Source organism: Arvicola amphibius, chromosome 10 (genome assembly GCF_903992535.2).
Source record: "Arvicola amphibius chromosome 10, mArvAmp1.2, whole genome shotgun sequence".
NCBI classification, from domain to species: Eukaryota; Metazoa; Chordata; class Mammalia; order Rodentia; family Cricetidae; genus Arvicola; species Arvicola amphibius.
Window position 1 is genome coordinate 81,657,344 of NC_052056.1, and position 288,358 is coordinate 81,945,701.

A 288,358-nucleotide genomic window follows, 5' to 3' on the forward strand; every position below is an offset into this window, starting at 1 on the left:
CAGGTGTCATTCCTAAGTACCATCCACCTTTGTAAAATTCTTTCACTTGCTAAGTAGGTCAGGTCAGCTGTCATCTAGCCACTAGGGGCCTGCCTGTCTGTCTCCTCCACTAATATGGCAAGTGTGAGTCACCAAGCTCACCTCTGTGGATTCTGGGATCAAACGCACTTCCTGACTGAGCTATCTCTCTAGCTTCTTTCCAGACAGGTTCTCTCTCCTGTGTCCCAGGTTAGTCTCAAAGTTGCTATATGGCCAAGGAAGACTTGAACTTTTGGTCCTCCTGCCTCCTTCCCAATGTAGGCATTAGGTATTTGCCACCATACCCAGATCTGTGTCTTTTCCTTGTTTCAATAATTGGCAGCATACTTCCCAAGCAAGCCATACCATTCCCAAACAATGTCCAAATCCACGAACCCCAGAAGTTGCTGCTGGCATTTGTGCGTATGTGTGTGGTGGTGTTAACTGAACCCAGGTCTTTGCACCTGCTGGGCAAGCACTGCAACACTGAACTATCTATCTAGTTCCTGCTGACATTCTTATAGGCCACTCCATCGATACTTCCAAGGCCTAACACCCAGGACATGTGAGGTTTGTTTCTCTCTCTTTTTATACAGTGTCTTATGTAGCTTGGGCTGGCCTCCAAGTTGTTATGTAGCCAATGATGACCCTTCTGTCTCAGCTGGACACTCCCATTTCTTACAGCTGTTTAACAAGCTGTTTTATTGAAGTGAAAAGAGCTTTTTTTGGAACTATCATCCTGACTCAGCGGTGGTGGGGGGCAAGGGATTGCCTTTGGATCTAAAGGGCTTTTTTTTCTTCGCAAGACAGGATTTCTCTGTGTGGCCCTGGCTGTTCTGGAACTCACTTTGTAGACCAGGCTGGCCTTGAGATCCATCTGCCTGCCTCTGCCTGGGCAGAGTGCTGGGATTAAAGGTGTGCACCACCACCGCCCAATTTAAAGGGCTTTCTTCAAGTAATGAAGAAAAAGCATGACGAATAATCCCAAGAATGTATTTACTGCCACTGGCATAAAAACAAGCAAACCCATTTATTAGATACATAACTCAGATTTTAATACTGCTTTACATATTTTCTTTGTGAAATAATTCCTATAGTTTTATTAACCAAAAATGTTAACTGGTAACAGATTTGTTTAATGTTCACTTGTCAAGCACAGTGGATGGGGGAATATGGCAAAGGCTTATATACAATGACGGGAGTTCTTTTCATGCATGCTGCATGACGGTACATTTAATTCCTTTTTACATATTCTCAAAAACATTCAAGTGAAGACAGACTCAGGCTGACTGATAAAACTCTTTTGTATGTTGAGGTCCTTCGTTTTATCTTTTTGTGATAAGAAAATTCAAAATTATTAATGTTGAATTTCTCATCGTACATTCATTTAAAAATACAGTAAAAACCCACAGACTTTTGTAAAAAGGAGGCTACAGATCAGTTACTTTAGCTGCTCTAGGTGGCTTAGTGCGCTACTGGGATTATCTGCTGAAGAAGGGGAGCAAAACCAACAGCTGGAGCAGTTCTTCCAGCTACTCAGCTGCGGTTCAGAAACAACACAGAGAGGAGGACGATAGTCATGAAGCCACACTGCTGTTTCTGGCCTGCTCAGTCTCATCCTGGCGAGCCGTTTAGCTGTGTTCTTTCTCATAAAGGTAAAAAAATCCTAAATGAAGACACATTGCATATACTTTTTTTTTCCAAAATATAGATCTTTAAAAATATATATATATATATACATATAATATAGATTGAAATTATGTAAAACCAATAAAGAAAACCCACTGTTGGGTCTGTGGGTGCAGCATATAGATTATAAACGTCACCACAGCAGTTTGGGGCTTTCCCCTCCCTTTTACCTGTTTCATGATTTATAATCATGCCCTGTGTATTGTCAAGCCTGGAAGAAGGCACTACTGAGAGCAGGTAGTGCAGAGCTTGGATATTTAAAATTATTTAAATGAGTACATGAAAATGCCAAGTGGCACACTTTGTCTGCAGCTCATTCCAGTGTCAAAGCACAACATCAACATCAACAAAACCTAAATATACAGAAATAGCCAGGAAATACTTTAGTGCAAATATGAGAAATAACAGCATAATTTAAAGTTTCTTAAATAAAGTATTGTCAGGGTCCAGCTCGTCCCACGGTGTTTCTCTAGGAACAAAAGAGTAATGGCACCTGGTACAATGTCAGAAATCTTCAAATTCCAAAAAAGAGGATGGAAGTAAAAGCCCACCTACCAAATATTTATTATTTTAACTTATGAGGAGAAATGAAAGGGTAATGTGTTGAAGATCAAAATATTTTCTTAGATTTGTTGACAGGGGTCAAAAAATAACGAGTTCTCCTCAAGCTGCATGTGCAGTGCTGGTGGAAAGCTGCTGGCTGCGGAGCCGCGAGGCCTCAGAAGGTCTCGTCATCGTTGCAGTTGGTTGCCCAGTGCCCAAACATCTCACAGATCTCACAGTAAGGCCGCTCCTCACTCCGGCTGCCATGGTGCGTGGAATGTGGAGGGTCTTCCGACACCTGTGTCTGGGTGGGGCAGTCCTCAGTGTCGTGGAGATCAAAGCAGTCACAAATGTCACAGAACAGGCGGGGTTTCTTCTTGGATTGTTTCTCCTGATCGTCACTGCAAACGTCAACACAGAGGATCAGGGAGGTGGCAGAAAAAGTCAGGCCACAGAACTCAGACTTTAAAAGGACACAGGGACTAATGACAGCACATCTAGGGCTCCCAGGAAAGGCAGGACGAAGTTTTCTAAAATGTGCAGTTTAGGCCGAAGAGATGACTCAGCCATTAATAACAGAGTCCCCAGCACAGTCTGATGCATCTTCTGGCCTCCAAGGGTACTAGGCACACATGTGGTGCACACATATACATGTAGGTACAATATTTACACACACAGACTGAATCTAACAGAATGAGCAGGTCACTCTTGCCAGACGTAGGGTGGTTTGTCCTGGCAGTGGTCATGCAACACCTGATCTTTTTATCTGACGGCCGCTGGAGATCCTGACCTCTGACGGACCAAGCCCCGCCATACCTGTCATAGCTGTTCAGGTCGTCCCCGTTGCCGTTCAGCGCAGCTTCAGACATCATCTCCACCTTCATCTTGAGGTCTTGATTCTTTCTTTGAAGGTCCACTATTACTGAATTGAGGAAATCAATCTGATTTTTTAAAAGAAAAAAAGCAGTGAGATATGAAAATGCCATACAGCTGGAGTTTAGACATTGAGAAGTATGTGCCACAGTAGGCCCAACTGTGTCTGCTATAGTCTGTGCTTTCCAGTCTCAACAAGGAACAGGCGTGCTGAGGGTGCAGGACGAACTATAGGGAACTGGAATGAGATCATTGCTAGGTGAAGGGGGGCAGAGAAGTTTCTTCCCTTTTCCATCTCTCAGTGTTTGCTACTAAGGAATGTGTGTGTGTGTGGGTATGTGTGTGTACGCACATGTGTGTATCACTTTAAATTCATGTCGCTGAATCTGAAGCTGTGGACGGATAAGTTTTACATATCATTCAGACAAATGACGCTACACTTAAATCACAAGTCTGTGGACTGGTGAAGTGCCACTGATATTTTTCAACAAAACACCACACTGTCCACAGTCATAATCTTCCTTCCTTTTTTCTTCCTCGAGACAAAGTTTCTCTGTAACTTTGGAATCTATCCTGGAATTAACTCTTGTAGCCCAGGCTGGCCTCGAACTCACAGAGATCCGCCTGCCTCTGCCTCCCGAGTGCTGGGATTAAAGGCGTGCGCCACCACCGCCCGGCTGCACAGTCATAATTTCACAATTCTGAATGCTCAGGCAAGGTTTAGTTTTTCCTTCTAATGTGCGTGTGTGTGCGTGTGTGTGCGCGCGTGTGCATGTGTGTGCGAATCCATGGCTGAAAATACAGTTCAGTGGCAAAGCTCTGCCTGGTATGTGAGGTCCTGGGTTCATTTCCTGGATTCCTAAATAAATAAACAAATAAAGAGACATTAAAACTGTCTGGGCGGTGGTGGCACACACCTTTAATCCCAGAACTCGGGAAGCAGAGGCATGCAGATCTCTGTGAGTTCAAGACCAACCTGGTTTATAGAGTCCAGGACAGGCTCCACAGCTACTGAGAAACTCTGTCTCAAAAAACAAACAAACAAAAAAAACCCTATCTAAATTCTAGAACCAACTCAGGACTTTTCTGACATGGAACTTCTCTTCAGGTCACTTGACTGCTCAACAACAGGACGGCACACCAGAGCATCTTCAGGGAAGATGCAGGGCTTCATAGAGAAGGAGACATGTGACATACGGGAAGGGCATCTGTTCCAAGACCAGCTGGGCAGTAGGGACCACAAAGTGACTGTCAGAAGGTAGCATGTCCTGAGCACTTTACACCCTTCTGAACCAAGGGGACTCTAAAAGCAAAACATCCTTTCTTCTAAAAGGTTTCATTTCTCTAAACTGAAGTTTCTCTCTCTCAATACACACACACACACACACACACACACACACACATCCTTTCTCTCCTCCCTCTCTCTCTTAGATAAACTCTTGCTACATATCCCAGGCTGACTTTAAAATCACTATGTAGATTGGGAATAGTGCATACCTTTATAGTCTAAACAAAACAAAACAAAACCTAATTCATTTTTTGGCAGAGGATGGCCTTGAACTAACTTTTTTACTTTTTTTTTTTAAAGATTTTATTTATTATGCATACTGCATGTATGCCTGCAGGCCAGAAGAGGGCGTCAGATCTCATCATAGATGGTTGTGAGCCACCATGTGGTCATTGGGAATTGAACTCAGGACCTCTGGAAGAACAGTCAGTGCTCTTAACCTCTGAGCCATCTCTCCAGCCCCTACTTTTTTTTTTTTTTTTTTTAAGACAGGGTCTCACATTGTAGTTAGCTTCAAACTAATGAGATCTCCCTGTCTCTGCCTCTTGAGTATTGGGCACATTACCACACACCTGACTTTCTTTAATTCTAGATTATTTTATGTGTGTGCATGTTATGCCTGTGTGACATGTGGTGGTCAGGAGGGGTCACTGGATTCCCTGAAATTGAAGCTAAGGATGGTTGTGATCACCATGTGAGTGGTTGAAACTAAAACTGGCTTTTCTCTCAGAGGAATTGCTGCTCTTAACCACTGAGCCATCTCCCCAGCCCCCACACGTCTTCCAAGTTGCATCTTCTAAATCATTCTATTAGGAGCTCTGCTGCAAGGCCAAGCAAACCATACACACAATCACACGTACATGTGTACACAAATAAGGAAGCATAAAACAAACCATTTGCTGATGGGAAGAAAAGTGTTGGCGGCAGCAGCAGAAACAAATGGAAGCAAAAAGGAAACGGGGAAAGAAGGAGAGAAAACAATGTTAATTCTGTACTATGCCTGTGAGACACACTAACAAAGTTAATTCTGAGTCAGCCTGAGTCCGATAGCTGTTTAAGGTACTGTTTATAATATACACCCTCAGCTTAGAATAATCACAGTGTCCTGTCACTAAAAGGGAACTGACTAAATTATGGTGCATTCACACACTGGAATACTATACAGCTAAAGAAAAAGTAAGTACAGAGTGACTTATGTGGTCTATTACTACTTATGTTAAAACACACGCACACACACACACACACACACACACACAAAACTGCAGAGGGAGCCAGCTGTGCTGGTGTTGCACACTTGTGGTCCAGCAATTGGGAGGCGGGGTAGGAGAAGCACCAAAAGTTCAAGGCCAATTAGGGCTACAAGAAACTGTCTTTAAAAGTGTGTGTGGGGGGGGGAAGCCAGATGGTGGTGGTACAGGCCTTTAATCCCAGCAATTGGAGGCAAAGGAAGGTGTATCTCTGTGAGTTCAAGGTCAGCCTGGTCTACAGAGCAAGTTCCAGGGCTACAGAGAATTCCTGTCTCAAAAAAAACAAAAAAAGAGGGGAAAATGTTAAAGCAGAGGATATTTGTGTGTGTGTGTGTTTGTGTTAGAGATAGGGCTCTTGCTATGTTACATAGGCTGGTCTCACACTCCGTGGTTTCAATGATCTGTCATCTCACACAGCCTTCCAAGTGCTAGAGCTATAGGTATATGCTGTCACATACCACATCTAGCTCTGTATTAAAACAAAACAAAACAAAATCTGCAGAGGTAAGATGTGGGTAACAGTGTCAGCAACTTGGGAAGCTGAACAGCAGGAACTGGAAGAATTTTTACTGAATGCATTCTAAACTTTCTGCACTCAGTCCATAGGAATGCATTACGTTCTCAAGATATCTAATGACTTTGAAGACAGGAAAGCAACAGAAGCACTAATAGAGGAGCATTACCTGACTCTCCTGGGCTCTCTCATCCTCTTCTGCCTGGGTATCGGTATTGCCTTATATTTAAAAACAAGAACAAGAACAATCAGAGGGTCACTGGAAAACACTGCAAGTCAGTTCCCTGTTGCTGCAGTGATGGGCTGCCAGAGGACATTCATTTTCAAGTGTCTGTGAGAACAGTGAAGTCCCTGCCTGCTCTCTGGTTACTACTGGGTCTCACAGATGCTACCCTGCCCTTTCAGGGTTCTTTCTCAAGATGACCACCTATGGGGTACAGGTGCCTGATTTTTAAGGATGCAGTGTTCTCCATTCTTCTTTGTTGCCTTGCACTTGAGACCTCATGGTTGCTTGTATGATGGCAGCTGTCATGTACTGCCTCATACGAGAAGACTCCACACCAAGCACACTTGTGACTAGCCCTTGTTTGATTCAACAGTGGGAGAGCTGGGGGCACCTCTACTGGGAAAAGCCCCCTGGAGAAAGCCCAGTACGGGAATGAGAGGAGGCACATTTTAGGATGGGCATCCTTTTACCTGATGAGCTGCTGAGCTGCCTCTTGTTCTCCTTGAGCTGAAGCTCCAAGTTCTTGACCTTGAGCTCAAGCTTCACCTTGTCAGACTCCAGCGTCTGCACCACTGAGTGCAGGGACTTGGCAGAGGCATTCTCTCCGCGGAGCACTGTGACCTGCAACACAGATGCTGGGCTCAGGACGGGAGGAGGGGCGGATCATGGCGGCCCCAAAGCACCGTGGCCGACCATCCCCACAGCACCCTACCTCACTCCGCAGCTTCTCCAGCTCGGCATCCTTCTCTGTGAGTAAGGCACTGGTGAGACTGATGGACCTCTGCAGGGACGCTTTCTCTTCATCTGCGTCCTTTATGTACTCGGATTCTCTAAAGACCAGAGAGTTAAAAGAGTTCCAGAAATCAGTGGAGGGAGTGGTCAGCAAGCAACTGTTTCAGAACAGACTTGAGAGTAACTTTAGTTTACATTATATAAAAAAAGGTGTAACAGGGAAGTTGCATAGGGATCAAGGCTGTTATGCCTGTAAATTTTACTTACTGCGAGGGAGAAAAGGTTTAGCTATGCACAGGCATGCAGAACCTGCATGTCATTGTGTCCATTTGAACTCAAAAAGACAAGTTAATACTGTGGGAAGAGGTAGGTCTTTTAAAAACTGTTGTACCACCCCCCAAAAAATTACAGCAATATAGAACCCCACCTTGAATACTGTTACTTCTGGAATAAATAATTACCAAGCAGTGACAATTAAAATACATACATGCAAAGCAATTACAGATGTCATGCAGAGCAGTTTGATGCTGGAAGTATCAGTTGGTTCTCACTAATTTCAGTAACTTTTTAGTAAGTTCTGAGGTTGTGTTTTTTAAGATTGTGTGAGCCAAAACAGTAGCAAAGATAAATATTATTCAAACTGAAAGATAACTGCATTTCAACCAATCTGAAGAAGGCCCGGGGCTGCTTTTAGAACTGAACTGCAGAAAGGCTATGGGCAACACAGAAGAGAGGGGTTTCGCAGAGCCGAGTTCCTGTTTCCGCTGGCTCACTAGAGGGCGGGAGAGGCCTCTGGAGAACTGTCCGCTGGACTGGAGTCCAGGTTGAGGGAGGAAAGGGATGGGGGGATACAAAGAGGCTGGGCAGGACACAGGGAGTCAGCCCCAAAGGAGGGCAGGCAGGGTGTGTACATGTGTGATGTGCATGTGTATTTGAAGGTGTGCTGTGACATAGGAACATGCTGATTTATGAAAGGCAGGACTTAGTGACAGGACCACACGAGCGCAGTGCTACTCCTAGCCTGGATCCTGGACGAGAGAAATGACTGTGACAGACAACTGCAGAGAGCCGAGGGGCAATGGCTTTGTGGTTTGGGCATGGGTGCTGAGCTATGTGACATGTTCATAGTGGGGCAGCTGACTAGGGAAACGAACTGACTACACTACCTTTATAACTCTTTTACAAAGGTAAAATTTTTAAAATTAAAAGTTTTTAATTTTTAATAAACAGATCTTATGTCACCGAATTACTTCAGGGAAAACAAAACAAGAGAAAAATGTCTCAGGCTAGCGCTCAGGCCACACAATCTCAGACACTGCACCATGGAGGTGGCCACCAGCAAGAGTTTGTAACTAGGAATTGAGTGGCTCTAGGAGAAGCAGGCAGGTGATGAATGCAGAGCAAGCGGCATTTGGTCTGTTTTCAAATCACCTGGGGGAATAGGACTGGGAGGGCCAAGTTAGAGATGGCAGAGGAATGGCTGGTTAGTGAGACCCAAGGTATCCGGCACATGAATTACAAAATTCTCATGGCTCATGGCAAACTGAAATTCTACACGAAGATGGAAATAAACGTGTTGTATTGGTCTCATTGTGTGGCTCACACCTTTACACTCCAGATTGGTAAGTAGCAGGAGAAGAATCTGAGACTTTCCCAAGTGCTCTAAATTAGTAACCCTGGGAAGAAAGGGCACTGGCACGGCCAAGTCCCGGGTGAGCGCTAGGAAACGGGGCCATCTTAGAGCTCAGGGGGGCGTCTGGAGCAGGAGGAACAAACAGGCACTTTTGCGGTGTGGAAAGTAAAGTTCTGGTGCCACCCAAAGATGCAGGAAATCTGGATTTCTCTGAAACATAGTTAGTATTCTGTTCTTCTGTAAAAATGAATTCTGAGCCGGGCGGTGGTGGTGCATGCCTTTAATCCCAGCACTCGGGAGGCAGATCTGTGAGTTCAAGACCTGCCTGGTCTACAAGAGATAGTTCCAGGACAGGCTATCCAAACCTACAGAAAAACCGTGTCTCGAGAAAGGGGGAGAGAGAGAGAGAGAGAGAGAGAGAGAGAGAGAGAGAGAGAGAGAGAGAGAGAGAGAGAGAGAATGAATATATGAATTCTGGAGCTTTATTTCAAGTAGCACTCAGATTTGAATTTTTTTAAAGTTTTAACTTTCTAAAAATTAGCAGGACTAGGGTTTGTTGAAGACAGATGTGAATTCTCCTGTGCTCAAAGACCTAGACAGCTAAGATCCACAGGCACTTAGCATCAGGGAGGGACAAAGCAAAGGATACATGCTGAAGAAAGAGATGGCTCAGTGGTGAAGTCACTGCCGCTAAGTCTGATCAGTTTGATCCTGAGAAGCCACATGGTAAGAATCCTCCCCCACCCCCAACACATAGTATGTGTTAAAAGAAGAAAAAGGAAAAGAAAGAGGAAGAAAGAAAGAAAGCAGGAGGTCTACCAGATGACAGGGCACAGAGGCTTGGCAGCTCGCCTCTGTGACAGATCTTCAGTGGTGGCTTCAGTGTGACAATTTCTATGCCCTGATTCCTCTGTACAAACTAAGAGGGGCTGAATTAAAGCATCTATGCCAACATTACTGACGTATGAGAAGCTATGTTGGCTAGAAGGGTTTCCTCATACTGCCAATAGCAAGAAGGGACGATAACAGCATAAAAGAAGGGCTTCAGGGCCAGAATCTCTTGTCCCATCCCTCAAGGGAACGTGTCGCTCAGATTCTTCTCTTACTACTTAAATAAGAAATAAAGTCCAGTAATGAAGCAAATACCTTAAAGTGTTACTGGGCAGGCTTTAAAATGCAAGGTGATAAGAACCAAATATTAGAAACATGAAGAAAAATGCAAATACAGTAAGGAGAACTAAATTTGTACCCAAATTCTTTGCTGTGTGTTGATATAAAAAAGTGCATGTCTAAGTGTGTGTGTGTGTGTGTGTGTGTGCACACATTGCTGAGCATATTTTACAAAACAAAAGCAAGACACAGAGGGACAAAGGCAGCCAAAAATATATACAACAATTTGGTTTACTAAAAATATATGAGATTTATTTATTATAACGTGGATAGACTTTCTTTAGTCTTACCATGAAAGACACACAGATATAGCAAAGGAAGCAAGAGTAGGAAGGGAAAAGAGAGGATGAGGTGAGCACTGGTAAGTAGCGCAAGCTCGGAGACAGTCAGACAGTTACAACCCACAGGGAGCCGATGAGCTGGGCAGCGCAGGCCGCTTCAGAAGTGGAGGCAGTACTTGCATTCCTCGCAGGGCTTACATTCTGTACTACCGGTTGAATTAAGACCCCCCCATAAACCCATGTCTAAAACTTTGGCTTTGCTGTTCCTTGTTTGACATTAAAAAACTCAGAGCAAAAAGGGAGCCAAGCTAGCTCCCCAGGATGCATCAGCCTGGACAGCTGTGGAGGAGCAGGGGCCTCCAGTTCAGCAGTGAGACAACTGTGCCTTACCAGCTAGATCCCTGGGAACTTGTTTCCCCCTCTCCTGTTTTTGTTTGGTTTGAAGACAGGGTCACCATGTAAGCCTGACTGGCCTGAAACTCACTGTGTAGACCAGCCTGGGCTTGAACTTGGAAAGATCCTCCTGCCTCTGTCTCCCCAGGGCTGGGAGACAATACACTGCCTGAAACCTGTTCTTAAAGATGTGTGTTCAACTGTACCCAATTTTTCAAATGATCACAGTTTTAAATTCAGAGAAAAATGTTCACTACATATTGCCTGCAATACAATGTCTACAGATACCAAAACCACGAAGCAAATACAAGAGGACACTACTGATCTCTTTAAGATAGTCTCACGTAGCCAGGCTGGCCTTCTACCCTCAAGTGCTGGGATTACAGGCATATGCTACCATGCGAAGTTTATAATTTAAAGTTATTCTATTTATTCATTAACTCGTCATTCATTATTATGCACATGTGTGTAGTGTGCATACTATGGGTGAGGAGGTCAAAGAACTTTCCCACATGGGTCTGAAGGATAGAGCTCAGGTTGTCAGGCTTGGTGGCAAGTCCTCTTATCCACCGAGCCACCTCACCAGCCTTTAGCTTACAATTTAAATTTACTCCTTGGTGCAGAGCAGATCTGAGATCCTCAGAACCACACAAGGCTTTTCCTAGTGTGGGAGGTGCTGTATAGAATCCAGGACCTTACACCAGCTGGGCTGGGGCACTCACACTGACTCCTCAGTGACTGCTTCACCTGATGGTGGGGGTCCTGCAAGCTCCTATCATGGCCATGGAGAACACAGTCATTTCCGGCCTTCCTTTCTAACGTGAACCAAAGACAGGACTATTACTCTGCACCAACAAAGGACATTTGTGTGCTTTTATGACTTAAGCTTTTGGTAGGTATTTATGCCAAGATCATATACAACTTTAGTCCTCCAGGCAGAGTAGACAGAGTTAGCCATCACAGCATACATCGCAGAGGAATTCTTATCAAATTACATTTGGGAGGTATTTATGGGTTTAACTTGTTATTTTAAAATATATTCAAATTCAGTCTTCCAAAGCAGAAACAATTGTCCATGAGGGTTGATTAACAAGAGAAAATCGGTTTAAATACAGAAATTAAATTTATAACTTTTTCTATTTCAGAAAAATTATTCTCTTTATGTTTGTTCATCAAAATTAGCAGGAGTGGCTGGGCAGTGGTGGCTCATGCCTTTAATCCCAGCACTCGGGAGGCAGAGGGAAGCGTACCTCTGTGAGTTCAAGACCAGCCTGGTCTACAAGAGCTAGTTCCAGGACAGGCTCCAAAGCTACAGAGAAACCCTGTCTCAAAAAAACAAAAAAAGAAAATTAGCAGGAGTAACTTCTGTGTTTGGCTTTGGTGGCAGGAGACTGAAACTGGGGCCTCCATGTGTGGACAAGCATCCTGCCACTGACTGTGGAGCCTCCTAGAGCTTGCACTTCCAGACAGATCTCATTAAATTGCTTAGGGCTATCCTTGAACTTGTGACCCTCTCACCTCACTCAGCCTCCCCAGTAGGTACTGGTCTGGCTTAAATTAGGCGCAATTTTTGAGAGACACTTTGCTAAACATAATTTAGTCAGTCACATGATAAGTAAGGACCCAGGAAGTACGCAATCTTTCACGCGTCAGTAGTAAGTACAGGTACGGGGGAGAACACGGGAACCTGAAGCTCTAGGTCTCGAGCCTGCACATGGAACTCATGGGCCTGAGTGCTTAGCTAAGTTCTGGTTCATCCTCAAAAAAAAAAAAAAAAAAAAAAATGAAGACCCTACCACATCTTCCACTGGGATGTTTTGAGATTATACAGATTGGTGAATTTAAAAGTGTTGTTAAATGTAAAGGGATTACATATTGCATCAGCCCATTTTCATTCATTTGGCCCCGTTTGGGAAAGCTGCAGGAATAAGGCCTCATTATTTTTCTGTCCAGGATAAAGATGGCCATGGTGAGACTTGTGCAGTCTAGAATGTAAAGATCTTGGAGAAATTCAACAAAGGAGCCCAAGTATTTCTTTGTGTGTGTTTTCGAGATAGGGTTTCACCGTGTAGTCCTGGCTGTCCTGAAACACACTTGGTAGACCAGGCTGGCCTTGAACTCACAGAGTTCTGCTGGCCTCTGCCTCCTGGAGTGCGAGGATTAAGGATGTGAGCAACCACTGCCTGGTGAAGTACTTCTTAATTAAACCAGAGAGAAGGGAAAGGCTTCCCTTGGGCCAAGGCCTGACAGCTTTGAAATACAGCAATCTACATTGCGCAATCCAAATGTTTTTGTAGGCTAAAAAAAAAAAAAACCTTGAATTCCCAAGTGTGAAGCACATCTGTCAGACACCAGAAGGGCAGGGAAACCTTTGCTCTGACACGAAAAGCACTTCCTAAGAGCATGGGAAAATTTGGAGGTACGCTGAATCTCTTTCCTCTGTTCTTTTTTTAAAGCACAGGGTCTCAAACCTGGTATGTACTTGAGTATGACACTGATTCTCTCACTCCTAAGGGTTATAGATGGTTTTGTTGTTTGTTGTTGGTGTGGGGATGAACACAGGAGCTCATACATGTGACGCAAGCTCTCTATTGCTAAGCTATATTCTTAGCCCCTAATTTATTTTAATTACTTAGTTAAATTATTTATTTGTGATGGGTTTCATTATATAGCCCCGGCTATCCTGGAAGTCTGTAGACCAGGCTGGCCTCGAACTCAGAGACCACCTGCCTCTCTCTCCCAAGTGCTGACATTAAAGGCGTGCTCTACCACTGCCCAGCTCCTATTTTAGTTTTTGTAAAGCAGGATTTTGTAATGTTGGATTCAAATGTATGATCTTCCAGACTCAGTCTCCTGAGTGCTAGAATATAGGCATATTTTACTCTGACCTGGCCTAAATATTTCATTTCTATGAACCCCATTTATCTTTACTCAAAAGAGTTTGGGAAGTTATAAAATATTATGGAGGGATAATGAATAATAGAAACAAAGTGGTATTACTTATTAATGAAAAAATCAAGCTTTCCCACAATTGAAAACAGTATTATAGCTAAAGTGATTACTATAAATACAATTATAATATTGCTCATTACTAAAACCATTAATATGAGGCAATCTAAATTTAGTAGAGCACTTCTGAGTGAATGCAGTAAAAAATGGCTTAAAATTTTAAATTTTTGAAACTTGCACAAATGGATCTTCATAACTTGTCAATTGTGAGCACTAAAATACCACAATGCCGCTTTCTTGATATATGAAGCTGTTTTCTGTAAACTAGTACACACATGTTCTGAAGTTTTCCTTGTTAAACACACGCATCAGTAAATATACAGAGAGCCTACCTCTTTTTCATTTCTAACAACTGATTATTGAGTACAGATCTTTCTTCTTCCAGCTGAAAAACAAAAACAGAAAGAGTTCAATTGATAATAAGTCCACAGAGGCCACATAACCCACTCCAGGGCACCAGACGCCACTGGCTTCTCTCAAGGTGACTTGGCAAGAAATCACCGCCTGAGAATCAGAAATACTAAATCAGATTATAGCAACAGAATATAGATTATAGATCAGAATATAATACTTTTTTTTAAGACAGGGTCTTATCATGTAACCCCTGCTGGCTTGCAACTCAGTATAAAGACCAGCTCCACCTCCTCTGACTCTCAAATGTTGAGACTTTAGGTGTGCACCACCATACCCACTTCCTTTCCAACATAGTCTCATGTAGTCCAGGCTAGCCTAGAATCTGCTCTCTGGCCAATGGAAGAGTCCAAGAATAAGAATAAAGAAATATAGATTCCATGCCGGGCGATGGTGGCGCACGCCTTTAATCTCAGCACTCGGGAGGCAGAGGCAGGCGGATCTCTGAGTTCGAGGCCAGCCTGGTCTACAAGAGTTAGTTCCAGGACAGGCTCTAGAAACTACAGGGAAACCCTGTCTCGAAAAACCAAAAAAAAAAAAAAAAAAGAAATATAGATTCCAGAAATAAGAATGTAGAGATAAAGTTGTAGACCTAGGAGAATGAGAGCAGCTGTCAGTAGCTTTCTCAGCAGCTTAAGGATTAACTGTTAACAGTGGGTTACTCCGCTTTACAACCCATAGCTCTATTTATGAGGCTGAAGCGGCTCTCTGCAATCTTAGGGTCGCTCAGCAAACTGAGGATCAGCTTTTAGATACCCCCTGGGAACTCATGACCAGCAACTGATCATGAGCTGAGTTAACTTTTAAATGATGGGATGTACGTGACTTTTGACTTTTTCATTTTCTATTTTTCCATACCCTTCCCTGCTACGCAAAACTGGCAGTGTCAGGGGAGGTGCAGAGCCTTGGTAAACACTATCAAGGTACACCAGGGAAAAGAAAACAATGGACTAAATACAAACACTAATTTAACTGAAAAATCTTGTTAATGGAAATTGCAAAAAAGGGCAATTTGTGTCTAAGTTTCACCTCAAGATTGTAAAAATTCCTTTGTTACTGCTTAATGCTTGCTATTAAAGGAGGAGTTTGAAAACCAGCCTTTGCCACAGTCTTACAAGTCCATCTCTGGCTGTGGTCTCAGCTAGCTGATAAGCTTTTTTTTTTTTTTTTTTTTTTTTGTGCCCCATGGAGATTTATTTTTTAATTTTTTTTTTACTTTTTCCTGGAATAGTTTGCTTCTGGTTTACTAGACTTCAGTGATCTGTCCCCCATCTTTGCGCCACAAGCCCTCCCCCATCTGTGGACCCAACACCAAAAATGGCTTTGAACTCTTTGTTCACCAGTGTTGGGGTATTGGTTAAGGTTATCGCGCCCAGCTCTATATTGCACATGTTAAGCTTTCAATAAACACCTGCTCACTGAATGACAGCTCCACCATTAGCATTCTGGCTGCTTTATTTAGATCAGAGGGGTGTCAGGAACCTGCAAGGCCACGTGTTCACTGCAAAGCACCTGTGATTCATCTACTGACTCAGCGCACACCTAGCAGACACTTGCCTGTCATCTACAAGACAAGGCTACAGAAGAGCTCCCTGCAGTTCCCTCACTCTGTTATAAAATCCTGCTGCTAATATTCTTCCATAAAATATCACAAACAAGGGCCAGGAAGACGTCTCAGCAGGTAAAGATACTTGCTGCTGACTGAAAACAGCCTGGTACTGGCATAAGAACAGATAGGAGGACCAATGAAACCAAATAGAAGACCTGGATATCAAACCACACATCTTCGAACACCTGATCTTTGATAAAGAAGCAAAAAAATATCAAATGGAACAAAGAAAGCATATTTAACAAGTGGTGCTGGCATAACTGGATAGCAATATGTAGAAAAATAAAAAGAGACCCATATCTATCACCATACACAAAACTCAAATCTAAATGATCAAAGACCTCAACACAAAGGCAGCCACATTGAACCTTATAGAAGAGAACGTGGGAAGTACACTTGAACGCATTGGCACAGGAAACCACTTCCTAAATAGAACCCCAGCAGCACAGACACTGAGAGAAACAATTAATAAATGGGACCTCCTGAAACTGAAAAACTTCTGTAAAGCAAAGGACATGGTCAACAAGACAAAATGACAGCCTACAAAATGGGAAAAGAGCTTCACTAATCCCACATCAGACAGAGATCTGATCTTCAAAATATACAAAGAACTCAAGAAACTGGACACCAAAAGATCACATAATCCAATAAAAAAATGGAGTACAGACCTAAACAGAGAACTCTCAACAGAGGAATCTAAAATGGCTGAAAGACACTTAAGGAAATGTTCAATATCCTTTGATGTGGAAGGGTCTTCTGTTTGAGTTGATTTCATTGGTTAATAAAGAAACTGCCTGGCTCATTTGATAGGCCAGCCCTTAGGTGGGTGGAGTAGACAGAACAGAATGCTGGGAAGTTAGTCAGACTGCCGTGCCTCTCCTCAGGGAGACAGATGCAATGAAGCTCCAACCCAAGATGGATGTAGGCTAGAATCTTCCCGGTAAGCCACCCCTCGTGGTGCTACACACATTACTAAATATGGGTTAATCAAAATGTGAGAGATAGCCAGTAAGAGGCTGAAGCTAATGGGCCAAGCAGTGTTTAAATGAATACAATTTGTGTGTTGTTATTTCGGGGCATAAGCTAGCCAGGTGGCCAGGAGCGGGGCGGCAGGAACACGGCCTGCTGCTTATCACTACAATCCTTAGTCATTAGAGAAATGCAAATCAAAAGAACTCTGAGATTCCATCTTACACCTGTAAAAATGGCCAATATCAGAAACACTGGTGACAACTTATGTTGGAGAGGTTGTGAGGAAAAGGGAACACTTTTGCATTGCTAGTGGGAATGCAAGTCGGTACATCCCCTTTGGATGTCAGTGTGGTGATTTCTCAGAAAATTAGGAAACAACCTTCCTCAAGACCCAGTAATACCACTTTTGGGTATATATCCAAAGGATGCTCAATCATGCCACAAGGACATGTGCTCAACTATGTTTATAGCAGCTTTGTTTGTCATAGCCAGAACCTGGAAACAACCTAAATGCCCTCAATTAAAGAATGGATAAGGAAAATTTACACAATGGTACATTTACACAATGAAGTACTATACACAAGAAAAAAATAACGACAGCTTGAATTTTGCAGGAAAATGGATGGAACTAGAAAACATTGTTTTGAGTGAGGTAACCCAGACACAGAAAGACAATTATCACATGTACTCACTCATAGGTGGTTTTTAAACATAAAGCAAAGAAAGCCAGCCTACAAACCACAATCCCAGAGAACTCAGACAACAATACGGACACTAAGAGAGACTTACATAGATCTAATCTACATAGGAAGTAGAAAGTAGAGAAAGACAAGATCTCCTGAGTAAATTGGAAGCATGGGGACGCTGGGGGAAGATTGAAGAGGGAGGGGAAGCAGAGAAAAACGAAGACCTCAATAAATATCATGAAAACAAAGATACTTGCTGCTGTTATACAGACACAAACCACCTTGACCAGCTTAAAAAAAAACATAAGTGTGCATGCATGTATGTTGAGTATTAGTGCACATTTGTCATGAAATCTAAAAGGTTTATTATCCAAGTTTCTCACCAGAGCCTCTCTGCTTTCCAATCCTTTTTTTTTAAATTTATTTATTATGTATACAGTATTCTGTGTGCATGCCTGCAGGCCAGAAGAGGGCACCAGACCCCACTACAGATGGTCATGAGCCACCATGTGGTTGCTGGGAATTGAACTCAGGACCTTTGGAAGAGCAGGTAATGCTCTTAACCTCTGAGCCATCTCTCCAGCCCCTGCTTTCCAATCCTTACCACAGGCTTGGAGGGCTAGCAAAGTGACCAACAAGCAAAGGCACATGGCAGAAGGAGAGAATCAACTGCTAAAGTTGTCCTCTGACCTCCACCCATCCACCCACACACCCACACACCCACATTAAAATGATAAAATCATACTTTTCATGTACGTATAATTCATAGAAATATGTTTTAAAGTTTTGGTTTTGTTTGTTTGTTTTCCGAGACAGGGTTTCTCTGTAGCTTTGGAGCCTGTCCTGGAACTAGCTCTTGTAGACCAGGCTGGCCTCAAACTCTAAGAGATCCGCCTGCCTCTGCTTCCCGAGTGCTGGGATTAAAGGCGTGCGCCACCGCCGCCCGGCTGTTTTAAACTTTTTAAGAGTGAAAAGAATAAAAACAGAGGACGGCAACTTCGAAAATGAAGAGAAGCAAGGACAACATCTGAAGTGAAAGATGCAGGGCTGAGGAAGACCCATCTTTTCTCCTCCTTTCTCCCTGCCTCCTTCCTCTTTTATTGCTTCTGAGGCAGGGTTTCATGTTCTAGCCCCAAACACACAATAATCCTCCTGCCTCAGCTGTCCCTGTGCTAGGATTAGAGGTATGTGCCATTGTGTCCATTTTATAATTTAGGTATAAATTATAAAAAATTTATAGTTTTATGATAGTTCTATTTTACAATTAAAGAATTAAGACAGACATGACAGCTCAGATCTGTAATCCCAAAATTTAGAAGGCTGAAGCAGGAGGATTTCTGTGAGTTTAAGTACTATCTGGGATACATAATGAAGCCTTGTCTCAAAAATACAACTTTTTTTCATGCGGGACCCACATGCAGCAGCAAGAGGATCACCCATGAGTTTGAGTCCAGCCTGGTCTATGTAATGATCTGTTCTGTCCCTTTAAGAGACAAGCCATGCCCACTCCCCCCCAACACTGAGGCAGGCAGATCTTCCTTCCTGCTTGAAGCCTGAATTTCTTCCTTTTTCGTCTCCCTCTCAAAGAGGCAGCTTCTGTCTCTCCCTTCTCTCTTATACTCTCTCCCTCTCTCTGCCTCTCTGTTCTTCTCTCCTTCCCCCTCCATAACCCACTAAATAAATATCCAACCTCACTCTGCATGGCGTGCCTATCCATGTCTCTGTCTCTCGCACACACAGCTGAGCTCCCTGCATGGGGCCAGCTGCCTTGGGAGATCTGTGGCGTGGTCTTGTGGCATGCCCATCTGTCTGTCTCTCCTAGAGGCCTGCTGCAGCCACTAGGGGAACTGCACCGTCCCTGTCTGGGACCACTGCCTGCTGTCACATGGCCCACTGCTGTCACTCGGGGACCTACAGCGTTTCTGCTGCTGTAGCCACCGGGGATCGGGGGATAGTGCAGCATTTTTTATTAATCTATTACAGTCTATCCAGAGAATTTCAAGACAGCAAGGGATACATAGCAAGATTCTGTCTCAACAACCCACAAAATAAAAGAGCTGAAGTATAGAATATACTTCTCATAAGAGTTCCAACACACATGCACACTTACAAAAGATGAAATACAATATTTTTAAAGAATAAAATCAACAAAGATTAGAATTTGTTTGTTGTTGTTATTGCTTTGATTTTTTGAGACAGGGTTTCTCTGTGTAGTCCTGGATGTCCTGGGACTTATTCTGTAGACCAGGCTAGCCTCAAACTCAGAGATGCACCTGCAGGTGCCTCTTGAGTGCTGGGATTAAAGGAGAGCACTACCACCGCTCAGTCCGTCTTACTTCTTTTGATGACCAAATTGGTTCGCATTTGATTTGATATGCTTCTGATGAACCCTCATCACTCTTTGAACACTTTCTTGCTGTCTCATAAACAAAATGTTTCAGACTCTGCTACCCTAAACTCTTATCCAAGGAACGTTACTTCTTTTTGGTAAAGAGCACTAGAAAGCAACTTCTGGCCTGGCATGGTGACACACACCTTTAGACCCAGCAGTCGGGACAGAAGCAGAAGCAGAGGCTGAGGCAGGTTGATCTTTTTGAGTACATGGCCAGCCTTGTCTACACAGTGAATTCCAGGACAGCCAGGACTATAAGAGAGACGCTATCTCAAAAAACAATCATACAAAAGAAAAGAACAAACTGCCATCAATTCACAGGCCTGTCATCTCAGTATGTGGGAGGTAGAAGCAGAAAGAACGAGTTCAAACCCAGCATCAGCTACATAGTGAGTCTGAGGCCAGACTGGGCTACATGAGCAACAACCTCCAGTCCTACTGGCCTTCTCCTTTTTTAAATTGTTAGTTTCTGCTTTACTTCTTTTGGACTTTTATTGTGAGGTAGACATTAATTTATAAATGTTATATCATCATGAACAGTTGAGAGTTTTCTTTCTTTGTATCTAGTAACAATTTCTGCCATAAGGTGTATTTGATATAGGAGGAGCACACTGTACTGGGTAGCTCCTGTTTCTGCATATGCTTGACGTTTTTCATAATTAAAGCTGAAAAAGAAAATACAGATGACTGGGGAAACGGAAGGTTATTATTAAGAGAAAAAGCCTACAATGATTGTGAACATTAAACCAGAAGAGGATCCAAGAACTCACATCAAAAACAAGAAAGGGAGCTAAAGACAGCTCAGCAGTTAGGAGCACCGGCTGCTGCTCTTGTAGGGAACTCTGGTTCTATTCCCATTACCATCGTGGTGGCTCACAACTGCCTGTAACTCCAGTTCCAGAGGATCCAGTACTTTCTGGCCTCCATACGTACTGCATAGACACACACACAGACAAAATACTCACACATATAAAACTTTCAAAAATCTTCAAAAAAACAAAAATAAGAAGTGGGGAAGGCAGGACAAAAAGCATACTAGGTACTTTAACTTTCAACCCATCATTTACGCTAAGAAACACAAACTTGGGTGAAATAAGGGCCAAGGACAAACTCAGAGTCAACACTAATTCTGATTTCATAGGCTCAGTAAAGTCACTCGAACAAGGATCCCAGGACCTTCCATTTTGCTTCCTGCAGTAATTTAAAACGTGCAGGCAGCAGTGCTCAGTGACCGCAGAGAGTGAATGGCCATCAGGACGCTGTGCTCTTCAGTCCAGTAGTGCGCTGCTCTCTTATGATGGAAGCTCAGCTTCTCCCAGGATGAGCCCCTGCTGAGAGTCTCAGGGAGTCTTCTCCCACCACCCTTCCCAGTGAAGTGGCTCACTCGGGCTCTTTCAGTCTCTTCTCCGAGCGAGTGTTCTGAGGTTCAAAATAGCAATTCAACACATTCTCTGTGTCTGAGGATTTCTTGTCTCGCCTCCCACACACAGACAGACAGACTTCTGCTCTTGGAAGAGCAGACAGAAATGGAGAAGGGAAGGAAAGATCCGTGGGTCTGTCTGCAACAAACTGCTCCCAGAGATGAAAGGAGGACGGCAGAGAGGACGTGTTACTCGGGGCCTCTCAAGGCAGAACTGGTTACCAGCTTTTAGGAGCAGGGTAGGAGATAGTTCAAGGACTGCCAAAATGACAGAACCACTTCTGCAGGGCCACACCCTTTTCTAGAATGGACCTCATCCAGTGACAGATCAATGGAGAATATAAAGATGGTGAGCCATGGAGACCACCCAGTGGGCAAATGCCCTTGCTGCCAACCCTGATGCCTTGAGTTTAATCACTGAGACCCATATGGTATAAGCTGTTTATACATGTTCACTGACATACACATATAATAAATAAATGAAGAAAATATAACTCTAAACAAGGGAAAGAAAGAAAAACCCTAGACATTTCAATCTAATTTGGGGCAAATCTGAAAGGCCACCCCATGCCGGGTGGTGGTGGCGCACGCCTTTAATCCCAGAACCTGGGAGGCAGAGGCAGGCGGATCTCTGTGAGTTTGAGGCCAACCCTGTCTCGAAAAACCAAATAAATAAAATGCAAGGAAGGAAGGAAGGAAGGAAGGAAGGAAGGAAGGAAGGAAGGAAGGAAGAGGAAGGCCACCCCAGACCTACAGAGTGAGCTGGAAGGACAGTTTTCTTCTCCTGTTACAGACCTGCTGGAGGTAGGGCTACATTCGTAAACACTGTACACCATACATACCCCTCAGCCCTGCTGCCCAGGGAACCTGGCCTGCAACAGTGATACACATTCAGTTTACCAATTTAAGTTACATGCGCTCTCAAGAGATGCATGAGAGATAGTGCATCCTAAACTGGTTTGAGTTTACAGGAGCACACGCACAGCTGCATTCACAGTGCTGTTTGAGTTTACAGGAGCACGCGCACACAGCTGCACTCACAGTGCTGTTTGGCCTCAGAGTGAGAGGACTGTGACTGAGGTCAATGCACACAAAGTAGGTCTTTATGCTACACACAGTCCTAATGCTGCACAACACCCAGGTGCTGAAGATAACTACTTTCTACTCAATCCCCGAGTATCTGTGCCATATTCTAGGGCAAGCCACAAATACCCTTCACTGGACAAACTGGAAGAGAACCATCCCTTCAGCCCTCGTGCCCTGGCAACCATTCACAGCTGGGACACTTGTCAGCTTCAGGAAATAGCTCTCTAAGACTCCCCTCGAATGCTAGAGAGTTGAGCAGGATGCTCAAGAAGTCTAAAGGGAGAGCTCCAGCAAGAAACTTAAAACATGTCTGCTCAGGGAAGACTGTGAGTAGCTGAACAGGTCCCTTGACCTAACTAATGTAATGCTTGACAAGTCAGACTTTCCAAACAGAGCAGAGGTTGCTAGCCTCAAGGTCCACACTGTATACAAAATTACTATTTCTCAAAGAATAATTAACTTCATTGTTTTTTTAAAAATTAAACACATTTTTTCAAAGAGATTTAACAATACTGAATAGAAACAAACTCAAAACAAGGAAAATATCCCTCAATGCTGTCACTTAGAGACAACTCAAAATAGCATCAGCTGAACGTGACTGGGGATGGACAGTGCAAATGCTTGGGTGCTGTGGGATAATGCTCATGTTCTGTAAAGTGGTCCGTCAGGGCTTCTGCTTCACAGAAGAAAGGTGGAACATGACACAGAGAAGCAACTGACAAACTTTGCCAGTACAAGGCAAAACAGGTCTTCAAGTTTCCTGATTCACTGAAAGGTCTGCCAGATACTATGGGCATGTAGGCTGACGATGGATGACCCAAATGTTACAGAAGAACTTTGGGTGACTGTCCAGGCAGCGAGATGTCTCTGTCATTTCTAGAACTTTGGAAGTTGCTTATATAATGCACTTCCTGTTAACTTATATCCTTCTGGGGTTAATATTATATCCTTCTGGGGTCTTCGATGGAGTTGAAGACTAGACATTTATTTATAATTATAGTTTTCCTTAGTTATGATAAAAGATAGATTAGATACAAAACTTTAGACTCACAAAGATAGAATAGATAATATTCTCTTTAGTTTAACCAAATACAAATAGACTAAATATTGTAACTGTAACTCTTGCTTGATAACTGTTTTGTATATGTAATTTTACTATGTTGAAGTAAAAAATCTTTTTATTTACACAGAAAGGGGGTGATGATGTGGGATGTCCTTCTGTATATGTGTTACTTTTATTGGTTAATGAATAAAGCTGGTTTGGTCAATGGCTTAGCAGAGTAAAGTCAGGCAGGAAATCTGAATAGAGATAGAAAGAGAGAGTAGGCAGAGTTGAAGGAGACACCAAGTAGCTGCCAAAGAAGTAACATGCTATGCTGGTAAGCCACAGCCTCATGTGTTAATTTAATAGTTAGAGCTACCCAGTAAGAAGCCTAACACATTGGCTCAACAATTGTAACAGATAATAAGTTTCAGAGTGGTTATTTCATGAGAGGTTTCAGGAACAGGCAGGTGGGGGTGGGGAACGTCCAGGAAGACTAGCAGGACGGAGAATACTTCTAGGTACACTTCGGCATGTGTCTGCTGAGGTCTTTGCCTTCTACTATGCGAGGCAGGCAGGCTCTCTCCCACTTCTGCTGCTGCACTCAATGCACTGTGTACTCCAGGCCAGCTGGCCCATGAACTTCTGGGAAATTCTCTTGTCTCCACCCCCCATCTTGCTTACAGGCACTGGGATAAGAGATGCACATCATCCCATTCAACTTTGTTTGTTGTTGTTGCTATTCAGACAGGCTCTCTCTCTGCAGCCCTAGATGGCTGGGAACCCACTATGTAGACTATAGATAGTCCTGGAATTCATAGAGATGAACCTGGCTCTGCCTCCTGTGCTTGAATTACAAACGTGCGTGTTTAGGTTAGGGCTTCACCCTCGTCCCTGGCATTCATATATCCAAAGAGTTTGGAATGTTCAGGTGGAAGTTCCAACTCAAACCCCCTCCCCTGGGATTTGCCTCAGTCCAGACCCCTCCACTGAGAATGTCTGCCAAATGATTACCCCACCCCATATGCTCAAAACCACTCCCACGGGGTATTAACTGTCCCCCAGAGAATAAACACATGGTTTTCCAGTCTTCCTTTTCCATATTCCGGGGGGGGGGGGTTGTAAAGCCATCTGGGAGCATTTGTATCCATTAAACCTGGGTTTTCTTTTTCTAATTCGGTTTGATTTGGTCTGATTTTGGATTATTGCATTGGAGGAGAGGCTTACTGGGATGCAGAAACTTTTCAGTGTGCCTCCTGCCTCATGGAACTTTCATGAGTACTGGAGAGCTAACTCAGATTGTGAGGCTTGTGTGTATGGTTCAGCCTTTTTACCAGATGAGCCACCTCTCTGGTTGTCTTAGAGTTTTGTTTTCCTCTTCGGTTTTTCAAGACAATGTTTCTTGTATAGTCCTGGCTGTTCTGGAACTCACCCCGTAGACCAGGCTGACCTCAAACTGAGATCTGCCTGCCTCTGCCTCCTGGTGTTGAGATTAAAGGTGTGCGCCACCACCCCTCGGTTTATGAAGGGACTCTGGTCAGCTCAAGCTTAGCAAGCATTGTTCTGGTAGACTTACTTAGCCCTTCTCCACCATTCCCTCTTCCTTGTTAAAAACCATTTGACATTCCTAAAGCTAGCCGTCAAGGTCTTATTTAGCCATTTCCTACTCCTGAGGCGACTACCAGTAATCAAAAGTCACCTTTGGCTTAAATTAAATCATCTAACATGGGGTTTCCCCTTGTATCTTTATAACTGCCATTTTCCTGTGAGCCACATCTGTCTCCTCTCTATCCAAAGGTAGTCCTCTGTCTTATTCAGAAATAAATATCCCTGCCTCCCTCCCCCCCTTTGTTCTCTTCACCTCCCCAGCCATCTCTTGTCTCTGTCTCTTATTCCCTTATTCCCTACCTTCCGTCCCTCGGGCAAATAAATCTCCTTTGTGCTGAGAACTTGAGGTGCTCTGAGCCAATAGTTTTCCTTCCAGTTCAAGATTTTTGTTTTAATAATTTTAGTAGGAATTTGCTTTTTCTGGCTAGGCACTGTTAGGATTCATGCATTATGCTGGCCCCTGTCTCCTGGCAGGATGCACCCAGGCAGTACCCTGGCCCATTCCAGCTCTCTTCCTGCTGTTCTTCTGAAAAGGCAAACAGGTCTCTGTCCCCCCACCCCTTGCATCTCTGTCTCCTTTTCTCTCCCCCTCCCACTCCCTTTACCTCAGCAAAACTCTCCACTTAAGCTTTGCGTACATGGTGTATTTGTCTCTCACCAGTCAGGTCTCTGGCTCTCACCCACCAAGGTCTTTTGCCAAAGTCCTTCTCACTCAGCAGAAATCATTACAGGCACTAAACTTTCTAAATTCTTGAGTTTCAATACAAACTTTTATTATTATTATGTGTGATGATGTATGTAATGATCTGTCTCTTTAAGAGACAAGCCACGCCCACTCCGCTGAAGCAGGCAGATCTTCCTTCCCTCCTTCCTGCTTTGCAGCCTGAATCTTCCTTTTCCCTCTCCCTCTAGATGCTTTGGTTGTGCAAGCACGCTCCCACGCTCCCTCCCTCCCTCCCTCTCTCTGCCACACTGCTCTTCTCCCCTTCTCCCTTTCCATAACCCACTAAAATAAATATCCAACCTCACTCTGCATGGCGTGCCTATCCCTCTGTCTCTCACCCATATAGCTGAGCTCCCTGCCAGGCACCAGCTGCCTTGCTAGACCTGCGGTGTGATCTCATGGCATGCCCATCTGTCTGTCTTTCCTCATTGCCTGCTGCAGCCATTCAGGAAACTGCACCTCCCCTGCCTGGGACTGGATGCTCTCTCCAGGACCCGCTATTCGCTGCCTGCTGCAGCCACTCAGGGAACTGCGCCTCCCCTGCCTCGGAATGGATGCTCTCCAGGACCGCTATTTGCTGCCTGCTGCCACATGGCCCAATGCCGCCACTCGGGGACCTGCACCAGTCCCTGCCTAGGGCTGGCTGCTCTTGGGACACGCTGCCTGCCACTGCTCAGGGACCTGCAGTGTTTCTGCTGCTGCAGCCGCGGATCCAGGGATCCTGAAGCATTTTTAACTAACCCATTACAATGTGTATGGGTCTAATTGACACTCACACACATCATCCACATGCACAATTTAATAAAAAAATGCAACACAATAACAAAATATTAAATGAATTTTGATTTGGATTAGGACAGAATTTACAGCATTTCTGAAATGGCCCTAAATATACTTCTGTCATTTTGTATTACACATTTATGTAAAGCATTGTTCTTAGCTTTGACAGTTATAAAATTACTGTTTGTTTTGAGAGAAGGTCTTACTATATTATAGTTCTGGCTGGCTTAGAACTACTATGTAGAGACCAGGCTGGCTTCAAATTCACAGAGATTCACATGCTTCTACCTCCCACACGCTGGGAGGAAGGTAAAGTAAAAATACTGATCAGCTCTGAAAAGTGTTAAGGATATCCTACATTCTGCAATATCAAATACTCACCTATTATTGGTATACACATTTTCTTTCAGCTTTAATAAATGGTAAAATTACATGTATCTCAAAGAATTGTTTTAAAATAAACTATGATTATCAGTAAATGTTTAGTTAGCACACTTAGTTTATATGCCTAAGAACCTGAAGACTATAAAAATATTTCTCAGGCAAAAAGAGGTCATGAGTAGAGACAGTTCAAGAAGCCCTGGTTTTCGCTGGTGCACTAGCACACAATTGTCTCCAGACTGCTTGGAGGTAGAAGCACACAGATTAAGAGTTCAAAGCTGGCCTCAGCTATGTTAGTGAGTTTGAGGCCGGCCTGTACTACATGGGACCCTGTTTCAAACAAAACAAGAGCAGCAGCAACAGCAGCTCATATTTAAAGCACCCATTTGCATCATTAGACACCAAAGGGAGAGACTCTATGGTCCAGCTTCAAACAGCCCTATTTTCTAGTGTTCTCTGAGCCTAGATTAAAATTCTGATGGCTGCTGTTCACTATTGTTACAAAATAATGCATAACAGGCTAAAATTAGCCTATTTAAAAGGCAAATTCTCTTATATTTTTGGTTGTGAGCCTAGCCTTTAACGGCTGAGCCATCTCTCCAGCCCGGTTCCAGGACAGGCTCTAGAAACTACAGGGAAACCCTGTCTCGAAAAACCAAAAAAAAAAAAAAAGGCAAATTCTCATTGATCAATTTAGGTCTCAACCCTAGTTGTTGTACATTCTGCTATAACTTCACTCTGAAATGACTTTTTACCAAATAGTTATTGACCCATCTTATCCTTATTAAGTTTCCAAAATCAAGCCATGGCCTCATTTTGAAATACCCCTGTGGAAAAGCTGCTGTTTCTATGGTGACAGCTCAAGGTACCTGCTGTCTTTATGGATGGAATATATGTGAGCTTTGTAAATGATAAAGCAGGCATACATCGCAAAGGTGACCACCAGGGGTCCACTTCTATCGAAGACCTCACATTATTATATATAGTTAAACTTTCCTATCTTGTTCAGAATACATCTGAGGAAATGACAGAACAGACATATCAACCAATAAATCGGACATCTATCTCAATGCTGACCACCTGAGGTGCCTTCTTGTATTGTAGAGCTCACGCGGTTATTTTTAGAATTCTCTATGAGAAGAAAATAATGCCCTGTACGGTTTCCATTTATGTGACTACCTGAATTCAGAGTGCTTCTACACCCACACACAGTGAATCTCAGATAGAGGGATCAAAAGTTTATTTAGCCAGACAGTGGTGGTCCATGACTTTAATCCCAGCACTCAGAAGGTGGTGGCAGGCTGAGTTAGAGGCCAGCCTGGTCTACTTAGTGAGTTCTAGGACAGTCAGGGCTACAGAGAAACCCTGTCTTGGAAAAAAGAAAAAGGAAAAAGAGAGAGAGAGAGAGAGAGAGAGAGAGAGAGAGAGAGAGAGAGAGAGAGAGAGAGAGAGAGAATGGTTAGGGTCTCACTGTGGACCACGTTTTAGAACTACTTTGAGGAGAAAAGGGAGTTCCCACCTCACAGAACATCCAAGGTGGTATTTAGAGGCAGCCACCCACCATAGGCAGGGCTGCAAACCTCAACGCCAGGGATGAATGGAGGAAGAATGTATATAGCATCCAAAAAAATAAAATGAAACTGCATTGGGGCTGGAGAGATGGCTCAGAGGTTAAGAGCACTGGCTGCTCTTCCAGAGGTCCTGAGTTCAATTCCCAGCAACCACATGGTGGCTCACAACCATCTGTAATGAAATCTGGTGCCCTCTTCTGGTGTGCAGGCATACAAGCAGGAGGAATGCTGTAAACATAATAAATAAATAAATCTTTAAAAAAAAGGAAACTGCATTGTGCACTGTAGAATGTCTAAAACAGGAACTGACGTACACACACACATGCTCACATGTGCGTGTGCTCGCACACTCACACATAGGTGCACCAACATTGAACAATAAGAAATCAGTCAGCAAGCACATCAGGCAGGTTTGCTGTGAACAAACCAGTCCATGCTGATGCACTAACAGTCATAACTTCTGAGTCCTGTCTACTGTCAGGTTGCTTGAAAAAAACAATTTCATTTGGTTCTACCTAACATGTTCCATTTTAAAAGACAACACAGGGCTGGAAGATGCCTCACAGGCTGAAAGTGCTTGCTGTGCAAGCCTGGCAACCTGAGTTTCATCCTTGAAGTCCTCATGAAGGTGGAAGAAAAGAATGAACCAGAGTTGTCCTCTTACCTCCCTCCATATGTGTGCCATGGAATACATACTTGCAATCACACATACATACATATATACACACACATACAATTATATTTTTATGCACACAATAATAATAATTATTATTATTATTAAAGCTTAAAAGCTAATGCACCTTGCACACCTACGCTAGATAAACACTTGGGTCACTTACAACCCTAACTGACCCTGATTGTTGCCCCTCTTCTCAACTAAAATGAAAAATCTCACATAAAAGCAACTTAACTTTAGGGTTAGGAATATGGCTCAGTGGGTAAAGGCACTTGCCACCAAGCCTGGTAACCTGATAGAAGATAAATGACTCCCTCAAATTATCCTTTGACCTCTACATGGGCACTGTGGCATGTGTGAACCCACACATCAATAATAAATAAATATAATAATTTTTAAACTTAAGATTTACTTATTTTATATGTATGAACATTTTGTCTGTACACATGCCTGTGCATCACACTCAGGCCTGGTGCCCACAGAAGAGGGCATGAGCCCTCCTGGACTGAGTTGGGGATAGTTATGAGCCACCACGTGAGCCCTGGGAACTGAATCTCTGCAAGAACAACAAGTGTTCTAAACTGCTGAGCCATCTCTTTTTATTTTTATTTATTTATTTTTTTGATTTTTGAGACAGCGTTTCTCTGTAGCTTTGGGTGCCTGTCCTGGAACCAGCTCTTGTAGACCAGCCTCCTCCCAAGTGCTGGAATTAGCTGGCTCAGACAGGACTACAAGGAAGAGCAGCCTCTAGCACCACTCCATACCCACATCAGTCAAGTCCTGCTCATTATCATCATCTTCCACCATTTTCTCCCTATCCACTTCCTGGCTTTTTGAGACAGGGTCTAACGTAGCATAGACTGGCCTTGAACTCCATGTGTATATGCAAGGGTGACCTCGCTCCTGACCCTCCTGCCTCACTTCCCCAGGCTACGATCGTAAGCATGCACCACTGTGCCCAGCTGCAGAATTTCTTCACTGCCTTTTTTTTTAAGAGAGTAAAGAAGAAATGTTCTACACAACCACTGTCACAGAGAGGCAGGGAATCCCCTAATTCAATAAACAGCCTTGTTTTGAAGTCTCTTGAGAACAAGGTTTAAAGATTCTGACAATGATTCATCCTGGTAACGTGAAAGGACAAGCAGGAGGTAAGCAGTCTTCAAGTAAAAGAGGCTTCCCGGAGGAAGTAGAGCTTCCTCTCAGTGACTCCAGTGAGAACTTAGAATGTAGACATATTTCTGGATGTCTTGGGATTTATAAGTAAATAAACATCTGAAAAAGTGGAAAAAATATATCAGCAGAGTTCAGAGTGCACCCCCCACATATACACCCTGGTGCTGGGCTTAAACCCAGAGCCTCCTGTATTCGAGGGGTGTGCTTTGCCACTGAGCAACACCCCAGCCTACAAATATATTTGTACAGCACTGTTTTGCTCCACCTACCCTATATTCCTGGCTCACAGTTTTGTTTTGCTTCAAGTCTTTAAATCAGTGGTTACTAAACAAGTAATGAGGTTTTGTTCTCAGCCATAGCTACTGCTTCACACTTCACTTCCGCAGGGGTGTCCTCAGCTGGCTGTCACTTAGGAGCCTCTGCTTCATCACCTGAAGGATTATCTCTGTTTCAGAGAAAGGTCAGGACTCCATAAAAGCAGTGGGAAGCTTCTCAGTGAGTAACAAAGTTGCCAAGTAAAGCAAACTAGGCCTGGGTCAGAATTTATCTAATCCTGTCAATATAGTCTTTGCCATTTTAATTTAGAATGAAACACAAAATTTACAATTGAAATTCCATATTTTAAAAATAGTATTTCTGTCAAACATTATAGCTCTTTAATGTAGTTGGTCTTTTCTTTGGGCCACAAACCAGTTCCCAAATAAAGCAAGGAATCAAATAATTATGAATGCTTGACCTTAGGTTACACTTGTCCCACTAGCTCTTTTAACTTAATTTAAACTGTTTCTATTCATCTATGTTTTGCTTAGGTCTTTTCCCTGTCTTTCCTTTTGTATGAATGAACCTGCTTCCATCATGTCTGTATGGCTGGCTTCTGGTATCTCCCTGGTCTGTCTTCTCATGAGTCTAAATCCTCCTCCTATTTATTCCCCCTGCCCGAAGGCCCGCCTATACCTCCTCCCTCACTACTGGCAATCCAACCTTTTATTAGACCAATCAGGTGCCTTAGGCAGGCAAGGTAAAACAGGAACACATCTTTACACAGTTAAATAAATGCAACACATCTTTGCATAGTTAAATGAATATCCTACAACACCATAATGTAGTTCCCCTCTCTCATTCTTCCTTTTGTGGTACTAGAGACAAAACTCAGGATCTCAGGCATGCCAGACAAATACTCTGTTCCTGCCCTACAGCCCTAGTCCATTTATATTATATTATATTTATATTAATAGCTTGATTAATGCGAAACAAAAGACCTAGGTTTTATCCCCAACACTTCAAAAAAAAAAAAAAAAAACCAAAAATTCACTTAACTCTAGGAAGTTAACTAAGTGAATATTCACAATTTTACAGAAATATTTAGCACAACAGGTTCAAAGAAAGAACATAGTAAAAGTCAGAAAAGTTAATTTATCTTCTTTAAAATAAGGTTGATTGTAAACCATTTTATATATGTGTACGTATATATGTAATATATATATATATATATATGTAATGTATATATGCATGCATGAACAGATTATTGAGAGAGGGTCTCGCTATGTAGTTCAGGCTGACTTGGAACCATGTGACCTGGGCTGGCCTCAAACTTGCAAACTTCCTGCTTTAGCCTCCTACGATTGCTAGGGTTGTAGGTGTGAGCTAACACACCCAGCTAGGTTATTTTAAACGGGTGTTTTCTCCATTCTTTTGGACATATCAAGACAAGAATGATCTATAATCTTTCTTGGCTATTATTATCACTTTTATTTTTTTAACTTATTTATTTATTTATTTATTTATTGAGACAAGGTTTCTCTGTGTAGCCCTGGTTGTTCTGGAAGTTACTCTGTAGATCAGGCTACAAGTTAAACTAAGAAATTCACCTGCCTCTGCCTCCCAAGGGCTGGGATGAAAGGTGTATACCACTACTGGCTAATATCCATAATTGGGGCAGGAGAAATGGCTTAGCGGTTAAGAGGACTGACTGCTATTCCAGAGGTACTGAGTTCAATTTCCAGCAACCACATGGTGGCTCATAACCAACTGCAATGAGATTTGGTGCTCTCTTCTGGTGTGTGTGAAGACAGGTCACTCATATATATAAAATAAACATTTAAAAATAATCTCCATAATCAGGGATGGGGATATAAGAATATAACTCATTTGGTACAGTGCTTGTCTTACACGTATTAGGCCCTAGGTTTGATCCCCAGTTATAAAAACACAACACAGAACTTGTCCATCACCAAAGCTATCATGTTTTAGTTGACATTTACTTCTTTACTGAATAAAAACCAGACAACAATCTAAAACTGACATAATAACCTGTTTTTTGGTTGTCTGTTTTAAAGGCAAGGTCTCTCATATAGCCCGCATTAGCCTTGAACTGACCACTGTAGCCTGGGTGATTACCACTCACAGTGTAGCCAAGGCTGGCCTTGAACTCCTGACCCTCATGCTTCTATTTCCCAAGTGCTATGATGACAGGCTCATTCACCATTCCCAGTTTCCACTCTTTAAAAATTTTCTTTCATAGCTGTAGCTGTCATTTGCTAACACCCAGCAAAATGACTTTTCAATCATTAAGCACAAAATCTTTTCAGTAGAAGCTAAGTAAAGAGCTGCTAAGATAGAGAAGAGCTTTGAACACTCAGCCAAGTGTCAGGAGGTTTCCTCAGCCCCTTCCAGCTCAGTAAGACACAAGTAACATGATTAGTCCAGCTCAGAACACAGCATAAGAGGACAGGGTGACCTCCCTGTTTATTCTACAGATGGAATCCTGTCTCTACCAGAAATATTCAAAGGAATGGGGAAAAATCAAAAAGAAAAGGAAGGATGGAAAGAGGAAGAAAAGAAAGAGGTCAAAGGGGCTTCTGCTTTTCATGAACTCAAATTTCTCACAAGCCGATGAGAGAAGAGCGCAGTGACTCGGTTAAGTCAACTCACTTTGATTCTCTTCCAAGCCAAAGAGGCTGCTGACAAGCACTGTGACACTGCCTGCCAGAGCGTGCTCAACAAATTTTATCTTCTCTGAGCGTCCATCTTCTGCTACAGATGGGGTGCGAGTGCTGTCACACGGTGCTGCAGAGGGACAGATCACCACTGTCACTCTGCAAGAACGAGTGACTATGCTACTGTCACCCTGCAGCACCTGAGAACACCACTCGGAGCACGGAGACTGCAGCATTTCCTTCATGAAATGAGGAAAGGGGGACAGCTATAATATGAATCTTAAAAGTCTGAAACAAACTGTGGAGATGGTGACTTTCCCAATACTTGGGAGGTAGAAGCAGAAGGCTTGCTCTGAGTTTGAAGCCAACCTGTACTACATAGTGAGTTCCAGGCCAACCACACATACCCTGCCACAAAAACATAAGAAGAAAAAAAGGAAGTGTTTTGATGAAATCGAAGTACAGTAACTCCAAACTACTCTTCCTAGTTAGAGCCAATGCTTGCAGGACGTGAGAGATCTTTTCCTTTGCAGTGCAGGGCAAGCATAAATGATTAAAAATTCCAGCAGCTGCTCTGGGGTCAGATGGGACTAACATTTTGATTCGAATATCAGAGATGAATTCAAAGCACAACACAGCATTGTTTACAGTCAGTTCTGTTCCCATGTTTAAGTAACTTCTGTCAGAAACCTCTGCGACACATCTCAGCAAACAGACTGGGATGCACTCTAGTTAGAACCCACATTCCACAAATCAACACACCCAGATTCACAGTCTATCGGGTAAGTACTACAGAAATCAACTGGTAACCTTTACAACAAAACCATATTCTTAGAATCCATATCCCTAAAACCAATTTCAGTGAAAGAGGGGGGAAAATCTTAAGAGAAAAATAATTTTGAAATCACAGCTGTGGTAGGGAGAAGACAATGCTTGGTTCTTCGCCTTTAATGGTGCGGCTAGAAGATTATCTAATAAGGACCTTTCCTCATTGTTTAAGGTCAGGTGCTGTTGCTGCTAGTGTGTGTGGTGTGTTCGTGGGACTGTCAGTTCACTGTGACCCTAAAGTCCTAAAGCATGTGCCTCCCTGAAGGCAAGCAGAAGCATACCACAGGTAAATGAGCCAACCCATTTGAAACACCCGAGTCACATGGAGCAAATCTGAGTAGCCTCCAGGAAGGCTGCAAGAACAGCGGATGCCAGCACCCCAGATCTAAACCCCCCACTGAAGGTCCACTGACCTTTTGATGACTTGTGACTTCGTCCCGTGTTCTCCCCAGCTCCTCGGCAAGTTTGACGTTCTCTTTTTGCAGTGCTGAAAGCTGCTGGGACTTCTGAGCTGCTGCCTGCTTTAGGGTTTCTCTGCAAGGACAGTGAGTGCAGGGTTACCATAGAAACAAGACAAGCAAGGAAACTGTGGGAGACAACAGCTTCACAGCACTGAGGAAAATAGATCTGGGTCACGTGCCCGATAAGATCTATAATAACAAGAGACCACGTTATCTACATGAAGGAGAGGTCACGTTTTAATCTCTCAAAAAGAGATTGGCTGCCCATAATTATGACATTTTAAACACTATCTCTACTCTTTTACTGCCCATACCCCACAGAAAAGCAAACTGCTGTAAAACAGATGACAAATGACATGTTTAGTATAGCCTTCATCTTTAACTTCTGTGTCTGTGAAATAATTACACTAAAACCCACACCGGCGATAGTGATTTAATGGGCTGCCAAGGCCCTCTGTTCCAGAGGCAAAGATCTTTTCATCTATGTTTCTCTTGGTGAAATAAAAATCCAGTGGTCCCATATACCAGTGTCCATCACAGTCACGTGCTGTTGGGAATCAGAGTATATTTTTAGAACAATGGGAAGTGAAATGCCCAAAGGAATTTTTTTTTCTAACAAAATAGCAGTTATTTGATGGTATTCTTTCTACACTGCTAACTGCTAATTAATAGAAGCAAATAAAACTATAACACGACCTACCAGCTAAGTCGTATCATAACGCCAACACAAACAATAAGGTAGACATTATTAGGCATTTTATCATTATTAAAATTAACCTAAACATACATTCTGAACTATTATCTTTTACATATGACTATTCAAAATATTTTTACTTAATCACTAGATCCTAGTTTTATGCCATAGAAGGTTTTGAAGCAATTCTGAGTAGGTCTATGCTGGGTAAACTCTACTTAGCAAGCTGTCATACATGGCTGGATTCTGAATCTAGTCATCTGGGTATGAATCCATCTGCCGATGCATAAACGCATCTATTTTTAACTTCAATTGTCTAATGGGTGGCAGTGCTTGGCATCTTCAATGTTCTCAATTTTTAATTCTCCATCTACCTATATAATATATACTCTATGATGACCTCATGAAGATTTAGGAGAATATATCTATACAATTCTCATAGCATACCAAATTAGAATTTTTACAAAGATGTGTATTTAGTAAGTACCAGAAATGGTTTTAATTGTAAATCTATTAACCCATCTACCCGCTCGCATATCTAGATATTGCCAGTTAGCCTGGGAAGAGGGGCGCCCAACAGAGGAACCTCCATCAGAGTGATCTATGGGCATGTCCATGGGACTCTTATTGTTGACTAATGTAAGTGGTGGCAGCCCACCATGGGCAGCACCATTCCTGGGCCCAGATGGTCATCTGCTGAATAAGGAAGGGAGCTGAGAATGAGCCTGAGAGTGAGCCAGTAAGCAGCGTTCATCATTGCTCTCTGCTTTCATTCCTCCCCTGGTTCCTACTCTAACTTCCCTCAATGATAGACTGTGACCTATAAGCCAAATAAACTCCTTCTTCCCCAAGTTACTTTTGGTTGTGGCATTTATCACAGCAAAAGGAAAGTAAACTAAGAGATACACACACAGACACACACACACACCCCTCCATAGCTTAAGTACATTGGCTGGCTAAAGTCCATTAACAGTTGACAAATAAGAAGATTTTATTTATGAGGAAACCATCATAAACTAAATACTGTATTTCTTAGGTTGTTGCTGTGGAACAATCTTTTGTACACTATGAATATGTATTACTTTCATTGGCTAATAAAAAGCTGATTGGCTGATAGTCGGGCACAAAGTAATTGAGTATGAGAGCCAGACTAGGAGAATTCTGGGAAGAGAAAGGGTGGAATCAGACAATTGCCAGCAGATGCAAAGAAGCAAGATGAGAATGTTGTACTGAGAAAAGGTACCAAGCCACAGGGTTAAGCATAGTTAAGAATTATGGATTAATTTAAATGTAAGAGTTAGCTAGTAACAAGCCTGAGCTATCGGTTGAGCATTTATAATTAATATAAGCCTCTGAGTAATTACTTGGGAGCAGGCGATCAGAACAGGAAACATTTGTTTACAGGTTGTCACTGACTTCATAGTAACTTCTTTATTAGCAGGGCAGTGGTGGCCCATGCCTTTAATCCCAGCACTCGGGAGGCAGAGGCAGGTGGCTGAGTTTGAGGCCAGCCTGGTCTACAGAGTGTCATGACAGCCAGGGCTGTTACACGGGGAAACCTTGTCTCAGGGGGAAAAAAGAACTTTTCTATTTATTGATACACGGTCTTTCTATTCTTTTAAAGCTAGCCTTGACTTTCAAATCTTGCTGCCTTGGCCTCCTGTGTGCTGGGATTACAGTGTACGCCACCATACCTGGTTCATCAGCGGTGATACTGTGTTCCTCTTCTGCCTTTTTTTCTTTCTCATCATGCACACATAAATTTTAGTTTTATAAAGTTTTGGAAAACACTGTTTTAAAGAACATATAGTGAGGTTGAATGTGATGGCAAATGCCTTTAATCCCAACACTCAGGAGGCTGAAGAAGGTGGATCTCTGTGAGCCTGGTCAGCCTGATCTACATAGCATGCTTTAGGACAGCCACGGCTGGAGAGAGAGAGATCAATCTTGTCTCAAAAGAACAAACAGGGGCTGGAGAGATGGCTCAAGGATTAAGAGCATTGCCTGCTCTTCCAAAGGTCCTGAGTTCAATTCCCAGCAACCACATGGTGGCTCACAACCATCTGTAATGAGGTCTGGTGCCCTCCTCTGGCCTGCAGGCATACACACAGACAGAATATTGTATACATAATAAATAAATAAATAAATGTTTAAAAAATAACTTGCAGAGACTTCCTCCTTTTAAAAAAAAAAAGAACAAACAGAAAACAAAAAAGAATATTCTGTGGGGCTGGGGATGTGGCTTAGTGGTACAACACTTGCTTAGTACAACCTCCTAAAAAGAAAAAACAGAACCTGCAGTAAAAAAAAAAAAAATTCAAACAAGAAACCAAAGTTATTCAATAAATGGCCATTGGAGCTCAGTAGCCCCACAGGAGCCTGAGGACTCAGTTCACCAGAACTCATGTAAGTAACTCCACAGAGCTGGGTTCCATCTCAAATACCACCAGAAATAAACAAAAATTTCTAACAACTTTGTGTGTATGTTCATGAGCACATATACAAGTATGCGTGCATACACACGAGAGGCCAGAGGTCCATGCGTCTTCAATTCCTTTTCATCTTACTTTACAAGACAATTCTCTCACAGCCTGGAGCTCACGGGTCAGCGAGATGGCACCAGCAAATGCCTCCCCAGCATTGGCACTACAGGTGTGCACCAGTCAATTCTAGCGTTTTACTCAGAATTGCAACCATTTACTAAGCATTTTGGCTAACTAAAGCCAAGGGTTCTCTTGGAGCACCGCTAGCGGGGAGCATGGAGAAGAGCCCTGCATCATAGCTGCTGGGTCCCTACTGGAAGAGCAGCGGCTGTGAGAGGAAGCTTGGTCAGAACGCTGCGCTGCTCTGGCCAGTTCCTCTAGGCAGCACAGTTCCATAAGGTGAGGGCATGGCCAGCACTGTGCATTTGCTAAGCCGCATACACTCATACACAAAGCAGCTGCACATTCTCTAGCTTTAGGCACTTAAGAATCCAACTAAGGAATGCACAGAGAGCCAAGAAGTACTGTTCCCATGACACAGTCCTTTGAGAGCAGACGGCCTTGCCTTGAAGTGTGGCCAAGACAAGGGCAGAGTCACACAGGTCAGGGCTTTTCACTGACTCCCCAGGCCTCCTTCCTCTAGTTTCTATGCAAAATTCGGATCTAGCCATGGGGTAGATTCCTGTCGAGGACAGGAAGAGGGAATTTCCTTAGGCCTGGTAGGCAGAGAGAATCTAAATTAGCCCTGGCACAGGACCTGCCTCTCTCCCTTCTCAGCAGCTTCCCTCAGGGCAGTATCAGAAGAAAGATAGAGCCGGTGGTGGTGGTGGTGGTGGTGCACACCTTTAATCCCAGCACTCGGGAGGCAGAGGCAGGAAGACCTCTGTGAGTCTGAGACCAGCCTGGTCTACAAGAGCTAGTTCCAGGACAGGCACAAGAGAAACCTTGTCAAAGAAAGAAAGGAAGGGAGGAAGGGAGGGAGGGAGGGAGGGAGGGAGGGAGGGAGGGAGGGAGGGAGGGAGGGAGGGAGGGAGGGAAAGAGAAAGAGAGAGAGAAAGAAAAAGAGAAAAGAGGGAGGGAGGGAGGGAGGGAGGGAGGGAGGGAGGAAGGAAGGAAGGAAGGAAGGAAGGAAGGAAGGAAGGAAGGAAGGAAGGAAGGAAGGAAGGCTTCCACTACTATGGCAGCAGCTGGCATCAGGGGCGAGATAGGTTCTCACTACATAGCACTAGCTGACCTAAAACAGAGTAACCCTCCAGCTTGGCTCCTGATTTCAGGGACTGCAGGCCACACCCAGCTGTAAGGACAACCTTCCACTCCCACCCTCACACATGCTAAGCAGGTGCTCCACAGCTGCAGGAGCCAGTTTGTCTCTTTACAGCACTGATCCTACATAAATTGGGAAGGGTAACAGGACACGATTAAGTGAGGAATTTAGTGGGCACACTCACCCAAGGACTAGTCCTATGTAACGATCGATATAAAATGAGAATGCTATCTAAACACAAGAGCTCTCTTGCTTAGACCCACTGTGGCTCTGCCCCTCAAGTACCTAATGTGGCACAGAGAGAGCTCAAGAGTAGGACTATAGCAATGGGAGACCAGCAACACCTCACTGCCCCACACTCCAGGTAGCAGAACTACTTGAGTCACAGGGAAAAATTGCTAAACGGTACTTAAATCCATCCTGTTTGAACGTAACTAAATGTTAGTTTCTTTGAGTAAAGCATATGTATTCTTATTTATATGTGAATGCGTGTGTGCATGAGTGCATGTAAGTGTGTGTGACATGTGGTGGAAGCCTTCTTCAGTCACTATCCATTTATGTTTTGAGATAGGGTTCTCCCTGGGGTGGTCTGAATAAAAATGGCCCCCATAGGGAGTGGCACTATTAGGAGGTATGTTCTTATTGGAGGAAGTGTCACTGGGGGTGATGCTTAAGGTAGGCCCAGTGTGGCATTCTCTTCCTGCTGCTGCTGATCCAGATGTAGAAGTCTCAGCTACCTCTCCAGTACTTTGTTTGCCTGAATACCACCTGCTTCCCACCATGATGATAATGGACTAAACCTCTCAACTATAAGCCAGCCCCAATTAATTGTTTTCCTTTATAAGAGTTGCTGTGGTCATGGTGTCTCTTCATACAATAAAATCCTAACTAGACACTCCCTGAACCTGGTCTTCTGTACTGTCTATGGCTAATGCTTGTCAACTAGTTGCTGGCTCTGCCCCCTGATCCAAGGTTAATTTATTACCAAAGTCTTGGAGTTTCACAGTGCAATGAATGAAATATTCCACAGTACTCCAGTGCTGTGGGGCAGAGATGGGAGGATCCCTGGAGTTTGCTGAGCATCTCATATAACTACACGAGATTGAATCTGTCTAAAAGAGAAACAGAGCCCACACAAAGGTGATCCTAGCACTTGGGATCCCACGCCTTTAATCCCAGCACTAGGGAGGTGGAGACAGGAGCCATATGGCTGAGTGAAGAGAGGAAAGTAAGGCAGAAGGAGACAGGAGCTCAGGGCAGTCTGGACAGGATTGCCACTTCGGTCTGAGCACTCTCTAGTGGTTGGCCTCTCTGCTTCTTTCATCTTCAGCATTAACCCCTATATCTGACTCTAGGTTTTATTATTAAGGCCAACTAGAATTCGTGCGACAAAGTTTTGTTTGTGGTGACTTTTTTAGAGACAATCTCTGTATCTCGAGTTGACCTGCAGCTTGTTACGTAGCTGAGGCTGCCCTCAGACTTGTTGCGGTCCTCCTGCTTCAGAACCTCAAGTGTGGGAACCGCAGGTGTAAGCTCCCATACCTAGTGCTCAATTCAAGACTGAAAACAAACAGACCGAGGCTGATGGTACAGTAACAGAAGCTTGGAACCAACCCCTTTAATTTTGCTTGGACATCACCTATTTATTAGTTATAAATGATGTAGAGCCCTGAAAGTAGGAAACACAAGATCTTTCTGCACATCCTTCTTAGCCTAATGGTTCCGTGTGTGAAGGACACATGGACTCACCAGATTAACTGGCTCTCTGGGTTCACAGTGGATAGGGTACAGTTATCAACTGAAAGACCAAGGGAAATCTATACACTAACCATCACTTACAATGCCACATCAACACCAATCTCTGGCAAATATAAACAACCAAGCTTGAAAGGCAAGGGCTTGGGGTGGTATCACTATAGGAAACACAGTCAGTTTGAAGCTAGGCAGTAGGCTGATGGGAAAAATCCAAAGAGAATGTTTTCCAGTAAAGAGAATTATTGTCTGTGTCAGAAGACTACTTTTAAAATCAAAGTGTAGAGACTTAAGACATTGAAAATCTTGAAAATGATATACTGAGTTTTTATTAGTTTTCTTTTTCCTTCCTTCCTTTTTCTTTTTTTTAAGACAGGGTCTCACTCTAAAGCCCAGGCTAGTCTACAGTTTACCATGTAGGCCAGGCTGGCCTTTAATTTACAACAACTGTACTCTCTCAGACTCTCTTCAGCACTTAAGAGTTATAGGCATGTACCACCATGTCTGACTTTTCTATTTAAAAAAAATGTTTTGAAGGATTTATTTTTACTTATTTAGTTTAGTTTTGTTTTTTTCCTGAGACAGGATTTCTCTGTGTAATAGTCCTGGCCGTCCTGGAACTCACTGTATAGACCAGGTTAGCCTTGAACTCACAAAGATCATCTGCCTCAGCTTCCCAAGTACTGGGGTTAAAGGTGTGTACCATCATGCCCCACTTTTGAAGGACTTATTAATAAAAAGATCTTACGGTTCTACATGTTATAACTAGTTATCATGTAAACATACAAATTTACCTTTGATACATGGCCATCCATATATTTCTATAGCTTTACAAAGTCAGATTCAAACTCCATGTTTCTTTCTTTCTTTTTAAGATTTATTTATTTATTTATTTATTTATGCAGTGTCCTGCCTGTAGGCCAGAAGAGGGCACCAGATCTCATTATAGGTGGTTGTGAGCCACCACGTGGTTGCTGGGAATTGAACTCAGGACCTCTGGAAGAGCAGTCAGTGCTCTTAAACGCTGAGCCATCTCTCCAGCCCCAAACTCCATGTTTCTTACTTCAGCAGCTAGCCCAGTTTCCTTTGATCTTCAGTTTAGCTGTGGTTCTAATGGTGGTTATTGAACTTGCTTGTGGGGAATGCATTTTGGGAACAGATCGACAACTACTTTACAAACCTTTCCAGCACTTTAGAAATAGTATTGCGTTCCTTTTTAAAACTTACATTTCTTTTTTGAATTCTTCCATTTTCTGATTCTCTACATTCAGAAGTTCTTTTGATTTGTTCAGCTCTTCTACATTTTTCAAGTTGTTTTCTTTAAGTGTGTCCAACTTAAAGACAAAGAGAAAAAAATTGGTGAAATATTTCATTTTTCAGTGACATGGCTGGATAAATTATTCACAAAAACATGCATTTAAAAATAGATGAAATTAGTCATTTGTCACAAGCGACAGGAAGAGTCGTCTGGAGAAGAGACGACACACGACAAGCTGATAATCCTCTTCATTCACTCCTGCGTTTCCTGTACACCTGGCCAAATGTCAACTAAATCACCAGTGTACATTAAACCAGAACTTTCTTTAGTCTGTGTGCTTTTGGTTGTTTGTTTGTTAGTTTCTTGTACAATCCTCAATACTTGCCACTGAGGTTGCCATTCAAAACAATCCATCTTTAAAAAGCAAAGAGTAGGGGCTGGCAAGACGGCTCAGAGGTTAGGAGCACTGCCTGCTCTTCCACAGGCCTTGAGGCCAATTCCCAGCAACCACATGGTGGCTCACAACCATCTGTAATGAGATCTGGTACCCTCTTTTGGCCTGAAGGCATATATGCAGGAAGAACCCTGTATACATAACTAATAAGTTTTTTTATAAAAGCAAGAAATAGATGATCAAACAGCAACATTATCAAGAATCAATCTTTGAGCCAGGTGGTGGTAGCTCACACCTCTAATCCCAGCACTCAGGAGTCAGAAGCAGGTAGATCTCTGTGAGTTCGAGGCCAACCTGGTCTACAAGAGCTAGTTCCAGGACAGGCTTCAAAGCTACAGAGAAGCCCTGTCTCGAAAAAAACAACAACAACAAAAAACAATCTTTGTAATCAAAAATACCCCCCACACACAACTGATTAGTAATGTAGGAGATATTTCCAATAAATGTCAGTTCTAAGCTTATGCAATTCTCATTACAAAACTTATTTATTTGAATCAACCATTTGTCAACTGGGGAAAATTGTAATCCATCTTGATTTCTATGAGGAGGAAGAAGCCATGCAGTGAGTGAGACTGAAGGGTGCTCACACATACTCCATCCTAGCCCTGCCCGCCCTCTAGTGGGGGGTTCTAGCAAAGGCGTTATCTCCAAAGGATGGCGCTTGTTCTCTCCATCCTCCATACAAGCTGTGGTTCTGGGACCAGGCTAGCCATCTGGGCTTTATGTCCTTATCTCTTAGAGCCAGAGAATGGAGTTGTTGCTCTTTGTCATGTCATATGCCATCAACCAGAAACCCAGAAAGTAACATGCTAATTTTAACATTACCACCTTCCTTTTAATATTCTTTAAGAGCCTAGATTTATGAACAGAGGAAATTAAGCACGGTAATGGGCACATGAAATAGGTTACCCACCTTATGATCTGGCAACAACAGATACACTGAGGGAGGACATAATTCTACCTGATCCCATCCTCTAGGAAAACCTTTTTCAGGCTTCTAATTTTAATTTGCATCTGAGTGCACCCTCTGTAAACTTTTATTTACCCTACCTCAAATGTCTTCATGAAGTTATCCTGCCTGGCAGTCCCTTCCTATGAACAAGTTTCTGGATGTCCTACTTGCCTGTGACTTAAAAAAGCACCAGTAGCTACACAGAAGGTCACAGACCACTTTAGTGAGGTAACTGGCTATTCAGATAGCAGCTTTTCAGGAAGATGGGAAAGGTCCAAAGGGAAATGATACTTGCAGATAGAAGAGGGATAACCTGATGTCACAGATTTGTCCCAGCTCGAGAAATGACTCATTCAAGATAACACAAAAGGATGCCAAGAGAAGCCTATATTGGGGCTGGAGAAATGGAATGTGTTGGCACCAAATTAGGAGAAAGTTCAGGGGGAAGTGTGTAGGATAAAAAGGAAGGATTATGAAAACTTAGAAAGTGTCATAACTAAGTAGTTATCTAAGAACAACAATATTAGAGCTTCCTTTTTATTTTGGGAGTGGGTTGTTTGATTAGACAGGACCTCATGTAGCCCAGACTAGCCTTGAATTCCTAATCCTTCTGCAGTTACCTCCCAAGTACTGTGTCCATAGGCACACATTACTGTATCTATTGTCACCCTGAATCCATAAAGTTTAGTGCATTAAATAATAAAGCAATTTATTTTATTTAACATTATCATGGCATGTTGTGCATTCAACTCTAACATAGATCAAACCTGTTTAAGTCCACACTTCAAAAAGACACACTCTTAAGTGACCAAACAGCCCAAGAAGCTGGTAAGCTTACTTCGTTCTGTAGTTTTGCGTTTGTTTGCTTGGTGTCCTCCAAGGAGGCCAGCGTTTCTGTCTTCTCTTTGGTCATCTGTTCCATGATCTGCATGGCATCTTCTGCAGTCTGAGAAGCCTAAGCACAAAGGGACACAGTGAGGAGGCGAAAAGGGCACTCTCTCCTGCACTAGGAGGGACACTCAGACGGCACTGCCAAGGCAGCTCTCAGTCTGCGTGCCTAAGCAGCACACAGAGGATGAGAGGCAGCAACCCTCAGGCAAACCGAGACAGGAAGGGTCTGACTGTGAAGGAGAACAAGGTGATGGACCCTTCCCGTGTCATTTTCCTGAGTCTGCGCCTCAACCATCCCCATGTTCTCACATCCGTCTAAACCTACATCCAAGCTCCAAGCTCCACTGACAGGCATGAGCTCATCACTCTGACAGACTATTTGGTGATGATGAGTAACTACCCTATATAACTGGATGGCTCTTAAACTTATTGGTGTAAGTGTAGAATTTTTTCTGGCTATTTCAATTTGGAGCTTTTGAAATCACTCAATTTTTTGTTTTTGTTTTTTAGAGACAGGGTTTCTCTGTAGCTTTGGTGCCTGTCCTGGAACTAGCTCTTGTAGACCAGGCTGGCCTCGAACTCAGAGATCTGCCTGCCTCTGCCGAGTGCTAGGATTAAAGGCGTGTGCCACCAACGCCCAGCTGAAATCACTCAATGTAAGCTAAAAATTTTTCATATACTAATATAAATTATTTGGGCAATTATAATTTAAGGCTCAAGTGTTCCATGAGAAGCACTGAATGGGAAAATCTATGAGAGAAACTGAGTAATGAATATAACCATGTCTATGAATAAAAAAGATTATATATAGGAATAAAAGTTCTTAGCTTCTAAATATCAAAAATAATCTAAACTATTTTAAGACATTTGATTATAATTTCATTTGGTGGGCTTAATAATGTTCATGAGAATTTTGTATTATATATGCTCTACTATCAACATGGAGATTTCAGTGGCATCTTCCACCTCCAAAGGGACAGACATAATGAATGAAATAAAAGTCAAATAGCAGACTGTATTTCAGTGTGTACACATTTTAATAGTGCTCTAAAATCTCCAAGAAAACAGTTAACTTTTACAGTTAACAACACTTCGCTTAAATTAAAAGGGAAAAAAAATGAATCTTTTTTATTCATAGTTCTCAGGTCTTTGTGAAATGGGGCGAGACAACCACAATTAGACATTCAGTGATGAGTCAGCCTTCCTGGCTATAATGAAAAGCTGGACATACATACACAGTTGGGTTACTCAGGTGGATTTCCCTCGGCTGCAAAGCAGAGAAATCACCTAAGCCACTGATGTTTGTGAACTTAGTGAGGAGTCTGGGTGCTCTCAATACTTGAACCTCTCACTTTACCGTGAATGAATGAAGGGTCTCAAGCTCTCTAATTTTAAGGGTAAGCTTGCTCTTGTCTTTTCTCAAAATACGGTTTTCACTTTGGGATTCTAGGAAGTTGGCTGAAATGTGGCTGTTGGTCTGGGCCAGCTGGCTAATCTCCTTCTGGAGGATGAAGTAGCTTTCTTCCAGCTTCTCCTTCTCCTTCAGGACCTCTTCATTCCTCAGCATTATTTCTCGTTTCTCGGCCAGGAGGTTCTTGTTGTCCTGAAGCACCTCGGCTCTCTCGGTCACCGCCACCTCGTGGTTCAGCCGGAGGTCATCCAGGATCTTGGTAAGGCAGCTGTGTAGTTCTTGCAGTTCCAACTTGGACTTGGAAAGGGCAGCAAAGTCGCTTTTGAGGGTCTCAATATTGGCAGCGAGCTGGGCTGTTTCTGCACTCAGGAGTTCCTTTTCCTTAATGATTTCCACCACTCTCTGCTCTGAGTTGGTCTTTTCTTGGACAAGTGTAAAATTCTCAGTCTGGAGCTGCTCAGTACATGCCCTCAGCCCCTGAATCTCCTCTTCCAAGACCACCATTCTCCCATGAAGCTTGTTGTTTTCATATAAAGAGGCCTCGTTTTCCTTTGCCCTGGCCTCCTTCTCCAGGACTAAGGTCTGCTGAATGTCACGGATCTGCTCGCTTAGTCTCTGGCGCTCCTCCTGCAGGCTCAGGCCGTCCCTCAGCAGGATGTCCTTCTCGTGGCAGCAGCTCTCCAGCTCGGTGCTCAAGCTCTCCTTGGCGTGCATCATGCTAGTGTGCTCCTTCTCAAGATTCTTTTTGGCATCCTGAGCCTCTTTCAGCATCAGGGAGAGGTCGCACTTGCTGTTCGCCAGCTCTTGGTTTTCCTTCTTTCTTTCCTGAAGCTCTTTCTTCAGAGCATCGATGTTACCGAGCAGTTTCATCTTCTCCTGCACAATGATTCGTCTGTTTGAAGCCTCCTGGTCATACTTCCTTTTAAGATCTCCTATGGTTTTGATAGAATTTTCCCTCTCAGCAAGTAAATCTCCATTTTGCATCTCTAGTGCTGATTTTTCTTTCAAGAGGCTATCCTGCTGCTTTTTAAGCCTAGCAATTTTCTGGCAAGCCATCTCCTTCTCAGAAGATAAGTACGTGATCTTCTCATTTAGGCTCATCTCAAGATGTGTGGTCTCTTCTGAGTGTTTGCTGAGTTTTTCAGTGATGAGTCTATTTTCACTTAACAGTTCCTCTTTCTCTGCAAGGAGCTTCCTCTCAGAGGCTGCCAAGCTCTCCTTCTCGTGCAGAAGCTGGATACATTCCGAGTCAGTGATTGCCCGACAGGTCTTAATCTCTTCCAGGAGCTTTGTGAGGCTTGCATTGGTGGCCTGGAGCTGTCTCGTGTCCAGTTCCGCCTTCCTCAGTGCTTTGCTGGCACAATCTAGCTGCGTGCGCAGAGTCTCTGCCTCTGTGCTGAGCAGCTGTTTGACATGCAGGGTGGCCTCCAGGCTGGCGCTCAGTTTCTCCTGGCCCTGGCGCAGCGTGTCCTTCTCAAACTGCAGGTCTCTGTTGCTCTGGAGGAGGTTCTCCCGCTCGGCCTTTAGGGTAAGACAGGTGTTATCAAGGCTCAGCTGCTTCTCTGCGGCTGACTTTTTCTCAGTGGTGAGCTCATCAATCTCCTGGACCAAGGCCTTCTGATCCTTGACAAGCTCCTCGTAAGCGCTCTGAAGTTTCTGAATGACATCATCTTTGTCTTTGGACAAGAACATATTCTCGGCAGTGAGCTTCTTGACCTGCCCCTCCAGATGCTCTTTCTCTGCCCGGGCCTTCTCAGACATGGCCATCAGCTTGTCCTTGCAGAAGTGGAGCTCCTCGATGAGCACCTGCATGCTCACCTTGGAGGCTTCCAGGGCGTCATTCTCCAGATGCATCTTCAGGAGCTCTTCCTGCACAACACTGACTTCCTTAAGTAGTTTCTCTCTCTCAGCCACCAGGGACTCCTTATCCCGATGCTCCTGCTGATAACGCTTTTCAGCAACTTGCTTTTCTTCTGAGACTTTCTCCTTCTCCAAATGGAGGCCTTCATTCACTACCCACAGTTTCTGTTGGTCTTCCTGAAGCAAAGCTATCTTGGTCTCCACTTCTACAAGCTTTGATAAAAGTGAACCTTTCTCTAACTGCAAAGCATTTGTCTCCTGCACAAGAAGCTGCTTCTCTGACTTCAGAGCCCTCAGCTCTTCTGACATTACTTCAATCTCTTTTTTGGCTGATGTTAACAAATGAGTTAGCGACTACAGGGACAAAAGATGGAAAGAATGGGAACAAAATGAAACCAAGCAGACAAATGCAAGCCCAAAGAACTTAATGCGGCTGAAACCATGAAACCTTAGAAGTTTCTACAATAAGCTTCATAAATACTATCTGAATAACAAAGGGATAAAAACTAGAAAAGCACTCATAAAGGGATAATAAAAAATAAATTTAACTAACTGCCAAGTGCATAAAGGGATAATAAAAGGCAAAATTAACTGCAAAGTGCCTATTAGCTTTTTCTCTTTGAAATGATGTGCGAAATCATTTTTGAAAACTTGTCTGGTTTACACACTAGGAATAAGACTTTTTTACTCTTCTGTTCGATTATTTCTATCTCAGAAAAGATCCATAAGTCAGGGGCAAAAACAAAATCAGTGAGTTCATGTTAATCAAAATGAGAGGTAGCAAGAAAACTGTTATCACTGTTTAAGCCCTTCCTCAGGAGGAAGGGGAGTGAACAGGCTAAAACTGTCAGTGCCAGTATCATACACACGCTACTCAGATGCAGGCAGACTAATTTCTAGGCTTTGTTGGCTATAATAAAGTATTTGTAAATGTACTATTTATAAGATAAGCTAATGATGTCTATACTGATACTACCCAGAATTCCATGGTAGACATGTGACGTGAGCTCTCAGAACGTGCTGAATGCACCTAGAGAGCTGAATTTTCTGCTGTACAAATTTAACTTTACACAGCTTTATCTAGCTAGTGGCTCCTGGGTTAGACAGCAGAGGTTTGCATCACTGGCTTCCTGGCTCTGAGGCCTCCTGAAGGGATGCATAAAGCTTCCTGACTGCACACAGAAACGTCCTTGGGGCGATACACTCAGGTCTCATCAGACTCTCCAGAGCTGTAACTCACTAATATCAAGTATGAAATTGAAATTTATGCCATAGCAATGCTGAAGCATGCATGGGTAACCCGTATATGGCGGTTCTGTTGAACTTATCCATATTGGGTTTCATGGTCTAAGGTGAGGAGGATGAATGACCAGGTCTCTTCCTCAAAATCAAAAATCCAGATGACAAATTTGAATGAGGACTAATCCTGGGATTTTAACCAAAAGGTGTTTATATAAAACCACCAAAGTCAGGACAGCTTTAATCTACAAAACTGTAATCTACAAAACTGAAGACTTAAGACATGGGGGACCATGCAGGTAGCAAACATGGGGATTATATCCACCATTAATTGATGTATCAAGCTGAGGTGTTTTTAAGAAAAGGGGCACACGAGAAACCTTGGACAGCATGTAAAAGAGGAGAAACTGTACCCATTCCATTTGACATGTACTATATCATGGTTCTCTTAATTAATGAAGGTGGTGTGATTTTGTGTTGCTAGTCTGTTCTGGTCCTGGGATTTGATACTAAGGCAGGGTAGGCTGGCATTCTACAACTAATCAAGAGATTTTTAATAGTTTCAAGTTCTCTTTCATAATTCCTTTCTAGTAAGTTTGTACATAAACATTTCTCTAATGCATTAATAATAAACATTTAAGACAAAAATAATTTTTGAGCACTAAAAAGTTAAATAGTAGTAGAAAGGGTAAACTTTACTAAGTTACCAAAGTCAAAGGATATATTGGGGTGCAGATACAATCCTGAAAACATTAAGTTGAGATTCAATATACAAAATTCTAACTATTTCTAACTAATATGGTATTTTCTTGAGTTACTTGAAGCCAGCTTCACAGAGCTGTCAGCAAGTTCACAGAGCTTCAAAGCCCTCTCCAGGGCTCTAGTTCTTTCTATAAGACTCTGCTCGCCAGTTGCTCTCCTCCAGTTCCAATACAATGCTCACTTGCTTCTCTGGCCTCTGCCTCCTGTTTTCCTGAGCTTTGTCTCTCTTTACCCTAGTGCAAGGTGGAGCAGGCTCAGCCAAGATCAGAGAAAGATGCTTTGCGAAACAGAAAATCTAATGCAAGCAAGCAGACAGAGCCCAGGCAACAGTTAGAGGTTGTAACCACTCGGGACAAGCAGCAAGGGGTGGTGATGGCTACACAGTACATTTACGGGAAAGACCTGTAGCCATTCCCCTCCCCTACAAGGAAGAAGAGCTGGCGTGAAGCACTTAAAGCCACAAGCGATGCAGTTTACCACCCGCTATGCATGCAGAGTTTCACAGGCCGCACATGTCGCTCATTCCTGCAGCCTCTATGCAGAACTTAGTTAAGATGGAACACAATCCCACTATTCATACTTTGGCTTTGTCGACCTGGGCTCTCAGCTCCTCCACATCCTGCATCAGGCCTTTGTTTGCCTCTTGAGCAGCCTTCAGCTTCTCCTCTGTGTCCACCAGCATCTTCTGTAGGTTCTGCAGGATTTCTTCATGCTGTGTTTTTGTCTCGGAGCTGGCCTTTTCATACTTGGCTCTCAGGTCCTGACACTGGTTGTGGCTTGTTTCCATCTTCTTTTCCTGAAGAACGGAAGAAAGGAGTGAGGCACCAGGCCACATAGTGACTACCCCCCACTTTACCAGTAATCCTTTGTGTCTCCTTACCAGCTCTAACAGTTTTTCCTCCAATTCTTTCTTTTCTTCTTCATGCTTTTTAGCTGCTTCCTGCTGGCTCTGTTCAGCTTTAAGAGTTACTTCCCCAATACTTTTCTGCAGAAAACTTGCGTTTTCATTAGCCTTTGTAAGTTTTAGCTGTAGTTCTTCCACAGATCTAGAATAAGTTTCAATATAAATTGTCTTTATACATATGCATAGGTTATGTGTACATATAATGTGCATATATGTATGTGTGTAATCACTGTGTGGGTGTGTATGTTCATGTGTGAGTCCAGGCAAGCATATATCACAACATGGTGCATGGAGGTCAGAGATAACCTTGGGTTCCAGTCCTCACCTTCCACTGAACTGGAAGTAGAGTTTCCTGTTTATTGCTTTGTGCTGGGAGATCCTGTGTCCACCTCCCACGTCACTGTAGGCACTCTGGGATTACCTAGATTCTGGGGGCCTGAACTCTCATTCTCATGTGTCAAATACTTTAGCTACTGAGCCATCTTGATAACTAGATTTTTCGTGTTTTTTTTTAAAAATAGATAGCAAGAAGCCAAGCGTCATTTACTTAATGTGTTCACAGTGTAGTGACTGCATGTATGCCTGCAGGCCAGAAAAGGACACCAGATCTCATTACAGATGGTTGTGAGCCACCATGCAGTTGCTGTGAATTGAACTCAGGACCTCTGGAAGAGCAGCCAGTGCTCTTAACCTCTGAGCCATCTCTCCAGCCCCAAATTTTTCATGTTTTAAACTAAAGAGTTATACTAGAAATATACTATAAAAAACTATATCAGATTGCAAAATTTATGAGAAATTATACCTGAAATCAAGAAAATTAAAAAATTGCCTGAAGAATTTTAACAACTGTGATTGTTATAAATACATTTAGAGTAACAACTACTATAACTGCAAGGATTTACAACTCTTTATTAATAGATCAGTAAAGAAATATGAGTTGAGATAAATATATTAGGCCAGGTGTGGTGGCCACACCTTTCATCCCAGCACTTGGGAAATAGAGGCAGGTAGATTCCTGGAAGCTGAGGTCAGTGTAGTCTACACAGTAAGCTCTGGGCAGTCAGGGTTATACAGAGACCCTGTCTCAGATCAGATAAATTAGCTCACAACCATCCATGACGCCAGTTTGTGGGAATCTGATGCCCTCTTCTGGCCTGTGTAGGCAGTACATGCACATGGTGCACTTAAATACATGTAGGCAAAAGACACATAAAATAAAGATAAATCTTAAAATATTTTTATTAAAGGTTTTTCGATCTAAAAAATTTTAGGAAAAATATTAAAGGAAGTAAGTTTCAGACTAGGTTACCAAGAATCATTTAAGTGCCTCTTAGGAAAAGAAAACATGGTAATTACCATAAATAATTCTTGTTTAAAGAGGACCAGCTAGGTTCTGTGGAGACAGTAAAATATTTGCTTTGCAAGCATATGGACCTGAGTTCAAGTCCCAGAACCCATGTGAAAAAGAGAGGTGTGGTGGCACCCCTACAACCCAAGCACTAAGGAGTCAGAGACAAGTCAATCCCTGGGGCTCTCTGGTCAGTTAGTGCAGCCTACTTAATAAGTCACTGAGAGACCCTGTCTTTAAAAGGGATTGATGGTGCTTAAGGAATGACTCTGGCAGCTGTCCTGCTCTTGTCTGTACACACGCAGGCATACACACGCGTGCGCATACACACGGGCACACAGATACACACACACACACACACACACACACACGAGTTCTATAGCTCCTCATGGATACAGGGAAAGCCTGGGACATCGGTGCAGGATCAGGGCTATCAAGGGAATGAGCAAGCATGGGGGAAGCACGTGGAATGGTGCTGGCTCTATCTTATTAAATACCTTCAGATGCGGCACCTTCTGGAGGCCCTGCAAACTCACACAGCTGCTTCAGAGCAAAGGGGGAACCAAAACAGCTACTGAAGCTGCCAGCCAAAGGCCAGGTCACCATTTCCCCAGCGACCTTCAACTGTGATATAATTTCAAAAACATTAATAACTTACAAAGCAAAATTCTAATGGTTCTAAAATGTTCTCTAAAACTTTGTCTTGTTAATTAAGTATTTGATTTCTATATGACACTATGAAAAGAGAAAAAAAACAAGAACCTCAGAACACACCTTGAACTTGAACACACTTAGGAGATAAAAAGAGAAGAGCTCTGTGAGTTCAAGGACAGCTTGGTCTATATAGCAAGTTCCAGGATAGCCATGTATACAAAGAGACCCTGTCTCAAAAAACAAACTAACAAAAAGGAACTTAAGAATAATAGATGTGGTTCAGTTGTGAAGCCTCGAGTGAGTCTCGGCTTCTTTTTCTTTATAATGGGAAGATAGTGCCTTGTGTTCCTAAGTCACTGGAAGATCTACGGATCCTACTGTATTTCTTAACTCTGTCTGATAGACCTCATTTTAGGTCAAACAAGGACTGACAAGAAGGCTCAATAAAAGCTGTTTACTTGCTAAACAAGCCTGACTGATACCTAAAACCCATGGTTGAATTTTAAAAAACAATAACAAATGTTACACAGGTGATTCAAGATACACCGAGGCAGTAATACAGAAAGGAACAAAGCTGGAATATAGCTCCAACTGACCTTAGTCCCCAGAAACACACACACACACACACACACACACACACACACACACTCAAACACCTTAAAGGAGGGAAAACCAGAAAAAAAGTGAAAAGAGAAGAGTCAAGAATCCTTAAAATAAGACAACATTGAGCCTTTTGTTTTTGAGTTTTGTTTCTATTTTAAGACTGGGTCTAACCAGGAGGTGGTAGTACAGGACTTTAATCCCAGCACCTGGAAGGCAGAGGAAGGTGGATCTCTGTGAATTCAAGGCCAGCCTGGTCCACAAAGTGAATTCCAGAAGTTGTAGAGCTGTTCTGAGAAACACTGTCTATGGGGGAAAAAACAATACAAACAAACAAAAAAAAAATAGGGTCTCTCTATGCAGCTCTGGCTATCCTGGAGCTCACTGTGTAGAATTGACTGGTCTCAAACTCACAGAGATCCACCTGCCTCTTCCTCCCAAGTGCTAGGATCTTACCCACCCAGTGGCCCTGAGCCCGCTCTCCAGCAGGCAGCCCCGAGCCTGCTCTCCAGCAGACGTACCTTTCCTTCAGACGCAGTTCATCGTTCATCTTTGTAAGCTGAGAAGAGTTATCTCCTGACATCTTCATCATTTCTGCAATGTCATTTTCTAATTTTTCCTTTGCCTTTACCAGCTGCTCTTCTCTTTCATCCTTCTCTCTAAACTTGGCTTCCATGTCTGAATATATACAGAAAAGAAAGAGCACCGCTGTGTTAAGAACAAGAAGTTTATTGAATGCATCTGTATAGTGGGGTTATTTGCAGACAGCCACCTCTGCCTACATGGAAATGCCAGTCTAGCAAAGACAGTAAGTAGAATAAAGAAAGGAACAATACATAGGAAGAGGTGAGTGCTGAGGGGAAAGGGGAGAGACTGGAAGGAGAAAGGATGTTGAAAGGAGAAGGAAAGAGTAAAATATGACATGGAACCCTCTGAATAGGTGACATTTAAGTAAAGACCTGAAGGAAGGATAGGAAACAGGAAGCAAGTCAAAGGCCCCCAAGCAGCACGTGACCTGACATGTCCAACAAAGCAAGGAGGCCGATATGGCTGGAGTGCAGTGGCCGAGGGGAAGACAAGTCTGAGGCAAACTCCCAGAGATATGGAGTTTGATGGGCAAGGCTTATACCTCTACTGAGTGAGGTGGCAAGGTGTTGAGAAGAAACAAAAGGGTAAGGGTAGAGACAAGGAGCAGGTGGTCATCTATGTGGTCGTCTGTGTGACAATGAGCAAGCATCGCAACAGCAGCAGAGACAGATTCTGACTTTTTACAAAACAGAGAAGAGGAAATGCTTAGGGCTACAGCTCTCAGACAAGCATTACGCCGGCACACAGAGTGACACAGTGTCTGTGTGGCAGGGCTGTTACTGTAATATAAACTCTTATCTTAGACATTCTATTGTATTTAATGGCTTGTCACCAGATGACATCACCTTACCTGCTAAATTTTCTCTCAACTTCTCCAGTTCAGAAGACAACATGTTAAATTCTTCCTCCTTTTGCTGCAGTTTATTTACAGTATCTATTAGGATAAAATTTAAAGTATTATATATATATATATATATATATATATAAAACGGGTCACCCAGAGCGACTGGCTTCTACGTCAGCCAAGCACATCCTCATGAACTCGGAGGACACGGACACTGAAAGCGTCACTGCGACAAGAGGGGAGCATGAGGCTCCACCGTCTCCCCACATCTGCACATCAGAAGGCCCCGTACCTTTCCTAGGCATGTCTTTCCTGCTTCCAATCAAAACCCAAAGCTTATCAATAGCAAAATCAGATAAAATCAGTCTTCTCAGGAATACTAAGATTTTAATATGGAACAAGCCTTAGGTCAAAAGAAGAAATGAGTACTTATTTTTCGAGTTTGAAGATTCAGGAAACCAATGGAATGCAGTTTTTCTGTGCATTGTGTGACTTACAGAATTATGACGTTAGACTAAATTCTGCACTCCCAAAGCCAGTCCCAGCCCTTAATGACACACCCTGAAACTTTCTGATTTCAGCGGACACACCTTGCATACTTCTCTGAACAGAGAGAGCCTCCTCTGAAGTACCAGCAAACTTTTCTTTCTGGAGAAAAAGAATCAGAGATTCATCATACAAAGATCTCAGGTGACAAAGACTAAACGTGTCTATCAGTTACAATGCTACCTATTTTTGCAGCTTGTTTCATTAACGTTATGCACTTAAAACATGCAGGCACCGATGAACTACCAACTGTGTACGTGTATACATATGAGTGGGTTTACATTTGCATGCATGCAGGTATATCTGTACACACATGTATGAATGGGCATATATATATGTAAGTGTATGCATACACATTTATATATGTGCTGCAGGAACATGCTGTGTCATGACTAACCCTCCAAGAGCTGCCTTTGCCTCTGAAATCTGCCTGAGGAGTGGGGATGTAGCTCAGTGAAATTGGTCTTGCCTAGCAAGGGCAAAGCCCTAGGGTGAATTCCTTGTAAAAAGGAAAGAGAGAGAGAGAGAGAGAGAGAGAGAGAGAGAGAGAGAGAGAGAGAGAGAGAGAGAGAGAGAGAGAGAGACAGAGAGAGAGACAGAGAGAGAGACAGAGAGAGAGACAGAGAGAGAGACAGAGAGAGGGGGGGGCGAGACAGAGAGAGAGAAGAAAAAAGAAACACAAAAAGAAAAGCAATCTGCCTGAACAATAAGTAGAGTTCTGTGTTTCTTCCCTCTGAGAGTATCCAGAGAAACCCGAACTAAATTCAAGCCTAATACCTGTGTCTGCAACTTTGAATTGCTTCATTTGTCACCTACTGTTAAAGGTCTCCTGTTCTAAACATAACAAGCTAAGCTAAAAGAACTTCTCTGGTTTTCCTCGAATAAATTTTGAAGTAGCTATAACAAGGAATCTTTTTAAAGAGTTATTGATTTGATTTTATGTGTATTAGTGTTTTGCCTGGATGTATGTCTATGCACTGCATACATTCCTGGTGCCCACAGACGCCAGAAAGGGGATATCAGAGCCCCTGGAACTCGATTAGTGGATGGCTGTGAGCCACCACGTGGGTGCTGTGAACAGAATCTGAGTCCTCTGAAAGAGCAGCCAGTGTTCTTAACCACTGAACAATTTCTCCAGCATCCCAAAGACATTTTTAATGAATATTTCTAACGGAGACTATTAAAAGATGAGCACATAAACTAGCATAAGCCTACAGAGTACCTATTTATATCGCTCACAAAGCCAGGCTTCCAGAGGCATGCGTTCTTCCAAGAGCATGTAGAGGAATATGCTTGCATTGATTTTTTTGTTTTTAATGTAACTCTTGGAATTTTAGAAGACAGGGCAGCAAAATATAGTACTTAACATATTTTTTAAGCTTTATTGTTATGCTGGATGTGGTAGCACATCTTTAAACCCAGAGGCAGTCGATTTCTGAGTTTGAGGCTACCCAGACCTACAGAGCAAGTTCTACAACAGCTACGATCATATAGAGAAACCTTGTCTCAAAAAAAAGATTTAGTATTATTTTTAATTATGTGTAGGTGTTATGTGGGTATGTGCATTTAAGAGTGTGCAGGTGCCCCTGGAGGCCAGAGGTGTGCATCTAATCCCCTCAAACTGGAGTTATAGTCTGTTGTGAGCTGTCTGACGTGGGTGCTGGAAACTGAACTCTTGTCCCCTGAAATAGCAACAACTGCTCTTAACCACAGAGCCATCTATCCAGTCCCATTTCCTTTGTTTTTAAAATTATTTATTTATTTGTGCATGTGTGTGTCCAGGTGTGGGCACATGCACCATGGTGTGCACGTGAAGATCAAAAGACGGCCTGCTGGAGTCGGTTCTCTCCCTCCACTAAGTCACTAGGGCTCAAACTCAAGGCTTCAGGCCTCTATCAGCCCACTGATAAATCTCATCAGCCCCTAAAACATTTTTTTTAAAGGACTCCAAATCACAAAATAGCCAGATGTAGTGGCACAAGCCTTTAGAGTCAGCACTTGGATTGTAGAGGCAGGGGGATCTCCATGAACTCAAGGCCAGCATGGTCTACATAATAAGTTTCAGGACAGCTAGAGCTACAAAGAAAGACCCTGTCTCAAAAAAGAAAACAAAATTCAAATCATAAAATGATTTGAAGGCCATTTTTTAAAATGTAGTATACATATTATATCCAGGACTGTCCAACAGAACTTTCTGTAATGTGACTACTAAGAACTTAACAGAGAAATGAAATTGAACTAAATGTAGCAATTTAAATTTATGCAGCTATATGTGAATGGTAATATGATGAACAATATAGCTATTTTTAAAGGTAGAAACTTGGGGCTAGAGAGATAGACTAGTGGTCAAGATTGCTAGTTCTTACTGCTTTTGCAGAGGACCCAAGTTTAGATCCCAGTACCCACAGCAGGCAGCCCAAAGTCACCTGTAACTCCAACGCTAGGAAATCTGACACCCTCTTCTGACCTCCACAGGTATTGCACTCAATGTGCACATACCCATGAGTACATTTGCATACACATAATTAAAAAGAAAATAAAATATTTAAGTAGAAATTTGAGCTCATGCCTACAATGCCAACAGTCAAAAGGCTGAGGTAGTAGGGTTGCTGTGAGTGTGAGGGCAGCCTGGGCTAAATAGCTGTACAGTGAGACTGAGAAGAATAGTAAATTGTAGCACAGACATATACTAAGAAACCACTGTGGGGCTGGAGAGATGGCTCAGAGGTTAAGAGCATTGCCTACTCTTCCAAAGGTCCTGAGTTCAATTCCCAGCAACCACATGGTGACTCACAACCATCTGTAAAGGGGTCTGGTGCCCTCTTCTGGCCTGCAGGCATACACACAGACAGAATATTGTATACATAATAAATAATAAATATTAAAAAAAAAAAAAGAAACCACTGTGGGGCTAGAGAGATGGCTCAGAGGTTAAGAGCTCACAACCGTCTGTAACTCCAAGATCTGAAATAATTGCAAGCAAAACACCAACGCACATTTAAAAAAGAACAACAAAAGAAGAAGAAAGAAAAGAAAGCACTGTGATCAGCAAAGTAGCAGAGCAACAGGGAGGCATATGGAGAAGCTACCGAGGTTCTCTGCAAGCTTGCATGAATACCATGGCCCACAATTACCAGCCTCAAGTACGGTCAAATTGTGGTGTAGGAGGCAAAGTAAGAGGGAAGAAAAGTGATCAAAGTTTTTGTTTATTTCGAAAGTCCTACAATTTGGTGGGGTATTACCTTTGGTCGGTTTGTTTTTGTTTTTTGAGACAGGGTCTCACTATGTAGTCTTGGCTGGTCTAGAGCTTGCTATGTACACAAAACTGGCCTGGAACTCAACAAGACTGGCCTGGAACTCAGAGTCTATCAGTCTCTGCCTCCTGAGTGCTGGGATTAAAGCCCTGTGCCACTACATAATTTGGGATTAAGAGAAAACATGCAAAAGCAGTATAATTTCCTAAGGCAGAATATAACCGAGTGGCAATTCAATTAGATAGCACACTGCCACACCAACAGAGGGCACTGAAGACCTGGACAGTTGTTGCCCAGTCAAAAAAGATGCTGAAGGCATGATGCAGGAAAGGATCTCAGTCAGTGAAACCTGGCAGTGCTAGGTATATATGAGTGGGAAGATCCATCTCTGTGCTTTCTAAAACCAAGCTGCCAACAACAGTCCAACTGCCTTACCAGAGGAAAAGAACATTTTTTTTTAAAAAAAAAAAAAAAGAAAAGTTATCGGGGATGGAGAGATGGCTCAGTGGTTGAGAGCACTGACTGCTCTTCCAGAGGTCCTGGGTTCAACTCCCAGCACCTACACGGCGGCTCACAACTGCCTGTAATTCCAGATGGCATCAGCCATGTGTGTGTTTGTTGTGCAGACATATATGCAGGCAAAACACCTATACACATTAAAAAAAAAAAAGCCCTGAGAGTCTAAATAAGGCTACCTTCCCAAATAAATTAAACTCCAGAATTTAAAAAAAAAAAAAAAAGAAAAGGAAAAAGAAAAGTTATCACTTACCTTTAATGCTTGTTTGATTTGATCCAGTTCCCTGGAAGGTATTTATCAGCAGCTAATATATTCAATTTAAAGCCGTATTTTTGAAGCAAAAACTGCAGCATTTTTTTTTAATGTAGAATGTTCTTTTAAATGGAAAAAGCCGGAAACGCTGAGGTTCAGATTCCCAACCGACAGGTACTTACCAAAGTCTGGAGCTCTTTTTCCAAAGTCTCCTTCACTTGACTGACTTCACTTAGCGTGTCCCGGAGGCTACTGAGCATTAGCTCTTTCCCCTGGAGCTCTGTGGTAATGCTATTAGCCTAACACCAAGTTACATGGTACAGAGGCAAATGAACAAAAAAGAAACAAAAACTGATAAGGAAAAATGAAATGTAAAAAAAAAAAGGGAAACACAACAAAACTACATGAAAAAGTTGTTTTTTGTTTATTTGTTTTAATTCTAAGAAGCCAGTAACTTAAAAAAAAAAAAAAAAAAAAAATCAGTTCGAGGTATGAGAACCTTGGGGGTTTTTTGTTGTTGTTGGGTTTTTTTTTTTTTTTTTTTGAGACAGGGTTTCTGTCTACTCCTGGCTGTCCCAGAACTCTCTATGAAGACCAGCCTGGCTTCAAACTCAGTGTATGTCACATCTAGCCAAAATATGTTAAATTTTACTTATGTGTATGTATGTTTGCCTGTTTCAGTTTATGTGCTCATAAGCCATGTTGTTCATAAGCCTGTCAGAAGACAGCATCAGATCCCCTGGATCTAGAAACCAAGGCTGGGTCCTCTCTGCAAGAACAGTAAGCATTTTTGACTGCTAAGCTTTCTCTCCAGCCTCTAATGGCTTTTTTCCCTTATTTTTTATATTTATTTTATTTATTTATTTTGGCTTTTCAAGACAGGGTTTCATTGTGCAGCCCATTTATTTTTTTATATTTTTGATGTGTTTTTTTTTTTTTAAGACAGAGTTTCTCTGTACCTTTGGAGCCTGTCCTGGAACTAGTTCTTGTAGACCAGGCTGGTCTTGAACTCAGAGATCCGCCTGCCTCTGCCTCCCGAGTGCTGGGATTAAAGGCATGTGCCACCACAACCCAACATGGCCCATTTATTTATTTGTTTGTTTATTATTTGTTTGTTTGTTTGGTTGGTTGGTTTCATTTTTTTCGAGACAGGGTTTCTCTGTGTAGCCCTGACTGTCCTGGAACTCACTTTGTAAACTAGGCTAGACTCACACTCACAAAGATTTGCCTGCCTCTGCCTTCCGAGTGCTGGGATTAAAGGCATGCTCCACCAACTACCACCTGGCCCCTAATGGCTATTTCAAAAAATATACTACTTTTCTACACCTAAATTTGAACATTAACATGGTCTAAAGCAGGAAGTGCTGGTATTTACTTCCTAAATGAGCTAACTGATCAAATTCACTCCTGATCTTTAAAAACCCTAGTGCTGTGTATGTAGCTCAGTAGTAGAGCCTGTGCTTAGCATAGACAGACCCTAGGCACCTTAGAATGGTAGTCTGCATTATTCTGTATATCTGTATACTTAAAATACTTCAACACTTGAGTCATATTTAAAGATCCACTAGATATTAGCAATTAGAACCCAGCTTTAATCTCTTCTAGTTAACTTGTTTTTTATTGCTATTTCAGAACCACATGCGACTAGAGACATTTTTCCTGTAGCTACTTTATTTTCAAGTTTGGTTACTTAGCCAACTTTTGTTGTTTATCTGACTTCACCTCCCTCGGTTTAGCCAGCACAATTTCTTCTTTGCCAATAGAGCAGCTTCTTCCACAAAAATCATTCCTCACCAGTACCTGAGCCCCACTAGTGGCAGGACTGGGAAAGATTCCCCTGAAGAACGGAAGCTGATATTTAGCAGAGCTTGCTGGCAGGAGACATAGTTGGTAGATATTTTCATTTCCTAATCCTTGACAAGGATTTATCTAGTTTTCCCATTTCCCCAAATAAAACACACAAAAAGGAACGGCCAAAAAAATAGAGGCCTATGCCTATATTAATCCCAGGACTTAGAAGACCAAAGCAGGGGGACCATTGAGAACTCAGGCCAAGCTGTCTTGAAAAAACAAAAACAAAAACCACAAGGAACAGGGATATAGTGGTACATGTTGTAACCCCAGCACTTGAGAGAAAAAGGCAGAAGGATTATGAGTTCAAGGGCATGAGTTCGAGGGCAGCCTGAGGTACACACTAAGATCCCCACCTCCAAATGCAAAGGTTGGATGGCATGGTGGTTTGAATGAGAATGGCCTCCACAGGATCATAAATTTGAATACTTGATTTCCAGCTGATGTACTGCTTGGGAAGTATCAGGACGTGTGGCCTTGCTGGAGCAGGTGAGGTTTCAGAAGCCTACACTATTCCCAGGGTCTCTCACTCCACCCCACACTTATGGATCAAGATGTAAACTCTTAGCTACTGCCCTAGCACCTGCCTGTCTGCCTCCTGCCATGCCCCTAGCCACAATGATCATGAACTCACCCTTTGAACTGTAACTCCTTCTTTAAGTTGCTTTGGTCATGACATCTTACAACAGTTTCTTCATCGTGGCATAAAAGTATGTTCATAATGCATACCATACTTACTTAGTTGCGAGCATGGCTTATCTTAGCATGCTAACTTACAGGTAAGAAGCACTCCAGCGTACGTGTTCTACTTTTATCCCTCTATAAGCAAGGGAGTGATGTGGGCAGAAAGGGTTAAAAGAGAGCTCTGTTTTGGTTTATTGTTTTTTTTACAGGGTCTCTTTATGCGGTCCAGGCTGGCCTGAAACTCAACTGGAAAACCTCCTGCTGCATCATCCTAAGTATTACAGGCATGTACCAATATGCCCAGTCTGAGTTTTTAAGTCAATCTCTCTCTCTCCTCTCTTTCCTTCATATTCACCTTAACACCACTGTTTTAGCTCTATTTAAATAGAGATTTTTTTTTAAAAGAAGCTCTATTTTTAAACAGCCTAGAATTGAATAGGAGTTTATATCATGACCAGGAGATAAGGTTTCCAGATGACAATAAAGGAAAATTCCTATGTCTGGCCATTATTTGTTCTGATCTCATATGAAAACATACTTGAGATCCTCAGAAGGTATTCTATGATACTCAAGTGGGTGCACCACACAATTCCTGTTAAATCAGGGATTTTGAAGATGAATGACTTCAACTCAAAAGTAACACACAATGAAAAACAACAAATGAAAAAGGATAAAGTAAAAATGACGGAGATGTCAGTACAAACCTTGCTACTTTCAGCGTTCCTTTCCATCTCTAAATTTTTAATCTGCTTTTCAGCTCCCTCAAGCTGCTGTCTAAGTGTCTCGATTTCCAATTTACCTTCGGAATTGGCTTTCCGAAGTGCATCAAGATCCAAGAGCTTTTCTTCGACAACCTTGAGCTGGGATGTAAAATTACCAATGACCTTAGTTTGTTCATTGTACTTGGCTTGCAGAACCTCTAGCTCCTTTACCTTTATTTCAGCCTCCTGCAGTTTGTTTAACGCATCTTCCATTTCCACTAGATGCTGGTCTTCTGCACTGTCCAGTCTCGCTTTGATGGCCTCTAGGCTGTCCTCCTTCTCTTTAATGACTTGCATCAGCTTGGTCTTCAGGGTCTCCATCTCTTTTGCATGAGCAGATCGTTCAGAGTCCTGTTTACTCTGTAAAGTTTCTATTTCATGCTGATAATCTAGTCTCAGTCTCTCTATTTGTGTCTTTAACTCAGCAAATTCAGCTGAGTCCGTTCCAATCCCTTTGCTGAAAGACACCTTCAGCTCCTCCATGGCCTGCTGGTGGGACCCGATGGCGGTCTCCAGCTTGGACTTCCACAGAGCTATCACGTCGGAATTTTCCTTGTTGGCGTGGTCAAGCTTGCTTCTCAGGGACTCGTTCTCTTTGGAAAGCTTTTCAGTGGCAGCGTGAAGAGCCTTGATCTCCTTCTGAAATGTCTCTTCCCGAGCTCCAAAGCAGTCCGCCAGAGAGGTCATCTCGTTCTGGTGGTCAGTACGTGTGGCTTCTAGCTTTTCTTGCAAAGCACTTATTTCTTGCAAAAGAGAAAGAGACATATCCACATCCCCGGGAGGCTTACTGGACTCTAGCCTTCTTCGGAGCTCAGCTACTTCCTGTACTCTCAAGGCTAGGTCTTTTTCTAGTTCCATTATTCGGGACTTTTCTGACACTGTAGCCACCTATTAACAGCGGTCATAAGAAACAGAGAGCACTGAAATAGCAAATCACTGATGATTTTCTTCGTTCTGAAGTTCTTTACAAACCCCCCAGAATCAAGCAAAGTCAGGCTATTACATGTATTAATGTCTCCCTCACTGAGATAATGTCTTAAACTCAATTCTGGAGGCTCTAACATGGGATTAAAATCTTTTGCAAAATATCAATACAAAATAGATAAAAAAAATCTTTAGCAAACTTCCACCATTATGAAATCCCAAATGCATATTGAGCTTACCTCACTCCAACAATATCTGTTTCTCCTCCAAAGACACTTAACCAGGAAGCATTCATTATCTGATAATAAGTTAACAGAAATAGTAGCTTCCAAAGTGCTCAATAACCTGCCTCCTGGAAGAAAGCAAGCTCAGTTGGCCGGTTTTTCCTCCTCTCTTCACCCAGACTGCGTTCAGCAGCACTTCGGGTGCTACTCCATCTGCGGCTGGTGACTGGAGCCTGACCTGCCAGTTACAGCATGCAGTCACCAGCCGTGTAAGACTACGCACTGAAACATGGCTCATCTGAAGCAGGATGTGCTGGGACACACATCAGAATTTGAAAAGTCAGAGAAAAGCAAACATAAAATATCTTAATGATTTCAATTGTCATTGTATGATGAAATAACTTTTTTAGATATACTGTTTTTATATTTTATTTAAATTAATTTCACCTATAACTTACTAAACAGTTCATGTGGGTATCAGAAAATTAAGATTCTGTATATGTGGCTTGCATTCTACTTCTATTAGATAAGAGGGATACAAGATCTAACATCATCCATGTTTCAGTGAGAAATGCATCAACTGAAGAATAAAAGCCTCAGTTGGATAATGAAGAATTTATTGGCTTCTAAAAATAACATTAAAAGATAACTTACCTGCAATTATACATTAGACTCTCACAGAAAGACCCCTCTCTGGCTTTTGTAACTCTGTCAACACTCTGACGTACGCATCTTGTTTCCCTAACCCAGTGGTTCTCAGCATTAGTATGTACACAATGGAATGTGTGATTTAATTACAAGACTCTTGCTACTTCCAAACACTAGGATTCTACCTGAGCTCTGGAGTTTTAAGGGAAAAAAACACACACACTTTCTCAACTTGTGCCTTTTAGTCTAAGAAATTTTCTACTGCTTCCTCCTAGGCTCTCAGTTCCGTACAAAGAATATGTGTGAAATGGTGTCTTACTTAACTAACCTGGGAAACAGAAGGGGATACAAGTAGTTTTAAAATCCCAGTGGTCCCAGATTTCAACAAACTTTCCCTATGTTGCCTTTACAAGGACAGAGAATGCAGGACGAGTGTCTTCTGCTTCCTCTGCCCACCCCAGTATGCTGTGATGCTCAGTAAGATGTGCAGAAGACCAAAGGGAGAGATGCACTGCAGTCACTGCTCAGAGCTGACTGAAGCTGCAGTACTTCATGGTTATATATATATATATATATATATATATATATATATATATATATATATATATATGCTTGAGACTAATCATGCTAATTCATTATATTCTGTTCTCAAGAGAGGGGAGGATCCATGAATTTCTCAGATATAAAGCATCAATGAACCCCTTGCTGCAAGGTCACAACATAAGATCATCAAATTCAATAGGTGAGAAAGCGTCAATTCAAATATTAGGATGACGGTTCTTTATGTGGTGCTCTGTCACTTCTATTTGAAATTTGACTTCACAAAGTCTGCCCTCAGTTGCAATTCTGCCAGTTTACGGCCATAAAGTCAGGAACTGTTTCTTACCTTTGCTCACATTTCTGCAGCACCAAGTGAGTGGGTATGAACTGGACTTAAAGGTTAGGGAAATTAAAATGCTTTCTAAAAAGGACTTCAGGGGGTGTGGGGATTTGATGGACCACTGGTTATTTTCACACTTGGCATACCAAGAGTGAGGACCAACAGAAGACATTGTTATGGAGGGCTGTAAACTCTAATTTGAAATGGCTGCAGAAGTCCATTTGCAAATGGATTCCTTATTATCCAACAAAAAACAGTAAATTTATTTGCTGACAAAACTAAGACATGGGTTTAGAAGTAAAAACAAGGTGTATTTCCTTACTTCAGTCACACCAAGGGTCTCTATCTCCTGAGCCCCATGGATCCCCAGGTCAGGTCTCGCACCCTCCGCCTGTGCACAACGGCACCAGACTGTCACTTATTCTTCTCTCGCTCTTTCAGTGTCTCCCACCAAATATGCTGGGAACCTTCATTCATTTCTGAAGCCAACTAAAACTACTTCTTTCTTCTCCTTTTTGCTTTTGCATTTTTTAGACAGGGTCTTAACTCTGTACTGAGACTGGCTTTGGTCTGTGTGGCCGAGGCTAGCCCTGAACATGTGGCAATGCTCCTGTTTCAGCGTCCCAAGTGCTAGGATTACAGGCATGAGCCACTATCCACCTTTATTTATCTACTCATTTATTATCTGTATGTATGTGTCTGTGCACACCCGTGTGTGTCTGTATGTGTATATGTACACAATGCATATGGAAGCCAGATGAAATAGCAACTGTCTTCCTTAGGCTCTGACCACCTTGGTTTTCTAAACAGGGTCTCTCATTGACTTGAAGTTTGTCAAGTAGACCAGACTGGCTAGCTACCAAGCAGGTTTCAGGAATCCTGTCTCTGCCTCCCCAGGGCTGGGATTATAAGCGTTCACCACCATGCCCAGCTTTTTTCTCCTTGGGTTCTGAGGACTAACCTCAGCTCCTTATTCTTGCAAGACAAGCACCTTACCAAATGAGCTATCTCCCTACACTCTTTTCTTCATTAGGAAAAAAACTTATGATTGAGAAAAGGAAGATTATTCATTTGTCTAAATTTTATATCAATGATTTCATACTGAAAGAATTCCTACAAATACTGTTGATTCAAAAGAAAAGTCAGGATAACAAATTTGATTGGATAGATAAAAAGTAATTTTTTTTAAAATTTAAAGTTAAGGCCAATCACAGTCAAACATGATTTAACAGGTATATACATGAATATATATTTTTACATGTGAGTGATGCTGATTATCTCTTTTAGCACCAATTAAAGGAGTCCATCCTGTAACGATTAAGAGCACAGATTCTGGAGCCAAATGACCTGGAGGGAAATTCTGGCTCCACTATTACTATTTGCTGTGTAATCGTAAACAAAAATTTGAACAACTTTGTGCTTAGTGTCCTTGCTCTATAAAAGTCTATAGAAGGGTGAGAATAATATCACCTACTAAGAATGCATGGCATGACACTTCTATAGGTGTTTTAATATATTAATTAAAACAGGAATGATGCCCAAGCCCCAAAATAATTCATTCTTTTCCCAACACACCTGTTCTTTCTAACCTCTGAGATTTTTAACCTTGGTGACAGAAAGAAGGGAGATGTGAGCTCAGCCATTAAGAAGAAAAAAAGAAAAGAAAAAGATAATTGGGGTCAAAGTCCTTATAATATATCATCAAAAAGAGCTAATGTTTCCGTTTCTTTTTCTCAACAGGCCAGAGCATGGGCAGGAAGCAGAATTACTAAAGCCCTGTGACTGGACCATGAGGGCGAGAGGACAACTGGCTGCTTTCGGAAACTGGAGAAATACAGTTGTGGGCGACCGTGGAGTTTTATAGTTTTAAGGTTTCTAATCTGATTTTGGTTGAGTCTTTACTTTTGACAAAATACTTTACATAAAACACCTGCACCTACTCTGTGCTCATGAATACCTGAGCGGAACTGAGACCAAACTCAGGCTGAACCACTGGGTCAAGGCTCAGGCCAACAGCAGGCATGTCACCCGATGTGTCCACCACTCACACGCGTGAAGCTGCTTCATTAAATAGTGAAAACCATTACCCTAGTGTCTTCTAACTCCCTCTGGAGTTTGTCAGCTTTGGTCTTTTCAAAGAGCAGGCTCTGTTCAAGCTCCTTAATGCGGGCATGCTCCAGTTTGGTCTGCGTCTGTTAGTGAAAGGGAAGAGGGAAAGAACACAACAGTGCCACCATGACATGCCAGCACGAGAGGAGCGGCGTGCAGGCCCAGCCACCAGCACGTTCTGCCAAAGGATGGACATAAGGGGAACAGAGAAAGAAACAGGATGGAGCTGCAAGGGGAAGAGGGAGTGAGGATGGACACTATGAACAAAGGAATGAGGATGGGAGGAGGACATGAGCTAGTCTGTTGAGAAAGAAAAAATGGAAAACACATGAGGCAAGATGAAGTTTCAGATGCATGCAGCCAAAAATATGTTATCTTGATAAGTGAAGTTTATCAGCACAAATTAGAATAGTTAATACTCCTCTATCATCTTCCTTCCCTCCCTCCCCCAGCTATGGCTACTTGACATTAATGTGTATGTAACTGACTCAGGGACTTCACAAGGTTGTCTGACCCTCAAAAAGATCACCACTTTCACCTATAAGTAGAGAAAGACAATGCCGCAAATCTTCAAGCATTCAGTAGGTCCCCAGAACAGATTGTTGGATCTGGCAAACAACTTGTAAAAAAAAAAAAAAAAAAAAAAAGAGTAGAAGAATCATTTTAATAAGAATCTGGGCTGGGTGTGGTAATTTAAACCTATAATCTCAGCACTTGTGAGGCTGAGGCAGGAGGATTGCTGCCAAGTACAAGGCTAGCCTGGGCCAACATAGTGAGTTCAAGAGCTGTGCTATAGGGTAAGACATTGTCTCAAAAGAAGAATTATATATGAAGGAACAAGCCAGGCTGGTGGTGGTGTCTGCAGAAGTGGGCGAGGGGCTCTGGCTGAGGTTCTCTATAGCAGAATACGAACTGCAGACGCTCTAATTGCCTCCCAACCAGGATTTTTCAAAGGCTTAACTGTCTGTGGAGAAGAGGGGAGGATTCAAGATTACAAAAACAATATTAGTAACGCTTACCCACCACTGCCTCTTCCTCTGAAAAAAGTCAATTAAGAAGATCACAGCAAAAGAAAAGTTACACTCCAGATGTAAGGGACTTATTTTTATCCTAAAATGAAGTCATTCCTTACCAGCTCAGAAGACAGGAAGGGATGACAATGCAGTATGAGTGGGATCCTCGGGACCTCACACTCACTATGACTCCCTTTCCACAAACGCAGTTACCTGACTGGGACCCAGGCGGTTCGCTCTGCCTAACAGGTTCAAGTGTGGCCGAGTCGTGCTCCACTTGAAATAATCCTCGTAGTAGTCTTAAAGTACTTCCTCCACCATCTCTGCTACCCAACTTGTCACTAGGACAATTGACTGACGATATCAGGATTAACTTACGATATCAGTCAAAACAATTAGGGGCAGTGAGAAAATTGTAACAGGTCATAACAAAGTGACACCTGGCAGTATAGAGCCTGAGTAGACAGTCCAAGCTATGAACATGATCATTGGTATTCTGGTGACTGCAAGGCACTCAAGGGGTCACTTTGTTTATGAACCAGGCACAAACAACCAGTTTTTTTGAGACTGGATCTCATTATACAGTACTGGCTGCCCTGGAACTCCACCTGGAGCAGGCTGGTCTCGATCTCAGAGACCTGCCTGCCTCTACATCCTGGGATTGAAGGTGTGCACCACCACACTCAGACAGTCTTCACTTACACTTTCTATATTCTGTTGTCTGGACAGTCCCCTGCATCCATGTGTACTGCAGAGAGAAGCTATTCAATACTCTTCTTCTACAAGAAAATAACTTAATCCAGATCTATGTAGTTACAGTTATAGCTTCAGGAATTCAAGCTCAAGGAAAAGGTCACTCACTATGTGCAGATAAAAAACAAATATCCAGCCAGGCATGGTGATGCAAGCCTACATAGTCCCAGCACCCGAGGAAGCAGAGACAAGGAGATAGAGGTCAGGTTATAGAGCAGATTCTAGACCAGCCTATAATTCCATAGCCAAATCCCATTTAAAAAAAAGCCAAGAGAGCTGGTTTTTACTAGTTTCAGCACTAAGCAGCTTGAGGCAGGAGGATCACCACAGGTTCAAGGGCATCCTGGGCTACAGAGTAAGACCTTGTCTTTAAAAAAAAAAAAAAAAAAAAAAAAAAAAGAGCCAGGTGGTGGTGGTGCACGCCTTTAATCCCAGCACTTGGGAGGCAGAGACAGGCAGATCTTTGTGAGTTCGAGGCCAGCCTGGTCTACAAGAGCTAGTTCCAGGACAGGCTACAAAGCTACAGAGAAACCCTGTCTCAAAAAAATCAAAGAAAAAAAAAGAAAAAAGAAGAAAGAAAGAAACAAAGAAACAAACAAAGAAAAGAGAACCTGGAGGTGGTGGTGCAAGCCTTTAATTCCAGCACTGGGGGTTGAGGCAGGGGAACAGGGCAGGCAGATCTCTGAGTTCGAGGCCAGCCTGGTCTACAGACTGAGTTCCAGGACAGTCAAACAGCCAAGGCTATACAGAAAAACTGTCTCAAAAAACAAAACAAACAAAAATTAGAAAGAAAGGAAAGAAGGGAGAGAAGGAGGGAGGGAGGGAGGAAGGGAGGGAGGGAGGGAGGGAGGAAGGGAGGGAGGGAGGGAGGGAGGGAAAGAGAGAGAGAAACAAAAAAAAATCCATATACTATTTCTCTCATTCAGACCTTCCAGCTGAGTGAAGCAAAGAACCCTGCCCCCCCCCCCCCCGCTTATAGAAGGGGGTGCTCCACAGTGGACTTTTACCAGTAACCCACCTCCATGCCACAGCCTGTGCTAAAAGTGTGACACTGAACAGGACAGCCCTTTAAAATGATTGCTTTCTGAGACAAAGATGTGGCATCCCAAGAGGAAAATCTTGGGATAAGGGCTTGGAAGGAGAGCAAAGGCCTTGCAAGAAGCACACAGAGAGGCAGGAGGGAGGTCCCATGCACACTGACACTGGAGGCAACAAAACCTGTTCTGGATGGAGAGAAGAGAGAGACCCAGATCACTGAAGTAGCTTCGCAAAAAGGAACCCTCATCAAAATGTTAATGTGAGTTCTCTATCTCAATCAATAGGTGGTCAGAGAAAAAGTGTTTGTTTTGATTTTGTTCCTTTGAACTGGGAAATCAAAGTGAGAGGATTCAGGTCTTCTCCACTGGTGGCACAGCTGGCAGTGTGTACAAGAAGCAGTGTTCTGGAGGCCACTTTGGTAGTCTATACTGGGGGCAGAATCTCAGAAAGAAGAGGGAGAACCAGCACCAGCACCACACCTGGTAGCACTGCTGCTAGGAAAAGCTCCCTTGATGACAGTAACTTAAAATATCCTGTATATTCAGGGAGGAATACTGGCTTCTACTTGCAGACAGGAGGAATAAACACAAGCTGGGATTTTTTATCAGCTACACTGGCGAGCAGTGGGAGCATGCACAAAAGCAACTGGAAGCATGTAGGCTGGGGTCAGGAGGTCAGACTACTCGGGAAGTGTCTCCCAGCATTTCCACAGCTCTCGGCTCAGGTGTTTATGCTCCCCTCACCAGCATCCCTTTTGAAGTCATTCTACCAAAATTAGAAAACATGATGAGTGAGGTGAAGGAGGCCATGCCCTCATACAATTTCTTTCCTTTTTAGTAAAAGGTCTTTAAAAAGCAAATGTTTACCTATAATTAAACAGATTAATCCAAAGAACTTAATCAGTACATACAGTTTCTTAAAGATACAAATGCACTTGCTTTGAAAGCCACATGCACAGCAACACTAGGGGAAAGTCCCAGGGTCAGATTATGCAGTTAGTATTTGAGTGTATCAATAAGCACTTTAATCTGGACCAATCTGAGTTAAGGGAAATACCCACACAATTAAGTGCTCTCTTACATTCTCAGGATCTTCAGAAATCTGGCTCTTTTGCTATCAGTAAAAAAATAAAAATAAAAAAGGAAACAAAAGAGATTCAACTAAAGTTTCAATCTGTGTTAGGGTTTCAATATAACTTTTTGATTAATTTCAAGTAAGTTTATCAAACAGACTATACTAGCCTACTGCTAATGTAAATATTTTAACTCAACCTTTTCCAACCTCGAGAGGCGGTAATCCTCATGAGTTAGATGGTGATATGAAGTTTCTAATGAGACTTTGGGGTGTTTTTAAATGGATGAAAACAACACAGAAGTCAGCTAAAGGATATGACTACATATGAGATGAGTGAAGAAGGTTTCTATTAAATTATTAATGAGCCATTACATTCTAAACCTTATAAAATCACAACTCAGAAACTGTTCCCTTTATTCTTTATTGACTATAAAAATATATCTATTTCCAAAGAAATCAGAGTTCCTGTTTGGAAGGACTCCTTAAATTTAAGCCAACAAACTCCAAAATTTTGATGGTGGCAAACAACAACAAAAACAACAATAACACACACACACACACACACATTGTCTGCTGGGCATGGTGGTGCACAACTATAATCTCAACATCTGGGAGACAAAGGTAGGAGGATTGCTACAAATCTCAGGCAAGCCTGACTTGAATTGTAAGTTCTAGATCAGCCAGCTACATAGTGAGGCCATGTCTCTAGGTCCACTCAATATTCAAAGACTGTATAGACAAGTACAATTTTTACAAAATGTTATGAACAATCTTACAGAAACTTCAAATTTTGAAAAAGTTAATAATTTATATTTGTCATATATGTGGCAGTGGCTTAAAAAGCATCCAAACCATTTAACAGCAGTATCTAATTCAAAACTAATTGTAATTGTTAAGAAAATAAGAAATCTACTATTATAGGAAAATGGGTGGTTTGTTTGTTTGTTTATTTATTTATTGAGCCTGTCCTGGAACAAACTCTTGTAGACCAGGTTGGCCTTGAACTCACAGAGATCTGCTTGCCTCTTCCTCTCCAGTGCTGGGATTAAAGGCGTGTGCCACCACTGCCCGGCTGAAAATGGGGTCACTTTTAAGTATGCCACAGAAGTGGCATAAATTGCTCCTGGTTTTTGGTAACTACATTATTTTAAAAAGAAACTATCTAATCCCTGGCACCAATAAATAGATAGATAGATAGATAGATAGATAGATAGATAGATAGATAGATAGATAGATAGATAGATAGATAGAACACACTATTTACTTTTATAGTGTTATAAAGGATTTGTTATGCCCCACTACAGAACAAAGCAGAGCCACAACAAAGATGCTTTGCTATGCACTATTATGTTGAAACTTAGTTTTTTTTTTTTTACAATGCTATTTCCAGCATCTGAGGAGCAAGCAGAGTCTTACTAAGACTGTCTTAAGACACACTGCCAGATTTATGACTTGATTAAATCCAATTAGCTTCTAATTTGAAGCACAAGAAGAGTGCTGAACATTTTAATTGCTGATGGATTAGGATACTGCAATCACAGGTGCAAGAACCAACCATCCTCAGCACAACCCAAGTGACCAGAGGCAGGATGCCCGACATCCTCTTGACCAGCTGTTCTGACAAGGATCACTGGCCCAGTGTATCGCTCATATTTCTCAATACTGGCATCCAGAAAGGCTTTAGAAAGCTAGAAGGGTTTACCTCAAGATCGCCTTTGGTGATTGATTCTTCTTCTACTCGGAACTGAAGGTCCTCAACCTTCCTGTGGGGTAAAACCGAAACGAAGCACTGAGGAAAGTGCTAAGGAATACCTTACCCCACAGCAGACAGAAAGAGCAGTTCCCTGGTGAATTTAGTGTCCTTGATGAAAACAAACAGCATAGAGACATAGATAATAAAGGTGTGCATCTTTAGGGCACTAGTGTATAAAAGCTGTGCTGTAGTTATTTGGAAATTCCAAAATTTTATCTAGATATCAACTCTAGAAGGCATTAAGTAAAAAAAAAAAATTTTGAAAAGAAAAACAATCAATTGTTTCCCTTGGGCACACATACCAGAATGGATCAATCAATCAAGATCAGATCAACCAGGGTGCTGGAGAGATGGCTCAATGGTTAAGAGCACTGGCTGTTCTTACAGAGGACCTGGGTTCAATGCCCAGTATCCACATGGCAGCTCACAAATGTCTATAACTCCATTTCCAGAGACTCTGCCACTTTCACTCAGACATACATGTACTCAGTGCACATTAAAAAATAAGTCTTAGCCAGGTTTGGTAGCACATGCCTTTAATCCCACACTTGGGAGGCAAAGGCAGAAGGCTTTCTAAGTTCAAGGCCAGCCTGGTATACAGACTGAGTTCCAGGACACAGAGAAACCCTGTCTTGAAAACAAACAAATAAGATTAAGTTTCTTTATAAAGACTAGGTAAGTGAAACCAGGCTGGAATTTCCTTTAGTGATGCTGACTAAAGCTATCCTCGGGAAGTTTAGCATTCAGTATCTGTTAATTAAGTATCTGTTAATCAAGCCATGTCTAAACGATACCAGATTTCTTGGAGAAGCTCCATCAATGCCCATCCTCTCCACATATCAGAGGTCAGTTTCGGCTGAACACAGTCATTTCCTGGATTTTGTCAACAAAGTCGTTGACAGTAAATTTCTTGCTAAGACAACATTGAAAAAAGATTACATTCAAGGATCACCTTCTCTCCTCTTCTAGTTGGTTGAGAAGCTCCACTTTCTCCCTATCAGCAGCTTCTACCATTGTTCGCAGTTGGTCCATCTTGGCTTCCAGTTCCAGGACATGCTGGGGAAGCAAGAATGTTAGTGAGTAGCCCAGGGATACTTCCAAATGGGTATGGCTAAGTGTGACCACGATGGGTGGGCATCAGTCTTGATACATTCTAACACTTTCTATCTCAGTTGGTTACTCCTGGCAACTTTCCAGTAAACTAGATGACAAAAAACTCCACATCATATAGCAACAGAAGGCAACAGTAAAACAAGTCTCAGCTTTTCCAATATGAAACATATGTCAATAATAATCTACAAACAACATCTGTGATCACTAAGGCCCTAGTAATGATCAGTTAGTGCAGACAGACTCAAAGCCTAGACATAAAGACCAAATGGCTAAGATAAAATCAAGAAGAACACAACTTTATGATGATGGACACTGGAACCCAGAGCACAGCTTTCCAACAAGCTCAGAACTTGATCCTCGCTTCCTAAGTTCAGCTCCAGCTCCCTGGCTCCAAACACCAGGCACTCTTTTTAGCCTCATCACTCAGTTTAGAAACCACCACCATATCCACAAGATCAACGCCAGACTTCACCTGGTCATGCCCATCTCGGGCCAGGGCTAGCTCCTGCTCTATCTCCCCCACGTGGCTGGTAGCCTTGGCCACCTCGGCCCGCTCCAGGTCCCGCTCAGCCAGCAGCTGTTCAATGTGCTGCTGCTTCTCCTTCAACGCCTCCTGGAGGGCAGTGGTGCCCGAGATCTTGCGGGCGTAGCGGGAGGAGGTTTCAGTCAACTGCAAAGGAAAGTCAGAGAAGTGAAGGGCGATGGTGGTACCGGGGAGGAAAGGAATGAGCAATGCATGCAGAGCAGGCATCTCCTCGGCAAAGCAAAAGTGTGGCCCCAGCTTGTGGGTTTGCAAAATATTAGGCAAAGTTCTCACAAAAAACAAACAAACAAACAAACAAGACCTCTTTAAAAAAAAATAAAGAGATAGAGAAGCTCACAGCAAAGTTGAGAGGATGTTTAGAAGATGAATGTGTAGCTCAAACATGGGTCCTTTGAGCTCAGCTGACAGGGACTGCAGGAATCTAGACAGTTTTCACAAAACCCATTTTAAAACTTTGTCTAAAGTCAGATATAATGGTTCACATCTGTAATCCAGGACTCAAGAAGCTGAGGCAGGGGAACTGCCAATGAGCTCAAGGCCAGCCTGGGCTATAGAGTAAAACCCTGTCTCAAAACAAAGCAAAACATCCCAAGGTTCTTTAAAATACTTCAGCCTGAGCTATTGTTATCTTCTGATAACAACATCTGGCCAACCTTTTGATCTTGGTTTTAAGGCTGAGTTTGTAAAGCTTCCAAACATCGTTGGAAATGAAGACACCACTCTCAGAGCCACAGCTCTTCAACTGATGGAACAAGTGGATTTTTGTCAGGATTTCTTTGCAAAGGAAAAACTTGGGAGATATCACGCTGGAACCTGGTCTCTAGGATTTGGATCCCAATCACTAGATATTTATAAGATTTAAAAGCAAAGTCTGGGTGAAGAAAGACAGTCAGACAGTCACACACAGAAGGAAAAGGAAATGAGAAGATGGAAAAAAAGGAAAAGAGAAACCTATGAAGAAAAAGAAATGGTAAGTGGGAAGACAACAGGGCAACAGTGGGGCAGGAAGGAAGAAGGAAAAGAGAAGGACAGGAGGTAGAGACAAGGACTGGGGGACCCTGAGAAAGGTTTTCTTGTCATTTATCCATCTCTGTCTTGAAGCTAACAGTCAGATAAAACCCAGAGGAAATGACCTGCCAAAGTGGCAGCAGGAAACTGGACAAAATGAAGCACATTCTTCTCTGCAGGCTGGGAAGGTGTTTGAAAACAGCTCCATCCTTAGCAAGCATTTGTCCAAGGCCTTGACTTAGCAGTTGCTGGATCCAGATCAATTCGCCCTTTGCTTCTTCTGCTCTAGGTCAGTCTATAGAGCCCTCATCTCAGGGAGCAGACAGTGGGGATCTTCATCAATTAATCCATCAATCTGATGACTATGAGGGCAAAGGAATCCAATCAAACTTACACTGCCTTTTTTTGTTCATTTTGTGGAATTTCTTGAATTATTTAAATATACTGGGCACAAATTCCATTTCTCTCTTTTTAGCATTAGTCCAGCTTTCCCGCCTTGCTGCACGGTTAAGTTATACTTCTCACTAACATCTCCTTGAGTACATTAAGTGTGAGGTCACCAAACCATGTGCACAGATTTGCCGCAAGGGCCCATGAAAACTCATAGGGATGCTGAAGGATTTGTAAAATCCCAAAGAAATGCAAGGGTAGCTGTTGAACAGCCTGCAGATGACTAGATCAGGCACTTCAGTCTCAGTTCGATTGTGATCTACTCCGTTCAACAGCACCATGTCTGCAAAGTTGGATGCTGGGAACTGTGAAGACAAAAACAAGTACTGTGCACACATCAGGGTAGCACAGGAAAGGAAGGCCCCAGAGATAAACACAATTCCAAGGTATGACAAGATGCACAATGCCCAATAGGAACATGTTTCCTAACAGCGAGACACTATAGTTACTGAAGAAGTAACTAAATACTAACTTTTCTGGGGGCTGTAGAGATGGCTCAGTGGCTGAGAGTCCTTGCTGTGAAATCGTGAGACCAGAGTTCTGATCCCAGCACTCACCTAAGGAACCAGGTATCCCACGAAGGCCAGCTCCAAAGTGCCCGAAACACACCTACATGCATGCACGCACACACACGGATAAATCAATCACTCAAAAATATTAACTTTTCAATTTCTATCTACCAAACACACCTCTCAAGAAAAGTTAAAATCACATCATGTTATATCCCCATTGTGCTCTTCATGTCATTTCTATCAGAAACTATAGCTACCCCACAGAAATATACCAAGAAACAAAACTGTCTCACAAGACAAGGAGATATCTCTTGATAGTTTTCTTCTATAAATGAACTGAGCTATGAGAAATCAAAACTTGTCTGCTAAATGTTAGGAGGAGAGACTGAAGGATACAGGGAGAGCTTCGTATTCCCTAACGAAATGGACATAATTTACAAGCTGGTAACAGCTCCTCCGGGAAGGACTCCTCCAGAGCAGACATGCCATGGAACTGTTCCAAGACTGCAGAGTAGACGTCCATGCCGGGATGCCCTGAGCCTTTGCTCTCCACCTCCACTCCATTGCTTCTGTGATATTTTTCTCCTGAGAATCATTTTTAATTGTACTGTTAAGGATGCAAACTAAAACAGTCAGAGATGTGTTTATTTTACCTGCAGCTCACTGGCAGGAGAGCATTACAACCACCTAAGAGACTTCACCGCCCCCCTCCTCTCTCTTCCTGAACAGAAGGTAAATGAGATCAAGGACTGGAACCCTGGTGCTGAAGTCACCATCTTACTTTCTAACTGCCTCGAGTCCACATCAAAAAGTTGACATCCTGAATTCAGGTGGGAATAGAATCTTACTGCCATTTCTGATACAAGCAACACCTGCCTTGTTTCCAAGAAATGAAATTATGGGCAAGGAATGACATCAAAATAATCTGAAAACTATGTAATATTCACAAAAAGAACACGGTGCTGCTTTAGCTCCAGCAATTCCACCTTCAATGCTCTAAAGGAGAAGAGAAAAAGGGACCAAGAGAAAGAGATGAAGAGAGAAAACAAAACCTAACAAAGCTCTTCCTAGCATCTTCATGTTCCAAAAGGTCACTCAGAATCATCTGGTCCACATAGGAGCACTCACACATTAGTAGTGGATTAGACTACACTAAAACTATAAAGCATTAAATTCTCTCAAAATACATTAGTTCCTAAAATTGTTAGAAGTCAAAGAGAAAGAGACTTATGTCCACATGAATGGGATCCCTCCAATTTCCCTGGCATTTGGGCCCAAATAATTTCAAAGTAGTTACTACAGACTTCCCAAGAACATGCATTAAAGCTACTATGAATAAAAGTGCCGCTAAAATTCCTATTCCAAAACTCATGTACTTGCAGGAGTCACAGTTCCAAAACTGCCTTGCACAGACTTTCACAACAAGCTACAGCCGACACTCAGAACACACAAGCAAAGCGGGGCACTGGCTGTGGGCATTTGGTGCCTCAGGAAAAAGGGGAGGCTTACTAGTCCTGTTCGGCTGGGTTTGCTGCTCACAGAAGAGGCCACGGAACTCATGGAGCTGAGAGAGGAGGCAGAGGGGCTGCGCTTCAGGTTGGCGGGCGTGGTGGCCATCACTCGCCTCACAGCAGCTGCTTTGGCTTTGGCTGGTGTCGTAGAAGGGAAGCCAATCTTTGCCACTTTGTGGACAGGAGCAAACAATCCATATTTGGGCTGACATTGAAAATACCTTTAGAGATAAATAAAAGGAGGAACAAATACAGCTTAATGACAAAAAATAACAAGTATAACCAAACACTCTTCCAGCTCAAAATGTGTGAGATTATGTAAGGACATAAATAGTTCTGTTATGTGATAAATGTAATAGAGGCTTAGGGACCCCACTTAATAAAGTCATGACAAACAAGACCAATCACACAAGTCCCTGACTCTGGCAGATTCACCAAAGTAAACTAGAAATGTCAGTTATCTGAGGACACTAGAGATTGTTGCAATTACAATGCTTAAGTAACAGGATGGCTTTGGGGCAGAGGATGTGGCTCAGTGGTAAAGGCTTGCTTCCGAGTGAGAGACCCGGTGTTTGGTTTTTTTGGTTTTTTATTTATTTATTTATTTTTTTTTTTTTTGGTGTTTGGTTTTTGATACACAGGAAACACACAAAAAAAAGTGAGATGGCTTCATAATCGTTTTTACTGAGAGATTTTTATCTCTGTGAGTCATCATGTTTGGGGGGTATGTTCATATGCGTATATATGATAGGTCAATGTTAATTAGATGTCATGATCAACATACTGTATACTAATAATGACCATGCATCATCTCATACAGCTGCACCCAAGGTTGTCAAAACATCTGAAGAGGAAACATTCTAAGCCAGGCATGACTCCATACACTAAAATCCAAGCACTTCGGAGATGAAGAGGATCAAGGAGCTCAGGAGCAGCCTTGGCTACTTGAATAATTTGAGACCAACTTGAGCTATGTGAGCCCAAAAAGAATTATGAGAAATCCTTGTACATCCCTCTGTACTCCAAGGGCAGAGCAGGGGTGCTCTTACAACAGGAGGGGCGCTCGGCAGCTAGTTCCCCAAGCACAGATGGATTCCAATCAGACATGAATACACATTTTACAGATGAATTCTAATCCGACATGAAGACACATTTTACATTTCTTTTTCTAACAAAGGCTGTTACCTTCTCTTTGCCACAACTCTTCTCCTGATGCTCAGGAACTTGTAGAGGCCCACTACTTTCTCTCTTTTTTTGGTTTATGTTTTGTTTCTCTGTGCTGCTTTGGAGCCTGTCTGGAGCTCGCTCTTATAGACCAGGCTGACCTCAAACTTACAGAGATCTACCTGCCTCTGCCTCCAGAGTGCTGGGATTAAGGGCATGCACCACTACCACCCAGCTTGAGGCCCACTACTTTCAAAAAAGAAAGCCAGAAAGAATAAAATCTTTGCTGTGCAGAGTGATACTCAATGGTCAGCTGGTCGAGCATAGTTGGCAAACTCCAGAACAATGAGAAATCTTGAAGCTGACACCTAAAGCTTTCTTCTGGCATGTACATATGTGCATATGAACACACATTAAAAACAAACAAACAAACAATATTTTCTAGTTAGGTCCCAGAAATAAAAAAGTCTAGATGTTGTGATATACACCTTTAATCCCAGCACTGGGAGGCAAAAGCAGGTAGATCTCTGTGAGATAGAGGCCACTGGTCTACACAGCAAGTTCCAGGACAGCCACAACTACATAGAGACCCTGTCTCAAAAAGTAAATAAATAAACAAACAAATGAGTGAATAATAAATAAATATAAAAGTATAGCTCCTAGGATGGATGAATAGACAGACAGACAGACAGACAGACAGACAGACAGACAGACAGACAGACAGACAGACAGACAATAAAAGTATAGCTCCTAGTCAGTCACAGTAGCTCGTATCTTTAGTTCTGATACTTGGAAGACTAAATTGGGTAGGAAGACTGCCAAAGTCCCAGGCTAGCCTGGGTTACACAAGCAGTCCCAGGCCAGCCTGTTCCAAAGAGTAAGAAAGTCTCACTATACAAAACAAAGTGTATAGCTCATCAGACAGCCATTTCCACTTTATTACCCACGTGTGGTGAGTTCTGCTAGCGCACACCTATATGTATGAGGGAGAAGCAGTATCACACAATTCCAAACCAACCTTGTTCCAGCAACAGCACCATCATTCTTCCCCAATGGTTCATCTAATTCCACACCACACCACTCCCCCTTGGCAAAGTCAGTCTCTCCAAGAAACCGGACTACACCAGCCTTAGTGCCACCAACCTAAAAGAAGAATAAAAGGTGAAACTTAAGATAGAAAACATCCAATAGCTTATTCCTTGTGGGCCTGATAGACGACGGGTGGTGTGCTCCGGCTTGCTTTGTCTTCTCAACTGTTCTCAGTCCCGAAGGGCTGCTCACCTGAGTGACACACTGCTAGACTAACCTGATGTCTGGCGCAGTCCAGTAATGAAACATTCTATATCATTCTATATAATATGTAATCATTAAGGCTTTTTACCAAAGTATTATCTTACTTAGAAAAACACTTGATACCAGGCCAGCAGGTAGACTCATTAAACCCCAGCCTGTGAGCCTAGCAAGTGCATGCAATCTCTGGTACCCACATAAATGTGGAAGGAAAGAACTGATCTCTTTTTTTTTTTTTTTTTTTTTTTAAATATTTATTTATTTATTTATTATGTATACAATATTCTGTCTGTGTGTATGCCTGCAGGCCAGAAGAGGGCACCAGACCCCATTACAGATGGTTGTGAGCCACCATGTGGTTGCTGGGAATTGAACTCAGGACCTTTGGAAGAACAGGCAATGCTCTTAACCTCTGAGCCATCTCTCCAACCCGAAAGAACTGATCTCATAAAATGTGTGCCCACAAATACACACACACAAACACACACACACACACACACAAAATAATAACAAATAAAATAAATTTTAGAAAATGCTTGATTACTTCAGAGCAATTTTCCTGGTTGGAAATAAATTATTTGCTATAAAAGTAAAAATCCAGCAACAACAGAGAGAAGCGAAACTCATCTGTGACCCTAGACTCTTGGTATTTTCTTGTACTTCCTTTGTCTCGACACAGTGACGTATTAAAGACACAATCTACACGTGTGGTTTGGGCTCACTAATTGCACAGCAAATGAAAATTTAAACTTTATGCTGGGTGCTGGTAGCATACCAGCACTTAGGAAGTGGAGGCAAGAGGCTGAGACGTTCAAAGTCATCCTGCAGTACATAATAAGTTTAAGGCAGGTGGATCTGAGTTCCAGGACAGTCAGGGCTAACAGAGAAACTGTCTTAAAAAATAAATAAGAGAAAAAAAGGAATGAAGGAACAAAGGAAGGAAGGAAGGAACAAAGGAAGGAAGGGAGGGAGGGAGGGAGGGAGGGAGGGAGGGAGGGAGGGAGGGAGGGAGGGAGGGAGGAAGGAAGGAAGGGTGGGTAAAGAAAAAAGACAATGTAAGTACTTTTAAAAGACTGATTCTACTGTAAAGGTTCTATTTCCTTACAACTGTTAAGAAAAAATACCACTCCTCATGATTTTATTCACATGTAGTCAAAACTAAGAATCTTTTAAAATATTTTGCTAGCCATCTTTAGTATACATATAAACTAGTTACCACCGAAGTTACCCGTCAGCGTTACCATGGTTTCCCTCATCCGGGTCCACACACAGCAACAGCACTTGCATCACTGCTGCTCAGCAGCCTGCATCCCTTGCCTGGCCACAACCCTCCTTCAGAACATGCTTTCATTCCTCACCTTTTCCTAAGCCTTTTGTCACTCTCCCACACCAGTGGCATGCTGGGCACGTGCTCCAGCTCCAGCCTCTTCCCGTTTTGAGACAGTCTCACTAAGGTGTCAGTCTGTACTGAGTCCACCTGTACCACAGCCAAGTCTTTTTCAGTAGACAAGGTCTCATTATATAGCCCTGACTGTCTTGGAATTCACTATGTACAACAGACTGGCCCCAAACTCAGAGATTCACCTGCCTCAGCCTTCTGGGTGCTATGACTAAAGAGGTGTGCCACCATGTCTGGTTACGCTTTGAACTTCCTGCTTTGGTTTCTTTTTTTCTTTCTTTTTTTTTTTTTTTTGGCTTTTTGAGACAGGGTTTTGCTGTAGCTTTGGAGCCTGTCCTGGAACTAGCTCTTATAGACCAGGCTGGCCTTGAACTCACAGAGATCCGCCTGCCTCTGCCTCCTGAGTGCTGGGATTAAAGGTGTTCATCACCACTGCCCTCTATAAGAGCAACACCGCTACGTGGATCTGAGTTTGGTTCCCATGTGGTAGTTCACAAACATCTGTAATTTCAGTTCCAGGAATCCAATGCCCTGTACACATACATACATGCAGACAAAACAGTCATACACACAAAATTAATAAATGTATTTTTTTCATGGAGAAAAAAATAATAAATGTAGTATTTTTCATAGCTAATGATAGTCGATGCTGACATCTAGGTTCATCTCCTCATCTCTATTGCTGTGGCACCAATATGGCCGGACTCCACTAACACCCACACTAAAGGCTAGGGGTGTAGTTCAGTTGGTAGAGTACTTGTCTAGTACACCCAAATCCCTGGGTTTGGTCCCCAGTACCACATATATCAGGTGTGGTGGCAACACCTGTAATTCCAGTACTCAGGAAGTAGAGGCAAGAGGCTTAGAAGTTCAAGTCAACCTGGATTACACAGTAAGTTTAAGAACAACCAAAGATACGTGTGACTCTGTCTCAAAAACTAAACAAAATCCTCACATTAAGGCTAAGTTTCCAGTGCTACAGTGTCCGATGAAGTGGGGCCTGGTGGAAGTCTGTGGTTTAAGGTGGAGGAGTAGGACCCTCATAAATGTAGTAATGTCTTTCTGGGGACTGAGTTAAGCTCTGGGAGGATTAGACACCATGAACACAGGTTGTCATAAAGCAAATCTGTTTTGTAATAGAAACAGGAAACTTGGGGCATCTGAGCCAGAGGCTCCTTCTTTCCACCCCCAGCCCCGGCTATAAGTGTGTGCCAGCAGTAGTGTGTGCTACCATGCTCAGAGTTTATGTGGATGTTGGAGATCAGACTCAAGTTCTCGTGCTTGCAAAGCAAACACTTTACTGAGCTATCTCCCCAAGCTCCCTTACTCTGCCCAATTATTTCTTTACTTTTGTTTTGTTGTTTTTTTGTTTTTAGAAACAGGGTCTTGCTATATAGCATCGCCAGGATTTGAACACTCAATCCTCCTGCCTCTGCCTCAACAGAACTGAGATTGTAGGCATTCAATACCATGCCTGACAATATTTTTAAATTTTAAAATTTTAAATGAAACAGTTCAGATTTCTAAGTCCCTTTGCGTGTGTGTGTGTGTGCGTGTGTGTGTGCGTGTGTGTCTCCCTCCCTCCCCCTCTTTTTCACTTTTCTTTGTTGAGACGGTTTCTCTGTGTAGTCTTGACTGTCCTGGAACTCAAATGCTGTAGATCGCCTCTCCCACCTGAGTACTGGGATAGTGTGCCACCACCGCTCGGCTACCATGCTTAGCTTCTAAATCTTATTTTTTTTTTAACTAATTTAAAGTAAAAATGTTTCTTATTTCTAAATCAAAGATTATGTTTAAAAAACAAACGTGTGGTGGAAGGAAGCACGATGAAGAGCATTGCTACAGCCTGGGCTACAAAGAAAGACCTTATCTCGAAGAACAGGAGGAGGAACAATTAGAAGAGGAGGAGGGTGTTAAAATGGACCAGTGGCCACAGTGATTTCTGCACACCAACTCACCAACACCCTGTCTCCGATCTTGAGTTCCCGCTCTCCTTTCTTGACGGAGCCAGCCTCTGAAAGGTTGGAGATTGACTCACTGGCAGTTTTTGTAAGGTTGCTGATTTGTGATGGAGTTGAAGTTTCTTTTGCTGTTGACTGGGATGGTTTTTGGGGAATATTTGAGGGAGTGGCTGCAGCAGTTGACAGAGGTGAAGCAGTTCTGACAGCAGCTGTCTGCAGGCCATTGGCTTCATCTTCTGCTTGCACCTTCCTTGTTAACTTTGAAGGCCGGGTAAATATACCCTTTAAAGGTTCACACTGGAAATACCGAACTCCTGCCACCGAACCATCGTTCTTTCCTATGGGTTCATCTAAAACAATCCCAGCCCACTGGCCTGGTGCAAATTGAGTTTCCCCAAGAAACTGGATAAATCCAGGCTTATTGCCATTCACCCAAACACGTTCTCCAACTCGAAAGTCATCCACAAATTCATCTTGGGCCTCAGAGGATGGAGGGCCTGCGGCTTTTTCACTGGGTACTGTCTTCTCCACTGGAGCTGCAGCTGAAAACAAAGAAGGGTTAGAAAGACTCAACATCATAATCAACAGTTACATTTTAACACAGAGTGGGCTAGAGAGACTGCCCAATGGTTATAAGCACTTGGCTGCTCTTGCAGGGGGACCCAGGTTCAATCCCTAGCACCCACATGGTGGCTTCACAACTGTCCATAACTCCAGTTCCAGGGATCTGACATTCTTTCTCTGCTGGCCCCAGATACCCATACACATAAATAATAATAATAATAATAATAATAATAATAATAATAATAATAATAATAATAAAAACTTTAGGCCGGGCTGTGGTTGTACACACCTTTAATGCCAGCACTCAGGAGGCAAAGACAGGCGATCTCTGTTAGTTCGAGGCCAGCCTAGTCTACAGAGCAAGTTCCAGGACAGGATCCAAAGGTACAGAGAAACCCTGTCTCAAAAAACCAAAAACAAAAACAAAAAACAAAAAGCTTTAAACCTAAAGAGAGAGAAAACAATAGCAATATGAACAGACCATGACTTGTTGGGCAAATTTTGTGTTTGTTTTTAAGCAAGGAGGCAGAACACAGTCAAAACCGTGAGCTGTGGAGTGAGGTTTATTCTACTTTTGCAATTAAGACTGGATATCATGGGGGCTGGAGAGATGGCTCAGAGATTAAGAGCATTGCCTGCTCTTCCAAAGGTCCTGAGTTCAATTCCCAGCAACCACATGGTGGCTCACAACCATCTGTAATGGGGTCTGGTGCCCTCTTCTGGCCTGCAGGCATACACACAGATAGAATACTGTATACATAATGAGTAATAAATAAATATTAAAAAAAAAAGACTGGACATCATTAAGGCAAGAAAAAAAAGTTCTGAGTTCATGGCCACCCCACTCCCTTCCTGAACATTCCAGGAATACCCGTCAGATCCACTGAGACCCATTCATTCTCATATCAGAGTATGTCATGTCAACAAAATTCAGACCATTTAACCAGAGACATGGAGTCATGCTTGACAGACGAAAGGATTTGGGGCTGAGGCCCCTGCCATCTCTATAGCAACACTATTACCTCCTTTGACGGTGGAGGTAGAATCACAGTAAAAACAAAAAGATAGCCAAATGCCCTGGGAAGGCAAAATACTTTAGTGCAACCTCTGTCCTATCATAAAGATAACAGTTAATATGCCCGAAATGTGTACTTACACTGAAAACATCCATTCAGTCATCCAATAAGGATTTTTTAAATATTTAGTGTAATTTGGAAAAGTGCACATTCCTAATAAGACTATCATGATCTCAGGATGTAACACAAGCTCTCTGATTTAATTTCTTCCCCTGTAGGGAGGGAGGCAGTGACATCTCTCTTGAAGGCACTTAAAAAAAATTAAATGACTTAATGTATTTATTCGTCCTCTACATATTTAAGCAGCTCCTGCATCTCTAGGAAGGTATTGTTCTCTGCCAGGAAGCAAAGCAAGACAGCACAGTCTGTGCCCTCATAGAGGTCAGAGAGATAAGAGCACAGGTAGCCTGAGTGCTGCGGAGAAGACAAGCCCCAACAAGAGTTGACATCTAGGCTGAGGCCTAAGCGCCAAAAAAGTGTAAGCAAAACTGGGAGAAAGTCCGAACTGTGAGCAACACTTTTGTGTTGTTTCTAAACTCCCAGCCTAAGACCATTTGTTTTGCAGCGATTCTCAAACTTTCAGAGGGTCACCTAAGACCACCAGAAAACACAGATATCTACATTACAATTCATAACAGCAGCAAAAATAATTATGAAGTAGCAATAGAATAATTTTATGGTCACCACAATATCAGGAACTGTATTAAAGGATTGCAGCATTGAAGTTGAGAACACTGTGTTAGAGCCACCTGCATGGACTGAATCACTTATGCATAAAATGTCTGGGAAAAGCTTCCTTACTGGCTTGAAAGCCAACTACAGTTCAGTTGGTGTCATAAAATCTTTAGACTATTGTTAGTTTGTTTCTAATTCCATGGAGAAAGATCTGGAAAAATTAAGAGAAATCAAAATACCTTCTTAAAACTATAGGGATCAAATAACTCAAGTGACTTAACTTGACAATTACTTTAACTACTCACACTAAATCAACTAAATTAAGAAAGGATAACCTCCAAAAATGTGATTTTTAAGAATTCTCCATCTGCCAGACAGTGGTAGTAAATGCCTTTAATCCCAGAACTCAGGAGGCTAAGGCAGGTGGATCTTTCTGAGTTCAAGGCCAGCCTGGTCTACAGAGTGAGTTCCAGGACAGCCAGAGCTACCACAGAAACCTTGTCCTGGAAATAAAAGAAGAATTCTAGCTGAGTGGCTGTGTGGCTCACTAGGTGATGTGCTCGGAGGACTTTAGATTGGTGCATCCGCATAAAGAAACAAGTTGTGTGTGTGGGGGGGGGGGGGGAACAGGAAAGTCCCTGGAGTTCGTGGACAGGGTGGAGAACAATTGAAGAGCATACCTAACATGACCCTGACCTCCAGAGGCGCATGGAAGGTGAGTGTGCATGCACACATGGACACACACGCTGTGTTGTTGTTCTTTGTTTTGTTCTGTATTTTCTTTTCCAAAGAAACAATTTCTCTGCGTAGCTGTGGCAGTCCTGGAACTAACTCTGTAGACCAGGCTAGTCTCCAACTCAGAATTCCATCTGCCTCTGCTATGCAGAGAAACCCTGTCTCAAAATGAAATATTTAAAAAAATAAATAAAAAGTAAACATTACCAGCAGCAGGTGTCTTCAAGGCTGTGCTTCCAGGCTTAAAGATCTTGGTAGGGGCCTTCAGCCCGCTTGGTTTTAGCATACTCATTTTCTTGGAAGGTCAGACAGCTTTTCTTTGTTGGTACCACTATCTTTCCCCAATCATCCATACAAATGTGGGTGTTTCTATAGAGAACTTAATCTCTCGATTAAACCTGAAAAGAGAAACACATCAGGAGAAAGAGAACAGGGACGATAGTTAGTCCAAATTCCAAACTGGGTACAGTAGTGATGCATTCTTTTATTTAATCTAGGAATCTATTTAATCTTTTATTTAATCACAGGAAATCATCGTTTTGTTGTTTGGATTTTTTGTTGTTGTTGTTGGGGGTGCTTCTGGAGAACTCACTAATTTTTTTTTTTGTTTTGTTTTTTTTTTTTTTGTTTTTCGAGACAGGGTTTCCCTGTAGTTTCTAGAGCCTGTCCTGGAACTAGCTCTTGTAGACCAGGCTGGCCTTGAACTCAGAGATCCGCCTGCCTCTGCCTCCCGAGTGCTGGGATTAAAGGCGTGCGCCACCACCGCCCGGCTTCACTAATTTTTAAGAATATAAAGGAACTCTAAGAAAAGTGTTTCCCGGGCCTGAAGCAGTGGCACAGTGGTTAGTGCACTGGCTGCTCTTCCAGAGGACCAGGGTTCAATTCCCAGTACCCACCAGGTGGTTCACAACCAACTGTAACTCTAGTTCCAGGGGATCTGACACCTTCTTCTGGCCTCCACAGCACCAAGCACATACATGGTGTACAGGCAAACAAGCAAGAAGCAGGTGAAATATGCACATAAAATGCAATAAAATTTAAAAAAACAAAAACAGAGAAACCCTGTCTCGAAAAACCAAGAAAAAAAGTGTTTCCCAATTGTTGCTATGTTCATTTTTGTTTCCTATTTGGCTTTACAAATGTGTTTTTGCTTTGTTTTGTTTGAGACAGGGTCTCACTATGTAGCTCTGGCTGTCCTAGAACTATATAGACCAGACTGGCTTTGAACTCATAAAGATCTGCCTGCTTCTGACTCTCCAGTGCCAGAATTAAACTCCCTGTTCTGAGGCTAACAGCTTGCACTACTACACCTGGCTAGGAGTTATGGAAATTTTAAATTTTCATTTTACATTACAAGGGTCTTCCAGCACCAAGTGTCTCTAGTTCAGATACTTAAAATACCTGGGAGCCAGGGCTGGAGAGTTTGCTCAGTGATTAAGAGCACTTGTTCTTGCGAAGGATCCAGATTTGATTCCTAGGATCCACAAGGAAGTTCACCACCTCCTCAGGAGCCAGACATGCATGCGGTACACAGACAGACATACATGTATTCATATATAGTAAATAATAAGTGGAAGTAGCAGAGGTTGGGGGAGGAACTGGGAGGAGGAGGAAGGAGGGGAAACTGATCAGGCTAAGAAAAAATAATTCATTAATTTAATAAAAATGAAAAACCCTGGGTGCCAAGAAAGCATGTTCAGCATTCACTGCTTTCATTACTAGTGTTCCAACGCTGCACTAAGGGCTATGAATACCAAAGCCTGATTTGTAGCCTATGGAAAGACCAGCCTGTGCCCAGAGCAGCAACACCACTGTGTGTTATCATCGAGGGTTTACATACACAAAATAGGCAGCTCTACAGTTGGTGCTCAGAGTGTGAATTATCAGCACCACCTAGAACTTGATAGAAATGAGGACTTCAGACCTATTGAAACAAACCCTAGGTGGGCTCTGCTATCTGTAGCTTAATAAGTCATTCGGGTGATTCTGAAGGGAGCATTTGAGAACCACTACTAAATTACTGATCAAAAAGTAATCAGCAGTTCAATTTCTCAACTACATGCACATGAATCATCTGCAACCGCTCTCAATTCCCCTATGGCAGCTCAGAGCTTTTCCTCCTCCGTGGCTCTGTCCCAGGGGTTCTTCCTGCCTGCAATGTCCTTCCAAGGAAAAAAGAGGGAAAGGACAAGGCCTGTGAATTGGATGAACATCAGAAGATCTTGTGAGAAATCAAGTTTAAAAGGTAAATTGAAGGAAAGGCTCAAGAACCTCAGATCAACTAAGAAACGGATCAGCTTACTGACCTTACACTTCAAGACTCTACTAGACAACGGAAGCTTTCTACAGCGCCTCAGACCCTGCATTTGTTTCACTTGTTTCAATCACTTCAGCCACCATTAACAAGCAAAGTCTGGAACTAAAGGCTGGCAGCCTTTCCCTGCACCGTCTGAAATAAGAGCTGGGGGCTGCCAGCATCAGCATCGGGCTAACTCAGGAAAGAAGAGTCCTGAGCACCATGTTGGTGCTTACAGTGTGACGACCGGGAGGATCATCATCTGAATTCTTAGGGCGCCGCTCTGGCAAAGACCAGCACAGCTGGGAAGACTAGCTACCGCTGAGCAGAGTCCAAGTCCGACCTTTTCTACTAGGCGGCACAGGAAGGTGCACTAAGATAAGTTATCTACATCTTTCCTCTTACTTGACACAGTTTTGTATGTTTTTTTTAAATTATTTATTATGTGTACAGTATTCTCAGTATTCTGTCTGCATGTGTGCCTGCATGTCAGAAGAGGGCACCAGATCTCATTACAGATGGTTGTGAGCCACCATGTGGTTGCTGGGAAGAGCAGGCAGTGCTCTTAACCACTGAGCCATCTCTCCAGCCCCACATTTTTGTATCTTAACATAAAGTAATCCCCCAGTCTGTGAGACTAAAAGCTTAATATTCTGCCTCTGTTTTCAAGTATGGTAGCCACCAGCTACACATGCTTTTCGGTCTGCTTGTCTGGCTGAGGTCCCACACTAAAGCCCTGGATAACCTGGAAGCTACCATGAAGATTAGGATGGCCTAGAACTCACACAGATCTGCCTGTCTCAGTCTTCCAAGTGCTGGGAGTAAGGGCATACTCAGCCATGCCTAACCTTTTTTCTTTTTTTTAAAGATTTACCACCCCCTCTCTATATACGAGCATGCAAGCGCACATGAAAACAAGAAGACAGCATAATACACCCTAGATGTGGTTGTTAAGCTACCTGACTTAGGTGCTAGAAAGCAAACTCCAGCCCTCTGCATGACTAGCAAGCAATCTTAACTTGGAACCATGTATCTAGCCCGTACATGTTAAATTGAGTTCCTGTCACATTCAAAAGCACAATTAACTGGCCTCAGTGCAGAGAGAAGTGTTCATCATTGCACACAGACAGTTCTACTGGACAACGGCATCCCACAACCTCTCTACCCAAAGAATCTAACATATCAAGTGACTGCCTGATCGGCTGGAGAGCCCAGCGGTTAGGAGCACTTCTTACTCTTGCAGAGGACCCAGGTCAGACAGCTACAACTACCTGTAACTCTAATACCAGATGCTCTGTCATGTCACCCTCTTCTGACATACATATATGCAGAATGTTTATACACATAAAAATCAATATAAAAATTTTAAAGGTGACCGCCTAGGACCAGCATGGTGGTGTCTGCCGCTGATCCCAGCACTCAGGAGGCAGAAGCAGGAGGATCTCTGTGAGTTCAAGGCCAGCCTACAGAGTGAGTTCTAGGACAGCCAGAGATACATACAGAAAGCCTGTCTCAAGAGAGAGAGAAGAGAGAAAGCCAGCAAATGAGTGAATGAAGTTCAGAAGGTATTAGTGGTGTGACTCAACACTATCAGCTATTTCCAAAATCTGGATCACAATATCTCCAGGTTGAATGATGCGCAGCTATTGAACAAAGCAAACTATATCCAAAGCACACAGGGAAAATCCAACAGTTCCAAAAATTAATGGCTATGTCACCATAATAAATAATACCTCCTCACATGAAAGACCTTGTGTCGATGTATATAAACTTATGAATATATTTTTCCAGTCAATCACATCCAAGGAGGTAGCTCAGACTCGTGATACCAGAAACTGGGGAAGAGCAGGACGGCCGCCGTGGTGCTAGGCCAGCCAAGGCTACACTGCGTAAGTCCCCGTCCAAGCAAAGAGCATTGCTTTACAGCCTTGCTTTCCAAACAACAATACTGTGTGTGTGTGTGTGTGTGTGTGTATGCGCGCGCGCATGCACACACGGGAGTCTTGCATTTACAACACTGAATAATACCTTATAGGTTTTTTTGTTGTTGATTTTTCGAGACAGGGTTTTTCTGTACCTTTTGGAGCCTGTCATGGAACTCACTCTGTAGATCAGGCTGGCCTCGAACTCACAGAGATTTCCCTGTCTTTGCCTCCTAAGTGCTGGGATAGCATGCACCACCACCCAGTGCCTCATGTTTTTTTAGTCAAGAACTATTTGTGAAATGTTTATCCTCCAAGAGGATAAAGCAGCTGCTGTTTAGCCTGCGCTCTTAAAGGACGGAGCAGGAAGACCACCTACTTGAAAGCACCAAGCAGTACCACAGAGCACAGCATGAAGGACTCTGACTACACAACCCCTTCTTGCTCCTTCTCACTAAAGGTTTGACACTTCCGCCCCCAAACAGGAAGCTGTGTTGCTCAACATCAACACTAAAGCAACTGTTTTGCTGTCCTGTGTGCCCTATAGAATTTCTTGGAGACAAAGGCAAACCTGAAAATTTTTGACCTAGATTAATATCTTAAGTTTATAATTTAACTAAGATCTGCTCTAGAACCCAAGACTAAAGGAGCAAGGTATTTATTTCAAAGAAGCAGATAACCTTAGATGATGTATCCTTGGGTTTTTTTTTTTTAAAGGTGTGTTTTATATTTTTTTAAATTTATTTAGTATGTATATAGTGTTCTGTCTGCATGCGCCAGAAGAGGGCACCAAATCTCATTACAGGAGGTTGTGAGCTGTCATGTGGTTGCAGGGAACTGGATTCATGAGGGCTGGAGAGATGGCTCAGAGGTTAAGAGCACGGACTGCTGTTTTATATTTCTTAAGCTTTGCTTATAGTTACAATTCCAGAAAGTAGGATATTCTATTCTAAAAAAGTGTTCATCCCCTATGGAGTTATGGTGTAGTCCACAGTCCACATCTTCACATCTTTTATGTGTGGACGAGGTATGTTATTAGGATTTGTTTGCTTGGTTTTCAATTTTGTTTTTTTTGGTTTTTCGAGACAGGGTTTCTCTGTAGCTTTGGAGATGTCCTGGAACTCGCTCTATAGACCAGGCAGAAAATACTTCTTTTTATTAGGTGTGTGAGTGTGTGAACATGGGTGTAGGTGCCTTCAGAGATCAGAGGTATCAGATGAACTGGAGTTATAGGCAGTTAGGAGCTGAATGCTCTTAACCACTAGCTGTCTCTCCAGACCCTTATTTGCTTTAAGAAAATATTTAGCCGGGCGGTGGTGGCGCACGCCTTTAATCCCAGCACTCGGGAGGCAGAGGCAGGCAGATCTCTGTGAGTTCGAGACCAGCCTGGTCTACAAGAGCTAGTTCCAGGACAGGCTCCAAAGCCACAGAGAAACCCTGTCTCGAAAAACCAAAAAAAAAAAAGAAAAGAAAAGAAAAAAAAAGAAAATATTTATTTGTTTGTTTGTTTGTTTGCTTGTTTATGGGGGGCGCGTATGGGTAACAGTGCATGTATGGAAGTCAGAGAACTACTTGTCAGAGTCAGCTCCCCCTTTCCACCATATGAGGGGATCTCACTCGGTAGTCAACCTGGGCAGTAAGCACCTTTACCTGCTGAGCCATCTCCACAGGCCCTGGTCTTTGCTATGGTATGCTATGGTCTAAGTGTCCTCGAACTTCTGGCAATCTTCCTGCCTCAGTCTCCCAAGGTGCTGGGATTAAAGTTGTCCACAACCACCCCCCAGCTTTGGTGTATACATTGTATCAAATATAGTTACAATTCAATATCTAACCACAATAACACCTAGAGCAGTGATTCTCAGCCTTTCTTTTCATTTTCATTGTTTTGCTTGTTTTTGGAGACAGGGTCCCTCTGTATAGCTCTAGCTGCCATAGAACTTACTCTGTAGACCAGGCTGGCCTTGAACTCACAGAGATCTGCCTCTGCCTCTCAAGTGCTGGTTAATTAAAAGCTAAAGGCATGTGCCACCGCTGCCCAGCCCCCCACCTTTTTTTTTTCAAGACAGGGTTTCTCAGTAGCTATGGAGACAGTCCTGGAACTCGCTCTGTAGACTAGGCTGGCCTTGAACTCACAGAGATCCGCCCTCTTTGCCTCTCGAGTGCTGGGACTAAAGGTGTGCACCACCATTGCCTGGCTGATTCTCAATCTTTCTAGTGCTGTGACCCTTAAATAAAGTTCCTCATGCTGTGGTGACCCCCCAACCATAAAATTATTTTCTTTTTTTTAAGATTTATTTATTTATTATGTATACAACATTCTGCCTCGATGTATGCCTGCACACCAGAGGAGGGCACCAGATCTCAGTACAGATGGTTGTGAGCCATCATGTGGTTGCTGGGAATTGAACTCAGGACCTCTGGAAGAGCAGCTAGTGCTCTTAACCTCTGAGCCATCTCTCCAGCCCCCATAAAATTATTTTCATTGCTACTTCAAACCTAGTAACTTTGCTACTGTTATGGATTGTAATGTAAATATCTGTGTTTTCCTATGGTGTTAGATGACCCCGTGAAAGTGTCATTCAACCCCAAAAGGGTCAAGCCCCACAGGCTGAAAACCGCTGGTCTTCCAACCATGAGAATGGTACCATGTTCAGCAAGCACCACAATGAATAGCTATCACTAGTTTCAAGAATTCAAGGTCCTAGCCAGCGGTGGTAGGACAAATCTTTAATCTTAGCACTTGGTGCCGGGCAGTGGTGGCACCTGCCTTTAATCACAGCACTTGGGAGGCGGGCGGATCTCTGTGAGTTCAAGCCAGTCTGGTCTACAAGAGCTAGTTCCAGGACAGGCACCAAAGCTACAGAGAAACCTTGACTCAAAAAAAAATAGCACTTGGAAAGCAGAGGCAGGCGGATTTCTGAGTTAGAGGCACGTAGTCTACAGAGTGAGTCCCGGGACAGTCAGGGAATCACAGAGAAATACTGTCTCAAAAAGCAAACAAAAAAAATTCAAGGTCCCCATTTTCCTCAGATACAACTTCTCTCTAAACTTTGAACAGGAAATTACAGAAAAATAGTATTCTGTTCAGAAACAAATTTTTAAAGATTGAGCATGTAGGTCAGAATCATAACCTTCTCAAAATACAGGGTATATGTTTACCATGTACTCTTTTTAACAAGCAAGCACCTAAAACCAGCCTCATAAAAGTACAAGTAGGAACAGCCGAGTCTGGAGAGATGATGCAGTGGTTAAGAGCACTCAACTGCTCTTCTAGAAGACCTGGGTTCAGTTCCCAGAACCCACATGGTTGTTTACATCTAGTTCCAGGGCATGTAAAGCCCTCTTCTGACCTCCACAGAAATAAGGCACACCCGTGGTACACAGACATACATACAGGCAAAACACTCATGCACCTAAAAATAAATATTTTTCAAATATTCCTTTAAAAAACCATCTAAAGCAGTTAAATACTGCCCCGAGGTCAAAGTTCACCTTCTACTAGCGATTTCAGGGATTTTGCTTGCTGGCTTTTCTCCTGTTTTTGTCACAGCCTCACGTAACGTGGCACTTGGAATGTAGCTAAGGCTGGAATTGAACTCCTGATCCTCCTTATCTCTTTCCGCATGCTGGAAGGAGCAGTTTCAAATTTCTACAATCTGTGTGGATGTTATCTCATTCCTAAAAGAAAACAGGAACATGTGACTGAGGAAAAGAAGGGAGCACACAGGGCAGTGCCGAGCTAAGCACAATCTACCAGACAGGAGCACACAAGTTTAGGTTCTATCTCAAAACACAAGAGAGACCCTGTCCCACACAAATGCGTGCATGCACACACACACACGGGTTACACAGAGAGACCCTGTCTCAAACACACACACACACACACACACACACACTCACAAGTAAAGCTAGGTATAGTGGCACAAGCCTATAATGCAAGCACTTAGGAGACAGAAACAAGAGGATCATGAGTTCAAGGCCAGCCTGGGACATATATCAAGTTCAAAGCCAGCTAAGATTATGAGACCATGTCTCAAAACCAAAAAGAATTACTTTGGATTAAAGGTCTTAATCTCCCCTGATATAACAGAGTCAAACACTGAGAGTTACAAGACTTAATTCCTACTTTGCTTTCTCTATTTTTTCTTTTGTTGTTGTTTTTCATTCAGCATTTCTCTATTATGTAGGTCCCGCCATCCTGGAACTTGCTACATTGATCAGACTGGCCTAGAACAGAGATCTCTGCCTCCAAAGTGCTGGAATTAAGGGCATGCCCACCACACTCAACTCCTAAATAAAATATAGGAGGTGACAATTTATCAAGTGTTTGTTTCAGGCATCTGGGAACATAAAGTTCTTTAAGAATTTCCCTTGGGTTTGAAAGATGGCTCAGTGGGTCAAGAACACTGGCAGTTATTCTTCCAGAGGACCTGGGTTCAATTCCCAGCACCCACACAGCAGCTCACAACTGTCTGTAACTCCAGTTCCAGGGAATCTGATACCTTCATACCAATGCACATAAAATAAAGCTAAATAAATTATAAAATTTTTATTAAAAAATGAATAATTTTCCCCCTCACTGCTGATGACCAAACTCAGGGTCTTGAGCATGAAAAGAAAGCTCTCTACCAACCAGACAGTTCCTACAACCCCATGACATTTCTGTTTGTTCCAAGAACAAAAGAAGAGGTACAAGCCTGGATTCCCAGGACTGGAGAAGAAATGTCAGAAGTTTAAGGCCAGGCTGAGCAGCCAAGGTAAGGCCTAAGAAAATCCTATGTTAACCTTCAGGAACTACCTTCGAGGTTATCTGCATGAACTCACACTGGCTCTTACAGCTCCACCTCAAGACAACAATCAAAACCCAATGCTGACAGCTTCTCAACTGTCATGTGTCTGAAATTAAGTCTGTAGGTCATAAACTATTTTTACTCCTGATAACTAGATCTAACCATTCTAAATTATTATGGCCTGATGTTAAAGGCGTATTTTCACAGAACTAAAAATATTATGTCTATTTGCAGAGAGACGTGATGGCAAATTACATAACAGAGCACTGACACCATACAGCCGTTCAGAGAGAGCGCTGCTGCTCAGCTTCTGAGCTCTCCACTTCTCACTATCCTGCGAGGAGAGTCACAATGATGTTCTTGTCAGTATATAATTCTTCAAATTGTGTAATTTGAATACATGAATATAAAACACAGAGACATCAGTGTCTACTTTTTATCTATAGAACTGTAGAAAATACAACCCAAATCCACTAACAGGACAGACTGGTACCTCATGGTATCTATGGGATCAGGCCAGGCCCCAGCTAACATCTTCCTAGAAGCTAAGAAACATTTTGAACTATCTGGCTGTGAGGTCACACTGGTGACCTCACAAACGGGAATTCTGATGTCTGCCTCTCTAGACTCGCCACTTCAAAGCAGAAAAAAGGGAAGGCTCCACAATTCCTGACCTGGAGCTGATGCCAAAAGTGTATGTACTTGGTCTGGAGACATCCTCCCACCCCAGACAGCATCATCTTCTGCTACCGAGTGGTAGAAGCAACACAGGTGAGCATATGAGCGCGCACACACACACACACACACACACACACACACGCCCCTAAGAGTTCAACACCAGGAACACGGGGACACACCCTTCCAGTTTGCACGTTGTTATTTTGATTCAACTTCAAACACCATTTTCTTTTCTGTTCTAGAAAATTAGACTACAATGTGGAATTCTGAAAATGGAGTAGGAAGTAAATCACAAGCTTAAAATAACTGCTGCCCTTCCCCTGATACTCTGGTACTGAAGGTCACCAGCCCTAATATTTACTGTTTACCAAGCAAGGGGAGAAAAGATTAAAATGCGGAACAAGTTCATTTTTGTAATTAATTTATTTTACATCCCGACTGCAGCTTCTTCTCCCAGTCCTCCCCTCCCCCACTCCTCCTCTGCCCCCCCCCCAATCTACTTCCTCCTCCATTAGAAGTTTATTTTTAAAATGCCAAAAGTTCCTGCAGCTTCGCTGTAACTCTGGAATCCATCTCACTGGAAAAGAGCAAAATGGTCAGATGCTTGCTGAACATTCGAGTTTACAACCCAGTATAGAATAAAGATTGTAGATGGATGGATGGATAGATGGATGGATGGATGGATGGATGGATGGATACAGATATACAGATATACGATATATAAATATCTTTTTGTTTTATCTTGTTTGTTTTTCTAATGGTCTCATCTGCTACTCTCTATATTTTGTAACCTAGGCTGTCCTCACACTCACTACCCTCCTTCCGGAGCCCTGGGATCAGAGACCTGAGCCACTACAGCCCATTCAAGTTTTATTATTCCTTTTACTCTTGCAGCACAGAGAGCAAAGCCAGAACTCTTATTATTATTTTTACCCTAGGACTCTTGTGTAACAGACAAACACCACTGCTGAGCTAAACCCCAGACCTAAAACCTTCATTCTGATTTTTTTCCTTCTGCTCTCTCCCTCTCTTTCTCAATAAGGATTCATGTAGTAGGGCTGGAAAGGCAGCTCAGTAGCTAAAAGCACTGGCATCTCTTCCAGAGGACCTACAGCCACCCTTAACTCCATTTGCAGGGGATTTGACACATTCTTCTGGCATCTGTAGTCACTGCACACATGTGGTGTACAGGCATATACATGCAAGTAGAACACTATTAAAATAAAAAAAATCTTTTTTTAAAAAAGGTCTCCAGGCTGGCTTCAAATTTCCCATGTTACTAAGGATGACCTTAAACCTCTGAGCCTTCCACACCATCTCCCGAGTGCTGGGACTATAGATGTGCACCACCGCGCTCCACTTACTGCTCTCTCAGATTTGTTTATTTTGTGTGCGTATTTGCCTGCATGTATGTCTGTGCACCACGTGCACCATGTGCTTACCGCCCAAGGAGGAGAGCCGAGAATGTCAGATTCCCCGGAACTGAAGTTAGGGATGCCTGTGAACTGCATGTGGGTGCTGGGAACCAAACCCGGGTCCTCTGAAAGAACCAGTGCTCTTAACCAATAAGCCATCTCCCCGCCCCTCTTTTTGTTATTTCTAAAATTTCTTAAATTGGAAGGAACATTAACAAAAGATTAATAATAATTCCCAAATAATAATAGATTATTGGTAGTTTTTATTCTTTGTGGATTGGGACCTCATATATAATAAGTAGGTGGGATGAAAATATAGTTTAGTAGTATAGAGTATGTTTAGCACATGTGAGGCCCTATATTCAATTCCCAGGGTTGCTGGGATTTAAATAAAAAAAAAATGCACTGGAGGCCTTTACTCCCAACATTCAGGAGGCAGAGGCAGGCAGATCTCTGAGTTCAAGGCCAGCCTGGTCTACAGTGACTTTCAGAACAGCCAGGGCTACACAGAGAAACCCTGTTTAAAAAAAAAAAAGCCTGGCGGTGGTGGAGCACGCCTTTAATGCCAGCACTCTGGAGGAAGAGGCAGGCGGATCTTCGAGGCCAGCCTGGTCTAAAAGAGCTAGTTCCAGGACAGGCTCCAAAACTACAGAAAAGCCTGTCTCCAAAAAAAAAAAAAAAAATCATACACAATAAAAAGGTAAAAAGGTAGGTAACCTCAAAATAAAGCCAGCCACACTGAACACTGAACCTTATAGAAGAGAACGTGGGAAGTACAGTTGAACGCATTGGCACAGGGAACCACTTCCTAAATAGAACCCCAGCAGCACAGACACCGAGAGAAACAATTAAAAAATGGGACCTCCTGAAACTGAAAAACTTCTGTAAAGCAAAGGACACGGTCAACAAGACAAAACGACAGCCTACAGAATGGGAAAAGATCTTCACTAACCCCACATCAGACAGAGGTCTGATCTCCAAAATATACAAAGAACTCACGAAATTGGACACCAAAAGATCATATAATCCAACAAAAAAAATGGAGTACAGACCTAAACAGAGAACTCTCAACAGAGGAATCTAAAATGGCTGAAAGACACTTAAGGAAATGTTCAACATCTTTAGTCATCAGAGAAATGCAAATGAAAACAACTCTGAGATTCCATCTTACACCTGTAAGAATGGCCAAGATTAAAAACACTGATGACAATTTATGCTGGAGAGGTTGTGGGGAAAAGGGAACACTTCTGCATTGCTGGTGGGAATGCAAGCTGGTACATCCCTTTTGGATGTCAGTGTGGAGATTTCTCAGAAAATTAGGAAACAACCTTCCTCAAGACCCAGTAATACCACTTTTGGGTATATATCCAAAGGATGGCTCAATCGTGCCACAAGGACATGTGCTCAATTATGTTTATAGCAGCTTGTCATAGCCAGAACCTGGAAACAATTTAAATGCCCCTCAATCAAAGAATGAATAAAAAGAAAAAAATGTGGTACTTTTACACAATGGAGTACTATACACCAGAAAAAAATAACGACAGCTTGAATTTTGCAGGAAAATGGATGGAACTAGAAAACATTATTTTGAGTGAGGCAACCCAGACACAGAAAGACAATTATCACATGTACTTGTACTCACTCATAGGTGGTTTGTAAACATAAAGCAAAGAAAGCCAGCCTACAAACCACAATCCCAGAGAACTTAGACAACAATGCAGACACCAAGAGAGACCTACATAGATCTAATATACATGGGAAGTAGAAAGTAGAAAAAGACAAGATCTCTTGAGAGCATGGGGACCTTGGGGGAGGATAGAAGTGGGGAGGGGAGAGGTAAGAAGGGGAACAGAAAAAAATGTAGAGCTCAATAAATATTAATAAAATAAAAAATTAAAAAAATATATTTCTTGGGGCTGGAGAGATGGCTCAGTGGTTAAGAGCACTAACTGCTCTTCCAGAGGACCCAGGTTTAATTCCCAGCACCCACATGGCAGCTCACAACTGTCTGAAGATCCAGTTGCAGGGGATCTGACACTTCCACACCAATGCACATAAAATAAAGTTAAATAAACCATAAAAATATTTTTAAAAAAGAATATATTATTTCTTAAGGCCTGAAGAGACAGCTCAGCGATTAAGAGCATGCAATTGCTCTTACAGTGGACTTGAGTTCAGTTCCCAGCACCCATTGCCTCCAACTCCAGCTCCAGGGGATCCAGAACCTTCTTCAGGCTTCATGAGGCACCTGCATAAGTGCACACACATGCATGAATGGTTGGGCACACGTGTATTCACACACATACACACACACAAATAAATAGATAAACTAAATCTAAAAGATATTTCTTAAATGCTAATACTTGATTTCAGGACACACCTTGAATCACCACTGGTGTGGGAAGTCCTTCTGTATATGTGTTGCTTTTATTGGTTAATGAATAAAGAAACTACTTTGGACCTATTACAGAGCAAAACATAGATAGGCAGGGAAAACGAAACTAAATGCTGGGAGAAATAAGGCGGAGTCAGGGAGAAGCCGTGCAGCCCTGCCGGGAGGGAGGGGAATGGGAGGGAGAAGGTAGGTAAAATGAACTTTAAAGGCAGGGTTAAAAAAACCTAATGATTTATGACCCAAGGAAAATGAAAACAATTCTACTCATTTTTTGTTTGTTTTTACTATTCATCAAAATAAATAGTTCCCCAAACAAGAATGAAGTTACCTATGCTCAAATTTAGAAAGAAAGAAAAAGAAATGCCTGACAGTGATGGTGCATGCCTTTGATCCCAGTACTCAGAAGGCAGAGGCATAAAAAACTTCCTTTTTTTCTTGATTTTTTTTAGATTTATTATATTATTTTTTACATATGGTATTTTGCCTGCATGTATATGTATATACCATGTGCATGCTTAGCACCTAAGGAGGTCAGAAGAAGGTGTCGGATCCCCTGGGACTAGAGTTATATGGTCATAAGCTGCCACATGGATGCTGGGAATTGAACCCAGGTCCTGTGCAAGAACAACGAGTGCCCTTAACATTAGAGCCATCTCGGGGCTGGAGAGATGGCTCAGAAGTTAAGAGCATTGTCTGCTCTTCCAAAGGTCCTGAGTTCAATTCCCAGCAACCACATGGTGGCTCACAACCATCTGTAATGGGGTCTGGTGCCCTCTTCTGGCCTGCAGGCATACACACAGACAGAATATTGTATACATAATAAATAAATATAAAAAAAAAAAAAAACCACATTAGAGCCATCTCTCCAGGCCCCCCAAAAGAATAACCTTTCTTTTGTAACAGGGCCTTGCTATGTAATCCAGCCTTGTTTCCACAGCAATCCTCCTGCCTTAGCCTCCAGAGTGCTAGGGTTATAGGTATGCATCACTACACCAGCGCTGTGGATCAAACAAGGCTTTGAGCATACTAGGCATTCTACCACTTAACGCAAATCTCCAACCCCAAACTCTCAATATGTCATACCTAGGGCTGGAGAGATGGCTCAGTGGGTAAGAGCACTGGCTACTTTCTAGAGGTCCAGAGTTCAATTCCCAGCAACCACATGGTGGCTCACAACCATCTACAATGAGATCTAGTGCCCTCTTCTGACATGCAGGCACACATGCAGTCAGAACACTGAACAAATAATATCTTAAAAACAATCTTTAAAATATAAAATAAAATAAAATGTCATACCTAGCTGGGCGTGTTGGTGCACACATTTAACCTTAGCACTCAGGAGGCAGAGGCAGGTAGATCTCTGAGTTCGAGGGCAGCCTGGTCTACAGAGTTCTAAGACAGTCAGTCGGGCTATACAGAGAAACCCTATCTCGGAAAAAACAAAAAAGAAATAAAACAACAACAACAAAAACAAATAACAAAAAAAAAAGCCATGCCCCCACGCCAGGCAAGGGTGGCTCAAGCTACAGGAGGATCAGGAGTTTCAAGGCCAGCCTGGGCCTACCTGAAGGCCTGGTCCTAAAACAAAATCAACCCCCCCTCAAAAAAAAAAAAAAAGTCTTGACTCAGAAAATATAGTATGAGCAGATGGATCGGGAAATGGGATGGATGGTTTCTGTCTGAGCTACCCGACCTGGAATAATTTATGTAACCCTTACCAGGCCTCAGTATTCCCACTTATAATCTGAGGCTACTAATCAATATTCATTCCTAATTCCACCCTTTTGGGGTCCTACCAATGGTTTAAGATTTCAAATCCCAGTAAGGGGAAGGATTCAAAAGTGAAAGGGAAGTGATTTGGCTCTGACTTTGCCAAGGTAAAACTACTCTGCCATCAGCCAGTGATAAAACGGCTCAGGTCATGCTGCAGTTCCTGGCACTCTGTGCAGCAGGGAACTAACTGCCCTGAGCAAGACATACAGCTCAGACGCTGCGCAGGCTGCCCGTTCCATCTGTAAACTGAAAACACCTCTTCACTCTAAACCTGAGATTTCTGGTGGGAGGGGAGCAAAAGACAGTTGATGAAGTTTTCCTGCCAGGAGAGGGATTTTAAAACTAAGTTCCAGAACCAGCTAGTGTAGACACGCCAATATCAACCTACAGCTGTGAGCAACCAGCCCCTTACCTGAGACAGCTGCACCCTGAAGATTCTGTTCTAAATGACGGTAGCCATGACCTGAGGCTCTGGGGGGTGATGGATTCTAGCTGGAGAGAGTGCTGCTGCTGACTGTCAAATCAACCTTGAGAGAAGTCACACCTGTTTTAATACCATCTCCTTGGTCCTGGGCAGTTCATTCACCGCTTAATTCTATCACCCAAGTCATGGTTATGTAACTGTGGCTGCATGGTTATGCTGTGTCACTTGCTGTTCCCCACCCCCAATGCAGAAGAGGCAATGTAACCTGAGCTGCTGGGCCACAGCCACCGAAAGCAGAGACAACACTGGTAGCTTTCAGAGGCCTTACATCTCACAAAGGAAAGGCAGCTTACTCCATTTGTTTTCCAGCTTTGTTCACTCATATTGGAAAGACAAGTTCTTTAGCTCCTGTGTGAATAACAAAGGTCAGTTTGAAGCCCAGTCAACAGGTGCATGGGTCTGGTTGAGGTCAACTTAACCATCTCACTTCCTACTTGAAAAGAGCCTGAGGCCCATGGATGAGAAATGCAGGGTCATGTCTCCCATATAGGATCCTATACTAACCCCACCCACCCTCTACAGCCATGCAAAAGCTTCTGGGAAATCACAGGATTGACTCGGAAAGAACAGAACAGACTGGAAAGATAGCTCAAAGGTTAAAGGGTTAAGAGTGCATACTGCAGTCAGGCAATGGTGGCAGGAGGCAGAGGCAAGAGGATCTTTGTGAGTTCGAGGCCAGCCTGGTCTAGAGAGTGAGTTCCAGGGCAGCCAGGACAGACAGAGAAACACTGTCTCGAAAAAATACTTCAGAGGGCTTGAGTTCAATTTCCTGTACCCATGTCAGACAACTGCCTGTAACTCTACTGCTATGGGATCCGATGCTTCTAGCCTCTGCAAGCACCTGAGTTCATGTGCACATGCCTGAGCCCCCACTGCTGACACACAAACATACACATACACAAAGCATTTTTTTCAAAAGCAATTTCATGTATGTCTAGGTCTGACACACAAAGCATTTTTAAAAATTAAAAACAAGGGGGGGGGGGAGCAGGTGTTGGGCACACACCTCTAATCACAGTGCTCCAGAAACAGAGGCAGACATGGTTCTCTGTAAGCTCAAAACCAGCCCAGTCTATGTAGTGAGGTCCAGGATGACCTGGGATATGCAGAGAAAACTAAAAAACAAAATGAAAATACAAGGCAGCACAAGTCACCAACTGTCTCTTCTGACAATTCTCCAGCCCACCGCTTCCTTTTCTGAGCTGCTAGGCCACTGGGCAGTGCTCTGCTCATCGTGACAAACCACAGTCCCAGCCCTGTTTGCATTTCATTCAGTGACTAAGTTCCTCGTGGCCAGGAGATCTGGCATGTCCTGCTTCTAAATAAATTTATAAGATTATTTGATCTACTTCAAACTTTTTTTAAAAGATTTATTTATTTAGTATGTATACAACATTCCTTCCATGTATGTTTGCATGCCAGAAGAGGGCATCAGATCTCATTACAGACGGCTGTGAGCCACCATGTGGTAGCTGGAAATTGAACTCAGGACCTCTGGAAGAGCAGGCAATGCTCTTAACCTCTGAGCCATCTCTCCAGCCCTCTACTTCCAACTTTTAAAAAGTACTGGATTGACTCAAAAGCAAAACAAGAAACCATAAAATAATGCCAAATGATGTAATTATCAAACTAAAAGCAACATTAGTAGAACTATGTATGCCTTACCTCCTGAGCCACTGTTAGATGACTGCATTATTTTCCCAATTCTGGAGGCTCTTTTTAAAACTAGGCCAAGGAAGCTATGAGTAAATTATTCAATTACTACCTCTTGCGAGTGCTATTTGAATTGACTGAAGTCTTAAATTGGATAATTACATCTGTTGACAATGCTGTACTTTCTAGAATATCACTTTCCAACAGGAATATATTGCAAGACAATTCTGGATTTTTATTTTAAAATAAAGCATGGCCAGATATGGTGATCTACACCTTTTATCCCAGGTAGAGACAGGGGGAATCCCTGTGATCTACCTAGTAGGTTCCAGGACAGCCAACGCTCCAAAAGAAAAAAAAAAACCCAGTTAAAAAGAAACAAGTAAAATTAATTTTTTAGCCCAATGGACCAACAATATGGGCTCAGAGAGTAAAAGCACTTGCCACCAATCCTAAGGACTTGAGATGGATCCCCAGGACCCACAAGATAAAAGAAGGAACTGACTTCTGCAAGTTGTCCTCTGACCTCCATACATGTGCCTAGCATGTTCATGAGTGTGTGTGGGGAAAAGGTACAATCAATACACAATTTTTCTCATACTAGTTCTTTGAAATCAACTGTGTATTTTATGTCTACAACATATCCCAATTTGTACTTGCTGTGTCTTAAAATGCTCAAAAAAATTCATGTGGGCCATTTCCAGACACATGCCAACAATCCCAGATAAGGTGAGGCAAGAGTATTGCTTGCTCTTGGAGTTCATGGCTACCTTAGTCAACACAGCAAGATCATCTCACAACAAAACAAGACAAAAAATGACGGGGGGGGGGCTGGAGAGATGGTTCAGTGGTTAAGAGCATTGCCTGCTCTTCCAAAGGTCCTGAGTTCAATTCCCAGCAACCATGGTGGCTCACAACCATCTGTAATGGGGTGTGGAGCCCTTTTCTGGCCTGCAGACATACACACAGACAGAATATTGTATACATAATAAATAAATAAATATTTAAAAAAGAAAAGAAAAATGACAGAGGCTATACAGAAAATATATCTAGAGCCAAAAATAAGATAGTTCTGTTCTTATCATCAGATCAGTAATAGCACTGCCAATTAATGAGTCAAGACCCCTGGGTATACACCATTCATCTTTCTACTCTATATGAGAGGAAGGGCAGAGAAATATAAAACTTTTTAATATAAAACTGAATAATATGTTGGGCGGTGGAGGTGCACGCCTTTAATTCCAGCATCTCAGGAAGCAAGGGGCAACGGATCTCTGTGAGTTCCAGGCCAGCCTGGTCTACAGATGCTAGTTCCAGGACATGCTCCAAAGCTCGAAAAAACAAAACAACAAGCAAACAAAAAAAAACCTGAATAATTTAATTTGTCTTGGGATAAAGACGGCGGGGGATGGCAATCACAGTAAGAGGAACTTTAAAGTCTCTATTTGACAGGTGATGTATAAGGTCTAGGAAGCCCTGGAGGAAGACAGGCACTGCCCAGGAAACTGATAGCTCAGCACTAAGAGTTTGAAAACACATCCACACAAAAAAAAACAAAAAAAAACACAAAGCAAAGATAGAATGAATACAATGAAAAAATTTATTAAGTATGTCTTAAGATACAAGAAGAAACCCAAAAGTGAGTGACCGGCAGAATTCAAGCAAACAGAGCAGGAGTCAGCATTTCAAGTTCAGAGAGCGGAGTGAGCACAATCCTACTGAAGCAGTGTTAGATCAGCTCCTTCAGTCTTCCCACTCACAAAACCACGAGAGTCAAGGAATGTGATAAAAATGTATATAGCCAGAGCAGTGGCACATGCCTATAATGCCAACAGTTGGGACACTGAGGCAGGAAGACCCAATTTGAGGCCGGCCTAGTCTGAGTATGAGACACTGTCTCAAAGAAAAAAGAGAAAAGAAAAGAGACTTAAAGGCTACAGAAGAAACAACAGGAGAAAAGAAAGGTTAAGAACATGGCCAAAGAATCTATTATTCATTTCTTACTAATCTGCTCCCTCATTACTCCTCTCATAGATTGCCTGTGACTTCAAAACAGTCTTTAGCTATCGTTTAATATAACACCCAGCCCCTGGGTACAGCACACACCTGAAAGTCCAATGCAGGGGAGGCTAAGACATAAAATGGTGAGCTCAAGACTAGCTTACATAGGCCAGCATGGATTACAATGAGAAGAAAGGCTGCATCTATTTCATCTAGAGACTACTGTACTGGACTTCCAAATGGAGGCAGAATGCTCTTCCCTGTGCACACTTAGGCACAGAAGCCAAATGACATAACAGTGTGACTGGCCACTGTTTGTCACAACCACATTTTTGTGGCCTAGGGAGCAAAACCACAAGATACACAGAGAGCAGAGTCTACATGAGGCAGAGGACCTGGAGATATCTCAGTCACTGAGAGCCATAAAGGGTGACAACAAGCCACCTTAGGCCATCATTTACTCTGTCCTCTCAGAAACTTATCCCTGGAATAAGAGAAAATGTGTGATGTCGTACAACACAACTAGAGCACAGGTCACAAAAGAGCCACTGTTTCAACCAATGTAATAACCAGTGACATTGGCCAAGGAGAAATAATGCTGGGTCTGAGTTTCCAGCAGCAACTTAGGAGTTGTGCTGAAGATCCCGAAATAAAATTTAAAATTTGGGTAGGATGGGGGCTGGAAAACTAGCTCAGTGGTTAAGAGCACGCGCTGCTCTTCTAGAGAATCCTAGTTCAATTCCCAGCACCTACACGACAGCTCACAACATTCTGTAACTCTAATTCCTGAGGACCTGACACCCTCACAGCAATGCACACAAAATAAAATTAAATACATTTTTAAAAATTTGAAGCTGGGTGTTGGTGGCGCATGCCTTTAATCCCAGCACTCGGGAGGCAGAGGCAGGTGGATCTCTGTGAGTTTGAGGCCAGCCTAGTCTACAATAGCTAGTTCCAGAACAGGCTCCAAAGCTACAGAGAAACCCTGTCTTGAAAAACCAAAAAAAGAAAAATGAAAAGAAAAAACAAAATAAATAAATGGATGGATGAATGAAGGGAGGGAGGGAAGAAGGGAGGGAGGGAGGAAGATAAAAATTAAAAAATGGGTACGATGATATTAATGGGATGAAGATCACAAATTTTCATTCCTTTTTCTAAAAAGTTTTTAAAAGATTATTTATTTTATGTATGTGAGTGTTTTACCTGAATGTATGTATGGGCACCACTCCATGCAAGCCTGGTGCCTGCAGAAGTCAGAAGAGGGGGGTTGGAAGCACTTGAAACTGGGCTTATATGGATGTGAGCCACCTTGTGAATGTTTGGAACTGAACCTGGGTCCTCTGCAAGAGCAGCAAGTGCTCTTCTTAACCATGGAGCCATCTCTCCGGGGCTCTTAATTATTTAGCTATTTCTAGCAGAATAGTCCAAAACTCAGGAGTTAAAATATATTTTTTAAAAAAGATTAAGCTGGGCATGATGATAGTACATGCCTGTAGTCCCAGAACTTAGGAAGCAGAGGTAGAAGGATTATGAACTTGAAAAATGTTTTTTCATTAGCTATGATGGTCTGAAGAATGGCTCTCATAGGCTTGTATGTTGGAATATTTGTTCCCAAACTGGTGGACCATTTGGGAAGGATATAGGAGAAGTGGCCTTGTTGGAGAAGGTGTTCACTTGAGGACAGGTTCTGACATTTCAAAGACTCGAGTCATTCCCATCTCCTCCTCTGTCTCTGCCTCTCATTTGTGTATCAGGATGTAAGCTCTTAGCTGCTCCTGCTGCATGCCTTTGCTTGGTCATCATGGATGCTAACCCTCTGAAACCTTAAGCCCCAAAGTAAATGCTTTCTTTTATAAGTTTGCCTTGGTAATGGTGTACTTTATCACAGCAATAGCAAAATACCAAGACATTACCATACATTGATTATATGTATAAATAATGGGCTTCATTGTTATTCATTTCTTGTATGCATATAATATTTTTTTCTCTTTTTTTTTATTAATGTATTTCCATCTCCTCCCCTTCTCTGTCCCCCTTCCCTCCCCTCCCTTCCACCCATACTCCCACTCCCTCCCTCTCCAGGTCAAAGAGCCATCATATACTTATTTTTTATTGGGGATGGGTGGGAATGTCTGAATGTAAAGATCAGAGGAAAATTTGCAAGAGTTGGTTCTTTCCTTCCACCATGTAGATCTGAAGGACTGGACTCAAGACTGTCAGGTTTGATGACTAAGGTCTTCATCCTCTGAGCCATCTTGCCAAACTCCATATAATGTATTTTGATCACAATTCTATTTTCATGTCACACATGCACACGTGTGTGTGTGCATGCATGTTTGCATGTGTGTAGCAATGAGTTTCACTAGGGTTTCTTACAAGAGTATGGGCCAGAGATTAAGGTATTATAGGTTAAAGGGTTAAAGGTTAAGGAACATGGGAATCTTACCAGTGGCTATAACAATGAAAAAATGTCCTCCCATGAGCTACCCCTTCCCCAGTTACTTACTAATCCTCCAGGGTAGATAAGGTCTCAAGAGCCCCCTCCCAGATCCATGACATAAAGTTGACAAGAAGATTGAGAACTCGACACTAGCCTAGTGAATTCCAAGCCACAGTAGGTTATATAATAACTGTCAAAAGAATAAAAGAAAATAATGTTAATACCAAGAAACCCTGAAATATAATGCAAAGCCTTAACTTCCTAAACATGTAGATGAGCCAAAAACTAACCACAAACAACCTGAAAAAAAATCCCATACAAAATGAAATTGAGAAAAACTTTTCATATAAACTAGAAAATGTGATATCTTAGTCGAGTTCAAAAGTGACAAATATGCCAGGCACAGGGGCCCATGCCTATAATCCCAGCACCTGAGAGGGTGAGGCAAGAGGCATAAGATACTGCTTTAAGAAAGGCAATGTTGCTAGACAGTAGTGGCGCATGCCTTTAATCCCAGCACTGGGGAGGCAGAGTCAGGTGGATCTCTATGAGTGCAAGGTCAGCCTGGACTACAGAACAAGTTCTAGGACAGCCAGGGCTGTTAAATGGAGAAACCCTGTCTCAAAAAACAAAAAACAAAAACAAAAAAGCAATGTGTGGAGTAGGACTGGAAATATGGATCAGAGGTTAACAGCACTGGCTGCTTTTTTTTAAGATTTATTTATTTATTATGTATACAACATTCTGCCTCCATGGATGCCCGCTACAGAGGACGCCAGGTCCTTATTACAGATGATTGTGAGCCACCATGTGGTTGCTGGGAATTGAACTCAGGACCTCTAGAAGAGCAGCCAGTGCTCTTAACCACTGAGCCATCTCTCCAGCCCCTGGCTGCTTTTTTCTAGAGGATCCAGGTTCAATTCCCTGCTTCTTCATGGTAGTTTACAGCTGTCTGTAAATCCAGTTTCAGGGGATCTGACCTTCTGGTCTCTATAGGCACCAGGCATTCACATGGTACACACCCACACACATAAAATTTTTTTCGAGAGAGTTTCTCTGTAGCTTTGGAACCATCCTGGAACTCACTCTGTAGACCAGGCTGGCCTTGTACTCACAGAGATCCGTCCTCCTCTGCCTCCTAAATGCTGAGATTAAAGGCGTGTACCACCACCACCCAGACACATAAAATATTTTTTTAAGCAAAGAAAAACTGTTTCTTACAATTTACTTTAATTCATTCCCCTCTCCTCTTGTTTTTGAAACAGTGTCTCATTTACCTATGTATTGATCTGTCAAGGATTCTCCGGTCCTAGCACCCCAATTGCCAGGACTACAATCAGCACCACCATACTACCTTTGTTGGCAGGGGTACATATGTGTAGGTCTACATACAAGTCTGAGCATGTGGGCTGAGGCCAGAAGTTGAGGTGGGGATCTTCCTCAGTCACCCCTCCTTGTCTTTTTAAATTTCATTTAGTTTTAATTTATTTTTACTGGGGAGGGGAGGGACAAACATGTGGCGGTCAGAAGAAAATTTTGTTAAGTGGTTCTCCCCTTTCACCTTTACATTGGCTCAAGAGACTGAACCCAGGTCAGCGAGCATCTTTACTTGCTGAATAACCTCACTGGCCTTGCTGTCCATCTTATTTTTTGACACAGGATCTCTCACTCCACCCAGAGCTCACTGATTTGGCTAGACTAGCTCACCAGCAATCCCCAGGGATTCTTTGTCTTTAACTCCCATTACTGGGATTACAGGTAGAAGCTACCATGCCTGGTTTGTTTGTTTGCTTGTTCATTCTGGTTTTTTTTTGGGGGGGGGGGGGGTCTTGGTTTGGGGGAGGGTTGTTTGGTTGGTTGGTTGGTTTTGGTTTTTCAAAACAGGGTTTCTCTGCAGCTTTGGAGGCTGCCCTGGAACTAGCTCTCGTAAACCAGGCTGGCCTCAAACTCAAAGAAATCCACCTGCCTCTGCCTCCCGAGTGCTGGGATTAAAGACGTGCACCACCACCGCCCGAATGGTTTGTTTGTTTTGAGACAGAGTAGTCCTGACTGTCCTGGAACTATGTAAATGAGACTATCCTGGAATTAGAGATCCACCTGCCTCTGTCTCCCAAATGCTGGGATTAAAGTGTGCTATCACACCTGACCTTACACCTAGATTTTTACATGGATCCTGGGTATCCAAACTCAAGCTCAGATGATCCACATGCTTATGCAGCAGCCAGCTTTAAAAAAATTAACATGTGTGTGTGTGTGTGTGTGTGTGTGTGTGTGTGAGAGAGAGAGAGAGAGAGAGAGAGGAGAAAGAGAGAGCATTTGATGTGCCTGTAGTATACCTATGTGGGTGCATGCACATAAGTGTGCGGGTACATGTGCCTATGCATGAACGTGCAGAGAAGAGGCCAGAGAAGGACATCAAATGTCTTTGTCTACTGTTCTCTGACTTACTGCCTTGGGACACTGTTTCTCACTAAACCAGAAGTTTGCTGTTTAAGGCAGGCTGGCTGGCCAGCTAGCTCTCAGAATTCACATGTCCCCACCCCCAACGCTGGGTCACAGGTCTGTGAAGCGTGCCTGGTTTTTATGCGTGTACTATGCATTTGAACTCAAGTCTTCATTCTTGCAGAACAAGTGTTCTCACCCACTGAGCCATTTCCCAGGCTCTTGTTTTTCTGAGACAGGGTCTGATGTAGCCCAAGCTGACACAGAGCCAACAAATAGTTAAAGATACCAGAATATCTGATTCTCCTGCCTCTATCCACCAGTGCTGGGATTACAGGCATGTTCCATCACACCTTACTCAAAACAAATGAAAAAACAACTTTGGGGCTGGGGAGATGGCTCATTGGGTAAAAGTGTTTGCCATACAAGCATGATGACCTGAGTTCAAATCACCAGAAACTATTAAAAGCCAGATATGAGCTGAGCATGGTGGCACATATCTTTAATCCCAGCACTGGGGAGGCATAGGCAGTCAGATCTATGTGAGTTTGAGAACAGCCTGATCTACAAAGTTCCAGGACAGTCAGGGTTGTTATACAGAGAAATCATGTCTTGAAAACCAGAAACCCTGTCTTAAAAAAAACCAAAGCAAAACAAAACAAAAAGCCAGATGTGTAGTATAAGTGTCTGCCTATGACCCCAATACTACTACAAGATGGAGGCAAAAACAAAACCCCTAGAAGCTCACGTCTACAGTGTATCAACAACAGAGACCCTTGTCTCAAAAAAGGTGAGGAGCACCCGGCAGTGGTGGTACACGCCTTTAATACAGAGCAAGTCCCAAGGCAGGCCCCAAGCTACAGAAAAACCCTGTCTCGAAAATAACAAAAGATGAGGAGCAGAGACTAACGCTCAAAGTAGTCAGTCCTCTGAGCAGGTGAGTGTGTGCATGTACACACATGTGCACACGTGTATACACACACACACAACTTTACTAATGGTGTTACGTATCCACTACTCATATTTCCATTTAGTTCTACAACACTAAATTTAGTTCTAGAAACACCAAAAACAAATAAACATCGTGACCAAAAGTAACATTGGGAGAAGAGGTTTTATTTAATTTAGAGCTTACAGTCCATCCATCATCAGGTGAAGCTCAAGGCAGGAATCTGGAGGCAAAACTGAAGCAGAAGTCATAGAAGAACTCTGCCTACTGGCTTGTTCAGCTTATTTTCTGAGAAAGGGTTTCTCTGTGTAGCCCTGGCTGTTCTGGAACTCACTCTGTAGCCCAGGCTGGCCTCAACCTCACAGAGATCCACCTGCCTCTGCCTCCTGAGTGCTGGGATTAAAGGTGTGTGCCACCACTGCCCGGCTCAGCTTGCTTTCTTATACAACCCATCACCTCCTGCCTTGGGTTGGCATGGTCCAGAGTTGGCTGGGCCCCCCCACATTAATCATTAATCAATGGGACTGGAGAGATGGCTTAGAGGTTAAGAGTACTGACTACTCTTCCAGAGGTCCTGAGTTCAATTCCCAGCAACCACATGGTGGCTCACAACCATCTGTAATGAAATCTGGTGCCCTCTTCTGGCCTACAGGCATGGAGGCTGAACACTGTGTACATAATAAATAAATAAATCTTTAAAAAAAAATAAAATAAAAAATAAAAAATAGCCGGGCGGCGGTGGCGCACGCCTTTAATCCCAGCACTCGGGAGGCAGAGGCAGGAGGATCTCTATGAGTTCGAGAACAGCCTGGTCTACAAGAGCTAGTTCCAGGACAGGCTCCAAATACAGAGAAACCCTGTCTCGAAAAACAAAACAAAAAAAAAAATAAAATAAAATAAAATAAAATAAAAAATAAATTAATTAATTAATTATTAATCAAGAAAATACCCTTTAGACTTGTTTACAGGCAATCTGATGAAGGTATTTTCTCCATCAAGGTTCCTTTTCCCAGATGACCCTGTATCCAGTTGAAAAAAAAAAAAAGATGCTCACGTAAGACCACTAGACATACTGTCCCTGATACTTCTCAACATAAGTATTTAGGAATATTTTATACAGACTCTAGTCTTTTTTTTTTGAGACAGGGTCTTACTAACCCTGGCTGGAACTCAGAGATCACCTGCCTCTGCCTCCTGAGTGCTGGAGTTAAAGGACTACACCACCACATCTGTTCCCCGAAATATTTTTTTTAGTGTTTATTTATTTATTATGTATACAATATTCTGTCTGTGTGTATGCCTGCAGGCCAGAAGAGGGCACCAAACCCCATCACAGATGGTTGTGAGCCACCATGTGGTTGCTGGGAATTGAACTCAGGACCTTTGGTAGAGCAGACAATGCTCTTAACCTCTGAGCCATCTCTCCAGCCCCATCCCCTAAATATTTTTAAAAGGCAGACCCAGTCTAGGGAGGTAGCTCAGTAGTAGACTGAGTGCTTGCTAGAATATGCAAAGCCCTGGGTTTCATTTCAAGTACTGAAAAAATTATAATAAACCAGACGGAGGTGGGTGGCATACTACTTTAATACCAGCACTCAGATGACAGGCGGATCTGTCAGTTCCAGGACAGCCTGGTCTATAGAGTTCCAGGACAACCAACTACACAGAGAAACCTTGTCTTCAAACACCGTCCCCCAACAAAAAAAGAATAATAAATGAACAAAAGGGGCAGACTCAACAGCCTTAAAATGAACAAGTTGAAAAAGGAACCGATAACCCTGTCTCGAAAAACCAAAAAAAAAAAAAAAAAGAAAAAGGAACCGACTATTAAGAGTAAGGAACAAAAGACGACAGTAAACAATCAATTAGACTCTCCAGGGCCAAAACAAACCAATGAGAATCAGAAAATTAATTGGCTCCTTAATTCAAAAGGTGTTACAAGGGAGTCTTACTTCCAGTTTTCTACCGATCAAGCCCTTACAGAGCAATTTATAAAATCAACCTGTCAGCATTAAGTGTTGGTTTGAGAGCATCATATGATAAGACACTGACAGTGAATAGAAAGGTTTACAGCATCTTTACGGAAAAGTCAGAAGTAGACATAATCCTCTGAAAAATCAAGTCATACTTGAAAATTATAAGGTTTTAAAACTTAGGTTGTATGACACAGTATAGAGTACAAGTTGTACTCAGAGTGGTTTTTGAAAGGGAGGGGAGAGAGAGACAGAAAGAAAATGCAACCAACCCCAGCAGGAGCTAGAACACTAAACAATGTTTTTTTGTTTGTTTTTCAAGGCAGGGTTTCTCTGTGTAACAGCTCTGTCCAGGAACTCACTCTGTAGACCAGGCTGGCCTTGAACTCACTGAGCTCTCCCTGCCTCTGCCTCCCCAGTGCAGGATTTAAAGGCGTACCAATGCCTAGTTTGGACAAAGTTTTTTTAAAGGAAGAACTCTAAACTCTGATGCAACTGCCAGAGATTATGACTATCTGCCTGGCTCAATGAAATGAGGACTACTGTTCTTATGGCTTACACACACAAAAACAACAGCCTCCCAAAGTTCTTCCACCTGCAAAAGAATGTGAAAAAATAAGAAATTCAGAAAGCCAAATAATTTGAGCTATTTTGTTCATTTACACAACATTCTATAAAATTCCTGGTGATTCTGTAACTCTGATTTATGTCACTGCTTAAAAACAGATCTTAAAGGAGATTAAAATTATGAGCCTTGTTAGTATCTTCCAGAAGAACTCAAGGTCAGCAGCAGTCAATTATCCAATGTGTAAAAGGGAACAAGATGCTTAATATAAAACTTTAGACTCAGAAGAGACCTTAGCAACCTAGTTCAACGAATTCACTTTACCACTGAGGAAACAGATTCTAAAAGTGTAATCGCTTGTTACTTAATGGTCTATGACTTAAACTCCAATCTGTAGATAGACTCCTGACTGGCGAACGAGCTTCTGATCTGCTATATACAGCAGGGATTTAAAAGGGTCGTTTCAGGTGCATTAAAACTGTCTTCCTCGCAAACCGAAGACAAAGAAGGCGCACTGCTGCTCCTTCACGACGCACATGGCTGATACTGAAAGCAAAAGCATACCAGCTGTTCAGAACAAAAAAAGGATTAAGAACTCCCTCATTTGGGATTTTTTCTCCCCTCTTTAAAGGCTTTCTGTTTTACTTTGCAAATGTGCAACTGTAATAGGTGCTGTGGGTCTTGAGAGCCAATGTTAAAAATAACATTTCCATATTGACAATATTGCAGAATGCTGATTTCAAAAGAAGCCATCAGTCTAATAAATGCACTCACAAATACACCACTGTCTCGAGCAATCAGCCTGGATGCCATCAGTGCACACTCAAAATTGCTTTCATTTGGATTTTAAGTGCCAACTTCAGTGTTGGTCACAGCTACCCTGTGATGCTGACACACAAGTTCTATCAGACCTGAGAAGGAGAACTCCACCTTTAATTAAACCTTGAGAAAGAAAACTGGGGTGCATATGAAAGGGCCTGAGAGTTGGCAAGGCACAAGTTCTGACAGGAGGAACACAAGTTGCCTTTCCATTCGGAACACAAGTCCTTGTAAATCACAAGTTCCCCTCTGACAACTGCTCACTAAAACATGCCCTTTCCGTCATGCAAGCCACTCCTACTCAAAACTAACTCTGTAAACACGGTAGGAAGAAAGGTTTATTTCTCAAACCAGGAAATCTTACTGTCTCCCAGTACAATTTAAATGACGGAATGATACTGCTAGCTGAAAGGGGGAAAGAGGAAGAGCACTGACTGAGTCTACACCCACCGATCCACTTATCTACATGACCACTGCCAGGCAACTGTTATCCACAATGTATAGAGGAAGGAACTGGGCTCCAAAGGTTTATCTAAAGTCTTCCACAAAATAACAGAGCTGCAGTTTGCAGTCAAGAAAGGAAGGAGTTGGGAATGGTAGCACACACCTAGGACTCCAGACCACAACAGATCACCAGTTCAAAGCTATCCTTGGCTGTATACTGAGGCTCTACCTCAAAGGGGGTGGGAGCTGCTGAAAAACTTGAGCAGGTGGCTCAAGCACGTAAGAACATTATTGCTCTTCCAAAAGACCCAAGTTTGTTTTCAGCACGCACATCAGAGTTCACAAACCACCTATAATTCCAGCTAGCTACAGTGATCCAACACCCTCTTCTGACCTCGTTAGGCATACACACACACACACACACACACACACACACACACTCACACGCATGCAGATACTCACAAACACTTCACACGTAAATAAAAAAAAAAATAAGTCAACTATGGTGGCACATGCCTTTAATCCCAACACTTGGGAGGCAGAGGCAGAGGCAGGTGGATCTCGATGACTACAAGTCCAGCCTGGAACTCTACATAATGAGTTCCAACCAAGCCTATGCAGTGAGACCTTACCTCAAAAATAAATAAAGAGAGCTACTGCTGGATAGAATGGTGCGTACCTAGAACCTCAGTTCTCAAGAGACTGAAGCAAGGGGATCACTGAGAGTTTGCAGCCAGCAGGGTCGACACAGTAAGTTCTTAGCCAGATCTACATTTTTTTTAAGCTAAGCTTTTTTTTTTAAGATTTATTTATTTATTATTTATACAGTATTCTAAGTACACTGCCTACAGGCCAGAAGAGGGCACCAGATCTCATTACAGATGGTTGTGAGCCACCATGTGGTTGCTGGGAATTGAACTCAGGACCTTTGGAAGAGCAGGTGGTGCTCTTAACCACTGACCCGTCTCTCCAGCCCCCTTAGCCAGATCTACATAGGAAGACTCTCCTCTCCCCCCAAAAAGAGAAAGACTACATTCTTGTTTTAGCTTGTCTTCTATGAACAGATAGGTATCTCGAGACCAGGGTTTGAACCTCTTTTCCTCTACTTGTTACCTGGGATAGTGCCTCCCTAGCAGATACTTGATAAATTCCTGATGAATATATAAATTAAAAGATAAGTGACGGGGGGAGGGCTGGAGAGATGGCTCAGTGGCTAAGAGCACTGCCTGCTCTTCCAAAGGTCCTGAGTTCAATTCCCAGCAACCACATGGTGGCTCACAACCATCTGTAATGAGGTCTGGTGCCCTCTTCTGGCGTGCAGGCATATACACAGACAGAACATTGTATACATAATAAATGAATAAATATTAAAAAAAAAAGAAAAGTGATGGGCAAATATTCGAACACTAAAGTGGCAGAGGCTGCCTAGATTACATAGCAAGTTCCTGGCCATATATACAGTAAGATCCTGTCTCAAACGAAACAAAAGAAAAGTAGTGTGGGGGGGGGGGGAGGGGTACCTCAGTAAAGTTTTCGCTACATAAGCATAAGGACCCGGGTTCAATATCCAAAACCAATATTTAAAAACAAATAAAAAGAAAAGATGCACATTGTGACACCCTCCCCCAAAGCTGAAGCAGCAGAGAAAGGGAGATTCTCGGGTCTCTTGGCTAGCCAGTCTAGCCTAATTGGTAAGTTGAAGGCTAGTCAGAGCCCCTATTTCAAAAATAAATAAATAAATAAAAGGGGGGTGACACTGGAGGAACACCAAGATTGACCTCTGGCCCTACACACACACACACACACACACACACACACACTCCCTCTTTAAATAAGTAGTTGTTTTAAGCAGGGGAGAGCAGAGAGATGCTCAGTGGTTAAGAAATCTTGCTGTTCTTCAGAGGACCCAGATTTGATTCCCACACTCACTTGACAACTCACAACCATCTGTTTCTCCAGTTACAGGGATCTGACACCCACTTCTAGCCTCTACAGTTGTCAAGCATGATGTACATTGTACACATATATACATATAAAAAACACACACATAAAAAAATAAAAAATCTTTTACTAAATAAAACATAAAACAATGACAAAAACTGACTGCTGAGGCTGGAGAGATGGTTCAGTAGTCAAGACTGCATACTGATCATGCAAAAGAGCTGAGTTTGTTTGCAAGAACCTGTGTTCAGTGGCTCACCACCACCTAAAACTCTGGCTTGAGGAGATCCAACACTCTCCTCTGGCTTCTGCAGGCACTACTCTTACATATACTTAGATACACACACACATAACACACACACGTACATACTTTTTTTTTGGTTTTTTGAGACAGGGTTTCTCTGTAGCTTTGGAGCCTGTCCTGGAACTAGCTCTTGTGGACCAGGCTGGCCTCAAACTCACAGAGATCCACCTGCCTCTGCCAGCCAAGTGCTGGGATTATAGGCGTGTGCCACCACTGCCCTATTTTTTTAAAGTCTCAAAACACAAAGTCTTCAAAGAGCCAGGCATGTAGCTCAGCAGTAGAGCACTTGCCTAGCAACACACAATATCCTGGATTCGATCTCCAGCAACACACACAGACACAATTTTCAGGCTTTAACAGGATCTGTAGATAAGACCTAAATAACAAGAACAGGACTCTTGGGGGCTGGAGAGATGGCTCAGTGGTTAAGAGCATTGCCTGTTCTTCCAAAGGTCCTGAGTTCAATTCCCAGCAACCACATGGTGGCTCACAACCATCTGTAATGAGGTCTGATGCCCTCTTCTGGCCTGCAGGCATACATGTAGACAGAATATTGTATACATAATAAATAAATAAATAATTTTTTTTTTAAAAAAAAGAACAGGACTCTTTAATTGACTATTGCAACCAATAAAGGCTATTTATATTTAAAAAAAATTTAGAGCCAGGAGGTGGTGGCACGCCACTTTAATCCTAGCACTTGGGAGGCAGAAGCAGGTGGGTCTCTGAGTTCAAGGTCAGCCTGGTCTACAGAGTGAGTTCCAGGACAGCCAGAGCTACACAGAGAAACCCTGTCTAAAGGGGGAAAAATTCTAGAAAAATACCTCTACTATCACCTATTTTTCCTAAAGGGGGTTCCAAATACTTCAGGGTACGACATGAGTTGAGGAATGTATAGGGCCAGAGAAACGGCTCAGTGGACAGGAGCACTCTGCTGGAAACCACATGGTGAAAGGAGAGAACTGACCCCCACGTCACTGACCTCCCGGTGATCTGAATGCCCGGCTTCCATGGGCTCAGGTGTTTTCTTTTTCTTTTTTTTTTGTTTTTGTTTTTGTTTGTTTTTCGAGACAGAGTTTCTCTGTGGCTTTGGAGCCTGTCCTGGAACTAGCTCCTGTAGACCAGGCTGGCCTCGAACTCACAGAGTGCTGGGATTAAAGGCGTGCACCACCACCGCCTGGCTGGGCTCAGGTATTTTCACACTTGGTCCTCAGCTGGTGCTGAGGAGGAGGAGGTACAGCAGCACTGGGTGGGCCTGGAGAGCTCACAGTCTCACCCGACTTCCAGATTGCTCTCTGTGCTTCATGCTTGCAGGTGAAAATGTAATCAATCCTCTGCTTTCTGCTCCTGCCCCCTGCTGCCATGTCATGATAGTGTCTCCCTCTGGAACCGTAAACCCAAATAAACCTTCTTCTATAAGCTGACTCAGTCATAGGGTTTTATTACAGCAACAGTGACGTCACTAACATATCCTCTGACCACCACATTCATGCTGTGGCATGCATGCACACATGCGCAGACACGTACACACACACTAAATAAAAATAATCTGTACAGTCAGGAAAAAAAAGTTAAAGTTGCTTTTCTGTTATACGTCAAACCCAAATTCCAGATGATTTGCACATCCTGAACATCTGGATCCTTCGGCCCTTGGCTTCAAAAATAACATTGTCAATCAAGGACTTGCCACTTTCAAGTGTCAAAAATGGGCAGACTCCCAGCCTGGTCTACAAGAGCTAGTTCCAGGACAGGCTCTAAAGCCACAGAGAAACTCTGTCTCGAAAAACCAAAAAAAAAAAAAAAAAAAATGGGCAGACTCTCCAACTGGGATTTAATCCAAGTTTAGATGTAAGTAAGCAAGTAAACACCAAACTACATAACTCAAGTTAAAAGCAAACTGGGTCATATCATTACATAATTATTTTATTTATTTTTTATTTTTTTGGTTTTTCAAGATAGGGTTTCTCTGTGTAGTTTTGGAGGCTGTCCTGGAACTCACTCTGTAGACCAGGTTGGTCTCAAACTCACAGAGATCCACCTGCCTCTGCCTCCTAAGTGCTGAAATTAAAGGCTAAAGGCATGTACCACCACAGTTCAACTGAAGGCTTTCCCAGGGACTAAGAAACTAGATAGGCTTCCCAACAGGCATCCTGTAACAGGACTATTTCCTCCTGTCAAGGACTTTGCAAAAAAAAAAAAAAAAAAAAAAATACTTTTAAGATGTTGTTGCTGGACCACAATAAACAGAAAACCAAAAAACAGACCCACCCATTGAGTTAGTGCTAATGGAATCTGTCCTTCCAGAAGTGCCAGATGGAGATTTAAGGAAAAAAAAATCTCTTTACCGACTGTGGCCAAAATTCCTTGGTACTTCATGCCAGGTCCAAGATATTAACCCAGATGTACTAGCCAAATTCAAGGTTGGTTAAGTACAATCTGTCAACCTATTAAAAAAAAAAAAAAGAGTGGGAGAAGCTTCTTCTGTATCCTGACTGCAGTCTAAAGAGGTCACTCTTCCATCAATGATTCCCTTAATGCAAATGCTGATTTAAAGCACAGGGATTCTTGAGTTCCACCTAGATGGGCAACATACCCTATGTTTATTAAAAATATATAGGATGCTGTAATAGTTTAAAGCCTCCTTACACAGCTGTCTAATAATTCATGAGCAGAGTAATAACTCCTGCTGGGAATTATGGGTCAGATGGCTTTTTTAATGTCTACAAAGATTAAGCCATCTCCTTGTGCCTTTACCATGATCCACTTCTGTGGTTTTTCTCCTTTTTTAGTGCTGACATCTACAAAGCCAGTCTTGAAATTTATGGATCCCATAATTTCAATTAACTACATAACAAAGACATTGAGCACATAAAATGGCAGAATTCTGTAGAGGATTTCACAGAGTGGGGGCAGGGGGCGCAAAGTCCCTTGCCTTTGGTGTGTAAATTCAAGAAGAAACAGAAATCTACTTGTAAATAATAATGATGAACATCAGGAAGTCAACATGAAGATGTTTATAAGTTCCTACCTTTGTATGGGATACAAGACCAGATCATCCCTTACACACAACCCTCTTGATTCCAAGCCCTGGGGGGGGGGAGCATTTAAGGGCACTTACTGCTGTTGCAGAAGACCCAGCTTTCGTTCCTAGCATTCACATGACAGCTCACACAAACACCCATAACTCCAGGGATGCACATGAAACATAAACATGCAGACAAACACTTATACAAATAAAAATAAATCTTAGAAAAGAGGGTGCTGGAGAGAAAGCTCAGCAGCTAATAGCAAGTGCTGTAACTGCAGAGGACCTGAGCTGGGTTCTTAGTTCCTCTACTGGGAGACTGACAACTGCTCATAATCCTGGCTCTCATGGGGCCTAAATTCCCCATGAGTGTGGGTGCCTACAATTAAAACAGGAAGGGCTAAAGAGATAGCTCAGAGGTTAAAAGCACTACCACTCTTGCAAGACCTGGGTTTACTTCCACACATATAATGGATCACGTAACAAAGTTAATAATAGAAATAATAGGGCTGGAGAGATGGCTCAGCAGTTAGGACAGGCTGCTCTTCCAGAAGTCGTAAGTTCAAATCCCAGCAACCACATGGTGGCTCACAACCATCTGTAATGAGATCTGGTGCTCCCTTCTGACAAGCAGGCATACATATATAATAAATAAATAAATCTTTTTTATTTTAAGATTTTATTTATTATGTATACAGTGTTCTGTCTGCATGTACACCTGCAGGTCAGAAGAGGGCACCAGATCTCATAGATGGTTGTGAGCCACCATGTGGCTGCTGGGTCTTGAACTCAGGACCTCCTCTGGAAGAGCAGACACTGCTCTTAACCTCTGAGCCATCTATCCAGCCCCTAAATAAATAAATCTTAAAAAAAAAAAATTGGGTAAAAATTGGGCTGGAGAGATGGCTCAGCAGTTGAGAGCACAGTTGCTCTTCCACAGGACCTGGGTTTAATTCACAGTGCCCACAGGCAGCTCACAACTGCCTGTAACTCCAAAGATCTGACACCCTCACACAGACACACATGCAGACAAAACACCAATGCACTTGATATAAAAATAAACAAATTACAGAAATTGGGTAAAAATAAATAAAAGTACTAAACTTCTAGGGCTAGAAAGATGGCTTCATCAGGAAAAGTTGCTTGCAGTCAGGTCTGACAATTTGAGTTTGATCCACTGGATTTACATGACAGAAGACCCAGCTCCCACAAGCTGTCTGCCCTGCGACCTCTACAAGCATGTTCCAGAACACAGGCACCCACTCACCCACATACACAAACACACACACTAAATATATAAGTACTAAAAGTAAGTTTCAGAAACTACTAAACCCCTTCAGGTTTCTATCCTTAAAGAACAGGTTGGCTTGTTTTGTGTGCTCAATAACGACTGAAAAACAGAGAATGGCAAAATCCTCATGTTCAGGGATCCTAGGAAAGCTGCCACCCCGTTTCCATTTTCACCCTTTGAACCAGGTCTAGCAGGAAGCCAAGGGCTTTCTCTGCACCTCAACAAGGGGCTTAACTCTCAGCCGAGCACTCGCCCACTTCCTGGGCTTTAATAATGTCCAACCTTGCTTTTTTGCCATTGATTCACTGTTCGGACAAAATTACGAAGCAGAAAGAAGTACAACTCCTGACTTCTCTTATAGGCTGTGACTCTGACCTTTCAACGCCCTCTCGGTAAAATGAGAATGACTATAACCTCCTTAGGTAGGGTGGATTAGGCGAGCAAAAAAAAAAAAAAAAAAAAACCACCACTCTAGCCCAGAGCCAGGCCAGAAGCTCTCCATAAAGGTTAATTGTTATTCTTTCAAGAGGAAGAAATGCCCCCGGGGCTGAGGCACAACATACCTGAGGAGTCTCGCACAAACTTATTAGTACGCCTAGGAGCCAAACTCTGCTCTCCGGACCGGAAACCACGGGCACGAGTAATAATACTACTATCCCAGAACCCGAACCATCAAATCGCAGCAGCCAGTCACGGCATAAATACTTAGAGAGCCCCAAGCAGCCACAGTCCCGGCCTAAAAGAGGGAGAGGCCAGGCTGCTGAATCACATGCACACAAAAAGAAAAGGGAAATTACTGAATCATCCCCACGCCCCTTAAAAGAACAGTAATTGGCGCCCAAGTTTTTGCTAAAAAGAGGTATCCACGCGGACTACGGACCTAACGTGTCATTTCTTCATACCCGAGGGGTGGGGCTGGGCAGGAGGAAGGGGGTGGCGCGCGGTTCCTGCCAGATGGAAAAGCCGCATGAAGTGGAGCGACTGAGGGATCTCAGGGCTAGACTCCAGAATCAGAATCCGGTATTTTTGTTGTTGTTCTCATAAGAACACAAGACCTCCTAATTCGAGAAAAACCAGAATGCTCTAGCTTTTAAAATCCCCCCCGCCCCCACCCCGAACAAGTGTCATCTGTCTTCCGCGCCAATCCCCGGCCGCGGGAGCAGGTTCGGGTTACCCGGCAGCGGTGATTTCAGAGCTCTGGCACCCCAGTCACCCTTGCTCCTCAGAGAATCATGATCCACGGGGTCTGAGGGAAAACAAAAGCCCAGGGCCGAGCAGGGACGTGGCGGGCCGGCCGGGACAAGGGCGTCCTCCATGCCGGCTCGCGGGCACCCGGCGTCCCCGGCCCTGCCTGAGGACTGCTCAGGTGACGAGCGGCGGCGTCGAGGGCAACAGGTCCAACCGGACCCGCGGCCTCCACGAGGGGCAGAGCCGTCCCCGGAGCCCCCGCACCCACCCCAGGAGCTGAGGAGAAGGCGCGGGCCGAGAGAGGGAGAGCGAGCGGCGCCCGAGGCGGCGGCGCAGGGACAAGGAGTCCACGCTCCATCTTGAGGCGGCGGGAGGAAGGCGAGGCCCGGGCCGCGGCTGACAGGGCCGGCCGGTCGGCCGCGCGCCGCTCGCAGCCAGCCGGTCCTCTCTCCTCGCCGCCCGCCGCCCTCACGGGTGCGCCCGTGTCTCCTCAGCCGCGGCCCGGGTACGTGGCGGGAGCTGGAGGCGAGCCTTCCCTCCCGGCGTCCCCCCCACCCCACCCCAGCGACGGGAAGGAGCGGAGGGAGAGAAAGGGTGGGACAGCGAGGAAGAGGAGAGAAAGCAGGCCCGCGCTTCACTCACCGCCTGCGACGCCGGGGTCTCCGCCACCTGCCTCACAGCAGCAGCAGCAGCCGCCGCGGCCGCCGCCTCCCGCCTCCCCGGCTCTCGGGCTCGGGGCGGGGAAGAGAACGTGACGCGCCGCCGCCGCCGCCGCGGGGACGCCGCGCCGCCCCTCCCCGCGCCCGAGCCGCCGCAGCCGCTCGCCGGCTCCCGCTGCCGCTTTGTCTGCGCGCCCCTAAATCCTCCCCAGTCCACCGCGGGGGCGACCGGGATGCCCTGGACTGACCGAGAGGCCTGCAGCCGCGGGCGCCTTGGCATTTCAGGCTCTTCCCGCTTTCCTAGTCAAAGTGTGCCCAGAATTTGCAAGTCACCTCGGCCGGCTGCTGGGATGGGGTGGGATGCGGTGCGGTGATGCTGGGGGGGGGAATGTGTATGTGTGTGTGATTCAATTTTTTTCACCTCACCTTCCCGCCCAGAGCAGGGTGAGAAATCCTTTTGCCACAAGTTGGAAGAGTGATGCCCATGTGCAGGCTAAGCTTGGGGTGAACCATCTCTGCTCTCCAGGAAAACACACAGGGGAAAAAAAAAAAAAAAAAACGTTTGAGACAAGCAAGGCTGCATCTCGTTAGTTTAAAAAAAGCGTCTTTTATTCGCCCCAGTCATTTGGACAGAAGCCCAGGTTAATGTCCCGTCCGAGCTCCTCCCCAAGTATGGATCCCCTTGAAAAGCTTTTGAAAGGGACTGGAGAGGACGCTACAACAGCCGGCTAGGGCTTCGGGACCAGAGGGCGGCCAGCATTTCGCTCCCATGGACCATGGCAACCCAAGAAGTTTTGCAGTTCCCGGCGGAAGTCGGCAGCTGTTGGAAGCCCAGGATTTTGCTGCGACTCCTTGGTGTAAAAGGATTCCGGAGGGTGACCTCCCTTGTTGACCTTTATTCAAAACATCATTGTGTCTGGGCAAACAGGCACGTACAGAGCCCAAGAAAGGAACTCACACTGGAAACGCATGGAGATCTGAACAAAGTAAATTTATCTGCAGACCCTCCTGTCTTTTTAAGCCTTACATCACAATAAATAAATAAATAAATAAATATAAATAAATAATCAATCTATTACCTAATTCCACCTGGGCCTAGTAGACGAGCTCCAAGGTCAAGAGGTGACAGTACCCTTGGAATCCGGAATTCTTTCCTACTCAGAAGGGTGGTTCTCACCCTCTCGTCCGAATACCATTCAGCTCTTAAGCTTCTCCAGTAGTCATAGATACCATAGACCGGGACGAAAAGCACTGCCAGTGACAGAGTCAATATACACTTCCTGGTTTTGCGTTGAGCCCATCTTTTTCAATTTATTTATTTTTGAAACTGTCTTTCTATATAGTCCTGGCTGTCCTGGAACTCACTATAGTGATGAGATTAAAGGCATGTCCTTCTGCACCTGGCAAGCCTATGATTTTGTTATTCTTGGGGTTTTACTTCGTTTATTGAGACAGGGTCTCACTATGTAGCCCTGGCTGTTCTGGAACTCACTACATAGACCAGGCTGGCGGCCAATTCACAGAGATCTGCTTGCCTCTACTTAGTGAGTGCTGGGGTTAAAGACATCCCTGGATGTTTGAATTGGGTTTTTTTTTTTTTTAGTTTTTTATTGTTTTTATTTGAGCTATATATTTTTCTCCATTTTTTGATTTTTTTAATATTTACTATTTTTTTTTTTTTTTTTTTTTGGTTTTTCGAGACAGGGTTTCCCTGTAGTTTCTAGAGCCTGTCCTGGAACTAGCTCTTGTAGACCAGGCTGGCCTCGAACTCACAGAGATCCGCCTGCCTCTGCCTCCCGAGTGCTGGGATTAAAGGCGTGCGCCACCGCCGCCCGGCAATATTTACTATTATTATGTGTGTGTATGGTATGGGTAAAGAAGAGACATGCAAGTTTCCCTCCGCTTTTACACGGACTTCAGTATTTGAACTCAGTTCTCCAGGCTTGCTACACAATACCTGGGAGTCATCTTGTTAGCCCCTGCTGAACCTACCTTTATTTAAAATAGATTCATTTGCATTTTTTGTTTTTTATTTTCTTTTTTGAAAAATTCATTAAACTCACTACAGTGACACACACACACACACACACACACACATGTCTATTGATCCCAATATATGGGAGGTGGAGGCAAGGTCAGAAGTCCATACACATACAGAGTTGGAGGCCAGCCTAAGCTACTGATATTCTCTCTAGAAAAGCAAAAAGCTAAGTTTGGTGACACACACCATTCATCCCAACACTTGGGAAGCAGAGGCAGGCAGCCATTATGGTCCGGCCAGTGAGACAGGCCCACCACCAAGCCTGAAGATCTAAGTTCAATCCTTGGAACCCACTTGGTGGAAAAAGAGTGCCAGCTTCCAATAGCTGTCCTCCTCCAACTTCTACACAAACACTGTGGCACATGCGTGCTCCTACCCCACAGTTACACACAAAGTCAAATATCACCAAAGAATGCTTTACAGGAAGTTACTTGCTAAGTCCTCAAAAAATAAACACCCAAACTCTTTATCCAATCAAGCCACTGTGCTTTGTTTTCAGGTGGGGTCTTTTTTTTAAAATTTATTTATCTTATGTGCATTGGTGTTTTGCCATGGGTGTCGGGTCCCCTAGAACTGGAATTATAGACAGTTGTGAGCTGCCATATGGGTGCTGGGAATTGAACCTGGGTCCTCTGGAAAAGCAGTCAGTGCTCTTTACCATTGAGCCATCTTTCCAGCCCCCAGATGGGGTCTTTTATAACTGAAGATAACCTTAAATTCCTGGTCCACCTGTGTCTACTCCCCAAGTCCTAGGGTTAGCACATGTGTAGCCCACCTGCTTTATCTCGCTGAGGATCCAGTAGGGTCTCAGGTGCTAGGCAAGCATGCTACCAACTCTGGTACATCCCCGTAATTTGGTTTTTGGTTGTTGTTATTTTGTTTGTTTTACAGGCTCTTTCTGTGTAGACCCACTGGCCTCAGACTCACAGAAATCCACCTTCCTCTGCCTCTGGAGTTTTGGGATTAAAGACATGTGCCAGCCACATGCCTGGGCAGCCCCTTGTTTGTTTTTGAAGACATGATCTCAAGTAACCCAGGCTAGCCTCAAACTTGCTCTATAGCTAAGGATGATCTTAAATTCCTGAGCCTCCTGCCTAACCTCCCAGGCCCTGGTATTATAGTCAGATGCCACCAAGCCCAGATTTCAGTCTTTTTTTTTAAATGTGTCATCTGTAAAAGTATAAGAACAGGGGCTGATACAATTCAGTTCATACAGTATTTGCCTTCCATGAGTATAGCCCTGTGTTTAATTCCCCAGAACTACAAAAAACTAGGCATGGTGGCATTTATATGTGTAATCTCAGCGCTCAGTAAGTAGAGGCAAGAGGAACAAAAGTTCAAAATCATCTTCAGCTACATAATAAATTCAAAGCAAGCGTGGGCCATATGTTTAAAAAATGAATAAGCCAGGTGGTGGTGGTGCATGCCTTTAATCCAACATTTGGGAGGCAGAGGCAAACAGATCTCTGTGAGTCTGAGACCAGCCTGGTCTACAGAGATAGTACCAGGACAGGCTCCAAAGCTACACAGTGAAACCCTGTCTCAAAAAACAAAACAAACAAATAATAATAATAACAAATAAATATAACAAGCGGGGCAGTGGTGATGAATAACTTCAAACCCAGTGCTGGGGAAGTAGAGGCAGGAGGATCCCTGAGTTCGAGGCCAGGCTATTCTACACAGAAAATTCAGGGCGGCCTGGGCAACACAGAGAACCCTGTATCTTCGTTAGGGTGTCTACTGCTGGGAAACACCAGGGCCACAGCAACTCTTATAAAGGCAAAGCATTTCCCAGCACTCGGGAGGCAGAGGCAGGAGGATCTCTGTGAGTTCGAGACCAGCCTGGTCTACAAGAGCTAGTTCCAGGATAGGCTTCAAAGCTACAGAGAAACCCTGTCTCAAAAAAACAAAAAAAAAAAAAAAAAAAAAAGGCAAAGCATTTAACTGAGGGGGGGCTAACATTTTCAGATCACAATCCCTTATTTGAGGAAGTCAGCACGGGAACTCAAGCAGGGCTGGATCCTGGAGGCAGGAGCCTGAAGAGGCCACAGAGAGGAGCTGCTTATTGGCTTGCTTACAGTTCAGAGGTTTAGTCCACTGTCATTACTGTGGAACATGGAAGTATGCAGGCAGATATGGTGCTGGAGAGGTAGCTGGGAGTCCTACATTTTCACTCACAGACAATAGGAAGTGGTCTGAAACACTGGGCATGGCTTGAGCATATGAGACCTCAAAGCCCACCTCCACGGTGACACACTTCCTCCAACAGGGCCTTACCAAAAGTCACACTTCCTAATAGTATTACTCTCTTTGGGAGCCATTTTTTTTTTCAAATCACCGTAGCCTATCTCAAATGACCAAACAAAAGAAAAAAAGAAGGAAGAAAAGAAAAGTTGGGGATAAGACCATAGATCAGCCAAGATTTATTTTCATTCTTTCAGTCTCTCATTTTTTCCTAATTATTTATTCATTTGATTTTGAATTTTTAGGACAACTTGAGGGAGTATTGTGATTTTAGTGCGAGCTGGACCCTGGCGGTTCTCACAGCGGGTAAGGACCTTACTGTGGGCAGAATCAGATATACCATACAGAGCTTGAGTGTGGAGTTTATTGAGAGAAGGGTAAAGGGCAGGGAAGGGAGAGAGAGACAGAGAAAGAAAGACAGAGAGAGAGGAAGGAGAGAGAGAGGCAGAGACCTGCCTGCCAGAGAAAGTGTGAGTAGCTTGTCTTATTTTTTGGTTTGTTTATTTTCTGTTTTTTATTGTGTTTTTTTGTTTTGTTTTTTTCAAGACAGGGTTTCTCTGTGGCTTTGGAGTCTGTCCTGGAACTTGCTCTGTAGACCAGGCTGGCCTCGAACTCACAGAGATCCCACCTGCCTCTGCCTCCCAAGTGCTGGGATTAAAGCCATGCACCACCATGCCCAAGTCATGGGGCTGTTTGACTCAAGTTTCACTCTATAACCCAGGCTAGAACCTGTGACCTGCCTGCATCTGCCTCCATCTGCCTCCCCAGTGCCGGGATTAAAGGTGTGTGCCACCGCTGCACAGCAAGGATGTTATGTCTATAAGCAATGCTGACACTTGTGGTTTTATAGAATTTTTTTAACAAAGTAAAAATAATGAAAGAATGATAAATTGCTATGTTTAGATTCCCAGGAACAGCTCTCAAAAGGAAACCATCTCCGAACCACAAAAGCACCATTGTACATATTTAATTACAAAGAGCATCAGGCACATCATCATGTAAACTGTCCTGCAGGCCTTCTAAATAGACTAGGGCTGCTTTATACTGCGGGGGTTGAGCAAAATCACTTACAAAGTTGCCATCACATTTTTAAGATTCTGTAACTTTTTTTTTTACCAGTAAAGCAAAATATTTGTGAAATGAGTGCTTGATGCAGTAGTTCTGATCAGCACATGTCTTCTGAGTGCACAAAAGAAGCTGAGACCACCTGCAGCAGAAATACAACACATTCACTGATGGTGGTAGTGAACCCCGTCTCGAAAAATTACCATCGGTCTATCAAAAAGCATAAGTGAGTATTAGACGTCATCCCTTCATGTCCCAGCTCACTTAGTCACCGAGCCCGAAGACCATGAATTCCCTTGGCATCTCAGATGGAGCTCTCCCTCACAGTACCGCACATTTTCCCACCCTGCAGCTACAGGGAAAGTGGAAAAGCACAAGCTGGCACCTTCAGTGAGGAAGTTAATTTTAGTTTAATAAGCTCTTTTTATACTGTAAATGTGCTTTCGGGCTGCTGAAGTTAATACTCCTTTTCCTGACTGTTTTAAGGAATTTAGATAAAAACAAAATTAGTTTGCACTTTTTAAAAAAAAATAGTGTTGGACATTGTATGTTGGCCTTACATATGCTAAGGCTGTATGGTGAAATCCTGGCTGAAACTAGCAGAAAAGTGGATCCAGATGAATTTGTGGGTGCTAAAACAAAACAAACAAAACCAGGGCCTCGTTGTTTAGCCCTGGCTGGCTTGAACTACCTACATAGACCAGGCTGGCCTCAAACTCAGAGGTGCACCTCTCTCTGCCTGCCACACCTGGCTGAATTTGTTATTTTTGTTTTTGTTTTCTCGAGACAGGGTTTTTCTGTGTAACAGTCAGGGTTGTCCAATAGTTCACTTTGTAGACTAGGCTGGCCTTGAACTCACAGAAATCCTCCTGCCTCTGGCTCCCAAGCACTGGGATTAACAGTGTGTGCTACCAACCACCCGGCTTCATCATCCTTTTTCTTTAATTTATTTTTTTTTTATTTTATGTGCATTGGTGTTTTGCCTGCATGTATACCTGTGTAATGGTGTTGAATGGCGTTACAGACAGTTGTGAGCTGCCGTGTGGGTGCTGGGAATTAAATCCTGTCCTCTGGAAGAGCAGTCCGTGCTCTTAACAGCTGAGTCATCTCTCCAGGCCTGTCATACTCATTATATACTGCTTTTGTTGAAATTAAAATAACAATTGAAGAATGGGTGTCATAGCTCACGTCTTTAATCCGTGACGTCAACAAGAAGGGCAAGGTTATGGTTTAACAGTGACCTGTTTTTGTGTCAGATTGACAAGGGGTCAGTGTGCTGACTAGCTTTTTGTCAATTTGACAGAAGCTAAAGTCATCTGAAAGGAATGGAATTTCAACTGAGAAAATGACTCTGTAAGACCAGGCTCTAGGCAAGCCTGTAGGGCATTTTTTGTTTGTTTCTTTGTTTTTTCTGAGACAGGATTTCTCTGTGTAATAGTCCTGGCTGCTGGCTGTCCTGGAACTAGCTCTTGCAGACCAGGCTGGCCTTGAACACAGAGACCCTCGTGTCTCTCTGCCTCCAGAGTGTTGGGATTAAAGGCATGCACCACGATGCCAGGCGTAGGGCATTTTCTTAATTAGTGAACAGTGGGGGGAGGAACCAGCTCATTGTGGGTGGTGCCATTCTTGAGTTGATGGTTCCATAAGAAAGCAGACTGAGTAAGCCACGAAGAGCAAGCCAATAAGCAACACCCCTCCAAAGCCTCTGCTTCAGCTCCTGCCTCCAGGTTCCTGACCTTTTGAGTTCCTGTCCTAAGTTCCTTCAATGCTGGACTAAGATGTAGAAGTGTAAGTCAAATAAACCCTTTCCTCTCCAATGTGCTTTTGGTCATGGTGTTTCACCACAGCAAGAATAACCCGTACTAAGACAGAAATAAGGCTGGTTTGATCTACATAGGGAGTTTCCACACCAGCCAGGGCTACTTAGTGAGACTTAGTGTTAAAAAAATACACAAAATCCCAGCACTCGGGAGGCAGAGGCAGGCGGATCTCTGTGAGTTTGAGGCCAGCCTGGTCTACAAGAGCTAGTTCCAGGACAGGCTCTAAAAAAGCTGCAGAGAAACCCTGTCTCGAAAAACCAAAAAAAAAAAAAATACACAACAAACACCACCACACAATATATATATATATATTTACATATATATGTGTGTGTATATATGTATACATAGTATTTATATATACACAATGCAGTATATATATATATTATAGATATACACATGCAGTGTATATATACACACAGGCAGTGGTGGCGCACACCTTTAATCCCAGCACTAGGAAGACGGAGGCAAGTGGATCTCTGTGAGTTCAAGGCCAGCCTGGTCTACAGAGTAAGTTCCAGGACAACCAAGGCTATACAGAAACCCTGTCTTGAAAAAAACAAAAACCAAATCAAACCCAAACATATACACACATATATACAAATGTATAAGCACATATGCTTTAACTCTCTATGTAGATCCACAGATGTAGCTTAGTGGCAGACTGCTTGCCTCATGTGTACAGTTCATGAATTCAACATATAAAAACAAACAAAACAAAAAACCGAGAAAATGCCTGAGGAGAAAACGAGCCACATTTTCCATGTACTCAAGCCAAAAACACATCCAGAATAATAGGCCATGGGGCACAGCTTCAGATCTCTGCTTCTCAGTGGCAGGGACTAATTATTACATGTCATAAGCCTGTGTCTTTGGGAGAAGAAGTGGGAAAGTGTTATTAGCCCCACATCACAGATGTAGGGAAGCAAGAGCAGGTAAATTAGATGCTCACAGCTATAGAAATGAGCACCATACATAACCATTGCTCACAGGCTTTCCTTTCTCCAAAACAGAGAGGTGTGCATCTCTGCATGCAGTGTCTTAGCAACTACTATGTTAACCATATAAAATTGCTGGTATTTGGTTATTTTATCCTTCATGTATATATATATATATATATGTATATATATATATATATATATATATATATATAATTTCTATGTTCATTGATTGGTTTAGAGTGTACTTGAGCATGCATGACCCAGGTCCTATGGAGAGGTCAGAGGACAACTTGTGGGAGTTGGTGCTTTCCATCTATCAGATGAGTTCCAAGGATCATCAGCCTTGGCAGCAAGAGCCTTTAACTGCTGAGCCATCTCACTGGCCAATATATGTTCCTAAATATTTTTTATTTTAGAGACAGTGTCTCATGTAACCCAAGCTGTCCTCAAACTAGCTGGCTGAGAATGCCACTGAACCTCTCATTCTCTGACCACTAGGGGCATGTACCACCAATCCCAGTTTATGTGGTGCAGGGATCAATCCCACTCCTTCCTATGTGCTTGGCAAATACTCTACCCACCAAGTTACACTGCCAGCATTTACTGTTTTTCTGTACAAATAATCTGGGCATGGTGGCATATACCAGAGGCAGGTGGATCTCTGAGTTCCAGGTCAGCTTAGTCTACATATAGAGTTCTATCCAGGACTACAAAGCAAGACCCTGTCTTAAAAAACATGGGGGCTAGAGAGATGTCTCAGCAGTTTAGAGCACTGTTGTTCTCGCAAAGGACATAGGTTCAATTTCTTTTTCTTTTCTTCTTCTTCTCCTCCTCCTCCTCCTCTTCTTCTTCTTCTTCATTTTGTTTTTTGGGATGAGGTTTTTCTTCGTAGCCTTGGTTGTCCTGTAACTTGCTATGATGGTCTTGAACTCAAAGATCCACCTGCCTTTGGTTGGGATTAAAGGTGTGTGCCACCCCCATCAGCCCCCACCCCCACTTCCTTCTTCTATTCTTACCCAGCATTCATGAGCATCCCAAAAATTGTCATCCCACTTTCACATGTGCATTGTGGCATGCTCATGCCCATGCACATCCACACACACACACACACACACACACACACACACACACGCAAAATAAATGAGTAAATATGAAATAAAAATTAACAACAGCAAGTTCCCAAGCTACTGACATAACTAATCATGACTCATTCTTTTTGTTTGTTTGTTTTTCTTTTCAAGACAGGGTGTATTAGTTAGGGTTTCTACTGCTCTAAAGAGACACCAGGACCACGGCAACTTTTATAAGGAAAATATTTAACTGGGGTGATTCGCTTACAGTTCAGAAGTTCAGTCCATTATCATCATGGCAAGCAGTATGACGGTGTGCAGGCAAACATGGTGCTAGAGAAATAGCTGAGAGGTCTACAGCTTGCAGGCAACAGGAAGTCAACTGTCACACTGGGTCTATCTTGAGCATAGGAGACTCAAAGACCGCCCCCACAGTGACACACTTCCTCCAACAGGGCCATGCCTACTCCAAAAAGCCATATTTCATAGTGCCACTTCCTTTGGGGGGGCCATTTTCTTTCAAAACACCACATTTCACTCCCTGGCTCCCAAAGGCTTGTAGCTATATCATAATGCCAAAACGCATTCAGTCCAATTTCAAAAGTCCCCATCAGTTTCAAACTCGTTTCAAAGTCCAAAGTCTTTTCTGAAACTCATGACAATCTCTTAACTGTAATCCCCTGTAAAATCAAAATCAGAAAGTAGATCACACACTTCCAACATATAATGGCACAGGATATACATTACTGTTCAAAATGTAGGGAAGGGAGAGCATAGTGAGAAAATATCAGAACAAAGCAAGACCAAAATCCAGCTGGACAAACTCCAAACTTTGCATCTCTCTGCCTGAAGTCAAAACGCTCTTCAGATCTTCAACTCCCTTCAGCTTTGTTGACTGCAACACACTTCTTTCTCTTTTTTTTTTAATATTTATTTATTTCTTTATTTTGTATACAATATTCTCTCTGTGTGTATGCCTCCAGGCCAGAAGAGGGCACCAGACCCCATTACAGATGGTTGCGAGCCACCATGTGGTTGCTGGGAATTGAACTCAGGACCTTTGGAAGAGCAGGCAATGCTCTTAACCTCTGAGCCATCTCTCCAGCCCCACTTCTTTCTCTTTTGCTGGTTGTATTCCCTGTTAGCAGCTCTCCTTGGCACACTCTTGGCATCTCTAACATCTTGATTCTCCAAAGCAATCCAGGCTTCAATTTTACAGCTTCACGCAATGGCCTCTTTAGGGTTCCATTCAGGGATACCTTTGACGCATTCCTGGCCTCGGTGGCTTTCCTTAATCTCAGAGGCAAATTCCACAACCTCTTTCTTCTGTCCTTAACTCTAAAGCCAGAACCATGTGGCTGAAGCTGCCAAGTTCTGCTGCTTGTTGGGGTTGGAACATGGCCTCCTTCCTTGTTCAATTACATCTTCTCCAACTCTTGGCTTTTGATTGTTCCCTTACTGCCTAAATTTGGCTGTCCTGGAACTCTGTAGACCAGGCTAGCCTCAAACTCTGCCTGCCTCTGCCTCCCAAGTACCGGGATTAAAGGCGTGCGCCACCACACCCAGCTCTAAATGTTTTTCCATTCTGTTTCACAGTTGGAAATTTAATTGGGTGGGATCTTGCCCCGTGGTCACCACTCCCTTCATTCCAATTCTTAATCCATTTATCTCCTTGAACACAGAGTTTAGCTCCATTCCACTTTCTGGTGCTCCTTTTCTCCTTAAATATTTTTCCGTGCTAAACATTTCTTTTCATTATAAATCTCCATCAGATTTACACTGACAACCATACAATACAGTCTCTATTAGGCTGTTTTGAGATTTCCTCTGCCAATGGAATTAATCCTAACCTCTCACTTTAGCTTCAGGCAGACTCTTCAGATAAAGGCAAAGAGTATCCCCTTTCTTCAACAAAGTATCACAAGACCAGTCTCTAGGCTACAAACTAACATCACTCTCCTCTGAAACCTCTTGATCCCCACAGTGCATCAAATCACACTCAGCACCACTGTCTTCCATGCTCCTACTAGCATGGCCCATTAAGCAACATTTAAAGCATCTCACTACTTTCCTAACCCAAACTCCCAACGTCCATATTATTCCAAACAAAAACACAGTCAGGCCTATCACAATAATACCCTACTTCTGGTACCAAATTCTGTTAGGGTTTCTGTTGTTGTGAAGAGACACCACGACCATGGAAACTCTCATAAGAAAGACATTTAATAGTGTAGATTGCCTACAGTTCAGAGGTTCAGTCCATTATCATCATGGTAGGGAGCATGGCAGTGGCATGCAGGCAGACATGGTGCTGGAGAAGCAGTTGAGAGTCCTACATCATGCAAACATCAGGAAGTCAGTTGTCACACTGGGCAGTATCCTGAGCACAGGAGAACTCAAAAAGTTGGCCCTCAGCCGGGCGGTGGTGGAACATGCCTTTAATCCCAGCACTCGGGAGGCAGACACAGGCGGATCTCTGAGTTCAAGGCCAGCCTGGTCTACAAGAGCTAGTTCCAGGACAGGCTCTAGAAACTACAGGGAAACCCTGTCTTGAAAAACCAAAAACAAAACAAAACAAAACAAAACAAAAACCAAAAAGTTGGCCCTCACAGTTACCCATTTCCTCCAACAAGACCACACCTACTCCAATAAAGCCACAGCTCCCAATAGTACCACTCCCTTTGGGGACCATTTTCTTTTTTTGTTTGTTTGGGTTCCCCCCTTCACTCCCCGACAGGGTTCCTGTGTTGCTTTGGAGCCAGTCCTGGTACTAGCTTGCGCCACCACAGCCCCAGTGGGGAACATTTTTTTCAAGCCCTGGCTGTCCTAGAACTCGTTCTGAGACCAGGCTGGCTTCAGACTCAGAGATTTCCCTGCCTCTGTCTGTCTCCTAAGTGCTAGGATTAAAGCATCCATCACCACTGCCTAACTAATCAAATTCTTTAAATACTAAAGAATGGGCTAGGGCTGTAGGTCATCATGTAGCCTAGGCTGGTCTTGAACATTCCTTTGTGCTTTGAGACAGGAGTCTCTATTTACTGGAATTTGCTGGATTATGCTGGCCTCTTGCTGGGATAAAAGGTGTGTGCGGCCACCACCGCATTGAAGTAACCCTTTTTTTAAAAAATATTTATTATACACACACACACACACACACACACACACACACACACACACACAATATTCTGTCTTTGTCTATGACTGCAGGCCAGAAGAGGGCACCAGACCCCATTACAGATGGTTGTGAGCCACCATGTGGTTGCTGGGAATTGAACTCAGGACCTTTGGTAGAGCAGGTGAAGCTCTTAACCTCTGAGCCATCTCTCCAGCCCTGAAGTAACCCTTTTAAAAAGCTTTTTCTTCTTCCTTTTTGTGGGTTTAAGATTAATTTTTATCTTTTTGATTGGTTTTTATACAGTGCCCGCAGAAGTCAGAAGAGGGCGCCTGCTCCTCTAGAACTAAGTGGGTCCTGGGAACCGATCCTCTGGATCCTCTGGAAGAGCAGCCAGTGCTCTTAATTACAGAGCCATCTCTCCAGCCAGTCCCTTTCTGTGATATTTAAAAGTAAGGTCTTCCAGGTTTGGAAGTTACTATTTAGACCAGGCTAACCTTGAACTTGCTGAGAGCCTTCTGATTCTGCCTCCCAAGTATTGACATTACAGGCAAAAGGAACCAGGCTTGGCTTCAGGTGTTCCTCCCCCTTATTGGCCTGCAGTGAAAGGGTCTCAGCCTGCTGTGGGTGGTGTGTGTTCTGTGTGATGGCATGTTTATCATGGTCTGCCCAGGTCAGGAGGTCTTATTCCTTTCTGCATAAAGTGGATTAAACAGATGTCAATTAGTGGTGACCAATCATGTAACACAAACATATTAATCTGAATTTAAACATAATATTTCAGGTCAGTCATAAGAAAAACAAATTCTGAAAAGAACATTCTATTTGTGGAGGCCACGTGGCTAAGAATGGCGTGCTGGAAATTCAGTGCACTCAGATGAGGGAGGATTGTTAATGTTATTTTGACAGGCTCATCCCAGAAGCTGGCCAACATGAGCCAAGTGGTTTTCTTTTTGGTTCGCTTTGTTTTAAGACATGGTCTCACTATGTAGCTTTGGTTGGCCTGGAACTGGCTATATAGATTAGGCTGGCCTTTAACTCACAGCAATCCTCCTGGGATGAAAGGCATGAGTCACCATGACCAGCCGGAACTTTTAATACACATCCTGTCACACTGATTTTCTGCCCCACTGTGGGTCTAAAGTCAAGGCAACGAAGGACGGTGAAGTGAAATGATGTCCCCAAGTAAACCCTGCCCCAGTCAAGGTCTGTGAACAGTGTTTTTTAAAAATATTTATTTATTTATTATGTATACAATATTCTTTCTGCGTGTATGCCTGCAGGCCAGAAGAGGGCACCAGACCTCATTACAGATGGTTGTGAGCCACCATGTGGTTGCTGGGAATTGAGCTCAGGACCTTTGGAAGAGCAGGCAATGCTCTTAACCGCTGAGCCATCTCTCCAGCCTCTGTGAACAGTATTTTATTAAAGCAATGAAAAACCTATGTGGATGAGATGGCTCAATACGTAAAAAGGCCTGGTGCCAAGTGTGAGGATGAGAGTTCTGTCCCCAAGACTCATATGATAGGAGAGAACCTACTTCCACAAGTGGTCCCATGTATACACACACACACACACACACACACACAAAATACAACTAAAAACATTAAAAAGGCCTGGTGGCAGTGGTGCACGCTTTTAATCCCAGCACTTGGGAGGCAGAGGCAGGCAAATCTGTGTGTTCAAGGTCAGCTTGGTCTACAGAGCGAGTTCCAGGACAGCCAGTACTGCATAGAGAAACCCTGTCTCAAAAAAATAAAAACAAAGTGTACAATTATATTTATAATTATTATTAAAAATTCAATTTGGGGGCTGGCGAGATGGCTCAGCAGTTAAGAGCACTGACTGCTCTTCCAGAGGTCCTGAGTTCAATTCCCAGCAACCACATGGTGGCTCACAACCATCTCTAATGGGGTCTGGTGCCCTCTTCTGGCCTGCAGGCATACACACAGACAGAATATTGTATACATAATAAACAAACAAATAAATAAATAAATAAATAAATAAATATTTTTTTTAAAAAAAGAAAAACAAGGGGGCTGGAGAGATGGCTCAGAGGTTAAGAGCACTGGCTGCTCTTCCAGAGGTCCTGAGTTCAATTCCCAGCAACCACATGGTGGCTCACTGCCATCTGTAATGAGATCTGGTGCCCCCTTCTGGTGTGCAGGTCTACATGGAAGGAATATTGTATACATAATAAATAAATAAATCTTAAAAAAGAAATATGACCTGTGTTCTTTAAAAAAAAAAAAATTCAATTTAAACCGGGCAGTGGTGGCACACACCTTCAATTTGTTAATTTGGGAGGCAGAGGCAGGCAGATCTTTGTGAGTTCGAAGCCAGCCTGGTCTACAAGAGCTAGTTCCAGGACAGGCTCCAAAGCTACAGAGAAACCCTGTCTCAAAAAACAAAACAAAACAAAACAAAACAAAACAAAAAACCCAGACAATAAAAAACTATAAATTTTTTTTAAAAAAAATTAAGAGGAGGAAGAGAAAGAAGAGAAGTCAAACTAATACAGTAAGGCAGCATCATGTTGTGTAGCCCTGGCTAGCACAGAAGTCATAATCCTCCTGTCTCAACCTTCTTAGGGCTGGGATTACAGGTGTGTGCCACCATGCGAGCTGGGTAACACATTCCTCTGTACCCACCTGCTAGCCCTGTCTTGATTTCTACTGTCATGAGATTATTTCCAAATCTCCTAATACATCAGGGCTCATTAGTCCTCAGCGCTCCTGAGTAAAAGCTTTAGAACGATCTGGACTGGCGTGGTGAACAGAACTGAAGTTGTTTTAAAGGCCCAGGTCAGGACAGGCAGTCAGCATGTGGAAGAGAAGGGAACTCCTTAGTCCGTGAGAAGTTAGCCTTGGGTCGAATCCCACAGCCTGTCTGGATCCAGTTTCATTTGTCATTCTCAGTTATGACTAATGCCCAAGCCGCTGCGACTGAAATTGAGAACTCATTGTGTTATGAGGTCATCCTGCAGAGGAGTGGTGTCAGCTGAGAGCCCAGATAGAGAGCTGGGTAAAGGTTCCAGCTCTCACCATTGCGGTCCCTCCTTGGGCTACAGAAATCCATCCCCAAAATAACCAGGTCATTGGCAGTTTTGTCTTAAAAACACATTTCCCACCGCTTCAGATATATAAAAGGATTGGGATTACTATATATAACTATATATATTACTATATATATACACATACATACATACATATATACACACACACACACACACACACACACATATATATCTGGCTAGCCTGGAACTTGCTATATAGATCAGGCAGGCCTTGAACTCACATAGATCCACCTGACTCTGCTTCTCCAGTGCTGGGATTAAAGGCGTGTGTCACTATGACAGCAGGTCTTCTACTGTGTGGGTCCTGAACATCTAGCCCAGGTTGTCAGGCTTGGTGGCAAGTGCCTATAACTACTGAGTTACCTCCCTGCCCCTTGTCTTAAATTGATTAATGAATTTATTTTTCAGACAGTCTCACGTATTCTAGGCCGGCTTTAAAGTTGCTGTGTAGCTGAGGATGACCTTGATCTGCCAGTTCTCCTGACTCCACCTCTGGAGGGCTGGGGTCACAGGCACACATCACCGTGCTGGTGGTTTATAAGGTGCTGGAGCTGAAGCCCAGGACTTTGGACATGCTGGGTTAGCATGCTACCGGCTGAGCCCCATCCCCAGACCTAAAGGGATTTTTACAGAATTACAAAAAACATCGTTCAGTAATCCAATAGATGTTAAAAAAATATGAAAATGAGGTTTGGTGTGGGAAGTCCTTCTGTATATGTGTTGCTTTTATTGATTAATACAGAAGCTGCTTTTGGCCAATGGCTTAACAGAATCCAGCCAGGCTGGAAAAGATATAGAGAGAATAGGCAAAGTCAATGAGCAGCCATGGAGCTGCCAGAGGAGAAATGTGAGCCACTGAAACCTTGCTGGTAGGCCACGAGCCTCGTGGTAAAATATAAAATAATAGAAATGGGTTAATTTAAGATAGCAATACACTTAAGTGATTGGCCAAGCAGTGATTTAAATAATATAGCTTCTGTGTCATTATTTCGAGTTTGGGTAGCTGGGAACAAGCAAGCAGCCTCCAACAACAGAGGTTTATAGAAAAAACTCCAAAAGCATTCAATAAACTTGTTAGTTGATCCAGGGCCACATCCTAAGAATGTGTTTCTTTAAATCCCACGGTGGGATTATAGGTGTGAACTTTCCTTTACCAAATCCCTTGCTTCTAAGCAGTCTGAAGGGACCTGCACTCTGCTATCAAATGAACCAGAGACTGAAGGAAAGGGATTTTCCTAAATCCCCAAACATCAGCTGTCTGAAGGCATTGTAATCTCAGAGAATGAGTCACACCTTGGAAGCTGCTTGGGCACTAAAGATTGTTACAACACTCAGGTTGGTTTTGTCTGCTCGTGTCAGTCTCTGAACTGCAAGACAGGAAAAAAATCAATTTAGGGTCACTGAGAAGGTTCAGTTGGTAAAAGTGCTTGCTGCCAAAATGACCCTAGCTCTATCCCCAGGACCTACACGGTAGGAGAGAATCCACAAGTTGCCTTCTGACTTCCCCATGTGCACTGTGATATTTGCTTGCACAAACACACATACACGTAATAAAATAAAAATGTAAAGTCAAAAAAATAGAAGAAAAAATATCAAAGCATTCTAGCAAAGAACATGAGAATCTAGTCCCCGGGGAGACATCCGTGGCTATCAGAATGCAGGCCACTGACACACAGCCTTTGGAGGAAAGTGTTGTCAGCAGGCTTTGGTGTTAGGGCAGTTGCCTTCTTTCCATTCACATGCTCAAGGAAATGATGGCCTTGTTGTAGCAACCTGTGGGACTTCACTTGACAAACAGATCCCCACCCCTGCTTGAACGTCTATCTTGAGGTGTTTGGTTATTACCTCACTGGCCCACACCTGGAGACCTGTCACAACGCTGACAAGTCCAAACGATCCCTCCTCCCTCTGCCCAACATTCTCACCCTAACACCCAAACACAGCAGAATACTTTTAAAGAGTGGGTTACCTCCAAGAAGCAACTTTGCCCTACTCCTATGCCCTCCTACATATGAATTCATGTCTTTAAAAACAAATCCCAGCCTGCAGCTGGAGAGATGGCTACTCTTTTAGAGGACCCAGGTTCAATTCCCAGCACCTGCATAGCAGCTGACAACTGCCTGCAACTCCAGTGCCAGCAGATCTGGCTCTCTCACACAGAGATACATGCAGGCAAAACACCAGTGCACATAATCCTACTAATGAAAACATTAAAAAATAAATTCCATTCATTCTGAATTCTGCTATAAAATTAACTTACTTAACCAGGTGTGGCGGTGTACACCTCTAATCCCAGCACCCAGGCTGAGTTCTCTGAGTTCTGAGTTTGAGGCCAGCCTGGTCTACAGAGCAAGTTTCAGGACATCCAGGGCTACACAGAGAAAACTTATCTTGAAAAACAAAACAACAATAAATTAATCTACTTTAAAAAAAAAAAAGGCTTGGGAGCTTGAGAGATGGCTCAGCTATACCTGTCTTCCAGAGGACCTGAGTTCGATTCCCAGGACCCATGTGTAAGGACTCACAACTGCCTGCCTCTAACTCTAGCTCCAGGGGGTCCTGAGGCACCAGCCCTCCTCAGGCACATGCATAGACACACATACATACATATAATGTAGAAGAATAAAAAGAAATGAATGACTTCGGGGACTGGCAAGATGGCTCAGCAAGGACACCTGCTGACTTGAGTGCTATCCTCAAGGCTCACAAGGTGGAAGGAGGGAGAACCAACTCTCATAGGTTGTCCTCTGACCTCCACCTGCACACTGTGGCATGTGCCCTCCCTCAGCCTCCATCACATGTTAAAAAAAGTAAATGTGACTCAAAGCATTGCTCGGAACTAGGTTTGGTGGTGAACATCTTTAATCCGAGCACTTGGGATGCTCAGACAGGAGGAATGTGGTGGGTTTGAGGTCAGTCAGGGCTACACAGCAAAGGCAGAGCAGCCTGGGCCATAGAAATTGATCCAATCTCCAAAAGGAGAATGAGTAGCATTACTTAGATGAAGTCACTCCTCACTGAAGAACCTTACAGGTCCTTTCATCTCCTAGACTTGAAATGCACAGCAAAGCAGTAATGGGTTCTTAGCACTCAACTTTTTTTCAAGGTCTTTAAAAATATCCTTCGCCAGGTGGTGGTGGCACAAGTCTTGAATCCACACCCCACCCACCTAAAAAAAAAAAGACTAGGCACAAACCCTCATATCAAGGCTGGGTGAGGCAACCCGGGAAGGAAAGGGTCCCATGAGAGGCAAAAGTCAGACATTCCCACTTCAACACTAACAACTCTAAGACCAGCTTTGCTGATTCTGTGAGCCGTTTTCTCCTGGTGTCCTCTAACCCTGCCTCTACATTTCACTTTTAATATTCCCTGAATTTTTGTTTCTTATTGCATGTATGCAAGCACCACGATGTGCATGTGGAGGTCAAACGCCAACCTGGCTCTCTTTCCAGTACATGGATCCTGAGGACTGAATTCTAGTTTGGAGCCGTCTTGCTGGCGCTCCTTGTATCCTAGTGTGCATTCGGTCTGTAATATCCTCCTTTGTATGTTTTAAGGACTGCTCAGGAATGGTCTTCTTTAGCCTTTTGTGCTTTCCCAAAGCCATATACCGCTTTATGCTGGGACCCATGGATCGAAGCAGCTCCTTCAAAGGAAAGGGTGACCTCTTAACACTTTTTTTTCTTCCTGAGGCAGGGTCTTACTGTGTAGCTCAGGATTGTAGGCAGATTTTTCTGTCCCACCAGTCTGGTCCCAAAAACCACAGGGAGACTTCTTATTATGGAAGCTCGGCTAATAGCTTAGGCTTGTTTCTAACTAGCTCTTATATCTTTTACATGACTCAGTTACCTTTACTTTGTAATGATGCCCATGCTGCTTCCTCTGCATCTGCCCGGTCACTGACTCTCCGTGTTTCGTGTTTCTGTTCTTCTTCCCAGCGTCCTTGCTATTGGTCATTCAGTTGTTGTTGTTGTTTTTTGAGATAGGCTTTCTCTGTTAACAACCCTAGATGTCCTGGAACTAGCTTCTGTAGACCAGATCAGGCTGGACTCAAGCTCACAGAGATCTGCCTACCTCTACTTCCCAAGTGCTGGGATTAAAGGTGTGTGCGCCACCCCCCACCCCGGGCTTATTTTTTTTTTTTTTTTTTTTTTTTTTTTTTTTTTTTTGGTTTTTCGAGACAGGGTTTTTTTAAGATTTATTTATTATGTAAACAGTGTTCTGCCAGAAGAGGGCACCAGATCTTGTTATAGATGGTTTGAGGCACCACATGGTTGCTGGGAATTGAACTCTGGAAAGAACTGAACAATGGACGACAGTCGGCGCTCTTAAAAGGCTGGAAGGCTGGGCCATCCCTCCAGCCCAGCCATTCAGCTTTTTATTAGTCCAAGTGACAAATATTCACAGTGTACAAAGATTATTCCACAACTCAGGATGGCCTATGACTTGCCTTTCTCTAGCTTCAGTCTTCCCGTGCTGGGCTTTTTATTTACGACTGTGCCCCAGTGGGTAGCTCTCAGCGTGTCTGGCAAGCTCTCTAACACTCAGATAAAATTCCAGTCCTAATTAAAAAAAAAAAAAATAAGAGCCCAGTTTTTGAGAAGTCAATACTTTTGTAGACCTTCTCACAGGGAGACAAGGCAGTGGGTAAAAGCCCAGATCTGGGATGGAGAGATGGCTGAGCTGTTAAATTTGCTGCTCTTGAAGAGGACCTGGGTTTGGTTCCCAACAACCACATCAGCCATAACCACCTGCATTCAACACCCATCCCAGAGGACCCAGTGCCCTCTTCTGGGCGCCAAGGGCACCTGAACTCACACATACACACATATACACATAATTCAAAAAATTAAAAATTAAAAAAAAAAAGAGCTTGGATACAGAGGCAAGAGATCTGAATTTATTTACAATCAGGTTGCTTACCATCTATGTCTTAGACATTTATTAAAAAAAAAAAAAGACAATACCTACTCAGCGAAGTAAAAATGGAGTAATTCATACCTTAACGAGGTATTTATGGGCTAGAAATAATTGTTGAGCTATCTCAATACAGGAGGATACCAGTAATACAATAGTTAAAGGAATACTTAACTTTTGTTTCTTTATTTTTTATTTTTTATTTTTTGAGGCAGGATCTCATGTAGCTCAGGCTAACTTAACTTGCTATGTAACCAAGGCTGGTCCTGATCCTCCAGCCTCTCTCCCAAGTGCTAGGATTCCAGGCACAAGCCACTGCACTGGAATAAACAGTCATTTATGACTCAGAAATCAGTTTAGCCTAGTGGCAGTCTGACCAGTCAAGAGGCATGTCACTAGGGCTGGGGAAGCAGTGTGGTTGGTAGGGCGCTTGTCTAGCACACACAGAGGCTCTGGGCTGGATTCCCGGCAACTGGGAGTGGTGGTGCACACCTTTAATCAGGAGTTAGGAAGGCGGACACAGGAAGATCAGGCTGGTGAACTGGATCATCAGGTCAAGGTGCTTGTCAGCCATACTCGATGAAGACAAACAGTAGTGGGAAGAGAACACGGACCCCCAGCCACTGTCTTCTAACCCCGTATGCATGCCAAGGAAGGTCCCCTCTTCCCCAGTAAATGTGTTTTTTGTTTTTGTAAAAGAACCATGTCATCTTGCCTGTAATCCCAGCAGTAAGGCAGTTAGTAGCAGGGAGACGGTGAATAAGGCCAGCCTGGACTATACAGCAAGCTCCTACTTCAAAAGAAAAGAAACAAGAGCGGGAAAACACATTCAGTGTTGACAAGACCCTTCATCTTCTTCTTCCTTGGGGCAGGGCTGATAGAAAGGCTGACACTCTTACCGGTCACAATGCCACATAAACCCCTGGGAAGAATTCACTTAAAACTCGGATAACAAAAAAACTCAAAGTACTCAACATTTATTCCAGCATGGCCTCATTCACCCTTTCTTGTGAGCATCCTTCCTTTACTGCTTACAAATCAGTGAATAGGACTATGCAAGTTCTCAGAAATGAACACTGAGTCCAGAATGATCCCTTTCGCCCTCTGTTGGCCTGGGAGCAAAGTAACAACACTACATGAGTGGTAATTCAAGATCTCCAAGTGTTCCTGAGCTTGACCAACAGAGAACTAGATCTGGCTCCTGCTTGCGTAGTAGACAGTCACACTCAGTTTGTGTCTGTCTATTACCTTTCGGCTTAAATGCACAATATTATCTTGTACAAAGGCTAACTGACCGCCATTCCAAAATAATTAAACAATTTTGTTTCTATATTATTATATGTAAGGCTGGGGTCCACTTATATAAAGCAGCCAAGCATGCAGTTTCTTTGCAAACACATAATTTTCATCTAAGTTTAAAAGAACAATTTAACTATGAGTCACATCTCCCAAACTCTTGGTTCATGTGTAAGAAAACTAATTTATTAAACCTCTGTACACAAAGGTGAGCACACCTTTACTGGATTCAAATAATTAAATTACAAAAAGTAAAAGTGTTATTAAAATTCATGCATGAAAATCTTACAAAAATACCCCAAGCAGGATAAAGCTGCTCATCCCTGATTGTTCTCATTTGGTTGTTGGAATTGAAATGTGAATTTAAAGTTGTTAGAATTTCTTTTAAAAAGTGATATATTAAGTTTCTATATACAGGATAATAGCAAAATGTAGAAAGGGAAAACATTTACAAAAGACATTAAAAATAAAAAAACCAAAAACCCTTCACTCTGGACAGATACTCACGATCCAAAACTCATCAACCCGAACCAACCACCTCTGAAGCAGCTCATGTACGCACCCCTCGGCTGTTGTCAGTGAGAGTAAAACAGCAAACTCACGCCTAGTCTTTCATTCCGTTAAACAGGCTAGAGCTGAGATCACAATAAAACCATGGGCAGATTCTGAAAGGTGGGAAGGGCACACAGGAAGTGACTTCGCTTGCCATCTCAGTCTACCACAGCCCAGAGCTGCAGACTGTCCTGCAGCAGGCGACACGCAGCAAGCGCTCACTCAGAGGCCTTTTTGCTTTTCTGTTGATTTCGGGGTGAATTCTTTAACAGGCTTCTTATCCTGAGGTACATTCCAGTGGACTCTGCCATGTTCTCAAATTCGAAGGGTGTTATTCCAGCGGCAAACTTGCTCATGTCAGGGACCAGGCTATGCGTTTTTGAAGCTGTTGAGGGGCGGGTGCCCAGATGAAGGAGCTTTTGGCTGCCTCCATTCCTCACGTCACAGTTCGACACACTGCCATTGTCAAGAGCATCCTCAGGGTCCCCCTCTGTATCTTCTCCCTCTTCTTTCTGACAGAGCACTGCTGCGCCTGCCGCTGGGCTGGAAGGAGGCTCAGGTCCAGTTGTTTCTGCAGAAGTGGTTGGTCCCTGGGGGCCAGTCAGCACTGGCTTTTCCAGGGCCTTTCCTTCTGGAACAGAGAGGTCACACTCATTTGGACAAGGGGAGGAGGCGACTGAATTCCCAGTTAAAGGCGTGTCCACAGGAACATCAGAGTCGCTGTTGCCCCCCTCGGCCTGCTGCAGAGCGGCCCAGATCTGCCTCTGCTGCTCTTCAAGCTCCTCCAGTGTCAGGGTATCCTCGTCCATGGCGGAGGCTGTGGGTCGGGTCTGGGGTGAGTCACTGGGAGTCAGTGGTGGGGTGCCCTTAGGGAGTGGAGGAGTAAAGAGGGGTGGAGGTGTTCCCTGCGGCAGCGGAGGAGGTGTGCCAGGAGGCAATGGTGGTTGAAACTGAAAGACTTTGCTGGTCTGAGAACCAGGTGGAACCTCCGCATCTGAAAAGGGAGAGACACTTTAGAAGGAGTCCTAGCATTTCATACAAACTTATTATTTGAACTTGGGGTACCTAGAGATAGAATGGACCAAAATAACTGTCTTTGAGAAGGCAGAAAATGGTTAGATGTGGTGGCACATGCCACTAATGCAAGCACTCAGGTAGCCAGCCTGGACTACAGTCTTAAAAACCAGGAAAAGGGAAAAACAGTGGAATGTCCGAAGTCCTGGGGAAGCCCCATCAGGGAGAATGCTCTGGATTTTGGTGCTAAGGAATGTGACATGAGACATGGAGACAGGAAGTGTTCCCAGGAGGGATGCCATCAATGAGCAGGGAAGACTGCAGAAGAGAAGAGGAAGTTTCACAGAGGGAAGCCTGCTGTTAGCTGCAGAGTCTTCTCTTTTGCCCTAGTCCCAAACACCAGGCTCTCTCAAGTCCACCCTTTCCTCTATCACAACGGTCACCACCTTATTCCAGATCCACTGTCCACTGACATGTGTCAGGAATAGTGAACCACCCTCACCCTCAGATTCATTTTCCTTACATCTATCCTCCAAGTTAGCTGGACACCTATTTCTAAAACACCCATTTGATCTTATGAACCTTCCATTTCAATGAAAGCCTGGGATGCCATTCTTAGAAGTCTCCTTATGGCCAAGAATTTCTCATAGCCTGGCCTGATGAAGGTGCAGGCCTCTAATCCAGCTGAGGACACTTAGGCAGGAGGACTGGTGTTCAAGTCCAGCCTGGTCAACTTACTGTGGCTCTGTTTCAAAACAAAAAAGCAGAAAGGAGCCAGGGATACAGCTCAGCAGCAAAGCACTTGCGCAACAAGTAAGAGGCTTGTTTGCTTTTCCTTGGTTACCTCTGCTGTCCAGCTGCCCCTCTGCTGCTAGGATAGTGCACTACAGTCCATGCTTGTGTGTGTGCATCTCCTACGGCCTCAAATGCTTGTCCTGATTCCCTGCTAAGTCCTAGAATTCACTTCTCAAGATCCTAAGTCGCTAACTCTGTGGTCTGTACTCGGATCGGTCACACCACTGTCCTCTATGTACCATTCAGTATATGCGATGTTTTCAAAATACAGTGACAGTCTGCACCCTAAATGACAGATGATGATGAGACCAACAATGGAACTAAACAAAAGAAGAAATTATTATTACTTTTAATAATTTATTTTGCCGGGCGGCGGTGGCGCACGCCTTTAATCCCAGCACTCGGGAGGCAGAGGCAGGCGGATCTCTGTGAGTTCGAGACCAGCCTGGTCTACAAGAGCTAGTTCCAGGACAGGCTCCAAAGCTACAGAGAAACCCTAAAAAAAAAAAAAAAAAAAAAAAAAAATTTATTTTTACTTTGTGTGCATTACTGTTTTGCCTGCAAGTATGTGTGAAGGTATGAGATCTTGGAGTTGTAGAGTTATTAGCTGCCATGTGGGTGCTGACACTTGAAGAGCAGTTGGTGCTCCTAATTGCCGAGCCATCTCTCCAGCCTGTATTATTATTTTTTGATTTTGATTTTTTTATTTTTTGGAGACAGAGTCTCACTATATAGCCCTGGCTGGACTGGAACTTGCTGTAGACCATGCTAACCTTGAACACAGAGATTCTCCTGCCTCTGCCTTTGCCAAAAAATTTAGTATTTTTTGATTTTATACACACACACACACACACACACACAATTTTTGTTTTTTTGAGACAGGGTTTCTCTGTTTAACAGTCCTAGCTATCCTAGAACTAGCCCTGTACACCAGGCTGGCCTCAAACTCACAGAGATCTGCCTGTCTCGGCTTCCTGAGTGCTGGGATTAAAGGCGTGAGCCACCACTGCCTGGTTAATAGAATATTTTTATGTAGCTAGACTGGCCTGTAACTTGAGAGCCCTTTGCCTCCACATCTGGAATGCAGGAGTTAAGGCATGTGCCGCCACACTTGGTTTTATGAGGTTCTAGAGAATCAAACCCAAAACTTCATGTATCCTAGGCAAATGGACTCACTGAGCCACATATTCAGTCTTTCATTTGTTTTTAAGGATAAATTACATATAAAAAAGAAGAGGCTGGAGAGATGGCTCAGAGGTTAAGAGTACTGGTTACTCTTTAGAGGTACTGAGTTCAATTCTCTGCAGCCACAAGATAGCTCACAACCACCTATAATGAGATCTGATGTTCTCTTCTGGCAGGCAAATAGCCAGATGGTGGTACCAGGTGCGTGCCTTTAATACTAGTGCCTGGGAAGCTAGTTCCAGGATAGGCTCCAAAGCTACAAAGTGAAACCTTGTCTCCAAAAAAGATAAAAGAAACAAAGAAACTCAACCAAAACCCCTCTCCAAAAGCCAGGCAGTGGTTGCGCTCACCTTTAATCTCAGCACTGGGAGGGGGAGGCAGAGGCAGGTGGAGCTCAGTGAGTTTTGAGGCCAGCCTGGTCTACAAGAGCTACAAGAGCTAGTTCCAGGAAAGGCTCCAAAACGACAGAGAAACCCTGTCTCGGGGAAAAACAAAACAAAACAAAAACAAAAACAAAAACACCAACCAAACAAAAATGAATAGCCAATAGCAAGGCAGGAGAAAGGATAGGTGGGGCTGGCAGGCAGAGAGAATAAATAAATAAATAAATAAATAAATAAATAAATAAATAAATAAATAAATAAAAAAGAAATAGAGAAAGGGGGGCTGGAGAGATGGCTCAGTGGTTAAGAGCATTGCCTGCTCTTCCAAAGGTCCTGAGTTCAATTCCCAGCAACCACATGGTGGCTCACAACCATCTGCAATGAGGTCTGGTGCCCTCTTCTGGCCTTCAGGCATACACACAGACAGAATATTGTATACATAATAAATAAATATTAAAAAAAAAAGAAAAAAAAAGAAATAGAGAAAGATAAAACTCCAGAGGCAAAAGATTGATGGGATAAATTTAAGTTAAGAAAAACTGGCTAGAAACAAGCCAAGCTAAAGTCAAGCATTTATAAGAAAAAAATAAGACTTCTTGTGTGATTTATTTGGGAGCTGGGGAGGGCACTAAAAAAGCCAAAAGAGTAAACAAAACAAACAATTATAACCCTTCACTCCATTTCTGTCTGTCTCACACACAGACAGACATACACACAGTCTACAAACAAGAGTCAAGCATGATGGTGCATGCATATAATCCCAACATTCATAAAGAGGAAGGAGGCCCAATCTGGGCTACATGGGACCCTGTTTCAAAACCAAAACCCTACCCATGGACCAGTGAAATGATGAAGTGAGTGCCGAGCCCAATGGCCTGACTGCAATCCCTAGACTACACCTGGGAGAAGGGACTAAGAGCAAGTTGTTCTCCACATAAGGGGGGTGATGGCACACATGTGCACATGCACACAAAATAAATGAATGCTAAAAAATAAAGGAGGGACATAATGACAACATCCATAAAAAGTTTCATTTGAATAAATTATCACACTAACACACACAATATAACTGTCCACAGGTTTGTGATGCAGAGTCCATTTTACTTACCACATACAATACAAACTGGCCTGGCTCAGGGTTACTTTTTGGGAATGAGCTACCTGTTCCTTCTCAAGAAAGAAGCTGGGGATGATGGAGTGCCTCAGTGGCTCATGAGTGTGTGCCTGCCACAAATGTGGGGCCACTGGTCTAGGCATTTAAGCCAGCCAAATTGAGTTATCAGGTTTTCTTTCTATTAATTTATTTATTTCCTGAGGGGTGGGGTGGCTTGTGCTTGTGCACGGAGGTCAGAGGACAACTTGTGGGAGCCATTTTTCTCCTTCTAACACATACCTGAGGATTTAACTCAGGTCACCAGGCTTAAAGGCAAGTTTCTTGACCTTCTGAGCCATTTTGCTGTACCCAAACTGAAGTCTTTAACCTAATCATCTCTCTCTCCCCAGGGGGTAATCAAATGAGAGCCTGCCAGGTAAGATTTTCCATTGAGTAGCCTAATCCCAGGCCTCGAGCACCAGTCACTGTTTGGTCATCACTTAGTTATTCAGTCTGCAGGGCAGGTAACCTAGGTGCTGGGTGAGAGGACTAGGAGATGATAGACTTACTGAACTCCAGAAAATACCCAGAAAGCCTTTGGTCTGGTCGGGATGTGGCTTTGGGTCTAGGCTTCAGTGTCTGTAGTCATTTTTCTATTCGGTGGTTGGGCAGAGTACCCGCCACAAGGCCTTTTGTACAAGCTAAAATAATCTCATAAGTTTCACCCTCCTTTTAAAAATTCATAAGCCTGGGGGCTGGAGAGATGGCTCAGCGGTTAAGAGCATTACCTGCTCTTCCAAAGGTCTTGAGTTCAATTCCCAGCAACCACCCAGCAACCACATGGTGTCTCACAACCATCTGAAATGAGATCTGATGCCCTCTTCTGGCTTGCAGGCAGACACACAGACAGAATATTGTATACATAATAAATAAATATTAAAAAAAATTCATGAGGCTGAAGAGATGGCTTGGTAATAGTTAAGAGCACTGGGTGTTCTCTCATGAGACAAAATCCATTCCCAGCATCCACATGGTGGCTCCCAACCAGTGTAACTCCAGTTCCCGGGTAGCTGATGCCCTGTACTAGCCTTTGTGGGCACCAGGCATACACACGATGCTAGACATTAATGAAAGTAAAACATTCATACATATGAAATAAAAACATGTGTGCCTGTATGTTTGTTTGCATGCCACAGCATACTTGTGGAGGTCAAAGTAGGTTCTCTCCATCCATCATGTGGATCCCGGGGAACAAACTCAGGTCATCAGGCTTGGCAGCAAGAGCTTTTACCCATTGAGCACCAGCTAGCCCCCTTTTTAACACTGCCTCTCAATTAAAAAAAAAAAAAAAGGCAGAGACAGGTGGATCTCTGAGTTCAAGGTCAGCCTGATCTATAGAGCGATCTCCAGGACAACCAAGGCTACACTGAGAAACCCTATCTCGAAAAACCATAAAAAGAAAAGGAAGGAAGGAAGGAAGGAAGGGAGGGAGGGAGGGAGGGAGGGAGGGAGGAAGGAAGGAAGGAAGGAAGGATCCCATTCTATAGCCCTGGCTGGCCTAGAACTTGCTATGTAGACCAGACCCTGACTTGTGAGGACTTCTTGTCTCTTAAGTGCTAGGATTATAGGAATCTACCACCACATCCAGCTTGTTTCAAATTTTCATGCGTCTTTAGCAAAGGTTGTTAGAATTTTTCCCCTATTAACTCTATGACCTCGTTTAAAAATAAGATTGGAGAGCCAGGTATGGTGGATCATTCTTGTGATCCCAGGATTTGGAAGACTAACATAGGAGGATGGTGGGAACTTTAAGATCAGTTTGGGCTTGCTACATAATAAGTTTGAAGCTAGTCTGGGATACATGAACTCCTATCTTAAAAACAACCAACCCAAAAATTAAAAATGGGGGGAAAAGTGAAACTGGAAGCTGAAGTAAGGTTGCAAAAGCAAGAAACCCAAGATTTGAAACTTCCTGGCATGGTACTCATGACCCTGTGCTGAGATGATACAATATAAAATGATTTGGCAGCTTAACTGGTTTATCTTTGGGGACAGGATCCTGTAATACAGCCCAGGCTAGACTTGAACCCACAATCCTCCTGGCCTGTTTCCCAAGTACCAGGACTAGAGGACACCAAGACTAACCAACTATGAATTTTGTAATTAATTTTGGACTTCATTTCTCTTCAACTTTAAGAGAATTTAGTTTATAATCTTTTAAAAATCTCCTTGGGAATTTGAAAATGGGGAGTGTTTTCATTCAAGTCTGGAATAAAGTACACTATTTGTACCTCATTCAGGTTTTCTCTTCAGTGCTGGTATTCCCACATGCCAAGCATGCACACCACCAGCCCACCACTGCCCCAGCTGCCACGACACTGTTTAATGCTTTTCTCATAATGTCGTCATTTTACCTCATTTCAGAACACCTGTCTTGCTATGTAGGACAGACAGAACTAGCCAGGCCTACTTTGGAAAAGGACAAGAATTTTTAGCCTGGGGTCCAGAACAGCCCTGGAGTATATCTAATTAACCACCAATCAGGCAAACACAAATGAGCAGTGGCTGGGCCGGGCCAGAGGGGCTCCTAACACAGACACTAGCTTTCCCTGTCAGGACCACCATGATCCTGGCCAAGCACAGGTCCATGGGAAGACATGGAGGAACGAAAGGACAAAAGGCCAAGGGAGTGTTCCAGAGGCAAAGATAGGCCCAGTTTTGAGTTCTAACGAGTACATGACCCCAGGGAGATAATGTTGAGGAACATGCCTACAAAGGCAATAGCCCAATGGCTCAACCTTTTTTTTCGAGACAGGGTTTCCCTGTAGTTTCTAGAGCCTGTCCTGGAACTAGCTCTTGTAGACCAGGCTGGCCTCGAACTCGGGAGATCCGCCTGCCTCTGCCTCCCGAGTTCTGGGATTAAAGGCGTGCGCCACCACTGCCTGGCCGGCTCAACTCTTCTTGAAGCTGGAGCTGCCAGAGATGTGCATGCATGCTCTTTTGCTGTTTGTTCCAGAGTGATGCCCCAACGTAGGGGCCAGATGAGCTGTGGCAGTATGGGTGCCTGACTGCCAAATTCAGGGACCTGGATAGCTGGTCCCTCTGCCTCTCATACCAAGCGTGGCTTCCAATGCAGGTTTGATCAGCGACAAAGGCAATTCTCTGTCTGATAGCTAAGGATTAGGAAGCTATGGATGGTGGAGCTTTACCCTCCTTACAGACCCAGGAGCATAAAGACTGACCTTGCCTTCTCAATAATTCAAATCCACAGAAACATACCTGAGTCAAGTTCCATGTCAGCAGGGGAGGCTGCTGAGCTGCCTTCCTTCCTCTGCTTCTTTGGACTATTAGGGCTGGACTGAGAGGAAGATCGCTTGCTGCCAGATTTCATGCTTGGCTAATGGAGTAATCAATAGGAACACAAGTTACACAGAGAACCTCGAACCCATACTTTAACCAGACTGGACCCAAGCAATTGTTGAATGAGCTCCTATTCAGCAGCCTCTTGATTAATCAGCTATCAATGTTTAAAATATAATCCAAAAGAATAGTAAGATACTGCCATAAAATCTCATGGCTACAAATATTTACCAACTACACCCTTAAAACCTATGTATTGAGGCTAGGAATGTAGTTCAGTGGTAGAGTGCTTGCATAGCACACCTGAGGTCCTAGGTTCAATTCTCAGCATCATACACGTGCACACACAAATCTATTTACCGACTGGATGTTAGAAGTAAGGTAACTGGCGAACACATCCTTCTGTTGACATGCCTGCATTGGTATGGAACCGAATATTCTCCATTCCTAATGTGGAAAAAAGGGATGAATGGATTTGGAAAACATCAACTTTTTAAGATTTTGCTCTTAGCACTAAAGAGGTCACTAAGGGTCACTGCAAATCCCAGGCCAGATTGGGACACACAGTGACTTGAACGTTTTTTGGGTTATAGTGGGACCCCATCTCAACAAAACCCCGCCCAAAAGCCCTAAAACAAAAAAAAATGTCACAATGAGCAAAGGGGTGGTGGCATATGCCTTTAATCCCAGCACTCGGGAGGCAGAGGTAGGCGGATCTCTGTGAGTTTGAGGCCAGCCTGGTCTACAGAGTGAGTTCCAGGACAGGCTCAAAAGCTACACAGAAAAACCCTGTCTCAAAACAAAACAAAACAGAACAGAAACAACAACAACAAAAACCACAAATGTCACAGAAAAATCCCATTACTTCATATACAAACTAGAAAATAATAATAAAAACTGTAAAACTAGACTAAATGGCAGACTCTTGGATCCCAGGACGTAGAAGACCCAAAAGGAACATTCTTGCCATCATAAAACACCCCAAACAAGCCAGGTGGTGGTGATGGTGGTGGCACACACCTTTAATCCCAGCACTTGGGAGGCATAGACAGGAGGATCTGAGTTCAAGGCAAGCCTGGTCTACAGGCTTTCAGGACTGTCAGGGCTACACAGAGAAACCATATCTCACAGATCCACTTCCTCTACCTGTCAAAGTCAGATTAAAGGCATGCTACCATACAACACAACACTGCAGAAGTCCTCTTCTGAGGTTCAGATTCCAGTTGAGCTTGCGCCAGAGTTAAGATTATAGAGCCTAACAATTGACTTCTGCTCTTTTGCTTATTAGGAAATAGTGCCAGAAAATCCCCACAACTCTCATAATACAGTTTTACACTTAATATTCTACTTAATTTAATAAGAGAAACTAAGATTGGGATGTAGCTCAGTGACAGTGTGGTATTAGCACATAAGAGGTTCTGAGTCCAATTTCTAGTACTGAGAAATGGAAGTTAAAAAGCTCCACATAGAGTCTGGGAGATAGTGCATAAAGAGTTGCAGCCCGATAACCTGAGGTTGGCTCAGAGCCTACATCAGAGCTAGATGCTGCACACCTACAATCCTAGAATCTGCGAGTAAAGGCAGGACCATCAAGGCCAGCCTGATACATGAGATCTGTCTAATAAATGAAATGTTACATGTCAGTAAAAACTCACTTCACTTTGCCTCCACTTCTTATGTGCCATGATTAAACGTGTCCAGCTAAGAATTCATTTGCTTAAGTAACAAACTGCTACATACTTTAGTATTTTGAAAATCTTTAATATAATTATCACAGTTCAGAAGAAAAATTGTTAAATGTATACTTACATCTGGAATACCTCTGGGAGTAGATATGTTAAAACCAGGATAGTTTACCAATTTTGAAAGATCATAAGTGACATTTTTATTCTGTATTTCTCCAGTTTCTGTTTCTCCATCACCATCATCTATTAGAGACCAGAGAAAATATTAAAATGCTAGACAAAAACATGTCTCCCCCACATCAAATCACACAAAGAAAGTGCTGAGATACTGTATCACAATTCAGAATTGGTTTAGGGTTGTAGTACAAATAATAAAAACCCAGAGACAGATATTAGGGTTCAAGCTGAAGATCAGTAAAGCAAAGCAGCCAAGCCACTAAAGAGATCTTACTTCTACCAAGGCTCACACAAACAAAGGGTGCTCTACACCTACAATGCTCTCCACCAACTTCAGACTCCATTGAGTTCCTGTCTTTTCCCCTTTATATTCCTCTGTCAGTCACATCACTCCTGTCTCCACCTCCTTAGCACTGGGATCTGTTTCTCATTTTAAAAGATTCAATCTTGTGTAGCCTGGGGTGGCCTTGAACTCACAAGAGATCTGCCTGTCTCTGGGATTAAAGGTATGTACCACCACTCCCTGGCCTTTATGGCTGTTTAGCCCTCTGATCTTCAGGCAAGTTTTATTTATTAAAACACAAATAATATATCACTATATTAATTGCTATCATCTTTCTGAACCATTGCAACTTTTAAATAGGCTCTAACCATGGCAGCCTGTGACCCAATGATTAAGAGATTAAGGCAGGATTCAAGGTCAGCTTTCACTCACAAGTTCCAGGCCAACCTGGGATATCGACTCTGTCTCAAAAAACAAAAAAGATTTAGCCAGGCAGTACTGGCATACACTTCTAATACCAGCACTTAAAAAGCAGAGACAGTTGAATTGGAGACCAGCCCAGTCAATGGACTAAGTTCCAGGACAGCTAGAGCTATGCAGAGAAACCCTGTTTTGAAAACTCAAAAACAAAACAAACAACAGATCGTGTTTCTGCCAGGCAGTGGGGGCGCACACCTTTAGCTTTTAATCCCAGCATTTGAGAAACAGAAGCAGGCAGATCTCTGTGAGTTCGAGGCCAGCCTGGTTTACCAAGTGAGTTTCAGGAGAAGCTCCAGAGTTACACAGAGAAACCCTGTCTCAAAAAAAGAGAAAAACAAAACAAAGCAACAACAACCAAAAAAACCCCAACAGATCCTGTTTCTAAAAAACAAAACAAAATTCTTAGCCTAGTCTACAAAGCAAGTTCTAGGACAAGCTCCAAAGTCACAGAGTAACCCCGTCTCAAAAACAAAAACCTAAAAATAAAACACAACAAACAAAAAACCCTAAATTCTTAAAACATTTGTGCCATGGAAGGTTTATGGAAATCAGTGAAAATCTGTTAAGCTAGGTCTCGCCTCTACCACGTGGATCCTGAGGATTAAAATCAGGTCATCAGGTACAATAACAAGTGTCTGTTGCCACCGAGCCAGCTCTCTGGCTCCTTTGTTTTTGAGGCAGAGTGTAGTGACATTTCATTTGTATTTTTAATAAATAAAGCTTGCCTGAAGATCAGAAAAGTAATACAGCCACACTGGCCAGCATTACAGACCAGGCAGTGGTGACACACACCTTTTATCCCAGTAGCCACACTAGCTTGCCATCGAAACCAGGTGGTAGTGGTGCATACCCTTAATCCTAGAACTAGAGAGGATTATAAAATGAGAGACAGCTCTCAGTCTCATTCTGAGATTCCTGGAGGCATGATCACCATTTCAGACTGAGGTAGAGGTAAGAGCCAGTGGCTGGCTGTTTTGCTTTTCTGACCTTCAAGTTGAACCCCAATTTCTGTCTCTAGTTTTTATTAATTGTGATTCATGGGCTCTCTCTCTCTCTCTCTCTCTCTCTCTCTCTCTCTCATTTATTTATTAAGTATAGAGTGCCTGCAGGCCAGAAAAGGGCACCAGATCTCATTAGATGGTTGTGAGCCACCATGTGGTTGCTGGGAATTGAACTCAGAACCTCTTGAAGAGCCGTCAGTGCTCTTAACCTCTGAGCCATCTCTCCAGCCCTCTCATGTTACTTCTGCCAAGGAGCTACACCCAGTCAATTTCCTGTCTCTCCTCCCACACCTCGGTAGAAGTGCCATTGATTGCGGTACACTACCAATGCTAAGAAGGCTAAAACTTCAAGACTACCTATAGGCTTCCCACTCTGGCTTCAGTGAACACAGACGAAGCCAAAATAATGTTCCGATATTCCTTCTTTCATGACAGGGTTTCCTCTGTGTAGACTAGGCTGGCCTCAAACTCACAGACATTACTGTCTGGCCTGTGGTCTGATACATTTTTTGAGACAGGGTTTCTCTGTAGCTTTGAAGAAATTCCTGGAACTTGTTATGTAGACCAGGCTGGCCTCGAACTCACAGAGATCCATCTGCTTCTGCTTCCTGAGTGATGCAATTAAAGGCGTGCACCACCATTGCCCGGCCCTGATACTTCTTTTTAACTAAAGGAAAGTTATTGTTGTTGTGTGTGTGCATGATATGACTGTGCAGATGCACCATAGCATACACGTGGAGGTCAAAGGACAACTCTACAGAGGCAGTTCTTTCCTTCCTGGATGCCAAGCTTGTATAGCAAGTACCCTTTCCCACCGAGAAATCTCCCTAGCCCCTATTTTTCCCCTATTTTTTTCTTCCTTTTTTTTTTTTTTTTTTTTTGGGAGACAGGGTTTCTCTGTGTAACAGTTCTGGCTGTCCTGGAATTCACTTTGTAGACCATGCTGGTCTCAAACTCAGAGACCTGAATACTTGGATTAAAGGCCTGTGCCACTATGTCTAACTCCCCCTCCCCAAAGACAGGGTCTTGCTAAGCAGCTCAGGCAGAATGGCCTCAAACTCTCAACCCTCCTGCTTCTGTCTAAGTGCTGGGATAACAAATGCGCACCGCCACATCCAGCCAGACTGCCTGACAATTCCGTATGCTCACTGATGCTTCAGTTCCTTCCTCGTAAAACAGGAAATGTCATGATGACAGTTTTAACTACCTCAGCACACTTTAAACAGGCCTGGCACTCCTGTTATTTTCCTGTAATTCTTTTTAGACAGGGTTGGCTTCAAACTCACTGAAAGTCTTTTCCTCTCAAATGCTCTCTTAAAGGCCTAGCTAATAGTCATATTTAAAAAGGGGGATGAGAGGGACCCATAAACTGACTTCTCAGTGCTAATATACTGTACCATTTCCATCATAGAGTGCAAGCCCTGAATTCTCCAGTTCAGCCTCCTTGAGCCAGCCTGGAGGGTAGCCCAGCTGGCGCATCCGGTAGATGAAAGGGGGAAGACTCTTGTCCGACACACCCAGTGCATCCTGAAGTTCCTCACTAAGTCAAAAGAAAGGGGAGGAAAGATGATGAATTCAGACTTGCATGAAAACACTAAATTGGCATTTTTCTTTTTTTAAAGCATCATCATCATCATCTTTTATGTGTGTGAGGGTTCGCGACTGTATGTATGCCTGTGCAACATGTGTGCAGGTGGTGCCCATGGAGGGCAGAAGTCATCAGATCCCTGGGAACTGGGTTACAGATATGGTTCTGAGCCATCCTGTGAGTGCTAGGAATTGAACCTGGTCCACTGGAAGAATAGTCAGTGCTCTTAACTTTAAGTCTTCTCTCTAGATCCATATCTTTCTTAAGATAGAGCTCTTACTCTGTAGCCCAGGCTCACTCAGAACTCATGGGGATTGTCCTGCTTCAGTCACATGCGGATCACAGGTGTAAGCAACCATGCCTAGTTAAAACATTTCTGCCCCATATTTCAGCGCATGAAGACATATCAAGCACAGTGGGTTTGAACGAATGGATGCATTCTGTACAGACATGTTACCTCATGCTTACATTCTTTTTTGTTTATTCGTTTTTTAAGACAGGGTTTCTCTGTGTGGCCCTGACTGTCCTGGAACTAGCTCTTGTAGACCAGGCTAGCTTCAAACTCAAGAGATCCCCCTGCCTCTGCCTCCCCAGTGCTGGGATTAAGGGCATGCGCCACCACCAGGTTTACACTTACATTCTTGTAGTCCTCAGAAGAGACATAAAATGTTCTAAATACTAAGAAAAACAAACAAAACGAAACAAAATAAACGCTCCATGGTAGAACAACAGTGGTACCTAATAACTCCCGGCTTGAATCGTCCAAATCTCTCCTCCACTTCTTCTGCGTGGTACCGCTGCTGAAAGCTCTGGCTGTTTGCCTCACCACAGGCATCCATATACTCTTTTCTCTTTTCACTTATTCGAGCAGCATTCCGAGGCTAAATCATAATAACGTTTGAAAAGAATGATATCAAGTGATTCAGAAATTTACTGCAAATATTCACTTTTTAAAATGTAAAGCATAAATTGCTCTAGTTTTAATGTAGACTATATGCATAAAAGCAAATTTTGAAAATCAAGCAAGAATAGTCACTTTCACTATTTATTATTTTAATGTTATCAGAACACAAAATTAACTTTTTAAAATAAACTTTGAAAATTAACTCATACATCATTCACCTCAAATAGAGTATTGCTATTTTCTTTAAAAAATTCAATGTCTTAAGTATGAACACAAATTTGAAATGATTCAAGTCAAATGAGTGTAGCACAGGAAGTTCACGCATATTACCCAGGGCCACACATGCACATAACACCCACCAGCTCTTGTTCAAAGACTGCTTATGGGGGAAGAGATTTACCATTGGGCACTCCTTCATCTGATGCTCTTCAGAACCACAATTGAAACAATGAGGCCTTGGCCTATTAGATCAGAACACAAAACAAAACAGAAATCCAAAGATTTTCATAATGTAAATGACAACAGAAAAGCAAATGAATGTGTTCTAGAGGCCAGCGAGTGCCAGAGACAGCAGAAGGCGAGGCGCACTGTATCTGCAATTGTTGAGCACAGCAGTGTATCTTATACTCAGTTACTAGACAGCACTTTGTAGTCGTTTTAACCCAAACCAGCCTGCTCCAGATTGGTATGCTACCTCAACTTTTTCCAGTGGTTATTAACACAAGAACCAAAGCAAACAGAGCATGGGAAGGGGGCGGATGGTTCTAAGACCGTAACCACACTGACACCAGTAATAACTTCTTTCCACCCTCCCAAGCACTGGGCCTGCATTCTAAGAAATAAACGGTCAATTTAAACATTTAACATGTATCTCCTGATATCAGAATTCTAGCTCAATGTGTAATTTACATCAAATTATCAATTATGAATATAAACTTAAGGAGTTGATAAAAGTTTATGGTTCTGATATTGGAAAACAAAGAGAAAAACAAGACCACGCCCCACACAAACCTTTTTGCCTTTACTTGCATTTCTTGCCCTTCTAGAGAAACAATGTGGCTGAAGACTTGCTGGTACCTTTAGTGAATTTTATTAAGGAATAGTTATCATAGTCTGCAAAATTTGGTAAGCTTTTTTTTTAAAGGTGAACTTAGTGGCAAGATGCATAAAAGATCTTCATTCACTATGTAGGATACTTGGGTATTTCCCATCCTTCCGTAAGCTGAGGGTTTTCATTTAGTAGCGGTTGCCCCAATTTATCAAGGCAAAAATTAGTAAAATACAGGACACTTCCTACAACCTGCAGAAAACAAGTCAAAAAATATTGCTATTTAAGCAGAAAAAAAAAAGACATTAAGTAATGTAAGTCTATGATAATGTAAGTCTATGATTACCCATTACCCATTTGACTTGATGAAGCTATAAGAAATAAAGTTCTAGACGGGAGCTGACCCCGGTGAGCTTTGACGGGTACTGTCAATACTATAGACCATTCTGTCTCAACCAAACCTGACTCTCACAGGTCCCTCCAGAACTCATTTGTCTGCAACAAGACCCTCACAGGCTACATTTATTGTTTCCAGTTCCCTGGTTCCCATTTACTTTGTTTCCTACTGAGTTTTTGCAACCATTTCTTACAGACAGGTTGAAAACACAGTACAATGAATATTCATACACCCTGTTCCCAGACTGAATAAATAATCTAAAATTTTTCTGTGCATGACTCTTTTCATATGTACACATACATACACATACTCTTTACTTAACCATTTAAGTCAGTTACAGAGAGTATCACTTACCCTTAAACGCTCAGTATGAACTAAGAACATTTTCCTGCAAACCAATACTAACTCCCTAGTATCTCCTATGTCAACTCTACATGCAAGTTTCCCTACCTCCAGAATGCTTTTTATAGTTTTCTTGCCCCCAAGCCAGGATTTATTAAGGGTCGCACGTTGTCTTCAGGGGTTTATCTAGACACGTCCCTCCTGCTCTTAAACGGCACTGCCAGTCTCTCTCCACCAGCTCCGGCAATGCTGCACTCCTGTCACACTAGCTGGATGATGGCGCCAAGGAAGGCTCTGCACTTTAGGGAACTGTCAATCCTCACCTCTCAACCTATCAGCAAGAGCCGACACAGCACTTCCTTCCTTCTACAAACACTTTCCAACTCCGGGAGGCTTTCGGGATGCCACTTCAGTTCTTACAGATGAAATCCCTCCCCCCGTATCTCTCATCTTTTCGTCCTTAAACATCTTTTCCATTCTGACTTCCTAGGCGATTCACCCAGGTCTAGGGTATGAGAAATAATTTCTCTGTTGATGACTCCCCCATCCCTTGTTCAAAGTTGTGATCCCTTAGCTCCAGTTTTGGATATTCAAATGCCACCATGGCACCTCTTTCTAGACATGTAAGGTATCTCCAACTCACCTATTTAAAATGGCACTGGAAGCCAGGTAGGGTGACAACTGCCTGCAATCCCAGCACTTGGGAGGCTGAGAAAGGAGGACCACAGTTCGAGGCCAGCTGGAGATACACAGCAAGACTGTCTTAAAAACAACAACAGAAAACCCAAAGTAAGTAAATTAAAAACAAAACGAAAGAGGCAACCAATTCCCATCCTCTCCAAACCTGCTCCTCCCCATACCTCCCACTTTCCTAGGTCAAGCCTGAGTTCTGACCATTCTCTCACGAGCTCTTATTCTACAGCTAACTCATGAACACATTTGACTGCTGTTACTGCCAGGTATATCCAGGTTTCAGACACGCATCACCGTAACTACCATGCTGGTCTCAGTTGTGCTTTCTCTTGCGTGAGGTTAACAGCAGCTTTCTCACTGACTGCAGACCCTATGCAGACCGGGGCCAGCTTCATTCCACAAAGAATATAGTTCTTTCAGTTAAGACATAGCCCATCACTTAGTATCCTTATTACATGGTCTCTTAGACCACAATCTGAAGGTTCTATTATAGCCTATAAAGCAATATAAGGATGTAGATCATTTGGCTCTGTCACCTGACTACTGACGAATCTCTTAGCTTTCCACGTTTACTTTTTTATAAAATGGCAAGGTATTACCTCCACAAGTATCACCCGTAATCAGCTCCCAAGTGATTTACCAGTACTTGCTGCACAGAAAGCAATTTGAATACTGGCTGCTGGTATCTACTTCCCTTTCCTATTTATTGAGCCCTCTTCACACAAAATACAATCTGCCTTTTCCTTCAATTCATCCAGACCGTGGCTCACACAGGCAGTCACCAGCAACTCACAATATAAACCACCCACCCTGGCATTGTACCACTCCTGTCCCTGCCATCACCCAATGGAACTGAAGCCTTCTACATGCTAGGAAGTTAAGTACTCTATCACCTAACTACAGCCCCAGCCTTTACTTATCATGAGGTAGAATTTCACTAAGCTACTTAGACTGTACGTCCGTCCATCCATCCATCCATCCATCCATCCATCCATCCATCCATCCATCCATCCGTCAATCTCTATTCTCTCTCACACACACACGCACATACCTATGTATTAACTACTAGGGCACTGAACCCAGGGCCTCACATGCTAGGCAAGCACATAACTACTAGCCTACACCCCAACCTGACTTTTCTTAGGAATTTAACCTTTTCCCACTCAACTGCTCATTAAACCAGAGCTGGCCTCAATCCTTTCTTTCCTTATTATTTTTTTTTTTTTTTGGTTTTTCGAGACAGGGTTTCCCTGTAGTTTCTAGAGCCTGTCCTGGAACTAGCTCTTGTAGATCAGGCTGGCCTTGAACTCAGAGATCCGCCTGCCTCTGCCTCCTGAGTGCTGGGATTAAAGGCGTGCGCCACCACCGCCCAGCTCAACCCTTTCTTTTCATTGCTATCTCCAAAACCTCTCTGCTCCTGGCACATAGCAGCATTCAATAAACACCAGTATTATCTAAAGAACTAAAGTGATAACTATAAGCTCATTCTAGACAAACATTATTTTAATCCCATAGCCCTTTAATTGAAAGAAAAATGAAAGTTACCTAGAACTTTCAGAAATCCTTCTTTCAGCTAAATGTGGCTATCCCCTTTGAGTTTAGCACTTCAGAGGCAGAGACAGGAGAACTGTTGTGAGCGAGGAAAGCCTGGACTACAGAGCGACTCCTGTCTCAGAAAACAAACAATTCGTGCCGGTGAGAAGGCTCGAATACCAGCCTGACAACTGGAGTTCCACCTTCAGGACCCACAGGGTGGAAGGATGAGAACTCCAGAAAACAGTCCTCAGACTTCTACACACACCACAGCAATGCAGGCAGGCATGCATATGAATAAATTTAATTTAGAAATTGAAAATAAAAATTAAACTATAAACAAGAAACAAGAAATAGAAAACTTAAAAATATTCTTGATAGGGTTGGGTGGTGGTGGTACAAGCCTTTAATCCCAGCACCTAGGAAGCAGAGTCAGGCATATCTGAGTTTGAGGCCAGCCTGTTCCACACAATAAGTTTCAGGACAGACAGGGCTACAGAGAAAGCCTGCCTCAAAAATGAATAAAAAACAAAAAAATAAATAAAATATTCTTGATAGCATCCCTAATTTTTATTTAATTTAAGAAACCTGGACTGTTTTCCTGGTCTGAGTTTGTAAAGATTCATCCTATTTTTAATTATGTGCATGCACACATGTCTATGGGTATGGCACAAGTGCCAGTCCCTGGGTAGGCCAGAGGTGTTGGATCCCTGGAGATGGAGTTATATGTGGTAGTAAGGCACCTAGTTTAAGTGCTGGGAATTGAACTCAGTTCTTCTACAAGAGGGGCACATGCTCTTAACCCTTAAGCTACCTCTCCAGGCTAAAAACAATACCAACACTCAGTGAACTCACACATAAGTACTCTGCCACTAAACTATATGCCCTGCCTAGCTTTTCTCCTTTTCTTTTCTGCCTTCGCCTCTTGGGTACTAGGATTACAAGTATGAGCAACTATGGCCACATTCTGTGTTCGTTCTCTAACACTGCGCTGAAATGCACCTCTTATACTCAATCTTATCAATAATCCTGTTCTGCCAGGGATGCTATGAAGCATGATCTATAGCAGCTACTGTTGAATTTTCAAGTCTTTTCATGAGACCTGCAGCTCTTCATCATCTCAGCAGCCCATGTCTTTAAAAATTGGGGCATATCCTGTGAGCATAAAGTAGTCATCCTTTGAAAGCATGCTACAAGAATGGCTTGATACCAATGAACACTGCAGAAGTACTGCAAGGCCTAAACATAGGCTCTCCCTGTTAAGCTTTTGCTTTTACCCACTAATTAAGCCTATTGACATTTTTAAAACTTCAAACATGCCATATAGTTAATGGTTACTTCTCTCAGCTTCATCTGTAAGTTTTGCAAGTCTGCTTTCTACTTTTTAGTCAAAATTTTCAAGATAAACATGAAGAGGCTGGTCAGGACCAATACAAACTCTTGCAAATAAAGTATACTGTGTCCTCACAACGGAATGCGACAATCTCTAGAGAGCAAATGGTACTCAGAGGACGACAACCACAATAGTGGTTATCACAAAGAAAACGCTGTGATCTTAGAAGTCATGTGACTATGTCACCTTATCATTCATTAAAGTCACCCAACTGAGAAACGAAGAAATCGCACGTGTGCAGAATTCAAATTGAAAATACAAACTTACACTGAAAGCTTCCTTGTTGTTTTTAATGGCACATGAGTCTTCTACTTTATGGTCCTCTTCCAACATAACACTGGATGGCTAAGACCAAATAACATGCATTACAAAGAGTCACAAGAGAATACCTTTGTTTTGATTAGTTACTGTATTTTTCTTTCATGTATGTCTGTGTGAGGGTGTCAGATCCTCTGGAAATGAAGTTACAGATAGTTGTGAGCTGCCAAATGGGTGCTGGGAAATGAACCCAGGTCTTCTGGAAAAGCAGAGCTCTGAACCACTGAGCCACCTCTCCAGTCAAAGAAATACCTTTTCATTTTCAAAATTTAGGAACCTCAACACCCTTCTTTCACTTTAATAATATACATAAATAAGCCTGGCATAGTGGAACACACATTTAATCCAGCATTCGGAAGGCAGAGGTGGGCAGATCTATGTGAGATTGAGTCCAGCCTGGTCTACATAGTTCTAGAACACCCAAAGACACAGAGAGAAACCCTGTTTTGAAAAACCAAAGAAGCCGGGCGATGGTGGCGCATGCCTTTAATCCCAGCAACTCGGGAGGCAGAGGCAGGCGGATCTCTGTGAGTTCGAGACCAGCCTGGTCTACAGAGCTAGTTCCAGGACAGGCTCCAAAGCCACAGAGAAACCCTGTCTCGAAACACACACACACACACACACACACACACACACACAAAAAAAAAAAAAGAAAGAAAGAAAGAAAAACCAAAGAAAAACAAAATACCCCCAAAAAACCATAAGACACCTTGTCATAATTAGAATGAATTTAGAAGCTAAGGCAGAATTATTTACAAAATATCCAATGTTTCAAATAGTAAGGCAGACTTGAGAAACCCTGTCTTGAAAAAAACAAAAACAAAAAACAAAAACCCAAAACAAACAAAATAACAACAGCCAATACTGATAGCCTCATAGACCTCAAACCATTACAAAATTTTGAATCAAAATTAACATTTTCGGGGCATGGTGGCACATGCTTTTAATCCAAGCACTCAGGAGGTAGAGGCAGGTGGATCTCTGAGTTTGAGGCCAGCCTGGTCTACAGAGGACAGCCAGGGCTGCACAGAGAAACCCTGGAATGAAGACACCAAAGAGTCTTTCAGCTGAGTGTGGTGGTGCACACCTTAACCTCAGCACTCAAGGAGCATAGCCAGGCAAACCCGTGAGTCTGAGAACAGCCAGGGCTACACGGTTAAGGCCCGGTCTCAAAACAACACAAATTTTCAAATAATTAAAATACTTCCTTCTCCAGTTCCTAAAAACAAAAAGTATCATTCCTTAATTGAAAGATTCTTTTTTTTTCCCCCAAGTCAGAACTTTTCTGTATATGTTTGGCTGAGAGATTCTATTTATTTATCTTAATGTTTATTAGAAAAAAAGGTCATAAAAAAGAAAAAAGGCCACAAACCATGCTACTGAATACACACACTCTGTAATTCCTCAGATTTCTTCTTTGTCTTTGAGACAGGGTCCCTCTATATAGTCCTGGTGTCCTGGAACTCACTATGTAGACCATAGTGCTAGCCTCTGCCTCCTGAAATGTTGGAATTAAAGGTGTGCACTACCATACATGGCCTCAGATTTTTTTCTTCTTCTTTTTTTGTAGTCCTAGCTGTCCTGGAACTCACTTTGTAGACCAGGGTGGCCCTGAAATCACAGAGATCTACTTGCCTCTGCCTCCCAAGTGCTGGGATTAAAGGCGTGCGCCACCACCACCTGGCTTCAGATTTCCCGTAAAAAAATATTAATTCTTGTTTTGTTTTCACAAATCAGTTGGCCTGTTATACATCTCCTACCTCGTCTCCTTGGCACAGGATCTCTGACTGAACTGGAAACTTGTCATCTGGCCAGGCTGGCCGGCCAGTGAGCTCATGGGGCCGTCTGTGTCTGCGCTGTGCACAGCGGGTGCCGCTGTCCAAACTCTTTGTCACCACAGTTGCGCAGCAGCACTCCGACACAGGCCGCCTCCCTGGCCCAAGAAGTCTTTATAAACCCTAGGTAGATAAACCTGTCCGCCAATCAACTTTCTGCCCAAACTTTGTCCAAGTTGGAAATGGAAAGAACACCTTCAATTTTAGGTGTAGCCATACAACTACATTCAAAGGAAAGCCAGGTGGCGGCAATGGTCAAACTCTGGAGAAGACAACGACAGGATACAAAGTCAGCACACAATCTTCACCATTTTAGTTTTGACTCAAGGATGTTTCTGCCCTAACAGCAGTTGGCAGAAAAAGCATAAACCACTTAGCACTGAGCCTCAAATTTAAAATACCTGGGGTAAAAGGCTGAAGGAAGTCTTTTCCACATCATTTTTTTGCTGCTCCTCAAATCGTTTTACTAAATTTGATACAAACTCCTCTATTTCTTGGTGGTATTGTCTGTAGGAGAGAGTAAGACGGACAGGTGGTCAGAACCTGGACAAAGTGAGACATGAACAGAACGAAGTTCTCTGTAGTAGCTAAGAAGTCCCAATTTGGCTGGGCGGTGGTGGCGCACGCCTTTAATCCCAGCACTCAGGAGGCAGAGGAGGCGGATCTCTGTGAGCTCGAGGCCAGCCTGGTCTACAAGAGCTAGTTCCAGGACAAGCACCAAAGCTACACAGAGAAACCCTGTCTCAAAAAAACAAAGAAAAAGAAAAGGAAAAAAAAAAAAGTCCCAATTTTACTTTTGCTTTTCATATATGTTACATTAGCGGCTTCCTCAGAAGCCTCAGAAGCGCTATGTATTGTTGCTGTATTAACAGTTTCTGATAATCTATGAGTGTCTGGCACATAACCTCAAACAGTTGAGAGAATAAATAGAATTTATTTATAAATTTCATATACTTAATCTTTAATATATGCTACTTGTCAGTGGCTCAAAACCCAAAAGAAAAGCCTGACACAGTGATGTATGCCTACAATCCCAGCAGTTGGCAGGCAGGCAGAGGTGGGAGGGCAGCTGCCAGTCAGGGCTACAAAGAGTTGTCACCGTCCCAGAAAACAAAAAAAATCCACCAAAAAAGTTAAATAAGGAAAAGCTTCCCTTCTCCTCACTTTTTCTGCAATACGAGGACACCCAACATGCTCGGTCCTTTCTATACCCTCCTTCCAGACCTTCAGTGCTCATAAGAGAATGCCCATTTCACACGAAAACTAGAAAAGGCACAATCAAAATACACTAACCAAAAGACAAAACAAAACAAAAAACCCCAAAACAAACCAAAAGAAAGATGTCTAATCTGATCAAATATTCTGGAGTGATCCCTTCAGGTTTTGCTATGTTGAAACAAGGCAGCCAGGGACCTCAGACAGACCTGACCTCTCCTGTCTTATCTAGCTCTAGCACCTACAATTCTGCATGCAGAATAATGGATGGTACTGAAGTTAGACCGTTAAACGCTAGACTAGATTAATACCTCTCTAATCTAGTGCCCAAGTCGAGGTATGCCTAGTACCGTGCTTCATACTGCTGCTGCACTCACCATCCAAGCCACTCCTAGGTCCCAATGCCTCGATTCCACTCCTGGACTAAAGCAGACAATGCGCCTGGACCCTAGTCTTTTATCTTTCTGGTCACAGGCAGTGACTCAGGAGGGGCAGGCCACTGCAGGAGTGCACTGAGGTCAGCACTCAAGCATGCCAGAAGGCCTGCAGTAGTCAAAACTACACACGTGGGCAGGCTTCAAAGATAGCCAACACGGAAAACTGTTATCCACATATAGTGTGGACAGCTAACCTTGTTATTAAAGTGGTGGTGGCATTTTTAGGGTACTTCCTGGACTCTCACAGATTTTGTTTAAGGACCTGAAAGGTGTTTACTATCAGTACACACTGTTTTCTAGTGAGAACCCTGACAGGTACTGAGAGCTGCGCCAGGACACGGATGTGTAACCCTGACACAACTTAAATAATAATGATGAGGGCCCTCAAGATGGCTTAGCAGGTCAAGCCCAACTACCCGAGTTTAAGCCCCTGACCGACATGGGGAAGGAAAAAACTGACTCCTACAAGTTATCCTTTGACTACCACATACCTGTACCATGGCACATGCATACCCACACACATAAAAACACACGATAAATAAAGTGTAATAAAAAATCATATGTAATAAAGAGAAAAACTACTTACTTTGAAATAGCATTGTTCATAAATAGAATTTGTAATAAGGGTCCATCTATCTTAGTATTGCTCACCAGTACGCCACTAAAACAGAAGTTAAACATATTCTTAGAAGACATTGAAGTACAGACATTGCAGTTATAAGCACATGAGTTTTGTGATTACAGTCTCAGCGGGGCAAGGTCTCCTTAGTGGTCTGAACTTGCCTCATGCTTTGGATCCTTCTACTTCAGCTTCCTCAGTTCTGGGATCAGAGGCATACACCACCACACCCAGCTAACTTCTCTGACTCTTAAGTACTAAAGATCACGTAATATCTTGCAAACAAGACCAAGAGGCCTGGAGATGCAGCATGCGGTGGGAAGCTTGCTCAGCATGTGAAGGGCCTTAGCTTCCAAACCCAGCCAAACAAGTAAGGTGAAAACGAGATGCACAAGTGCTCCAGCTTTCTCAAGAAAGATTTCTAAGTTTTCACCCATCCTACTGTCTTTAGTGGTTTGAACAAGACATCTCTCTCTCTTTTTTTCCAAGACAGGCTTTTTCTGTGTAGCTTTGGAGCCTGTACCGGAACTCGCTCCGCAGACTAGGCTGGCCTTGAACTCAGAGATCTAGGGGGCTTTGCTGGGATTAAGGCATGAGCCACCATCACCCGCCGCCGTCTTTCTCTCTCTTTAATGTTTTTATTTAATGTGCATTGGTGTTTTGCCCAAATGCATGTCTGTGTGAGGATGTGGGATCCCCTGGAACTGGAGTTATAGACAAGTGTGAGCTGCCATATGGGTGTTGGGAATTGAACCCAGGTCCCCTGGAAGAGCAGCCAGTGCTCTTACCCACTCAGTGGGTAACCTATCTTTTTGTTGTGTTGTGTTGTGTATGTGTATGTGAGTGCAAGTGCATATGTGCAAGGGGAGGAGGCCAGAAGGGAAAGTCAAAGTGTCCTTCTGTTTTCTGAGATAGAATGGAGGGATTCTAATTATACAATGAACACTTTTACCATCCAGCTATCTCCTCAAGCCCTAGAAAGTCAGTTTGTCTCTGTCTCTGTCTTTCTCTCTCTCTCTTTGAGACAGGGTCTCCATGGTATAGATCAGGTCTGGCTTTGTTTGAACTCACAGGGATCTTACTGCCTCTGATTCCCAAGGGATCATTAACAGCCTGCACCACCATACTTGGCCCAGAAATTATCTCAACACAAAAAGTTTCACATACACACACCAAAGAACCATAGGTTAATCTTTTAGTTTTTAACAAGGTTTCTTTAATGATAGGCTAGTTAGTTTCCTTACAAATCAGGGCAGCGGGGAAGAGGATAAACAGACAAGTTACAAGGATACACTTCCAAACATTTCTACGTGAATTTGGTTTGGAAGTATAAAGGAAAACTAAGCATTTCATAAATGAATTTTTATTTTATTCTAGACTCCTGGAAGCCAAAGCACATTGCTTTAACTACAATCCAAGATTCACAAAACTCGGGAAAGGTAGGCAGCACTGCTTCTAGTTTGAGGCCAGTATGGGCCAGAGTGAATTCTAGGTAATCCTGACCTCAGCATGGGGCCAGAGTGAATTCTAGGTAATCCTGACCTCAGCATGAGGATCTGCTACCACAAGTGACCTCAGCTGACAGACAGCTTGCCTAGCATCATGCCTGTAATACCAAGATGTAAAAGGATAAAAAGTTCAAGATCAGAGCTACACAATGAGTCCTAGGATAGCTTGGGCTACATGAGACCCTACATGAAAATTTGGTCACACCTAGCCAGTGTACGAACAAACAACAGAAAGCACAGGGTAACCTCCCAGTTCCAACACCTGGAGATATTTCAAGTGAACCTGACTCTACCTGTAATGCCAGCACTTGGGAAGTTAAGGCAGGAGAAGACCATACTATGAGTTTGAGAACAGCCTGGGCCACACAGACTCTGTTGAAAGAAAGAAAAAAGGATGGAGAAACAAAGGGAAAAAAAGGGAAAGAACTAATCATTCTACATAAATTAGTACTTTAGGCCAAGACTGTCATATGTTTTTAATCCCAGAACTCAGGAAGAAGAGGCAGCTGGGTTAGAAACCAGCCTGTATAAATAAAGTAAGTTCCAAGCCAGTCAAGGCTACAAAGTGAGAACTTCCTTGACTCAAAAAAATAAAAATTAATTTAGTGACTTGTTAAAGTCATATTGAGATACCAGCATTTAGAGTATTTGTTATGACCACATGTCTGAATACACACCTACACACCTATATGCTGTGCTTTCTCAAGAACACACTACTGTTTCTTCTTCTAAAGTGTTATGCTTTCCCAGACTTGGTAGCACCAGGGTATATTCCCAGCACTAGGGAAGGGGAGGCAGGAGGCTCACAGTTCAAGGTCATCCTCAGTTTCACTGTGAGCTGAAGCCAGCTTAGGCAACAACCAGACTGTCTCAACAAAACAAAACGTTATACCTCACACTGTCTGTATTTATAAAATATTTTAATTGTGTAAATAATGATAGTGTGGTTGCTTGCATCTGTAATTCCAGCACTTTCAAGGCTGAGGAACAAGGTCCAATAAGCTTAAGGCCAGTCTAAACTATACAGGGAATTCCAGGCTAGTTTGGGTTGTAAGGTGAAACCCTGTATCAGTACACTGATTCCTGCTCAAAGGACAAAATTAACCAATAATAATAATAATAATAATAATAATAATAATAATAATAATAATAATGCTGTAAAGAAATTATCAGGTAAAGTAACTGTAAACTTATTTTATCTTCCCAGAAATAAGTGTTAAATATGAATAGCTGGGCTTAGTTTGCTTTTCTAAGCACAGGCAAAATTTTCTGGCTTCCGAAGTGGCCCATTAAATCCACTTAAATGTTTAACAACCCACTTACCAGAATCTCTTTATACTCCTAAGTCAACAATAAAGAACCGTTACTGAATTCATAGTATTCTGAAACAAATGATGATGACAAAATCCCACAACCTTTTTAAAGATGTGATTAATGAGATGAACAGCAAGGGGCATCTCAGGTATAATTTCAATTTTTCATACCTGGGTCTTGTCAGAATGTTCAATTTTCTTTTAAGTTCTTGATGTTATTACTGGTTAAGGAATATCTGTCATCGAAAAACAGAATTATACAGGTCATAAAGTTCAAATGTCTCTCACTTTTGTTATCCAAATAGTAGAATGTGAAGGAAGGACCTGCAAGTGTTCTGAGGGAGACATACTGAGCACGCGTTTTGGTGGAGGACAGAATAACTGGGCCTAAATATTAAATACAATTTTCCGCCCTTTGGACAAATATTCTACAACATGATCCTGAAGTTCAGAAACAGTCTAATATTAGTTAGACAATTGTGTTCCTGGAACAAACTAGAGCAGCCAATTAGGAAAATTTTCCATGTCAAAGCATCATGATAAAATAAAGGCAATATAGCAAATTGTTAACAAGAATGTGGAATTGCATCTACGGATATTAAATGTACAATCCTCAACTCCCTAGTATTTTATATTCACAATAAAATGTCATGGAAAAGAGTACTATAGTAAGATTTTATTACTATATTTATTATAAATAAAGTTTGCCTGAAGACCAGAAGATAAAACTAAGCCACTATAGGCCAGGCAGTGGTGGCACACACCTTTAGTCCCGGGATTTGGGAGACAGACGCCCTCTGTGAGTTCAAGGCCACCCTGGGCTACACAAGACCAAGGCGGACGCACGTACAAACCAGGTGGTGGTGTCACCTTTAATTTCAATACTAGAGAGTCACACGCCTTTAATCCCAGGGGAATATAAATCAGGAGGAGACAGAGGCTCAGTCTGCAGTTGCCCAGCTTGGTAGACGTTAAGACTTTTAGTGGCTTGGGTGTTTTGCTTTTTTGATCTTCAGTTTGAAACCCAATATCTGTCTCTGAAATTTCATTATTGTGCTATATAGCATCATTAAAAAAAAAAAAAAGAATCAGACTTCAAACTTCAAAACCTGACACATCAACCATTCTTAGGATTTATTATCAGTTTTAAAGAGTTACCTGGGCCAAGACTACCTGTACATGCAGATTCAAGAACCTTAAGAATGAAAGTTAACATACTAGCAAATCCGGAAACTCTGTAATCATGTTAATAAAGCCAAAGGGAAATTTGGCGCGTTTTCCCCAGAGCACTGCAATGCAACCTTACTCAAAGCGGAAGATACCGAAAAAGTAAAACTATCACGCCAATTGACCATTTCTCTTTGTATGCTAATTCTTTAAGGCCCAGACTCTGCATCATAGAAGCCACTCGAGCTTTTGCCCCTCCACAAATACCCCTTCCCAGGACTACGATTCCCCTCATCTTCAAACCACACCACGACTGTCTCCACTAGAGCCCAGAAAGAAATCACCGTGACCTCAAAAAGAGGGAGAGAAGTCGGGAGCCGTTGACAATGTAACAGTTTAGGTTCTGAGTTGGGGACCAGGGTGGTCTACACAGGATTCTCGCACGGAAGGGTTTGCGCGCAGGCCGCGCTGCAGCTACGTGCAACCCGACCGAGACCGCCCGCCCAGCAGCCCGCCGAGTCGCGGGAGACATGACTTAGAATGCTGATCCTATTGGAATTTCCGCGTGCCCGCGCCCGCCACCACAGGGACCCCAAGTCCCAGGTGACAGGGCCAACAAGCCGGAAGGATATTCTCGGCGCGGAGTTGCTCGATGGTTTCCTCACAGTGCCGAAGCTGCTCCTGTAGCTCCGCGTCCCCCACCCCGTTCTCTTCGGCGTCCTCCTCCTCGTCGTCGTCCTTGAAGCGGGTGTGAACTGGCTTCGGGGTTGACTCCTCTTGAGGGTCAAACGCCGCGAATAATTCTAGATCGCCAAAATCCACACCAGCGGCCATTTTGAGCTGTGGGAAAAAGTCGAGGGCAGGGGCGAAGGTTGGAGGGCGGCACAGCTCTCCCTGGAGGCTTTTCTCCACACGCAGGCCTCCAAAGCCGCTCTAGAGGCGGGACCTACCAGAAGACTACAACTCCCAGAATGCCACGGTCTTCCTCATAGCTCCGATCGACTGGGTTCTGGAGCGTGGCGTTCTGGGATATGTGGTTTCTAAGCGACTGAACCGATGGTTTGCATTGCACACTGGGATTGATCGTTTTTTAAAACGATTCCGAATGAGTTAAAACAATACAGATTCTTCCAGTTAGGCGTCCAAAGCTGAGGAATCAGAGCCCGGTACATGCTTTATGACAAATTGTGGTGCGTTTGCCCCACGTCAAAAAGACAAAATAAGAACTCTAGCTTTGCCACTGGCGACAAATTTGCTCGTAGACACAAACCACTTTAGTTTATTGTACTTGTTTCATTTTTAAATGGATGTAAGTAAAATTAGGTCATTATATCGTTTTAGAGTTCTCTGAAGAGGTTTTTTTATGGGCTCATCATTCATTCGATATAGATTCGCTGCCTTTAATGTGGTAGACACTTCTCTAGACCAGTGTACTAATGTCTGCCCTCATGACAAAAACAGAAAACCCCATAATTATAAATGTTTCTGTTTTCTTGTTTGAATGGATATTCGCCATCACACATTAAAAACACAGGAAATTATAACGTGCAACAAGGAAACAATATAGTCAGCTTGCACCATATTCAGAATCAGTTATTCCAGGCCATCTTCAGAGACAGTGCTTGTAGTGAACCCGGGATACATGAAATATCTTGTCTATCCTCCCTTCTTGAAAGAAAAAGAAGAAAAGAAGAAAAAAATACCCTGTTGGTGCCTGTCATTGAAAGGAAGAACTTGAACTGAAATATGAAACAAGTGGGCAAATTTGGGGCCAGAGTAGAGAAGAACACGAAGATAAAAGCTGGGTGAGCAAGATGAATCTGGAACATGAGTCAAGTTCTCCTAGACTACCTACCAGCTAAAGCCATTTAAACAGACAGCACGTTTGTAATAGCAAACTTACCTTTTGATGAGGTAGTCTTGATTAAAGGATGGGGAACAAACAAGATAAAAGAGTATCAGATTCATAGGTTTTCATAGTAAAGTAGGAAATTGTCGTTTATGAGGCCTGGGTGAGGGTGGGGTCCTAGAGATTGTAGTTCAGCAGTTGAACTTCTGATGTGCATGACACCCTGAGGGTATACGCTCCAGTATTTGGAAAATAGATAAGGAGATATAGAAAATATTTAAAAGATAAAAGAGCAGAGTGTTGGTTAAAAGCATTGAGAGACAGGATGGTATGTGGTTGCCAGGATTTCTCTTTCTTCTCTCTCGTTCGTTTTTCAAGACAGGGTTTCTCCTTGTAGCTTTGGCTGTCCTGGAACTCTTTCTGTAGACCAGGCTGGCCTACAATCTCACAAAGATCTGCCTGCCTCTGTCTCCTGAGCGCTGGGGATTAATGGCGTGTACCACCACTGCCCAAGCATAAATGGTGGGAAAGTTTTGGGAATGATTTTATTTTGATGTGATACTTTGAGGCAATTTATCCTTCAGGTAATAGAGAAGAAACTAGACCTGTGGAAAATGTACTTCTTTTTTAGTGGTGTTGGGTATTAAATTCAGGACCTTGTACACATTAGTCAAAAGTGGAGCTGGAACTGGGTGGTGGTAGTCCATGCCTTTAATCCCCAGCGCTGGGGAAAAGGTTTGGGGCATTACTTACTTGAACATGGGTGACTTGCAGGTAGCTTCGACACCAAAATTTTATTTCCAATTTTTTTTTTAAGGTCTTGCTAGTGTATAAACTGACTGACATGACGGACACGTAGCATGGTTAAGAGGAAAGTTTTTTATTGGGAATATGAGGGAAAGATCAGTCAGCAGCAGCATTTGGAGGAGTCCAGAGCAGGGAGAGTACCCTGAACAGAATATGGCTAACAAACTTGATATGGCCGGAGCTGTCTGCAAAGAGAGGGGAGAGAGAATAAGGTAGAGAAAGACCAGCAGCAGCAGAGCATAGAGCGAACATAGAATAGCAGGGTTATAAGGGGAGGGCAGTGGTGGTGCACACCTTTAATCCTAGTGCTTGGGAAGCAGAGGCAGACTTAATTCTGTGAGTTCAAGGCCATCCTAGTGTAGAGAGCTAGTTCCAGGGTAGCCAGGACACAAGAGAAATCCTGTTTGAGGTGGGGTGAGGGGGAAGAATAAGTAGCTAGCCAGAGGTGGGGGAGATATGAAGTGGAGGGGAGGTGGTGGGAAGACTAGGATGGACTTTGAAATGTGTTACAGGTACAGTTACTTGTGATTCCAACATGTGCTTTGATATCCTAATAGGTACCACAGGTAGTCACATGTCCTTTTCCCAGAAGTAAGGAAAATGGATTCCTTTTGAAGTGGGCTAATGAAGGGGGAAAAAGCTGAGTAATTAAAAAAATCTAATGTGCTGAGCGGTAGTGGTGCATGCCTTTAATTCCAGCACTCATGAGGCACAGGAAGGTGGATATCTGAGTTCGAGGCCAGCCTGGTTCACAGTTCTAGGATAGGCAGGGCTATACAGAGAAACCCTGTCATAAATGCATTAAAGTCTTATGCACTTAGCATTTCAAGTAGTAAATATAGCTGGGGGAATGGTTTTATTTGCAATGATGGTCTTAGAAGACTTTTGAGATCTTATCGTATACCCTGGTTAATGTGGTGCTGGGTATCAAGCCCATGGCTAGACAAAGGTAGCAACTGTGCTACATTCCCCAGGTCCTTTGGAGTTGCCTGGGGCAATCTTCCTGTCCTAGCCTCCCTAGGGATCTTCACATTGCAGCATCTGAGCCTTCCTTCCCTTCCTGGAAGGGAGAATTCTAATAGTTCCTTTATCACAGGACTCTGTTTCACTGTAGGTTTTTATAACTTTACCACAATGGTTACGTCAATAACAAAGGAAACTGCTATAGCAGACAAACGTGTGGCTGGGCATATTAGGGACTTGGATCTCTAGGTTAAGCTTAGAGCAGCTGAGTTTGACTAACATTCAGTTTACCTTTGTTTTTACAGAGTATGCATACAGGTGTTGGGTTAGTGATTAGAAACTACAGAAAAGAGCTAATGGGATGTGTGGGAGAATGAAAGGATTTTCATTTAAACTAAACACTAAACCCTTTATCCTTTTGCTGTGTACCACATCAGCCAGGTCCTGTATAGTTTATTCGTCTGTGGCTGGAGGAAAGCATGAGGATTAAGAAATGGCAAGTAGAAAAAATAAAGACACAAAAGAAGAGACAGACATGGATCTGGTGTACCATATGTGTGCAGTGATCATGGTTAAAAGAGGGTGTCTGTCAGAATTCAGGTAACCTGAAGTAGTTGAAAGCTACCATGTAGTAGAACAGAATCCCAAGTTTTCTAGAAGAGCAGCAAAAGCTCTACTGAGTCATCTCTCCAGCCCCATTTGTGAAAGTTTTTTGAGACTGGGTTTCCTTCAGGTAAGGTTGGGTCAGCATATCTAGTTCAAAATTAATTCTACTTGCAAATATGCATAAGATAATTCCTGCCTGCAACTCCTTAAGTCATTCTAACTGGATCTTCCTTACATTAACACATATATCAGTTTGGACTACCATTCAGCTCCTCAAAGTTGTTTCTAGCCAGGCAATGGTGGCACATGACTTTAAGCCTGGTCTACAAAGTGAGCTCCAGAAAAGCCAGGATTGTTACTCAGAGAAACCCTGTCTGGATACACTTAACCCTCCTGCCAGAAAAAGTTGTGGTTTCCAATATCTGTTTCTTTTGAATAAGACAGGGATAATGACCAAGTAGTATACAACAGACTTGTTTTAAGGCACTTTATTAATATAGAAGTGCTCATATCCCTTTAATGCATTAACCTATTTCCCGAATAAAATACTCAAATACTGCACACCAATTCTGCCTTGTAAATAGAAAAACGTCTTTTAGTAAATTTGCCCCTTCCCCTTACATGTCTGTGCACTGAGATACCGCCCATCTCCTAAAACAAGTGCTGTAAAGAAGCCCACACAGTCCATAGTTTCCAATTGTAAAACTCAATGCTACATACAAGAGACTCAAACAAAAACAGGTAACAACACCAGTTTTGAGAAAACCATTTTTATTATCACTGCTCAGCTTGTGTGTGCAGATTATGTACCAAATGGCCAGATCTTCTAAAGAACATCTACATAACATTTCTTTTATGTTTCAAGAGATGAAAATAACTGTACAAGGTTAAGTACAAAAGTACACAAGACAGCGGACACGAGAAAAATCTATGTATGAGATTTTATCCCACCCGAAGCTTTAATATATTTGAAAAGTAGAATTCATGAACTAAAAAATATTGTCCTTCTATAGTCCTGTCAAGTTTAATGGAAGTGGGTTTAACCTGATTACAACACTAACACCAGTATCACTGATCTGATATTTACAAAAAAATCGTATTTTTCAATAAATTAAAGTCAATGCAACACCCATGCAAGCTAGAACACTAGCTGTCCGGTGAACAAGGACCTGACATCAGAACAAGTCTATAAAGTCCCAAATTGATATTTTTCAAACTGTATCCATTCCACGCATTGAAGAGGTGAAACCCAAACCCATTCCTCTTTGTGTGTGGGTTTGTGATCTTGCCATTTCATACTGAGCATCAAGATTTCGAAAAACTTCTTCTTGTTGCTTCAGAGTCTTGTAACTTTCTTCATCAACTGAGCTACAGCCAGCTTCATCTTCACTCTAAATATCATGCAAAAATTTATTTTAACTTTTAACATCTATATTATATACTGTACACCATGTGCATGCAGTGTTTGCAGAGGCCAGAAAAGTGTTGCCCCGAGGACTGAAATTACCAACAGTTGTGAACTACCATGTGGTGCTGAGAATCAAATAAGTTCCCTTGGAGAAAAAGTGCTTCGAATAGCTAAGCCATCTCTCCAGCCCCAGATATAAAATAGTAACCTCTACTGTAAGTTATTAAAATACTTTTAAGTGCAAAGGCCTGTTCTATATATGGAATACAGCGTAATTACAAATAACTTCCTGTTAGTGGTGTGGTCAAGATTAGTGCCAGGACTGGGCACATAATGCCATACATCCAACAACCAAAGACTGAATCACAACCATCTATACTGTGATCTGATGCCCTCTTGTGGCATTAAGTTGTACACATAGATAGAGCACTCATATACAGAAAATTGTTGTGCATTTCTTTTTCTTTGGTTTTAAGAGACAGGATTTCAGGGTTTCTTTGTAGCCTTGTCTGTACTGGAATTAAAAGATTTATCTGCTTCTACCCAAATGCTGAGATTAAAGGAATGCACCAAATTGCTCTTAACCTAAAAGAGCATTAGTATTTTCCCAGCAAATTCATTTCTCTTCTTTAAAACTTTCACCAAAATACCACAAAAGAGCTGGGAAGGAGTGGCGCATGCCTTTAATCCCAGCACTCAGGTCTACAGAGCAAGTTTCAGGACAGCCAAGGCTATAGAAAAACTCTGCCTCCAATAGCCACAAAGGATGCTTCTATAGCAAAGTATTAGGATCACAGGCTTCAGTCAGAGGTCAAAATTGCTGGGTAGTAGTGGTGGTAGTGGTGCACGCCTTCCTGTGAGTTTCCGAGGCAAGCCTGGTCTACTAGAGCTAGTTACAGGACAGCTAGGACTGTTAGGGAATCCCTGTCTTGAAAAACGAAAGATTGCTAAGCAAGAACTCTATCACTATGGTCAGGTGAGGATATATACCAAGATCCTGTTTCAAAGAACAAAAACAACCAAACGAAGCCGGGCGGTGGTGGCGCACGCCTTTAATCCCAGCACTCGGGAGGCAGAGGCAGGCGGATCTCTGTGAGTTCGAGACCAGCCTGGTCTACAAGAGCTAGTTCCAGGACAGGCTCCAAAGCCACAGAGAAACCCTGTCTCGAAAAACCAAAAAAAAAAAAACAAAAAAAAAACAAACAAACAAACAAAAAACCAAAACCAAACAAAAAAAACAACAACCAAACGAAGGGTCTACCAACTGAGCTACATCTTCAGTCCTGTTTTAGATTTTTAAATATAGGGCCCTACTAGGTATCCTCACAAGGTATGATCAACAGATATGCCAAAAAAGTAAGAATGACTATGGCATAGTAATATCTATAGGATTAACTTGGAGAATAGAGATATTCTCAATTAGGTACTTAGAACTGACATATGACCTATATACTCTGAAGCTGGAAATCAATGATGCTGTGAAAATACAAGTTAGGATCAACCTTAAGGCACAACTCACCTTAATGCCCATTAACTTCCTAAATTTGACATTTTGGTCCTTGTTTCCAAAATTCAATTTTTCCCATATTTCAGCAGACTGAGATTTGTCCTGTGAAAAAAAGCACTGAATTTTAGAGTAAGTACAATTTAAGTTTATTATGTCATAAATATCACTCAGTAACCCAGGTTGTCCTTTAACTCTCGATCCAACTGAATTGCCTCATCCTCCCAAGAGCTGGGACTTCTTAGAAGCATGAACCACCATCCCTGGCTCATAAGACATCTTGATCAAGCTGCTTAGCAGCCCACACCTTATAAATACAATTTGGTCTTCTTTAAAAGCTTGGTTCAAACGAATTCAATATTTTAACATTACAATACAGGACAACTGAGAATCATGCAAACGAGCTGCAATTCTTTTCTAAGTTGAACACATACACACTCTCTCTCCATTATAAACAGGCTCTTGGAAATGACAGCTTACACTCCAAATTGTTTAATGCAATTATCAGCTAATGGTGAAATGATGAGAGGACACAAAAACTTACGCCTTCTTTCTTGCCTTGCCAGAGCATTTTCCTCTTTTTTTCTTGCTCAGCAAACTTCATTGGATTCACAGCAGCTGGGTTATAGTAGCTAGGCACAGCTATGCCGGTCTCTGCCAAGGCTTTAGCTTGCAGGGCTGCCATTTGAGCTGCCATAGCTATTTGAGGAGTCACTTGTGTTCCTGACGCCAACAGAGCAGCAACATTGAGAACAGAACCCCCAGTGGCTGCAGCTGCTGAAAAACACCCAAATGAATTTTAAGACATAAGCTAATACACATAAAAGTATTTGTATATAAAACCTTAGAATTTGTAAAAATGAAAGATAATTTCCACCAAATAAAGAAATATTTGCTAATATATGTTTAATGTGTTTATCATTAGACATTTGTTTATTACTGTTGAAGAAATATACAGAAAATAAGGCATGATTATAGTAAAATGAACCATGGTACCAGTAGCAATTTTTTTGTGTATGTTTTTTTCAAGATAGGGTTTCCCTGTATAGCACTGGCTGTTCTGGCATCTGCTTTGCAGACCAGGCTGGCTTCTAACTCAGAGATCAGCCTGCCTATGTCTCCTGAGCGCTGGGATTAAAAAAGGTGTGTGCCACCTTGCCCAGCACCAATTTTAACTAAAACATTCAGAAAAACTTAGGAGGAGGTAATATGCCTAAGTCATTGATCGGTCAAGCAGTGTTGTGATAATATAGTTTTTGTGTGACTATTTAGATCTGGGTAGCTGGGAAATGAACAAGCACTCTCCGTTTACATAGAGCTGCTGCCACCTTCAAAAAGTATTCTTGGCTAGGTGGCGGTGGCATATGCCTCTAATCATGGCACTCGAGGAGGCAGAAGCAGGCAAGTCTCTGAGTTCAAGGACAGCCTGGTCTACAGAGTGAGTCCCAAAGCTGATAACTACTGATCTGGCTCCTCACGCTTCACTTTCTTACAAGATAGGTTCCTACTATGTAACCCTGCCTGACTGGCTTGGTACTTGGTATAGAAACTATGTTGGTAACAAACTCAGATCACCTTTATTGTCTTCTGAGTAGTAGGAGAAAAGGTCCAAGGCACCATCCCCTGCCAAGATACAGTACTCATAAAAATTTTTCCTACACTTTATGTTTTTGCAGACAGTTTTGCTCTGGCTGTCTTTGAATTTGCAGGGAGCCTACAGATTAAGTATAGCACACCATATATAGTTGGCTCTAAAAGTTCTTAAGCTAATATTATAGAAAGTCAGTTGTGAAAGTTTTTTTTTTTAAATTTTTTTATGATTTATTTATCTTTTTTTTTTTTAATTATTATTTTATGTGCATTGGTGTGAAGGTGTCAGATCCCCTGGAACTGGATTCTCAGACAGTTTTGAGCTGCCATGTGGGTGCTGGGAATTGAACCCTGGTCCTCTGGAAGAGCAGTCAGTGCTCTTAACCGCTGAGCCATTTCTCCAGCCCCCCAGTTGTGAAAGTTTATAGGAGGAGGAGAGAACTGACTCCAGAAGTGTCCTCTGACCTACACATGGCATCTGAGTGCACACACACATTTTTTTGTTGTTCTCAACAGTCATCATACACACCTACACACGAGTTTTTTGTTGTTATTGTTGAGACAGTGCCTCACTATTCAGACCAGGTTGGCCCTGAACTCAAATCCTCTTACCTGTCTGCCAAGTGCCAGAATTAAATGTATATAATCACTCAGGGTCAGAAAAAAGGTTTTTGAGAAGATGAAAGCATTCAAAATGTTTATACAGTGCCTTGATAAAAGATAAAGGGTGATTTTCCCATTAAATTTTCTGCAATTTTCAAGTTTTTTACACCACACAATTCATACCTGCAGCCATTTCTTGTTGTTTTTGCTTTTCAACCATTTCCTTTTCTCGTTGTTCTTGTAATTTCTTTGCCCTTTCCAACCTATCAAAAACAATGTAAAACAATTTGATGTAAAACCAGTATGTACCTTTATGTATATACAAACATTTTATATACAAAACATTAAATTAATGAGTATCATATTTCCCCTACTAAGATTAGAGTCAGTAATGAGTATATCAATACAATTCTCAAAAGTTTTGAGAAAGATGAGAGGTGACTTATGCTGTCTGTGCTGGCCTTGAACTGCAGGGCTACAGCAGGCTACCAGCCAGGGATGCAAACTTTGCCATATAAATAATATTAATATAAATAATATTTTGATACTACCTGATATTTATATTTAATTTTTATATTTAAATTTGATAATATAAATAATAATAAAATAAACAATATTTTGAAACTTCTGTGAGTTTGTTCTTTTTGATACAGGGTCTCAAGTAGCTTTTGCTAGCCTTGAACTCTGACACTCCTGTCTCTACCTGACCAACACTGGGATTACAGGTGTGTGCCATGATGACTATTCCTAAGTAATTTCTGAATTGGTCAAAGCAAAATTTTTACAAGTATCCTTTAACTCCAACCCCAAATGCTTGTGTTGCCATGGCAACACAAACATCACTCAGAAGGCTAAAGCAGAATTACTTGGTAAAACCCGGTGTAGAAAAACCAAATGATCTAGATCCTGGGATAGCACCACGTCTTTAGCCCCAGCAGTTGGAAGACACAAGACCTCAGTGAGTTCAAGGCCAGTCTGGGCTGACATAATTATGGGAAGCCAGCGTTATCCTGCCTTAAAAACAACAACAAAAAAATAACCCAAAATGTCTCCAATTTCTGTCAGTGCTAGCTATGAAGACAAAGACAAAATTAAAGACTATAAACCACATACTGGTGCTAGATAAATTATAGTGCATGTTTAAGCGATAAAACAATATTTATAATACACTGCGTAGAGAACCTGGACAAAAACAGTCTATTTTATATTCAAATAAGGGATCAGCATAACCTTGAGTTTAGAAGATGATATGCAAAAACTCTTCTTTACAATCTACTAAACAGGACAAACTAAATCACGAAATTTATGGTTAGCAAGGAAATTGATAACATGAAATAAAAATTTCAGTACAAAACAAAAATTAAAGAATTAATTACATACTAAATTGCCATGGTTAAATTTCTACATAATAGATAATAAGTAGTATCACTCAATTTTTGAAACAGAAACCTATGAAATGTTACGTCTCATTAAGTTAGTCCAAGCAAAAGTTATCTTCTGGTTTTGAGACACACAGGCAATGTATTACAGTGACACCAAACAGGCATTTACAGTTTTTCCTTTCAAAGACTGTCTCATAGTCTTGGATGGCCTCCAACTCAGGTAGTAATAATGACCTTAAACTTAGACAATTCTTTTTTTTCTTTTTTCTTTTTTTTTGGTTTTTCGAGACAGGGTTTCTCTGCAGCTTTTTTGGAGCCTGTCCTGGAACTAGCTCTTGTAGACCAGGCTGGCCTCGAACTCACAGAGATCCGCCTGCCTCTGCCTCCCGAGTGCTGGGATTAAAGGCGTGCGCCACCACCGCCCGGCAAACTTAGACAATTCTGCTTCTACTTACTATCCAAATGCTAGGATTAGGTACCTGCCACAACTGACTTCAGGCAGGGCTAAAGAACTCAGGGCTTATGCATTCTAGGACAGCACTTTATCAACTAAGCTACTTTCTCAGCAGATATTAGTTTTAACAAGCACTTAAATTTACAAAAAAATGTTTACAACCTATAATCCTTGATAATAAGTTTATTGCCCTAAAACTCTCCATGTAGCCCAGAGTTGCCTCAAACTCAAGCAATCTGCCTGCCTGTCTCCTGAGTACTGGGATTGAAGGTATGGTACACTTTAATCGTTTCTTTACCTGTAACAACAAAATCACTGGTAATCTAAACCAAACGGCTTGATGGTAATAACTTTTCTTTTGGTTTTTGGAAATAGGGTCTCATGTAAGCCTAACACTGCCTTCAAAATATGTAGCCAAGAACAACTCTGACCTCCTGATCTTCCTACTGCTCAGTGCAAAGACTGCAGATATGCACCAAACATAATCTATCCTAAAAGTTTACCTTAGGAACAATTAAAAAGAAAATATAATAGATGCCAGTATGTAAGAAAGAGTGTATCTTCAATGCTTGGAAAATAACTAATAAACAATTATCTATTAGATTTTTAAACACTTGCTCTAAACAAGCCAACTATTGATTTATGGTTTGCACGTGTAGGGCCATTGCAGGTCGAAATCAAGTCCATTCACTAAGGTGAACGGATGAAGACGGGGTGAGCTCACACCTTTGCTGCTGCTGCTGCTGTTCAGTGGAGTTTCTGCCAGGCTGGCTTCACAGGGCAGCAGCACATCAGGTTACACTGTGATAACTGTATTTTTATAATGAAAAAAAATACAAACTCAATTTTGTAAGAAAAAAAAAAACCCAAATCCAAAAATATAGCTTTCAGAATATGCAAAAAATAAGTGCTTGGTTTTTGGCCTCCTGAAGCAGCTCTTTGGCCCCTGCATATTTCTGACACCGACCTGCTCTAATGTGGCCACACAACCGCCCAACACTCAAATAGAAACCTCGGAAACGCAACAGTCTCTCTACACTACAAGATAATAAATTGGCTTATGATGTGCATCTACTAAAACTATAATCCAGTGACAGAATTCTCAGCGTTCAGGTGTTTTGTTATAAGGGGAAAAAAAAGTAAAAGACAACTTAGGTTTCCTGAACAATTTAAAACTCAAAGTTTTCAAATGCAAACAAAGACATTTCAATCTATGTTTCTTTCATGGGGTGACGGTGGTAAAAATAGAAGTTAATCACAAAGGCAAAAACTTCTCAGTCTTCCTACATGCGCAAACTAAAAACTAATGACACAAACCCCAAATTAAAAACCTACTTGGATTGTTCCGTATCACAAATGTACAACAGCATTTATGGGGGTATGGTATTGGTGGTAAAGGATTATCCTCTGAGTTAAAAGTATTCATTTGTCTACACCATTGACAGTTACTTAAAACAACAACAACAACAACAACTTTAAATGATAAAATACACATACCTCCTAGCTAAAGCTTCCTGGGCGTCCATTGCTGTGTTTCTACCTCTGAAGGGAGGTGGACTAGGTGTCCGGCTTAGGCTTCTGCTAAATCTTCTTGGTTTTTCAATTCTCTTCTTTCTATCTCTGAAATAACCAGTATTTTATGTCCCATTATAGTCACAGAATTATCAATAATATCAATTATCAATAATTATCAATTTTCTCTAGATAGTCTAACAAAGATCAAGCAAGCAATATATCCAAAACCAAAACAAAAAAAGAGTAAAGGTTTTCTAACAAAAATCTGCACGTATGCCTGTGCACTACTTACATGCCTGGTGAAAGGCCAGAAGAGGACATCAGGCCTCTTGGAATGGGAGTTCCATATGGTATGAGCAGCCATGAGTACAGGGAGTTAAACAAGAGCAATCAGTGCTCTTAACCTCTCAGCTACCTTTCTAGTCTCAATTAATACATCCTACATGTTAATATGTAACAATAAGGATTCAAATATTCCTACTATTTTAAGTTGAATTTTAATGTTTCAGATAATAGTTATTAACTGCTAAAATAAGAACATGTAACAGAAAAAAAAAATATCATCTGATGGGTCCGGAGATCACTCAGCGGTTAAGAGCACCTGCTGTTCTTTAGGGGGATTGAAGTTCAGTTCCAAACATGCATGTTGGATGGCTCACAAGTACTTGTACTGTATGTAACCCCAGATAAAGGAATCTAATGCCCTCTTCTGGCCTCCATGTGGAAGAAGTATGTAACATAGGTTCATGTGCTCAATGATAAGGAGGGAAAGCAGGAATGTTAAACACACAAGACTGTGCCTCCCAGGAACCATACATTTTCCACGCAGAAGGCTAAGAACAGACATGGTTAATACCCTGGTGACTTCTGGGCCATCTATATGGCCAGGCAACACAAACATCCCCAGACCCTTACCTTGAGCCTATTTATCTCAGCTAAGCAAAGCACTATCCCTCCTACATACCCTTCACTGTTTACTATGAGTTTGCTTCTTTAATCTATAGAACCTATTTTCATGAAGATGTCACTTATGAGAGTTTCAACATAACCATTTCTTAAGCTTTGCTGTGTACATCGATTGTGTTAATTATCACCAGGAAACATTCTTTTCCTCAAACTGTGCTATGCTTAAATATGCCTCAAATAAACTACTGGGTTTTAGACCCTCCAAATTTGACCCTAAACCAGCTACTGAGCTATGCTGAACTGGACTGACTTCTTGCCCCTCGCAAATGGACAACCTGCTGGTCATGGTGTTTGAAGAGACCCCACCATCTGCTGACATCTTCATATAAGAGAAACACACACCCACGCACGAAACAAATCTTAAAAAAATAAGGGAGAGAGGGTCACTGACCTGGACATGTAACAAACAAAGTGAACTAACTGCTTGAAAGGCAATTGGAATGAACACAAACTACAAAAACAAACATTGCATTAAAAAAAAATCCAGTACTTGGGAAGAGTGGCCGGATGATTTCTATGAGCTTAATTAAGACCAGCCCGGCATACAAAAAGAACTTCAGGACAGCCAAGGCTAAGAGCTAAGAACTACATAGAAAGGAAACCCTTTCCAAAAAATAAGACAAAGCAACAACAAAACACACACACACACACACACACACACACACACACACACACACAAACAAATTTCTAATTCCAGAAACCATGGGAAGGCAAGGGCTACAGGGAGACTCAAAGAGTAAATAATGATAAATACATTAAAAATGAAGGAAGCTGGCTCAGTGGCAAACAGTATTCACTATGAATCAAAGAGCATCCGAATTCAAACTTCTACTACTCATGAAAAAAGCTGGGCATGGCTATAACTCTAGCATTTGTGACTGTGGGACAGGAAGATCCCAGAAGCTTGAATGTTACCCTAACATTCTGTGTAACAAAAAATAACTTGAAGAACAATAAGGACACCGATACCCCCCTTTTCAAGTGTGCAACACACACGCATACTCCAGTAGCTAGAAATGACCTCAATGGATAAGAACACTTGCTATGCCACTCTTGCAAAGGATCTGGATTTGGTCCACAATCACCCATAACTCTAGTTCCAAGGGATATGATGGTCCTCTTTTGATCCCATGTACCATTCATGCAGGCAAAACAATCAAATACATCAAACAGGTAAATTAGGAGACACAAAACCCAAATGATCCAATAGTATTCAGTATTAAATGTGATAAAAAAGAAAACACAACTGATGGATGTGCTGTCAAATGCCTTTCAAAGTTACACAGATAATCTTTCTCAAAAAACCCTCAAAACCCAAAACCAAACCAAACAGAAAAATCATAATAAACTTAGGTTACTAACACCTTCAGATCATACACTGTGTATGAATGTTTATATAGAAATTCTTCCCTGTTGTGCAGGACACAGAACCCACAAAGAATACTAAAGCACAGACACACCCACGCCCCTAACTCTACATTTATTTTTACTGATGAGATAATGATTAAAAATATTTTAGATCAATTAGCAAATAATTTGCGTTGTACTCCTGAAAAAAAGATCAATAGTGAAGAGCAGGCTCTACTTTATTCTAGAGAATGAACACTTACCGACTTCGACTCCTTGATCTGCTCCTGCTTCTAGTCCTATGCCTGTGTCTGGATCTTGATCGGGAACGTGTTCTAATCCTTCGTTTTCTATCCCGGCTTCTAGATCTTGACTTCTTCCTGTCTCTGCTTCTGGATCGAGACTTTTTTCGATCCCTACTCCTGGACCGAGACTTCTTCCTCTCCCTGCTTCTACTTCGATGGCGCCTGAAATTCAAGTGCATAACTTTTAATTGCTCGTTGTTCTTCTTTTCCCTTTAAGGTTTATTTATCATGTACACAGAATTCTGTCTGCATGTATCCCTGCAGACTATAAGAGGGCACCAGATTTCATTACAGATGCTTGTGAGCCATCATGTGGCTACTGGGAATTAAACTCAAAACCTCTGGAAGAGCAACCACTGCTCTTAACCTGAGCTATTGTTCCAGCCTCAGTTGTCTCCCTTTTTAAGGACAGGTCTTACTACATATCCCAGGCAGACCTTAAACTTAAACTCCTACTTAATTCCTGATTGCTGAGATTGTAGACAAATGTAACCACACCAAGAACATAATTGTCTTTGATACTGTATACCTTATAAAGTGACTAACCAAAACAAGCAAAACAATCAAGACAGCAAAACAAAACAAAAAACCTAAACAAATTTGCACTGCTTATAGGATAGGAAAAGGGGTTTCTTTACCCCCAGTCATTTTGGAAGCTACTTTTGGTTGGACCAACATCTGAATTAGGGGAAAAAAATCTCTGCTGTAGTTGGATTCACTTTAATGTTAATCTGTTATAAAAGTACAAATCACATGCTGAACTAACAAGACTCTGACTCCAGCGTGCAAACGGTCATTCTTACCAACCTCTCAGCTTTGGCTTAACTTAAATAAAATTTCATGCCACATTTGGCAAAACTGGCATTTATCACTAAAAATATTGAACTGGGAACATGAAAACTACAACAGCGCATATGCACTGGCTGTCAATGACCCAGTTGCTCCTGTTGTCATTAAAAATACAACACAACAAACAGGTCAAAGCAAACTATAACATTTTAAAACAAAAGTTTGTCAAAGCTTATTGTAACTGACCCTGATTTCAAACACCAGCTCCTCAAAAACAAACAAACCCCCACACTGGAGCCGGAGAAATGGCTCAGTTCTCTTGTAGAAGATTCCAACACCCCGCACATAACAGTTTCAGGCAATACAATGCTCTTCCAGTCTCCATAGGTTCCAGTCACACACGAGATACATACACACATAAAGGCTAAACACCCATACACATTAAAACAACGCCGGGCAGTGGTAGCATGCGCCTTTAATCCCAGCACCCTGGAGGCAGAGGAGTATCTCTTCGAGTTTGGGGCCAGCCTGGTCTACAGAGTAAGTTTGAGTACAGGCTCCAACGCTACAGAGAAACCCTATCTTGAAAAACAAACAAACCACCCACCCAATTTGGATCATGACTCTATTTTCCAAAAGTTGTTTTATTGTGACTATTATAATGCGATGTTGAGTCAAGCACAACAAAAGTTTTTAACTAGTCCAGTGTAGTGTTGTTTGTATGCCAACAATCCCAGTACTGTAAAGGAACACTGGGAGACAACTGCCTAGTGGTGGAGCATACCTTTTAAGGCTAGCTTGACTGAGCCGAATACAGTCAAAAGTTTGTGGGCAATGGAAGCCATACAGTGAGTCAGTTACAGAGTAAGTCTTGATTCAAAAAGTAAGAAACTTTAAAGTAAATGTCAATACAGAGAAATCCAATCTCGACTATTCTACCTCCAAGCTCCAGCCACCAAAAAAAAAAAAAAAAAAAAAAAAAACCCAACCCTCACAAATCTTACAAAGTCTTTGGCTTAATACAGTTTAACAATTCAACCTTAAAAAATTTTTCTTTATTCAATGTACATTGTGGTTTTGCATGTACTTCTGTATGAGGGTGTGGGAGCCATTGTGAACTGCCACGTGGGTACTGGGAATGGAGCCCTGACCCTTTGGAAGAGCAGCCAGGGCTTTTAACCACAGGAGCCACTTCTCCAGCCCCTACAATGTAACCTTTTCAACACAAAAGAAAAGGTTAAAGGTCATCCAGAGCCACAAATTAAATGTGGTAACCATCTTTCCAGTGCTGTGGATTGATTCCCAGGGCTCTAGACATGACAATTTTCTACTACTGAGGTATACTCTAAGGTTCTAAAAGTCTTTAGTTACTAGCTACATTAAGATAGTTAAGATATGATTAGTATCCTATTTAAGATTATGTGTATGTAAGGTTGGGCTAGGAATAACCTTAACCTACAAGTTAAAGATACTGGAAGGCACCAGACTATAATACCCAAATTAGTTACCTTTCACGAGACCTAGATCTTGAGTGACTTCTGCCTCGTGATGACTTCCTTTCTTTGCGTTTGTGTCTGTCCTCACCATTTTCAGATGAATTTAATCGCTCTCTTCCTTTGTCAGAAGAATGTTCTTTATCATTGTGCTCCTCAGACTTATGTCTCTTAGAGGACTTATCTTTGGATTCATGTCTTCTTGCCTGTTTTAACAAGAAGTTGGTTCTTTCAGGAAAATAGTGCAACAAAAAGAGTTAGTATGGGTAACAGTAAACAAAAATGTTGTGATGCAACATTAGTAACCTTAGGAACGTGTGGCAAACAATTTTATCTAGCTTCATATCACCCAAATGTTGCATATGTAATTACAATTTTCTAATTAAGACACAAAACTTCAGTTTGTTCTCTAAGTACTTTAAAAACAATGATTTAGAAAACATACAGAAAAGCCATAGTTCAAGTGGAATCCTCACTTAAAAAAATTAACAAAACCCATTCTAAATCCCACAGATTATTAAGTTTAAAAAATAGGGTCAGGTGCAGTGACATACACCTTTAATGCCAGCACTAGGGAGCCAGAGCACGGAACATCTGAGTTGGAAACCAGCTTGGACTATAGAGAAAACCCCGTCTCAAAAGAAAAAACTACCTCCCACCTCCTAACCACAAAACAAATAGAAAACAATGGAAAAGAGACACAACAGCTCAGCAGAGCTGGCATACTTAGAGTCTTAGTAATCCCCAGTAATATCAAAAAGAGAAACAAGCAAGGAGCTAATAGGTAAAAACAGAAAGCAACGTTTCACTAAATGCACTTCAAATGAAGCAGCAAAGTATATTTTAACAAAAAGGTAATACTTCCCGCTATTTCAAATTTGCAGAACAGCAATGTTCCCCTTTAACCAACCATATTTCTTCCCATATTCTCTCCAAGAGACTTTATCTTTCAATGTCTATCTGTTTGCATCAACCCCAACAGGCTTACAGCTTTATTAAATTGTATGAACCTAGGGTCAAAAATAGTTATCTACCATTTTTAATTGAGAACAACAACAACAAAAAGTAAACCAGGGGTAACAATTCCTATGTCATCATAAAATATATACTGTGAACTTAAGTGTATGAGTAAATCTCAACCACTCAATGTCAAACTTGGAAGTATTATGTATCTCCCAACCCAAACTTGTGAAGTACACTTTGTATTAAAGCTTAAATCCCACATTACTCAGAGTAATTAAACTTAAATCTAAGAGAAACCCAGATCCTCTAAGCTTATTTCCTATTTCATATAAACAAAAGGTGAAAACACAAAGTTGCAACTCAACTGGGCCCGGACCCATCCATTGCTGCTCAGGCCACCACTTCTCCACTGTAACAACATGGATAGTTCCCACAATAGGTCAAAGCATATTTCTTTTGACTAGAGGTTAACTTTAAATACAAAGTCAAAAAAGTGGAGTCAATGGAACATGCACAATGCTATATCTGAAAATGATCATAGTGACTTTTATTTTGCAGGAAAAAGAGAGACCTGGAGACACAAGCTAAACCTTAGTTTCATGACCAGTTCTCTATAATATGACCTCAGAACTTTCTTAACTTTGCCATATAGTAGCAGACTAGAAAAGCTTTAAATGGTTAAATTTCCAGAAACTTTAAGAGTGTAAAACCAGTTTTCAAACATAACATTACTATTAATTTTATAAAACATTAAAACCCTTAAGTGATTTAAGATATATTTAAGGGAAATAGGAGTTTGAATGACTAATAGTTACCTTATCATGAAGTAGGCTTATTATTTTGCTATCTGAGTCTGCAGCGTCTTCAGTTCAGTCTCTTCGCGCATTAGCACGCTGAGTATGATTTATTATAGAAATGTTATCATGTGAGCTAAACAAAATAGTCATTTTCACAAAAACTCTCCTAAATTAATGTAACAGAGCTTCCATTAGGGGAAGAGGTGAAGTCCCTGCCCATATTTGTTTCAAGAGTCCCTTGCCCAGCCCCCTGAGGCTCTTTTTCCTTTCTCACTGCTAATCTCTTCTTGGGTAGCTCAACTTCTTAGGTGGGTGAGGCAAGCTAACTCCTATGTAGTACAGCTGCTGCCTTTGTTTTCCTAAGGCTTTACTGTAAATGTCACCTCTCCAACTGTCCCTCACATTTTTGCTACAATAGTATAAGGTTCATAGGTCTAGCTTCACTAAAGAAAAGAAAGGAAACTCAGTACTTTCAATGAGGAAAAAGCAGCCCAGAAATACGGTATCAATAAAGATGACTGAAATCCTGAGCAGTTGTCGAGGATAAGGAGACCTGGGACCTCAGATTAATGGAAGCTCTGTATCACAGGCCTAAAAATCCAGCTTATTCTTCATATGATATTTTTATTGTGAATATTTTCACAATATAATAAAAGTTAATAGATTTTGAAGGCACTTTTTATATAAACAACTACCTCCTTGAAAAATGTTGAATCCAAATCATGCTTATTTTAAAACCCAGTTAACCTTTTAAATTTCAAGCTTTGGTACTTACCTGGACAATGGCAAACAGTCACACAAACATTTCTACCAGACACTTTACAAGAATTTTAAAGTACCTATTCACTACAAAGTGTTAATTACCTCTTTGCTCCTGCTCCGGCTCCTGTGTTTTCTTCCTTCATTATCTGTGAACACACAAAAAACCCCACATACTAAATACACATTCATATGTATACATGAATTTGTATGTGTGCACATAAACCAAAAATAAACCATAAGATTGGGTTACATTTGACCTGATTTATAGTCAAAAGAATGTTAGCTAGAATTTTTCCTGTTTTTTTTTTTTTTGAGGTAGGGTTTTATGTACTCCAGAATGGCTTTAATTTTTGATCATCCTGCAATGTCACATCCAGCTTGAAAATGTTCAGTTTTAATGTGATTAGAATGTCCAACAGATTTAAACACACTAAAAAAAGAAATCTTTCTAAAAATCATCTACATATATAAGTAACAGATGACTGAGCTCCAGTCACAACTTTTAAACCACCCGCTCTTTTGTTTCTCACTTTACAATGTTAGGTTCTTAGGCGAGGCACTCTACAATTAAAGTCACCCAAGCTCTGCTTCTTTACTTGCTTGCCTTCTTTCTCAAATAGGGTTCCTCTGTGTAACAGCTCTGGCTGTCCTGAAACTAGCTGTAGACTAGGTTGGCCTTGAACTCACAGAGATCCGCCGGCCTCTGCAGGGATTAAAGCTGTGCTTCAGCTCCTGCTTTCTTTAAATAGCAAAATGTTATGCCTTCAACACTAGTTATTTTGCTTTGATTTTAGAGACACTGTCTCCCTATTTGGCCTAGGCTGGCCAGGAACTACTATGCAGTGCATGCTGTCCTTGTATGTAGCACTGCAGGGCTTGGGGTATAATGAAATGACAGGGACTACTCAGCAAAGTACTGGACTCTAGCCTTAGTGCTGGAAGGAAAAAAAACCTCTCCTGTAGGTGCTACAACTCAGTACAAAGTGTACAAAGTTAAAGTGTGTTAAATACATTCAGAACATACCACATTCCTTACCTGATTTTCGTTTTCTTTCTCTTGACCTTGACCGTGACCTTGAATAGTGATGTTTTGAGGTTCTAGGGGAAATAGATACATCTGACTGCTCTTTTTTCTTTTCTCTATCCGGGGATGTCTTTTCTGGGGCTAGTCCGTCTCTTTCTGTATCAGTAGCCTAAAAGTTAAAAATAAGAATCATCAAATTTTGTAACTGCATTTCCAAGGTCTCTTGGTCTTTAAAAGGGCAAGGGATGAAGACAGTTGTGTTTTACCAGAAAAGAAAACCAATACCCAAACACGGCTGATTTCCAAGTGGATATATGTGTAGTAAAGTAACAGATATAAAAGACTTAGTTTTTGGTATTTCTAATAAATATTTAAACTATAAAACTTTAGATGTGTGAATTAAATGTGCTTACTTGCCAGTAATCAAATCCCTGTTCATTATTAAAAAGCTATCTAGAACAAGCTGTTAAAAGGTTTAAATTACTTAGAACTATAAGATATAAAGCAGCATAGGGAGCATTTTCTAGATTATAAAAGAATAAGTAGAAAATTACCTTACCTGAGAACCTAATTAACCTTCTTTAATGAAAATATCCCCTTGGCACAGAGGTACAGCAAAACATGTTCTGCCTCTCCGTATTTATGCTCTGGGCTATGGAAACATCAAGCCGTTTCCATGTTAAAGCATTTTATAGGCAATATTACAATATAAATTTTATCTTGCAGTGCTAAGGAGTAAACCCAGGGTTTCATGCTTGTTAGGCAAATTCTGTCACTGAGCTAAATCCCAGCAGCTACATAACTAAAACGAAAACCATGACACACACATTTCCAGAAAACTCTTTACCCAGGGTTCAATTTCTATTCATTTTCTAGTTTGCACTCCTAACAGCAACCAGCAAAGACACCCATGAATAAATGCTCAAGATATGAATTTCAGTTGTATCTCCTCACTAAAATTATTTCTGGTTGAAGATGTAGGTCAGTAGTAGAAGCGTTTGCTCCAAGTGTGACGTTCTGTCTTAAATCACCAGTGCTGGGAAAAAAATTTCCAACCACCACCAACCCTGTTTTTGAGAACTGTGTGATCCAAATAATCTCACCACAGAATTCCTGCAGAAGGGTGGGAATGAGGCATAACAGTACTCATGCAAGAACACTAGGACATTTTAATTAAAAAGAAAAGTACTGCCTGGTGGTGGCGGCACACTTTAATTCCATTCAGCACTTGAGAGACAGAGGTATGTGGTGGATCTCTGAGTTCCAGGACCGCCAGGACCAGAGAAAAACCCTGTCCGGGATGGAGGCAAAGGACAGGCAAACAAGCACAAACAAACAAACAAACAAAAAAAAGAGAAATTGATGAACTGATTTAAGCTGGACTAATTGAAAGTATCTTATTTTCAAGGACACACTAAAGCCCGAGAATTCCCTTGAACTGAACTTGATTTTGAGATGACATTTCACAGGCAAGAGAAGCCCTGAAGTTGAAATTCCCGAAACATGCCATCAAGCCCAACATTTGGTTGAATTCGATAAGAGGCACTAGAAACAAGCAGATCTGAACCATAAGCAGTGGAGCGGTAGGTATCTGACTGCAGCAGGCAAGGAAAATGAACCTGCTCATCTGGTGAACATATGCCTCAGGACAGGAGCTGGCAAACATTATTTTTCTGCACAATCTTGTATACTTTTCTTTCTTTTTGAGACAATGTATCTATCTCTGTGTAGCCCTGACTGGCCTCAAACTCCTGCCTCTGCCCATTATATTAATTTTTTTACATTTAAAAATTTGGTAAAACAAGCAAAAAATATGAAAGGTTATGCATCACCCATAAAATCAAAAGTATTTTTTTTTACAAGCTGATCCTTTCCTCCAAGTGTTTACCAATCTGACTTATGACTTCAGAGGGAAAATTAGTCCAGAAAACAAGTACCAAAATAAAGGAAGTGTATTATTTTACTGGAGTACAAATTTGGGTCAAAACCAATACCAGACTCTGAAAAGGACAGATTTGGGGGCTGGAACGATGGCTCAGCAACTAAATACACATAATTAGAAGGACAAACTTATAATTGGAGGTCAAATGCATAAACTATGTGTTAAAGTACCATTTGTACCTCAAGAGGAAAAGTAACAGAAAGGAAACAACCAGCTACAAGGGATTTCTCATTCCAGTATCCCATACTCTTTTTCCAAGACCTGAACAACTTCGTGCTGAAAAGGCCTAAGAATCAAGGTCAATCTTACTTTACAGCTGCTACCCAGAAACATTAGCCTACTCCCATAAAATACTGTAATCCCCCTGCCTTTGCTACCTACTAATAATCATATTGCTCTATTATACAATCAACGATGATTTAAAACACATTTTCTTTCATTCTTGTTCTCACTATCCTTAAAGATAATAATCTCAGATTGACCTAAGATACATTACCTCAATTTAAAAAGTACTTCAGACATAAATTACAGGCATCCCCCACAAGCTTTGAGATGATGCCTGCTATGTGTTCACGGTTGCCCTTAAGAATTCTCAATATCCTGCTGCAGCTCCCCAGCTGTTAACAGCCATGTAAGTCACATTCACTTTTCCTGAGAACCAATACGAGAGCCGAGAACTACAGAAATATACAGCATTTAGTCCATTAATGTCTATTTTGCAAAAGGTGTAGAAGCCTGGCAAGAGGAACTTTCATATGCAAAACACACTGCAGAATAAAACCCATCTCACCCATCACACATGTATTAGTTAGGCATGTGACAAAAACACGTATTTTATTTTCCTAAGGATATTTACAATACAACAGTAGAAAGTTTAACTAGCAAAATTCCTCAGCTTTACTTCAGTTTAGCAGAAATCCACACATAACACTGCTTTTAAACTGCCTTCTATTTAGTCACCAGGTCTCTTAGAAAGTCACCCATTTCCTACAATCTTGAAAACCCCAGATAACTGAAGCACAGCACACAAATCCTTTCCTAGCACAAAGGAAGGTATGCATCAGACTTCATTCTAGGGCAGTTCCCGAGGGGATTGTCTTTATAGTGGAGGACACTGCAGAAACCAAGTATTTGAATTTATTTCCCTTAAAATATCACAACACAAGAAAAACACTACTCTTTACTTGAAATACAATAAGAGGCCGAGACACAATTCAAAAGTTATTTGTCCCACAATTTAAAAATGCTTAACTGCCGTTGAAATTCCACAAAAATTATCTGAAATTCAACTAGATATAAAGGGTAGTTAGCTGCAGAAAACTATTTGTAGTGTTCTAATTTCAAATATTCCAAGTATCAGGAAGAGCAGTCCTTGTCTACAACAAGAAGTTAAAACCTTTCAGTCCCTGAAAGAGAATACATACTGCTCAGAAGAGTATTTTCTGTCTGTAACTAGAAACAAAACAATCACAGGATAGTATGATTCATTAAAAACGGGCATAGTATATCCAGGACAGGCTTCCTGTTCAAAATGGTCACTTAGATACGGTTTTTAATGTTATTTTTTTGGTTGTTGTTGTTTTCAGTTTTTAGAAACACGGTTTCACTGTGTTAACAGCCCTGGCTGTCCTGGTACTCGCTCTGTAGACCAGGATGGTCTCCAACTCAGAGATCCACCTGCCTCTGTCTCCCGAGTGCTGGGACTAAAGGCGTGTGCCACCACCGCCCGGCTTAGGTACGGTTTTTATATGGGTCAAGAAAGGGGACTCAATAGTAACACGAGTCGCTATGAAGCACAAGTATAAGGGAATAGAACTGGATAATTAGACCTATTTTTACTCTTTAAAACAATCCCAACTCCAACCGAGAAGGTTTACACCGACAAACACTAAGCAAAATCAAAGTACCCCACCTCACTAAGGGTTCGCCCAAAAGGATTAGACTGTTTCCTCATACATGGTCCCTTAAACAGACTGCCTTTTTGACCCGATACTTTCGAGAGACGACTTCTGGTCTTTTTTTTTTCCAGTCGCTTTTCTCCATGGAAGCATAAACTCTGAAGCCCGATCAAGGCCCAAAACATATCACTTAAGTGTGGAGCAACGAGATGAATCCCACAGTTCAGTGGGCTTCTAAAAACGTGTGGTGAGGGAAGTGATGAGGAAAGTTCTGGAAAAAAGAGCCATTCCCTGCGGCTCCCCACCCCCATCCACACCGCCTTACCTCCCCCTCCCTGCAGCAGGAAGCCATGATGGCGAGCGCAGAAAGCGGCCGCGGCGCCATTTTGTCCACACACAAGCACGGACAACAGCTCCGAGAGCTGGTCACTCTGTGTAAAGGAACAAAAAAACCAGCCCTGGCTTCACGCTCGAGTCAGTACCTACCGCCATTGTTTTTGAGTCCCGGCCGCAAAGGCGGCGCCTCTGCTGGACGCGTTCAACAGTACTGGCCGCCCCGAAGCTTCGCCACAGACTAGATCCCTAGCGCGAGAGACCCGGATGGCACAAAAGGGATGAGGCCTGGCACGGCGCTCAGCTTGCTGGGAGAAAAAGGGGGTGGTGATAAGAGTTTCTATAACAACGCTGTTCGAGATGGTGATTGGTTAGTCCTTCCAAGGGCGTGGCGTAAAGGCAACGAAATGGGTGGGGCCAAGATTACTCCGGGGAAAGAATCCCTCGCAGCTGGGATTCAATTTGATCTAGGGTGGGGCGGTTTCCTGTTTCGAGTGTGAAAAAATTTTGGCCTGCTGCAGCCTCCGTAGAAGGGGTTGGGCGCGGGAATCTCCCGCCAATTTAAAGTAGTGTCATGGAACCTAAAGTGAATTGGAGTGGTTGTGTGAGTCAGGAAGAAGTGTGAAATATTTGAGAGTGTTTTTTAGTGTCTTCAGCTGCAGGTGACAAGGATCAACCGCGCTGCTGTAGGAAGCGGGAGTCGTGTAAGGTGAAAACATAAGGGGTTTCAATCCATTTCGGGCCTTTCGCCCTCTAGATGCTGGCAGGTTGTTGGCGGCGATTCTAGGTGGCTGGCTCTCCGAGCGTTCGTGATAGCTTCATTGGCTGTGTTTTATGTCGTTCATTATATTGATTCATCTGTTTTCCTCCCGCAGTCAATGATGCCAAAAGTCTGTGCTTATTTCCCGTTTGCATAGTTCGCTTCCTTGTATTAAAAAGAAAATTGAGTCTTAACGACCTACCCGTCTCCCACCGCCTAATACTTTTGATGTGGATGTGGCTCTGTAGCTGCCTAAATTCTCCCGTCTCAGAGCTTTTGCACGCTGTTGCACTCTTCCCAGTGACTGCAATCACTGTTCTCCTTGACCTTACATAGTTGGTTTCCCGTCGTTAACCTCTTTTCTCAAACAAGTCTTTTTTTTTTATTGTCTTGTCGAGGAATGGTTTCTCGGTGAAACAGTCCTGACTGTCCTGGAACTCTGTAGACCAGGCTTGCTTCGAATTCACAAAGAAACTCACGCCACCACTGCCCCGCCAGCATTTTTACAAGATAGGTTTTCTCACATCCTAGGCTGGCCTAGGACTCATTTTGTAGTGAGGCTGACCTTTTTGTTTGTTTGTTTGGTTGGTTTTTTGTTTTTGTTTTTTTTCGAGACAGGGTTTCCCTGTAGTTTCTAGAGCCTGTCCTGGAACTAGCTCCTGTAGACCAGGCTGGCCTCGAACTCAGAGATCCGCCTGCCTCTGCCTCCCAAGTGTTGGGATTAAAGGTGTGTACCACCACTGTCCAGTTCGAAGTTTTAATATATTGATACTAATTTTTGTTCTTTGATTAGCACTTCATTAAAGAACTTCATTCTTCTGGGATTAAAGGTATGTGCCACCACCACCCGGCGAGGCTGACCTTTCTTTAACCTTGAATCATCCTGCCTCTACCTTTATTTTATTGGTAAAGATCAAACCTAAGATCTCTAGCACGTAAACTCACACTTTCCCGCTGAGCTATATCCCCAGCCTCTCTCATAGGGTTGTGTGTGTGTGTGTGTGTTTTGAGACAGGGTTTCTCTATGTAGTCCTGGAATTTGTTCTGTTGACTAGGCTGCCTTCATATTCACAGGTCTGCCAACTTCTTCCTCCAAGTGCTGGAATTAAAGGCATTTGCCATCACTGCCCTGCTCATAAGACTTAAAAAAATTTATTATTGATATTACTTTTTTAAGTGTATGTGTTTGTGTGTACAGGGGCTTGTGGAGTCCAGAAGAGGTCATCAGGTCCCCTGTAGTTAATAAGAAGTTGTCAACCATCTGATGTGAGTGTTGGGTCTGAATTTTGCCATGGAAGAGCTGCAAGCACTTTTAACGGATAAGCCATCTATAGCACCTCCCTTCCCCTCAGATCTTAAAAGTTACCTAGGGACATTTTCTTTAATATTTTGGTCCCACTCAGTTCACAGATGATATGAACTGTGTTAATGAGACTGTTAAAGTCTTGCCTGGGTTTCAGGTGTAGGGTTTTGTTTGTTTGTTTGTTTGCTTGTTTTTGTTTTTTTTGCGGGGTGGTTTCGTGATAGGGTTTCCCAGTATCTATAGAGCCAGTCCTGGAACCCTTACAAGGCTGGCCTTGAACTCCACCTGCCTCTGCCTCCTGAGTGCTGGGATTAAAGGCAGGAGCCACCATCTCCTGGCTCAGGTGTTTGATGACTATAGAAACCAACTCAGAGGGAATAGCCATGATAGAGCACTTGCCTGCCATGCACCTAGCCTTCTGTCACTCCAATACCGTATAAAACTGAAATCAAGCTGCCCCTTTGGTTTTTTTGTTTTTGTTTTTGAGACAGGGTTTCACTATGTAATCCTGGCTGTCCTGGAACTCATTGTGTAGACCAGGCTAACCTCAAACTTACAGTGATCTCCCTGCCTCTGCCTCCCAAATGTTGGGATTAAAGGTGTCCACCACCACTGTTCAGTTCGAAGTTTTAATATATTGATACTAATTTTTGTTCTTTGATTAGCACTTCATTAAAGAACTTAATTCTATGCAAAAATAAAGTGGTTCTTTCCTCTCACAGACAATCCCAGAAATATGTGGAACAATGTTCAACTGCTAACAAGCGATGATACCGGGAGTGGACATGTCAATTTTGGTTTAAAAAAAGAAAATGTGACTGCATTATACCAAGTAGACCTGCTTGGGAAGATCTCCTCTGAGAAGGTAATGATTTTATACTGACAGTGGGTCAAGGTTCAGTCAGGAACCATAGCAAATTGGCATCCGCATTCCTCCTGTGTCATCTTAGCAGTGATTCCTGCACTTGCTAACTCCTTGACATTGCATTGGCTGTAAGCTGAACTGACCGTGGTGGTTCAAGTCTATAATTCCAGTGTCTGGAAGGTGAGGCAGGTGGGCGGCCAGGCCGGTTAGGGCAATATTAACCAGGCACTGGCAGGGGTAGTATATATACATTAATATGAAGAATCACCTGCTGTCTGCTTAGGAAATAAGACATTCCCAATCGAATCAAAGACTAGGGCACCCTCCCTGACCTGGATCTGCCCCATTCTCTACCAAGTTAAGCACCCTTGTGACTGGTAGTTGGAGTCTGGTGTTTCTACATTCTCGGCCTATTTACAAAAAAATTGAAAATAGCGGGGTGGTGGTGGCACACACCTTTAATCCCAGCACTCGGGAGGCAGAGACAGGCGGATCTCTGTGAGTTCGAGACCAGCCTGGTCTACAAGAGATAGTTCCAGGGCAGGCTCCAAAGCCACAGAGAAACCCTATCTCGAAAAACAAACAAACAAAAAAAAAAAAAATTGAAAATAACTCACCCAGGTTCAGAAATAGCCAAGTGATTTGACTCATAGTATATAGGCAGTTCTCTATTTTAATTGACAGATTAAGTCATAATTTTTATGCTGCACATATCCTTTCCAATAATTCATCTGACTTTAATCATATGTATGCCCAAATTATGAATAGACATAATAAAGTAAATAGGGAATTTTTCCCTATAAATTTCTTGATACAAATTTGCCTTATTGCACATGTACTCAAAACCAGTTGAAACCAGACCACATTTCTGTGCTTTGCTCTTAACTGCATTGGAAATAATTTGACTAGAAACTATTCAAATTTGATTGTTAAGGGCACGGGCATTTATCTTACTGTTCAGAGATTGATATGAGTAGTCTGATGCAGATGCCAGTCTGAGGGTGTTTGGAGGTTGTTAGGTATGTTGTTCAGAAGTGTGTGTGTGTGTGTGTGTGTGTGTGTGTGTGTGTGCATAAACAGGTAAAAGTGAGGGCCGGGCGGTGGTGGCACACACCTTTAATCCCAGCACTCGGGAGGCAGAGGCAGGCGGATCTCTATGAGTTCTAGACCAGCCTGGTCTACAAGAGCTAGCTCCAGGACAGGCTCTAATGCTGCAGAGAAACCCTGTCTCGAAAAACCAAAAAAAAAAAAAAACAAAAACAAAAAATCAAAAACAGGTAAAAGTGAGGTTGCTGAGTGCTTTACTACACAAAGAGGTATATACATAACCCACACCAAATACAGTCACAGGCTAAATGAACTCTGCTTGCCTGACTCACTCTGAAGGTTGGCTGAAGGGAGGTTTATTCTATGCCTTTCTTTCTTCGTTTTTTCCTTCCTTCCTTCCTTCCTTCCTTCCTTCCTTCCTTCCTTCCTTCCTTCCTTCCTTCCTAAGGCAGAGTCTTACTATAGCCTAGGCTACACTAAAGATTCCATTTAGTCAATATTTAATAAACCAGTACTTGTTCTAACCCAACTTTCTTTTTTTAAAGATTTATTTATTATGTATAAAATGTTCTGCCTGCATGTGTCCCTGCAGGCCAGAAGTTGGCACCAGATTTTATTACAGGTGGTTGTGAGCCACCATGTGGTTGCTGGGAATTGAACTCAGGACCTCTGGAAGAACAATCGGTGCTCTTAACCACTGAGTCATCTCTCCAGCCCCCCTCCCCCAACCTTCTTTATAAGTTAGATGCTGAGGCAGAATTATTTTCACTGGGCTTTCAATATCTTGTGTTAAGTATATTCTACTTTGTATGGATTCTTTTTCATGGAGGGATATATTCTCTAGTTCACAATTCACCATGGTTCCCATCCCTAATTTAGGCGTAATACTGAGAATTTAAGTCAGGCTTGAGTCATGTCTTCCTTTTGATGTCTGGTTCCTATAATAGGATATTAGCACTTAGGAGGCAAGGAGTTAAACAAGATACCTTTGCTCTTCTGTGTCCATCCTGGATTATATCCCTACTTAGGATCCTGTATCAATTTGAGACAGGCCATACAACGTACAAATACTGATGACAAACAAGACAAATTAAAGAGAAAAGTGTCTGGTTATGTTTTAAAGTAAAGTATATGGTAATATTTTTGTTTGTTTTTTGTTGTTGTTATTGTTTTCTGAGACAGGGTCTCAGTATGTAGCCCTGGAAGTGCTGGAATTTGATATGTAGACCAGGCTGGCCTCCAACTCACAGAGATCTTATTGTCTCTGCCTGCCTGAAGGGAGCAGGCAAAAGCACCTTGGTCTAAGTATTGCCATTTTGACTTCAGACTTCTTACCTGTAGGGTGAAACACATTTCAAGTTCTTAGACCTTAGGGGAGCTGGGAACCTTCCACCAGCTGACCCACCTCCTCCTTCTACACTAGAACCATCTGTTATGCCCCATAGTTCTCTAGAGCATTATGGCTATTCTTAACAACAGAAAGAACAAATGACTCTGATTGGTTGGACTGGAAGGCTTGCATTGCTTATCGATTGACAATGATGGAACACAGTAAGAAATTCCCTAATCTTTGATTTCTGATTGGTGAAAATTGTGGCTGTAACTTGGCAACAAATGTTCGTGGTTTTTGTGTTTATGTTTTTGGTTTTTTTTTTTTGTTTTTTCGAGACAGGGTTTCTCTGTAGCTTTGGAGCCTGTCCTGGAACTATCTCTTGTAGACCAGGCTGGTCTCGAACTCACAGAGATCCGCCTGCCTCTGCCTCCCGGGTTTTTGTGTTTATAAACCCCACTTCTGCCCCTTTTCTGTGTGAGGGCCAGCCATGATAATCTAAGTCTGGGACAGGTTACCCAAAGGAAGTTCTTTACTTCCTCCAACCATTATCACTTGGGACTCTGGCCATCAGTGAATTTCAGTGGAGGCTGGAGTCTCAGTTGTTTACCCTGAGCGCTGGGATTAAAGGCATGCGCCACCGCCTCCTGGCTCATTCAGGGATCTTAAAACCTCAGAAACCCCTCATCCCCACCTTGACTACTATAAAACCCTATCCTAATTGAGCTTGGGGCTCTTGGGGGAGAGACTGAAAGTTTGCAAACTTGATTAAAATAAAGGCCCTTTGCTTTTACACACAGGACTCTTGGTTTCCTTGTCGGCCTGTGGGGGGCGGGGTTCTGGATTTGGACGTAGCACTCATGGCTGTCCGGAGACGTAAGGCTCCCGAGTCCTTGTCCTGCAGCCCTGATCAATCAGCAACCTGCTTATGTGGTTATTTATTAAGACTTTTTTAAAATTGATTTTTATTGAGCTCCACATTTTTCTCTGCTCCCCTCCCTGCCTCTCCCCTTTCCCCTTCAACCCTCCCCCAAGGTCCCCATGCTCCCAATTTACTCAGGAGATCTTTTTCTATTTCTACTTCCCATGTTGATTAGACCTACGTAAGTTTCTCTTAGTGTCCTCATTGTTGTCTAAGTTCTCTGGGATTGTGGTTTGTAGGCTGGTTTTCTTTGCTTTATGTTTAAAAACCATACATGTGATAATTGTCTTTCTATGTCTGGGTTACCCCACTCAAAATAATGTTTTATTTATTAAGACTTTGGAACCTGTAAGTGTTGTCTCTTTCCTTCCTCATGGCGCATAATGGGCTAGGTGAAATCTAAAAAATAAAAAAAGGTGTGTGCCACCACACCTGGCCCTATGACAATATTATTAAGTAGTATGAAGTTGCTGGGTGGTGGTGGCAGACGAGCCAGGCAGTAGTGGTGTATGCCTTTAATCCCAGCACAGGGAGAGACATTTAGGTCTCTGTGAGTTCAAGGCCAGCCTGTTCTACAGAACAAGTTCTGGGACAGGCTTGAAAGTTACAGAGAAACCGTGTCTCAAAAACACCAAAAAAAAGTCTTATATGAAATTATTTTAATTTTGATTATATATTATTTTTCTCCTCCTACAGGCGTCACCTAGTCCAAAAATACAAGCATGCAGTTTAAGTGATGGATTTATAATTGTTGCAGACCAGACAGTGATAGTGCTTGACAGGATATGCCGATCAGTCCAGCTGCATCTTATTTTTGGTGAGTGGCAAAGTGAAATGGCTGAGAGTCGGCGTGTACTGCGCTCATTCCTAATGATCCTTCAATCCTCTGTTACAAGAATTAAAATTAGAAAACAAAATAAAACAAAATGCTTATAATTTTGAAAATGCTTAGCTGAGGCATGGCGGCGCACGCCTTTAATCCCAGCACCCAGGAGGCAGAGGGGGGTGCATCTTTGTGAATTTGAGGCCAGCCTTGTCTACAAGAGCTAATTCTAGGACAGGCTCCAAAGCTACAGAGAAACCCTGTCTCAAAAAACCAAAATAAATAAACAAATAAAATTAGAGGACTTTCAAGAAAATCAGTACCTCAGTTTCAAAGGGAGCTGACATAATGCTTTGCTTCAGAGTCTAAGGGGATCAGACATGTGAGCAAGTATTTCATTTTCTTGTTGATTTTGATGGTATTTATTCCTCTTGTTTTGTTTTTTTTGTTTTGTTTGTTTGTTTCCGTTTTCCGAGACAGGGTTTCTCTGTGGCTTTGGAGCCTGTTCTGGAACTAGCTCTGTAGACCAGGCTGCCCTCCAAATCACAGAGATCTGCCTTTCTCTGGGATTAAAGGAGTGCGCCACCACTGCCCGGTTGTTCCTCTTGGTTTTATATTTGAATCCTAATGTTTGAGCAATTTGTGTTCAAATTCTTAATCCTATACATGTTTTAGTTTTGTGCAGGTGAAGGAGGTGGATTGCCAAGTTTGTTACTTCTAGGATATATCACACTATAATAATGTTTTAGAAGCCAGGAGGTGGTGGTGCATATCCCAGCACTCAGAGAGACAGAGATAGGCGGATCTCTGAGTTCTAGGTCAGCCTGGTCTACAGAGTGAGTTCCAGAACAACCAGAGATACACAGAGAAACCCTGTCTCTAAGTCAAAATAATAATAAAATAATAATCTTTTAGAATACGTGTATGAAATAATTTCTTGAGTTAAAGTACCGGTGAACATGGATTTAATAATGAATTAAGTTGAGGTGTGAATTTGTAATCCCAGCACTTTGGAGGCTGAGTCTGGAGAAATGGGAGTTAGAAGCCAACCCACAGTACATTCCAAGTTCCAAAGTCAGCCTAGGCTGTGCCCTAATGCCCTATCTTTCAAAAAAGCTTAAAAGAGCTCCCCAACTCTTTTCAGCATTAAGCACACTGGCTGCTCTTGGAGAGGACCTGGGTTTGGTTCTTATTATCTATATGGGGGCTCATAATCTCAGTTACAGTGATCTGATGCCCTCCTCTTCTGGCCCCCCCAGTCACAGACATAACATTCAGGCGAAACACACATAAAATAAAAATAAATACAGCTTTTAAGATAGAGGGGCTTTTGTTGTTGTTGAGTCAGGGTTTCACTGTGTAGCTCTGGCTGTTCTGGAAATTGCTCTATAGACCAGGTTTACCTTAAACTCACCTGTCTCTGCCTCCTGGGATTAAAGGCATGCACCAACATGCTGGGACTCAAGGGTAACAGTTTAAATATAAAGTTTTGAAGAATTTTAAAGACTTAAAAATGACTTAAGTGATTTGGTCAGTGATTATGGTACAATTATTTTGAAAGATTTTTTTCTATCTTTTTTTGTTGTTGTTGTGCTTTTGTTTTTATTTTTGTATTTTACTCGCTCAGGTTTTTTTTTTTACCTTTTGTCTTGTGATCCTCCTCACACCTTTAATCCCACACTGAGGAGGCAGAGGCAGGTGAATCTGAGTTAAGGGCAGCCTGGTTTACAGAGCAACTAAGTTCCAGGACTGCCAGAGTTATACAGACAAACCCTGCCAATCTTCATTTTTCGGCCTCTCATATGATGGGATTATAGGCATGCATTACCATGTTTGGCATAGATTGGTATGAATCGTTGATCTTTTGATATAAAATTGGTGTTTTTTTAAACTGAAATTAAGGAGTATTGAAAGTTGCTTGTAACATTGATTTGAAATTTTCAGATACTAACGTGGATGTGGTTGGCCTGTGTCAAGAAGGAAAGTTTCTTTTGGTCGGGGAGAGAAGTGGTCTTTTACATCTTATTTATGTAACATCAAAACAAACATTATTCACCAAAGTAAGAGCTGTGTTTTCTATTTTCACCCCAACACTGTCTTACATAACAAACTCTAGCGAGCTGTTACTTAACTACATTTTAAAGTGAAAAAAAATTCTGATTCTTAAATTTAAATTTAAATTCTGATTCTTAAGAATCAGACTACAGGGCTGGAGAGATGGCTCAGAGGTTAAGAGCACTGACCAGAGGTCCAGAGTTCAGTTCCCAGCAATCACATGGTGACTCACAATCATCAGTAATGAGATCTGGTGCCCTCTTCTGGCCTAAAGGCATACATGCAGGGAGAACCCTGTATACATAATTAATAAATAAGTCTTAAAAAAAAAAGAATCAGACTGCAGAAGCATACAAAGGAAACACAAAAGTAAAGAACGAAGCTCTGCAGACCTGGAGCATGCTCATCCAGTCTCCCTTTTCAAGCTGAAGCGTTGGAGTGTGATTGAAAGCATTAGGTTGTTACTGCTGATGTTAGTTGATGAGTGGGGTTTAAACAGTGTACCCTTCATTGCTTATTTATCTCACTTAACTCTTGCTATTTGAAATCCGTTTGCAATTAGGCTTTTGTTGAGAAAGCCGATGATGAATATCAGCATACTTACCAGAAACTCATTATTGAGAAAGATGGTTCAAGTGAAGGTAAGTTTCTTTGAATTTTTTTGCAAGTTTTTGGTGGATACCCCATCAAGTATTTACCTTTATGTTAAATAAACATTGTAAGTTCATTGCTGCACTACCTAAATCTCGGTACAATTCCTGTCAATACAATTAATATAAGAAAGAATTTTTGTTTTGTTTTGAAACAGGGTCTTCCCATGTAGTCCTGGCTGGCCTGGAACTTGCTTTGTAGACCAGGCTGCCTGCAGACTCAAAGCGATCCACTTGCTTCTGCTTCTGTGGGGATTAAAGATTTGTGATATCATACCCAGCAGAGTTTTTTCTTTTTTGAGCAGAGTGAATTTAGATTTATTAAGGAAAAGTAAGAGAGAACTTCTGAGAATAGGATGTTTTTTCTAGGTGGGAACACTCTCAGAAAAATGCTCTTAACATTTTTCGCGCAAGTACAAAGTTTTATATTCCTTTAAAATATCTGTGTGGGTGTGCATAAAAACTTGTTTGTTTGATTGTTTATTTGTTTTTTGAGACAGTTTCTCTGTAGTCCTGGTAATCAGGCTGGCCTTGAACAATCAATCACAGAGATTCCCCTGCCTCTATCTCTCAAAGGCTGGGATTAAAGGTGTGTGCCACGACCCTAATCATTTTTTTTTTAACTGCAAATTTGTGTGTGTGTGTGTGTGTGTGTGTGTGTGTGTGTGTGTGTGCGCGCGCGTGCCAATTTCCTGCTTACTCTTGGAGGTCAGAGGATAACTTGTGGAAATTGGTTCTCTTTTTACCAAGTGGGTCTGAGGAATGAACTCAGGTTATTAAGCTTGTCACTAAGTATCTTTACCTGTTGAGATATCTCACCAGCCCTAGGTGACAGATTTTTAGAGCTAGTTCACAGTATTGCTTTGAATCTTGCCTTTTAGAGAAACTGATTTTGATTTTATTTTGCCAGGTACCTATTACATGTTGCTTCTAACGAACAATGGACTTTTTTATATTACAAACCTCCAGCTTTCACAAATTGAACAGGGTAATGTATTTTCTTATTGATTTTTGATTAGTTTTTAAGTAATTCTTCAAATATTTTCTTTAAGAATGTTTAAATTGAGTTGCATCCTGTGATGCTGGGTGTACTTTGAGGATACAGTACACATAACCCGTCTGCTAAAGCTGTGGTGGAATGTGAAGAACTGGTACTTGATTATAGCCTTCTAGCAGTTAACTTAATTGGGAAGAAAAGACATACACAGAAATAAGTGGCTTTTTGTAATACTGAAGATCGGACCCAGGATTTTGTGTATACTAGGCAAGTGCTCTACCTCTGAACTGTTATATCTCAGATGCTAAGTGCCTTTTTGAAGGAGTGAATGAACAAAGTTATGGAAATGACTGACTTAAAATTGCAAAATGAGCTGGTGAGAATGCTTAGTAGGTAAGAGCACTTTCTATGCAAGCATGAAGAGCTGGATGCAAAGTCCATCCACTGTGAAAAGCTGGCACAGCTACGCCTCTGCCTCTAACTGCACTGGAGTGGGACGTGGATGTAGGTGGATCCTCAGTCTGTGCAAGCCAGCCAGCACAGCTGCAACAGAGAGAGAGAGACCCTGTATCATGGTAATAAGACAGAGAGCAAGGCCAGGCAGTGGTGACATACATCTTTAATCCTAGCACTCAGGAGGCAGAGGCAGGCAGATCTCTGTGAGTTCTGGGCCAGCCTGATCTACAGAGCAAGTATGTGCCTAGCTTTATTGTAACTTGTTATGTTGTGTTGTGTTTGGTTGATACCCCCTGGGAGTCAGTCAGTCCTGATCTTTTCTGAAGGGAAAGGGGGGAGGAGTGGATCTGGGAGAAAGGGAAGTGGGGGGAGGAACTGGGAAAAAAGAGGGAGGGGAAACTGTGGTCAGGATACAAGAGAAGAATAGAGATGGTAGCTAGACAGACAGACAGACAGACAGACAGACAGACAATGTCTCATGCTGTAATCTAATACTTGGCTGAGGCAGAAGGACAGCTGGGCGTTTAAATGAGTATCATCAGGAATGAAGTAAAGATCCACACACCAAAGGAAATGCAACAAAAACTGATCGGAAAATGTGAGAGAACTAGAATCTTACTGCATGGATTTCCAAATGGATTATCTATTCGACATAACTTACAACCAAGAATTATGATCTGTGTCTTGTTTATTTCCCCATGTGTTATTTGTATGCAACATTATGTTTAGATATGTTCCTTGTATCCCTGACAGAGAGCTAAACCGTAGAGGTAGATACCCAAAGTAGTATTCTGCCCTCTCCATGTGCACGCAAGGGTGCATGTGCCCCTACACTATTATGCATATACCACACACAACAAGCACACAAAATAATTGACAGTAATAATCAGTAGTAATCCAATGGTATGGACTGTAAGTCACACTGAGCCAGGTAAACTGAGGAATTTGTTTTGATAAACTTTATTAACATCTACTGCAGACTAAATGGCATGGTAGGTTCCGTGTATATGATTAGGTTACAAGATGCATCATTTCCGATGGGGGTGGTGGCTCCCATCTTTAATCCCAGTCCTGAGAGGCAGGAGGATCTCTGAGTTCTAAGCCAGGCTAGTCTACATCGTTCCAGGACAACCTGAACCACACAGAGATCTGTCTCAATCAGAAAAACATTTAAGATACATCATTTTTCATAGTTAATTCAAGATCAAGACAGGTAAAAGAGATGTTCTGGGTCAGAATGGGAAATGGTGAATACTGTCCCAGTGAGACTCAGGCTTGAGTAGAAGTGGGGTTGGCATAGAATCTTGAGAAGCTCTGTGCAGTTAGCGTGGCTGATCCCTTGAGTATAATATGAGCTTTCAGAGGATATCCTTGGTCAAAGAATTTAGTTTACTGACCGTGACCTATGTCTTTGGCTTAGGATGCATTAATTTCACCTAAAGACAAAAGGAGTCGTCGTGTTTTTAGTATATATGAACCTATGTATTAATACTATACTTACATGTTTTTTTTTTTTTTAAACAAATGAAGCAATTGAGAACACAGACTTAGACTTGGCCAAGAAGGTAAGAAAAGAAAATTATAATTGTTTTTTAAAGCTTTTACTCACTATGAAAGTAGAGGCTGTTTCTGTGATTAGTGTTGTACTGGATGCTACTTTAGGAGTTGCTATAATCTTATATTTCAGTAATGTTTCTGTTGAACAGATGATTGATTTGAACAAATGTCTGTGATTTTTATTTGACATACATGTGTCCATGTATTCTAATTTTTTTCATTTTGCAGTTGCAAGGACAATTCAGGTGTAGTTTTATTTCTACTGAAAATCACCACAATCTGGGTTGTCTTACTCTTGTGGCTGGAGAGTTTGCAAGTGAGACTGCTGTGATAATTGGGGTAATTCTCTTTATGAACTTTGCTTTTGCATAAAATGCTCTTTTTAGTTAAAGTAAAAATTAATTTGTAATGTGATAAGAACAGGGAAATCAGGGCAGGAGGCTCTTGAGGAAGACCGGAGATTGATTCCTCGTTCCTACATTTTAAGGCTCACAAACGCCTGTAACTCGGCTCCAAAAGTTCTCACCCTCTTATGGCCTTGGGTACCTGTGCATACACACAGAAATCCTAAGTAAAAATAAGTAAATAAATCTTTATCAAAAGAAATAAGCCAGGCGTGGTGGAACACAACTTTAATCCCATCACCCTTTCTTCACGAAATGGGAGGAGGGTGATTGTGGTCATAAAATTAACTAAATAAAATTCCTGTATTAGATCATCGGGTATTGATCTTTCCCTAGTCTCTCCCTGAGATTTTCTTTCCTTTTTGTTGGGTCAAGGTCTCACTCTGCAGCCCTGGCTGGCTTAGAACTCACTAAAAAGACGAGGCTGACCTTGAACTGAGAGATCCACCTACCCTTTGCCTCTCTGGTGCTGGGTTTAAGGGTGAGCACCAGTTTGCCAGCGGTTTTGTTTTGATCAGGCAAGGTCTTGATTCCCCAGCCATGTTTCAACATTTCTTTCAGCACATAAACAGAAATGGAAGGCTCCACAGTGAGAGCAGCACCCATGACTGTGTCACCAATTGTTAATCTCAGATTCAAATCTGACATTTTAGCCCCTTTCTCTCTTTGTATTGGGCCGCTTCATAAATTTGCTTGCCATACTTGGACAGGAGCCGTGCTAACCTCTGTAAATGTGCTGCCAAAGCAAGCACATATACTGGATGTGCTCTTATAATAGTCTTAAAATACTATTCAAGCATTGCTGTTTTATTTTTGTTGTTTTGCTTTTTTTTTTTTTTTTTTTTTTGAGACAAGGTTTCTCTGTGTAGCTTTGGTGCCTGTGCTGGGATTAAAGGCTTGTGCCACCATGCCTGGCGTATTGTTTTAAAATTGGATGACCACGAAAGATCTATCAGGAGATTCTCCTGACTACCTTCCAGCACTGGGGTTGAAGGCATGCACGACCAGGACCAACATTTTTTTTTCCAAGTTATGGTTTCTCTGTGTAGCCCTGACTGTCCTGGAGCATGCTCCGTAGACCAGGCTGGTTTTGAACTCAGAGATTTGCCTGCCTCTGCCTCCTGAGTGCTGGGATTAAAAAGTGTGTGCCACTGCTGCTTTGCTTTCTGTCTTCCTTCTTTCCTTCCTTTCTTCCTTCCTTCCTTCCTCCCTCCCTACCTCCTTCCCTTCCTTCCTCCTTCCTTTCTTCTTTTTTTTCTAGACAAAGTCTATACTTATAATGTTGGAATAGGTTTTTTTTCTTTGGGGTGAAATGTTTGAATCAAATATTCAAGTGATAACAATAAATATGAACATCTCACTGTTCTTCTCAGTCTGTTCTAATTTTATTTTTTATATGTATATGTCATGTGAGTTTGGGTGCCAGATCCCTTGGAGTTGAGGTACAGGCAATTGTGGACCATTTTTAGTGGGTGCTGACAAATGAACTCGGGTCCTCTGGAAGAACAGCAAGCTCTCTTAACCACTGAACATCTCTTCAGTCTGTTCTAGAGCTAAGAGAGAACTCCAGATAAAAGCTCCTTGGAGCTGGGTGTTAGCCTGTGCCTGCAAACCTAGCCTACACACCTGTCTGGTTAGGAGGTTTAGACAGGAGAATCTTGAGTTTGAGGCCAGCCTGGGCAACTTAGCAAGACACTGCCTGAAATAAAAATGGCTGGGGATATAGTATAGTAGGAGAGGCTTGCTTAGCTTTGATTAAACCCCTGGAGGCTCACGCTCTAGTATTCCCCACCTCCCACCCCCGCAGCCACATACACACACGTACTTGAACTCAGAATGTATGCAGCTTATGTGCATCTGCTTTGTGCAATTCCTGGAGCTTTGGGTTTAGGATTTCTAGCTGATGTACTGTTTTCTTTCCCAGGGAACTGGTAGCTGTGCATTCTCAAAATGGGAGCCAGATTCTACCAAGAAAGAAATGTTCCTTAAGAACTTTGTGGACACAGAGATTATTAAAGGTAAAGATTAGCCACTGACACTACTTTCTGTTGGCACACTTAGATGTGTTTAGGCTGGACTCATATTTGCTTTGTAGCTGAGGCTGACCTTAAACTTCTGATCCTCAATCCTTCACTCCTAGTAGAGTATATGCCTGCACTGCCATACATAATGTATGTGCTGCTGGAGATTGAATGGTGTGTGTGTAGGTCAGAGGATGAATCTCAGGAGTTGTTCTCTTTCCACTGTGGGTTCTAGGGCTTGATCCCAGCTTTCAGACTTGGTGCCAGTAGCCTTTTCCTGCTGACCATTTTGCAGCTCCTCTGGCCCATTTTTACTTTGTTTTTCTTCATTACATGTGTTTTGTTTGTACATTATGTGTACAAATTTGGTTACTTTACTGTATGTGTGGAAAACTGGGTGTCAGTTCTCTCCTTTCACCTTGTGGGTCCTTGGGATTGAGCTCAGGTCTGCAGGCTTGGCAAGTGCTTTTATGCACTGAGCCATCTTTCCCACCATTTTGTTATTGTCACAGTGAACCAAGCCTGATTAGCTTGGTGATTCTCCTCACATTCCTGAAGAATTCTAATTGTTACCTTTGAAGAGACTTTGTGTTTTATTGGTCGCCTTGAAACAAAAGTAACAATAACAAAAGCCAAAACTGAGGCAGCAATAGATGAAAATGGGAACTTCACTTAAATGTAGCTCTGTCTGTTTGTGAAGACAGTAGTTAGCTTACAGCTCAAACGGGGTCCTAGTGAAATAAAATCCTTAGACATGTCGCTTTCTCTTTCAGGTGTAAAGTCCTTTCAGCTGATCGACAACCTGCTTTTTGTGCTCGATACTGCTGTATGTTTCTTATACCTATTCAATGTTTTCATTTACTATGACCACTTTTTCTTATCAGCGTCTTTACACTAGGGAGTCAGCTCACAGCCTCATTAATGCCACGCAAGTGTTCACCCCTGAGCTCCATCTTGCACCCTGATAATATGTCTTGTAATAAAAATGTTTGACAAGGATGTTAGTTGGGGTGGATTCCTGTGTGTGTGTGCAGTGCTTCAAGAACTATAGCCTACAGTTTGACTTTGAGATCTAAAGATGTCTAACCGAGTTCTACTTCTCTAGAACGTGCTAAGTTTGTGGGATGCTTACACTCTCACTCCTGTGTGGAATTGGCCCTCTCTTCCCATAGAGCAGTTTCTTCTCACCACAGAAGCGGATTCTCCCTCGTCAGTCACCTGGTATGTTGGGACTGGCTAGTAGTGGTTTTCATAGCACCAGGTTTCCTGTGCAGCTTTATTCAGATCATTTATTAGGATTTGTTTTTGGAACCACATCTGGAATAGTCTGGGAGAGGAAGGACCAATTCATTATCTGCCGGTTCCTATTTGGCACAGATAGATAATGTAATACCTTCTACATAATTATGGTAGAAACAGGATCTGTAAAAACAGAATCCACAGTCTCTGAATGCTTTTAACCTTTCTGTGAGATTATCATTTACCTTAGCTTATGCTTAGCAACCTGCAAAGCTTGCATAACTTCAATTTCTCTTCTCTTTTAGGCAAGGGATTGCAAACCTCAAATTAGTCACTCTGACGACTACAACTAAGGAGAAGGTACTGGGAGACTCTACTTCATACCTGTCTATTTTATGAGTTGGAAATCACAATGACTAGCCAGTTTGGGTGGCTCAGACTTGTATTCCCAACTGCTCTGCAGACTGAGGTGGCATGGTCACAACTGAAGGTCTACCTTCATTACAGAGAGAAAATGTCAAGTAATGCCCACAGTGTGCTAAATTGGCACGCACATAGACTTTGTCAGATTAGAAATAAGCCTGCAGAACAGAGTTCTATTTTCAAAGAATGTATGAAAATCTTGGCTCTTAATTTCAAACAATATTTTAGGAATCAAAAGTATTAAACTTACTTGAGCTCGGTATGTTATCTCCCACCTGTAGTTGTAGGATTCTGGAGGCTGAGACAGCAAGATCATGTGTTCAAAGCTAGCCTGGGATAACCCAAGCAAGTCCCTATGTCAAAAGTCAAGGGTTGTAAGTGAAAGAGTAGCAGCCTAGTGTAGGTAAGGCACTGAGTTTAGTCTCTAAACCTGAAAGAGAACAAATGGGATGGCAGAGGGGGAGAACGCATCTGGTGCGGTGGCTGCTGAGAAAGTGCAGCACTGCAGAATTAACTCAAGGACTTTCTGTGCTGACTCCATTCAGCAGATGGGGAGGTGGGCTAGGGCATTGTTTTCTTTCCGTTTTTTAAAGAACACAGTTTTGTGTGTAGCATTTAAATTATAACAATGGCAGATCTACTTAAGTAGTAAAAGAGGGTTGTGGTTTGTGTTTAGCTCTGTACAGGATGCTTTAGTAGCTCTCCTGACGGGGTGGGCTGACTTGTTCTGATGGGTTTGCATTAACTCCCTGAACTGTCTGCATTTCTCGTAGATGAGAAACCTCATCATTTATTCTTTACCTACGATGGAAATACTGTACTCTTTGGAAGTATCTAGTGTTTCTTCTTTAGTTCAAACAGGAATTAGCACGGTATGTCTACGCACATTTTAAATTGTTTTACTATGATTTTCGTTATTAATTTTTATGAGTAAGAAAAGCATGAGTGGAACTGAGTTCAATACCTGGTTTGATCTCTAGTGTTTACTTATGTTCATAATGACAGCTAATCAGAGTCCCAACTCAGTCTTCACAAAAATTAAGATCAAACTCCCATTCCCCTGCTATTCTGCTTTCCCAGCACTCGGGAGATAGGGAAAGGTGGATCTCTGTGAGTTCGAAGCCAGCCTGGTCTATGTGAGCTAATTCCAGGGCAGGCTCCAAAACTACAGAGAAACCCTGTCTTGAAAAACCAAAAAAAAAAAGTACTACTTTTAATTGTATGTCTGTGGGTGAGTTTGTGCATGAGCAGTGTCAGATCCCCAGACACAGGAGTTACAGGCAGTTGTGAGTCCTGGGTGTGGGTCCTCTGCAAGAGTGGCACACTCTCCATCTCTGAGCTGTCTCTAGTCCTTCTTGAACTTTTCATGGTTCTTTTTTTTTTAATTTTTTAAAATATTTATTTATTTATTATGTATACAATATTCTGTCTGTGTGTCTGCCTGCAGGCCAGAAGAGGTCATCAGATCTCATTTCAGATGGTTGTGAGCAACCATGTGGTTGCTGGGAATCGAACTCAGGACCTTTGGAAGAGCAGGCAATGCTCTTAACCGCTGAGCCATCTCTCCAGCCCTTCATGGTTCTTCTTATCTTGCCAAAACCATTGATGAGTTTTCACAGCAGTAGTGAATTTACTTGGTTTGGTTATTTTAATTCTGAAAGTTTGTGGAGTGGAGTGTGCCAAGTCAGTATACTTACAAAGTCTAGAAAGATCAAATCAGGGCTGGATGGTGGTGGTGGTGCACGCCTCTAATCCCAGCACTCGGGAGGCAGAGGCAGGTGGATCTCTGTGAGTTCGAGACCAGCCTGGTCTACAAGAGCTAGCTCCAGGACAGGCTCTAAAGCTGCAGAGAAACCCTGTCTTGAAAAGCCAAAAAAAAAAAAAAAAAAAAGAAAAAAAGAAAATCAAATCAGGATAGTGAATTTATCATTTCCTTTTACCTTAAAAATTATGAATATGTAACAATCATGCAATGTGTAGTATTTATATTTTTAAATTGTTATTTTTTTATTTTTTTAAAAAAATCTGAGGATGTGTGGGCCTCTTTTAGCTTAGTAATTTTTTTTTTTAATTGGGGGGGATTCAAGAACACTTTTTAATTTATTTATTTATTATGTATACAATGTTCTGTCTGCATGTATGCCTGCTCACCAGAAGAGGGCACCAGATCTCATCACAGATGGTTGTGAGCCACCATGTGGTTGCTGGGAATTAACTCAGGACCTCTGGAAGAGCAGCCAGTGCTCTTAACCTCTGAGCCTCTAGCCATTGTGGGCTAGATATGACCCTGACTCAAACATTCTAATACACTGAGGTTGTTGTGCTAGGAAATATAACATTAATACAAAATTATTAGGAGACAAACTTTTGAAAGTAGTATTTTATCAATTACTCTAGGTTTTCACTATTTATTCATTTTGTGTGGGAGCAGTGCCCCTTTGGAGGTTAGAGGACAACTTGTGGAAGTCCATTCTCCGCTTAGCGTGGATTCTGGGAATCTAACACAGGTCCACTGAGCCACCTTGCCAGCCCCTGGAGGCTTTCTGGAACTCCTTTTCTCCTTATCTAGGATCTAATCCAAGCTCAGGTCTTGAATTTGGTTACCACCTGCAGGAAGTGATTCCCTAGCCCTTTCTGTCTTGTGTGATACAGACAGTTTTGAAGTTCCAGTCTGTTGTAACATTTGCCTCTAGATTTGTCTGTTTGCTTCATTTTGATTTGATTTTTATAAGATCTTTTGGCAAAATGCTACGCAGATCACATGTCTCAATGCAGCAAGTTTTTAGGTCCCTATCCTACCTGTTAGGCCTTGTCCCTTGCTGAAGACAGCCCCTCCAGGTCTCCTCTTGTTAACAGCCCTTCCTGTTACCATTAGTCCTTATATGTGGCATGGCTTCCAGACCAGGAGGAAATCTTTTTTTCTGTTTTTCCCCAGTGATATTAAGAATCCACGGATGTATAATTCTTGCCTGAACCATTTGTTTATTCTAATAAAGTTCCTGGTTGTCTTTACATTGTAATTTTAATCATTTTGGTATTTTGCTTTTTTTTTATTGTAGGATACTATATATCTTCTGGAAGGAATTCACAAAAACGATTTTAAGTAGGTCATTCTCTGTTTATCAGATAATCATTACATAGCAGCAGAATTAGAATTTACTTATGGATGTTGGGTGGCAGCGGCATTCACAATGTAATGTGTTTTTTTTCAGCCTATCTGAAGACTCCATCTCTGATTTAGTACTTAGGTACCTTACAGAGGTATTACCAGAAAACAGGTAACTTGTCATTTTTTTAAGCCTTGTTTGCCCTTTAATGAGAAAATTAAACTCCCTGATGGATAGGCATCTGGTGAAATTTCTTCCAACTCTTCAGACTGAGCCGATTACTTCACAAGCACCAATTTGCCGAAGCTGAGAGCTTTGCCATCCAGTTTGGACTGGACGTTGAGGTAAGCATTCATTTGTTCAGTTGGTCTTGGGCAGACGTTTCTTGGTGCTAGAGGCTCAGGAGATGCTGAAGGGTCTTATCTGATTTAAAACAAGGTTGCAAAGCTGGCTCAGTGGTTAAGAGCCCTGGTTCTTGCAGAGGACCAGGATTCAATTCCCAGTACCCATAACTGTAACTAGCTCTTGTAGACCATGCTGGCCCCAAACTCAAAGAGATCCGCCTGCCTTTTCCTCCCAAGTGCTGGGATTAGCCCGGCAGTGGTGGCGCACGCCTTTAATCCCAGCACTCGGGAGGCAGAGGCAGGCAGATCTTTGTGAGTTCGAGACCAGCCTGGTCTACAAGAGCTAGTTCCAGGACAGGCTCCAAAGCTACAGAGAAACCCTGTCTCGAAAAACAAAAACAAAACAAAACAAAACAAAACAAAACAAAAAAAAAGTAACCAAGTGCTGGGATTAAAGGTATGAGCCACCACCAACCGGCTCAGTCCAATTATCTTAACTAACCATTCAATTCTTTGTTTTCTAGTTACATGAAGGCAATTGTTTAAAGCTTTGTTTTAGCTACTATGCTTGTACACCAAAACCCATGAACACATTCCCCAATATCAAAAAGAACTTGTGCTATCTCCTGGAACTTGATTCTTTTTTCTCCTTAATCATTAACCTAACTCATAGTCTATACTGCTCCTCCAGAAACTCTTAAGTCCTAGCTGTGTAATAGTTCCTTGGTCCTATTTTTTCTTCTCTGCAGCCTTTGCTTTATCATGGGTAGGGGCAACACTATATCTTACCTTTACCTATATTAATTTTCCCACTAAACTAATCTCCATCATAATTCTTTACTACATTTGTTAAAAATTCTTAGTCATCAGAATCTATTTAAACTAACACTATTGTATAAAATCATCACTTCAGTTAAATAGTATAGCTTAAGAGGAAATTATCTTCATAATAACTCACAGGTAAAAATGCCCAGTAGAACAGGTTGTTTCCTTGAGATAATCACACTCCATTAAAGGCCGTGGGGATTCCCCCACACGTATTCACAACATGTCAGATACCACAGAAAAATGTCAGTGGCAAACATGTAAAGGCACGGCAATAGCAAGAGACATTTTGGAGCTGAGGCCCTTGGGGCCTATTTGAGATTTTCCTATCACTCTTGCGTCGGTGGGCCAAACTCCTGAAGCTCAAGTGCCATCTGCTGCTCCTCTGACATGACCACAGACACATCAAAAAATGTTTTTTGTAATCTGGTTTGCCTTCCAGATAGATAAGAGTTAACTTTTATTAACTTTTTCCTTCTCTTCTTCGTCGTCGTCTTTTTTTTTTTTTTTTTTTTTTTTTTGAGACTAGGTCTTACTATGCAGCCTCACTGGCAAGGAGCTCCCTCTATAGACAAAGTGGTAATGCTCTGCCTCCCAGGTCCTGGGACTAAGGCACGTGCCACTGTGACCATCAAGACTGCCTTGTTTAAACCTCATTCCTGAGCCAAGTAGGGAGTCTCCTTCATACTGGTTTGTTTTCCTTAGCTTCCCAAGACAACGTCATCATGCTCAGATCCTGACTAGATGTGGTATGTTTGTGTTATAGCTTGTTTATAAGGTAAAATCAAATGATATATTGGAGAAACTGGCTTTGATTTCTTCGGACACCAGTGAGCAGACCAAATGGCAGCAACTTGTAGAAGAAGCTAAAGAAAATCTCTGCAAAATCCAGGTGTGTTTTCCCATCATCAGATGGAGTTTTCAGGTCGATGTGCTGCGTAGCATTATTAAGTTGCCTTTGTCTGGCATGTTTGAAACAGGATGATGACTTCGTGGTGAATTTCTGCCTCAAGGCCCAGTGGATCACCTATGAGACCACCCAGGAAATGCTCAGTTATGCCAAAGCCAGGGTAGGTGGTTTTCTTTTTGGAAAATTTTGCTTTAATTGTGTGTGATAATTCTCTCAACTCAAATATATTTTCTTGTCCTTCAGGTTTTGATTTTTTTCTTTAAATGTCTCTTTTTTTCCCCCTTAAGTTACCTTTTTCCATGAGACAGTTTACATGAGACACAGTTTACCTATGTCAGCTTCAAGGTTCCTAGTGTACTCCCTGAACTGTATATACATCCATCAACACAGAAGTTCTAGAATTATAGAGACCTGTGTGGTTTCTTTCTGGACCCCCCCATAACTACTCATTTACTTCCTTTTTCTACTTAGTGTGAATTCTGAATATTTATTATCTATTTACCTAGATTTTTCATGACAAGTTTTTGTATGTATACCTGGCTGGCCTAGAACTCACTCTGTAGACCTGGCTGGCCTTAAACTCAGACATCTGCCTCCCAAGTGCAGGGATTAAAGGTGTTTGCACCACCACTGCCCAACTTGGGCAATTTTCTTATGCATTATTTTTAGCAATATCTCTTTAAGGTTTATTTTCATTTTATTTTATTTTTATTTATTTACTTGTTTATTTATATATACAGTATTTTGCCTGTATATATGCTTGCAGGTCAGAATAGGGCACCAGATCTCATCACAGATGGTTGTGAGCCACCATGTGGTTGCTGGGAATTGAACTCAGGACCCTTGGAAGAGCAGGCAGTGCTCTTAACCACTGAGCCATCTCTTCAGCCCCTATTTTCATTTTATTTATGTTTGAGGCAGGATCTCACTTTTCTAGCCCTGGCTGTGTAGACCAGGCTGACCTTGAGCTCAGAGACTTGTTTGACTTTATATCCCAGTACTAGGATTCAAGGTGTGAGTCAGCACACCCAGCTATTTTTATTATTTTTAATTATGTGTATATCTGTGCATGTCAATGTAGATTCCATCTGAGGCAAGAAAAGGGCATCAGTTCCTCTGGGTGCTGAACCAAGTTGGAGTACTTAGAAAGAATAGTACATGCTTTTAACTGCTGAGCCCCATAAATCATTTTTTGTTTAATACCATTGTATAGAATAGACTACTTTCATTTTGGGCTTAAATACTACTTACTTTCTTTTTTTTTTTTTTTTTTTTCTCATGGTTTATTTTTTTTTATATTTAAAAATTTCCATCTCCTTCCCTCCTCCTCCCCCCTCCCTCCCCTCCTTCTCCCCTTTCTCTCCCCTCCTTCTCCCCCTTCCCTCCCCTCCCCTCCACCCATACCTCCCCTCCCTCCCTCTCAAGGCCAAGGAATGTGCTGGGGATGGACCTAATCAAACTACATGGTATGTAGGTGAAAAAAAAAAGGAAAAGAATACAGGGAGACGGGCAACTCTTCATAAAGAAGGTAACTTTCTGTGACTTGACAGACAACATTATCTTTGGGATATTTGGGATAATGTTGTCTGTCAAGTCACAGAAAGTTACCTTCTTTATGAAGAGTTGCCCGTCTCCCTGTATTCTTTTCCTTTTTTTTTTCACCTACATACCATGTAGTTTGATTAGGTCCATCCCCAGCACATTCCTGTCTTAACATTTCCTCTTTGTCTCCATCCATGCTTAGCTCCTAAAGAAAGAAGACAAAACCCTGCCTGCCTATTCTGACGGCCTCATGGAGGTAATGGCATTGCTTTGGTGGTTAATTCGTGGGTGAAGATGTTTTTCTTTTCAAGGCAGATTGAGTGACTGTTCAGCACCTCAGCTTCCTTAGGACCAAATTGGGACTCCAAGTAAGGTGGTGGATTTGGAGTCAAAGCAAATGATCCCTGTAAAGCATTTCTGTCTAGCCCCTGGGAGCTGCTAAATGCTCAATATGGGCATGCATTCAAGCATGCGTGCATTTGATTTCCCAAAATAAGGCAGACAACACCGCTCAGTGGGTTAAAGTGCTTGTGCCAAGCTTGAAGACCTCTGCTCAGTCCTTGAGACCCACACACTAGAAGGACAGAGCCAACTCCCACAAATTGTCCTCTCTTCCCTGCTTGATGTGGTACATATACCCACTTCCCGCTCCATATACAGACAGTATAATAAACATTAAAAACTATTAAATTCTCAAACTAAGTATTTAATATAATCCACCTAAGTTATGCCTTAAATGTAAATGATTAAGTGAGAAACCCCACACTTAATATGTGTTTGCCTTTATAATGAACTGTGACTAGAAATGTTCTCATTATTTTGTGGGTGATATGTTAAATAATAAAGTTGTGTGGGTGGGAATTGAGCCATAGTGTGAGTTAAAATGACAATGTATACAGGGCTTCTGTAGTAGCCTTATTTATAGCATTTAAAACTTTTAATTTCAATGTCATCACTGTGTGTGTGTGAACATGCGCATGCGTGTGTGTGTGTGTGTGTGTGTGTGTGTGTGTGTGTGTTTGCTTGCATGAATACAAGTGCAGTAGCATGTATATGCACAGCTTTGTAGATTCATTTCTCCTATATTTAAGTGGGTTCCAGGGATTGAACTCAGGTCACCAGGCTTACATAGCAAGTACCTTTTGACAAGCCATCTTACCAGCCCACATATATTATTAAAATTATCAAATTATTCTTTTCTTTAGGTGCTAAAGGCTCATGCAAAGTTGACAACATTTTATGGAGCATTTGGACCAGAAAAATTCAGGTGTGTGCATGCTATTTTATTTATTTATTTATTTTTCAAGACAAGGTTTCTTTGTAACTATGGAGCCCTTCCTGAAACTCTGTAGACCAGGCTGGCCTCAAACTCACAGAGATCTACCTGCCTCTACCTCCCGAGTGCTGGGATTAAAGGCTTGCACCACCACCGCCCAGCTTGACTCTTAATTTAATGACTTGTTATTCAGGATTTGTTTCATTGGGATTTTTTGTTTGTTTTGCATAAGAAATTCTTTATTTTACAGGGTCTCCTATAAGCTGGCCTAAAACTTTCTCTGTAGCTGAGGGTGGCTCAATTCTTTTGCCTTTTTTTTTTTTTTTAAGTTTTATATATAAAACTGTTTTTTGTTTGTTTGGGTTTTTTTTTTGCTTTTTTTTTTTTTTTTTTTTTTTTTCCTGCATGTATGTCTGTGTGATGGTGTTAGATCCCCTGGAACTGGAGTTACAGATAGTTAGGAACCACTATGTGGGTGCTGGGAGTTGAACTTGGATCCTCTGGAAGAATAGCCATTGCTCGTAACCACTGAGCTATCTCTCCAGGTTGTTTTTGTTGTGGTTTTCTGATCTGGGTGCCTACATGGAGAGTCACTGCCGTTAGTGAAGGTGACAGGAGTTCTCTAGATTTGGGAGAGGAAACTTACTTTGTGCTGTGGAATTTTTAGATCTGTTTTGATTTTTACTAATTGGTTTTTAAATTAAAAAATAAGGTGGTGAGATTGCTCATTGATAAATTACACTTATTCCTGTAGAGAACCTGGGTTTGGTTCCCAGCACCCACATAGTGGCTCTTAATAATTCAAAACTCCAGTTCCAGGGAATCAGACTCTCTTCTTTGACCTCTGAGTGCACCATACATGTGAGTGTACCACACACATGAGTGGATACATATATGCAGGCAAGACATTCATACACATGAAATAAAATAATTTAAAAATGGGAAGTAGTTAGAGCCAGCAAGATGATCAAGGCACTTGCCAAGTGTGTCTGCTTGAATTTAATCCCTAAGGCCCACATGATGAGGGAGAGAATCAGTTCCTGCATGTTGTCCTCTGACCTCTCCATGTGTGCCTACCACACTTACCCCACTAAGTAAATACATCTTCAAAACAAGTGCTCAAGATGTTTAATGCTACCTATTATGGAAAGTACGTTTTACACTCCTGACTTGCCTCTTCCCTCTGATTTCTCAGTAGCAGCTCTTGGATTGAATTTCTGAATAATGAAGATGTTCTCAGAGATATTTTTATGCAGCTAAGGGAAGGAAACCTTGTTTGTGCTCAGTATCTTTGGCTTAGATATCGGGTAATGTATTGTGCATTTTGATTTCTTGATTGCTTTGTAGCTTCTGCAATGATGGTTGCGTACTGGAGACTGGCAGGCTGTCAAGTGTGACTGGGTAGTAGAGTGCTGTAGATTGATAGACTGTGGCCTGTCCCAGGGGAGATCTCTCCAGATCAAAGACATGCTATGGTATGGTAGATCAGAGGACATGCTATGGCATGATGACAGGCCTTATTTTATCTAGCTTCAGAGTCTGATCAGCCCTGAGTTGTTCCTCAGGAAACAGTATTTTTATTAAGTGCTTTATTAATATGCTTCTGCCGATATGGTGAAGATGTTCCTACTGTTTGGATTGTGGTCAAGGAATACTCATTAAAGGTGTTTATTTGAGGATGATGTGCAGTAGCACATATCTGTAGGCTGAAGCAGGAGGATTGCTTAGTCTAGAAGTTTCAGGCCAGACTGAACCTGTATAGACCCCATCTCATCCACAGATAGATAGGCTGTTTATCCAAACCCCCTTTTGTTGACTGATATTAACATATAATATTTGGACTGAAAAGGTAGTGTGTTATGCCACTAATGGAAATTCTTATTAGTATTTGTATTATTATCTCCAGTTGTATTTTTCTTAGGATACAATCTCTTTGGTTTCCTTGTGTTTTTATTATCTACTGCTTACTAATACAATATTTAATGAGTTGTGACTCCCCCCATTTGAATTGTTTGTATAAAGTACCTTTATCATTCATTATTAAATCAGTAACATCACCGGACAGCAGTGGCACATACCTTTAACCCCAACACTCAGCAGGCAGAGGCAGAAGGATCTCTGAGTTTGAGACCAGCCTGTTGTACAGAGTGAGTTACAGGACAGGCAGGCCTACACAGAGAAACCCTAGCTCAAACAATGAACAAAAAAATCAGTAGCATGTTCTTTGAAATGGCTTTACAATTTTTTTTTTTTTTTTTTTTTTTTGGTTTTTCGAGACAGGGTTTCCCTGTAGTTTCTAGAACCTGTCCTGGAACTAGCTCTTGTAGACCAGGCTGGCCTCGAACTCAGAGATCCGCCTGCCTCTGCCTCCCGAGTGCTGGGATTAAAGGCGTGCGCCACCACCGCCCGGCGGCTTTACAATTTTTTAAGAAAATAATTTGCTTCAGTTAGCATGCAAAGTGATGGGTTTTGTCAAGGCATTTTTGTGCATCTCTGTCGTTGTTTATATTTGTCCCCAAGGATCAATCCGGTCTTTGCCCTTTGGGGGGTATTAGTTTAAATTTGTCAGGCAAGTCTTAATTTCTGATTCTGTACTTTAGGCTGACTTTGAAAGCAAGTTTGACGTGAAAATGCTGGAGAACTTGCTGAACTCCATTTCTACACAAGTCTCCTTGGAAGAACTTTGTTCGTGGTTTAAAGATGATGTGATCCCATTTGTGAGAAGGATTGTACCCGAAGGACAAGTGAGTTTCTTCTTGTATTTCCACCCTTAAAGATTTAGCTTAATACTTCATATTAGATTACTGAGGAACCCCTGTGAAAAGTTGATAGAGCTGGATGCAGTGGTGTGCACTTCTGACCTCAGCCCTTGAGAAGCTGCAGTAGAAGGACTGCTAGGAATTTGAGTCTAATCTACATAGCAACTACACAGCAGGTTCCAGGCCAGCATGGGCTACAAAGTGTGGCCCTGACTCAAAAAGAAGCAAAAATGGTGGTGGTGGTGGTGGTGGTGGTGGTGGTGGTGGTGGTGGTGGTGGTGGTGGTGGTGGTGGTGGTAGAGTACTGATTAGCATGCTAGCATGTTTGAGGTCTTGGGTTCAGTGTCCAGCTGTGTAACTGATAAGTAACTTAGATGACTACAGGTTTGGAGAGATGGCTCGGTGCTTAAGACTCAAGAGCACATTCTGCTCTTTCAGAAGACCTGGGTTCAGTTGTCAGTACTAATATTTTATGCCTCACAATCACCTGCAGGTCCAGCATCCAAAGCTCTGATGCCCTCTGCCTCAGCCACACACATGCACTCACATACATTTTTTACAAATTCTTAAAAACTGATTATAAGCCGGGCGGTGGTGGCGCACGCCTTTAATCCCAGCACTCGGGAGGCAGAGGCAGGCGGATCTCTGTGAGTTCGAGGCCAGTCTGGTCTACAAGAGCTAGTTCCAGGACAGGCTCTAAAAAAGCTGCAGAGAAACCCTGTCTCGAAAAACCAAAAAAAGAAAAAAAAAACTGATTATAGAAATTTTTGTGGGTGTGAAGATTTATTGACAATTTCATTTTTAAGTGATGTATCTATTTCAGAACATTCTTGCAAAATGGTTGGAACAAGCATCCAGGAACTTAGAGTTGATTGATAAGGTAATATTTGCGTATTAAACATGACAATGACATTTGCTCCCTTACAGCAGCTTCAAACTTGATTTTTAACGGTCTTTTATATTTTTAAAAGGCAAACTGGCCGGAAAATGGACTTCAGCTAGCAGAGGTGTTCTTCATAGCTGAAGAAGCAGAGAAAGTTGGATTTGCATCTTCTTGGCTCTGGATTTCCTTGGTATGTTGTCCAGACAAATTCCATGGTGAAGCATGACACCATGGCCGAGGATGTGCCTGTGTCACTGTGTCGGCCCACCGAAGGGAAAATGCTTTCTTCTTTTTTGTTGTTTGTATTGCAACTGCAGCCTGTTTCAGTGCAGTCCGTCGACACTGAGCCAGCCAAAATAGAAATATATAAAAACATTCTTAGTGATAGAATCGGGATTTTTTTTTTTTTTTTTTTTTTTTTTTTTTTGCAAAAGCAGCGTCTCAGAATCCTTTAAAAGACTAAAAATGACATATAAGAATGGGTCTGTAGCAGTCATATCTGCTTCTTTTACTTTTTTTTAAATCAGGAAGCCTTCTGATGTAGAAAAAATGGGACCTCCTGTCAATCTGAAAAGTAGTGAGATGTAGATGTGACCTTCGTCTCATGGACGAGGCTCTGAGTTTCTCTGGGCATCTCGACACTGAAAAGCACTGCTAGAAGGGGAATCACAATCAGAAATGTAGTTCTGGAGGCGAGCTGCATTATTACTGAGCTAGTTGCTTCTAAATTTCTAATTTCTTTTTTGAGGTTTCTCAAACAATAAAACATGAATTATAGTAGGAAAACTGTACAATAAAATCTCTCGTGAAGTTTTCTCTACTTTAGTATTGACTGAGTTTTCTGTCCTGCCTGGTTCCCATAATTGTTAAGTCCCAAAGAAATCACACAGAGCTCTACATTAGTTATAAACTGATTAGCCCTTTAGCTCAGGCTTCTTATTAACTCTTTTAAAAAAATTATTTATTTAATATGTATACAGTATTCTGCCTGCATGTATGACTGCAGGCCAGAAGAGGGTACGAGATCTTATTATAGATGGTTGTGGGCTGACATGTGGGTGCTGGGAATTGAACTCAGGATCTTTGGGAGATCAGGCAGTGCTCTTGACCTCTGAGCCATCTCTCCAGCCCTCCCCCCATTAACTCTTATAACTTATATTAGTCCATTATTCTTGCCTATGTTAGTCACATGGCTCAGTACCTTATTCAGCGAGGCAGTTACATCTTGCTTCTTCTGTGGCTAGGTCAGGACTGCAGACTAGGACCTCCTTCTTCCCAAAATTCTTCTGTTCTCCTTGACCCGCTTCTACTTCCTGTCTGGTTGTCCCTTCTATACTTCCTGCCTTGCTATTGGCAAATCAGTGTTTATTTAAAATACAATTGACAGAATACAGACCATTGTCCCACACCACTTTAGCCCCAGACAAAAGTGACCTTTGAAAATATGTATTATGATGGCTAACTTGTAGGTTGATTGGCATAGTGCTTGTTGAACATGCATCAAGCCCTGGGTGGGTCCCAAGCACCATGTAAACTGGGTATGTTAGTGCATACCTGTAATCTCAGGGTGTGGGAGATGCCAGCAGAAGGCTCAGAAATTCAAAGATATCCTTGGCTGTGTATCTTGTTCAAGTCCAGCCTGTGCCATCAGAGACAGAGAGGGAGAGAGTTTATATTTGGGTTTTGGAACAATTGCCCTCCTGTTGCTAATTCTCAATGTTTTTCTAAAGAAGTAAATTTTAGATTCTGGTTTCCTCCTCTATCTACTTGTGGCCAGTACTTATTTCTTTGAAATAAGTTTGACTGTGTTTCTCAATCATACTTTTGTATCCTTAATGAAGTTAATGCTTTTGTTTTAGAAAGAATATCAAAACACAGAGGAAGTCCGACAGTTACAGATACTAGTAAACAAGTTGCAGGAGCTGATCACACTGCATAAGAAATACAACTGCAAGCTGGCCCTCTCTGAGTTTGAGAAGGTAGAGTTCCATACTCTGGAGCATCCTTTTGTTTTTTTTGTGTCCACTTGTGGCCGGACTCTGCATCATTTACACTGTCTTCCTTGTCTTGTCTACAGGAAAATACAACCACCATAGTGTTCCGGATGTTTGACAGGGTCTCGGCGCCAGAGCTGATCCCCTCTGTCCTTGAGAAGTCTGTGAGAGTTTACATGCGGGAACACAGTTTGCAAGAGGAAGAGCTGCTTTTGCTTTATATAGAGGTGATTTTTTTTTTTTAACTTTTTAAGTATTCATATCTGAATGTGTGACTGCGTAGTCGCAGACATGGTGCATGTGTGAAGGTCAAGAGCAACATATGAGACTCAGTTCTCTCCTTCCTCCACATGGGTCCTGGGCATCTAATTCAGGTCGCAAGTGCCTTTATCTGTTTCTGAATTCTGTGCAGTACTTGATCATGTAAATGCTTGACTCTGTAAGGGATGCCTGGCTTTACCACTGGCACCTATGAGGCAGCTGAATTGATCAAGAATGTAAGCTAATTCTACTATTAACCATCGGAGAACCTCCTACTTATTAGAGAGACTGAAATGGGAGGGTCACTCAAGACCACAAGTTCAAAACCAGCTAGTCAGCATAATGAAGTCCCATCTCAAAAAGAAAAAGAGAACAGTAGGACTTTTCCCAGAGGACTAGTATGGGGTATTAGGAGTAGAAGCTCAATACATACTGGGCTTGAACAGGAGAAGGTGCTAAGGATCAGGCCTCCGGAGTCCACACTTGGTCTGTCTCATTAAAGATGTGCGCCACCACTTGCAAACTGAGAGTTTCTGATATTTGAAAACATGTATGTTTCTCTTTCCTAGGATTTACTAAAGAGGTGCAGCTCAAAGTCAGCGACACTCTTTGACACAGCATGGGAAGCAAAGGCCATGGCAGTGATACGATGCTTGACTGACACAGATGTAAGCAAACACTGACTGTTGGGTTTTCCTGTTTGCAGTAACAAGTTTCCTTTTGAACACGGACTCTTAAGCTATTTTTTGGTCATAAAAGTGACAAGTATTTGTTAGTGAAATTTTTTGTAGAATCTAAAAAAAAAAAAGATAAAACCATACTATTTCCCTTGATTATGAAAATGCACCCATTCCCAAAACCAAAAGAATTTCTGTGGTCTATTGAATGCCTCTCTGTTCAGGAGCTGGGATTACTCAGAAATGAAACTCTTAGCTTGGTGCCGAGCTTTACAGCGATCTCCTGCTATCATTAGTTCTCATTATAAGGCAGGGACACATGTGCTCGTAGTCCCAGCACAGGATGGTAAGTCATATATGAAGCCTTGGTGTGGGAGAGCAATAAAAGATAGGTAAATAATTATTTAAAATATAAGAGCAGCCCTGATTGACTATGGTTTAGAGAGAGAGAGAGAGAGAGACATGAAGTTAAGATCCTTTTGAGTCGGGGTTGGGGGAGGGTTGGAGGAGGTAAATGGGGGTGGATGTGACCAAAATACATTGTATGCATGTATAAATTTCTCAAAAACTGAAAGATTATATATCAATTATGGATGCTACTCTTAAGTATGGAGACAGCGGAGCACACAAGAACTCTGCAGATGTTGACTAACAACACCCTAGGTACTTTTCTGAATAACAGGACTGTTGGGTTTTGTTTTGTTTTTAGATTTATTTATTTTATTTTGTGTATTAATGTTCTGTTTTGTTTGTGTACTGTATCTGTGCCTGTTGTCTGTTGAAGTGAGACAAGGGTGTTGGATCTTCTGGAACTGGAGTTAACAGGTGGTTGTGAGCTACCTGATTGGGTTCTGGAAACTGAATTCAGGTCCTCTGCAGGGGACACAAGTACTCTTATCCGCTGAGCCATCTCTCCAGCCTCTGAAATTGTTCCTTGTGTGTAACAATTGAAGGAAATATATGCTTTGCATGTGGATCAAATGCTCTCACTCTACCCATACCTGATGTCTGCAGTGCCTATCCCTTACATGAGAGGTACGTCTGAGAAGTGGTCATTGTTCCTGTTGACTGCTCTCTTTGTAGCTCATCTTTGACGCTGTGCTGAAGATAATGTACAAGGCGGTGGTTCCCTGGAGTGCAGCTGTGGAGCAGCTGGTGAAACAGCACCTGGAAATGAACCACCCCAAGTAAGTTTGCAGAACACTAAATGATGTGTCCATGCCCTGCACCAGCTTCATGCTTTGAGTTGGCAGCCAGTTAAGTTTACCGTCGACTGTTTTTCATAGTCATGTTAATACCAGTTTATTAATAAACATTTTGTTTAGGGTCAAATTATTGCAGGAAAGTTACAAACTAATGGAGATGAAGAAACTTTTGCGGGGTTATGGAATACGAGAGGTGAATCTCTTGAACAAGGAAATAATGGTAAGTGCTAGTTGGTTTGTTCCTCTCTGTTCTTGTAATTCTAGAGCAGCATGGGAGGTGACTGAAGATTTTCCTTTCTTTCTTTCTTTTTTTCTTTCTTTCTTTCTTTCTTCTTTTTTTTTTTTTGGTTTTTCAAGACAGGGTTTCACTGTAGTTTTGGAGCCTGTCCTGAAACTAGCTCTTGTAGACCAGGCTGACCTCGAACTCACAGAGGTCCACCTGCCTCTGCCTCTCGAGTGCTGGGATTAAAGGCGTGCGCCACCACAGCCCTACTTTTTTTAAAGTCTTAAAAAACAAAGTCCTCAAAGGGCTGGCCATGTAGCTCAGCAGTAGAGCACTTGCCTAGCACGCACAATGTCCTGGATTTGAAACCCTGTCTCTAAAAACAACAACAAAAAAAAAAACAGAAGAAGATTTTCATATTTAAAAAGTTAGCAGAGCTAGATTTATTTTATGGGAGTGGGTCACATATGTGCCATGAAAACTCAGAGCATTTGGTTCTCTCTTTCTAGCATGTAAGCTTTATAGAGTGAACTCAGACTCTCTGACTTGGCAGCAAGTACCTTTCCCCACTGACCTATCTTGCTGGACCCATAAATCATGTTTTAACCTTAGGTCCAGTTTAGGTTTTTTGCTACATTTTAAAAATATTTAAGGCATTTTGCTTTCATAAGCAAATGGTTTCTGAGTTTTATGAGTCTTCATGTTAAGAAATAAATCTTATCTCTTTCAGAGGGTGGTCCGATACATTCTCAAGCAAGATATCCCATCTTCTTTAGAAGATGCTCTGAAAGTGGCCCAGGGATACAGGCTGTCTGATGATGAAATCTACAGTCTAAGAATTATTGATCTGATTGACAGAGAACAGGTTTGAAAGATTTAGATTGTCATGGGGCTGTTTTGTTGACTAAATCTTTACAGAATCTAAACTGTCCAAACTACTTTCACAAAATAAAATAAATAAGCTATATCAACATGAAAATATAGTGTGTGTGTGTGTGTGTGTGTTGTGTGTGTGTGTATGTGTAATTTTTTTCTTGGTTTTCCTAGGCAGGGTTTCTCAGTAGCTTTGGAGCCTGTCCTAGAACTCACTCTGTAGACCAGTCTAGCCTCGGAGTCAGAGATTCACCTGCCTCTGCTTCCCGAGTGCTGAGATTAAAGGTGTGCACCACCACTTAGGGTTAGGATAAGAGTTAGGGTTACTACTCAGCTCCAGCCCTCAGATTTTTAAAAATATTAAACTAATCTTTTTTTTTTTCAAAAAGATCTTTTCATCTTGTTTCCCATTCTGCTAATTGAGCCCACGTCCTCACATTGGACAGTGCAGATGAGAAATTTCTTCTCACTTTCAAGTAGAAAAGACAGAACGATATACAAACTATTCCTTGTGAGGACCAGATGTTTATTTCTTTTCTTATTAACCCTGTTCACAGGCAGATGACTGCCTCCTACTACTGAGGTCGCTGTCTCCTGTTGAAGCCGAAAAAACTGCAGAAAGAGTCATCATTTGGGCTCGACTGGCATTGCAAGAAGAGCCAGACAGTTCTGAAGAGGTGAGGGTTTCACTGAGATGTGTTGTTGATGCACACATCTGGAAATCTGCAAGGGAGGTAGGATAATAACCTTGAATTCCAGTCCAGACTGGCTCCATTATAAGTCCTTGTTTCAAAAGAAATCATTGTGTCTGGAGAGATGGCTCAGAGGTTAAGAGCACTGGCTGGCTCACAAACAACTGTAATGAGATCTGGTGCCCTCTTCTGGTGTATAGACATACATGCAGGCAGGACACTGTATACACAATAAATAAATAAATAAATAGACAAACAAACAAACATAATAAGTAAACATAATAAATAAGTAAGCAAGCAAACAAACAAATAAATAAATCTGAAAATAAAAAGTCAATGAAGCTGAGCATGCCTTCAGTAGAGCCCGTCATTTCTTTAGCGATAAGAGACCAAGGGTCACAGGGTGTGTAGCATATGACTTTAGTGTCAGGCAGAGGTCACGGGCCTGCTCGTCTCCAGTGAGTTCCAAACCAGCCTTGACTACACAGTAAGACCCTTCCCCTGCCCTCATCTCCACACAAAAATTTACCAGAATAGTTGGATTTAAGCCTTAAGAAATGCCTCCCAGCTTTAAATTAATTGTCTCCTTTTTCACATAAAGTTGGTAAGTAGATCGTATTGTAGATTAAATGTAGAACATGAGCTCTTAATTGACTTTATTAAAAAGTAGCAGAGCCTCAACTCAAACCTGTTTTGTTCTGCCACTGGTGCTCTATATGTGTGGTACTGGTGAGTACAGTGTCTCCAATGTCCTCTGTTACTGACTGACACTCCATCCCACATCCCTTTTTGTCTTTCAGTCCGGTTTTTTTTTTCTTCTCTCTGTTGTTAATTCTTCTAAAGTAATTGCTGAAAGCCTAATTATTTACTCATCTTGATTACCTAAGCTATTTATTAGCCTTATACTGTTTTTACCAGAGAAAGTTTGCAAGGGTTTAGCGTGACTCAACAAGAAAGGTCTGCCAGTTACAGCGTAGCCGGGAGACTGTTGGCCAGCACATCTCTCCTGGTATTTCTGACGTCCGTATTGGTGCGTCTCCTTCACCTTGCAGCTGCCTGACAAGAGCTACACATATTCCTCAATCACTCGTTTTATTATTTTTCTGATTCCTTGGTTGGTTATTTGTTTGCTACTTCTATATTGTCTTGTTTTGGTTCTTTGGTAGTACTGAGGATGAAACTCATGCTGAAGGTGTGCTAGGCAAATCCTTTCTCATTATTCCCCAGCCCATGAGGCCATGGTTGTTATGTGTGTTTTATGTGTCCAACTGAAGTGATCAGTAAAGAAGTAGACTTCACTTTGCACGTTTTAGGACAAGGCCTGGAGAATGTCTGTGACGAAGACATCGGTGGATATTCTCAAAATCCTGTGTGATATCCAGAAAGGTAGTTTCCCTACCCCTCTGTTCCTCTACTTGGTTTTTGTCCCAAAGCTTACCAAGGCTATGGTTGTCTAATTTTACCCATTTTTCCATATGAAAGATCTAATCTTTTTGTTTTTAATAGTCAGACAGCAGCATATAAAGGTGACTTACTTTCTGTTTACCTGCTTTGGTAAGCTTTCGTTGTTCAGATACCTGACGTATCTGTTGGCGATAAGAAGGGAAGAAATCTCACCTATTTAAACGTGGACTTAAAACAGTTGAGAAAGTAACACTCTTGGAGTTACTTTGGGGGCTAAATTTGTTTTAGAAGACTTGCCATTCTTTTTATTTTATTATTTTTAATTGTGTGTATATGTGGTATGTGTGTGTTCATGCAGACCAGAGAAGTTAGACCCCTGGAGTTGGCATTACAGGTGATTGTGAGCTATCTGATGTGTGTGCTGGGAACTGAACTCTGGTCCTCTGGAAGAGCAGGGCATGCTCTTAACTACTAATTCACCTTTCCAGCCCCTCCCATTTTATTAGAACTCTTAAATTTCCCTTTTCTACCTCCTGAAAGAAGTTTCTTTTTTCAGATTTCAGTCTTGAAATAATCTGTTGATTCATAACTAGATTAACTCGTTCAGATGACTTTAAGTCCTGTCTCCTGTTACCATGACATTCTGGGAGAATCAAATTATAGCATATGAGAATTTGTACATCTGCTATAACTTTTAAAAATCTAATTACAGACAATCTACAGAAGAAGGATGAATCTGAAGAGTTCTTGAAACAATTTAAAGTGGTTGCAAGCTTACAGGTAAAGATACAGGGACCAGTCTGCACCTGCCCTAGTGTGCTCCGCTGCCAGGGACCCAGTCTGCACCTGCCCTAGTGTGCTCCGCTGCCAGGGACCCAGTCTGCACCTGCCCTAGTGTGCTCCGCTGCCAGGGACCGTGACACTGGTCCTTTCTCAGCAGCTTTATTGAGATGTAATTTATGTCTTGTCCAGTATTAGTTGATAGTTTTGGTATATTATTTTCCTAGTTCCTTAAAAGTATAGTAAAATACATATAACAAAATGATCCATTCTGATTTTCTGTCTTCATTTCCATGGCATTAATTACATTCACAAGGCTCTGCAGCCATCACCTGTTTTTTCACACTCAGAGCTGAAAGTCTGAACCCATAAGACCCCATAAGACAGCACAACTCTCCAGAGTAGAATTATCCAAAATTAATAGTTAAGCCTCCCCTCTTTTGCAATGCTTCCTATAGCACAAAATTATCTGGACCCAAATGTCAAGAGTGCTAAAATTGAGAAGCCATTCTCCATAATTATGTTTTTTTATTTTCCTAACTTTTAGTGTTGAGCCATAAAAATCTTAAATTCCTAATTTATAAGTGAATAATTTCTCAAGGAGAGGGTGAAACTCAATGCTGGGTTTTAACACTGCTAAACTTGGGGCTTTGTCTCACTTTGATACAGGAGAACTTTGAGGTCTTCCTTCCATTTGAAGATTACAGCAACAGCACCCTGGTGGCTAGTCTTCGAGAACAGTATATTAAGGCACATGAAGATGCACAGGCTGAGCCTAAACTCAGGGGACCCCCTGCGCCCACCCCGGCCAGAGGGGAGGATCTGAGCATCAGGTCAAAGCTGCACAGACAGGCACTGGCCCTGCAGGTGTCTGCACAAGAGCTGGAGGAAGAGCTGGCCTTGAGAGCCTTAAAGGATGGGAAGGTGGGAGCAGCACTGAGCAAATGCAGGTGACACTGGAGTTTGTCAGAAAATGACTTTTGTTCTGTCCTTTCCGTCACTGATAGGCATAGGGCCAGGGTTACTTTCGTTTTCACAAAAGTGATTATTGGTTTCCTGAGAGCCTGTTTTGGAGCCTCTTTGTCAAAAAATAATGGTATGGAAGGAAAGTAGACCCTGCTTAGTTGGTCACATGACTGTTAAATGTTGGCTCCTGTGCCTTGATCCTTAAGGGTAACTAAAGTACTTTGAAAACGGATCACACTTTGTACCACGAAAAAGTTCTTTGTTGGTGTTGGTGTTGTTTTAATGGTTTTATGAGTGTTTTGGTATGTATGTATGTATGTATGTGCATGTTTAGTACCCTTAGAGCTCAGAAGACAGTGTCAGATCACCTGGGTGGGACTGGAGGTACAGATGGTTGTGAGCCACCAAGCATGGGAGTGCTAGGAATGGAACCGGATCTTCTGCAAGAGCAACAAGTACCCTTTAAGTGCTGAGCTGTCTCTCAGCCCCCATGAGAAAGCCTTAGTGGTTAGATACGAATGCAAGCGGCACAAATGTGTGTGGTTTTTATCTGGATCCTAACTCCCCACACTTCCTTCCTCTCCAGAGACTTACTTAAGTATTACTGCAATGCTGACACGGGGAGACTGCTGTTTCTGGTGTGTCAGAAGCTTTGTCATATGTTGGCTAATGATGTCCCAATGACAGCGCCCGTAGGACTAAATCTTCCTTCTGAGATACATGATCTCGCGTGCCACGCTGCTGCCCTCTGCAGTACAGGTGACAAGCTGTATAGATCTTCACACTCTCTGGTTTAATGTACCCATATCTCCCACACACTGTCTGTGATAACTGCATTCTAGAAACTACACAAGAAACAGCTTCTCTTTCTTAAACTAGGATACTATAGTTTTAAAACATTAACAGCCAAGTTGTTCCCTTTAGTGCTTGAGTTAGTTGTCTGAGAGACAGGAGGATCGTTAGCCCAAGGCTGTTCTGAGCTACTCAGTTAGACCTTACCAATCTGACAAACAGTCAGTAAATCCCAAAACCCTTTAATACTGTGATTTCTTACTACTTATGGCATTTGCTTCTGTATGGTCATGGCATTCCCGGCCTCCCCACACTGATCTTTTTGGTAAGCTTAAGTGCAGACATGAACTGTATTTACATTAGTCAAAATTACATGGTGAGCTTGCTATCTACCTTTTAGCCTTCCTGGGGATTTTAAATGATCATTATAAGAAAGTTGTTTTCATTATTCTAAAGGAATAAGATAGGTTTGATCATCCTGTTCACTTTCAGATATTTTGCTGGATGCTTTAGAACTAAGTAAATACACTTTAACCGCTGTGGAGCTCTCCAGACAATGCCAGATGGATGACCGTGGGATTCTGACCAAAGTAAGTCACCTCCGAGTTTTACTTCCATAAGCCAAGCTGCTGCTGGCCTGACATGCGCGCTTCACATCACTTGCACAGCTCACAGAAACACCGACATCCCGCTTGCTTTTGTTTTTACTCTCCTCTAGAAACCCATCCTCGAAAAAACTGTGGAGCCAATTCTCTTTCCCAGGCATAGTTGTTTATTTTGATTTGAACTGGTTTTTTAAATATAGGGCCTCTCTGGATATTGACCCTTTCTTAAGGGTTTATTCAAAGTGATATTTTTGCAAGGTCACCAAAAAGAAAGGAATGCTAGAATATCACTTTCCCTCAGTATGCACAGAAGAAATTGGTTCCAGTTCTGTCCCTCCCCCCAGAGACAACCAGGACCTGTGGATACTAAAATCCCTCATCCACAGCTGTGTACATTTACAGATAACCCACACATCTCCCACACCTTCAGTTGCACGCGCCCACCTCAGGCAGCTCACAGCAGTCTGCAGTTCCAACTCCAGTTAATCCAGCACTCTGGCTTTCACATGGATGCATACAGACCTCCAAATAATTAAAATTAATAAAAACATTATACCTGGCTCCCTTACTTGGTTGGTGAAGGGTGTATGTGTTGCAGTGTACCCACTGCTGTCTGCTCTGTGTGGTTTGCTGTTTAGGCCACTTTTGGGACACACAAGGATCCATATGAAGAGTGGTCCTACAGTGACTTCTTCAGTGAAGATGGAATCGTTCTTGAGTCGCAGGTGGTGCTGCCACTCATCTATGAGCTGATTTCCTCAGTGGTACCCATTGAAGGTAAATCTCACTTGTATCATTTTCTATTTATTTTTGTGTTACGAACACTGGAGCTATAGATGCTTGGAACCAGAACTATATCTAATAAAATAAATTTATATGTTAAGGATTCAAGCGCAGCAGAATGCATACTGCATATGATTTCATTTATACAAGAAAAAAAATGGGTTCACACTAGGCCATGGTATTCAAAGTCAGGGTAGTCGTTACCCTTTGGGATGGTGGATAAGTCACTTTCTGTTGCTATGATAAAACACCAGGACCAAAAGCAACTTATGGTAGCCAGGGTTTACTTTGGCATACGGTTCCAGAGAATAAAGAGGCCTGGCGGTGGTGGCGCACACCTTTAATCCCAGCACTCAGGAGGCAGAGGCAGGCGGATCTCTGTGAGTTCAAGGCCAGCCTGGTCTACAAGAGCTAGTTCTAGGACAGACTCCAAAGCTACAGAGAAACCCTGTCTCGAAAGAGAGAGAGAGAGAGAGAGAGAGAGAGAGAGAGAAGAACTCATGTCTTCAGAAGCAGCCATGAAGCACAGAGAACAAAAAAAAAAAAAATGATGCTTGGTTTTAGACATTCAAAGCTTGCCTCCAGTGGCGGACTTCCTCCAGCAAGGCTGTACCTGCTCAACTTTCCCAAACAGCACCATTGACTAAGCACCAAGAAGTCTCATACCCAAGTCTATGAGGGAAATTTCTCATTCAAATCACCATGCCTGGGTCGTGACTTTAGAAGGCTATGAAGGGCTTCTGGGTATAAAGTTTTAGTTCATGATCATGGTGCTGCTTATTAGGTTGCATGTTTATCTGAGCGTTCTGGATGTGTAGTTTAAGGCTTCTTAATTAGTTAGTTAGTTAGTTAGTTAGTTTGTTAGGTTGGTTGGTTTTAGTTTTTCGGGTTTGTTTTGAGATGGGATATCACTGTATAGCCCAGGCTTGCCTCAAACTTGCAACCTTTCTGCTCCCTAAGTGCTGGGATTTCAGGCATGTATCACCATGCTCAGCTCTGAGTTTTGTAATTTGTTTTGCTTCTTAAAGCAATTGCTGCTTTACAACATTGATGTTTACAATTTTAATAATAGCTGAGTTTGGGGCTTTGTAAGAGTTATGTTATTTAGTCTTAGTTCATTTCTTTTTCTCTTTTGTAGAAAGGAAAAGACATCCTTTGGATTCTACAAGTTTGCCATACTGTTCCACTAGCAAAGGTATTTACAATTAGAAATGTATAATATTATAATATAATCTTACTAATACGCAAATGTCAATATAAAGCATAAATTCATACATACTGAAGTTTTGAATATGAATTTGTCATAAAATTCTTGATGTAATTATTTAATAATTTCATTGTTAAATTTTCAGAAGTCAGAGAATTATGTGATTTATCTTTACCTGCCAATAATTTAAGCATCTAAACTTAAAAAAAAATGGATATTATGACCAAGTGGATTTAAGTTATTCTCCTGTTTGCTGTTAGTCTCGTTAGCAGTCGTGTGTCAGCTCTCTCACAAGGCTTTGGGAATGATCTCCACTGCTGTTGCCTCTTTGAGGAAGTAGGCCATCCCTGAGAGCAATTTCCCACAACAGTGATCATTATTTTTTTTTTTTTTTAAAAAAAGGAGGGGTGGCTCTTACAGAGGACCCAGGTTCAATTTCCCAACACCCATCCAGAGGCTCACAACCCTGTAACTGCAGTTCACTTTGACACCCTCTTCTTCTTTGTGTGTGTGTGTGGGTTTCTCTGTAGCTTTGGAGCCTGTCCTGGAACTAGCTCTTGTAGACCAGGCTGGCCTTGAACTCACAGAGATCCACCTGCCTCTGCCTCCTGAGTGCTGGGATTAAAAGCGTGAGCCACCACCGCCTGGTCCTGACACCCTCTTCTGACCCCCAAAGGCTTCTGCACATCCGTAGTGCACACACACATACTCCGACACACATACATACACATTAAATAAATAAGTAAATATCCATATGAGTTGTTTTTCTTTTTGTTAAAATCTGCAACTATTAAAAAATCATCTTCTCTCTTTGCAGGAGACAGCCTTATTCTCCCCATTGTAAGTTCCATCTCTACTCTGCTCCAGAACCTTCAAGAATCCAGTCAGTGGGAGCTGGCCCTAAGGTTCGTGGTCGGTTCCTTTGGCACCTGCCTGCAGCACTCTATGTCAAACGTCATGAGTATCAGTTTGAGTGAAAAGGTGCGGCTTTAATAATAAATGATTTGACTTTGGGTGATTAGTGTCAAAAGCTCTGGCAAGCCAATCTCCTGTTGGCCTCATTGTGTTGGACCCTAGAGTCCAAACACCAAGGAGGAGTCGCCCCCAGAGAGCACTTCTCACACCAAAGCTGGATGTAAAAGCATGAGGATTTTATTAATTCTGTCATGACCAGGGTCTCTCAGCATTCAGGAAGCCCAGAGACCCCCAAATAGCTGGTACAGGCTACTTTTAAAGGAAAAAGCCACAGAAGTAAGGGGGTGTCTGGGGGTTGTTCTTTGACTATTATGATTGGCTTATTCAAAAAGGCTGGAGAGTGGTTGCCAGATGAGCTGAGGTAAGAGGTCACTTTGACCCCATTTCCCAGGGGCTGAGTTAAAACATACATGTGTGGGTAATTGTTCAGGAACAGAGTCAATATCTTAAAGGTTATCTTGCCCCAATTTCTGGAGAACATTCACAAAGATTCAGGGAAATGGAAAGTTCCCAACATTTCAGTAGCTGTCAGGTTCGGGGTTCCCAGGAGGGAAGGGGGAAGCACTACTGCTGAGACTGAGAGGCTCAGAATCTTCAGAAATGGCTTCAGAGTTATTTTAGAGTTCTACGATTGCAAAGATATTGATGATTATTTATTAAATGCAAGATACATTTGTTGAGCATCTACTAAGATCACGGGACGTTTGCACACATATTTGTTAGTAACCTGAAATTCTCCACTTTTCAAATGCTGAAATTCAGAACCGGCCATGTGGAAACTATTAGTCAAAGTTTTAGGTTCGGCTGGTGATTCCTCTCTCTAACCTTAGCACAGTATTTGTCTGCTGTGGTTTTGGTTTTTTTTGTTGCAGGCATTTATTGTTGTTGTTGTTTGTTTGAGGATTTTTTTTTTTTGGCAGAATATCTTGTAGCCCAGGCTGACCTTGAATTTACAAAGATGTACCTGCCTTTGTCTCCCAAGTGCACTTTTCAGAATAGTACATCAAATTGGACCTAATTCTAATTGGACCTGTTCTTTTCTGAAAGTTACTTGGTGAGACCACATTGACGAACTCAAGGCAAATTGTTATGGAATTGAAAGAAAAGTCCACCACATTTATCAGAGGAAGTACTACAACACTCCTGCAAAAAGTAAGTATTTATGGTTGGTTGGTTTGTTTTGAGCCAGTCATTGTAGCATTTGATATGTTCTTCCACTCAGAAGCTGCAAGAGCCCATGTGACTGCCATACATTGTTGCTATGTTGTTTGTAGTTTATGTAAATGATATTTTATTGAACATGGATGAAATTGTAATAAATCCTGTCCATTTCTTCCCCTTGATTTTTTTTTTTTTTCCGAGACAAGGTTTCTCTGTAGCTTTGGAACCTGTCCTGCAACTAGCTCTTGTAGACCAGTCTGGCCTTGAACTCACAGAGATCCACCTGCCTCTGCCTCCAGAGTGCTGGGATTAAAGGTGTGTACCACCACTGCTTGGCACATGATTTTGGGTTTTTTTTGTTTTTTGTTTTCTGATATTTTTTGTTGTTTATTTAATGTGCATTGGTGTGAAGGTGTCAGATTCCCTGTAACTGGATTTTCAGACAGTTGTGTGTTGCCTTGTGGGTGCTGGGAATTGAACCCAGATCCTTTGGAAGAGCAGTCAGTGCTCTTAACCACTGAGCCATCTCTCCAGCCCCTTTTTTGTTATTTTTAATGGACTAAAGGATATTAAACATCTTTACTTATGGTTTATATTTTTATGCCAGGATATCTTTTCAAGAATTCTAATTTATTAGTCTTAAAAAAATATTTCCCAAGGCTGGCGAGATGGCTCAGTGGTTAAGAGCACTGACTGCTCTTCCAGAGGATCAATTCCTGGTACCCATGTGGCAGCTCAAGACTGTCTGTTCTAGGGATTCTGATACCTTCACACAGACATACACACAGGCAAACCAATGCACATAAGATAAAATTTAAAAAAATTCCACTTTGAAACAGGGTCTTGTATGGCTCAAGCTAGTCTCAAATTTGAATTCATTGTATAGCCAAAGGTGACCTTGAACTCCTGATTCTCCTGCCTCTATGGGCTGGCATCATAAGCACATGCAAGTCTTTAATTTTTTTTAAAGATTTATTTATTTATTATGTATACAATATTCTGTCTGCATGTATGCCACCAGACCAGAAGAGGGCACCAGATCTCATTATAGATGGTTGTGAGCCACCATGTGGTTGCTGGGAATTGAACTCAGGACCTCTGGAAGAGCAGGCAGTGCTCTTAACCTCTGAGCCATCTCTCCAGCCCAAGTCTTTAATTTTTAAGACATTCTAAGAGCCTTTTGGAGGGGAAGGATTATTGTTTATGTATTGGACACTTGGGTTCAATTTATTTGTCAGATTAATTAGTAAGTCCCCCAGACAAGACTGAAACACAGGACAGCCCAAGCTATATTGCCTTCCCAGCATTGGGTCATAGGTACTCCTTACCATGCCCAACTCTGTCAGATTTTTTAAAAAGAAGCTTTGAGGACTGGCAGAGTAGCACAGTGGGTAAAGGTGATAGCCATGCGAACATGACAACCTGAGTTTGAGCCTTGGAATCCAAGTAATGGTAGAAGGAAGGAACCAGTTCCACAGAGTTCTCTTCTAACCTCCACATGTTTCATGAGGTTATGTGTCCCCTAACCCCACATAGCAATTGCTCTGGCTGGCCAGCCTAGCTGAATCAGAGAATTGAAGGCCAACGAGAGACTCTATTTGAGGGGAGGGGGGAGGTATGACACCTAAGGAAGGGCATTCTGAGTTTCCTCTGACCTCTTATGCACACATATGCACATGAGTGCTCATACTTCCCGAATGTGATGATGCTTTAAAAGTTCAGAAAAGTGTAATGATAATACAAGGAGTTACAGCACACTCCTTATTGATACGTTACTTAACTGCAAGCTTTCTTTGTTTTTTCTATTATTTGTAATAGTTTTTTCCCTCATCATACATAAGGTTCTTTTGGAGGATTGTTTTGAGATAGAATCTCTCTCCATAGCCCTGGTTATACTAGAACTTCACTTTGTAGACCAGTCTGGTCTTAAACTCACAGAGCTCCACCTGCCTCTGCCTCCCAAGTGCAGATATTAAAGGTGTGCACCACCATGCCCAGCATATAAAGCTTCTTACCCTTAAGTATCCAGTATTTGTCTCCTTTGGGGAAAGATGTTCTCTTGTTTATTGACAGTGCAGATTTCTCCATCACTAAATTTAACAGTAGTATAAAGATCTGTGCTAATTTAATGCCCACATTCTAATTTAATTTCATCTCCTTTGTCAATCATGTGTTTTGATACAAGATCTAGATTAATTCATATACTTAATGGGCCTGCAGACTGCCAGCTGTTAACTTTTACAAATAAAGGTTTTCTAGAACATCCATGCTGCTTTGTTATTTGTGAATGCTGAGGCTGCTTTCCTGCCACTAGAGACGCAATGAGTCCTTGCTACAGAGATATAACTGCAATGCTGAGACATTTCCTATGCGGACATTAAAAAGGGCCAAGTCTGGAGCTGAAGAGATTGCTCAGCTTTTAGAGCAGAAAGGTCCAGGATATGATTCCAAGTACCTATGTGGCAGCTCACAAGGGTCTGTAACTCCAGTTCCAGGGAATTTGATGCCCTCTTCTGGCCTCTGCAAATGCTGCACACATACCATGTACATGCATTCATGCAGACAAAATACCCATATATAAAATGATTACATATATATATATATATATATATACATGTAGGTTTTTTTGGGGGGGGGGGTAGATTGTTTTGTTTTGTTTTTCCAAGACAGGGTTTCTCTATGTAGCAGCTCTGGCTGTCCTGGAACTCACTTTGTAGTGGCCCCAAGCTCACTGAGATCCTTCTGCCTCCGCCTCCCAAGTGCTAGGATTAAAGGCATGCACCACCACTGCCCATCAATATATATATTTTTTTTAAAGGCCAAGTCCTGGTGTTGCTTTTAGTAATCATCGTTTACCCAGCTTTAATCTGGGACCCTATACTTTAAGGTGCAGAATGGTGTTGTGGAGCACTGCATCTTTCTCTTTAGAGTTCTCCTGAGCCTGGCATTTGTCTTGTTTTGTTTTTAGACAGAGAACATTGAGTCAGCAAAGAAAAGAGAAATAGTTGTAAGTTAGAAGACTCTGCCAAGAGCGAGCCCTTAGGTAGATGAGGACGTTGGAGATGGTATCCAGTGACGTGTGAAAGGGAGGGACATTCTGTTAGGTGGTGATTGATGTGTGCAGGTGAAGCGGTACAGATTGCATGGAGTAAACCTCCATGAGCTAAGACGGCTGCAGCAGCAGCATCACCCTATGGGACCACTGTCGTACACGCAGTCTGTCAGGAACTACACGGCTTTGTTGCAAAGCTCAAAGCTGTATTGGTTCAGATCCAAAGGGTGGGGGTGGATTGTTTTGTTTTGCCGATGGGAAGGTGTGGTAGATGTGTTTTGGTTCTTCTGATTTCTTGGCTTGCTAAAATGTGGGTTCAGTAACTAAGGAGGCAAAGGAGGGCTCATGGGTGATTTCAGAGACTGGCGTCAGCTGGAGAAAGAAAAAAGACGTCTGTGCCCTGCAGAGCTCACTGAGACAACTCTCCTATTTCTAGTCCTGGCCAAAGGTACCTTTAGCAACCGTCTTAGAGCTGCTGCTCTGTTACCTCCGGAAAGGCCTTCCTTCTGTTTACCCATGATGCTTTCTTTCTACAGGTGTTTAGCTGTCGCCTGGTGGATCTGGACTTGGCCTTGGCTTACTGCACTCTCTTACCTGAAAAGGATGTGTTTGAAAACCTCTGGAAGCTCATAGATAAAGCATGGCAGAACTACGACAAAATTCTGGTATGCCCTGAGCATGGAAGCCTGCTCCTGTTGACGTGTTAAAGGTTTGGGGGACAAAGTGAAGGACTTTGCTAGCAAATCTCAACTGTTCAGCAGAAATGGTGATCTGTCTCATATGGTCTCAACCCATTTATGCTTGACTGGTGGCACACTGGTGATAAGCATTGCTTAAAGAGTTAAGATAGCCACCTTCCTTCCTTTTTTCTTTTTCTTTCTTTTTTTCTGAGATGGGGTTTCTCTGTGTAGCCCTGACTGTCCTGGAACTTGATTTGTAGACCACGCTAGTCCCTAATTAGTGCTGGGTTTAAAGGTGCACCACCACTCCTGGCAATATCTCTTAAAAAACTAAATAATTTAATCTTTAAAAACTAAACACAAGGGGGCTGGAGAGATGGCTTAGTTGTTAAGAGTACTGACTGCTTTTTCAGAGGATCTGGGTTCAATTCCCAGCACCCACACGGCAGCTCACAACTGTCTGAAGATCCAGTTGCAGGGGATCTGACACCTTCACAACAATGCACATAAAATAAAGTTAAACAAACCATAAAAAGTAGTAAAAAAAACTAAACACCACCACCAACAAAATAACTATAACTGGGTGTGGTGACATTTGCCTTTAATCACACCACTTGAGAAGCAGATATTTCTAATGGAGGCCAGCCTGATCTACAGAACATGTTCCAGAATAGCCAAGGATATGCAGAGAAATCCTGTCTTGAAAAACAAAATGAAATATTTAAACCTATATGTGTGGTCAAGCATGGTGATGCACACCTTTGATTCCAGTACTCTTGGAAAGCAGAGCCATATAGAGCTGGAAAAAAAGGGGGGGGACTGGAGAGATGGCTGAGCAATTCAGAGTATTGGCTGCTCTTCCAATGTACCTGGATACTGTTTTTCCAGCATCCTCGTGGCAGCTAGCAGCTAACAACTGCCTGTAACTTCAGTCTCAGGGAATTTAAGTGCCTTGGGCACACACACGCACACACACACACACACATACACATACATACATACAGGCAAAACACTTCCATACATAAAATACAGATAGATAAATAAGTCCATTTGTGGGTTGAGAAAATAGCTGTTGGTGAAGCTTGCTGCACAAGTAGAAGGATCTGAGTTTGATCCTCAGAACACACACTAAAAGAACAAACAACTGTGATGGTGGGCACTTGTAGTTCCAGTGATGGGGCAGGGGTGGGGACACAGGCGGACAGAACTGGGCGGGTCCTGGGCTTGCTGGCTAGCTCGCCTACTGAGCAAGTTCTGGGCGGGTGACAGAGCGGTTTCAAGAAAAGTGGGTGGTTCTTGAAGAATGGTAGCTGGGGTTGTCCTCTAGCACCACACAAATCTTTGTGCAGCCTTAGAACTTCACCCTTTTCTCTGGAACCCTGAACCCCAGAGCAAGGCTTTTGTGTAGGATGGGTTTAAAGGTCATATAACTCATCTTAGAGTTATTCTGATTGGTTGTGTTGTTGTTGTTGTTTTTGGTTTTTTAGGGGGTTTTTTTGGAAATTTTGTGGTTAACCCAGTTTGGCCTAAAATTATCTTTTATTGTGAAGGAAAAGTAGACTAAATTTATGGTATCATGCAAAAAGCTATGGTGCCATGTAAAAGTAATGACTGAGGGTGAGTCATGTAGCTCAGCTGGTGGAGGGCTGACCTAACAAAGTGTGGATGCATGCCTGTAGTCACAGCACTTGGGAAGTAAAGGTCCTCAGACACACAGTAAATGGGAGTGGGCTACCTGAGACCCTGCCTCCAAAAAAAGTCTATGTATGGGGGTGTTGCTGGAGAGAGGACTCAGCAGTTAGAGTAGTTGCTGCTTTACAGAGGACCACGTTCAGTTCCCCGCAGCAATGCCAGGCAGCACACGGCTGTCTTAACTCTAGCTCCAGACGATCTGACAAGCTCCCCGGCCTCTGCAGGCACCTGCACACCTGTGGCACACACTCATAGAGAAAACCAGAGGCTGAAAAGGTGGCTCAGGGTCAAGATTGCATACCTCTCTTCCGGAACTCTGAATTCAGTTCCAAGTACCCCCACATCTAGCAACTAACTCCCAAGCCCCGTAACTCTAGCCCAGGGGAATCTGATGCTTGTGGCATCCTTGAGGACCTTGAGGACTCAGGTCACATACATACAAGTAATAATAAAAATCCTGAAAATCACAATAAATCTTTTAAAAAGGAGCACTGACCATACAAACCAGTATGTAGTGGTCTACACTCTTGTCACAGAAAAATGTATAGGGTTTAGGGGATGTGGGAACTCAGGATTGAACCCAGGGTGCACACAAGTTGGGCCAAGTCCTCAGCCTAAGGTTATGAGTTTTCTGTTCTTAAACAGGGTCTTATGTGTAGCTTGTCTGCCCTGACACTCTCCAGCCCAGGGTGCTCAACAATCCTCCCCAGTGCTGGGATTACACAGGTGCTGCTAGACCTGGCTTTGATTTTTCCCCCCTCCTTTCTGAGTTTTATCTAAACTAGAACTAATACTATTTGATCTTGTTTTAACTTTTTAGGCATTATCTTTGGTGGGCTTTCAGCTGGCAAATCTCTATCAGGATATTGAAACAGGACGTCGGTTCCATGAAATCAGTATTGATGCTCAGTGGGGTATTCGTCTTGGTAAACTTGGTGTAAGTATTCATAGTGCTTTTTTATTTAATCTGACTTGAAGATTATATATTATAAGACAAAGATCTTGTTAACCGTTGCTTTGGGGTTTATAAAGAAACAGGGGTCTTTTGTGTTATTTCTTTTTTGATATTTCCTTTAATAATGATAGAAAAAGCTTGATAATTTCCCCTGGCTTAGCTCTCCTTTATAGATGTGTGTCTAATACCAACTGACATTTATACTGTCAGACTTACCTGAAGCCTTACATCCTCTGTTGTTTAGTTAGTAGGTTTTTATCCCCTCCAAGACAGTGTTTCTCTGTAGCTTTGGAGTCTGTCCTGGAACTAGCTCTTGTAGACCAGGCTGGCCTCGAACCCACAGAGATCCGCCTGCCTCTGCCTCCCGAGTGCTGGGGTTAAAGGCGTGCGCCGCCACCGTCCAGGCTTAGTTACTAGATTTTTGTTGTTTTCTTTTGGAGGTAGGATTTTGCTATGCTACTCAAGGCTTGGACTTGGTTTAAACAGATCCTCCTGTTCTGCTTCCTGAGTAACAGGGATTTCAAATGCATGCTACTGTCTCTTCTTGGCTAAAAATAATATTAAGGAGTAGCAGTGATACATACTGTCACCCTAGTCCTTGGGAAGCTAAAGCAAGAAGATGGTGAATTTGAGGCCAGTTTTGATTATAAAATGAGACATAAAACATATTATTTGCAAATAGATCATTTGTGAGGAAGGTGAACATTGCCGAAATGCTGTGTGTTTTGAAACTTGATTCCTATGCAACAGTGGAACCAGTTCCACTAACACTAACCGCCAAGCTTCCCTGATGAAGGGGCAAAGATTCCCCAGGGTTCACAGTGGTGGTTGGTTGAACAGCATGATAAAAATAAAATTTAGGGCTAGCCAGATGGCTCAGTGTGAAAGGATGCTTACCACCAAGCCTAAGGACCTGAGCTTTTCATCCCTAGAACTGGCATTGTAAGAGAGAACTGACTCCCACAAGTTATCCTCTGACCTCCATACACTGGCTGCAGCAGGCACACACACACATATACACACAGGCATGCATGCACATAATAAATAGGTAAATAAACTTAAAAATAAAATTTGGAGGACCTGTAGAAAATGTGTCTTTATAATAATAATAATAGTAAAGTAAAAAGGTGTGTTGTAATGTTACCCTATTTCTGATACTTTTCGGTTTTTCTCATTTTGTCTTTTTTGTCTCTAGATTTCTTTTCAGTGTGCTTTCAGACAAAATTTCCTCACCAAGAAAGACCTCCTTAAAGCTCTTGTTAATAGTACAGACATGGACATAAGCCTCATTCTGGAATACTGCAGGTAATCTTTAAATGTTGATGCCATTTATGCTGTTGGCTTAGCCAGCTTGCAGCCCTCAGTTGGTAAGATATATTCCTGCAGCCTGTAGACTTCTGTTTTCTTTTTCTGTGGTGGGCCTGAGCAGACACAAAGCCAGATTGAATTATCTGGCGAGATCTCTTTGTTTTCCTTACACCCAGATGATAATCCAAGCCTGTGATAGAAATACAGAAACTCTGCTCTGAGCTGGTATTGTGTCTCACACCTATATTCCTACACTCAGGCAAGAAAATCACAAGTTCAAGACTAGCCTGAGCTACATAGTGAAATCCTGAATCAAAATATATATATTTCTGGGTTTTCTCTCCCTGGCAGTCTTGACTCGGCAGTTCTGAACTGAGGAGCCTAAAATCCTCAGTATTAAATATATCATTGGTGTGGATGACTCCTATGGTGAGAGCAGCGTGGGGATATTCTGAGTCCAGTAAGGCCTTCTGCCTGTGGGATCCATGGTTAAGAAGGTCGTATACACAACATGAATACACTGGACAAAGTGAGGAGACAAAGATGGGGCGAACTATGTGAGATGGTCATGGTCAGCCAAATGATAAGTCTGTTCCTCAGATAGTGAAGGTTCTTGCTCCTCTCTGACTTGTGATAGATAAGTGGATTCTGGGGGTTTTGTTGTTGTTTTGTTTGTTTGTTTTTGATCTAGGATCTCATGTAACCCATAAAAGCTTCAAACTTGCTGTATAGCTGAGGTTGGTCTTGAACTCCTGATCATCTTGCCTTCACCTCCAAGTGAAGGTCATTATGCTAGCTTAGATCTAAGTCTCTTTGCTTTTGTTTTAGTGCTAGGGATCAAATGCATCTCCTCAAGCACATTGTCCGCACTACATCCCAATCCCCAGTGCCTGAATTACTGATAGCAGCTGCTTGGCATATTCTTTCAACAGCCAAGCATCTAGTCGGTCCCTCCTCCCTTTGGGGACAAGAGTCGTGATCATGGCTCTCTCTATGCTGAGGCTGCAGTCAAGGACTAAAAGCTGCCCAGAGCTCTGCATGGCACCAACTCTTTAGTTTTAAGAACTTCAAACGTTAGTGGGGTGTGCCTGCCGTTCTTTACAAAATTGGATCCCAGTGATCTTCTGCGTGCTGCTTCATGTAACTGTTCCCTTTCCTGCAGTTTAAGTAGCCATGGTAATATTGAGTTTGTTTCAGTCATTCAGCAAAGGCCGTGATCATTTGATTGACGGTGACACTGCCCGAGGCAGTCCATGTGAACTAACTCATTTGGTTCTTGTTGCTCTGCTCCAGACTGGTTTGGAACTCCTTATGTCCCTCAAACTGGCCTCTAATTTGTGATCCTGCTAAGTCAGCCTCTTAAGCAAAGAGATTACAGATGTGAACCACCTTAGCATCAGGCCCAGCTGGCATTTAGAATGTCAGGCGACTTAACTGTGATGGTTCTTTTTGTTTGTTTGTTTTTCAAGACAGGATTTCTCTGTGTAGCTTTGGAGCCTGTCCTGGCTGTACTCTGTAGACCAAGCTGGCCTCGAACTCACAGAGATCCGCCTGACTTTGCCTCCCGAGTGCTGAGGTTAAAGGCATGCACCACCACTGAGCTACTTGACTGTGATGGTTCTTAAAGCATTGCTTCATATCTCATTTACTATGCATGGCAAACTAAAGGATCCCTGTCTCATTCTAAGGGTCTGAGGAGGTGTTTCAGTTGTTACTTTGTCTATGCTGGCCAAGGTCTTTTTTTTTTTTTTAATTATATAACTTATTTGTGTGTGTGTGTGTGTGAAATAGGTCTAGACTAGCCAAGAACTCCCTGTGTGGCTAAGGATGACCTTGAACTCTTGATCCTGTTAACTACCGCAGGGCTGGCATTACCAGCTAGACTACGTGATTTGAAAAGACAATAATTAAACCAGACATTGTGGTATAAATTGCCTCAAGCCCAATTCTAGTGGCAGTTTCCAGGACCCCTTAAAAAAAAAAAGGCAGTATTTAGCTTTGATGATGCGTACTCCTTCTGACTATGAGGCTCCCTGAGTGATAGGAGCCCCTGCTTAGCATGCACACCCTGGAGATCAGCCTGTAACTGACCGCTCCTTTCAGCACCTTTCAGCTGGACTCGGACGCAGCCCTTCAGCTGTTCATTGAAACCCTGCTCCACAACACTAACACCCAGAGCCAAGGTGGTGCCAGCCCGGAGGCCACAAAGCAGCAGCATTCCAGACTCCTGGCAAAAGCCACTGAAATGATTCCCTTACTGGCAAGCACAAAGGATTTGGTGATCAGTCTTAGTGAGATCCTTTACAAGGTAGGTGAGTGAGGAAGTGGGCACCTCTGGTCGCCCACTCTCCTCATCCTTAATTAATTAATTAATTAATCTTTTATGCCGGGCAGTGGTGCATCCCTTTAATCCCAGCATTTGGGAGGAAGAGGCAGATGGATCTCTGTGAGTTTGAGGCCAGCCTGGTCTACAAGAGCTAGTTCCAGGACAGGCTCCAAAGCTACAGAGAAACCCTGTCTCGAAAAACAAAAAAAAAAAAAAAAAAAAAAAAGCTATTACTTTCAAAAAAAAATTAATCTTTTATAAGGTAAATGAGTGAGGAATTAGGTATCTCTGGTTGACCATTCTCCTCATCCTTAACTAACTACATATACTATCAACTGGATATATTAAGTCCTGAAGTTTTCGTCTTTGTTTTAATATAGGGTCCCACATAGCCCAGGCTAGATTCAGTGTGTAACTCAGGATGGTCTTAAATCTTGAGCCTGGTGGGGGGGGGGGGAGGCACACATGCCTTTAATCCCAGCATTTGGGAGGCAGAGGCAAGCGGATCTCTGTGAGTTCGAGGCCAGCCTGGTCTACAGAGTAAATTCCAGGACAAGCACCAAAGCTACACAGAGAAACCCTATCTTGGGAGAAAAAAAAAAAAAGAAGTAGAAAAAGAAGAAAAAACTCCTGAGCCTTCTGGTTCTGTCTCAAGTGCTGGGATTATAGGTGTGTGCCACCACATTCTGCTAAATTGTCGTCTGTCTGTCTGCCTGCTTGCCTCTGTGTGTGTGGGTACTAGTCACCCCAGAAAACATAAGTTTACCAGGAACTGGCAACTGTAACTGGTTTAAGCTGCCTGGCATGAGTACTGGGAAACCAGCACAAAGTGGTTTCTAACTACGGAGTGATCTCTCGAGCCTTAAGTTCTTTATGTTCAGACAGCAATCTATTTAATACATTCCCTTCCTGTCTTTCTTACCTTCTTTTCTCCCCTCAAAATAAAGTAGCATTTTCCACCAGAGTTGTTTGGTTTGTTTTTCCTCAATATGTGGCTTTTTGCTATGGTCTCAAGTGGTAGTCTAAACTGTCCTGGGACTTGCTGTGTAACCAGGGGTGACTTTGAACTCCTTCCTCTACTTCCCAATTGCTGGGATTGCAGGTGTATGCCACCATGCTTGATTTCTCAGCTTTGTTTTCATCTTACATTGATTTATTTTGCATCTCTTATGGAGTATGCTCATTACAACATGTGTGAGGTCAGAGGACAGCTTACACGGAACTCTGTTTCTACCATGTGGGTCCCAGGGGTTGAATTCAGATTGTCAGATTGGCGACCCTACTCAGATTTTTTTAAATAGCAAGCATTCTTTGTCAAAGAATCATGAGAAAGAAAGTATATATTCCAAAGGGAAATTTTCCTGTGGGTCCTGCTCTCTGGAGTTGGATAAATGTTAATAACTTAGTATAGTAAGTATCTGGCCCATTACCTGTCCTGTAGTATCCACTGCTGGAGGGGACACTGCATTTGACCAGCCTTTCATGAATAGAAGTTTAAACCATACATTTCGGGATTATCAACAGTTACATTGAATGAATGTGTATTTTCCTATTGTGTGTGTGTGTGTGTGTGTGTGTGTGTGTGTGTGTGTGTGTGTTTTAATGAAATTTTCTACCATTTGGTATTTTTAAGTTAAGAGGTAGTTTGATTGGGAGGTCGGAAGGTAGGTAACAGGAGAAATGAGGTTATCAGACGATAAGATGAGTTTCAGTCTTGTATTTTGCCTGTAAATCAGCCGGAAATTATAGACTTGCTCCTAGGTATGATGAACCATCTTCCCACGTTGATAATTATGTACTTTTAGTTGGCATTTAAAAATTAGAAAATGCTGGGTGGGCAGAAAGGAAGAGCAAAGAGAATACTTGTCTTTTTATAAGCTTGCGCAGATACCACCCAGTTAACCCTTGTGTTAGGAGGGTGGTTAAGGCTAAGTCCTTCCAGTGCCTCAGACACGAAGGCCCACGTTGTAGTTAGGGCGTTTCCGAGGCAGCCTTCCTCTCTCATTTCTAGCATATATAGAACAAATGGAGCTTCAGTTTCAGACTCTTAACAAGACTGAAAATTTGACCGTGAGTTTATCCTTTTGTGTGTTTAGTCCTGTTTTCTCTAAAATAGCACTGCCTTGTACAGCTATTTAAAGTGTGTTTCGAGACATTGTAGCTGTGGGTGTTTAGCCTGGTAAAGGTAGTTGTAGAGGTGAGAGCTGTCTGTGAAGGACAGCCGGGGCTTAGGTTCCTGCTGAGCTTGTCTTTGTTATTTGTACCAATGAACATTACCAAATAGAGCATTTGTGAACGTGACAGCATCTTCTCACGTTTTGACATATTTCTGCTTTTTTGCAGCTGGACCCGTATAATTATGAAATGATTGAAGTTGTACTGAAAGTTATAGAACAAGCCAATGAAAAGATAACCAGTGTGAACGTTAATCAGGTACAGAAGTATTTTAAACACTGAAAACTCATCTCTGTGCTTTGGTTTATTATGGTGATATTTTATTATAATTATTATAATAGTAAGAATATGATCTGGGTTCTTTCTGGGTTGTTCTTTGATCTCCCTTTAGATTCTGAATTTAATTTTTAATAGTTTTATATTTTAAATGTACTATATTTAATTGTTTAAGAATTTCAGCTGGGCAGTGGTATGACACACATCTTCAATCCCAGCACTCAGGAGGCAGAGGCAGGCGGATTTCTATGAGTTCAACGCCAGCCTGGTCTACAAAGTGAGTTCCAGGGCAGCCAGAGTTGTTACACAGAGAAACCCTATCTTGAAAACCAAAAAGAAAAAGAGAAGAAAAGAAAAGAAAGAAAGAAAAGATTTCATACATGAATACAGTGTATTTTGATCATATTTACCCCCAGTCCTCTACCAATCCCTAAAACAACCTCTAGTTTTCTTTAATTCTTTCTTTCTTTCTTTCTTTCTTTATTTATTTATTTATTTATTTATTGTGTATGCAGTATTCTGTCTGTGTATATGCCTGCAAGCCAGAAGAGGGCAGCAGACCCCATTACAGATGGCTGTGAGCCACCATGTGGTTGCCGGGAATTGAACTCAGGACCTTTGGAAGAGCAGGCAATGCTCTTAACCGCTGAGCCATCTCTCCAGCCCCCTCACTTATTATTTTTATTAATAATTTTTGCTTTTTCCATTTTTTAAAAACATTTAAGTGTGCGTGTGTGCACGCAGTCATGTCTGTGTGACTGTGGGTGTGCCAGTACCATGGCACCACATGGGAGTCAAAGGGAGTCACCACTCTCCTTTAACCTTTGCATGGGTTGGAGGATTAAACCCATGTCAGACTTGCACGGCAAGCACAGCTGGGACATCTTACCTGCCCGTGGGTTTGTTATTTTTTGGAACAGGATCTCATATAACTCAAGCCATTTTCCTTCCTTCCTTCCTTCCTTTTTTTTCTTTTTCAAGACAAGGTTTCTCTGTGTAGCCCCAACTGTCCTGGAACTTACTGTGTAGACCAGATGGCATCAAACTCACAGAGATCCACCTGCCTTTGCCTCCAGAGTGCTGGGATTAAAGGTGTGCACCATTACCTTCCCGGCTTGCAATTTTCAAACTCATGTAGCCAAGTTTGAACTTGAATTTTCTGGTCTTCCATCTCTACCTCCCCAATACTGGGATTACAGGCATTTGCTACCACACCTAGCTGGTCACTTTCTATCTACTATATGGGTGGAAGATTTTTAGAGTTAGCTTGGGAAACATAATAGGATCCACCACAAAAATAAGTTGAGTAATTAAGAATGAAAACTTTCAACTTCAATGTTTTCTTGATTTCTGCCCCAAATTATTTCAAGAATTTGTTCAGAACTGCCCAAGTCTTATTCTCTGAGCCAGATGGTACCCTCAGTTCCTCTGAATGTGATGTCTGTAATGTTTATGTAGCATGCTTTAGGAGACAATGATACAAGGAGAATTAGAAATGTACTTGGTTCTGATTGTGTTTGTGTGTGTGTGTGTGTGTGTGTGTGTTCAGACACATACATGTGCCACAATGTGTATGTGTAAGGTCAGGTTGACAAGCATGGTGACAAGTACCACTGAGCCTAGAAAATCCTGCGAGGAATTGGCAGTGCACGTGGTGCAGATGTTACAGGACAGGGTGACCCTTACAGGTCTCTTGCTCCTTTGCACACAGGCTCTGAATCTTCTGAGACACTTGAAGTCATACAAAAGAATCTCTCCCCCAGTGGACCTCGAATACCAGTACATGCTGGAGCACGTGATAACTCTACCGCCGGCTGCCCAGGCTAGACTGCCTTTTCACCTAATATTATTTGGCACAGCACAGAACTTCTGGAAAATTCTCTGTATGTTCATTAACTACTTAGGAGTTTTACTAAATATCCAACTAATTTTCTTCTCACGTGTCATGTCCTTCTTCCCTTTCCAGCCTCAGAGCTCAGTGAAGAGTCACTTCCAACTCTGCTCTTAATTTCTAAGTTAATGAAGGTAATGGGTGGAGCCTCCGGAGGGCCTTGTCTCTGTTTCCTCTGAGCTTGGCAAGGGGGCTTGCGCTACTTGCCACCTCACCATTCCTCTCCTCTCTCCTGAAGTTCTCCCTAGATACTCTCTACATGTCTACCGCCAAACACGTTTTTGAGAAAAAACTGAAACCAAAGCTCCTGAAGTTGGCACAAGCCAAATCATCAGCCCTGATGAACAAGGAAGTGGACAGGCTCAGGCAGACCATCGAGTCGTACCTCCTGTCCATAGTCAACCCGGAGTGGGCCGTTGCCATCGCCATCAGTCTCGCCCAGGAAGTCCCAGAAGGTGCAAAGGACCCGCTTGTAGGCCTTGTGGTGCTCCCTGATAGCTTGGGTTTCTGGTTTGTCCTTTCTTGCAGGGCCGGGGATCTGTCCAGGGTTTTATTCGTGCGAGGCCAGTGTTCTGCCTGTCATTGTTCTCATTTCCCAGCCTTCATCAGCTGGGAACTGAAAGGAAGGTCCTGGTCTTCACCAGTGTTTGAAGAGTTTGTCAGGAGATCCCCAAGCCTTATATCCTATGAAAAACAGCATCTCTCGGGCCCATTTCTAGCTTGTTTGAAAAGCTTTGAAAAGGCAGTGTGGGTGGTATTATATAGAAAACTCAGTAAGGAACTGGGAATGGACTGGAGCTGAGGAAGGATCTCTAGCTTTTGACTTTCTGTTTTGTATCCTGCAGTCCCATTTCCCTCTTCTATTTTTATTGGGTGTTCACTTATAATTTTAAAGTTTTTGCTGCTTTGGTCACATGTGTTGTCTTCGAGGATTTAGATTTGCTCACAAACCTTTGTCCTTCCAGGCCCCTTCAAGATGACTAGTTTGAAATTCTGTCTGTATTTGGCTGAAAGATGGCTACAAAACATCCCATCTCAGGTGAGTCTGAGCCATGGTTGCTTAGCAACTGTCTTATCCCCACCCCTTACCCCAGTACCTGGAGTGGAGAAGAGAACGAGGCTGCAGCCAGAGCAGGGAGGGCCCACGGTCACTAAAGATGGAGTGTCACCTCCCTTGAAAATTTTACAGCAGGCTCTCTCTCCCTTTGGAATTTTTTAAAGGATGAGACATGTGAGAAGGCCCAAGCCTTTCAGAAGAAGCTTTATCTCCAGTTCCGGCGCTCGGGAACTGAAGCCGTGCTCATAGCCCACAGGTTGAATGTTCCAGAATATCTAAGGGTGGTAGGAAAGCCAGCACACCTCATCGTGAGCCTCTATGAGCATCCCAGCATAAGTGAAAGACTCCGCACTGCATCTGGCAAGGAGTATCCTGGTGAGACAAAGCTTCATTCTTTCCTTCCAGGAAAGAGCTGCTGTTCTGATTCCCAGTTGTCACATGCAAAAGCCTGAGTTTTCACTTTTGTACTTTTTTATCTCGATGATCTTAGATATTCATGCAGCAGCTAAAGAAATAGCCGAAGTCAATGAAATTAATTTGGAGAAAATTTGGGACATGTTGTTGGAGAAATGGTTGTGTCCCTCAACAATGCCTGGTGAGGTGAGTGCCTGCTCACAGCCCAAGTATGTGGTTCTGTAGGAGCTGAGTTTGTGTTCACAGGGTACAGCCCTCCAGAGAGGACACAGACTGACTGACCCTCTCCCTCCCTTCAAGACACTCACATTACACCTCAGGCTGGCCTCGCATTGTTATTCTAATACCTCAGCTCCTAAATGCTGAGATTATAGGCCTGCACCCCCACACCTGACTCTGACTCCTCAAAGGTCAGCACTGGGTCACCTGATGAGTTTTAACAGGCAGTTGGTTTTCCTTTCCCTTACTCTGTAGCTATGCTCACGACTTCACACATATTCTTAGATGGAAAAGGAGGCCTTTTTTTTGTATTGGATTCATGTGATTAACTTTTTATTTTTGGAATAATTTAAAATGCAACAGGAAAGTTTAAGAACAGTGCAGAAATATTCCTATATACTGTTTACTCAGATTCATTGGTTTCTAACATCTCTCTGTATTTACTTCATCCTCTGCTTCTCTCTCTTGTACCACTTTTGTACCCATTTCCCTCCATTGGAGAGTATATTATATGCCATGTCCCTTCGCCCCTTAGTATTTAAGTGCATATTCCCTAAAAGTAAGGATTTGCATAACTACTATAGCTTTAATTTAAAAAAAAAAGTCACAGCACTTGGCAGGAGGAGGTGAAAAGGTCACTGCAGCTCTGAGGCAGCCCTGTCTGCACAGCAGAGCTAGTCTAATCAGGGCTGCTTACTAGAGAGCCTGCTTCACAAGTAAAAATTAGAGGATTAGATATTGAAATAATGCTCAAGTTTATTCTATAGCTTACAGTTTAATCAGTAATGTTCAAGATCTAGTTCTCCGCTGTGTTCAAAATCCAAAGTCTGCACTCATCCGCTCTGTTGTTAGTCTAAAACTTTCCCACAAGTCCCTGGTCTCCTATGGTGTTGACAAGTTCTGTTTGGTTGTTTGGGTTTTTTTCTTTTCTTTTCTTTTTTTTTTTTTTTTTTTGTGGAATCTGTCCTGGAACTCACTCTGTAGACCAGGCTGGCCTCGAACTCAAAGAAATCTGCCTGCCTCTGCCTCCCAAGTGATTTTGTTTGTTTTTATAATATTTCTATTGTATGTATTGATGTGAGGAGGTGAGGGGAACATGTGCAGTGTTCACAGAGGTCAGAGGACAACCTGTGTGAGTCAGCTCACTCCTAGACTTGCTGGCCCATCTGCCAGCTGACACAGGCAGTGTGGAAGGGTACTGGCTAGTTCTTTTAAACTGCCCTCCCATTTTGGTTTACCTAATATTTTCCTAAGATAGAATTCAAATTTTAGCTAGGTGTGGTGGTGCGTGCCATTAACCTCAACACGCAGGAGGCAGCGGCAGAGTCAGGCTATTCTGTGAGTTGGAGCCTCGCATGCTCTGCATAGCAAGTTCCAAGCCAGCCAGCACCACGTAGCAAGACCTAGCCTCAAAATAAGTAATCATCAAACTCAAATTTTTTGTTTAAGTATCATGCTGCATAAGTGATGTTGATATATGATATTTGGAAGAACATATCTGTTTGGTCCTTATAGGTAGTATTAATTTACTTGTGCGTGTGGTGCGTGTGTATTATTTATGTGTACATGTGCTATAGCACACACATGGAGTCTGTTCTGTCCTCTCTTTACAGGTTATATTAATTTAGATGCACATCTCGGCTAAGTTGTCCCTTTCTCTAATACATCCTGTTCTTCCCTTTGGAGCTATTGGGGAAATATTTTGAGATAATACAGCTTAATAAAATTATCTACAAATTCTCCCCCTACCTCATCTCCCCACCCCCATATGTTAGCTTTGCCACTGTTAATGAATTTTAACATGTTTTGCTGTGGTGGCTCGTTAACAGTTTGAAGAGTGCGGGCTAATGGCTGGAGAAATGTCATTAACAGTCTGAAGAGTGCAGGCTAATGCTGGAGAAATGTCATTTTGCTTTGCTCACATTTCTCAGTGCTCTAACCTAGGTTGTGCGCTTTAGTCACGCTGGATAGGTGATGAGTTCTTTACAGCAGAACACAGTAGGCGGCACATCATGCTGTTTTTTTTTTTTAATAGTATAATTGGCTCTAACATTTGTGGAAGGATTTAACAATCTCAATCCAGCTTTTTCAATAGTTTCTCTGAGTTTTCAGATAGAACTTAATAAGTTGAATCTATGATTCCTGTGCTTATGTAGGAAGATAGTATTCTTGGAATATATTTGTAAAAAATGGTATAACTAATACAAATATAAGTATTATATTTAGTGGGTTTGTTTCAGTTGGGGTGCTAATCTGTTGCCCAAACTAGTTTCAACTCCCAGCCAAAAGCAGTTCTGCTGCAGCCTCCCAAATGGCTGTGACTAACTGTAGCTGGGCAGCTTCTATTTTTTTGTTTGTTTGTTTGTTTGTTTTTGTTTTTTTTGTTTTTTTTTTTTTTGAGACAGGGTTTCTCTGTGTAACAGTCCTAGCTGTCCTGGAACTAGCTCTTTAGACCAGGCTGGCCTCGAACTCACAGAGATCTGCCTGCCTCTGCCTCCGAGTGCTGGGATTAGTGATGTGAGCCACCACTGTTTGGCTTTTTTTTTTTTTCTGAGCTGATTGATTGACTTTGGTGCTGGATACTGACCCACTGAGTGTTAAGCCTGTGCTCTACTGCTGAGATATGTCCCTAGCCCTTGGCTTTTATTTTAATTTAATTTTTAATCACATCCAAATTTCTTGAGGGAATTGGCTCTCTCCTACCATGTGGGTCCTGGGGATTGAACTCAAATCTTCAGGCTTGACAACAAGCGCCTTTACCTATGAGTAAATCTTGCCTGAAGACCAGAAACAAAGCTAAAGCCACTAGATGTCAGGCAGTGGTGACACGCACCTTTAATCTTTGTGAGTTCAAGGCCACCCTGAGCTACACAAATCACAGTTCAAGGCCACCCTGGACAGAAACAAATCCAGGTGGTGGTAGCTCACACTTTTAATCCCAGTCCTATAGAGTCACAAACCCTTAATCCCAGCACTAGAGGGAATATAAAATGGGAGGAGAGAGAGGCTGAGTCTGCGCAGCTTGCAGTTGCCCAGCCTTGGTAAATGTGAGAATTCTTTAGTGGCTTGGCTGCTTTGGTTTTCTGGTTGAACCTCAATTTCTGTGTCTGGGTTTTATTATTTGTACTACACTGATCCACAGCGTGCTGCTACATTAGGTCTTGAGTATCCCAGGCTGGACTCTAGCTCACCATGTAGCTGAGGATGACCTAGAATTTACAAACCTCCCAAGTGCTGGGATTAGAAATGTATGCTCCCACACCTAGTCTGTGCTGTGCTGGGAACTGAACCCAGTGCTCCATGCTACTGTGTAAGCACTGCAGGCCTGAGATCCAGCGCTAGCCTCATTCTGCCAAGAGCAGTAGCTGCTTCAGAGGGAACATGTAAACTTGTGTTTGCACCCACAATTTCTGTGTTTCAAGCTCCATGTTAGCTCAGCTAGGCAACTCAAAGGTTCTGGCAGCTAGAAACCATGCCTCACATCAAACCTGGCACAGTGGTTTGGGAGTCCTGATGAATATATGTTAATCTGGCAAATGACTCATTTAAATTCTGTGGAGTAGCTCAGTGATAGAGCCCTAGCTCTCATGCCTGACTGAGGCTCTGGGCACTGGGAAACTGAGCATGGAAAGAGCCAGCCTAGGCTACATAGTGAGACTCTGTTTCAAAAACAAAACAAACAAATCATACAAATCTCATGACCCTTTTTTATTTGTTTTATAGGCTGTCGGGCCTGAAACTTGAACTTGATATATAGACCAGAGTTTTTCCTTGAACTCAGAGATTCACCTGCCTGTGTTCCTCAGCGTTAGGATTAAAGGCATACTTTACTGTGTCAGGCTTTGTTCCTTTTAAAATTTATCCAACAGATGTCACCTCCACTAGGACCCAAATATTTGTTAACTTAAGGCCATGTGTGTGCTTGGAATTGGACTTAGACCTTAAAAGTACTCAGAATATGCCAGGCGGTGGTGGCACACACCTTTAATCCCAGCACTCGGGAGGCAGAGGCAGATGGATCTCTGTGAGTTTGAGGCCAGCCTGGTCTACAAGAGCTAGTTCCAGGACAGGCTCCAAAGCTACAGAGAAACCCTGTCTCGAAAAACAAACAAACAAAAGCAAAAGTATTCAGAATATATTTATTGTGTGAATGAATGAGCATGGAGCCTTCATTTAAGCAAAAGTCATCATTAACCAATTAATCACAGTTGTTTCCTCCACATAAATTTAGTTTTGTTTTTGTTTGTAAATCATTTTATTGTTTCATGTGTATGAATGCTTTGCTTGTATGCATGTCTGTGCACCACATGCATACCTGATGCCTGCTAAAGTCAGAGGAGGGTGGCGGGTCCCCTGGAACTGGAGTTACAGACAGTTGTGAGCCACCCACCATGTGGGTGCTGGGTATTGAACCTGGGCCCTCTGCAAGAGCAACAAGTGTGCTCTTAACTGTCTATTCCTATAAACATAGTTTTGTAATTTGTGGGATCCTGATAGCTATATTGTGCTAAGATGAAGTTTGTGTATCCATAACCTGCAGCTTTTAACTTTTATTCTCTGTTTTCAAAGAAAACATCAGAGTTCTTTGGCTTGGAAGAGGATGAAGCGCTGCACAGGTATGCTCTCCTTCCATTGTGGCCTACTCCTTGACACCCAGTAGGAGTCTTATTAGGAAAAGAGATTTACAAGTTAGATTTGAAAAGACTTCTTTGTGTAACTTGTGTCGGAGTCTCAGAAGAATCACTCATTGCTACGACAAAGTCTCCACAGGCTGGGGAGGGAGGCAATAGCCAAGATTGAAGATTTGAACTCCATGTGAATGTTCAAGGACTTCAGCAGAGATTATTCTTCTAGCCTGGGCTGTGGTGGCGCACGATTTTAATCTCAGCACTCGGGAGGCAGAGGCAGATGGATCTCTGTGAGCTCGAGGCCAGCCTGGTCTACAAGAGCTAGTTCCAGGACAGGCTCCAAAGCTACAGAGAAACCCTGTCTCAAAAAAACAAAAAAAAAAAAAAAAAACCCAAAGAAAGAAAAGAAAAAGAAAAACTTCTATCAGCTGTAGCCTTAGCCCCAGGGCCCCGAGTATGCTTGCATTTTAGAAAATGGCAGGGCTCAGCTATAAGACACAGATTCCTTTGTCTGAGACCAAGATCTTTTACTTTTTTTTTTTATTAGGGTCTAACTTGTTTTTTAGTCAGGGCCTAACTGTGTGGGCAGTTAGACTGATCATAAGCTTGAAATCCTGCCTCAGCCTCCCACGTACTGAGATAACAGGTGTGCAGTACCAGGCTAGCTGGCTCTTGCTTAGTTCCCCCACCCTCCAAAGACAAGGTTTCTCTGTGTGGCGCTGGCTGTCCTGGAACTCACTGTAGACCAGGCTGGCCTCAAATTCAAGAGAGATCCACCTGCCTCCCAAGTGCTAGGATTAAAGGTTTGTGCCACGCCTGGCTTCTTGCTTAGTCTTTTAAGGGTAGGTGTATCTTTGTCCAACTCAGATGCAGCCTCTGGCCTGTCTAATGAAGCAGTTATGTGGAAAGCCCGAGTAGCAATTCTAACAGTACTAGAAGGAATCGCTAGAGCTCACCTGCAAGACCAGAGCTTCCGTCTTTTCCCTGAGAGCTCCCTCTCCTCCAGCCTGTCTAATCCCTCCGGACCTTCCTAGGAGCGGCCTGCCAGCCCTGTACTAGAGTTCTTGTATCGCTTACAAGGTCCTCCTGTGTACCAGAGACAGTTTCCTGTGTGTGACACTACCTGTGGCACAAGCTGTAGCTCGTGTCGGTTTGATCAATGACACTGGAAGGCTGACTGGCTATGTTACAGAGAACTCATCAGAGTTCTTCCAAGCCAGCGTTTGTTCTTGCAGCTGTGAAGAAAAGCCAAACGCTGTTCTTGCAGCGTTTATCCTTGCAGCTGTGAAGAAAAAGCCAAACATCCGTACTGGGGACATGACTCATTGATTAAGAACACTGCTTGCTCTCCTAGTGGACCTGGGTTTCTTCCCAGCACCCACATGACAGCTCACAACTGTCTGTAACTCCAGTGCCAGGGAATCTGATGCCCTCTTCCGGCCTCTGCAGGCACCAGGCACACACACACGGTGCACAGACACACATGCAGGGAAAGCACTCACACACAAAATAAATAAACAACAATTTAAAATAAAAAAGTTGAAGCACCTTTGGAAGGGAAAACAAAACTGGCATTGGCCGTGTCCTGTCTGATGTCTGGGATGTTGCCATTGTGCAGAAGCTCAGCTCTTGTTGTGTTGGCCGTCTACCTCGAGGTTTATAAATGTCTTTCTTTCTTCCCCAGAGTCGTCTATCTCCTCCAGTCTCGTCCGATTGATTATAGTTCAAGAATGCTGTTTGTATTTGCCACCTCTGCTACAAGTGTAAGCTCTAGAAACTTAATCAGAACACGTGGACATCTTAGCTTGGCATTTTTTCACACTTGGTTTCATAAACACAATCAAGATAATGCTCCCTACATACTTATCAGGCTGTGTTATTTGATGAGCAAGGACCAGTGCACACATCACACTCCATTTTGTGCCATGGATGCAGTGTCTGCTCTGCAGGCCATGATGCACCTGTTGGTAGCTCTGGAGGTGCACTTTTTTCTCTTGTTCATGGTTACTAACTCCCTGATCAGTCAACATTCCTGATACCAGGGGACTGTACTTCATTGGTACCAGCAGTACAAATATCAACAATTTGTAAAAGGCGGGACTGGAGAGATGGCTCAGTGGTTAAGAGCATTGCCTGCTCTTCCAAAGGTCCTGAGTTCAATTCCCGGCAACCACATGGTGGCTCACAACCATCTGTAATGAGGTCTGGTGCCCTCTTCTGGCCTGCAGACATACACACAGACAGAGTATTGTATACATAATAAATATTTAAAAAAAAAAAAACAATTTGTAAAAGGCAAAAAACAAAGAGCCCTCTTAATATTTTGGCCCTCTGCCTCCTGAAAGAGTCTCAGGAGTTCTCTCCAGGGGTCACGTTGAACTACTCTATTCTCTGCACTAGCTAAGGGCAGAGATAATTGAGTTCAAAAAAAGTGGAAAACTATGCCAGGCGGTAGTGGCGCACAACCTTTAAACCCAGCACTTGGGAGGCAGAGGCAGGCAGATCTCTGTGAGTTTGAGGTCAGCCTGGTCTACAATAGCTAGTTCCAGGACAGGCTCCAAAGCCAAAGAGAAACCCTGTCTCAAAAAACCAAAAAAAAAAAAAAAAAAAGAAAGAAAGAAAAGGAAAGAAAGAAAGAAAGAAAATAAGGAAAGTGGAAAACTAACCAAGGGCAGGGATGTTTTCATTACCTAAGTTGAAGTCATCTGCCTGACCTTGGCTGCAGATGTACAGCTTGACTCCCCAAACCTCTTGGTTTTACAGACACTGGGCATGCGCCAGTTAACCTTTGCCCACAAGACACGAGCTCTTCAGTGTCTCCTCTATTTGGCTGACAAGGAAATGATAGAATCTCTCTTCAAAAAGCCCATTGAAGAAATGAAGTAAGTAGAACTGATTTATTGTAGTAGAAAGAAGCAAAGAGCCAGGTGGTGGTGCACACCTTTAATCCCAGCACATAGGAGGCAGAGACAGCTGGATCTCTGTGAGTTCAAGGTCTACAGAGCAAGATCCAGGACTCTAATATAGAGAAACTTTGTCTCGGAAAACAAAGGAAGGAAGGAAGGAAGGAAGGAAGGAAGGAAGGAAGGAAGGAAGGAAGGAAGGAAGGAAGGAAGGAAGGAAGGAAAAGAAAGAAAGAAGCAAACATTTTATTTTTTCTATTTATATGTGACCCATAACTTCTGAGCCTTGATTGAAGGAATGGCTGCCTCCTAGTTGCTATATAAATGCAATCCCATTACCTTGATTCCTGACATTTTGGCAAAGGGGAAACAGGCCTATGAGAACTTCTTGTCTCCATCGTTTCTTTAGAGACTGGGTGTTTTCTTGTTCAAATGATTTCTATCTATGCTTTACCCTGTGAAGATATCTGGAAGCCTAAATGAACAAGATTGCCTCCTGTGGCCCTGTGGTAGCTTTGGTTTTAGATATAAATGTGAACCATAGAATGATACTTAGAGAGCTGGAGAGATGGCTCAGAGGTTAAGAGCATTGCCTTTTCTTCCAAAGGTCCTGAGTTCAATTCCCAGCAACCACATGGTGGCTCACAACCATCTGTAATGAGGGCTGGTGCCCTCTTCTAGCCTGCAGGCATACATGTAGACAGAATATTGTATACAAAATAAATAAATATTTTTTAAAAAAGAATGATACTAAGAAACACCTCTGTTTTTTTAGATCCTATCTGAAATGTATAACTTTCCTGGCATCATTTGAGACATTGAATATTCCCATCACATATGAACTATTTTGCAACAGTCCCAAAGAAGGAATGATTAAGGGCTTGTGGAAGAACCACAGCCACGAACCTATGGTACGTAGAGTCACCAAGCATGGCCAGGCATGGCTCTCCTTTCCTTAACTACGCAGTGCGAGTCGCTCAGCCACCTACCTTTGCCCCCAGAGGTCTAATGCCCTAGACCTTGCCTGCATTTGCAGCCTGCAGTTTGGAACGATAAGGCAATTTGGAAGGCCCTTTCCACCCTTAGAGTACATGGGCTAGTTACCCTGTAAGCAAGAAAGAGCACTTGTACTTCCTTCCAAGGCCCGCCCTGTAGGAGGGCTGCCATTCTTTCCCGCCAAGTTGCATTACTGTTGCAGCTGGAACTGGGACAGGAATGGGGCCAGCTGTTCTTGGTTAGAAGCAGGAAAGGGAAGAACCTCTTCTTTCTTTAATTAGGAAATGGAGTCCCTTGCTGAGATTAGGCATTAGACATTTGTGGGGTGTGCCCATGTGTTTTATAAAGGTATTTTAAAGGAGTGTAATTTTGTTTTCTTGTGGTGTTTTGGCTTTTAGGCAGTACGATTGGTGGCAGAGCTTTGTTTAGAATACAAAATCTATGACCTGCAACTTTGGAACGGACTCTTGCAGAAGCTTCTTGGCTTCAACATGGTAAGACTTGGGGCTTCCTGAAGTACAGCATCCCCCACACGTGTTGAATCAGCACCGGGTATTGATGTATGCTGCAAGCCTTCGCTCTTGAGCCTGCCAGACTCAACGACTGTTAGAGAAAGTTAAGCTCAAAATGGCCTTGAGGGGTTGAGAATGCTCCTCGGGACTGCTTCACAAGCAGTGCGAAAGTGTGGGCTCCATAGCATTGTTGCAAGAAAGCCAGCGCTCAGGCAGTAAGGCGCAGGAGTCAGAGGTGTGGGGTCATAGTTTGAGCCATCCTGTGCTACATGAGACCCTGTCTCAGAAAAAGGGGGGAAATGTGTACAATTGCCAGATGTGGGGTACACCTGCAGTCCCAGCACTGTTGCCAGATGTGGGGTACACCTGCAGTCCCAGCACTGTTGTAGTCGCCCAGGAATTGAAGGCCAGCCCAGGCTGTAGAGTGAAGCCCTATCTCAATTTTTTTTAAAAATGTCTAACAATAAATGTGTTGTTATTGAAATTTAGCATTTTGGTAATTTTAAAATTTTTAAATTTTCTTCTCTTTTACAGATTGCTTACCTGAGAAAAGTTTTATCCTCCATTTCTAGTGTCCATTCATTATGGCAGGTATGTGCTTTTCCTTTAAGGTACATTTCACTGAGCTTAATCCCTGTGCTCCGTAGTTTCTGGGCACCTTGTGCTGAGCCATCAGCTTCATAGTAAAGAACAGAGCGGATGAGCGTAGGATGGCGTCCCAGCATCCTCAGCTGCCATCTCGCCTTCTTGAAGACGCTGCTTCTGAGTCCCAGGTTTCGTGAGCCATTTTGTTCTGCATTTGTCATAGAGCAGTTATTTTAGATCCCCTGGATCACCCTCTCAGAGACCTCAGGTCAAGTGGCAGTCAGATGACAACCTGTGGGAGTCAGTTCTCACCTTCTACCATATGGGGCCCAGGATCAAACTCAAGTCATCTAGCTTGGCAGCAATCACCTTTATCCACTGAGCCATCTCACCAGTGTATATTTTAAGTCATTTCTAAATCACTCATAACATGTAACAGTATATAAGTAATTGTAATATAGTATTATGTAGGAATCATGACAGAGATGCTCAATATGGACATATGGTTTTAGTCTTAGCATGCATGATTCAGTCTTAGCAAGCTTTAATCCAGCTGTTCGGTGACTATGAAACCAAGTTTCTAGTGTTCCGGGCATGAATTCCTCAGTGTCCATATTTCCACAGGTCCCCTACTTCAGCAAGGCCTGGCAGCGTGTGATCCAGATCCCTCTGCTCTCAGGTAAGCTGCTGGCCTCTCAACACCCGCAGTAGCATTTTGGGGTTGTTTTGTGGTAAGACGGGGCTTTGCACTATAGCCCTGGCTAGCTTTAAACAGCATTCCTACCTCAGCCTCCCGCACCATGTCTGGCTGACTGTGGCATTGATATTTGAGTGCCTGTGTTTATTACCCTTTCTTCCTCAGCCTCCTGTCCTTTGAGACCCAGTCAGTTATCAGATTGCTACGAGAGTCTCATCGCCATCCTAGAGTAAGTGGATGTGTGTTCTCTCAGGAAAGTTAGACTTGTCGCCTTGATGTTCCTTTCCAGTCAGCATCTTCACTGCCGCCTGGAGTGTCTATTAGTTTTGCACCACCTACTTTCCACATGTGCTGGAAAGTTTTCTCCAGAGCTGATGGCTGCAGCACTCTGAGATTAGTGCTGCAGGTTTATAGTGCCTTTTCTTGCTAAGTTCTGAAGTGTTGTCACATGGATCCAGGGCATCTAAGAATTTTGCTTGTTTGTTTTTGTTGCCCTACCACCACCCCAGACAGGGTTTCTCTATGTAGACCTGGCTATCCTGGAACTCGCTCTGTAGACCAGGCTGGCCTGATGCTCCTGCTTCTAGGATTGCTCTCAAAGGCTCATTCTTAATGAGTAAAAATGTACTGTGTAGCAGCACTTAGGCATTTAAAGTAATGGACAGTGAACGGGAAGCTCAGTAGAAAGAGAAAGGCTAATGTGGTCTAGTAATCTGTCAAGTCACTAATTACTGCCTCTTCTCAAAGATGCCCAGTTTCAGATGACCTGGACATGATGGGCGTCGCCAAGCAGTACGTCCAGTTAGAGCTTCCAGCTTTTGCACTGACTTGTCTGGTGCTCATGCCCCACTCTGAGAAAAGACATCAGCAGATTAAGGTATCTTGTATCTTGTTCCTCTCGGGTTGCCAGGACGTACTGCCTGTCCCTCGGAAGAGTGCATTTCATTCACCAGACCTATAAAGCATGCGTGCTCAGTGTGGGTGAAGCAACTGATGGATCGTAGCAAGACTGACTGACGTGCAGCCACAGGGCATCTTAAAAGGCATTTAGGCATTGTTCTGTTATCTGGGGAGACTGATTTTCTTGGCAGAGCAAAGTGAAGCAAGAAAAGCAGCTGTCTCAGTGAGACTATCCTCGGCCAGGTGTGGCACATGCATCTTATTTTTTTCAACTGTTTTGTTTTCTTTTTCAACACAGGGTTTCTCTATAGCTGTCCCGGAACTGTAGACCAGGCTGGCCTCAAACTCAGAGATCCACCTGCCTCTGCCTCCCAAGTGCTGGGATTAAAGATCTGTACCACCACCACCCAGCTCATTTTTTTTCAATATTTAATAGAACTGATGAACTTTTAGTTTAAGTAAAAGTGTGTGCAAAATTGACCCTGAAGAGAGTTACACAACTCCAGTGAGCGTCACTCTCCTTCCTCTGGTCTGGTTTTGTGCCTCTTTCCTCTCCCCGGCCTCGTGTGTCCCAGGCTGGCCTCCAGTTCACTGTAGCCTGAGTGGTGTGACTGCAGGCAGGCTCCACTATGCCCACCCAGGTTAAGTCTGGGGCAGACACTCTTCCGAGTGGGTTTATGCCCAGTTACCAAACTAAAGAATCCTAAAGAATTTTTTAAAACCTTCCAGACTTGACAGCAACTAATAATAATAACCCTTTTTAATTCTGCTTTAATTTTTTCCCCTAGAATTTCCTGGAGTCATGTGATGCTCAGCTTATTTTACAGCAGTTAGAAGAACACATGAACGCGGGCCAGCTAGCAGGAGTTTCAAACCAAGTAAGGGCAGTTTCATTTCATTAGCTGTGTCTGAACATAGAAGGTAATTCTTATCTCCAAAATAATGTTCCTCCACTCGTCAGGGTCCCGGCTAGAGCACTCACCGCGCATTCTCAGGAGCCTGGCTTCACTGTTACATAAAAGATAAAAAGCAGGTGCCATGGCTGTCTTGTTTACTGCTGTGGCCCCTAGAGAAATCGTACCCTTTAATAATTGTAATTAGATCCTCTTCCTCACTTTAAAAAAAACCCAAGAGCATACCAACCGTAGCTCTCTATTCATACACTGCACTGAGCCGCGTGCCCCTACCGGAGGTTTAATGCCAAAGACTGACATCTCAACCCTGTTGGGAATTTGTCATTGGTGAAGACTTAGGATTAAACACATTTTTGATATAATAACTTTCATTCCATAGATTAGAAGTCTGATTCTGAATCATGTTATAAATAAGAAGGAATTTGGAATTTTGGCAAAGACAAAATATTTTCAATTGTTGAAATGGCATATGATAAACATGAACAATATCACCGAATTGGTAAACTATTTGGCAAATGATTCGAGGTAAGTTAACATGGGGAGACACCAATTTACTGTAGAATTTCCTTAAAATGTATCTTGATTCTGGAGAAAAGCAGCCGCTCTCGAGCTGTGTGGCTGGCTGCACCTGAAGCTGCAGCAGTAAGCCAGGCGCTCTTGCAGTCTCAGGAGCTCACTTTCCCGTGTCTTGGAACCTTGGAACAGAATCTGTCATCCAGTAATTAAAGGAGCTGTCTGGATCCTCAAAATAGGCTTCTCATAGTCCTGCTCTGAACCCTAAATTACAACTTTCTTCCTTAATGCTTGCATGGTGCACTGCTGGTCTTACGTAACATGCAAATCTTGCTAAGCTTGTTAGTTAGCTTTCTGCACCCACAAGCTGAGAAACAGAGCTGCTTGAGCTGGAGCCAGGATGGGATATGGAAAGAAAGAAGGGAATACAACTGACACTCCAGAAGGGAAAGTGCAGTCAGAGGCATTGGCCTTGGCTCCATCCTCCAGCTGGCCACTCGGGGGTGCCCATCCTCCTGCACATTCCGTGACTCTAGCTGCTTGTTTATCCTCAGGATCAATCATGATTACATTGTAGTATATGGATGGATGAATGTTAATTTTTGAGTTAAACTGAGCTGTGTAATAAGCTTTATGTGAAGAATACAGTTTGATATGTTATGACATCTATGTATTGTTGAAGTCATCACCACAGCAATCACCCCCAAGGGTCTCCTCACGTCTACCTTGTTCTTTCTGGTTCCAGTGTAGATGAAGCATCAGCTTTGATAACTGAGTATTCAAAGCATTATGGAAAGCCTATGCCACCAAATGCAGCTCCACGTGAAATCCTGAAGGTAAAGCTAGCTAATTATTGCTTCAATTCAAATGAGACCATTTATATATTTTAATTAAATCATTATTTGCGTGTGCGTGTTTGTATGCATGTGTGTGTGTGTGTGTGTGTGTGTGTGTGCACCCCTATTCACATGCGTTACACATGCAGAGGTCAGTCCTTCCACTATGGATTTTGGAGATGAAATTAAGATTGTTGAGTTTACATGGCAAGCACTTTTATGTGCTAAGCACTTGGCCAGTCCTACTATCTCTGTTTCTAGTCTTGCAACTTGTAGCACAAATTCTAATTGTTCATAATAAAAACATGAGTCATATATTAGGGGTGAAAACTGAGAGAAGCAGAGCAGCAGCCGCTAGAGAGAACTTTTACCTCTACCAAATCCTTAGACCAAAAGGGCAATCCTGTCCTCTGACTGCTTCCTCAGACTACACTCAGTTTGACTGCTTAGACTGCTGCCTCAGGCTGCTGTTCAGACGGCAATGAGCTCCTGTCTCCTCCCACCTTATATTCATCTCTCTGCCTACCCACATCACCCCTGTCTCTACCTCCCTAGTGCTGTGGAATCCCAAGTGCTGGGATCACTTTGTGGGAGCTCTTTCTCTTCAAGACTGGGTCAATTCGTGTAGCCCAGGGTAACCCTCTGCCTCTATCTCCGGGTCCTGGGATTAAAGGTGTTTGGGACCACTGCCTGGCCTCTAGTGGCTTAGCTCTGCACTTTGATCTTCAGGCAGCTTTATTTGTTAAAACACAAAGTATCACTACAGCAACTGACTCTATATTCTAGCAACAATCACATTTGTATGTGCCCGTGCATTCACGTATCATATGACTGGGTTCCCTCTGAGCGTGGTGTTATGCCAACATCACAGTGTATCTACACAAACCTAGATGATCTCAGTGTGCCACCCAGTGTCCCAGAATGTCCTCTTGATGCAGGTGGAAGACCCAGGAAGCCTGAGTCTGCTGTCAATACAGCAGCAGACTCTTCTTTTTTTGGGGGGGGGGGGGAGGTTCAAGACAGGGTTTCTCTGTGTTGCTTTGGAGCCTGTCCTGGAACTAGCTCTTGTTTGTAGACCAGGATGACCTCAAACTCCACCTGCCTCTGTCTCCTGAGTTCTGGGATTAAAGGCGTGCACCACCACCACCACCACCTGGCCTAAGACTCTTCTAAGCTTTAAAGTGTCTTCTTTAAGCACTATGGCCCTTAACAGCACCGCAGTTCCTCATGTTGTGAGGGCCCCCAACCATAAGAGTATTATTGTTGCTACTTCATAACTATAGCTTTGCTTCTGTTATGAATCATAATGTAAGTATTTTTGTAGATAAAAGGTTTTCCAAGGGGGTCATGACCCTCAGGTTGAGAACCACTGCGCTAAAAGAATGTTTAAAAAGTGTGTGTGGTGAGTAGCCTGGCATTATGATTTGTGATCATTATCACTCTGTAGACCAGGCCAACCTCAAGCTCACAGAGATCCGCCTGCCTGTGCCGCCTGGAGTACTGGGATGAAAGGCAAGCAGCTCTATGCCAGCTCCAGTATCAGCTACTGTGTGCACATAATTATGACACCAGCATCCCCATGAACAAGAGCAATGTGTTGTACAACCATGAAGTCACTAAGCCCCACAGGCCAAGTGACCTGCCTGAGTCATTTGCTGCCTAATGTCCCAGCAGTGAGTGAAACCCCAGGGCCTGTTGACATGCTCCAGTGCACCTGCATTTTACCTTCCATAAATAGCTGGCTGGGTTCGTGTCTGTCATTGTCTCCTGGGACCCTGTTGGTTAGACACTGTCATGACAAATACTGAAGAGAAACAGTTCAAAGGAGCCACGATTGCCGGGCGGTGGTGGCGCACGCCTTTAATCCCAGCACTCGGGAGGCAGAGGCAGGCGGATCTCTGTGAGTTCGAGGCCAGCCTGGTCTACAAGAGCTAGTTCCAGGACAGGCTCTAAAAAAGCTGCAGAGAAACCCTGTCTCGAAAAACCAAAAAAAAAAAAAAGGAGCCACGATTCTAAGATTGCAGTCCACGGCCATGGCTCATTTTCATACTGTGGCCAGACAGAGGATGGCATCAAGATAGAAAGAATCAGGCCTGGAGAGATGGCTCAGGGGTTAAAAGCACTATGTGCTCTTCTAGAGGTCCTAAATTCAGTTCCCAGCAACCACGTGGTGGCTCACAACCATCTGCAATAAGATCTGGTGCCCTCTCCTGGCCTGCAGGTATACTTGCAGGCAGAACACTGTATACATAATAAATAAATCTTTAAAAAAAAAAAAAGAAAAGAAAAGAAAAAGAATCAGCCAGGGAGTGGCAGGGGCAGGAAACACCTGTCAAGGCACAGCCTCCCTCAGCTGAGTCCTCTAACCCAGCCCATCTCTAGATGCCACCACCTTCCAGTGAGTGAGCAAACTGACATCCAATAGGTACTGCTCAGCAGTGCCACCAGGTAGAGACCAGGGACACTCCACTGACATCGTAACAGCACAATATTAACTTACAAAATGAGAATATTGATTGCAGTGTATTTGTAATCCTTAAAGTTCATTTCTTTCTAGTTGTACCTATCTTCAAATACAAGGTGCTTTTATATGTGCACATTAACACTAGCTGAGTCATAGGTTCTGTGCTTACCTAACAATTTTCTGTTTAAAATCTAAAGCTAGTGCTCACAAAATGGCTTCGCAAAGAAGACCAGCTGCTGTCAGTCCTGGTTATGTGAGCTTGATCCCCAGGATCCACAAAGCTGTCCTGACACCCATGTACATGTGCACTTGCGTGCGCACGCACGTACACACACACACACACAATAAATGTAAGCCAGGCGGTGGTGGCACACGCCTTTAATCCCAGGGAGGCAGAGGCAGGTGGATCTCTGTGAGTTCAAGGCCAACCTGGTCTGCAAGAGCTAGTTCTAGGAAAGGCTCCAAAGCTATAGCAAAACCCTGTCTCGAAAAGAAAAATGGTGAATGTAATAATAATGATAATGGGGCCCTGATACTCATGAGTTATGCTTCTGTTTTTTCCCCATTTAGATATTTCTTGGTGGATCATAATAAATTAAACAACCTTTTCAGAAACAAGAGGAAGTTTGGAGTCTGCTACTAACTAATCATATTTATTGCAGTATATAAATTGTACAATCTATATTTCATTATTCTGAAAGGAATAACTAAGACATTCAATATAACATAACTATTAAGTTTCTCACATGCTGAATTAATAAATATTTTAATATTGGTTCCTTGTGTAATTTGGAGTCTGTTTTTTGCACTGTACATGAAAGAAATAAAATGTAAAGATAGTTCAGCTATCAGGCTGGAGAGGTGTCTCAGCAGTTAAGAGTTAAGACTGCTCTCCAGAGGACCCGGTTCAGTTCTCAGCACCCGCATGGCAGCTCACAACTGTTTAAATCCAGTTCCCAGGAACCTGATGCCCTCTTCTGGCCTCCATGGGCACCAGGCATACCCATGGTGCACATATACACATACATGCAGGCAAAATACTCATACAGTTAAAATTAAAATGAATAGTCCACCCTTCTCTCGAAAAAGAATCGTGTACTTAGGTTCCTGTTTCTTCCATGTATAAAATCCTATCTTGTGGGAAAACTAAATTCATTTTTATATCCTCCCCTCTACGGTCAACATATACTTAACTCCCTTAAGACCAGAGGCCATTGGAACCTGACCCCCAAAACTGGTTTTGCCAGTCTATTGGGCAGTCTGGACTTTACAGTGATAACATCATTGAGTGTCCTCAAAAGAGCAGCGGTTCCTTCTCTAAAAGATTATGGATCTTCAGATTGATAATTCTGCCATTTTCATTTAATTTCCTGAAAGTCAGGATCGACTTGTGAAAAGTTGTCAGACATCCTCAATGTGAAATGTCAGCTCTCACTCTAAGCTCCTCCCCCTTTCAGAACATTGAAACATTGTATAGTGGCTTTCTGGTTTTGGTAGTCGGTACAAGAAGGGAGTTTGGAAGTTCTTGTGTACTGTTAGTGATTGTCTGCCCATGTCCTGCCTGGAAAACCATCATTGTTTATGGAAAGTGTCTTTAATAAAGCTGCATAAAGTTTGGCTTCCGGAGGGCAAGGGGGAATCCTGTCTTGGATCATGCCTCAGCTGGTAAAGTCTTGCCGTACAAGCACAAGGAACAGAATTCAGGTTCTCCACATCTACATAAGACGTGCAGGTCTGTGGCTCGTGCTTGTTAGAGGATCCCCAAAGATTCCTAGTCTGCCATTCCAGGAAATGACATGCACCAGGTGTGGTACTGTCAAAACTAAGATGGAGAAGAGTTGAGTAAGACACCCCAGGTCAACCTGTCATACACATCTTGGGGCACATGCATACAAGCCTGCACACATGGTAGTAAGTAAATATTGCCCAAGGTTATTCTGTCAGCGTTTATATAATTTTTTCGAGACAGGGTTTCTCTGTAGCTTTGGAACCTGTCCTGAACTAGCTCTTGTAGACCAGGCTGGCCTCAAACTCACAGAGATCCACCTGCCTCTGCCTCTGAAATGCTGCGATTAAAGGCATGCGCTACCAACGCCTGGCTCACTCACTTTCTAAACTCACTCATCAGCCCCCAGAGTTATTGCTGAAGTAACTCATTCATCCCCTTTGGGGTTCTTAGGTCTGTTATGAGGTAGATTCCTGCCAAGTCAAGAGAAATTGACTAAGCAACTTAGTGATAACTTTCAGGAAAATGAAAACAATGCTTATTTAAAGAAAGCATTTGAAAAATGCATACAGAAAAATAAAGAAATCAGTGGGGTTTTTTTCCCTCTTTAAAAATGTTATATAAGGCTAGGCTAGCCTCTCACTGAAGCCCTGGCTGCCTGGAGCTCACCATTTAGACCCTGCTGTCCTCAAACTCACATAATGCCGAGAGTAAAGGTGTGCACCACACAAATAAAGTTACTTTTTAAAAATTGGACTATTATCGTTTTATTTTCCTTGTCCTTAGTCATGTTGCCTGGCTGACCTAGCTCAACAAATATAAAAAAATTGGAATAACCCAATGTAACTTATCAGATCACCATGCTTTAAAACTAGAAGTCAACAGAAATACTAATTCCAGAAAACCCACATACACATGGAAATTAAACAATGCTCACCTGGATCATCAATGGGCCAAGGAAGAAATAAAAGGAGAAATTAAAGACTTCCTAAAATTCAATGAAAATAAGCACACAACATACCCAAATATATGGGACACAATAAAAGCAGTGTTAAGAGGAAAGTTCATAGCACTAAATGCCTACATAAAGAAGATGGGAAAATCCCACACTAGAGAATTAACATTTGAAAACTTTAGAACAAAAAGAAGCAAATTCACCTAAGAGAACTAGACAGGAGGAAATAATCAAAGAGAGAGCTGAAATCAACAAAATAGAAACAAAGAAGACAATACGGGGGCTGGAGAGATAGCTCAGCGGTTAAGAGCACTAACTGTTCTTCCAGAGGTCCTGAGTTCAATTCCCAGCAACCACATAGTGGCTCACAACCATCTGTAATGAGATCTGGCGCCCTCGTCTGGCCTGCAGGCATACATGGAGGCAGATTGTTTTTTTTGTTTTTTTTTTTTTGGTTTTTCGAGACAGGGTTTCTCTGTGGCTTTAGAGCCTGTCCTGGAACTAGCTCTTGTAGACCAGGCTGGTCTCGAACTCACAGAGATCCGCCTGCCTCTGCCTCCCGAGTGCTGGGATTAAAGGCATGCGCCACCATCGCCCGGCTGAGGCAGATTGTTGTATACATAATAAATAAAATTTAAAAAAGACAATACAAAGAATCAACGAGACAGAGTTGGTTCTTAGAAGAAAATCAACAAAATAGACAAACATTTATCCAAACTAACCAAAAGGCAGAGAGAGAATAACCAAATCAACAAAATTAGAAATGAAAAGGGGGACATAACAGACACGGAGGAAACAGAGGATCATCAGGTCATATTTTGAAAACCTGTACTCCACAAAATTGCAAAAATTAAAGGAAACGAACAACTTTCTGGATAAATATCACTTACCAAAATTAAATCAAGACCAGATAAGCAAATTAAACAGGCCTATAACTGCTGAAGAAATAGAAACAGTCATCAAAAGTCTCCCAACCAAAAAAAGCCCAGGTTTCAGCTCAGAATTCTACAAGACTTTCAAAGAAAAACTAATACCAATAATCCTCAAATTATTCCACACAATAGAAATAGAAGTAACATTGCCAAACTCTTTATGAGGCTACAATTACCCTGATACCCAAATCACAGAAAGATATTTCTAAGAAAGAATTACAGACCAATCTCACTCATGAACATTGATGCAAAAATACTAAATAAAATACTAGCAAATCAAACCCAATAACACATCAGAACCATCATCCACCATGACCAAGTTGGCTTCATCCCAGAGATGCAAGGATGGTTCAACATATGAAAATCTGTCAACGTAATCCACCACATAAACAAGCTGAAAAACAAAAACCACATGATCATCTCATTAGATGCCAAGAAAACTTTTGACAAAATACAACATCCCTTCTTGATAAAGGTCTTGGAGAGAGCAGGGATACAAGGAACATACCTAAATATAATTAAGGCAATATACAGCAAGCCAACAGCCAACATCAAACTAAATGGAGAGAAATTCCCAGCGATTCCACTGAAATCAGGAACAAGACAAGGCTGTCCACTCTCTCCATATCTATTCAATATAGTTCTTGAGGTCCTAGCTAGAGCAATAAGACACCAAAGGGAGATCAAAGGGATATAAATTGGAAAGGAAGAAGTCAAACTGTCACTGTTTGCTGATGATATGATAGTTTACATAAGTGATCCCAAAAATTCTACCAAGGAACTTCTACAAATCATAAACACTTTCAGCAGCATAGCAGGATACAAGATTAACTCAAAAAAATCAGTAGCCCTCCTGTAACACAGATGATAAATGGGCTGGGGAAGAAATCGGAGAATCAACACCCTTCATAATAGCTACGAATAGCATAAATATCTCAGAGTAACTCTACCCAAACAAGTGGAAGACTTGTATGACAGAACTTTAAATCTTTGAAGAAAGAAATTGAAGAAGACACCAGAAAGTGGAGAGATCTCCCATGCTCTTGGGTAGGCAGAATTAACATAGGAAAAATGGCAACCTTACCAAAGGCAATCTGCAGGTTCAATGCAATGCCCATCAAAATCCCAGCAAAATTCTTTAAAGACCTCGAAAGAATGGTACTCAACTTCATTTGGAAAAGCAAAAAATCCAGGATAGCCAAAACAATCCTGTACAATAAAAGAACTTCTGGGGGCATCATAATCCCTGACTTCAAACTCTACTAGAGAGCTACAGTACTGAAAACAGCCTGGTATTGGCATAAGAACAGACAGGAAGACCAATTATTTGTATCTTAGTGAAACATAAGGCTGAAGTCACAAGTAAATGGCAGTGCACTTGGTTACAAATGCGCAGACTCTAGACAGGATCACACGGTGGCACTAGAACGTAACAAATGGAAATGAGTTCTCAGGTTTTGCTAAACCGGAAGCTCAGCCTAAAGGAGCTGTTTCCCAGTCTTCACTCTGGTCTCCTTGGGCAGAATAAAGTTCTCCCAGGGTAGACGGTTTACCAGAGAAGTCATGTTTGAGAACATAAGTGCACACTCATGTATACAGGGTTTCTCTGTAGCTTTTTGAGCCATTCCTGGAACTCGTTTTGTAGACCAGGCTGATCTCTAACTCACAGAGATCTGCCTTGCCTGTCTCTGCTTCCTGCGTCCTGGGATTAAAGGTGTGCACCCACAGCCCAGCTAAATTCTAGGATCTTTGGTTGTAGGTTTGTTTGTTTGTTTTGTTTTGTTTTCAAGACAGGGTTTCGCTGCAGCTCTGGAGCCTGTTCTGGAATTAGCTCTTTTTTTAAATACTTTTTTAAAATTAATATTTATTGAGCTCTACATTTTTCTCTGCTCCCCTCCCTGCCTCTCCCCTCCCCCCTTTAAATCCTCCCCTCAAGGTCCCTAGGCTCCCAATTTTACTCAGGAGATCTTGTCTTTTTCTACTTTCTATTTCCCATGTAGATTAGATCTATGTAGGTCTCTCTTAGTGTCCGCATTGTTGTCTAAGTTCTCTGGGATTGTGGTTTGTAGGCTGGCTTTCTTTGCTTTATGTTTAAAAACCACCTATGAGTGGGTACATATGATAATTATCTTTGTGTCTGGGTTACTTCACTCAAAATAATGTTTTCTAGCTCCATCCATTTTCCTGCAAAATTCAAGCTTTCGTTATTTTTTTCTGCTGTGTAGTACTTCATTGTGTAAATGTACCACATTTTCTTTATCCATTCTTTGGTCGGGGGGCATTTAGGTTGTTTCCAGGATCTGGCTATGACAAACAAAGCTGCTATGAACATAGTTGAGCACATGTCCTTGTGGCACGTTTGAGCATCCTTTGGATATATACCCAAAAGTGGTATTACTGGATCTTAAGGAAGGTAGTTTCCTAATTTTCTGAGAAATCGCCACACTGACATCCAAAGGGGTTGTACCAGCTTGCATTCCCACCAGCAATGCAGAAGTGTTCCCATTTCCCCACAACCTCTCCAGCATAAATTGTCATCAGTGTTTTTGATCTTGGCCATTCTTACAGGTGTAAGATGGAATCTCAGAGTTGTTTTGATTTGCATTTCTCTGATGACTAAGGATGTTGAACTTTTCCTTAAGTGTCTTTCAGCCATGTTAGATTCCTCTGTAGAGAGTTCTCTGTTTAGGTCTGTATTCCATTTTTTTATTGGATTATGTGATCTTTTTGTGTCCAAATTTCTTGAGTTCTTTGTGTATTTTGGAGATCAGACCTCTGTCTGATGTGGGGTTAGTGAAGATCTTTTCCCATTCTGTAGGCTGTTGTTTTGTCTTGTTGACCGTGTCCTTTGCTTTACAGAAGCTTTTCAGTTTCAGGAGGTCCCATTTATTAATTTTTTCTCTCAGTGTCTGTGCTGCTGGGGTTCTATTTAGGAAGTGGTTCCCCGTGCCAATGCGTTCAAGTGTACTTCCCACTTTCTCTTCTATAAGGTTCAGTGTGGCTGGCTTTATGTTGAGGTCTCTGATTCATCTGGACTTGAGTTTTTTGCATGGTGATAGATATGGGTCTATTTTCATTTTTCTACATGTTGATATCCAGTTATGCCAGCACCACTTGTTAAATATGCTTTCTTTTTTCCACTTGATATTTTTTGCTTCTTTATCAAAGATCAGAATTTTGCTGGGCATTGCGTTTAATCTGTGGAACTAACTCTTGTAGATCAGGCTGGCCTCAAACTCACAGAGATTCACCTGCCTCTGCCTCCTGAGTGCTGGGGTTAAAGGTGTGCACCACCATCGCCCTGCAACCAGGTGATTGTTTTTGTCCTTCCATGTGTCTCCTTTGCAGTCATTGCATTACTATCTCCCATGGACACTGACACAGCCGGGTTCTGTCGCCGCCTACCATGGGCTTTTCACACCTCCCCAGTTCTCTTCCTCTAGAACCCATGGTGTTAGCTGAAGCACACCAACATCTGTAGACTGGAGACGGGTGAGCTCCAGGAAGATGACTGCAGAAAGCCTCTTGTCTCACAGAGCTACTGCAAAAATGCACCCTTGACTGAAGGTGGTGATCCGTACCTAGTGCTGAGATGGCTGCAGAAGGGATCTTAAGTTCAACACCAGCCTGGGCCATATGGCAAGTTTCAGAGAAGCCAAGTATCTTAGGGTTTCTATTGCTATGAAGAGTCACCACGACCACGGCAACTCTTACAAAGGAAAACATTTAATTGAGGTGGCGGCTTACAGTTTCAGAGGTGTAGTCCATTATCATCATGGCAGGGAATAGCGTGGCATACAGGCTGACACGGTGCTGGCTGCATCCTGATCAGAAGGCAATAGGAAGTGGACTGAGTATCACACTGGAGTAAACTCCGCCTCCACAGTGACACACCTCCTCCTCCATCAAGGCCACACCTATTCTAACAAAGCCACACTCTACCACAGTGCCACTCCCTTTGGGGGACACTTTCTTTCAAACCACCACACCCAAACTCCCTAGTAAGACTCTGTCTCGGTAAGTCAAAGTAAGGACATCAGGCAGCTCCATGAATAAAGGTTCTTCCCTCCAAGCCCGGTGACCTGAAGTTCAATCCTCAGGACCCAGACGGTGAAAGGCAAGAACTAACTCCTGCAAGTTATGCACAACACATACATACTAAATATACTCCTAAAGACCAAATAATAATAGACAAATAATAAAGGCACACCTTAAGAAAGATCACTTTTTTTCATCATAGTTACCGAGAATAAAGTTTTATTCTTTTAAAATCCAGATACTTCCGAGCCCCCCAATCCTCCCTGAGTAGCACAGCTATTGCCACTGTTGCTGATTGTCTGCCAGAGCTTGGTGGTAAAGCACTATTGCTGAAGACGCCATACGCTTTGGTCAGAGGACATGAAGAAATCAAGCTGGTACTGAAGAGACGCTCCCTCCCTGCTGGCAACCTCTCATAGCACTAGAAGGTGCTGCATAGGTCTTGGGGGTGGGAGGGAGCCATCAGCAGTCTTACAGCTATGACCCCTGTGAGCTACTGTAATGACCCACATGTCAAAGTAGTCTCATGTGTGCAATAGTGGCATGATTATCATGGGGCAACCAACCCTTTCTGCTTGGATTTAAGGCCTATTCCATAGGAGGAAATGCATGCCTACTACTGTAATTCTGACCAAGAGCCCATGGTATGGGTATGAACTTTCTAATGTTCTTCTAAATGGACACAGTATATAATCTCTCTAAATTTGGACCTATACTGATAGATTAGTACAGTCTTAGGCCTCATTAGTTTCTTTGTTGGTTAATTGAAAATTCACAACTGACCAAAGTGCAAAGAATAAGTGTCAGTGGCATGCTCAGCCTCAAGCAGGATGTTTATATCACCCCACCCCACACTCTCAGGAAACATTACGGAAGAGGGGATGGAAAGACTGTAAGATTCAGAGGGCAGGAAGGACGGAAGCAGAGCAGAGTCTCCTAGACAGGACTGCAGCACGCATGAGCTCAACACAGCTGTTGCCTGCACAAGATCAAGCTATTTGACGGACAGTGGTGGCACACCCCTTTGATCCCAGCAGAGGCAGGCGGATCACTGTGAGTTCAAGGCCAGCCTGGTCTACAGAGTGAGTTCCAGGACAACCACGGCTGTTACACAGAGAAACCCTGTCTCAGAAAACAAACAAAAAACCCAAACAAATAAACAAAAAAATCAAACCAGTTAACATTCCTCTAAATATTTATGAAATTACTGAATTTTTGGCTACTCTTTCTCCAGATAAAATTAATCCTTGAATGTTTCGTATTCACATGGGCAAATGACACAGGACACAAAGAGGGAAGTTAGCCTTGACTAACTTCCAGGCAACATGTTGAATTTTTGAGACTCACATGTACCCTCCCATCATCTAAAGTGGAAGGGGGCAGCTAAGGTTTCACTCCTTTGACTGCTCGGAGTGGAGCCTTGGTTTGTGAGCTGTTCCTTCACTCTCGGGGACAGAAAGCATGGCCTGAGGAGAGTAAGATCGTACTACTGTTTCTTCTCAGTGGAATCCATTGTCTGTGATTCCTATATTACACTATGTGTTATTCCCAGATCTTACATTTTGGGTATGTGTGTGTGCATGTGTGCATGCATGTGTGCGTGTGTGTGTTGTACCAGGAATGGAAGGAACCAGGACCTCCAATATACTAAACACACTCTATGACACCAAGTAACACCCACAGCCCCATTTGTATGGTTTGCTTTCTAAAATTATTTTTATTGCAACACTTACTTATTTTAATTTCATGTATATGAGTGTTTCCTCCATGTATAGAGCCCACTGAGGTAAGATATATAACCGCAGATCCCCTGGAACTGGGGTTATATATACACAGTTGTGAGTTCTGATGAGGGTGCTGGGAACTGAACTCAGGTCCTCTACAAGAACAGCAAGTGCTCTGATAACCCCTGAGGCGTCTCTCCCATTCATTATTTTTATTTTGAATATGTATGTATATCTGTGTGAATGTGTGCAGGGGTCTATAGGGGCCAGGAGAAGGCATCAGATTCCTAAGGTGTGAGGCACCAACCATGAGTGTTAGGCTCTGAACTCCGAATTTGCAGGAGCTGTATGCACTCTTAAAGGCTGAGCTATCTCTGCAGCCCCTCTGGAATGGCTTTTGACAGATGATTATATTTTTTAATTTTTTTTTTTTTGGTTTTTCGAGACAGAGTTTCTCTGTGGCTTTGGAGCCTGTCCTGGAATATTTTTTAATTTTTTAAAATTATTTTCTGTGCATGGGCATTTTGCCTGTGTGTATGTTTGTATACCATGTCTGTGTCTTGTGCCTATGGAAGCCAGCGAAGGCATTGTGTCAGAACATGGTCCAAGAATGGAGCCGTGTGAGGATTCTGGGTGTTTGTGGGGGAACTCCCAGGAAACAAGAGTCTCAGGACCTCAGTGTCTTCAAACACAGAATTATTCTTGGGCGCGTCTTCGTGCTCCTCCCAGACGCGGCTGATAGGAGTGTGTTTATTTCAGATTACTCGTTATTGCTTGCTGCTGCTAAACCATCCTTTCTTCGCCTTAATGGAAAACTATGTTTTGCCATTTGCTGCTTGTCCTTGTGATTGCGTACAGTTTGCACCCCTGAGAGCTCTATGCATGTGATATCTCCCAACCCTAAAGTATAATTTGTCTGACGCCCCAATAAAGTTAGCTATTGCATGAGACTTTAGTCCTCCTCGTTGACCAGCTCCATTCTCCCAGGTCACAACCAGCTCTAGGGTGGTGACAGCATTGAGTCCTCTGGACTTTACTTAGGGATGTAAGCTTCCATGGGGTGCTAGAAATAGAACCCAGGTCCTCAGCAAGAGAAACAGGTGCTTTTTTTTTACAGCATCCTTTTATTTATAATAGGATGTCAAATCTATGTCTTTAAGAACAGTGTTTGTTCTATTTTGTTAATAAAAAAAGAACAGTGTAAAGTAAAAGCTCAAGCAAAGGCATAGATAAATACCCGTGTATATCACTGTTACTCAAAACCAAAAGAAAACAAGCTTGCGACAGGTGTTCTTGGCCACTGAGCCGTCACTCCAGCCCCATGGTAAATTGCTTGAGTAAAAAGGCTGGGCGGTGGTGGCGCACGCCTTTAATCCCAGCACTCGGGAGGCAGAGGCAGGCGGATCTCTGAGTTCAAGGCCAGCCTGGTCTACAAGAGCTAGTTCCAGGACAGGCTCTAGAAACTACAGGGAAACCCTGTATCAAAAAAACAAAACAAAACAAAAAAACAAAAAAAATTGCTTGAGTAAAAGACCTAGCCAGGTGGGGGTAGCGCATGCCTTTAATCCCAGCACTCGGGAGGCAGAGGCAGGCTGATCTCAGTGAGTTCAAGGCCAGCCTGGTCTATAGAACGAGTTCCAGAACAGGCTCCAAAGCAACACGGAGAAACCCTAACAAAAAACAAATCAACAAAACAAAACAAAAAGAATGTTTTGGGGGTGATGAGATGACTCAGTGCCTAACAAATGTGAGCCTGACGACCTGAGTTCAAATCTGAGACCCACGTGGCATAAGGAGATAACTGACCCCACAGGTTGCCCTCTGACCCCCAACATGTGTGTTAAGAAATACACACACGGGCTGGAGAGATGGCTCAGAGGTTAAGAGTGCTGCCTGCTCTTCCAGAGGTCCTGAGTTCAATTCCCAGCAACCACATGGTGGCTCACAGCCATCTGGAATGAGACCTGATGCCCTCTTCTGGGCTGCAGGCAGAATATAGGCAGAACACTGTATACATAATAAATAATAAATCTTTTTTTAAAAAAAAGGTTTTTTAAAAAAGAAATACATGCTAGGCGGTGGTAGCGCACGCCTTTAATCCCAGCACTCAGGAGGCAGAGGACCTCTGTGAGTTCGAGGCCAGCCTGATCTACAAGAGCTAGTTCCAGGACAGGCTCCAAAACTACAGTGAAACCCTGTCTCAAAAAAAAAAGAAAAAAGAAAAAAAAGAAAAAGAAAAAGAAAAAGAAATACACACACACTAAAAGGAAGTAAATAATTGTAATGGAAAATTGTAGAGATAAGTAATGAGAAGAAATGTACCATGTCCGAAGCAATAGGACATTCTTTGTATCGGAAGAGACGATGCGGAAAAAGGGGAAGACTAGCTGTTGACTAATCTTCTCCAGTGTTCTTTATATAGGTTTCATTATCATTTAAAGGCAAAAATGGTTACATGACACATACGCAATCCATACCATACTGCATTTCATGCCTCAAAAAGGAGAAGTGGTGATTTACAACATTTCCACCTCTACTTCCTGCCCCATGATGTCACACGCCTGCCCTTGTTGGTGCTGTGGTCATATGGGATCATATGTCTAGGAAGCTTTCATTATCAAACCCTGGGAACCTGTACAGTGATGTGTCTTTCTGTTTAGTGACTCATGGCCATCCATGATATACAAATGGCAGTTCTATCCTTATAAATTTACTATGAAAAAAATACAAATGGCTGGGCGGTGGTGGCAAATGCCTTTAATCTCAGCAATCTGGTGGCACAGGCGGATCTCTGTGAGTTCGAGGCCAGTCTAGTCTACAGAGTGAGTTCCAGGACTTGCTCCAAAGCTACAGAGAAACCCTGCCTCAAAAAACAAAACAACAACAACAAAGTTTTCTCCTGCTCTCTGTATGCATGCCTGGTATACGGGCCCCTGCACCGCATGCACGCAGTCATAACAAAGCAGGGCTGGCAAAGATGGTACAGTAGGTCAAGATCAATGCAGCCCCAAGCCTGAGGACCCGAGTTAGGTCCCTGGGGCCCTCATGGCAGCAGAAGAAAACCAATTCCTGCAAGTTGTCTTGACTTCCACACTTGTTCTGTAATAGACACACACGCACACACACACACACACACATATATGTTTTGCCTGAATATCTATCTGTACACTGTATGCATGCAGTGGTCATAAGAAGGCATCAGATCCCCTAGAGCTGGAGTTACCCATGGTTGTGAGCTGTCATGTGGGTGCTGGGAATTGAACCCAGGATCCTCTGGAAGAACAGCCAGTGTTATTAACTGCTGAACCATCTCTCCAGTCCCTTTGCTTACTATTTTTGAGTTATGAGGGATTAGATTCAGGGGTTCACTCATGCTAGGTGAGCCCTGGAAACAATACTCTGCTACTAAACTACATCCTCTATCTTCTTTTGTGTGTGTACTTTTTGTGTCGAGACAAGAGTCTCACTAAGTAGCTCAGGCTACCTTTGAACTCACTGTAGCCCAAACAAGCCTTGAGTTTCCAGTCTTTCTTCCAGAGCCTCCGGAGTAGACACTGCTTGGCTGAGTTTGCAGGGTTATACCGTTGGGCTTGATTTTCATGTACGTTTTAATGATACTATTGAATTTATAGAAACCCTACATAGTCCACAGGTACAGGAATGAGTAAGTGCTTAGTGGGTCATTCACGAGGCCCTGGGTTCTAGTCCCAAGAATGTCAGGAAAGGCATTGGATCTCGTGGAACTGAAGTTACGGATCATGTGGGTACTGGAAATCAAACCCCTATGCTCTGGAAGAACAGCTAGTGCTTTTAACTGCCCAGCGGTCTGTCTCTCCAGTCTCCTTGTTTGCTTGTTTGTTTTGATGTAGTCCCATGTAGCCCAGTCTGGCCTGTAACTCATTATGTAGCTGAGAATAGCTTTCAACTTCTGAGCCTCCTGCCTCCACCCTCTGCTGTGACCACCGGTCTATGCTGCCACACCCAGCTGGATGCTGGGGATCCCGCCAGGGCTTCATGCAGGCCACACAAGCGCTATTCTACCAACCATGTCCCAGCTCCAAGTTTGTTTGTTGCTCACTGTGTTGCCCAGTCTGCCCTCAACCTCACAAACACTGAGACTGCAGCTCCTGGTAGGGCAGTTTACCTGTTTTAACTGGGTCTGGTATTGGCACTGTCTCAAAGTCAGCGGGATTCTGTGTTTTCTTTCTTTTTATTTTAGCTCACAATGTTGTTTGGAAATATCTTGCATTCCAGGCGATCCGAGACTCTAGATAAACAGCTCACCTCTGCGTAGACCAGTGGAACAGAAATTCCCAGCTAAGTGCTGGAGAAAAAAAGAGGGAGAGAAGGCCCAAGACAAAGAGACCGATAGGAACATCACTCCTTTCTGTTTGTTCTCAGGGCAGAGCTGGGCTGGAGAGGAGGTGGCTGCACACTTTCTTCCTCCTAGAGCAGAGGTTCTCAACCTGTGGGCATTGACCCTTTTGGGGTTGCATAACAGATATCCTGCATATCAGATATTTACATTATGATTAATAACATTAGCAAATTACAGTTATGAAGTAGCAATGAAATATTTTATGAGAAACTGTATTAAAGGGTTGCAGCATTAGAAAGGTTGAGAATGACTGGTCTGA

The 288,358-nt window shown here is 42.5% G+C and overlaps 4 protein-coding genes across 14 annotated transcripts; 1 reads left to right on the forward strand and 3 right to left on the reverse strand.

Moving 5' to 3' along the window:
* Positions 1-1,029: 1,029 nt before the first annotated feature.
* Clip1 (CAP-Gly domain containing linker protein 1) lies at positions 1,030-124,170 on the reverse strand. 8 transcript variants are annotated; one of them, XM_038344660.1, is made up of 27 exons: positions 124,044-124,058; positions 122,777-122,949; positions 86,821-87,011; positions 83,561-84,105; positions 79,932-80,056; positions 77,748-77,970; positions 74,197-74,394; positions 73,564-73,667; positions 72,561-72,621; positions 70,865-70,897; positions 66,959-67,063; positions 62,139-63,083; positions 59,082-59,198; positions 54,921-54,978; positions 54,337-54,420; positions 53,420-53,576; positions 50,273-50,438; positions 49,973-50,188; positions 44,068-44,184; positions 41,793-41,899; positions 34,325-34,445; positions 13,949-14,001; positions 7,111-7,228; positions 6,869-7,019; positions 6,342-6,391; positions 3,067-3,191; positions 1,030-2,651 (listed from the first exon to the last, which is right to left on the reverse strand). In XM_038344660.1, exons 3-27 carry the CDS (start codon positions 86,903-86,905, stop codon positions 2,426-2,428), a joined length of 4,290 nt encoding a protein of 1,429 aa, XP_038200588.1. In that variant the 5' UTR covers positions 86,906-87,011; positions 122,777-122,949; positions 124,044-124,058; the 3' UTR covers positions 1,030-2,425. The 8 variants fall into 8 exon arrangements, with proteins under 8 accessions (XP_038200588.1, XP_038200587.1, XP_038200589.1 ...); XM_038344659.1 differs by lacking the exon at positions 122,777-122,949 and having other exon boundaries at positions 124,044-124,170; XM_038344661.1 differs by lacking the exons at positions 122,777-122,949; positions 124,044-124,058 and adding an exon at positions 102,295-102,476.
* A 20,134-nt stretch (positions 124,171-144,304) lies between these two features.
* On the reverse strand, positions 144,305-174,861 carry Zcchc8 (zinc finger CCHC-type containing 8). The gene is made up of 14 exons (XM_038345249.2): positions 174,590-174,861; positions 172,962-173,004; positions 169,937-170,011; positions 168,100-168,205; positions 165,813-165,890; positions 161,336-161,439; positions 161,151-161,216; positions 160,540-160,600; positions 159,974-160,116; positions 159,045-159,187; positions 155,831-155,949; positions 154,382-154,468; positions 153,941-154,058; positions 144,305-147,185 (listed from the first exon to the last, which is right to left on the reverse strand). The coding sequence occupies exons 1-14, from the start codon at positions 174,789-174,791 to the stop codon at positions 146,410-146,412; spliced, it is 2,121 nt and encodes a 706-aa protein (XP_038201177.1). The 5' UTR covers positions 174,792-174,861; the 3' UTR covers positions 144,305-146,409.
* Positions 174,862-178,936: 4,075 nt separating this feature from the next.
* Rsrc2 (arginine and serine rich coiled-coil 2) lies at positions 178,937-199,554 on the reverse strand. 4 transcript variants are annotated; one of them, XM_038345454.1, is made up of 12 exons: positions 199,411-199,549; positions 195,644-195,736; positions 195,097-195,253; positions 194,163-194,206; positions 193,317-193,394; positions 191,554-191,766; positions 189,215-189,418; positions 186,621-186,743; positions 183,471-183,550; positions 181,639-181,868; positions 181,110-181,199; positions 178,937-179,573 (listed from the first exon to the last, which is right to left on the reverse strand). In XM_038345454.1, the coding sequence occupies exons 5-12, from the start codon at positions 193,322-193,324 to the stop codon at positions 179,394-179,396; spliced, it is 1,128 nt and encodes a 375-aa protein (XP_038201382.1). In that variant the 5' UTR covers positions 193,325-193,394; positions 194,163-194,206; positions 195,097-195,253; positions 195,644-195,736; positions 199,411-199,549; the 3' UTR covers positions 178,937-179,393. The 4 variants fall into 4 exon arrangements, with proteins under 4 accessions (XP_038201382.1, XP_038201381.1, XP_038201380.1 ...); XM_038345453.1 differs by having other exon boundaries at positions 181,639-181,871; positions 199,411-199,548; XM_038345452.1 differs by lacking the exons at positions 193,317-193,394; positions 195,644-195,736 and having other exon boundaries at positions 191,554-191,744; positions 199,411-199,554.
* A 1,714-nt stretch (positions 199,555-201,268) lies between these two features.
* Positions 201,269-274,995, forward strand: Kntc1 (kinetochore associated 1). The gene is made up of 64 exons (XM_038345609.1): positions 201,269-201,283; positions 202,043-202,185; positions 206,181-206,301; positions 208,252-208,367; positions 208,925-209,003; positions 209,923-210,000; positions 211,996-212,030; positions 212,251-212,361; positions 214,351-214,444; positions 215,221-215,273; positions 215,553-215,668; positions 215,992-216,046; positions 216,883-216,981; positions 219,169-219,212; positions 219,322-219,387; positions 219,485-219,560; positions 221,152-221,277; positions 221,366-221,455; positions 223,040-223,093; positions 224,043-224,104; positions 225,309-225,420; positions 226,714-226,857; positions 227,696-227,752; positions 227,844-227,945; positions 229,615-229,734; positions 229,833-229,976; positions 230,580-230,678; positions 231,771-231,874; positions 232,013-232,112; positions 232,846-232,980; positions 233,546-233,665; positions 234,994-235,066; positions 235,797-235,864; positions 236,534-236,814; positions 237,417-237,589; positions 238,115-238,212; positions 238,866-239,004; positions 240,149-240,205; positions 241,035-241,198; positions 242,240-242,344; positions 245,942-246,070; positions 248,598-248,714; positions 249,928-250,037; positions 252,144-252,348; positions 254,710-254,799; positions 256,529-256,700; positions 256,784-256,842; positions 256,947-257,163; positions 257,674-257,747; positions 257,930-258,140; positions 258,256-258,365; positions 262,968-263,014; positions 264,711-264,789; positions 265,790-265,908; positions 266,705-266,840; positions 267,324-267,419; positions 267,972-268,028; positions 268,647-268,701; positions 268,885-268,948; positions 269,467-269,596; positions 270,408-270,497; positions 270,913-271,058; positions 271,792-271,882; positions 274,917-274,995. Exons 2-64 carry the CDS (start codon positions 202,057-202,059, stop codon positions 274,935-274,937), a joined length of 6,624 nt encoding a protein of 2,207 aa, XP_038201537.1. The 5' UTR covers positions 201,269-201,283; positions 202,043-202,056; the 3' UTR covers positions 274,938-274,995.
* The last annotated feature ends 13,363 nt before the right edge of the window (positions 274,996-288,358 follow it).

What these genes read in the sequence shown, in the direction of transcription:
- Clip1 (XM_038344666.2), bottom strand. Translation starts at nt 86,905, where the DNA reads ATGAGTATGCTAAAACCAAGCGGGCTGAAGGCCCCTACCAAGATCTTT. An exon ending in AGATCGGAGACAGGGTGTTG is followed by an intron (nt 80,057 to 83,560) that starts GTGAGTTGGTGT and finishes TTCTTCTTTTAG; the next exon opens with GTTGGTGGCACTAAGGCTGG. An exon ending in AAGTCACAAGTCATCAAAAG is followed by an intron (nt 14,002 to 34,324) that starts GTCAGTGGACCT and finishes TTTGTTTTTCAG; the next exon opens with CTGGAAGAAGAAAGATCTGT.
- Zcchc8 (XM_038345249.2), bottom strand. Translation starts at nt 174,791, where the DNA reads ATGGCCGCTGGTGTGGATTTTGGCGATCTAGAATTATTCGCGGCGTTT. An exon ending in CCTTCAGCCTTTTACCCCAG is followed by an intron (nt 165,891 to 168,099) that starts GTATTTTAAATT and finishes ATTTGGTCTTAG; the next exon opens with CCATCCAGTGTTATGTTGGA. An exon ending in ATGCAAGTAAAGGCAAAAAG is followed by an intron (nt 160,601 to 161,150) that starts GTTTGTGTGGGG and finishes CTGATCTAATAG; the next exon opens with GCCAAGGCCTCATTGTTTCA.
- Rsrc2 (XM_038345451.1), bottom strand. An exon ending in AGAAAGAAAACGAAAATCAG is followed by an intron (nt 194,207 to 195,096) that starts GTAAGGAATGTG and finishes GTGTGTTCACAG; the next exon opens with ATAATGAAGGAAGAAAACAC. An exon ending in CAGGAAGCTTTAGCTAGGAG is followed by an intron (nt 183,551 to 186,620) that starts GTATGTGTATTT and finishes TGTTTTTGATAG; the next exon opens with GTTGGAAAGGGCAAAGAAAT.
- Kntc1 (XM_038345609.1), top strand. Translation starts at nt 202,057, where the DNA reads ATGTGGAACAATGTTCAACTGCTAACAAGCGATGATACCGGGAGTGGA. An exon ending in CTTGGCTCTGGATTTCCTTG is followed by an intron (nt 227,946 to 229,614) that starts GTATGTTGTCCA and finishes CTTTTGTTTTAG; the next exon opens with AAAGAATATCAAAACACAGA. An exon ending in TATTTGGCAAATGATTCGAG is followed by an intron (nt 271,059 to 271,791) that starts GTAAGTTAACAT and finishes TTCTGGTTCCAG; the next exon opens with TGTAGATGAAGCATCAGCTT.